This window comes from Solea solea, chromosome 7, assembly GCF_958295425.1.
Source record: "Solea solea chromosome 7, fSolSol10.1, whole genome shotgun sequence".
NCBI lineage: Eukaryota > Metazoa > Chordata > Actinopteri > Pleuronectiformes > Soleidae > Solea > Solea solea.
The window spans coordinates 24,426,325-24,652,218 of NC_081140.1; the positions used below are offsets into that span (position 1 = coordinate 24,426,325).

The window sequence follows — 225,894 nt, forward strand, 5'->3', positions numbered from 1 at the left end:
CCGTGGCCCAGTGTTTGGGGACCTCTGGATTACACAATGTGACGAAATCCCAAATTATCATTAGAAATGGATCCACCGCTCAAAAGGTAATTAATGGAGTTGAGTTTAAAATATTATTCTTCATCTACGACTTTAAATCTTCACAACTTTTAAGCTCATCACTGACCTGTGTTAAATTCCCAGTAAAAAAAAAAACAACTTTTCAGCAGGAGTCGGCCAGGGATAGGAATGAGAACCAGGCCAGTGGTGGTGAAGACTAAAACACGATAATGCTCTTGAACAACTCCCACACATCTGAAATCAAAGTAGCTTTGCGGGGTTAGTAAGTTGAAACAGGCCCCAGGACAACCAGCATTCTTCCTTTTAAACTATTTAACCCACTGTCCACTCTGCCACTCAAGATCATTTAGAAGCAAAACTCCCAATAAAAAACCTTCAACTCTGTTTTAATATATAATGAAAGATGGACTTTATGATATTCCCTAAAAGCACTATTATCCAACACCTTTGCCTCCACATTTCAAGGATCCTGACACATTGTTTTGTTTGAGTAAAACATTTCAGCACCATTTTTATGGCACAGCCGAGCGCACTTGCGTCGGATCATTAATACAGATGTTAAATAAACATGGTGACACCACAGAAACCGTCCACCTGAGACTACTATTCTTTGGGCTGTAGGAGGTGAACGCGGTGATCACTGTATCATTACCGCACAGCTCCAGGAGCATGGAGGTGTAATAATTGAATCAATACTGGCCTTTTGTCTTAACTGTACACACACACAGTGCCCGGAAACATATTTACGCAGATTTTCCATAACTGAGGTGCTCGTGCCTCAGTTATGGAGAGTAAAGCGTCGTGTGTAAGACACTCACATCCACGATGGCCCACAGCAGCTGGTGTTCTCACAGGCCACTGCATGGAAAATGGGCTGATTTCTGGATTTAGTTGCCCATGGTGGATTTCTCACTCACTGTGCTCATCGCGGCCAGAGTCGCTTTGATGTGGACTTGCGAAAGATTAACGGCCGGATTCTGAGTGTCACACACACACACACAGAGTCGCCGCCGTCTTCTCGCATGTACGGAGCCGAACAATGAATTGAATCGAAATTCGCAATTTAGAACAAAGCCGCTCACGAATCCTAAAGGCGGCAACGAGCCAGTGTTTGTACGTGACAGTGAGTGGTTTTAATCTGTCAAAAAATATTTTTATTGGAATTCTTTTATTTTGTATTATTATTTTATTGATCTATTGTGCTTGTATTTTTGTTTCTGTAGATAATTTTGGTAACGTTGCCAAAGGGTAACTGTAAAGTATTTGTTGGCATTTCCAACAACTACTAGCTGTGAAAACTACGTTTTTTGCCGTTGCCGTTTTTGAATGATGACATCACTTCCTGTTAAAGCCTATTTATGGTGATGCCACTTTCTGTTTGAGACACGCTGTCCAGCAATGTTTGATCTGGTGGAACATCGTAGACTAAATGTTAGATGTGATAATAATGAAATGCTGGATTTATGTATGTACAATACATAAATAAAATAAAAACACTAAGAAAGAAATAAGAAAAGACAATGTAGATAGTTAAGTGGGGTAGGCAGTTCGGAATAGGTGAGTTTTTAGTCTTGATTTGAAGAGTGTAAGAGAGTCCAAGTTCCTGAGTTACTAATCCTCCATCACATCACACAGTGAATATTGAATTAAAGCTTGACTTAAAATCACATCACAAATCAAATTGCTGAATCATCGCCTTATTACACGCTGTTCAGAGTTGTTGGTGTTGCCCAAATTAGCACAATTAGCACAAAACTAATTTAAAGGGGTAAGTAAAATATGCAGCTACAGTTTAAAGCAGGTACTGCAATCCAGATTAAAAATAATGGTGAACTTTTGTGCCCCCACCAGAGTTTATGTTAGCCAGTATTATGCTGGATTTTGGTCTTTGTCACGTGAATTTGGGCCAAAATGTGCGGTGGAAAAAAAGCGTTAAATATTCAGATACCTGAGATATGTTTGCAAGCTAACCTGACTATAAAATAATTGTTCTCCACCATAATTCCCATATAATCGTGACATTTGGACCGAGCTGTGTGTTTTCATACATTTGCACTTATTTCCCTTATTTTCATCATTTATTTCGAAGTTATTCATCTGGCATTCATGGTTTATTTCTCATTTAGTTTTATAATAATTAGAATTTTGCCTGCTCAGTTTACAGTTTGTCGAATGTTTGTTTCCCAGAATCCAATGAAAACTTAAATCTTAGAGTTTTTTGTGTGTGTGTGTATTATTTAAGAATACTCTATGTCCGGCATTGAATACGCAAACCAAAACAAGGAACTACACTTTAAGGCTGTAAATTGTATTTTAAATTGGGATTATAGCGGCCGTACCATAAAGCTAGTATGTCTTCTTAATCTCTTTTGTCGTATCATGGTCATTTTATGACTTGCATATAGCACCTTTAATATCCACATCTGATGTGCAAACTCCAGCTCTGACGTGTTTGTTGTGATCATTTTTCATGGACGCTTCTTTTTGTTTCCAGTCACACTCTGACTCTGTTGCCTCCCTCCATCTGTCTGTACGTGAAATGAATCATTTCATCAAACGTACAATGTTTTATTGTCGTGCATTGACCTTCAGGGCCGCCGTACAAAAGAGTGCTGAGACAAAAGGAGCCAGAGACAATGAGACACATGTCATTTCAGGTATGAAGGTTTCTACATGTGCACAGTCACATTTGTCAGAAGCGAAAGAGAAGAATCTCCATCAGCGATTCTGACATGTTTGTTTTTGTTTTATTCACATATTGTCCGCGTGTGACTAAATCAAAAGGGCTTTCAGTTTTTCTTTTTTTTGTAGGAGGAACAGGAAAGTTCTGATTTCTTTTGCAATGTGACACCAAAAGTTCTTGATACTTGGAAGCGTCGTGTTGTACGCAGAATTAGGATGCCAGTGTCTCACAGCTCATCAGCACTCCCTGCACCTCCTTTGCTTATCTTTGCATAACTACACATCCTGGTCATGTTTCCTTTCTCCTCCTGACCATCTGTTCCCTGCTGCCAATCTTCTGAGCGTGCCAGCTTCTGCCTCTACACCCTGTCCCTACTGAGTCAATCTTAGTATTGATATGGTATTCTCCCTCTCTCCTCCTCTCTCTGTCTCTGTCAGATTTCCCCTCTTTCACATGCACGCGGCGGCCTGACGAACAATAGAGCTGGAAAAACAGACGCCGTGATAACTATGGCATTGCAGAGTGTAAAGTTTTTGATCAGTGTCACACATCTTAAACTTTTAGAAGTTGACATCTGGCTGTGTACCATCCTTACCAAAATACTGACTCTTTTTGTAGTTGGTAATTAGTATGTTAAATGTTTAGGTTGAGTTATTGTACAGGCTCATAGACTACAGTGCAACAGAGGAGGTAGACGAAAGAAGAGGAATAATCATTCCTAACTTATATTTATGAGCAAAAGCAAACAATATTAGGTGTGGATGTGTGAGTTAGTCAGTTGTGGATACAGTGATAAATGTGAGGTGCAGGTTGGAAGGTGGAAACGATACAATAACAAAAGGAATCACATGGCGCCGGTGCACACACTACACTGAGGAGGGTTTTTAACCCTTTAACACCTAAGTCTCAAAATGTCCGTCTGTGAGTACGTTTTTCCCAGAATAACTTTCAATATCTGGCAGTTATTTACATCTGACTGCATGTTAAAATAGTGTATTAACAATTTGAAATGAAGAAAAACAAAAGGTTTTAGTTAAAGAAAACGCTGTAGTTGTACACGAACAACAGGATCGGATCTGTTTATTTTCTTAATGCTCAATCGGTTTTAACCCTTTAACACCAAAGCCTCAAAATGTCCGTCAGGCCTTTTTTTTTTTGCTGATTGTTCCCATAAAAAGACCAAAACATGTCCTGTGATGAAGTGTTTTTGCCCATTTTTCCAGAATAACTGGCAGTTATTTACAAAAAGAATGTCTTCAATTCCCTTGAAAGATTAAGACAATTGCTCTAAATAGACATGGGTCATTGAAAGTGCTTGGATTTTGTGCAAGAAATTAAGTTAAGTTGATATTTAGGTAAATGTCCCCTCTAAGATCTCTAAGGTCTCGCCAAAGAAAATGACAAAAAGTTTAAAAAAAAACTTTGACCAAGTTCCCAAGGACAATCACTTGTCCAGGTGCCGAGCCTGCTGCAGATCAATAAAAGTGGACGCCATGGGCAAAGCCGCTCTTACAAGTTGCCTGTGTCCTTGAATTTTGCGGAAATCTGTCCTATAGAAAGTCAGTCAGTCAGTCATCATCTACCGCTTTATCCTCCACCAGAGGGTCGCGGGGGGTGCTGTGCCAATCTCAGCTACATCGGGCGATAGGCGGGGTACACCCTGGACAGTTCGCCAGTTCATCGCAGGGCCACACACAGATAGAGACAAACAGCCATTCACTCTCACACTCACTCCTATGGTCAATTTAGAGTGTCCAATTTACCTATCCCCACATTGCATGTTTTTGGACTGTGGGAGGAAGCCGGAGAACCCGGAGAGAACCCACGCACACACGGGGAGAACATGCAAACTCCATGCAGAAAGGCCCTTGTTCCAACCGTGGCTCGAACCCGGGTCTTCTCGCTGCAAGGCGAGAGTGCTAACCACTACACCACCGTGTGGCCCCCTTGAAAAGTCATTGAATTTAATTTCAACCAGGTGTGGCAACCCTGCATAGAAAATTGAATGGCTCATTGTGAGATATCGCCGTTATAATGTCATGTAATCTGTAACATATTGCGTAACATCATCACTGTCAGATAACACTTTGTCAATCAGCCACATTTTAAATGGAACCTGTGCTGAAAACTAGATCACACTAATGCTAGTTTTTTGTTTGGCAATATCACTGAAATCGATAACCCAACATCTACAGGAAGACGTTTCTAATTGCATGATGTATACTACAAACTATGTCCACCGAAATGTTTTTTTAGTTATAGTTGGTTTTTATTTACAACATCAAATGGCATCTCCTGATCCTTATCCTACGTGGTGACCTGTGTTGTAGCTAATGTTTATAATGGCAAAACAACTCCCAGTATTTGTTTAGCAGCATAGGATTGAAAACTTAAAATTTGCGACACAAATTTATATCCACAAAGTTATATATCCACATATCTCGAGAAAGAAAAAAATGACAAGGAATAGTGGAAGCCATGAATTTTACACCTTTTATCTGAGCTTATGTGCAGTCACTGGAAAAGATATAAAAAAGTATGTGGCGGTGCAGTTTGTCTAGACAGAGAGAGTAATCTGCAAAGTATGAATCTCTCTCTTGGAAAGTATTGTGCCACGGAGCAGTCTAATGGAGAGGGAGGAAATTATAGTTCCAGGAAGTGCTGCCTCCTGTTGTTGTTGTTCTTTTGCCATAACTATAACTTCACCATGTTTCTCATAACTGGACTCGGGTCAGGGAACAGCATTTGAGAATAGATATGTAAGTAAACTGATTCAATTGAAGCCAAATATTGACGTACGTGCCAAAGATAGTTGGACGGTAATTAAAAAAAACAACTTTATTTCCTCCACACAGAACATTATACTTCTATACCTGTACCTCGACAGACCTCTGCACTCACCACATCCTCCTGGAGCAAGAGGCTGGCATCCACGGTGTATTAAGGACTCGACTGCATGCCCCAGGCTTTTAAAGTAATGACTAATACACTTCTATGCGAAACCACTGAAAGGCTGCTGTAGAACATCTCAACCTAAACAGAGTGATGCATGTGGGTGCAGTAATACACAGTGGTCAACACATTTAACAGAGAGCTCTCCTGACACCGCAGCTGTTTGTCTCTGGGTCGGCGAGGAACGTGCGTCTTAATGGACGCTAACGACGAGATACATTGGAAAAAATGACTTTCAAAAGTTTTGTTTTGGAGTAAAAAAAAAAAGTGGAATTTCCGTCAGTGCATTATGCATAACGGATGCATAATTCATACGCGGATGAAAATTTCATCAAGGAAACATGGCGACTGAGGTACACGCAATTACAAGCTTTGCCCACATCAAAGTGAAATAAACTGATATGAATAAGTGATGGTATATAAGGGAACATGCATCGCGGGCTAATAGATGCTCTCTGAGAATCTCGAGTTTTACTTATATAATGGTGTTTTTTCTCTTCACAGCAGCACAAAGGTTGCTTCTCTGTATGTCTTCACCTTGTCGCACTCTTTGTGCCACTAGCCGTGAGAACTATATGAATAAGTAACGCCACAAAACTTTCCACTTGAAAAGAGGTTTGACGTTTCCTGAAAGGTCTGTTGAAGTGTTTTGGAAGCTCGTTTATAGTAATGGGATGTTTCTTCCCGAGGCGATACATCGCGATCTGTGTCGCTGAATAAAACAAAACGTTTATATGGATCTATTTCTTCACAACGTAGAGAACACAGTGCATAAAGTGTATGTAATGAACGAGGATGGAGCATCTCTTAAAGGTAGCTTTTTCCACCATTACTCCCTCTTCTTTGGCCAGGTAACTTCTGCCCAAGTTTCCCTTATTCATTAGGAGTAGAACCAAATTAACCAGCCCCAACCATTCCATTCTTTGGCACCTGTCCCTTGGCATACCAGAGTAAAATGGTACAGTAAAGTCAGGGTGGAATCAGACCAGTTCTCTAACATGAGGGATACACAGCATTTCATTGCATCTTTCATACTTGGGCTACAAAAAAGTAGGTCAAATTGTTCTTTTGGTCCACTCTGAAATAAGTGTTGAACCTCCATCACCTGAATCAAGAAGATTCCATTTTCTGGAGCATTTTTTACTGTATTGCCTAAAATCCTCTTCCCACCCTGATTGTAACCAAGTAATTAACGCCAATCCAAATGGACTGGATTGTGATGCATCAATCAAACGGCCATCTGCGAGTGAACATCAGTGCTTCGTTTGAATGGTGGCGAGAACAGAAAGCCCAGAAGGGGCTGCAAAGTGATGCCGTGGCGGCAACAACTGTTTCTACTGGACTGGTAGTTTCACGTTATGTTGTTGTAATTTGGTGAGAGGATTTGTTGTTTTTTTTGGTATCACGTTGTCATTTGAACAGGTTTTCAGAATGTAGCCTGCTCCAACACCTTTTCCAGGATCTCCAATCCTACTTTTAAGAAATCACACCCTGGGAAAAACATGCTCACTAATAACCTAAACAACATCCACTTCAATTTGAGACACAGTCTCCTCTTTAAATGTGTGTTTTCTTAAGAGGCAAGTGTAGGAGGCGTGGCCTCGATCAGTCGAAGAAGGATGGGGTTTGTTTGTTCCATGGAAAGCAGCCATGCTGATCCACTGCCGTTGCTTTGATTTCTTTTTTCCTATACTTTAATGCATTAATTCATTCTGTGCAGCTGCAGCAGCTTCAGTCCTCACAGCATCGCCCAGGTTTTGGTTGCTTAGCAACTACAGGAGCAACAGAAGCACAGTTTCCCTTAAGTCATGTTATCACAACATTGTACATAAAATTTTGGTCATAATTATTATTTATGGCATGAACTTATCTGGTTGCTTTATCACGGACTGCGTATTTGCATTGACAGCACTCAGACTTTTTAAGTTTTTAACGGCAGGGCATGAGTTTTTAGTCACAATCAGAATTTGGAAAGTGCCCTCACGTTTGGAACTTCTTCCGTCGCGGTGTCTCACAAACAGCTTGTCAGTCCACTGCAGGGTGATTAGAGTCTGTTGTTGTGCTGTGTGCTAACCGTGGCTCTGTTTGCAGAGCTGACAGGTGCCACGCCAGATCCATTAGGAGGCATTTGCACCTCTCCCCCAAAAGACACTATTTCAATATGTCCTTTTCGGTCAAAACAAAGCCGATAGGGCGGCAAAGCCAGAACCCAGAGGAAAAGAGAAGAGACTCCAACAGTCGAAGAAATACTCTGGATTTCACATACTAAACTTTTACACCATCCTCCAACTGTATGTCCTCTGTAAAGTTATTAACCTTTGTGATGTTCTGGTACCTATTACATCGACTCAAACATGGAATATTTCACAGTTGTTGCACATTTACTTTGATCCAATCAACACTTTTTCACTCTCTCTCTCTCTAAGCACTCCTGTGTTCCATTTACATTTTTTTTTTTTTACTTTTTTCACTTTCACAAAGACATCTGGTTTAGAGGTGAATTAGCCTTTTCAGTTAATGGCTAATTCACCTCTAGAGTCTATTAGTGGCGTGCACTACCTGCTGTTTTTCAAACTGCGCTGCTAATTTTAGATGACTCTCCAGTCACTGTACATGTAAAACAAGGTGAACCCCAAAAACAAAGGCGTGCTCAACACAGAGGCTTTATAATGTCACAAACAGCCAATCAAAATAGATTTGCCAATTTGTGGGGTTTTTTATACATTTTTTTTTTTTTTCCTCCTCCCACGTTAAAAAGAACGACAAAACAAAAGTACCCTTGCAGATGAAAGTAATTTCCCCAGAGTATTACCTCTCGCTAACGGAGCAAGAAAAAAAAATCTTGATTGGTTCTCCTGTGAATTTGTGCAGGGCTCTGATATATCTCATTTACTTGATAAATATTCCAAATGCCATCGCCGTAAAAGTTTTGATTTCTGTTGTTTCATTTGACTCATTTCCGTGAGCCAGTTCCGTTGATATGAAATGTCAACATGTCATGGATCAAACTAGTTTCCCAATCTTCCCATTGTTGCCTTTTAAGAAATTTGGAAGGGAATTCATCTGACCAAAATGATGGTGAGGCAATACATCAAAATGCTGCAATTCTTTCACCAGACAGTGAGCAAACAGTGATGTTCTTTTCGGCGTGCGCGACATTTCATTTCACCAAGGACTCTGTCAATTATCTCAACACACTTCCCCTGTCTGTGCATACAGGGTTAGATTCATGGTCTCGCTCTATCATGAGCCAGAAATCTGTTGTTTTCTGTGAGATACATAGCAATGAGCCCGTTTCCAACTGTGCTTAAGTTTTTCCGATTTAGCCCGAGGAAATGAAATGCACCCCGCATCACTCTGAATCCGTCTCATTTGAAATGATGAATACTTCAGGTGCTGTAAACTATAATAAATCTAATAGTCTCATGCAGCATTGTGGCAGGGAGGAGGTAAGGAGGTGATTACGGCGGGCTAAATCCGCTGCTTCTTCCACCCAATCAATTAGATCTGTGAAATCTAGTTCTCTTTGCATGTTTGCTCTTGTTTGCAATAATTACAACCTCCACCCCAAACAGGCACGATAAACACCCCCTGATTTAGAAGTGTTTGTTCAGATCGGAGGGACCTGCTGCTTGTCTTGCTGTTTATAAACCGTGGAAATCTACAGGGATTACACGGGCTCATCACCATCTGTGGCATTACTCCAAATCAGGCCTGCACATAGATGAGCCCCACCAGTGTGCTGAGAGGAGGGGAGGCAAAGTCAGACTGACATATAATGGGGCTGCTCTCACCTCATCTGCAGAACAATGTCATCACATTAGAGGAGACTCGCACGCAAACCCACTCTCTTGTGTTTACGGGATTTCTTTTTTTATAATAAATGTCCTGATGTGCATTTCTGTGCTAAAAGAGTGACTTTAAAGTAACTTAAAGAGCAACATCCAGCAGGATCCTTTTTTTATAATGTCCAGGTACTATGAGCATCATTTTAGCACAGTCGACTGACGTCATGTCAATCAAAATGTCTAATTTTCTTGTCTGTTAGAGCAGGATTTCACTTCTGCACCTCTCATGAATGTCCACCTCTGTCCCACTTGTAAAGTGGACTGGCTGCTGTCTGAATTTCATTATAAAGCCAAATTAAAGTGAAATAAAATATGGTATGTGTTTGGCTAAATGTATTCCTTGTTAGCCACTTATTTTATTACCCTTTTTTTTTCTCAAATGTTCTGTGTGGCTCAGAAAACACCTGTTATTTTAATTTTTGGCCCTTTTTGGCCCTTCTGAAGTCTGCATGGTCACATAATGTGGAAGTACTCACATGGATCTATTATAACTTTAATGTCACATTGGCCAGAAAGTATGTGTTCAATCAAATCATGTTGATAAAAATACACAATAAGCTAAGTGGTGCTATGTACTGTGTCATTATACGTCGCACGTTGCCACTGCTTAAACTTCCTTTTGATTCATTTCACCGATACAGAGTCAAAAACTCTCGACGTCCTGTCGAGTGCCCGTTCCTCCTTTATCGAGTAAAAAGTCCAATAGGATAAACAGAGATTTGTTTTGATTCGATGATTCCTTGTGACCTTTGGTCTAAGTATCTCTGAACCAAAGCACATTTGTTATCTGAATACAAAGCAGCTGTGCGTTTCACTGCCTCACTTCACCTCCACCCACTGTCACATTTCTTATTTTTAGCTCTACCTCTGTGAATATATTCTCAGAGGTCTTTATGACACTTCCCAGCACTATGACTATTGAGGCCTTCAAAAAAAAACACACACAAAGAGAATACTCCAGGTATTTTTTTTTGCCCTCTCCATTTTTTTATTTTTTCAAAACAGCCTTGGAGGAAAAATCGTTGGCTCCAAGGACAAAGATGGGACAACCATACAAACCTGAACTTGGGACTCGTGTAGATAATCGTGTGTCAGTCTTTGTAATGGACCTCTTTTGAGAGAGCCAAGCAGATTTGAATGGTAGGATGAAGCCACAGAAGGAGGTCCCTTTAGTGTGAGGGTATGAGATGAACGCAAATGGAAGGTTATTAAACTGTCTTTCATGGCAAAATGAAAGACTTGTCATGATCCTGGAGTCCTGCTGAGAGAAATAAACCTTAGACTTAACCACTCACACAGCTGAGGGCTCACTGTTATCTCATCAAATGTTGAAAGTGTGAAATAGTAAATCCTAAGCAGAGCTTTTACAAATTAAACTGATATTTGCCCCCCCCCCCCATCTCGGAAGACCTTATAAAGTCAAGCTTATCATATATTGCCTCATTTCCACCAAGCGGTACAGGGCAGTTTGGAATGGTACAAGCTGATTTCACCGCGGGGCACCTGAGCCGGATACGTAAATTACACACAGAGTGTCACGTCACACACACACACACACACCAGCGCAACACAGTGTATCTCACCATTTGAGTCCACAAAGAAGAAGAAGAACACGACATGGAGGCCATCCAGCATTCGGGGTTGTTTTTCTTGGCATGTGGTTGTTCATTACAAGAAGACAAGCTTTTGTTTTTGTGAGATTGCTGCAGGCTGCACAAAAAAATATTGTCTTTTCCCTACTGTTGACTCTCTGTCGACCAGTCAATGGACTTCACTATAGTACCCCTACGGAAGGGTGCCAGAATTGCCAGGATTGGCGTCTTTCCACCGCTTCAGTACGGCACGATACATATTTTGTTGCATTTCCATCAGGAATAGCACCAGAATAACCGTTCAATTTTTCTGTACCTTTACCTTAGGGTCGTAGGGTAATGGTACAGGCAGCTGATTGAGCGACAGAAAAGCATCACTCCCTTGTGACCGGTGTTTCTTCAAAGCCTGCAGTCTATTCTCAGACAAACGTGACGTCTTGTTGAGATTAAAAGCCACAAACCAAGCAGAAAAAACTCTGCTGTTGTGTCACAATGTCACTGTTTGTTGTTGGCGCACAGGTACAACGTCACGCTACGCGGCGTACAGTAAAGGTACTGTAAACCCGAGCCTTTACCACATCGAACTGTTCCACGATGAAGAACACGGCTTACTGTATGGATTGATTACTTTGGTGGGGCTTATGATTGACCATTAGATATTAGATGCAAAAAGCCTTTCTCTGACCACTGTGACTCTTTCTGTGGCTTTAAACTCACTCTTGTCCAAGAATCTCTGTTTTCATCCCACAGTTTACAGAAATACCAGACGTCATATGTATATTTCTTAAAGTTATAATAACAAGGTTTTTCAAAGGCTCAGTGTGGTACTGACATCCAGGCCCTCCTAAAATAACAAATTACCTTCTCGTAACAGGAAATGTTGGTGAATGCTTGGTGTTAATCCTTTTAGACCTCAGTGACGCTTTTGATACTGCGATCATGCATTTTTAATTGATGCCTCGAGCTCTGTTTGGAGATAAAGCACAGTGCTGGCTCAGCTACCACTTTTCCCACAGAAGCATTCTTGTCACTGTAGGCAGTCTATCATCCCCCCCACCTCCTAACGAAGAATTTGTGGAGTCCCACAGGGTTCAATATTAGGTCCTCTATCTTTTACTTGTACATGTTCCTTCTCGGTTATAACATCTGTACACATAAGCACCTCCTGTCTAATATCTTTCCTTGTATCTGCAAGGGTTTTCTTTTTAAATGTTCTCACACATTATTATGTATTATATTAAAATGTGCAGCTGCACGATTAAGAAGATACTGGTTTATCTGCTCTCTCTGATTTGAAATGGCAGTTAGTGAATGGTGGATGTGTGAACAATTTGAGATTTTTTTCAGTCAAACGGGTCAAACCGGTGCAAAAGTAGCGCAGTAATGACTAATTCTGTGAACAATGACTACTTATTAGAAAACCTTTTAACTAAATCAGCTCGCTCAACTTTTGCTTTCATTCTTTCTTCATGTATTACTCTTGACATGCACTTGTATAACAGTAACTGTCACAATAGTGCCAGCTAAAACATCCCTTAATCTCTCTGCACTCAAGTATTGTTTGCGCAAAAGTTCAACTGTTGTTTAATGTTACCCTCACTGACTGAACGCCCAGTCATAATCACGTGTTTTAATGTGCTGTTTTGTCATGTTTTAGTGAGATGCATGTGTTATTATTGTATACTCATGTACCAAAATAGGACATTCTGATCATATCTATACACTCTGGCCTCTGCATCAGCTTCACCCTTTCCCTGAGTTCAAGAAAGCAGAGAGCGTATAAATAATTAACTCCATGAGCAACCGTGTGGTCATTCAACACGGTCTATGATACAACAATGTAGGGAATAGGTTATGTACTGAATTTAGTACTAAAAAAAGCAACTGAAGCCCACCAATTTATATGCAATAAATGCATATTAATGTCACAGAAAAGCACATTATTATGACGACAAGTCAAACCAGGTCACTCTGCTTTACTGAATATCAAAGGCATGGACAAAATTTACAACTTCCTGTTATGTGTCTACAGCCATAGTCAGTTTCCATAAAAGCCGTTATGAATTATGTATAATATGGAAAGCTTTACAACACAAAAGCTATTATTATCTTTAAAGCTAATACACTATGTATAGCCTATACAGTACGAGTGCTTCCTTCAGTGTGGGCGTGGCCCACTGGTGGGTCCTTGGTGGTGTTGCAGGTCGGAATCAGACAGGAATATAAAATATTTTATTGATGGAATTCATCTAAACATATATATTCTCTTTTTTTCTGAAGAAAAAAAAGCATCTAAATTAAAAAAAATTCAATATAATTGATAAAATATCACTTTGTCTTTCACATTTTGTGAATGTGAATTAAACAGGATCACATGGGGCAGTGTAGTGGTTAGCACTGTTGCCTTGCAGCAAAAAGACCCACGTTCACGACCTTTGTTCTAGAGCGGCCTTTACTTCATGAAGACTGCATGTTCTCACCACGTGTGCGTGGGTTTTCTTCGGGGTCTCCACTTTCCTCCCACAGTCCAAAAACATGCAGAGGTTAAATCAGCACTCTTAAATTGAATGTGAGAGTGAATGATTGTTTGTCTCTCTGTGTTGGACTGGTCACCTGTCCAGGGTGTTTACCCGTCTTTCACCCTGCGTCAGCTGGGATTGGCTCCAGTGACCCATGACCCTCATGTGGAGGATGAAGCCGCAGACAACGGATGGATGGATGGATGTTTTAATTGTTGTGGTGGGAGGGTTGATCTGCAGAAACTGAACACACTACTACGCATACTTATGTTTGTACAGCGTATAATTGCTTTACAATAAAAACCATTTGGTTTTGTAGCCTTTGAGCAAGCCTTTTAAATATGCTCTGTAGGCGAGAGCCATTGCTTTTCAGAGGCCTCCATTTTGTGCAGACATATTTCTACAACAGTCCAAACAGACGTGTGTGTGTGTGTGTGTTGCTTTTTATAGAAGAAGCATGTTTTGCAAACAAACCAGAAAGACTACTTAAACACTGTGCAAAAAGCAACGAAGAAGCGAGAGGAAATGGCAGAAAGTTGTAGTAGTGTGTTTACAGGGGCTACAGTGGCTCATTGGTAGACCTTTCAACTTGAAGGTCTACATGTGCTCCACTAGTCTACATGTGTCCTGGGGCAAGACATTAACCCCCACGTTGCTCCTGACGGCCGAAAGATGAGCGATAGAAAAATGCACCGCACATAGATGTGCTGTATGATCCATGTATAGAATATGAGTGAATGGGTGAATGGCAAAACTGTAGTGTGCAGTCATCAGTGGCTATGGCAGTGAGTGACAATGAGCGTAATAGTCCTTTAATGACCTTTAATGTACTTTTTTTTTACCTCAAACGCACGTAACAAAAGCAAGCAGAAATAGATACAAACACCTCAAAAAAGGCAATGAGCTAAAGTGGGTCTCAAACGTTTTATACCAAGTACCACCTGCGAAAATATCTTTCATTTTCTACACACTCTGGTCAAAATTCCTCAGCTCCACTCCGATTTTACCACCAGAGGAAGTTCCCACAGTTTGAGAACCATGGAGTTAAATATGTCCAGATTAAACCGTACCATGATGTTTATATCATGACGTTTCACAGGTAGGCAACATGAATCGACATCATCATCATTCAGGCGACAAACAAGAATCAACTAATGGAAATATTTCTGCCACAACAAGGAATTGATCAACAACTACATAAATCTGGACAGCAGCAGCAGAGCAGCTGGGTACGACATCCACAATTTGCATTTGCAATTTTTTTTTTTACCCTTGTGGTTATCAGTGTAACTTTGAAAAGAAACCGAGACGCACTATATATCCAGCAACTTACACGACAGAACACCTGGCAGGTGCAGGGTTTGACGCATGAATGAAGGTGGAATAAGCAACAAGCAACAGGAGGAGGAGGAGTCAGATCACTTCATGTCACAGAAGTGAAATTAAATTAAAAAAAATACCAGGAGCAGCAGCAGCAGCAGCAAGAAACGAGTAAATTAATGAGAAGCTCTGAAGCAGTCTTAAGAAATAAATATCCATGGCATGGGGAGCTGAGCCTGTGTGAATAACCCCTCATTTTCAAGAGGGCTGATATAAACTGAAGTATGTCGTGAGTATAAAGGTGGTTAAAACCTCCATTTATTTTTATTTTTTTAGCAATTACATTATACATATTCATCATTTTTAGTTTACTCAAGACTGGAAACGGTGTCTGTTTGTTTTCTCAGGGCTTTGCTCTGCTCTGATTGTCTGCAACCTAAATAAGCCACATTATGTTTCATTAGGCTGTGGATGCAAAATAATAAGCAATCACCGTTTTTTTCCTTCTCCGTAATGCATACGTGTGAGTCCCAGATATCCCATTTGGGAATGATCTTTTAGCAGTTTTTATTTAAACACCGCCGTGGTTTAAATATTGAATTTTTATGGGTCTACAATTTGCGCCTCGGAGTCTGTAATGCAGGCGTTGTTTTCTTTTTTTATTGATGGCACTAATAACACACCTCACAGCCGATGTGCATATCATTTCGCCACTTCACTCCGACTGCAAAGAAAGACGTGAACTTGATAAACACGGCGTCGTGCACAAATCAGCTTAACAAATGAGTATGTGGCTTTGAATTACTGGTGCAAATGTTTGTGTCTGTGCCGGCACGAGATTAATTTGGAAATCACAAATGGGTTTTTGTTGCGTGCAAATACATCAGTAACTTGAGGAAATATTGTGTTTTTGTGATTTAAAAAAAAAGAAAGAGAGAGAGTCAGTACAGATTTGAACACCTTTAGAAATAAGGCAGATTTTCAGCATTCTTCATTTACACAGTAATTGAGTTTAATTATACATTCAGACCATGTGAATACCAACACTCTTTCTCCCACTGTGACAAGCGACAGGTGAAATAAAAAGGTGAAAAATGTTGCGGCATTTTAATGAAAGTAATATTTTCCGAGTTGGAAACAGTTCCAGGTTGTGTGCTGCCGTCGTACACGTTCGCGGACATGAGTGGAGTTCAATTGAGTTCAGATCTTCAAGGCATTCATGCGTCCATTGAGGCTAATGGAGAACATTATGTGCGTGTTAAGTTAATTATTTTAATGCAAATGTTCACTGGTCTGAATTCATCACTGTTTTGGCGACTTAAAGACTTGGAAAAATTAGCTTGGGGGGGCCGGGGGGAGAATTTAAATGGAAGATTGCAGTAAAACACAATTTCCAGACAAATAATGAGGATAAGAAGGATACATATTCTCACCCAGCAAAGATTAATGTGGCTCATATAACATCAAAGCATATTTTACGCTGGATATTCCTTTTGTCATGTCCTTTGTCTTTGTGAACAGCGGACATTGGCTTAAATATAAATTAAGTAATATAAATCTTTTTGTTGTCCACGCACACATGAATCGCTCTTTTCTTCCTTGTCCACTTTTTGGTAAGCGGTCTATACTTGTGTCACATATTATACGATATCACATGTCATTTCACATCTATTCCCATCTCCCAGGAGCTCTTTGGGATTCAGCGTCTCGTCCAAGGACACTGCGGCACACGACGGAGATGGTATCGTCCACATTCTGATTAGAAGACGACCCCGTTGGATCCAACACGTTGTCGTTCACTCAGAGCAAAATGTATGTGTAGTTATTTCATCTTAATCACGTTTTATCGTGCGTTATTTGCATACATGTTTTCTATAATCCTCCAAATTAATTTGAGACGTTTTTTATTCTTTTCCAACATTTATTCTCATGGTCATGTTTTATCTTTTTTAATGAGGGTATCTTCTTTATTTGCATATTAACTATTATATAAATAATATTTCACAGTAATCATAATATCTGTTATTATCCTTTAGAAGTGGCACCATAGGGACATTTGCAAAAATGGCTTGGAAAAATTAGAAGAAAAAGCTTAAAATGCATTAAGTGACGGGCGGCCAGTAGGGAGGCGCCATCTTAAAATGGCTTGTCGTTCATGGAAAGCACACTGATTATTGCTGTATGAATAACACTGTTTTTTTTGACATCATTTGTCACAATGAGTAATGCTGTGGCCTATTATCTCAGTTTCATGCTGGAAAAATACCCTCTTGTCTCATGATCACAAAGTCATAGGACATGTTTAAGACACAGCAGGATTTTGATTGTCAAGAACAAAATGATAAGAGCACGACAGGAAGTTGAATTGCACAGTGTTTGGCAGACTTACTGCGTCTTCTGAAAAAACAAAAAAAGCATCCAGTAGCTTTTTTATCCGTAATTTATGTCCAAAAAAAACAGTGCATTCGTCATCACATTTGCTTTCTGTAAACACCAATTCTGGGATTTTCCACCCTAAGTCAACAATACAGAGAGAAATATTTGAAATGGATCATGTAGTTTGGTTTGGCCTTCAGCCACAACATGGTGACAATGGCTCCAATATAATCCTATGCAACATAAAATGGCTGAAGTTATTATTTCGTCCCATGCCCTTTAATACATCGTGGGTCTGCTGCATCGCTTTGCTTGCATTGCGTGTGGCAGAACTTGAGTTGGAGCAAACAGTTTTTTTTTTAAAACTGGCATGATATACAGAGATGACGGTAATAGAAGACAATCGCCGCCAAGCTTGCGATCAAGGCTTAGTCAGTTTCTGACCGCTTTAATCGCACATAAGCTGGGTTTGAGTTACATAGGAGCCAAGCTTACATGAAAGTAGTACAGTCATACAATGGGGGGAGTCCTTAATACATAACCATCAACCATAACCAGAACCCACAGTCCTTCTTCCCACAGTGAAAAAACATGCAATATGGGAATTAGGTAAATTGGACACTCTAAATTCACCGTAAGTGTGGTTGTTTGTCTCTATATGTGGCCTTGTCCATCTGTCCAGGCTGTACCCGGCCTATCGCCCTGTGTCAGCTGAGATTGGCACAGCACCTCCCTTGACCCTCATGTGGAGGATCCAGAAGTAGAAGATGGATGGATGGATAGATGGAATTCAATTTTCATTGCAACGCCCATCATATTCATAACAAGGATAAACAGTCAAACAGAAACATGTTTTCCAGCCAGCAGTGTAACGACGGGCTTAATGTCATATACAGTATATATTTTAGCCACTGGGGGGCACTGCCACTTGCCACCCCCAAAACTCCACCTATGTCATCAGCCAATTTAGACTGCGTTATGCTAATATATAACACAGGCCATTCAAATTACGTAATCTGTGTATCTTAAACGGAACTCTTAGACAATGTTGTTCTCACCATTGTTGATGGTTTTTTTTTTTGTCAGAAAACGTCCACACAGGAATGGCGAATTTGAAGAACATCACTTTAGCATCATTAGCACTGCTCTGCTAACCGCCGATAATGACCTCCAGCACCAGGTGTCAGACCCGTGTGAGTGTACTGGTGTCACTCCAATCTCTCTCAATTCTTGCTTCTGAATTCTCATGACACTCGAGACTCAAGTTTGCCTCCTTATCTCAGTCTCTGTGAGAATTCAGTGACATGAGTGGTGTCACTCATTCCGCGTGTGCGTGGGTTTTCTCTGGGTTCTCCGGATTCCTCCCAACAGTCCAAAAACATGGAAAGGTTCATTTGACATTCTAAACACTCTTGGACTGGCAACCCGTCCAAGATGTACCCCACCTTTCTGCCCTAGACGTCAGCTGGGATTGTCTCCAGCTCCCTGTGACCCTCAGGTGGAGGTTAAAGCACTAGACAAAGAATGAATGAAGACCGGGCTGTTCTTCGTAAACATACAGCCCAGGTTTAAAAACCACCGAATCCCCCTTTAATACTGAGAGGCCAGTGCAATATTTTTTTCCCTGATATTATTTGACAATCATCTCCTCGTTTCTGTTAAAGAGGCCTCAACTTCTCCTCACCAAGGACCAGCTGAAACTCGGCCTCTTCACCCACATCCTCACATCCTTTGACGCTGTCCCCCGAGTCCCAGCTGCTCCATTTAAACCATTTGGCTTGTTATATTGTGAGGTCAAGTGTTAACAATTCACTTCTTCTTAAGGGGCTGACTCCTCAGCTGAATGTAATAGATGTTTTTTGGGGGGGATTTTTTTTGTGCTGAAAACTGTGCTGAATGTCCTCACCTCAACACCAACCACTAGGGAGCTGCTATGACATCATTTTGAATTATTCTCATCTACATAAAGAGATTCATGCGTTGGACCTGGGGTGGAGCCTTCAGTCAGGACATGTTTGGTGTCTCTGCCTCACACATCTTGTCTCTCAAATATCATCTCAGTCTCTCTCCCTCCATGTCAGTTTCTAGTCCTTCCTGAAATCCCAGCTTCCCCCATCATTGTAATAGAAGGCTGCAGTGAATGTTATCACCTCTCATTAGCTTCAATCCAATTCTCCGTGGCTCCCTTTATTGCTTGATGTTAACCTTCTCACTTTGGCGGTGTTCATGGAGAAGTGGTGTCCTCCTTTTTAGAGGACCCGCTGCGTAAGAGCTGCTATATTTCACCACGCCGATCCATGACACCTAATTTGATCCCTAACAGAAGGCGGCTGTCTCTATCGAGCCGGGATCCTATTGTTATACCCAATTTAGCTTCTCATTAATTATCATACATTTCCATTTTGTGTTAAAGAGACCTGTTACAATGGGAGTGCATGTGCAGTATAATTTATACGGCTCAATTTGAGAGGGATTGGTGCAGACGAAAATGCACTGCGAAGTGCATATTTTTAGCCCTTAATGCCTTGTAAATCACAAAAGTGTGTGAGCCTAATTGTCCAGTGAGGAATTGGGTAATATTCAGTTCCACAGACTTTGAAATCAGAAGCAATTGGAGACAGAAAATGTATACTAATTATGTTGTTGGATGAATGTGGCTATGAAAACCATTGCCTTATGCTTTTGTTTAGTGTGATTGATGTATTTTGCATTTTGCAAGTAAATTGGCCAACCCCCCCCAACCCTCGATTCACAAACGGAGGAGCTGACTCTGCTCCTGTCTGACAGCTGGAGTCAAGGAAAATGTCTGTTGATTTGAAAACTTGCCTTTCTGAAAATATCTTGCCTCCGCAGACGTGCCGCTGTGATGCCGTTGTTTCCCCCGTTCAAATACGCCGCATCATAATCTTAATCATGTGCTGCAGGCGCACGGATCCAGAGTTAAAATTCACAGTGACTGTGCTCGTGTGTCAGGAGACTGTGTGCAAATATGGATTAGAATGACAGACTGGGGTCTCCTTTTCTCAAATTGACACTGAATTGATCTCACTATTCACTCACATTTTTCCCCCTACTGTATTTTTTTGTTCCATAAAAATGATCTTAACAAGATCAGGTTGAGTGGGCCACATGGTTGAGTAGTGGCTAGCACTGTTGCCCTTAAGGCCCTGGTATACTTTTTCACAAAACAAGTTCAACTTTGTCTCCAAAAGTCTAATAAATTGCTGTATACCTCTAAATAAAAGGAAAATTATAGCATGTCCTTATCATTTTCCTTATCATTATATAATTGCTGAGTTTTGCCATATGCTGTTGTGTAGGTAATGAGACAAATGAAAGGACCAGGGAAAAACACAGTAACACAGTATAATACCTGTTGTGCTTCTGTCAGATGCTGCCCACAAGCTGCCTACGCACATTCCAATTTTTTTTCCCTTTTAACTTTCATTTTATCCAAGATTTTTGCTGAATATACACCGTCTTTTTTAGGCATTGTCCCGCTCCATATTTATATCACTGCATGCAGTCACATGTTGGAGACAAAAACACCACTGAGACAAAGAGATCTAAGCTCAGGCATTGATTTTTGTCTTTGCCTGTGCTTTTTTAAAACAGTTCTCATGCCCACATGTTCATTATCTTATTTTTTCTGTAATCTAAGTCACACTCCATTATTATTTTTTTTCAGTTTTATAAAGCAAAGCACAGAAAGCAAATGATGAATCCCTCCAAGTCTTCCTACATAGCAAGTTAAATGTTATGAGTAATGCTATATTACTAAATGAAGAAGGAAATCTATAATACAGACCGTTTACAGTGTGGTTAGTTCTTTTTGTGGCATTTTCTTTTAACAGTCTGTGCATATCACTATAAACAAAAACAAGGATTTGCTGCAGCTGAGCTGCACACCACTTTGTTTTTCATCACTTTCAAATGTTGTTAATTTGTTCAGCTTCTCTGTCTGTCCATAAACATTGACATTTTTTTTATATAATTCTCTGGCTCCACTGCTCAGTCCTCAGTCATCTTGCAGCAGCTGTTATTCAGCCTTGGAGGTGTCGAACGGGGGATGACAATAATTCTCCCAGCGTGGATGCATTGTCATGCTAATTACAGGAACTGAAAGACCTGTCGTATATTTGTTTTGATTACAGAAGATATCAGTGTACTGATGTCATTCAAGTTTAACAGGAAACCTGATTGTGTCGGCCTCCATTTAAAGTGACATATTGATTGTGTTGTGTTCTGCATCTCTGTTAGTCTTTGAGACTTAAAATAGGATTCTGTGATGGAACATCCAGTTCACTACCACAGGGAGGGAGAGCACTAAACTTAGATTCAAAAATCCTGTTTAGCTGGCATTTCAATTCATGTGAAAGAAGAATGTAAAGGTCCACAGTGTAAAATTTAGGTGAAAATATTTCAATTTTGCAGAAATTGAAGACAAAATAGTTATGCTTAATTATTCATAAGTGTGCCATGAGTGTATGCACTGTTGTTTTTCATTACCCTAGAATGAGCCTTTTATATTTATATCAGGAGCCGAGTCAGCCCTTCTGAGGCCGCCATTTTGGACCACCATGTTCTTACAATAGACCACAATGGACAAAATAAACACCGTTACAAAGGTTCTACAACACACTTGGAAAGGAAGGAGAAGGTGAGGGATAATCAGCTGCATCTTCACCAATAAATGTTGTTCAATTTTAAATCTATATCCACCAACAGACTGTCAAATGATGACAGTCTGTTGATGCTCTTTATCCACCAACAGAATGGCTGCCAAATAATGAGCTGTTCTGTATATCCACCAACAGACTGACTGCCATGTAATGAGCTGTTCTCTATATCCACCAATGGACTAGCTGCCAAATAATGAGCTGTTCTGTATATCCACCAATAGACTGACTGCCAAATAATGAGTTGTTCCACATATCCACCAACAGACTGACTGCCAAATAATGAGCTGTTCTGAATATCCACCAATAGACTGGCTGCCAAATAATGAGCTGTTCCACATATCCACCAATAGACTGACTGCCAAATAATGAGCTGTTCTCTATATCCATCAACGGACTGACTGCCAAATAATGAGCTGTTCTCTATATCCATCAAGGGACTGACTGCCAAATAATGAGCTGTTCTCTATATCCACCAACAGACTGGCTGCCAAATAATGAGCTCTTCTGTATATCCACCAATAGACTGCTGTTCCACATATCCACCAACAGACATATTCAAAGGTCACATCTCCTCCCACGCCCCATTTGCACTTTGCAAGGGAACACCAAACCTGGTACCCCAAGAGAAGGGTGTCAAAAAATTGAACAGTAGGGGCTGGTTATTGTTCCACTGAATGGAAACACGGCTTTAGTGAGCTGCATGTGGGTGGACTGAATTTAAAAGGTTTCTTAAATACATCTTGTAGCCGCTCCTCTAAGCTCAACACAACATGGACCCTGCAGAAGTGATAACATTTGCCCCCATTTTTGAATGCATCTAAGCTGCTCCTCTTAGCTCAACGTGCTGTGAACACTGCAATACTTGCACTAGCTCTCACATTTGTTGTTTATTTGGATAATCCTGTCGAATATTTGGTCATTCTCCTCTGACCTCTGGCATCAACAAGCCATTTTCCAGAGAAATCCCACTCGCTGGATATTTCGCTTGCCGTTACCGTTGTCTGTAAACACTAGAGACAACTGTGCATGGAAATTCTGATGCTCAGTCTGACATTCAACAGGTTGTCTTGACCATGTCTACGTGTACGTACAGGTGTACCTCATAAATAGACTGGTGAGTGCATCGTCTGCCTTCCTCATTTAGATTCTGTGGAAGTGGAAGAAGAAGTCCAACTGTGACACCAGCACAGACTGTGAAGTTTTCTTTCTTTATTTCAGTGTGGAAATATTTAAGCTCAGACTCTTCAGAGAGTATAACTTTTGGGACAGATTGATATCCAATCGGATGACTCAGATTTCCCTCTGGTCACACTAAATGCAGGAGGAACGGGGACGGGCAAACTGTTCTGTGCTCGATTATTGTTGGCAGGGAAAAAATGATTTTGTCAATGGCCGCTGTTGGCAAAACAAATACAGTATCTTTTATTTTTGGCGTCCAAGGCAGTCCAGAGAAAGCAGTTTATCTGAATGAAATATATGATACTTTTTAGTGTGGCTGTTTTTTTCCTCTGTGCAGCTAAAATCTAGTATTATTGTTTGTTTCTGTGTCTTTTCATAAATTTGTGTAAACGTGTGTCACTTAGTTTTGATTCGAAGAGAAAGTATTTTTATTAGGACAACTTTGTGGGGAGGACAGTGACACACTTGTCCCATCTATTACCCGCAGATAGCTCTTTAGAATGACGCTCACGCTGTGACCTTTAGTTTGGACAGTTTTATTTTGTGACAAGGACGGCACTTTCAAGAGCCACACTATTTCTTCAGTCAGCTTGCATATTTTATTTATCAGCCCTTTCCGAGAGGGATTTGATGTAAATTATTGCAAGGTTACCCGTCTCGAGTCCATTAAGTTAGTTCTGCCACTTCTGTGAAGTAGATTGTGGTGAAAGTTACTGAGGCCACAGACAATACGATCATAACAGTGTGAGAGCGGTATTTCAGAGAGACAGAGGCGGATTAAAAGAAAACAAGGGCAGTTTAACCAAAGTATGCTGAAACCGAAGAGGAAAAACGCACACATTTCGAGCGGTATACGAATACATAAACCAACTTGGTGTCTTTAAAGACAATTCCCTCACTCGCCTCTGTCGCTCCATGATCATATTGCCACTGTACATATCTACAAAACCACAGATACTGTATGTGTGAGCTCATGTTTCATGAACCTAAATATAGTTTCTTGTTTGCAGAGGTGCACATCAGAGTGACAGTGTTTTAACTGCTTGTGGTTCTTTTGGCTGATATAAGGAGATGAGGGTGAGGATAAGCCAGGGACAGATTATTGATTTCTGTCTTGGTGTTAACACCCTCTCCTTAAAAACACATTGGGATGTCCTCATGATACGACATCTGCAAAAGATCTTGCAATGTTTTGTCTCCTGCTTGGTGGACACCCTGCTACCAAAACCCCCGCTCATCATGTTAACAAAAATGTCCAATGTGTTACTAGCTCTGCTAGTCTACATGCAAGGGCAAGACACTTAACCCCACGTTGGGTTGTGCCTGCAGCGTGTGAGTATGGGTATGAAAGATGAGTGATAGAAAATGCGCTGCACATAGATACGCTGTATGAAAGTGTGAGTAAATGGTAGTGTAAAGCATGCTTTGAGTGCTATATAAATACAGACCATTTACAGCTTGCACCACCATGTTCCTACAGCAGCCTGATAGGACAATGCTTTTTGCATTTTGAAGTGGAAGCTTACTTCCAAAGCAAAGAAGAAGGTCATCATTTCTGGTGTGAAACCTGAAATCCTTCTGTCTCATCATATAATACCATGTTGAGATCATACCATCACTTCCATGTTCTTAATAACATTGGCTGTATGTTTGGGTTAGTGTCCTGCTGCAGAGGGAATTGCATGATGGATAAGCATCGTCTTGTATTTCCTAACATTGAGGACACGAGTAACCCTAATGTAGTCCTCAACCCCATTTGCAGAAATGCGACCCCAAAAACCTCCTTCTGCTACAGCCAAATACTTGCTGCAATTTCTCTGCACCCAGGTTCTTGTGTTTTTGTGCATAGTTCAATTGCTTGGCTTTGTTTCTTCCGTGAAGACCACTTCTGGCCAGACTTCTCCAGACAGTAGATGGATGTACCTGGGTCTGACAGGTTTTTGCCGGCTCTGACTAACTGGACATCTTCCAGTTGCGAAGGACAGAAAGCACAATGTGTCTTTCATCTGCCACACTAAGGCTTCTTGGCTGACCACTGCGTCCATGTTCCTCAATGTTACCCGTTTCTTTGCACATCTTAAAACCCCAGTCTGCTTTTGAAATATTTGCCTGGGAGAGACCCTGCTGATGTAGTATAACTACCTTGTGTCCTGTTGCTGTACTCTCCATAGTGAATAACCTGTGACATGAAACTGTCTTCCACAGCCTCACGCTGGGAGCAGAGTCTGACTGTTCCTCATTCCAGTTCCTCAGCATGTGTCTCTTTCATTTCATGAATGTGTTTCAACCTACATATGAAAATAATGATCATTACGGGTGGTTTGGTAAAGTAGATTAATCGTACACCTGACTATAATGCTACAAAATCCCTGACTTTGTGTGAGTGTATCTATGAGAATCATTTGCTAAGGGGAGGTCACACCAAATATTGATTTGGGTGTGTCTTCTCTTACCTCACTCTGCAGTTTGTAAGTTGGTAAAATAAACAATCAGAATTTATATTTATGTACCGTATAACATTTCTTTTTTGAGAGCTAAATCCACAGCCACACACAGTGATGCTCAGTTTAAGCTTCAGCAGGTCGACTTGACCATGTCTACATGCCTCAATGCATTCATTGAGATAATGCCATGTGATTGTCTGATATAATAGATATAATCATTGACAAGAAACTGAACCGGTTGTTTGTCTCTATGTAGCCCTGTGGTGGACTGGCCATCTGTCCAGGGTGTACCCCGCCTATCGCCCTATGCCAGCTGAGAGTTGCACAGCACCCCCATGACCCTCATGTGGAGGATAAAGCGGTAGAAAATGAATGGATGGAAGAAACTGAACTGGTGTACCTTATACAGTGGCTGGAGAGTGTATGTTTCATGTCCCATTTCCCAAACCTCCAAAAGATAAAGCCAACGTTGTGCAAGGCCCTGTGTTTAATTGTCAATTTGCATTAACTGCAATGTAACTATACTGCATGACTTTAATAAAAAAATAATAATTAAAAGCTGCATTACGGCAACTCCGCTCACCAAAGGGGTTTAAAGCCCCAGTAGTGGCCCCCGAGAGGCCGCTCTGTTCATTACACCTCAAATTATGAAAGAGTTTGTCATAACAACCAACAAAAAGAGGGATTTTTATTTTTAGCAACTAAACTGTGGAGGGGTTAAAGTGTCCTGTGGGAAGCACGAGATAAAAAGTGAAGCGGTCATTGAAACCAAAGAGGTTCATCCTTTCAGGAGCATGAAGATGGAGTCAATTTAATTGTAATCCGCCCCAGATGGATAGTGAGAAGTCTCCTGTGAGAAGCTGACATTTTGGCTGGAAGGTGATAGGCTTGGGGAGTGTCGATAATGAGGTGTCGCCCTCTGTGAAGAATGGATGTGGTCAGCAAATAATTCCACAAAAAATACACCAGTTTATGTTATATATCTCTAAAATGGAAAGTGTTGCCCAATATAAAGGTCTGGGTATCCATCAAAACCTTTGCAAAGCTTCTTATCTTCGATGGACAATGGACATTTATAGCATATTGCACCATATTTCAACCAATCGCTCTGAAAATAGCTTGTCAGAATAATGACCTAACACTCTTCTGCTCCAGAAAAGATCATGAGGTCACCAAAAATAATTAGAAACCACACTGAGAGGACAACACACTGGTCAGTGGGTGTAGATAAATGATACTCTGGACTTTGAAGTTTAACTTAGCATTCGCAGCCAGAGTTAAGGTCATGGGGATCACCGACAAAAAAAAATCCTGAGGGACAGTTGTTTAAAGCAACATTTGCTGGATGTTTTATTGCAGTAGCAAACATGCTGCAATTAAAATCAGATTCTTGATGACTTCTAAGTTTTACTTTTTACTGACTGACAGTTCAACATCACTCTTGAACTTGCAGGGCCTGATTCTGGCACTTTGAGTCACTGAATATTTATGACGCTACTCATTGAATTACACACTTATCTGCTTCACACGACACTCCGCGCATCACAATCGCTTGCCGAACTTACACAGTGCAAGGTCAGGGGTTCAGGTGAAGAGTGGGAAAAAATAATTCCTGAAGCTGTTATTTTAACGCTTTATTGGATTTGTTATTTTTAGGTTTTGACGTTACTATTCTGCCTCAGTTTGGTATTTTTGAACAGAAATGATGTAAAATTATTTGTATGCTGTGTCCTTTATGTGGAAATGGGCTTGTTATTAAGGTTATCCAATCTGTCCATATTTGATTTCGTCAGTTTTCCGCTTGTCGAACGGGACTTCTGTCCCTGCTTCCAAAAGCAAAAGAGGAGTCCATCTAATGGTGTGAGTTCACGTGTGGATAGCAGTCTGATCTTGATGTGGACACCGGAGACGCATGTTAATACCAGGTGTAAATGCATATGGTGGTGCTGATCTGATCATTACACGATCACAGAAAAGGTATAAGAGGGCCAGAGAGAGTCATGAGAGGCCAAAAACACATTGTGTGAACTCATTTGAGTCTGAATGCAACAGTTTATAACTGAAAATCATGCACAAATAGGAAATTGCTAAAACTGAACATAATTGCCTGTAATTGAACTCTGAGCTCTCCGGTTTCTACTGTCTTTTTTGTAAATAGTTGTGTTTATAATTTATGCTGTGTTGTTTCTGTAATTTATGTGGAGCCAAAGACAATTTTCCACACTGTAGACAATAAACCGCTCCTAACCTAATCTAACCTAACCAAACAAAACCAAATTTGACATATATTGTGACATACTGGGTGTTTGTGGTTAGTGTTTCCCAGCATGCTTTGTGTACTATTGCATTTAACTTGTGTTTGAGTAATTATGCTATTTAGTGAATGCCAGTGATGTTTTTTTTATGTTCCAAATTTCATTGTCTTTGTGCCAACATGTGAGTTTTGCAACTGTTTGTGATTGTTTTCACCAAAGTGGCGGAAAATTTCAACACTTTTTGTTACAGGCTGAACATGACTATACCTCTAAAACACTAGTTCTCAAACGTAATTTATACCGAGCACCACCTGAGAAAACATAGAGCTCTTGAAGGAACACCATTATCACCAACATTAAAATACAGTGGCGTAAATAGGCCGAGCAAAGTCAACTATGGACTTTTCCCAAGAGGCAGATTTAATCCCAATAACACAATTTGCTCTCTCGCCCTTACAGAACTCCACACACTGTTTTTGTAAATTCCTCAGTGTACCACTTACATTACACGTACCACAGTTTGAGACCCGTAGCTTTAACGTTAACATAGAAAAGGGACACTTGATGTGTCAGTAACTGGTATTCATATTAACAATTAATCCAGTTATCAAGCTCCACGGACATATTCCTCCAGCGTATGACAGTCTTATTATTACATTAGATTACATTTGACGTCATTGATCCATCATTTGGGAAATTCACTTGTTACAGCAGAATAAGGGTCAGATGTATAGGTTGACAACGTACTAAAATGGGCTATAGAAATAAGCAATATAAAAATACAAAAGCAAAACATCAGGAGAGACTGCAGTGGCACAGAATTATTGCACATACATAGTGAATGGATTATGGCACAGGCAGAGTGAGTGAGTGTCAGTTACACACATATACAGTATTTCTGACAGTGTTATCACACGTGCTGCTGGTGTTATACAGGCTGCTGTCAGTTCAGTGGGGCTGAATGATGATGATGAGGATGTAGTACAGTATATGTAGCATATTAGCATACAGTATACAAGCATATGTCAGATGTATGCTGCATGTTGGGGTGTTTGTATGATCACAACCAGCTAACAATGTCTGGATCCCAGTAACCTTTTAGTTGTGGGAACGTTCCCTGAAGGTTCCCCCACTAGGTTGTCCTGTGGATGATATAATATAATATAATATAATATAATATAATATTATAGAATATAATATAATAGAATAAAATAGAATAGAATAAGTCTTTATTGTTCACCAGGGTGGAACATTTTCTTTGGCTCACCAGCACAGTAAACAGACAACAGTAAAATAAAATGTAAAACTAACATACTCCTTACTCCTGGTTGCACATTCGGTTCCCAGAACATTCACCTAACGTTACCTTGTCACAACCTTCATACAACCTTTATAGAACGTCCTCTTTTGGTTCCCAGAACGTTCCTCTAACATCACTTTGTCATAACCTTTGTACAACCTTTATAGAACGTTCTCTTTTGGTTCCCAGAACGTTCCACTAATGTTACTTTGTCACAACCTTCATACAAACATTGCAGAACATTCTTTTGGTTGCACTAACATGACAGCATTTGTTAGATATTATACAAATGTTAATATTTTTAAACTATCTGCACATTCGTACTCACACTTGCAGTCTTGGATGAATGAACAGGCAAAGTTGATATGATTTACAAAGTTTTATTTTCAATAAACAAAATAAAAATTAAAATGAAAATAAAATCAAGCTTATCAAAAAAGTTTTTTTTATTTTTCTTAATACACCAATATGTAGAAGCTCTTTAACTGAAATGGTATTTTTAATGCTAAAACGTGATGCACATGACACAGGGGTGAATAAAGCAGTGAATAAAGGTGGCTGACTGTTACCAAACCTTCAAACATGCACGTACACATTCAAAAGCGAGTCCTCTGACGCGGCACTTGCTTCCCCATCTGTCATCTTAAAGCCACACTGCACCCCAACACAGCCTGGCTCAGTTTGGCGCGATCGGCTCCTCTCATCTTTGACCCTGTTGTTGTGATGGGACGGGCTTGTCAGCGAGCAGCCTGATTCGCTGTTGTCTCGGGACAATAAAGGCACGCACGCACGCACGCACGCAGACAAACAAACAGAGGACACACGAGCACACGGCACTGCTCATCATCACAGAAGCGGCAGCAGCGTTCTGTGCTCGATTGGTCCGGTCTGCTGCAGCCATGGCAGACTCCGAGTCGGATAGTGTTACAATCCCCGAGTTCAACTGTCTCCTTCAAATGGACCCGTACCTCAAACCGTACGAGAAGGACTTCAAGAGGAGGTAAAGAAAAACACCACATAACGGCGGGTTTTTCCCACGGGGTTTGTCGTTAAAACGGAGTCCCCGGTAAAGCGAGCCGAGGCCTAATCTGTCATACGTGTCACGACGTGAAATCACACAAAACAAGGAGCGTTTGGCAACTAAAGTTTTCCAACCCGCGAGAACTTCGACCTCTGCTCTGCTGCTGCCATGTTACACAGAGGTCACAGAGAGCTGAGTCATTCTCTGTCTCTCTCTCTCACACACACACACACACGCTGCTTTCCTCCTCCTACTTTCACTGAATAACATGCATGTAAAGGATGTTCAGCACATGCATTGTTTGCTAGACATTTACATCCACAAATACTACTCTCACTACTTCCGGTGTTTGACAGTTAAAGGGGCAGGCTCATGTTTTTCTTGGTCATGTGTCAGATGACGTGTCAGACGTGCTGTCTCATTTTTGGGGCGGTACTAACACAATTGAAACTGGATTTTGGACCAAACAATGACTTAGCCATTCTTCTTCTTTGATATAAGGCTGTACGATGTAGTATTGGTGCCAAAATATTTAATCTTTAGAGAATATTTGTAATATTGTGATTTAATTGTCATAATATTTTATATTCTCGAAAGATTAAATATAAAAGTCTAAATTTTACGAGAATAAAGTTGCAATATTATTAGAATAAAGTCGTAATATTAGGAGAATAAATTGGTAATATTAGGAGAATAAATTGGTTATATTATGACAATAAAGTCATAATATTACGAGAATAAAGTCATAATATTAAAAAGTAATAATATTACGAGATAAAAGTCTTAATTTACTTTATAAAAATATATTACTTCATATATACATTCATAAATTTAAAATTCATAATATTAGAAGATAAAAGTCACAATTTTACATGGTGAATATGTGTTCCCTAATCTAAAGTGTTACCAAATAAAGTTGTAATTTTACGAGATAAAAGACATAATTCTACAAGAATAAAGTCTTAATTTTACAAGAATAAAGTCGTAATATTACGAGAATAAAGTCACGTTATGGAGAATCTTTTTTATCATTATCTAATGTATTATTATTAAAGAGCAACATAACACAGATGTAACCTGTGATAGCCTGCATCCAACCACTAGCAGCCATTTCCTCCTCCAGTCCAAAATAGATGATTTTCTCCAAGTCTGTGTTTGTGATTTTTTCTTCCAAACAGACTCAGTTTCTTGTACTTAAGATAATGTGGTGCTGATGTGCCACAAATATTGGGTAGTTCTTTATTTGTGAAGCCCCAATCAAAGTAACTTCACATAAATGCTCCAAGTTTCTCATCTTAACGCAGGTTGCAGCTGATCATCTGAGATTTTACTTCAATAATAATAATGACTTTATTTTCATAATATTACTACTTTATTTATTCTTTCATTTTGACATTTTTAATATTCGATGACCATGCACAAATATCACACAGTCGTCATTTTAAATGTGTTTGTGGTGTTTATTTTTGTGGAGTGGAGAACTTCCCTCTGAGAAATTTGTCTGATATAATCACGTAATTTAAATTATCTCATACACATAGCAAACACTAACATTTTGATCCCCATAAAGCTGGATATAGTATTGTATATTTACAATGTGCATGTTCAGCGTTAGATAATCATATATTCATCACAATGATAGGATATAGTGCTAATAATAATAATCATTAGTGATTGCAGAGGTATAATCAATATTGAGATCAGATGTGCAGTGTCGTAAATATGCAGAAAGATGTGAGTGATTGGATATTTGAAGGTGTATTATTCAAACTGGAGAGGCGTCTTAATGTAAATGCTTGTGTAGTTTATTTCCTGATCAATTATTATATTGGCACTGAGCTGACTTTTGACAACCAACTCATTCTGAAACAGCTTTCTGTTTTAAATTAAATGAAATCTTTGTCATGACTAATTTATTGAACAAAGCCGTTGCCTTCACTTTACCTTTTTGACTCACGAAAGCATAAGTGCACTTCGTGGCTAATCGGTTGACATGGAAGCTTGTATGGGGCCTTGTTAATGGTTTTCCTGACCACAGTGTAGTTATAATCTCCTGTACATGAAGCTGATTAGGGAAATGCATTGTTGTTATCAGCCTTTCCCGCTGGCCCCCTCTGAGCTTGGAACCAATTTTGGGCCAGCTCTTTGTTGCGACGCACTTGTTTGTAGGCCATGGTCCTCATTGACAGTTTTCCTCTAACTCATTCGGTTAAAATTCAGAATTGGGTGCTTCCCACTGTACAAGAAGCTGATGGGTTTGCTGCTTGCAGTGTGCACGGCTCTGCAAAATGAATGACCCCTCCGACTTTAATTGACTTTATGCAGCACTCGTATGCTGCACGATTTTCCCCTTCAGCCTCGATTTGGCCACCATACAAATTAATTATTAGGGTGGAAGTCTTAAGTAGCTGACAGTGTGTGTGTGTGTGTGTGGCAGCAGTGACGGTGCATTGTGTGTGTGTGTGGGCTGGTGCATTTATTATGGATTATGTCCCGCATTAATTCCAATCACATTTTCCTACAGTTGCCAAAACTCTGACGGTTGATGGTATCAAACTGCACATAGAGGATTCCAGGCTTTTTATTATCAATCTAGAATATGCTTGCTTGATGCATCTTCTTAATTGGGGCATGTACTGATGCCAGTAATAGAGAAGCCAGAGTAGAAAGTTGTGATGAATAATAAAATAGTCTTGTTGCCTTACTTGAAATGTTTTAATAGTTGTCTTTGAGATTTACATTACTGTCAGTGCACATGCACGAAACGAACCAGTGTTGTAGTTCAGATTATAGCTTATGTTTTTAAATCTTTTCTGTAGCAACTGAATAACAAAGTGACTCCCCTTTATATTGTTTTATATTGTATTGTTTTTTTTTTTGCCATTTGCTTGTTACCATGATTAGTTTTAATTACACTCAGAGAGAGGGAGAGAGAGCGCATACTAAATCTGTTTAATGGAATCCATTTTAATTGACTAAATTTGAATTTCTAATTTGTCAATTCAGTGACCTTTACTCGCTGCGAAATATGTACACGAAACTATTGAATAAATGTTTGCTTATCGTCAACACTGAATCAAAATTGTGTTTCTAAATGCAATTGGGTTCAAATTAGTGCGGCACCTGAGATGAACTAACGTGTTTCTCTCGGTGGCAAATGGACTGACCTTCATCCTCGCTGATCTCACTAATCTCTGAAAGTAAACAGAACCCCAATCGGCTGTAAATCAACAACTGCTTTTATGGTTAATCTAGGTTAAATAATCATCATGAAAGAATCATATAAAAACACACAGAACCAAAATTGTATGTTTACTTTCACTATTGCTACATGTTAACTGAAATAGTATGAATTAAAGAAATAAAGAATTTATGATTATTAAGGTTGAAGTTTTCAAAACATAGCTTCAGGAGGTTTCATGTTTGAGACGTCTATGCGTCTATATCACTAATTCCTCACCAAATTGTTAAACAGCAGTTACTGATTATTTCAAAAGAATCCATCACACTTATTTAATAACGGATTCCAGGCCTCTGGATAGTGTACTCAAACACAGAGAAGAATATAATCAACAGACAGACTAAAATCAATGAATGACAACACAACACACTATAATTCAAACAGGTGGAAGTTAAAATAAGTTAAAATAAAGTAGCAAATAGCTGTATAAACATGAGTGGAATTGTACATTTCAAGCTAAATGTCACTTTGTTTTATTTCTTTTTTTGTGTCACATGACGTGTATTACTCATGTAAGAGCAAACACACGTTATTAGATCCTCCCTCACTTTCACTGAGCCTCCCTCTTCTTCCTTCTGTCTTGTTGAGTCCTGAGTCTCACAACAACTCCTCCATTTCTCATAAAGCATCAGTTTTTCTGAAGAATCTCAGCACTGTTTGGCTTTTGCAATATGGTGTCACTTGAATTTTTTAAATATTCAAATATTTCAATGAGGATGAGTTCATTTTGCTTTGCCGCAGGATTTGCCTCAGTTTTTACCTCTTCTGTTTATCACTCTTGCTGCCATCATAGGTTCAGCTACCATCAGGTCATCCTGGTTGACTGTCACATGGTGGACCATGGTGTCAGGGTATTATGCGAATGTTTGAACATTTTTATTATTATTATTATTTTGCTATTTAACTTAAAGTAAAAAACTGTAACACTGCAGTTATAATAATTCTGTATATTGTGGATAACTCATTTAGGTGTTGAGGTGATAGGAGAAATCACTCCTCTGTGACACATTGTAAGCAAATAATAGGCAGTCAAAGTTAAAAACTCTCCTTAAGTATATTCACACTTCTTAAAACCAAATCACCATTAATTGTGATGAGAGACAAAGGCAATTTCCGTTCCACTGGTTTCTTTTATGACCAAATCTGACTGTAAAATTTCATTAATTTTTGTGACAGAAAGTGTGATAATTTGACCCAGGCTCGCCCCAGCCAATCACACACTTTATTAGTTTTTTTTAAGCTTCACATGACATTAATTTGCTTTTAGTTCTTGTGTAGTTTAAATGGCTTTGATCAGAGCTCTGGCTTTAACCAGATAAACAGACTGAAACGGCGGTATGGAATGCCAATGCTGATACAGTGATCATTTATTTTTCTTTGAACCGATCCTGAGTGTATTCCGGTTGGAAGGCGACTTGGCACATACAGTGACAGTTTAATTCTTCAGCTGAATTCCCCTACCTCATGTCACATTAACTTCACCTGTTGAATTAAAAAAAAAAAGAAAATGTGTAATGTTTTTTCTAATTTACATAAAGTGTGAATGTGATAATGATATACAGCTCGCAGTTGGCTCGTCTCCAAAACTAGACCTAAAAGCTCTGCTTTGGGGCCATATAGTTTTATCCATTTTCATTACCTTGTCTGATCCCATCTTTAATGTGGCAGGTAAGGGACCACCTGCTTTGTGTTTGAAACATGTGTGCAGGGCTACTGCCTTCCAGAGAGATGAGCGTGTCAGCTCTATCTCAGACACAGCTTGGGATTGTCAGGCTTCACGGAGCTCTAGACGTGTCTCAAACACCTGCCTCACTGATGAAAGTGGTACGCAAATGATACGTATAGGATCACCGCTGTGTGAAGGTTAATTCTTGGTAAGCCCCCGGTGTTCTAAGGCTTGGCATCCAAACACCATATTATGAGCGCCAGCGTAGAAATCAAGAGCCTTCTCCAGCTGCGTTGTCACACTGAGTCTCCCACTGAGCTGCAGAACTCTAAGAATTCAGCTGCCTTATCAGCAGACCTATGACCACACAGGCCCATTCTTTAGATTTCACCACTATGTCATGGCTCAAGGCTGCCCGCGCCTCAGGTTTGTTGAACTTTGGTGCACACCAGATACAGCTGGTATGAACAGGCAGCATATACAGTATATACAGTACCTCCCACTCCAATTAGTTATTCTGTGGCTGCAGGCAGCTCTTATTTTTATTTCTACCAGAATGTAAGTTTACAGATTGGTTGCGGAAAAAACAGCCGTTGATGCTGCGTACAGGTTACAGCCCTAGCGTGCAGCAGCACTCTGTTGACGTGCTTCATTATTTACTCTTCCTGTTGCGAAAGTATGGAGATAGTGCTACCAGGAATATGAAACGTGTGGCGCCACGAATCTCCTAAATTGGACCAAATAGAAGTAGGGCGCACTGGGCCTGTTGCTTATTATGGCAAAGAGTGTTTGCAGAGATTTGAGAATGTCATCACAACTCATTTCTAAATCAAGATGCAGCAGCAATAATAGTCTTTGACCTCATTCAGACTGCCAGAAAAAATAGTTTTTGATTTTATCCAGACTAGTTTTGAGAGTCTGGGCGGCAGAAAACAAGACATGAAAATAGATTAGAGTCAAGAGTCGGTTTTGAAATGTGATTTGAATTGGATTTCAACAGATGTATCTCAATCTGAACATTTTGGCCGCTCAAATTGTGTTTTGCATCACTCTTAACGCGACTAAAAACAGTGAGATTAAAACTGGTCAGTTTTTAACGCGCAGTTGATCACTTGCAATGAAAGGAATAGACAGTCTGAACTAGAGCTGTAACGATTAATCGGTTAATAATTTCAACTAAACTGTACTATTTTGATAATCAATTGGATCGGTTTGAGCGTTTTGTTAATTATTAAAACTAGTTCTTTTGATTTTTCACCTTCTTAAAACTCAGTGGCTGCCATTGACTGCTATAGACAATTTGGCCACTGCGTTGAAAATGGCTGGCAGCCAATGAGTTAAATGTGAATATTTCCATTGCTCCATGCAATAGAGAAATCATTGAAACTGATTACTTTTTGTTTGAGGACAAATTCAGACATTAGTTGCGGCCCTCAAGAACATAGCCTTTGTGATGGCGATGTAGTATATTTTTTACAACATTGATTATTGACTTTGAATTGATAATGAGCAGTGCATGTGCTCTGACTGAAGGGTAAAAGGCCTAGGATAAAAGAGGAATAAAAACATTATTTGTTCTTTTACATAATAGAAATATTAGACCAAATCATATATCTGAATATTACGGTTGAACTAGGATGAATTATAGATCTTCTTTTTTTGGCAGCATTTTTTCCACCGTCATTTTGCTTGAGGGTCAACAAAGGGCTGAAGTTAGCAGGGAATTTCAAGCTTTCATCAATCAACCTCTCTGCAAATGTTCAGGTCCCTCTTTAGCTTCATTAATACACTTTGTCAAAGACTGGAATTAAATGGCATCATTTGGAAGTCACCTTGCTTCTGGGCTGAATGGAAGCCCTTTAGGCCAGCTGAGATCAAGACGCTGAGATGAATTTAACATGTTCTTCACTTGCGTTCTACGTTCTGCACAGCTGTAGCTAAAGGCTTTGTGGTTTTGGCTTGTCCATTCTTTTGTCAGCTCCATTTTTGCAAAAGCCCCCACAACAACCTCTTGGTATTTCTTAATGTTTGACCCAAAGATGACCTGATTAGGTTTTCAAGGTCAAAGGCCAATGTCACTGTGTTTGTACCATTTTTGTGAATGCAATTGCCTGCAGGGAGTCCACTTTAACTCACTGATGGGGTGAAACGATGGTGACAACATACTGTTTTGATAAAATGCTCTTCTGGACATTATATAGAACCATAACTTACAAAGGAAAAATAAGAGTGGTTGACCTTATTTTGTTGCAACTTGACTGGTTGGCAGAGGCAAACACTTGCTTGGTTGTAATTCTACTTTCCACTTGTGTTTCTTCAGGCTGATGCAGACTGTCCTGACACCTTTGTGCTTCAGCTGTCACCATCAGTCACACACAACACAACAGACCTGAACACTCGCTCTAAATTTAGACAACCCTGTTGTCTAACCGTGAGTGTATGAAGAAGTTACGGAGTTCAGCTGGTCTGTAAGAATATCAAAAAAGAAAACAACTGACCTAAATCGTGACATTAAGATTTTTAAGCCGACATTATATGAGGAAAATGACTCATATCATAGGATTTGCTTGGAAAATGGGAAAGAAAATGGCAATACATTGGGGGTGAATATTGGATTACCTTTGCTTATTGAACAAATACAGGACTCCAAATGAATAATAATGCTGCTCTATGTCTGCTGGCTGTGTAAACAAGCAATTTGTCAACTTGCATTTTTAATGCACACCTGGGAAAAATTTGGAAGCAGTTGAATGAAACATCGGGCCAGGAATTCAAAGTTCTCAGTAATTTAACTCTTAAATGTCACATTCTTAGGACTTTATTTAGTTCTAGATATCTTATTCCAATGGCGATGTAAACCAGTATGTGATTTTAATGGTGGCTTGTGTAGCGGTGCTCACTAAAACTGCTACAGCAGGCAACAGAAGGATCATGTTTACACTCTGAAATTAACCATTGAATTATTGGCGTTGTAGTTTGCTTGATTCATATTCAATCCATCCATCCATCGTCAACCGCTTATCTGAGATCAAGTTGCGGGGGCACCAGCTCTAGCAGTGGCCCCAAGACTTCCATTTCCCTGGCTCGTCAAACTCTGACTGGGGGATCTCCAGGTGCTCCCAGGCCAAGGGGGGTATAATCTCTCCATCTAGTCCTTGGTCTGCTCCGAGGTCTTCTCCCAGTTGGACAGTTCAATTTACTGCAGACACGGCTCTTGCTTTGGACATACAGGGATTGGGATTCATATTCAATATTCACATTCAGTTTGGCTGTAATCAAAGTTGTGTTTTTTACTATGTTTGTTTGACTGTGAGCAGCATGAATCAAAAAGTAAAGAGACAGATTTTGATAGCATTTCCTGAGGATGTAGGTTATGACCAAAGGGGGAAATAATAAGATTTTGATGGTGATGTGAGGAACTGAGCTGACATGGACAAGTGTTTTCTGTACTTCAAGATTTTAAAAGTTCAAATGAATTCGGAAGAGATAATAAAGTTATTGCCTCAACTCCACTTCTGCTATTCTAACATTGACTTGACTTTATTAGGAATTCAGGGCTTGTGCTGCAGGGGAAAAAAAGAAAAAAAAAAGGTTTGCCATATGTTATGAAATGGTCACACTCTGAGGCTCTGCTCTTCCCAGCTTGATGGGAGAGGCTTTGACGGCCAAATGTTGCCCATGGATACCATGTGCAGTAGATGTTTTAGTAAACTGGAGATGTGGTGTCATCGTGCGTGGATGAAAGAGAGAGAGAGAGAGAGAGAGAGTGACGACTTCATGAAAACATGCAGATAAGTTTAGAAGCACAAGTACGTCAGTCTACAGATGCCTGATTATCAATAATGGGAAAATAAATCAAAGTTTCGATTCGGTTGATGGCTTCAACTCTGTTAATGACATTCTGAAATGAACTGGGTCCTCGCAGGCACAATTCATTTGCGGTATGCTGCTGATTTCTTTTTTTTGCCTCCTTGCTACGATTTCAGGTGGAAACGAACACATGAGGTGTGCAGTGAGTCCTGCACCCAATACAGGATTTTGGCTCACGGTTTCAAGCCCATTTGTTAGAATCATATAGGCATGACTCTCATGCTTATTAATACTGTGGGCAGTGCAGCTCTGGCCTTTAATGAATCCTCCCCTCGTTCGCTCTTTCGCCGCGTTGTTGAAATGGTGACAAAGTGGCAAAGGAGGCATGTGGCAGCATTCGCTGGACTTTAAAGGTTTACATTTGGCAGAGCACTGTCTGTATCCACTGCACTCAACACAGGGAGCAGCTGCTGAGAAATGGCGCTGTTACTCCAGCCCATCATCACTAGCCCCAGGGCATTCACAGGCCAGTCTGAGCTTGGCTTCAGGGCTATAGGGGAGAGAGTGCACTTAACTCAGCTGGCTGAAAGAGGCTCTCTGTACCGGGGGGAATCTGATATGGACACCAGCTGGCTGCAGGAACTTAAGTGAGATAAATTGCAAAGTAGTTAGCCTATCCTTTCCCAGCTGAAGGCAACAGACAGAGGTTTATCTCTCAGGATATGCCTGTAGTCACAAATTCGTGGGGGGAATGCGACAGGTTTGCATCCTGAGGTTGAACCTCGGAAAGATAACGTTTTCCATGGAAACATTAAGATGCACAACTGTGCACTGCCGCGCCGCATGTGCTGCAGTATTGTCTGTTAATATCTGTATTTTAGGCCACATACATGCAGAACACAGATATTTCAGTTGTTTAATTTGTATCATCTTTCCAGGTGTTTTTATTCAATACTCAACATTATACAGAGTTTTCGTAGAATAAGTAGTAATTTACTGAAAGGAAAGTGCGCATATACACTATGTTTCTGTTCTGTGGCTGTTTGCATTGGTTATTACCTAACGTGATCAAGGCAAACATTTCCTTCCTTTGGCTGCTTTATAGCAAAAGAAATGTACAGATGATTGTAAGTAATTAATTAGTCACTGAAATTGATTATTTATTTGTGTTACGTGCTAGTGTGGCCAACGATTTTTAAATTGCTTTAACTGCTGTTTTCTTAAGATTAGTTGTCAGTCAGAAGTGATAACACTTAGTGTGTACATTTTCAAGAGCCTGCTCTTTTAACTTACAATGGTAATTACTGATTGATATCTTCTTCCCCTGTAATTTTAATTTGATGATGAATGTGTGCGTTTGTTGTAAATACAAATACAAAATAATTAAAAAAAACGAAGTAGCTGTTATTTGTAAATGAAAATGAGGTTTGCCATGTTTTTATATGACAACCATCATATCAACACTTATCTTCAGTTAGGGAAACAAACATGAATCAATTACTATGAATAATTCATTACTAAATTAATCACAGCTATTTACAAACTTTTTTAATACAATAACAAAAAAATCTGTTTTCATCTTCTTAAATATGAATATTTTCTGGTTTATTTGCTCATCTATGACAGTAAACTGAATATTTATTTTGGCAATTTGAAGTTTTTGAAAAACATATTGACATGTTGCACCATTTTCTGTAACAAATCGAATAATTGGCAAACTAATGAACAGGTTATATGAGTTTTGTTATGAATGGTACTGTCTTAAATTGTTTATCCATATTTATTTATTTGGCATAAGACACAGAACATTCAATAAAATCTTGCAATTTCATGTTTGCCTTTAAAATTGCCATTTCAATTTGAAAAAGATTTATTGTTTAGCTTATAAGCAACAGGTAATATCACTGTCACTAAAATCACTATATTTACACAAGAAATCTGAAAATTTAAATGTAAATAGTTTGTCAAGAAACATTCTGGGAAGTGGAGGAAAATAAGAGTAGGAGGTGGGAAGTCACACACACAGTAGGGGTGTGCGATATTGATGAAAACCAATATCCTGATATTTTTTGGGATTTTGCCGCTAACGATAATTGGCGATATTTTGCAATCCTCAAAAATGTGTTTGTAAAAGCATCGAAGGCCTGTTGTACCAGCTTCCTCTTGTTAATAATATATTAGATGTTAATGATAATATTGACAAAAAACAACTTGTTCAAGAAAAACAGGTCTTATTTATTTAACTTAAAATGACTTTGTAAAATATTGCACAATGATTGGACGGCAACCGCTTTCCGACTTAGTTTGCAGATTGGCATCTTTTGAGTGACATCAGTGTTTTTGAAGCCAAACCACCTCCATGTGAGTGAGGATGATCACCGTTTAGCTTTTAAATCTAACGACGTCTATTCCGAGGCTGGTAGAGTTTGTGTTTTGTCTCCTGGTGATGTTTGTTCACTCATGTTTAACTTCAGCCATACAGTACATGGTTTGTTGTGAAGCGCGGATATGGCATGTGTTCTCAATGCGCATGCGCAGCAGTCTGTCCTACTAGGCTTGATCATGCGGTGTGTGGCCTCTCAAAAACGCGTGTTTTGATTGGTTCTTGCGAAATGATTTCGACATACTTGATATTGTGATTTCACACATCATTAAAACAACAGATACTGTCGTAGACCATATATATATATATATATATATATATATATATATATATATATATATATACACCCCTAACACACACAATCTTACACATATGTAAGATTGCATGTATCCAGTGGTTTCATTCAGGTGTGTGTCTGTGTTTCCTGTCGTTTGAAGGTATGAGCTGCTCCAGAAGCAGCTGTTTCAGCTGGAGGAGACGGAGGGAGGCGTTGACCAGTTCACACGCAGCTACAGGACCTTTGGTGTGCAGCGACGGCCTGACAACAGCCTCTGCTTTAAAGAGTGGGCTCCGGCAGCAGAGGCTCTCTTCCTCACTGGCGACTTCAGTAAGTTAACTTGAGGAGAGCTGACAGCTCCTGAAGAAACACAACACCACTGTGATATGCTGGGCTTTTTCTTTTCTTCTTATATTGCTGTTAATATTATGTGCTGCACACTCCACGGTTCTTACAAGACAGGAAAAGGCAGCAAGACTGAAGCCAACCACCACCAATCATCCTACCTGAAATTTAAAGCTTCAACCTTGTCGCTTTTTGCTTTTGAAAACGAGCGATAATTGTATAAATTACTGAGGCATTTAAAAATCTTAATTTCTTTGTAGCTCAGCAGGCCTCCTCATTATGATTTAGAAGTGCATGAAACAGGTTGACAGATGAAAGGATTTTTTCTATTCCAATGCCACAACAGTCATCAATTTGCAATAATAAATATTAATGATGCACAGATTGGGGAATTAAAAGCCAATTCGGATGTTTAAAATGCCTATTTGTCCAAGACCTGGTACTGACATCAATGTTGTGTTTGTTTTATTTATTTTTTGGTTCTTTTCTGACTGCGACACAGAGACGTCTTCTTTATGAAAATAACTATAATATGTCAAACTATCACAGTATCTTTGATTATTCACTAATCTGTCATAAAACTTACCATCTTCAGTTACAAAAAAAAGTTTTAGAGCCTCTATTCAACTACTTATTCAAGTTTTTTCAGAATAGTTTCAGTTGCCAAGATAAACAGTGATTGTCATCTTTTTTCTGAGTAGTCTACAAGGTTAATGTTGGCCAATAGAGCTCCAGTAGCTGATGTCATGCAATCCCGTCATGCAACAGTTGGAATCAAAACAAAGCCATTTTGGCAGGAAGCCACCGTGTTCAAATCTGCCAGGCAACTTGTCTCTTCACCGACTGTATTCATAAAATGTGAAGCTGGTGGACGGCTGTTTTTCCCAGGACGATGAAGACAGACGGGGTAAAACAGGAAGGGGAGAGTATTTCACCTGACCACCAAAGATTCTGAGAGACAGGCAGAGGTGGATCACTGCCATAGTTGAAGCGAGCATAGGAGATGGTGTAGTGATCACTTCATGTCAGCTATGGAATCCAGTGCTAACTAACTTTGACATGATTCATCACAATTTCATACACACAAGTTGACAACACTTTTCCCTCAGCTTGGTTAATTCTTTCCCAGTTTTTGTTTAAATGTATAACCATTTGAATAAAGCTTTATTTTATGTGCATGCTCTTTTCAGTGGTGTAGGTAGCAGCGTTACAGCGCCACATACAGACTTGGCATATGCACTACAGCATTTAAAGTCACTTTTGGGTGTTTTGTGTGGATGAATAAATGTCCCTACAATGATGCTGCGTTCACGTAGAACTTCTTCCAAGCGACAAAGAAAAAGGTTGTTTATGCTTCATTCCATTTCCGCGTGGTTAGGGTCTGAGTAACACTTACCCTAAAAGTGATGATAGCACTATCTTTAGCAAAGTTAAATGTTTGTCACAACGACAGATTGCGTCCATGTCTGTCCCCCAGGGCAAACTTTCAGGGAATACGATGAAATAAAGAATCTCAGAAGGTTGAAGGTGTCAGGATACTGCAGGTCTGGAATCATGTTTGCTCTGGCGGTTGCCATACTAATGAAAAGCACAGCGTGGGTATTCTAAGGTTCAGATATAGTCAGTGTGCCGAGTTCTGCGGTGTATTGCTCGATCTCCGTGGATTTGAAGTGCACAGTGAACTATAATGGCTTGAAACCTGCAATAATGACATTTATTTTTCGAGGAAGCTTCCACTGCCAACATGGAGGTGTAAATAAAATGAGTTGCGTGATACTCACAGCTCTGTACTTACGTAAAGCCAATACATTTACCAATAAAATCCCTAATGAATGGAATAAAATCTCCTATAGAGAAAATAATCCTATAAATAAAAGTAAAAGGAAAGAGAAATTTCAATAGAAACACAAATGTTGCGTATCTTCATGGTGCATTCACTAAGAAATTCTGACATTTCTGCACTTATGAACACAAAAGGGCCAACAATTAAGAAAAAGCCCAGCAGCCCCTGGTACAAGAGTATCAGCCCTTTTGATCAGCCGACCTGGGAGCAGGAGATGTGGAAAATATTGATTACGCGGGATAAACTTGCATACTTAAGGGGGTTCTTTTGAATGTGGGAGTGTTTGTTAATATTTTAGTAGCTGGTTATTTCATCATTGCCTGCAAAGTTGTTGAGAGAGTGCAACCTCTGTGTTTGCACTGAAATATCTATCCCCACCAGTCTCAACTTTGAAAGTAATTTCAGGTTAATGGTCTTTTGAGTTTTATGGGTTTTTTTGGTCGGGGGGGGGGGGGGGGGATAATATGGGCTGAGAAAAAAGCATTTTTTCTCAGCATAATTTATTTTTTATCATCATTAGCAAGATTAAATGAGACTCGCTTTCATCTGTCAAACACATATACACGGTAAAACAAGCACTTAGTGTCATTTACTTTATTTGTTTTTCTTTTCCTTTATTAGGAGATCTATAACATGTGCCAGTGGCAATATATAACTCTTATTGGATTAATACTGGGGACAAAAAAATGTAGAAATTTGAGGAAAAAATACATCAAGGTGAAAGATTTTAGACCTGTGCACATAACTCAAATACCATTTGTCATGCTCCATGCACAGCTGCACAAATACTACTTACCTCAGTGCCTCTGCTTTTCTGAACTGACGCCCTGCAGATAATGATAAAGGAAAGCAAATGCTAATAGTAATATCCCGAGATTGATAGTGTTTGCAAAAGCAGAGATTTGTCTCTTTTTTTTATGGTCTGTTAACATTTTCGACTTCTGCTGCTGCCGCCGTTCTGTCCGTCCACATTATTCCTGTTCACTTTCATTTTTTTTTATAATTGTCTTCTCGGGACCTTGGGCAGCAGCTCAATTCCAACATTCAATTCTGAGAGAGATTATATTTTGACACAGCTCAGTCATATTATTTGATTTCAATGCCGTAGTAAATGTGAGAACAGCCCAGCAGCCCTATTCATGAATATGTTGGCAGGTTTTATACGCTTTATTTTATCTTTATTCTTTCTTTCTCCTCAGGATTTTAAGCTTCGGAAGAGAAATAAATTGAGAAAAAGAAATAAAGGACTTGGCCAGCCTGTGAAAAGTGCTGGTCACTTCTGAAGCATCTGCAGTGATTAATTTTCTATCCTCGTTGTTTCTGCTCATGCATCGCAAGCAGATATGGATTAGATGCTATAAACAAAAGCCTTAAATTGATGTGCCAATTGTGGTCACTTTATAATAAATGTTTTGAGTTGTTATATATCCCTGTCAGTCAATGATGGTCGGTAATGTGGTATCAGCAGGTTATGAATTTAATGCCTCGCCGTTGTTCACTCAGGAGGTATAATTCAATGAGCGGTGAAGTGGTGTTTTTATCAGTTTGCCTTTTAGATCACTGAGTCTGCTGCTTTTACACACTGTTGCAAAAGTCAGAGAATACAGAGGGAGCAGCATCAAGCTAAAAAAAAACAACCGCATAAAAGTGTGTAAAAGGGTTTAGAGGAGGGAAACGCAGAGACACGAAATGTGTGAAGAGCGAGTGTCGGAAAAAAAAAAAAGAGGTCCTGTGACCACACGGGGATATTGAAATAGTGCGAAAGCCACAGTGGAGAGTCGACGCTGAAGGAAAAGTGACAAAACATCACTGTACTATTGCAGCATGAAGTTGTTAACTGTTCTATTTACACTCGGAAATAATTACACGCCTCAGGGTTGCTACAATATAGCGTATAATCACATAGTAATTATATAGTTTGGTCTTGGCGATAACACAATAATGATTAGGACAATATAGATGGTGCAAATCCACATCGAGGTTAGTTTTATTGTGATTGTGATGCTCTTTTTGGCCATAACGCCCAGCCCCATATAGAGACTTGAAAGGTCCAGTGTGTGTGACTTTTAGGAGGTTTTAATGGCATAAATGTCATATACTTCTCATTTTTTATGTTTGGATAAATGTTTAATTACTTTGAAATAAAAATCATTTGTCTCTCTTTAGCCTTAAAATAAAAAGATTCACAGTTGGTCGCTGTGAGAGTTGGAGAGAGGAGTGAGTACTTTGAGTGACCCTACTGCTCCAGTAAGGTTGCAAGACTCTTACAATAACAATCCGAGCCATTTATTGGTGAGAACAAGCACTTGTGGATGTAACTCAGAATGGCACGATTGCCCCGTAAGATTACGCTGCAGCCATTGCCGCTGGAGGCCGAAATCAGCAGCCTGGACGGACAATGTTTTGCACCAACTACACAAAGGACGACATCCTGTCTGGTGAGTTAAGGCCACCAAAGTTCCATTTTTGATACCCTTCCCTTGGGTTTACCAGAGTAATCCGACAGTTGGCTGATTGGGCGACAGAAAAACGCAACTCACTTGTGACCGGTGTTTCTTCAACATCCACATTCTATTCTCACACAAGTTGCTGGATGTCCTCCACTGTTGTCCATTGTCTAGTGTTGTCTGTCGCGTCGCGTTCGATGTTGTTGTTCGTTACCGTCGCACCAGTACTGCTACGTGGCCACTGGGCACAGCCCATACCCCGCCTACCAAGTAAAGGTCCTGTTATCGATCCAAAAGCAAGCCTAACCCAGGGCTGTAGCATTCCAAACCATATCATACCGTACTCTACCATGATGGAAACACAGCATTGGGAGAGCATTTTACCAGATCAACAAAGACTCTGAGAGACGGGTGGAGGTGGATCACTCCCATAAAACAATGGTTGAAGCGAGCATAGACGATGGAGAACGGTGTAGTGATCACTTCCTATCGGCTATAGAATCCAGTGCTAGCTAACTTTGACATGATTCATCACAACTTCACACACACAAGTTGATCGATTAAGTTATTGCAACACTCACAGAAGACTGCCCGTTATGTATGCTACATCACGTAGCATAATATAGCATTACGCTGTGGATGCTAGCATAGTGCTACGTTATGCTAAGGGACTATCCACACAGAAAGGAGTCAACCAATACGCTACCTACAAACACGGCATACATATAGTACAGTTTGGTTAGGTTAGGAACGGGATTAGGGAGTTCTTTAGTATGTATGTTACATAATCTGCAGTCCTATCCCTAGATGTCACTAGTTCCTACAAATTGAACTCAATAAAAACATACAACTATACCATGCATTTTCATTTGAACGAGTTCATTCTCATTCTTCATTCATTCTAGCCTATTTTATTTCTCATTACCAAGCTTGCAGCTGAAAATAACAACAACAATGGCATCACGGTCATATTATCTTATTTGGTTTATAATTCAGTCATGCTAATCTTACTTCTGAACTATTCTATTTTTGATTATTCTATTAAAAAAACCCACTTGGGCTGTCATTTGAATTCAAATTCAAATTTCCTGGAAGTACAGAAAACCGTCTGAAGCAGCAGAGGGCGCTCTGAGCGCAGATTGACCTTAAATCAGTTATCCACAGAGGCATTGTGGATGAGCAACGCAACATGTGTTGATAATAATAGATCATTTTGTAATTTGTGTGTGTGCGGGAGGTAATTATCCACATATCGAAGGAATTTTCTTCTTACCTTTGAAGGAAATGTGTGACACGTTATATTTTGCTTGAGAAAAGTGACATCCATAATATATACGTGCTGTATTTCAGACAAAATATGATTCCATGATGCAAAAACCATTTGTATCAGTGTTGTTTAAATCCTCTCTGTGTCCACACAGATGCCTGGGACAAATTCTCTCACCCCTACCAGAAGAAAGACTTTGGAAAGTGGGAACTGATCATACCGCCCAAACATGACAAGTCTCCAGCTGTGGATCATAACTCCAAACTCAAGGTAGAGAACAGAACATCTTTATGCCTATTTTCGCTCCCTCAGTAGGTGTCATGTTGCCACGGCGGTATGGGAACGTGTCACGGTAATGTGCAAAGGGAGATTGCCTGTCATGTGTGGTGTCTTATGAACCAAGAGGAAACCTGGCGTGTCGCCGTCACCGACATGTCACAGTGACAGCGCACAGAAGGGAGATTACCGTGTGTACACAGTCTGCACAGTGGAGAGCAGATACACCTGAGGAGCCCAACTGCGGGCTTTTGTTTCAACTCCCATCTGCGGCAGGTAACCCTCAGGACACAGTGCTGTGTTTGTTTGGTGCAAAACGCCAGCCGTGGCGGATGTAGACGATTGTTTTCGAGCGCTTGTAAATAATTCATCAGGGTTAAATGCACAAGACACACCTCCCATTATGCATTGTCTCCCAAGTAAACAGCATGGACGAGAAATAATCTTGAAGTGAGATGCCAGACGAGGAGTGGATGGCAGCGCGGCGCCACTCTCCTTGGGACTGGGTCAGCGTTGGCATGCTCCCGCGCCCTAGACAGGCTGCCCAGCTCCCATTGTCAGCGGAGGTCAGTCTAAGGACGATAAGAAGCAGATGGAAATGCTGGCACCTGGCCTTCCCATGTGCACCCCCGCTGCCTATGAATGGCTGTCGCACTGAGAGCCCCACTTCAGAATTAGTTCCACAGCACTCCCTCGTGGAAGCACACGCTTCGCTGCAATCACTCTCATGTAGAGCAGTTTGCCCTTCCGTCCCCTTTGTTCGGGGCCCAGTTTTGTGTCCACGCACAATCAATGTCCTTTTTGTGGGTACAGTTTTTTTACACCCAGATCTTATGGTCGTGATTGTTCGTGACTTTAAAGACCGGCGAACTGAAGTGATTGAATGCTCACATTTTCATCCATACCTAACTGCTTGCAAATTGGTTGGCACTTCAGTTTATTTTTTTCTTTTTCTTGGGCATGCAACCCTTAGTCTTTCGAGCAGTCTGATTTTTCTTTAATGTGCCTAATGCTGGCCAATTTGTCTGAAGGGCCCTGGCTCTGTCAGGCTTAATGCTAGTCCATTTATCCAACTATCTTTTCCTAATCCTATAAACTGTGAAGCATGTCATAAGCAGAGCCAGGCAGCTCACCCCCAGGTGGCCTGGCCATAATGAAAAAACCCCAGAGGGGGGGCCTGGCCAAAGGCTCACAGGCAGGTGGCATTGGAACAGTCATTACTTCACAACAGTTGCCAGAATTAGCCGAGTTCTAATGCCCATTTCTCAGGACGAACACATGCTGTGGATAACTCTTCAAGATCGATTTTCTTGGTGGGCTTTTTGAACTCTCACGCTGGCTTTCTCCTCTCTTATTTTACTGATGGCGGCAAAGTAGCTTGCCAGTTAGATTTCCAAACTATACTTTGACTCCTTTCCAATCCTCGAATCGAGGACATAATGGACGAGAGGCGAACTGATAATGATTCACATTTCTGATTCTTCCAAATTGATCCCTGGCTCCAATCCCTTTTACCAAGAGAGGGGCTAAAATGGAGAAGCCTGCACCTTTTTACAAAACAAAACACAGCATAATTACAATTTAATCCAGATCCACAACAACAGGATTTTCGACTAAATCCTGCAGCTTTTTGTCATCAGTGACCCACTGAGAGTCCCGTGAAAAGGCTTTGAGAGCTTCAAAGCTCTCGACAAACACATGAAATCACGATGGTTTGTTTTGACTTTTTCTTTTTTACCTTGTTTTTTTGTTTCTTCTGGCTGTCTTTCACTTGATTTTTACTTCAAAAAAAATTGCACGATTATTTCAATTTTTTTAAGAAAAGATGCGTACATACTGATGTTATGATTTGAGAGATATATATATATGTATATATATGTATATATATATATATATATATATATATATACATATATACATATGTATATACATATGTATATATATTATTTATTTATATGTACTGTATATATACTCTATATGTATAAGACCCCAGAAAGACGAGCTGTCACCATAGTGGCGACTAATGGGGATCCAATTAATAAAGATGAAGGTGTGTTGTGAACGAGGGCGTTTCTTTTTCTGTGTAATAACTGCACAGTTTTACATCAGCATTTCGTGTCTGCAAGATATAAATAAATGTTGACATTAAAACGTGCACATTGAAGCACAGGCGTGTGCAGTAATAACAGAGAACACGTGACACCTGTGTTTTTAGAGCCTTTAAGCTGCAGCTGGTTTATATTATATTATATTATATTCATTGTACAAGAAGGAGACATTTTAAGTAAGTTTTATCACAGATTTCTACTGCTCCGTATCTTTTGTCTGCTCATTACCGACGGTGTTGCTGTCCCTTTCCTCTCTTTTTATGTAAAGTGCCTGTCGTGTCTTGCGATTCTTCCCTCTCTATGTCGTTGTTTAAGTTCCTCCCTGTCACAGAACACTCATTCATCTTATTTTTTTCCAGGTGGTAGTCCACACTAAGGACGGTCAGCGACTGTACCGCATCTCACCATGGGCAAAGTATGTGACCAGGGAAGAGAAATCGGTCATCTACGACTGGGTTCACTGGGACCCTCTTCAGCCTTATATTGTAAGTTATTATTTGAATATACAACTTTTTGGAGAATCATTTATCTGTTTTTTGTTTAGTAAAAAAAATGGCTCACTGAGTCATAGAGGGGGAGATTTTTTTTTGCTACAGGAAGCTTTTTCTGAGCTGTCAATGTTGCAAGAGAACCTTGTTTAATGAAAACAGCAATGATTGGTGTGTTTTGCATCAGCAGAATTTTGGGTTCTAGGAGAGGTAAAAGTGGAGAGAAGTCTGAGTCAAAATGAGGCAGTTTCATTTTTAAAAAACACATTACGGAGATAGGATTTATTTTAATAACATCCGCGGTTGGATTTGAAGGTAATCCTCTCTTGTTAGACACTCAGACTTCTTTGTTTCGCTTGTTTATCCCATGTTTTGCGCTTTCCATCACAGCAGTCTTTCAATCTCATGTCTGACCCTGTAATTCCTAACTTGGATTCTCAGTGTTGCTGAGCAGAGAGCATCTCAATGCTGGGTGATGTCCTTGGCACAAGTGTGTAGGGCTGCAGCTAAGGATGATTTTCATCATCGATTCATCTGTCGATTCTTTCCTTGATTAATCAAATTACTTGTTTGGTCCATAAAATGTCAGCAAGTGTTGACAAAGGTTGATCATTGTGTTTACCAAACCTTGAATGTCTTGTTTTGTCCACTAATTAAAATTATTCAGATTTAATGATTTCTTTGTTACTGAAGAGTATAAGGGCCACATGTAAAGCAGCATGAATTCTGAGATTAAAGTCATGATTCTAAAATTTAAATCATGATTCTGAGGTTTAAGTCAGAATTCTGAGATTAAGGTCATAATTCTGAGATTTAAGTCATAATTCTAAGATTAAAATCAGAAGTCTGAGCGAAAAAAGTCAGAATTCTGAGATTACGGTCCTCATTCTGTGATTAACGTAAGAATTATGACTTTAATCTCTGAATTATGAATTACTTAAATGTTATTTTTTTTGTACATGTTGCTCTAATACTCAATACTCAATACTCCTCCATATTACAAAGTAATACTACTTTGTTATATGGAGGAAAAAAGCCAGAATAATATTCACATTTAAGAAGCTGTAAGATCAGGAAAGCTTGTTTTGGTTATGAAAAACAAAGCAATCAAACCGATTAGTCGGTTATCAAAGTAGTTGATGATTCATTTAGTTATTGATTAATCATCAAATAATCATTGCAGCCCTACAAGTATGTGCAAGTAAAACATTAAGAGGCTATTCAAGACCCCCTTGCTGTCTTTATTGTTTGTTATTTGTCATCATTTTAATTACAGGAGCTCTTTTACCAGCAGTATGTTCACTTTAGTTTCAAGTGGCAATCATGTGCTTCAGATAGTGGGCTCAGAAGGCCTGGTGGGCAGCCATCAGGAAATTTGTTCTATGTATAAAACAAATCCCTCTCCTGTTGTGCAACTCCACCACAGTGAATCATAGATATTTTAATATTTAAAGCCCAGAACTATTATCAGCCTCTGCTGCCGTAAGAGACTGGTGCTGAGGCTCACACTTTGTCTTTGACCTTATGGTTAAGAATAAATCAACCAATGTGCTTTTAATTTTAGCGTCTTTAACCTTCCCTCCAATTTTTCAGTTTAATCTGAATTTTAAAAACTTTCCTAAAGCATAAATATTGTGTTTTTCATCTTATTGGCCTCATTATATAATCTGAATAAATAGAAGAGCAAATCAACACTTTCAGTACATTTCGAGTGGTTTATGAGTCTCACTTTTGATGTTCCCAGTCAGAAATTACCGTCATATGAAATGAATGTGTAAGACTATATAATGTTCACGCAGCAGATGGAAAATCACTCTCATACTCACTTACACCAACAGAGTGGGGCTTTTATTTTCTGTCTGAACTCCACTGAGCCAGACAGAATATTGACCCGGTCCAGTCCTGACACATGAACCCCACACAGTTAGAGTGAGCTGAAGGATGCACTGTCTGTCACACACATGGTGTCTGGCCTTTGTGTTTATTAAAGTTATCGTAATAATCACGAGGAAGTTATGGGTATCATAAAAATGTATGGAAGTACAGTGTTTTAGTGTAATTTGAGTTGCTGTGGAGGAAATAGACGGGGTCCACCGTGAATGGCTTCAATCACCTGTATGCTGCTTTCAATGTGCTTCGTAAGTAGTAAAACCTGTTTCTGTTGCAGAAAGAGGGTCAATGTATTATTAAAACTTCAGTGAAATTCACCCAATTATACTCTGTGTATCACTGAAAGAACTTGAAATTACCATGTCAGACCAAAATCAGACGTAAGCTCAACAATCATTTCTGAACCCGAGGGTTTCAAAAAGACTTGCGGCTCTACGTCAAAACATACAGATCTTTTAGTTTTTGATATATGACGATGGAATAACTGCGGGTCCATGTATTATTTGAAAGGTTTAGCTTCACAATAAAGTCAGCGATTATCCATTGACATAAATAACAATTTAGGAATTAAAATAAACAAATTAAAGTGCAAATACTGAAATGTAAGGCCTGTGTGTGTGTGTGTTACACCAGGTGAGATGAAATAAAAATAACATAATTTAATTAAATTTAATTTGAGTCTATCTTATATATTTTACAGCAGTTTGAAACTTAATTACAAAACTGAAAGTTAAAAACTTATTTTTATTTTATCTCATTATTTATGAGATGAAATAAAAATAACATAATTTAATTTAATTTAATTTGAGTCTATCTTATATATTTTACAGCAGTTTGAAACTTAATTACAAAACTGAAAGTTAAAAACTTATTTTTATTACCTTTCGCCTGTAGTACCTTGCAGTTACACATGTCAACCACTAGATGGTACATTACTTTGTTTCATAGTTTAAAAAAAGGTAAAAACGAATTCAAGTTCTCATTTTTTTTGCGTGTGTTAATATAAAAACAGTTAAAATACGTTTGTCACGTTGGACTGCTGACATTGTAACGAGGAAGGGTTCATGGAACATGGGAGAAAGGTTAAGAAAACAACCCTCTTAAACTCATGATCACATCATGTGCTGTTGCTTCTCTCTTCCAGCAAATTCACCCGCGGCCCAAGAAGCCAGCGAGCCTAAGAATATATGAGGCTCATGTTGGCATCGCTTCACCAGAGGGAAAGGTCGCCTCATACACCAACTTCACTGTCAACGTGCTCCCTCGAATAAAAGACCTGGGTAAGACGTGAAAGCTCTTTCTACCCCTTCAACACACACACACACACACACACACACAACTGCCATCTCCCCTTCTGACCCCACTCTCATTGTCTTGGTGTGTAATAAAATGCACAGCAATCATCCTGCAGTGATTCTCCTCATCTCCTCTGTCTCATTGATATATGTAAACACCTCATACACCCAATATCTCAGGTCAGAATCAGCCACGTATGTGATTTTTATTTTGGAGAAACAATAGTTGAGGAGGAGGGGGAGGGAGGGGGTCACAGAACCATTTTTAGCTGCCCTGTGTCATGCGCCATCTCTGTCAACGCCGGGCCACAGACCGACTCGCGTTCCCCGGCTCCTCTGAATGCTGCAGCAGGATTTCCAGTGGCAAAGCTGTCACACTCCCTCTGCACAAAAACCACATCAGCAAGTCAACATCATGTTTACCAGCATGGCCTGAAGGGGATATCTGACCGTTAGACAGTGTTTTGTAAAGTGGGCTCCACAGCACACGGCAGTTATGCCGCCAAAACTGACAACTTGTTTTCATTTCCATGATCTTGACTCGGGCTGCCAAAAGTGGAGGAAAGCCATTTCCCCACGTTCTCGCATCATCCAGTCAAGCAAGGATGATTAAAAAAAAAACTGCTACTATAAAATACAACCCTTTAATACCGGAGCTTATTTTAACCATTAAAGGGGGCCAGATGTCCTGTGACTAAGTTCTTTTGCCCATTTTCAAGAATTATCTGGCAGTTATTTACAGTTTACTGCATGTCAAAATAGTGTATTGAAGTAGATACTTCATCAATCCCCTTAAGGAAATTATTTCTCTGCATTTGGCCCATCCTAGAATTAGGAGCAGTGGGCTGCCACACTGAGTAGCGATGGGGGTTGGTAGCCCTTTCGACCTGGTGGGGACTTGAACTGGCGACCTTCCGGTTACAAGCCAAGTTCCCTTTCCACTTGGCCACAGACTGCCCTAAAAAATTAGGAGAAAAACAAAAAGTTTAATTGAGAAAAAATACACAAATTTGAACAGTATAACACATATTTAGCTTTTGTCTTAAAATGTCCAAAAACACGGCAAAAAATGGAAACTTATGTACAGGTGTTTTTTCCAACTCTCTCCGCTGATTCTCCGGCTTCCTGCAACAACGCGAGTGACATTACTGCAATAAGGGTTACGGTTAGTGTGGACAAGCGGAAGGGAATTAGGCTTGTAAGCAGTAGATCCAAATCCACGCCAGGTCAAGGACTGGGGCACCCCCGAGCAAGGTACCCAATCCCCATTGCTAATTGTTAATTGGACACTCTAACTGACCCCAGCCACAGGAAGCCACATCAAGTGTGCTCCTAGTGCTGGTCCCAAACCTGGATAAATGGGAAGGTTGTGTCAGGAAGGGCATCTGGCTCCCTCACACAGGGAGAACACGATAGAAAAAAAGCAACTAAAGAAGTCAAAAACATTAACTCTTTAACACAGAGTGTAACGCAGACTTCACTTTGCATTACCGTAATTACACAACGATTTGTGCTATTGGGGAAATTTCAACAGTTTCTGAAAGCTAACCCTAACCCTAGTTGCTTCATAAAAAATATAAGTAGGCTACTCTATTATCTAAACCTGATCAATAAGGTCCGTAAGCGCTAGCTAAGTAGCTAGCTACCTGTGGTTCCTGACATGCTGCGGTGTTCACTTAGCAGCTAAGCTAACGTTAACTAGCTGGCTATCATTAAGCTAACATCAACTATCTTTTATTTTATGACCTATATAGCTTACTGTTTACCAAATATAAATCACGCTGCCTTATCACATGCCTGTATTTATAAACACAATACTTCTACTTTTGCTTTCAGTACTTGAGTAGTACATTTTAAAATAAGCTACTTGCAATACTTAAGTACAAAAAACGTTGAATACTTTAGTACTTTTACTTAAGTGTAGTGCTTAAAGAACACTGATACTTGAATACTTGTACTTTTACCCAAGCCTTGGTCTCTATAGTACTTCATACATCTCTTCAGTGACTGAATGTTGCATGGTAGCAACTTGGTTTTCGAGGGAGGGACTGAGTTTGTTCATGCAACCAAACCTGCTTCGTCTATTTTTCTAGCACTTTTTTTTTTTATTGAACATCCTATCAAACGTTTTTTTCTATTGATATCGTGGAAGTGTTTATCGATATATATATCGCCCAACCCTAATAATAATCAGATTTTCTTTTCTTCACTCTCTGTGCACTGATGAAAATAAATCAAACATGCTTCAGGAAACGGTTTCCTCACATAGGAAAAAAAATACCCGCAAACCCCGCAAAAATTTTGTAATCTTGTCATGCCGCTGATCTCTATCGGTGATGTACGATTTAATTTTCATAATAAACTCAAACCGCCGCACAGATACAAATTCAAATGTGACTTTAACCTTATGGAACAGATCCCTATCGTTGTTTGCCTTTCAGCTCGCGCGAGATGTGGCATTATTTTGCATTTAAATACAGCCCCGCTGCTGCTGCTGCTGCTGCTGCTGCTGCGGCGGTGACATTATTAAAAGGTACAGCTATGACTGGCAGAGCAAAAGCACAAGCAATCTGATCGTCGCTCGTCTTCCTTGGTCGTGTCACCGTGTTTCGTGGCAAAGGAGTAAAAAAAAAAAAAAAACGCTGTCAAAGAATTGCACCTGCAGCAGCTGAGGGAATGTACACAATAGGATCCTCCAGGAGGGTAAACTCCGACTATCTGTAGTGATGCCTGCCATTTCATTTTCTTGACTGTGGAGAGTATATAAATAAATATATATAACAAAGAGAGAATCTTCCTCTCACCTCAGTTCTTTGTCATACTCCTTCAAAAAATGTTTTACTCTTTTACTCTCTCACTCTCTACCCTAAAAAGAAAAGTGTGATATAAATAAATAACTTTGTTTTACACAACAGAGGGAAAAAACCCCTCTGGAGTGCTCAGTGGCAGTTTAAAAGCTGGTTGTTCTCTTATTCATAGGAGCATTTTGTGTGTGTGTGTGTGGCTTGTTTGTGAAATGTTTTACATGACCTCGTGACTCTGATAGATGGTGTTTCCCCCGTAGCCACAGCTTGTCTTTAGGTATGACGCAAAAAAGAAAAGAGGCAAAAAAAGTGAAAGCCTGGAGCTACCGGAATCACAGTGTGACTGATAAGAGGTCAAGTACAATCAAGCTGTAATATTTCTCGACGCGGACTACGGGGGGATTTTTAAATTAATACTTTGTTATTTGAAAAACTGCCGTACTCCTCATCTATTATGAGGATTATTTGCATTTTTTTTTCTTTTTTTTTTGCTGTATGATCTAAGCAGCAATTAGTTATTTAAAGAGAAATTATGAGCTGGCAAGAATGAGAGTCCCTCGGGTAAGTGCAGGAAATTAGACCGTCCTTAAAGACAGGATGTCGTGCCTCATAATAAAGATGCTGAGCTATTTTTTACACACGCACTGCATAACAGATCGTACGTGTTCCAGTGGTTTAAACTCAGCCAATTTCCTAAGTATTTACAGTTAGACAATGCCATAGCTGTAATCTGGCATGGGAGCATTCAAGTTCTTTTTTTACATTTACATTTTTACATTTAAGCTATTTAGAAGATGCTTTTATCCAAAAGCGATTTACAAAAGAGGAATAAGCTACATAGAAGTAGTCTATAGTGCAGGGGAGTGAGTAGGGTTAGTGCTTGGACAGAAGATGCTCTTGGAAGAGCTGGGTCTTCAAGAGCTTCTTGAAGATAGACATGTCTCTTGTTCTGGTAGTGCTCGGTATGTCATTCCACCAGCATGGAACGACCCATGAAAAGAGTCTGGATTGTCTTGCGCGGGGGTGTCGGCACCGCCAGACGACAATCCTTTGATAAACGGAGTAGTCGAGGGGTAAGATAAGTCTTTAGGAGAGCATTTAAGTAGGTGGCATGGCACATTTTAGGTTGCCTTTCCGTGAGAATGGTACCTACTCAACGTGGGCAGAGTCATCACAGCACGGATGCATGAAACTGCGGTGACTTTTTTTTAACATGTCACGCATAGTACGTACTCAGCGCGCTTGGAACCTCACCAGAGCAGGTACTAAAAAAAAGTACCTGGTACCACTGGGGTAGCCAGTGGAGCTCAATAAACAGAGGGGTGATTGAAGACCAGACGCCCCGCTGCGTTCTGGACCATCTGTAGTGGTTTCATAGCACAAGTCGGGAGGCCAGTTAGCGGGGCAGTAGTGATATGTACAGTAGTAGTGATATTGTTTCTGCTCTTTCCCCGTTCATATTCAGGTTACAACTGTATTCAGATGATGGCTATCATGGAGCATGCCTACTATGCGAGCTTTGGATATCAGATTACCAGTTACTTTGCTGCCTCCAGGTAAATATGTCCTCTATTTCACTGTACGATTTGTATCTTATTGATTTTTCTAACATAACTCCCATGTATTTTACTATTTATAGCTAGGAGGAAGTTGACAGATTTTTCTAAAACTGATGCCAGTGCTGAATTTTAAGGGAAAAAAAAGAAGGGCAGCAGAAGGCAGATAATTGATAGCCATGTTTTTGGCCCACGTTTTTTTTTACGCCATCTAATAAAATACAGCTTTTCATTTATGACAAATAACTAAATTAAAACTCTAATGGACTGTCTCTCCAATCTACATTTTATGTCTGCACTGCATTGCAGTTTTACACAGTATTTTCAATAAAAAAAAAAAGTATAAACTTAACTCTGTAACACCTACTTCAATGTCCAAAAACAGGCCTTTTTACCAAGTCTTTCCTCTCTTGTGACAAAAACGCTGATTCACTGGCTTCCTGCAACAGCGCAGGAGACATTACTGCAATAACCACACGTTGCCTTCTACATGCAACTTCTCCGCTTTCAGAAACTGTTGGACATTTTTTCCGATAACACAAACCGTCACGTAATTACAGTAATGCAAATAATGCGGTGTTAAAGGGTTAATAGATTCAAGTTTTAGTGACTTGGCGACATGTATGAAGTTCCTGAAAACAAAATGTATAATTTTTAATAATTGGCTGGTTAATAAATAATAATCTGCCAAAGCAGATTATTGGAAAAATGGCAAATATTGCCCCAATCAACTGGTCTATCTCTAGTTAATAGCGAGATCTCTACTATAGACTATGTATAAATAATGAAAATAATGTGTCTCAACTAGAGTTGCAACTGAAGAATGTCAGTGTTGGTCAAACCTAGAATTGATGATGTTCTCGAATGAAGAAAATATTCACATTTAAGAAGCAAAAACAATCAGAAATCTTGTTTAAATAATGAAAAAAAGCTTCAAACCGATGAGTGATTATCAAAATAGTTGACAAGTTATTTAGTAATCGAATAATAATTGATGAATCGAGTAATTGTTTCATCTAAAGTCTCAACCTCCTGTTCTGTTCAATGTCCATCAAGGGCGACTTGAAGTCAGTCAGTCAGCCACTTCTTTTCTTGATTTATAACATTAGTAAACATTCTCTTGAGGGCTTTATAGGCTGAGTCGCTAGTTGAAGGTCTTCCTCGATACAACATGATGTCCACTTTGTAACTTGTGGAAAAAATGCACGATAAAACGGTGCGAGCTTTAGTGTGTGGTGTGTAAAACGGTGCAAACTTTAGTGTGTGGTGTGTGTGGCCATGGTGTGATTGACAGGGGATGTCAGGCACCGTGACCTGACGCCGCTTCTAGTTACAAAGTGCTCTCTGGGTTAGATCCGCCCCTTGCTTCTTCTCCATCACTACGCTCCTCTCCTCCCCTTTCAAGTATGTTGTCTTCTATTTAAAGCAGAGAAAAAAAAATGTCAGTGGGTGAGGTCACAGTCTGTTGCCACTTTGCTAATAATACAAAAGTAATTATAATTATTTTGTCTTCAATTTCTGCCAAATTTAAATAATTTCACCTGAATTGTACACAGTAGGAAATATCACGTTATATCAAATATCATTGAGTTGGACGCCATTCTCCCCTTCCATCTGCTTCTCCTTCCTTCTAAAACAATGGAACATGACAGATGCTCTCAGCTCACGGTTTGTTTGGATGCACCGGAAACTGAAACACTCGTTACACTTCCTTCCTCATTTGCATCACTTTTACCTGCCACAAGCGGCGTCTACAAAACCTGAAAGAGTTTGAGCGCGATATACTTTGTGCGGTTGATTGAGCAACTGCTCGCTGTCATGAAATCAAACAAAGTGAGCGACTTCCTACTCAACTCAGTCACCTCAACTCAAGGTTAGGAAGTCTGATATCAGAGAAACACACTCTGTAAATACCCTTTGCCTTTAATCCAGGAAGTGGAGGAAGTTTTTTAGATAAAGGAGGACTAGTCGGAATATCTATCTCCTTTCAGAGATCGCTCCTTCTGTCGGAATAGCGCATAAACCCAAAGTGTAATGTATATGGTGTAATTTCACCCATGATTGATCCCTCGGTGTCATTTAAAACCTGAGCGGATGAGTAGCGGGAAGGCGGCTAATACTGTCGCTGTGTCCTGTTTTGTAAGGAAGCTGATATGACGATAGCTGCAAGGACAGAAAGTCGTTATTAGACAAGATCAGGACTGTACACACAGATGTGTGTGTGTGTGTGTGTGTGTGTGTGTAGACGTGCATACATTTACTCTGTGGTTTTCTTTGTTCCACTGTGTATTCTTTGTTATTCTTTAAATAAACAATTAAGCACAGTAGAGAAGTTATATTAATGCTATCAAATGACAAAAGTCCTAGCATGAGCGATCACGAGATAATGTTCCTGTTGTTATTCCGAGCACAAACACATTTTGGTGCAAATTTAAATTCAGTCAGTGCGCACTTGCTACTTAATTATAACCTGCTGACGCTGTGATTGTACAAAAACAAATCCTAGTGGGAAGACTTTTGTTGGTGTCATCACCTTACATAAGTCATCAACCAGGTTTATTTTCGGGGGAAAGTGTTTACTCGGATAACATGCCGTGTTGTCGTTCTACAGAATGTTACAAAGGAGGTATAACATCGATGCACGCTTCCTCTGCTTACGCGATATAGACGTAAAAGTGTTTGGACGCCTGACTGTTACAACAACAGGGACTGCAATGATGTATCTAAATGTGTGTGAACATAGTGACATTAGGACCTGGAATAAGCACTATTACTGGTATAAATACATTTTTCCTCGACTGTTGTCACTGCCTCTAGCTTATTGTTAAGACTCGAGGTAGGCAGGTGAGCTAGTGACAGACTATGTTAGCCAAATACACTCACCAGCCACTTTATTAGGTACAAGTTAGGTTCAAGGTTTGACATATTGTGTCTTCAAAGATGGTCTTTTGCATAACTTTGTTGAAAACAGTGGTTATTTGAAATTTTCTTGCCAATTGTCTTTGTCTTCTTTGTCATCTGGCCATTCTTAACTGACTAATCTCACCAACAAGGCATTTTCATGGACGGGCTTGAAAATCCCAGTAGCTCACTTCCTGAAGTACTCATTTCAGGTCGTCTCGACCGTGTCTACATGCCCAAGTTGCTGCCATGTGATTTGGCTGATTAGATTTTTGCGTCTATGTGCAGTCGAACACCTAACACTTTACCTAAAGAGACCAGTGAGCGTATATTATGTGATATAGTCCCAAATGAAATCTCTGTAATTTCTTCCTGGAACACTTTTTTTTTGAAACTCTTCTGTTAAAATGGGTGTGGACGTGGTGAACTGACCCAAGTTTTTGTGTGTCTGTAGTCGCTACGGTACCCCAGATGAGTTGAAGCAGCTGGTGGACGTGGCGCATTCCATGGGCATCGTGGTGCTGCTGGACGTCGTTCACAGTCACGCCTCCAAGAACACGGAGGATGGACTGAACCGCTTTGATGGCTCCGACACGTGTTTCTTCCACTCTCCACCCCGAGGGGAGCACAGCCTCTGGGACAGCCGCCTCTTCAACTACTCCAGGTACCACCTTACCCCGCCTCCTTTTCAAACATGTGTCATCCAGTCACAGTGTGACTTAAACCTGGAGTCGAACCCAGATTAATGTTATCGGTAAAACCTGTGTTTGTTCTAATAATTCATGTAGGGTAGAACAATATTGGGACTTTTTTGCCGATATTTGATATGCCGATAAATAAGAAGTGCTTAAGCCAATACAGTTTATGAATATATATATATATACCTTTTTCCCTGCTCCCAACTGCAGAGGTTGTTTTGTCTCGTCTGTAGTGAAATTATCATCATATTTTGCCTTCTCATCCTGCAGCAAATGTACAATATACATGTTCTTTATTGAGCAAAATAAAAAAATAATTATTGTAGAGGGCGCCGGCATAGAACTCAAAGACGGCCTGTTAAGCCTACAGTTGTAGTCATTAGTCATATCAGCAGATCCTGGTGTGTTTGCCAACATCTGATAATACATTTTAAAAGCCAAGCAGATACAGATATCGTGCTGATAATATATATCTATCCATCCATCTTCTACTGCTTTATCCTCCACCTGAGGGCAATAGGCGTGGTACACCCTGGACAGATCGCCAGACCATCACAGGGACACATATAGAGTCAAACAACCAACCACTCACACACTTATGGTCAATTTAGAGTGTCCAATTTGCCTAATCCCCAAATCTACATGTTTTTGGACTGTGGGAGGAAACCGGCATGGAGTTTGCCTGTTCTCCCCGTGTGCATGGGTTTTCTTTGGGTTCTCCGGCTTCTTCCTTTGCACAGTACTCTAGATATGACTTTTGTTACATTAAAAAAAAACACTTGCCGTCTTCTGAAATTGACATTAAAGTGTTCTACTTTGTATACGATCTGTACCTTTAATGTATACGATCTGTACCTTTCAAGTTTGAATTCATCCTCCTACACCGCCTCACCTCGAGCTGTGTTCTGTTTAGCATAATTATGCATCAAGTGTATCGGCAGCGATGCACCACATATTTTTAGATCAGCATTAGTGTACAACGGTTAAAGCACGACGGATGTGAGTTTGAAGCAAAGTCCAATTAACATTTTCACTTGGACAACGGTGGGGGGGGGGAGTGTTCACAGGAAACGATGACAGGTGATTGTGAAGTCTTTTATAGAAGCTGCAAGAGCCTTAAGAGCATATTTAATACAGAATGCTGCACATTGTAATTAGGTGAGGAATAAAATGACACACTAATGTATTTGTACCATTAACAATAGATCTGCCTCAATCGGCCTTTTTCATGATCTGATATAACAGGTTTTTTTTTCTAATTCTTATACTTTTAGTTCCACTTCTGTTACAAGTAACTGCCCATAGATTACTGCACTTTTAACTCGATGTGGAGGAGTTTTTCAGTGTTATATATGAGGCTAAACTAGCTCCGGGTTCATCAGGTGTATAAAATATACACTCAACCTTTAAGAACGAGATTGATTAATGAGCAGCCGTGTTGCAAAGGTTCTGAATTTGAAACCCCCAAAAATGGTAAAAAAAAAAGAAAAAAAAGTGACATTTACGATGGGATTGATAAATGAGGCTGAATGGTAGCTGACATACAATTTCGTTTTTTATTTTCTGAGCCTACGTATCTGATGCAGCGTGAAGTGTTGAAGGTCAACAGCAAGATGGGATGGGAAAAAAATGACGGATCAAATCTCTCGCCGAAGTGGCCGTGCACTTGGATTTGCTGTTAATCTGATATTCCTGTGAGAGATGGGAGATTTATGAGTTCAGATTTTTTTTTGTTTCATCTGTAGCGATGGGGATTTTTTTCATCATGACTGATTTTGATATCGATACTCCTTACAGATGCTTAGTCATACAAGAGGTAGACCATTTGATCAGTTGGGCCATTTAAGGTGCATTCACACCAGAGTCCGGTTCATTTAGGGACGTGTGAATGAGCAACCGAACTCCGAAGTGGACTGCGATGCAGGGCATTGTGGGTAAACACAACCAAAACATATGCACGTGTAGAATGATAGCCGGGAAAAATGGCTGAGCCCTTTGTTGCAGCGTTTATGTGTCGTATGTTCACGTAAAACTAAGGCCGATAGGATTTGATGCAGCTCTGTGTTTTGCTCTGCTGTGGAGGAAACAATGGTTGTCCTGCATTAACCAATAGATGAGCGAATTGTCTTGTTCATTATTTGACTCGTGTGTGAAAATGACCTTAGTTGAGCTGATATTTGCCATTTTCTAATAACCATTGGCTGATGATTACACACTTTTATTCTAAGAAACAGTATACATGTTGCTAAACTACTACAACTTTATTCTTTGTATGAGTTTTGCTCTTTGATGACCTGTTTCATCGATTTAATATTTACATTAGTTTATGCATAATTTTTATTTAAAAAAAAAAATGCACATACAATGGGACGGTTGCCCAGTGGCTAGCATCGTTGCCTCACAGCAAGGATACTGTTTGGACCGCGGTACAATCGATACACTTGTGCCCCGAACTGTGACGTACATACTAAGCGCGACAGATTTTTTGATGTATATTGGGGTTGTGAGAGCCACCAGTTTACTCACAGCTACGTTTTACTCTCGATAAGCCATTACCATTCTCTCATTCCTAACCGTTCTAAAATGAAGTTAGAATAACAGTAACGATATTAACGGTGGAATCTTTTGTTCCAGATGCTTTTTGGTACTTCACTTTTGACCAATCAGGGACCTGTATCACTTTTGATGTCACACTGTTGTTGGACTCTAGTTATATTCACATTACCAGCTAATTACAACAGTGTGAAGAGAAAGGTGAGAAGTCGGATGTCCAGGGAGGCCGTTTTTCCGACCAAACCGTGGCGCGGTGTTGTTGTAGGCCCTCGTAATTAAGTGTCTCTCCTCTTGCCTCGGTGCCCACAGAAGGATCCCAGTGCACTTTAGAAAAAGGGGCAGTGTTGAGTCTATCAGACGCTTTTAATAAGTGTGTGTCAGTGTGCAGCCATTTGCAATGCATTACACAATGCTTAGTGTCAGGCATGGAGGCTATAATAAGAGAGCAAGGGTTTTTTTTTTTCTTTCATTAGTTATTGAACTCTCCTCATATCAGAAGCACTCATTAGACACGGTGCAGACATATGCCACGACTGGGAGGCATATGAGGAGTCATTTGTAAAAGCCCAAAGGAGCTCTGCAGTGTCATAGTCGGTTCATTTGTCTTCTCTGCCTCGCGCAGGTTGTTTGGACGTGCCGTTCGTGTCAAGCTTTTCTGCTTCTCCCTTTAGAAGGAAATGAACCTTGGAGGCTAGCCGTGAACCTTGTGTGAAACACAGCCTGTTTTTAATCAAGCCGCCGCGCTATCAGCCCTCGCCGTCCGACCATGATGTTCTTATTAGGTTGAAAGAAGCCGACTGATGGCGGCTATCGCGGAAGAGCAAAGATATATTTCCTGGTCGCTGCCTCTTACGTGCCGCTTGCTTCCAGTGCTGCATCTTGATCTAAGAGCACCTTTTATTTATTTTAAGTCGGGCGAGTGTTTCTCTTCAGCTTTCCCTCATATGACATTCACCTCAGTGTGGAGAGGAGGATGTTAAGATAGATTCCTAGGCCGTCCCGCGTGTGTTAAATTCAATTGCGTTGGAGTCAAATGTGCCTTCATTCGGTGTTAAGAATATTGGTTCCAAGCTGTTGAAATCCGAGAAGTAGTTTTGAGGTGACTGAAGACCGACGTGATTGTTGAAGGACTGAGCTGCGTCAAAAACAATCTGCTCTCAGTCCCGATGTTCGCCTTTCTGTCGAGAGGGTTTATGCACAGAGCTGTGCCAAACTCTTTGGACGCTGTTAGATTTGTTGTTTTCCATGACCATACATTGGAAGACGTCCAGAAAATACAGGAAACAGTGTCAACTATGTAGTGTGACCTACTATCACGTTTGAGCAACAGCACGACCCGGGCTTTCTTAAAAATGAAGTGGAACTCTAATTAGGGTAAATAAAGGATAAATAAAAAAGAACCTTTTCCACTTTTGAGTGGATTTTTTTCAGTGAGACGAGCCTCTCGGAGGCTTTCCAAGTTTCCAAAGTTTATCATAGCGGCAGGAGGAAACCGGAGAACCTGGAGAAAACACACACACACTGGGAGAACATGCACTGTTCGCTTTATGATAACTGCTATTTTCTTTCCATTATTTCCTTCCTTTCCCCCGGCTTAGTTCATTCTGTCTCTGTCTCTGTGATTATACTTGTAGTTTGCACACATGTGCATGCTCAATGTCTTCTTCTCTGTTTTTGGTGGAGCAGCGTATAGCGCCACACGCAGTCCTGGCATATGTACTGTATGCGTTTTGAGTTGTTTTGTGTGGATGAAGTCATTTCCTGAAACAACGCCGTTTTCGGAGAACTCCGTTGGAATGACGAAGGAAAAATATTGTTAATGTTTCTTTCCATTCCCGTGTGGATCGGGCCTCTGTTGATAACACCGCGTTGCAAATGGGGGAAACGGAAAGACGACGAATCGACACCTCCAGTGTTTATGGGGAGGGGATGAGGGCTTGTACCAGCGAGAGTGGAGAAGGCCAATGGCTAAATTTAAATGCAGTAGCTGGAGTTTGGAGAGGCAGCAGATTTGTATCGCAACATTTGTGAATACTTGCACCTGCATCAACAAATAACATTACTTGATATGCACATTAACACTGGTTTCATCTGAAAAAAAGTGGTCTCAGGGTTTAGTTTCACTTTAATGTCATTGGTAACACCTGTGAAATGTCTGTTGTGACTCCGGGTTTATTCAAGACGTGTTTCAGCATAAACACAACAAAGCTGGTGGCGGTGCCCTGAGACGACGTAGCGAAAATCATCAAACTGCTCCAAAACTAGTGTGCATCTGCACTTTCTGTTACCTTCACAAGTGTTTTTCAAAGACAAGGTCACCTTGAGACGGTGGCTGGTCGGGTCGTGTGGGGTTGGCAGCCTCTGAAGCCGAGCCTCTTTCTGGAGATCAGGGCCTTGAGATGAGAGAGTTGTGAGAAGCTTGATGTGGGTTCGTTCTGTAATCCCTCCCCCCTCACAGGTTTGGATGATTTGCATCCATTTTTCATCAATCTTTGTGTGAATTCATAAGATATGAAAAGCGGGCCTGTGGCCAGGCTTTTGAAAAAACTCTTTTTCTCTCTCTCCCTCTCTCTCTCTCAGCTTCATGCTCTGAAGCTCTGAAGAGATCGTCTCTGTGTTTCAGGGCCAATAATTCACTCTTTTATGAGATTATTCCATATGTGTGTTTTTATTACATTCAGATGTTTGTTAATGACGTGTGAATTGGGCAATAGTGATATTGTAATTATGTTTTATAGTGATTATAAATATATGCTATAGCATGGTGACTGTAATAATATAGACTTCCCTATTAGAGGCCACAGTCTTGCTTAATAACTTTCTCTATTTCCATTTTTATTTCTCTATTATCATCCACTTACATGTTGCCTTTTGAAGAGCCGTATGTATAAATTATGCAATTTACACAAGTGGGTACAGAGGAAAAGTAATAAAGTGTTTTTTTTGTTTAGTTTTTTAGGTTATTGTCAGATTTCTGTCATTTTAAAACCGTCTGGCTCTAATCTATGGCATCCAGGCATTTTCTCCCAGAGAACTGTCACTCACGGCCATATTTTCTCTTGCTTTGACCACTTTCTATAAACACTAGAGATGGCTGAGTGTAAACATCCCAGTAGATCTGCCATTCTTTTTTAAATCAGCGTTCTTTTTCATTTCTGATGCTCAGTTTGAACCTCGTCTGCTTGTCTTCACCTAAATGCATCGAGTTGCTGCTGTGTGATTGGCTGATTAGATATTTGCATTAACAAGCAGCTGAATAGGTGTATATAAATAAAGGAATACGTCACCGATTTGCATTTAGCTTTGTATTACTAGAATAGGGGTAGTATTTTTGAAAAAAATGTGCTTCCCAACCTCAGTTTCCCCTGATACAAGGAATATCTTCTTTTTTTGTTTTGTTTTACGTGCCCACCAGTGACACTTGGTCCGAGACTTGAAACTGCAATGCTAATTCTGCACTTTTTAGACCCACTCATAGGGGGGCGGGACCTCATTCCCAGAATGTAAACAGTGTCCGCCATCTTTGCTAACAGTTATGCTAACAGGACCAAGCATAACATAGCACTGGTGGGCGTGTCACAAAGAAAAGCCTGAAGATATTTCTCAACTCAGGGGAAAATGAGGTTGGGAAGTGCATTTTTTTTCCAAAAATACTACCCCTACAGTATTCTAGTAATACAAAACTAAATGCAGGTCAGTGTATGTAACAGTGTTCTAGCTAGTGCATTTTAGCTAGGGCATCAAACTCTGCCACAAACACAGAACACAACACCATTCATAAGCTATAAAGCACACAGACAGACATTGACTAACGCTGTTTAAGTGGACAATTTGGGCCCAAAAAGGTAAAAATAGGCTGAAATCCTTGCTAGAACCCTGTGTAACATAAAAAGAATCTGAGGTCTTTTTTGTGTCACTCTCACTTTGGCTTGTTGGCTAAATGCAAATGAAATGTGTATGAAAATCACAATTATTATAATTATGCAACGGAAGCAAAAAAATAAACAGAATAGAAACCATCTCAAAAGAATAGTAAAAAAAAACTCCCCCTCTGTGTCTGTTCTTCAGCACACTGTCCTCAGATTTCAACTAAAGTCCAGATTCCAGTCATTTCAGTATTTAGTGCCCATGATATAGAGTGCTGCCTCTGCCCCATCAGGTCACACAGGGAGGGGAAAAGCTGTTTTTCCCCTCTGGTGAGCTTGAGCTAATGAGCTCAGCTTAGCTGTAGGTGTGCATGGTGGATAGTCGGAGCTACCAGAAGGTGCTGGATGGTAAGAACCCAGCAGCTCTCTACCTTCATCACCCCCAGCTCCATAAACCTGTGTGACACAAAGAAGAAAATACCCGCAGAGTAACTCTGCATGAGCAAAGAGTTGATTCCCCAGCACAGGGATCAGGCATTTATGTTTTTTTTTACTTGTACACGATCTGTATTAATTACAGTTTGTTGGTATTATTATTACAAGGGATTTGTTTTCTACTACTGTAAAAAACAGTTTTTTTTTTATTATTTTGCCAATAAATATTTCCCATCGCCGCTGATCTAGCAACAGTTTTGTCAGTGGTGTTTAATTCCATACTAACAAATACTAATTGAGTGGTGCCCAGTGTTGCCTATCCTCCCTTCTCTGCTCTTGCGACCCCAGGGACTGTTACTTCCTCAATAAAGTCTGCAAGGCTGCACTCTCCCTCAAGGCTCGCTGCCAAGTTCCACTTGGCCTGTTTTTGTAATTAACCGTTTGCAAGTGGTTTGGTACACATTGCAGCACACAATAGCCGTGTTGGCAAACTAGCGAGGTGTTTATTTGTAAAGCTGTGATTTGCCTCTTTCTTTGTTTTTTTTTTTTTTGTCACAATTGTCATTTAAAGATAACACAACAGAAACCAAAATGGAGTAAGTGAATAAGAGTTAATGACTTAAGGTAATCGGGATCTTAACCCTTAGGACACAGAGGATTTTGGCTGCTTTTTTCCATTACTATGTTTCAACACTTAAACACTTACTCGATGAATCGATTATTAATCGATTACTAAATGAATCGTCAACTATTTTGATAACCAATTAAACTTTGACTCAACAAACACATAAGAAGACACATTTTTTAAACCCTGACCACCTATACGCACACACCCCCAGGATGTCCATATAAGGAATTGAATTGTGTATTATTCCCACGGCAAATTACCTGCAGCACACACACAAAAAAGAGAACTCATCAGACACTGTCAATTTGTCAATTTAAAGAAAGCTGTCAATCTGTCACCTTATTAATAATTGCCACTTCACTCACATCATCAATCATGTCACTTTATTCAAATTGTAAAATGCAACTTGAATATACAGAATTATTTCATTATATTTTGAAAAACGATACATTCCAATATATCTGATGTTTGCGTAATATTGAAACAGAACTGTCTGTCTCGCTGTCCGCGTGACAAATACAAACACTTGAATCCACGCCACAGTTTTCCAAACGTCCTCCTCTCACCTCTCCCTATCAAAAACATACGTGTGAACTCTGGCTGCCTCTGCACATCAGAAAGGACTTTTCTTTCCTTCAAAAGCCTCTGCTTCAAAATTCAAATTGCACACAGTGGCAGCCTCCCTTAAGCCTGCGTCCTTAATGAAGTGCACATGAAAAGGGTTATTTTGAGGCGGTTGTTATGTTAAAGCAAACCTACACTTACACAAACAAACCTGTGTATGCTCGTATTCAGTTTATGCCATAAACACCGTCCCAAAATGCTACACACTGGACCTATAGGTGATGTTAAAATACAGACTTCAATTGATTCCTGAAAGGCACCAAACTACATACAAGGTGATACTAATTACCGGTTGCAACACACTCAGACGGTCTCGCGGGCAGCCGAAAACATCTCTCCTCGGATGCCAGGCACAAACAGCTAGCTGCCAGGCTGCCCGAAGAATGCCAGACAAATGGCAGATAGCTGACACAAAGCACAGCAATACAGGGACAGTCTGTCAGACAGCGAGAGGAGAGTTTACCCTGCGAGGCAGCCAGACTCACCAGTCTGCCTGAAAGGCTGCTTAACATGATACCAAGCATAAACATGCACACAATGCTGACTGGCCAACTCTGCTGTGTGTTTTACTGGAGTAATAGTGACGTCTAAATGTAGATTTTTTTATTTTATTAAACTTTTAGTCACATAAGTAATTAAAATACATTACAGGGCATTGGCCGCTCATACATTTCCATAATTCCACTTGTGCTTAATGTATCCACCAGCTGACTTACCCGTTTTCATGAATGAAATTGTGAAGTTCCATGAATAAATTGTGCTCCCAATGTGTGCTATAGGCAGAATTTTTTTTGGGGGTACTATTTATTAATTATTCCATAATAGCCTTTCAGCATAATGTAAATCGAGTGATCCGAGGGATAACTAGATGTCTTCTCCTTCTTAAGGCTCAGTTTATATCCTTGGGGAATTATACTCTGCACACGGGTCCCTCTGGTGGAAAGGAGCACGGCTATTGATGTTGCAAAGAAACCTAAAAAAAGAGATTTAAGACATTTCATTGGTAATTGTTGGAGATGAACCCACGTTTTTTAAGGATTGTTAAGTCTTTTTAACCAATGTACAGTTTGGCATTATTCGCCTTGATTTTGTGTCGGACGTCTTGCTCAAGCCTAGTAATGGTAATAGTAATAATAGTAATAGTAGTCATAGTAAATAGTAGTAATAGTATCAGCTCAGCTCACTTGAAACCTTGTTGGAGCAGGGAATAAAGAAAGTACCAGGTACTACCTCGAATGGAAATGCAAAATAACCGTACTGTGGAAAAGGGACTATATACACCTTTAGCACACATTGACAAGGATAATGTTGAAATGCCATATACCCCTGCATCAGACATGAAAACACAGGCGTAGACAAACACGTTTGAATGGCAGAGTTGTTCTTTTTCCTGTCCTGTGATATTAGGAGGGGTAGGAGGAGCGTTAGTGCTGCAGGAGCTGGAGAAAAGTTTGAAAAGTGTTAAATAAAGAACCTTATTTGTCCTTTTTGGCCGAACAAATGCACTTCATCCATCAGGCTGTCTGGCGTTGTTGTTTGAGCGTCACACTTGTGGAATGACCTGCCAGCTGCTTAAATTTATTTGCACTTATCTGCAGCTCACCTGTGATGTTGTGAAAACAGGGACTTAAATCTCTGCCATCGGGGGCAATAAGTTGCCTTGACGCCTTTTATGTTAAGACAAAAAAGAAAATTGACATCTGGAAACACAAGGTGTTTACCTAGCTGCCTTGGTCGCGACAGGATGTAAATACCACATCATTAGCTGCAGCCGCGTTCAGCTGAATGGGAAAATAAACTCTGATAAGGAGCAACTCGGCATAAAGGACGCACGCGTGTTGTTTAAATCGACGCGCGGTGGCTTTTATAGCAATGGTGGTGGAAAAGGAAAACAACAGCACAGATGACAGATTACCTTATCTTCAAATACACGCGGCGAGATTAGCGCTTTACTTTATTAGCCGGGATTCACTGTCACCGCTGAGTTCGAACATGAGGACGGCGCAGTTTGCAATTTGCTTTTGCATTAACACGGCGCGCTGAGTGATAACTTCATTGAACTGCATGGATAAGTGGCGTGTTGCGTCAGGTACCGAGATCCAACTTTCCCCCACTGTAATTGGACTTGATGATGAATGGCACTGTGGCTCCTAATGTGGCAGTATGGTTTCATCTCACACCTCTGGCTCTCGCTGGCTATTATCTGCGTCCCGTGGGGTTACATTGTGTCTGAGCCTTTGTTGGCTCTGCACAGCGGAGTGGAGGACCTAATCTATTAATCACAGGGTCTGCGTGACCACCCAGCCAGGCTGCTATATCGGATCAGGCTGGGCTCCCTTGTGCGTCCCCCCTAGGGAAGGAGGAAGTGCTGATGTAACATGCAGCTTCACACCTGTCAGACAGTGTTGGGGTTGGTCGCCCCGGAGGAGCGGAGCGCAGACGGCAAGACACTTATATCTATTTTGTGCTGTGCTTTTCTTGACTCACCCAAAAAAAGAAGAGAAAACCGGGTCAGTCCTTTGTCTCTTGCTATAGTAGAAGTAATGTTAACCCTCCCCTGGATATTCACGGGGATGAAACAATGATATTTATTTTTTTTTATTATTGAGAAGACACATACTCTTGTGTTTCGGTGGACGTCTGCGTTGGGAAATGTGTTCTGAAGTGTTGCTGAGGCATGAGCGCGGGACTCCTCGCTGCTTCGCTAACTTCTTGACACGAGGAAATTGCATCATTCAAGCAAAAAAGTGTTGAGCTGCCCTTCAGTGTGGCGTCAAATCGGAGAAGGGAAAACAAATGCAGTGCTGTGTCAAACTTTTCTAATTCAGAGTCTGGTTTGTTGTGGGGTTTTTCCACTGTTACTGTACATATATATATACTGTACATATATATATATATATATATATATATACATATAGACAGACAGACAGAGAGGATGGGAAAACAAATATATTAAAGGTTATTTTTCTCCAATTCCGGCTAAGCTGGGTTCTCTCTGAATGTCCAAGTTGTACGCTGCCTCTCACCCAACATTGGCTGGAATTGGCAGCAGCTTCGGGATCACACTCAAAGATAAGTAGTGTAGTAAATGGATCAAATGAATTGATTAATAATGAAAATTCTGCCTTACGCTTTTAGCCCTTCTCACCTCGCAGTTCCCTCTGTGTCCAAACGGGTAATTGGGAATATAAGACAAATAACCTTATAACAAATCAGAACTTCTTCATGACTTCCCTCCCACATCCAGCGTCACAATGCACACATAAGATTTCTCATCTTCTATCCTAAGCAGTGCAAATAAAATCTGCCACACAAGATCAAACACAAACATTTTTTTTTTTTTTTTTTTTATTCATATCCACTTCTACAGGGACAAAAATATATAGGCATTAAAAAGATGATGTTGACTCTGTGAGAGGTGTCAGTAGGAGCAGGATGTGCAGAATTTAAAGAGGATGGGGTTTATCTACCGGCAGAAATGTGATATAATAATAATATAATCATTGTGTTTTGTAACACAGAGGAAGCCTTTTATCTTCAGTGGTGGCGGGTCGTCTACAGTAGCCTGTAAAAGGGACTTATGTTTAGTTGAAGCTAAACAAAAGAGAGACAACCTTTTTGTCTAAACTTGTCATTATGATGTCAAAACTGATGGATAGGGAAATTATGCTATCCATGTTCAAGGTGATCCCTTATAGGCCTTTGTCCCACCATTCTCCATCCAAAACAATCATTTAAATGTGTGTTTTTCCCCACAAAGGTGCTTATTATGAGTGTCACTGGCCAAACATGAGCCGCCATGGACACAAACGCTGTCAGTTGCGTATTTAAATTGCACCAACTTTACCTCCATATGCTCCTAAATCTATGGAATTAGATTTGTGATTTCCAAACAACACACACACATGAAGCAAGCAACACTTGTTGAACCACAACATCAAAATACACCAATTGCAAATAAAATATCGATTTCATCATTCAAAAATATTGAATTTTATTGTTTGAAAATACACTTGTTCTTTGTGCCGTGGTGTTTTGTTTGCGATTCTGCCCATGGGCGGGGCTTAACAAGCAGCCTACTGATTGGCTACTGAGTTTCTGATTGGCGACAGCTCAGTGGACCAGATGTAGAATAGATTAGTCTTTATTGTCTGGTACAACGATAGTGAGGGTGCTCCAACAGAGCCACCAAGCACCAACCACAAAAAGACAAACAAGATTAAAAAGAGCCATTCTCTTAAAATAGAGACATAAAAGTGTGAAAAGTATAATATCCAGACTGGAATATATACCAAAACTGTGAAAAGAACTGTGGAAAGTAGTGAAATATAAAAATATGTATATATAAAATGTACACAAAATAGAAAAAATACATGAATAAATAAAAAGTAGTCACAGGCTTGAAGTCGATGTCCGTCTGGTACTCGTTCCCCAAGTTTTCCCCGTCGAAATCCGACAAAATAATTGTAAGTAAAGTTTATAATCTGATACACGTTAGATACTTAGTTATAAGTTCCAGATAGACTGAGCAGTCGCTCCAAAACTCAGTAGCCAATCAGCAGGCAGCTTCCTAAGCCCCGCCCATGGTCAGAGCACAAAGAACAAATAAGGGAGGGTAAACGCAAAACAGTCGGAGCAAACAAAATTCTGTTCATTGCAAAAAAAAGTGTATTTAAAAAAAAAATACAATATTTTTTTTAAGATTAAACCAATATTTTATTTGCAATTTGTCTGTTGATTTTGGGTTTTTTTTTTTTTTTTTGCTTATTTCATTAAGTGTGGCTTGCTTCGTGAAAAGTGTTGTTTGAAAAATATTGACACAAATTTTAAACATTTTAAATAAATGCCTTACAAAAACATGCAAATTCCACTAACACTGTTGCCGCCTAGTGACCATAGAAAATAGTGGGTGATAAAGAAGAGAGAAGACAGATTTCATGGAAGCAGCAGTTTTTTTTCTTGTTTTTTTTTTTTTTTAACGCAGGCCTATTAATTATTAACTTTGTTGAAATTACGAGGGGGTCCAGTTCATAATAGAAAGTGCTGTAATAGATAGACATAGAAGTCTGTGGTATTTATGGGAGGGTTCAGGGCCTGCAGTGCTGTAGTTCCCCCCCCCCCCCCTCTTTTTAATAGTGGTAATAAACTTTAAACAGTGTTTCAGTGGAGGTTACTGTGAAGCTGTGCTGGTCAAATTATATTTCACCAAGTTTCTGCGATATAAAAGTCACCGTCGCAGCTCCAGTGGTGTCTGTATAAATAATAGGATAAGTAAAGTTATATACATGTATACAACTGTTTAATAACCATATTCTTTTTGCTCTAAATTGAGCTCAAAATTACAAAATCATTCAATGTTTAAGATACATTGACATAAATATTATAACACTAATTTATGTTGCTTTGACAACTATCTATTGGGCACCACCACATGGGCGCAGATTTTCTCCACATGCTCTGGTTTCCTATCGGCAGTGAGAGTGGGGGGGACCGGAGGAAGAGAGGAATGAAGGTCAGTAGGTAATGGCGAGTGCACAAGAGAGGTGAAGAAGAGAGTGCAGGCAGGGTGGAGTGGGTGGAGACGAGTGTCAGGGGTGATGTGTGACAGACGGACGGCAGCAAAAGTGGAAGGGAAGTTCTGCAAAACGGTGGTGTATGGCTTGGAGACAGTGGCATTTCAACCAAGAAGAGTACCTTCACTTGCGTGACATCGTACCGGTGTAACGACAACATTGAACACGACACAGCAGCCAGTCTAGCTCCAACCGTACCATACCATTCTACTCTGGTTCCATTAAGGGAAGGGTGCCAACGGTTGGGGATGGTTATTTTGATACTATTCCTAATGGAAACTTTAAAAATATGTACCTCACTGTACCAAATGGAACCATTCCACTCGATGGAAACACGCCTTAAAAGACCGTATAAGTGGAGCTGGAGGCGGCAGAGCTGAAGACCCCTGAGGTTTTCGTTGGGAGTGACCAGGATGGACAGGGTTAGGAATGAGCATATTTGAGGGACAGCTCAGGTTCAACAGTTTGGAAATAAGGAAAGGAAAGGATCTTTATTTGTCATTATACAACAACTGGTGTTGCATAACGACATGTCGAGGTCAGATGGAGGGTTGATCAGTAGGAATGTGTAGACTCAGGGATGGATTGTGGTTTATTGTTATCAGTTCTCTGGACACGTATCATTAAAACTATTGTTAGTGTAGAGCAAATAACTGAATAGTGAATTCCCGCCTGTAAGCAAAAAGGCAGCGGTTCAGAGTTAATCAGCAGCGTGGATGTGTCATTTGTGTCACATCCTCGCCACTGCTGCTGCTCTCCAGCAGGTTTGCAGCGAGTGCAGCGTTTCATTTGTTGCTCATTACGCACACTGGATAGACCAGAAGACCAAAATCTTCGAGTTATAACTGACGTCTCCATGGCAACACGCCGCTGAATGGGAAAGAGGTGAGGTGCGTAGTGTACTTTGCCTTGAGTGCCTGTTCAGATCCAGATGATTCCCCCATCGCTTACTCAGAGACGGGGACTGGGGCCATTTATGGAATCCACCTCCTCGAGCCTCCACCAACACAGTCCAGAGTGTGTTCATGCTTTGTAGCACGGCTCGGGCAACGGAACAGTCACAAGTAATGATTTCATATTCAGAGGATTTGTTGGTTTGATCCATCCCCCCCCCCCCCCCCCCCCTTTACCCCAGAGGAGCTCATTCCATCGTCATCGGAAGCCAAAGAGACTTAAAGCGACTTGGTCTTCTCAGCAGCAACACAGACTCAAATCCCATACTTGGTTTTTGTTCATAAATTCTTCCGCCGCGTACACCTGCGGGCAGAAACAAAGACCGTTTTTCAACGATGAAGCATTTACCCAATTTCGCGTCCTAATTAGTTCTTATTGGCAACAACGTGACGATCGGCTATGAGCGGAAAAACTCAGTTAAGATCCGTTATTTAGAACTATCAAGGGCCCCTGCTACTGAAATGACCTTTAGACGAAAACTCGGGGCCCCTTATCCCTCTGAATAATTTTAAATGAAGAACAGAGTAAGTCATTACCGAGAGCTGGAGCTGCTTTAATTAACTGATAAATGATGACATAATTACTGCTGCCTCGCGCTTTGTTTTACTGCCTGATTATTTGTATCTGTTGCTTTATTGTGCTATTCGTTATTGTGTTTGATTGTCGAGCTCTCACCTCCAAAATAACATTTTACTGTCATCATGACTTCGAGATAAAAAGAAAGGTATGAATGAACGTCGTTGTGCGTCATGAAAGACAAATACCTGCGACCTACTTTCACCGCTGTTGAGTGGTACTTTCTGAAAACTAAGCAAAAGTCTCAGGAGGCTGGAGTACACTGAGGTTGTAATAACCATGGGAACACATTAGGGGGCGCTAAAGAGGCAACATGCTACGCCCAGGTCCAAGTGTGGCATATATCAAGTTAAATACGATTTAACATTTTGAGTTTCGTAAAATCCAAAATGGTACAGTTAACACAAAATGGCCGACTTCCTGTTCCTGAAAATTCCTGGGAAAAAAACTACTTACTGAGTTTGGCCCACTTGTCTTGCCATTATCCTACTTCTGGGGTGCTATAGAGGCCCTGGAGCTACACATGGGTCCAAGTACAATGCTGCTTTCACACATTTTTGACCTCCATTTCAACCCTTAAAGGAATATTTCACTAATTTGCATTTAGCTTTGTATTACTAGAATAGGGGTAGTATTCTTGAAAAATTGTGCCTCCCAACCTCAGTTTCCCCTGAGTTGAGAAATATCTTCATTATTTTCTTTGTTACGTGCCCACCGGTGACACCTGGTCCTGTTAGCGTAACTGTTAGCAAAGATGGCGGACACTGTTTACATTCTGGGAATGAGGTCCCGCCCCCCTACGAGTGGGTCTACAAAGTGCGGAATTAGCTTGGGAGTTTCAAGCCTCGGACCAAGTGTCACTGGTGGGCACGTAACAAAAAAAGAATGAAGATATTTCTCGACTCTGGCGAAACTTGGGTTGGGAAGCACAATTTTTCAAAAATGCTACCCCTATTCTAGTAATACAAAGCTAATTGCAATTCGGTGAAGTATTCCTTTAAGAGTTTTTAGATACGTTAACCCCCTCAAAAATGCGCGTATCGGTGGAGAAAATACAAATAATAAGCATCTCAAGGATAACCAGTAGCCTTTGGTCACATTTTTAGGGTGTTGCCATGGATGCAGATTGTGTCTGATACTGAGATGAAAAACGCTCATCAGTAAACATTTGCCCTGTGGTCACTTGTGTGTTTTTGATGGAGATCGGGTAAAAACTTTGCTCGTTTTTTTTTTGAAGCTACTGATTTCTCGTCTCAACAAATGGACGCGTGAAAGACGGCGTCTCCTTTCACAGCGCACTTAATGAAATCTTCACTCAGTGACACTCCCATCAACATCATAATGGGAGCTCTGCTGATCAGTATGTGAGTGTCCCCGAGCTGTGGAAATTAATCTCTCTGGTGGCTAAAGTGCTGATGATGAGATGTGTAAATAAATCACAGGCGCATGTTTATCTGACCTTGTGTGGGCATGTGTGTGTGTGTGTGTGTTGTAGCTGGGAAGTGCTGCGGTTCCTGTTGTCAAACCTGCGCTGGTGGATGGAGGAGTTCCGCTTTGACGGCTTCAGATTTGACGGCATCACGTCCATGCTGTACCATCACCACGGCATCAGTAAGACTGGAGTTGTTTACGATTTATCTGTAAATTATAATTAAATAATGTGCATAAACATAACTTGTAAATCATTTATTAAACGTTTCCCAGAAAACATTTGGTTACCATTTCAAAAATATTACTACATTTGGGTCACATTAGTCTTTAAAACAGGGGTCAATTTTCTCCAATCAAACTCAGACGTGTTCCGCCCCTTCTAACACTAAATTATTATTTGCCAATTAGTTGTGCCAGTCATCTCACTAAATGGTAATATCCAGTATACATATCATACATACAGCTGTACTCTTGTGAAGTGACTCAGTGACATGTGGGCAAACAAAATGTCGGCGGTGCATTTGTGAATGCGATTAATTAATTTAAATAAACTATAAAGGAATGCATACATAAATACAAAAATGCACATAGAGGTCAATGACATGCTATTTTTGTTATGTTTATTGCAAAATGTGAGTTGTGGACATCGATATTTTGTAAATGTTCCAGCAAAACAAGCTTTTTCAAGTTCGTAAAAACAGGTATGTGTAACATTAATGTGACCATTGCCTGATTAATAAACCATTATCTACACTAGGGAATATTGTAAAGAAAGAAAATACATTGTTTATATTATGTTTGTAAATGCATGTAGAAATTCTTCTGATGGATGCGTGAAATTCTATTATTATAAAACTTCAGTCAAGTCATATTTATTTATAAAGTATATAAAAAAAACAACAACAGGAGGTTAAAAAATACAAAGGGCTCAATCAGACAAGGAAGTCAAAATAAGGCAAAGTACAGATTACCACATTAAAACGGCGGCACACAGGATTAAAAGAAAGATTAAAAAGATTCTGTGAGTTGTTTTGAGGATGAGTAATGTGACCCCGGAGCAGAATAAGCAGTTACGAGATCAGAGAGGACATTGAGTAAGATTATCGAGAGCTTTATGGACCAACAGTAGCATTTTTTTGAGTTATAGACAAACCTGTTAACAAGGGGTTTGAACCACGGGGAGAGGAAAAGCATGATTTTAATATGAAACAGATTTGACTATTAAAATGACTTCTTACACTGATCCCCAATAGACAGAGCCAGTTAATTAACAATATTACCCAGAGTATTCGTGATGCATTTGTTGTTGGAATCACAGAGAAGTCTTAAATCTAAATTCAGTCCGAGGATACAAAACAAATGGAAATATCATATATATCAAGGACGGATTGCACGTTTTTTATTATGAGGAAAACGCGTGCGTAACAAGTGTGAAGTGTGAACCTCAAGATAGACCTAAAAGCTGTTGAGTGTGCAGTAAAAAAATGTGGATTATATGTGTGTTATGTTATTATAAAGCCGACGCAGAGGTGTTACTTCACAGAAATAATATCACAGAAAATGACATTAAATCAGCTGCAGAACTAAAAAAAAAAATACAGCTGCCAACATGAGGATTTTAGAAGTTTTGAGGGCTGGAAAACATGATGAGTGTTGACTGTGTGGGTGTTTAACCCTCAGGCGTGGGCTTCACCGGGGACTACAGCGAGTATTTTGGCCTTCAGGTGGATGAAGACTCTTTGGTTTACCTGATGCTTGCCAATCACGTTCTCCACACCCTCTACCCTGATTGCATCACCGTGGCAGAGGTAAAACACACACACACACACACACACACCGTCAGCATCCACTCACTCTGCAAAGACACTGCCCACAGCTATGATTCATTAAAACCACTTATTAGTAACCTCACTTACGTATTCATAGGTGAGATTAACAAGCGATTTAAGAAGGAAATGGGATGTCACCTCACCCCCCCCCCGTTTTTTTTCTTTTCTGCTCTGTGATATAGTATTTTTTTTTTTTCCTTTTTAATATGTGAGCTGTGGAGTGGTATTGACGTGATCTCGCTCGGGTCGACTCCTGGGAAAAACACCTGTGCACACAGAGAGAGAGAGAAAAATAAGATATGAAATAGTGTGACTTCTCTGCAGGATGTGTCGGGGATGCCCGCTCTCTGCAGAGCGGTGCAGGAAGGAGGGCTCGGGTTTGACTACAGACTGGCAATGGCCATTCCTGACAAGTGGATTCAGGTAAGATGAGTTACTCTTTGAATGTCCCTCTTGTTCTTATTTCCCTTCCCAGCCACCTTTACAGACACTGTCGCCTTAAAATCTACAGAGAAACTTGTGAGTGACAAAGTAGCCTTGCGATGTCTTACACTTACCCAGCTTTGGATGCTTTTATGACACTTTCAAGTGTACAGAAATGTTTCAGGATCATGTCTGTTGTGCACTGTTGTGCACTGGTGTAACAAGAGCGGACAGCAAGGCTCGATACACTGAGCAATGAATGGCAAGATGCAGAGAGATGAACGGTCCAAACATTATCGACTGCCTTCTGAAATGTCGGGAGTTCACGAGAAACATTTTCGCACAAAAACTCTAAAGATTAGAAAAACGACACAGGCCTGAACCGTGTATTTAATTCCAATCCAATAGCGTGAATCCTGATTTAAGCCGATAGTTTTCAGTTTTAAAGACCCGCGTCGTAAAAGTTATTCAATTGATGTTTTTTGTATGAAGTTGCTTTATACGACTTGTGAATTTTAAATTGCATTATACGTCTTCTACAATGATGCTGCTCTCAGGCCGTGCGCTCCTGTCACAATTGTATTGTGTCATGATACATGGGTGCAGATTCAATTCGGATTTATTGCAATTCTGCCTGTGTTGCACTTCAATAGTATCAATAATTACATTTCGTTTTCTCCCTTTCTTTTTTTAAACCACATTGTAATGATACGTCTTCTTGAGACAATAACGCACAAGTCACGTTCCCACGTTAGTCTGACGTTTATCTAAATTGAACGGGACAGTGGTTCATACAGACGCCAGCAGAATGGTTTTTTAACTGCTACATTTAGCTGCTCCGCTAATAATACAATAAATGGCACCAGGTGAAGTAGAAAATAAAGTGGGTTTTCTTTTGGCTTTTCCTACACATTGTTTCTGCTGTTTCTATAAGGAAGATATTTAGTCTTTCACGCTTATGATGCAGCATTTCCTGGTAGGGGGGGATATGATGATCGAGTTTCTTACCGCGAACACAGCCCTGTCGCTGCCTTCTCTCTCGACATATGAAGCGCCTTTACATCGCGTTATTCAGTCTGCTGTTGAGAGTTTACAAGCAGTGGGCGCCGAGTGAGTGCGGCACAGAACATAGGAGCAAGTGTCTGCTAAGGAGAAATAAATACCAAATGGATGTCAATGAAAACCTGCGCAGTACTACGTCTGCAATCTTTTGTTCATGAGTGCAATAAACATTTCGATGTTTGTGAAAAAAAATCGTGCCAGAGAATTGTGATCTCAATTCTAAGCAAAAAAATCAAGAAGGTGGTTCACCCTGTGGTCTAGCGCCCAGACGCACAGTCCTAGTGATTTATTTAGTGAGTTATTGCAAGGCCTCCTGGTTTATTACAGTCGTATTTGAATTTCCTACAGTAAATACATGTACATCTTTGAGAAATGTAGAACAGATCAAACATAATTGTCGTTCTGGAGAAAGAGGCATGACATATCTACATGTACGTGGTCTCCTGTTGTGTTTACTTCTAAATCAGAGCAAACGTCAGGACACTAAAAGCATTAGCCGTATGTGTCCATAATTAACGTTTCCCGTCGATCAGAAAGGATTTAAATGTATACATTCACTTGATGTGAGTGTGAAGGTTGCCGCGTTTTGATTGTGTGAACATGAAGGGCATCTAAACACGGATCCAGAGGAAATTTCTTGTGATTATTATTTTATTTTCTTTTTTTTCGGAAGTGGAGCATTTGAATAAGCTGACTGTCGCTCTTGCATTTCACTTCAGTTCATTATTCAGTCTGAAATGTCTGTCCTTGGGGAACTTTTAAAGGATGCGACAGAAAAAGTTATTTCCTTTTTTTTAATATATTGAATTCAAAGCCAGAGCCCAACAAAAACAGATCCTCGTCCTCGCGTCATCCTCCTCCACACTGTCAGGGGAAATATAGAGAATCCTTTTTTCCCCTCTAATGAATTAAAGAAGAAAATGACCAATTGTTTTTTTTTTGTCCCTTTTTGATTTAATATAAGTTTTAATTGAAGTGAACTGAGTTTTCGATTAATGCTTTTCATTAAATGGCAGTGGAGCATGACAGTTTATCGCTGTAAAGCCTGGACAGTCATTTCAGCGCGAGTTCCCTTGACCAGATTTCTGTTGCTTTTCAGACTTCAATGAGCCTTTCAACTTAAGTTGATATTTTGAAAGTCTAATTGCATTTGAACAGAGTTGAAATAGAGAATGATTTGAACTTCCATTTTCTTTTTTTCTCTTTACTTTTAATCGTATTTTTCTTCTGAAGTCGTACAAATTTGAAAATTATTTAACACGTTGACCACATTTTCCTTTCTTTGTTTGGAGGAGTGTGTAAACACTGTCGGGCAAAGCAGTTTTCTGTCTCATTTTTAGTGTTTTTCCCCTGTTTTGTGAAGGTTAGCGTCAGTCACAGTAATGTGTCCACACTAGCACAGAGAAGAAAAACCCCAGAAGAAACACGACAAAAAGGACGACTTTAAGCTTTAAGCTCATTTTCACTCAAAACACTACTTCACACAGTAGCAGCAGCGGTGACTCATCTCACACACATAAATACCAGGAAATAACATTAAAGGTAATATATGTAAGTCGTGTATTCTACAAAGTCATAAAACGATTATGACGTGACACCAGAGTTTTGCGGGAATCATGTTAAACTGAAATACTGGCTTCATACTGGCTTCACTGGCTTCTGTCGTGTCACATGCTGTACATAAACACGGCTCATAGCACTTCAACAGCCAGCAGCGCGAGCAGAGAGCAGTCAGCTGCTCAGCAACGTAAATACTGAACGATACTGGAGCTGAAAAATCCTCAGTACCTTTCTCAAAAATGTCTCGACCACAGGAGAAGAAGCGTTGTTTCTCTCTTTCACTTTTGCACGGTTCTGTGCCGCAAGGGCATCCTTGATAATTTGCCTTAGGAATAATACACAACTCCTTATATGGACATTTTTAATAGTGAGTTGAAAGTAGCAATAACTGTGCAGAAGTGACAAAATAGAACGAATATACCTCATGTTTAAACATTGAAATGGAAAAAAGCAGCCAAAATGCTCTGTGTTCTTAGGGTTAATGTACGTAACATTTTTACAGTACATTATTTTCACCATAGCTACAAAAACATACACTAGGGGCTGTCCGCACGAAAACAAATGTAGGTGAAAAGTTTTTAACCGGGTCGGCGTTTCATCCACACGTGTTTTAGAAAACCTGAATTTGAAATCGGGTGGGAAAATCTCAAAAGTGAGTCAAAAAACACCCTAAATATGTCTAGAATTACAAATTGACTTTCTTACTTCGATTCTTGTTTTGTTTTTTGGTCACATTTCTTTACACATTACTTTGGGAAAATGATGATGTCATGGACTCACCTGTTCGAGAAAAGCTTTATTTAAAAAACAAAACAAGGCCTCGCAATGCTCAATGTTTTCCTCAATGTTTTTGGTGTAGCAGCGTTACAGCACCACCTACCGGCCTGACATATGTACTACAGCATTTATAGGCATTTTGGGCTTTTTGTGTCGATGAAGATATTTCCTGTAGCAGACTTTTTGAAGACAATGAAAAAGATCGTTTACTTATTCGTTCCGGATAGAGCAAAAATCATTGACCGTCTTAAATCACAAGCACATTTTGTTTCCTGGTGCGGTGATCAATATTGTACAGAATCCAAGCTTTTATCCGGCACAGAAGGCCGTCTTTATTCATTGCCGCGATTCTTTCCCCACTGCAGAGTCTAAAAATGACATTATTTCATCTCTCTCTCTTTACTTTGCATACTGATAGCTGCAGCACAGCGAGAGCAGGATATCTTTTATGTAAATACCCCGAATATGACTTTAAAGTGGTTTTAATTAGCGGCGCGCACACACACACACACACCGCATCAAGACCTTCTCACTGCTCTTTGTGTTAAACTCTTACATCTCATATATAATTGACAAAAGCATTTCACTTGGGCAAACATGGTGGTTTTAATTTAGAGGATGTAGATTTGTAATTGAAGTCAAATAATTAAAATAGTGTTTCATGCAAATATGAAGAATTTAAACACTAGAATTTACCCAAACTAATTTAAAAATAAAATGAAAAGTCTTAACATGGCCGAATAACAGGAAGAGTAACTTTATTGTCAAACTTGTAATGTTACAAAAACAACCTAAATATTTAATATCACTGCTAAGAGTACTTTGTAATCATTACTGGCAAACAAGATGATGCTCTTGAGTGAGATGTTAGCGTCCAGCTTTCGCTCCAGACTGGATGGGAAATTTCTGGGCGCCAAATATCCTCCGTCCTTCCACAACAACTGCTGAAGCACCCTTTAGCGCCGCACTTCAGCCCCAACTGCCACTGTGAAAGTACTTAATGGCCCACGATGGGAAAACATTGGTTATAACTGTGCAGCCATCGGGTATAAAAGTCCATATCTGTTTGATGTTGAAGTACACGGAAGACGCATGCGTTTATAGTCAACGTCCGGGGATATATAAAGGTTATAAATATGAACAAAGTGTTTGTTGTTGGGGGTTTTTTTTGGTTTGTTTCGGGGAAAGTTTTCTTCTTCTTTGCTCTCTGCACTGATGACGCCAACATTCTGCTGTATGTCTTAAGTCTTGTTCAGCAAAGGGCGTTTTTTTTTTTTTTTTTTGCCATTTTCTGCCTCCTCTAAAAAAAACTTGGATAAATCTACTGTACTGGTATCAGTACATAAGTCACAATTTGTTTTCTTGGCCCCTTTGGTGTTTTCTTCAAAGTCTGCATTAATAAAAATGCCACCCATTCATCATCATCAATATGCCACAGTGTTTTGTGTTTTGTTTTTTTCTTAAATCAGCAAATATGAGTTTAGAAATATGTTTTTGGAGAAGGAGACCGGCAGCTGTTATCTCTGGGGACGACGCGTCTGTCTGTTTGATTTGGCTGGTGAATGTGCATTGTTTTCTTTAACTGTATATGTATGTGTGTATATTCGCTCACTAGTCTGCTCGGGACCAGGTTTTGGTCTCCGTGAGGACAACTGGTCCTGAGCATAGGCAGGCTAATGAGGCAGAAACATTTCTGTTCAAGTTTAGGCCTAATATGTTAAGTTAAGGTTAGCCATCAACTGGTTATGGTTAAGGTTAGACATACAGTTGTGGTTAGGCTGTTCACGGCTGGGTGAGGATATTTTGTGAGGACCATTTACCGGAAACTTCTTATTGTCAGAGAAAAACTTATAATTCGACCTTATTTAAATTAGCAAATCAAAAAGGCCTCTGTGTAACCCTGGCACCCATAATTTGTCTGTAGAGTGTTCCTCATTATATCTTTGTTGAACCTAACTGGGGCAGAGGACCGATAACTCAACTATGCAGTCCTCCCCAAGGTCCTCTCACCCTTTTCTCCCAAACTTTATGGCGTGTTTCCACTGGCTCGGCTCGCCCCGCCCTGCCTCGGCACGGCACGTCACGGTTATAATGCATTTCCACTACCTGATACCTGGTACTCTGGCGAGGTTCCAAGCAAGCTGAGCCATGCTGAGCCGAGGCGAGTCGAGGAGAGCTGGGACCATAGGTGGAAGAGGGGCTTTAGATATACGTTAATTTACTGGCAGAATATCAACTGTTAACATCTCCTTGTTTATGTTTGGCATTGGCTTCAACACTTACTGATAAACACAGTGATTTAACATTCGGAAAGGACACTTAAGTCAACGTCAACAACACTTAAGTAAATTCAAAACTCTGCGTTTTATACCATCTCTTATATACCATGTCCAGCCTTCTAAATGTCCTGACCTCTGACCTTTCCCATGAAAGGGAAACACCATAAAAGTGTTGTTTCAGGGTCAGGACTTGGGTTTCAGGGTGAGTTTTTGAATTGAGTTTAGGTTCAGTGTTAGATTTAGGCATTTAGTTGTAATGCTTGAGGTTATGGTAATAAATTTAGTCTGTGGGTGTCCTCATAGAATTCTGTACAAGAGTCTGTGTGTGTGTGTGTGTGTGTGTGTGTGTTAAGATGTAATCCTGTACTATTAAGACTAAGTGAGTCCAAAGAATGTGGTTTTCTGTTGTAACATCTTCATACACTGCCCTGCACTCGCCATATTTTGAGTAGAAAAAAACAAAACAAAAAAGGCAGAGCAAAAGCGCGTGACCTCGGCACCACATGCGTGCTCTTGCGCTACAGTTTTGTGTGTTTCTCGATGGGGGGAGTCTACGCATCGTTAATCAAGTCTGTACATCACAGCAGTGGGTTTTACTCAGCAGTGAGGGATGGAGGGAACAGAACAGAAGGGCAGAAGGAGGGATAGTCCCAGACTTGACCTTCCTTGGCGATGCTTGCACTGGCAGTGGCAGTGGCAGTGCCGCACTGCTGAGAACCAGCCTCCTTCCACGGGATTATCCTCAGGATAGTTCTTTTTTAACAATATTTAGATGCCTCTTCTGGTGTGTTTTCCCTTTTTTGTCAATTAAACGCGTCGCTTCCTCGACGAGGCTCGATGCCACGCGAATCGTCCGATCAAAGCGAGCGCGCGGCAAAATTCATGTAGGCAGGCGTTCGGTGGAGTCGGTGGAGTGCACTCGGGGCTCGCCTCGCCTCTTCTCACAGAGTGTCAATTAGGGAGGGATTTGAATGGGCTGAAGTGGAGCCTCCAGTGAGGTGTGTGTGTGTGTGTGTGTGTGTGTGTGTCGTGGGGACGCAGTGAAGACAGGGATTCAGCGAGATAGACAGACATGCAAGAGGAAACAGATGGAAAGAGAGACAGAGAGCCGTTTGAGCTTATTTATAGTTTTGCACGTGTGCGTGAATGAACTGCTCTTGGCTCCTCGGGGGGGGGAGGCCTCATGCTGTGCTGCGTCCCCTGCATGACTGATTGATGTGACTCATTTGCTGGCTGCGGAAGACTAACAGGCTTTGTAAAAAAACAAAAAAAAAATCAAGATATCCTAATGAGAGGATCAGATGAGGCTCAAGTTTGGATGATGTGATCGGGTTGTGAGCATAAAATGCTGTCACTTCTAATGGATCGTTTCACAAAAGCTCTCTAATTTAACAAGCACCCTTCCCTCCAGCTACAGTAAATTGCGTTGTAATTGGAACAATTAGAGGCGGCGGAAGCGGAGAGCTCTCCGGTCGCGGCTCGGATTGGAAGAGGGCAATGCAGAGAATTTTTCTGCCATCCCTCCGTTTCTCTCAGCCCTTCAACTGCTCTGACCTCAGAGTCAAATGCCTCCGTTTTTTGCTCCGTTTTTTTTCCATTTTAATTTAATTAAAATATCAGCCGGCCCGACTCTCTCTCGCTCCTTAATTTCTGGGGGAGAAATAAAATCAATTTGCGGTTCTTGAACACTCTGTCCGTCATATACTGGAAACACTTTCAATTAGAATGATTTAATAAAAAGTCCGGCTTCTGGTAAGCAATGACGGACAACTGCTTTTATGTCGCAGAGTCGAGAGTGCTGTTTTTTCCCCTGACCCCTGATGTGTAGAATAATAATAATAATAATAATAATAATAATAATAATAATAATAATAGTAACTAGAAATGTATTTAGAATCCCTCAAACTGTCTTATGTTTTGACAGAAATAAGAAATAGCTGTAGTTTGCACATGCATAGAAGAAATAGTGTTCCTGTGAGGGATCAGGTAGCGCCCTGTGAGGTCCCTGTTAAGCGGCGGTGCAGGGCTGAGACGGCGTAGGCGCCTTCAGCTTCTACAGGAGAGCTGCGAGGTGAGCTCAGAGGCCTCCTTTCAACTCATCCAATCTCCTGACGGAGACGTCTGAGTGAGCAACAAAGTTCATTAATCTCTAAAACTGTGGAGGAAAAAAATAAATAAATAAAGAGACAGAGGCATCGGGGTCGATCCGTGGGATTTAGCTCTCGTACACCTTTTATTCTCCGTTCGCCGCCTGGGGACAGACGTGTGAGGAGAGGACGTCCCCATGGCAACGCAGACTCAACTCCGCAGTGGGCGTTTGAAAACACTTGAGAAGCAGGAAGCCGGACAGAAGTAAAACAGGAGCTAAATGCAAAAAAAAACAACCCAGACCGTCCGAGCGCCGCGTGATGCAGCAGAGGCGGCTTTTAAATCAGTCATGTCAGAGCCAGGGAGATGACCTCATCCTGCACCGCTACATCCTCTTCTTTTTATTATTTTTTTATTCTGGCTCTGGCTAATTAATCTGGGCACTCTGGTTGGCTCCTGACAGCAGGCTTGTAAAGTAAGATTTGTGCACTGCTCATTATCATTGATGAAGTGGACTGTCAGCGGAGCCAGGAAGCTCGGCTGGTCGGGGCTGATGTGGGTGAGCTGCTGGGAGAGGGAAGTCGTCAACCCAGTCACTCCTGTCTCCGCTCCGACAGTCGCACTGCCGGATTAATTGCTCCCGGACCACTTTTGCGGTTGAATTGAATTGTAATGATTCATAAGGAAGTGTAAAGTGTCTGATTGTAGGTGGATGTGGAGGCGGCCGGGGTGATCTCCGGGGGACTTTCTACTAGATTCACTTGTTTGGCTTTTATAACTGAAATTCTGGAGGAATTAAACTAGCATTTTGGCAGGATTTATTTTATTTTGCATCTCCGTTGAGCCGCAGGAAAGAATTTTCTTATTAAACTTTATATTAATGTTCAATTTAAAGTGCAGTGCTGTATTGGAATATCATACATTTATAATATGTTGCAGTTCTGCATTAAATAACTATAAAAAATGACAAGACGGACCCATTTTGTTGAGTGGTGTACTTATATAAGCCAAGGCTTCTCCAACACTCAGGGTAATTGGTAGAGTTGAATAAGTATATACATACTAAGTGTGTAAAGAGGAGAGCAGCTGTGATGTACGGTTTGGAGACAGTGGTGCTGTTTTCGTTGGGAGTCACCAGAGAGTGAGACACCTCAGGTTATGTAAGAGATGGTTGAGATGGTACTGGACGAAGGATGATGAAGATGTAGCTGCCGGGGCAGGAGGAACAGAGGAAGACCACATAGAAGCTTCATGGATGTTGTGTAGGAGGACAGTTGGTGTTGAGGGACACAGGAGAGAGGACAAAAACCCTGTTTGGTCTTTATACTTAAGGCAAGGGCCTTGCTTTATGGCAGCAGCCATCTTGTGCCACTATGTTTCAACAGTAACCCGGAAAGTAGTGTTGTAGTACTCGAGATCGGTCTTGGTCTAGAGACCACTTTTTGAAGGTCTCGGTCTCGTCTCGGAATCGACTGCATTTTTACTCGGTCTTGTCTCGGTCTCGGACAAAGCGGACTCTGGATTTTATTTCAAGACTGGTCAAGACCACAATGAACTTGGATGAACTTGTTAATATCATTACTGAGATTTTGCGTGAATCGTATTGCTTTAGGTACAACCAATAACTTTTTTGTAAAATTTTTGTCACCGTTAACGGCTGTCACCCCTCCCGCCCCCTTTCACACGCCCCCCCACAACAGTGCATGTGAGTGACAGGAGAAAAGGCTGTGAGAAGATGATTATTATTATTATTAAAATGTTGTTACCTGAACCACAAAGACTTTCTGTGCATAAATACCTCCAAAACAAAACACAGTGCAACGTGTAAATTCTGCAAAGCGACCCTAGCGGTCTTGGTCTTGTCTCGGTCTCGATCCCTCAAAGTCTTGGTCTTGTCTCGGTCTCGACCCCTCAAAGTCTAGGTCTTGTCTCGGTCTCGATCCCTCAAAGTCTTGGTCTTGTCTCGGTCTCGATCCCTCAAAGTCTTGGTCTTGTCTCGGTCTCGATCGATTGACATGAGAAAGCCACTCTAGTTCCCCGACATGCAGCTGAGGAGGCCTCCAGTCTCACAATTAGGTGTCGCTAATCCATAGAAATCCATAGAAATCCATATTTCCTTTCAATTTAACAAGCTGTTTCATCTTGGCTGCCTTTTAATGACACGGTCAGCTTTATATTCTCATGTCGATCGGTTCCCATGGTTCTATTTGACGTCATCAAACTAGGGCTTTTGTTATTGTTTAGGTTGAGAGACACCTAGTGGCAGAAATTTCATACTGCGTGTTTAACAAGATACTTTGTGTTTGTTGACCCACTTGCTTTGATCATTAGGAATTTGATTTATTGTATTATCCAGTATTAAGTAGATGTAGAGCTTGGAATATTTAATATTCACTTGGTCAGAAACAGCATTCATGTTTTCATTTTTTAGTTTGGATTTCATTTCATTTTAGCGGTGCACAGTACCTCAAACTGATACTGCAAATACTAGATTTATGTATGAGTAGAAATGTATGGTAGATTATGAGCATTTTTAAAATAAAAGCATGAGATGCCTATTCCTTCTTGATTCATTCATATATTAATTGATCTATTTATTTAGTCATCAGTTCATAAATATTGATATCTCATGCCAAATTACTTATTCCCACATTTTCTTACGTCTGTGACCATGTATAATATACTACTTTCATTACAGCTACTTCTCTTATTTATTTATTTTCCAAGGCTATTTTTTGCTTCAAAATGATTAAACAGTATAATTATACAAACATATATTATGGGTAGTATATTCGATTACTGCCAATAAACCCTCCTGAAAGTTTCACACTGGATCAGGGACGGATTTTAATTAGTTTTGTTTGTTTTTTTGTGGTTATGTTCTTATACTGTATATATATATTACATTTCTCGTACATGCAATTTAAAGTAAAGTAGTAGTCAAGTATGAAATCATTACATCGTTTTCATTATAAAGGCATTGTTTGTTATACCCTATGCCACAATGTTTTATTTTTCCAAATAAAATAGCTTGTAATTGGTTATATCTTTGTTTTTCCTTAGCTTTTTAGTTACATAGGACACTTTATAAACCCCTTTATTCCCTCACACATCACCTATTGTTTGTTACCACATGTATAATCTCAAAGAAACTCTGTCTGCATCGCCACAAGAAAGGAAGAAAAGAGTGTTCTGTTGCTAAACGGAAGAATGCAGCGCTGATTTGTCTGCAGGACCTCAGGCGATACGCTGAGGGCACGGGGAGTTAAAAGGCCTTACGATTTGTTGTTCATGTAGATGATGCTTTATTTACCTCAGTGAGGTGGAATCGCCGCTGACTAATGGGGCCACACAGGGGGCTAAGGTGAAGAAGAGCGATTGTGAACAGATGGTGATGTATATAGAGAGAGCGTAGAAAGCCTCTATTTAGTCGGACCAGCCAGTTCATCTCCGACATATTGATCGCCACAATTTACTCCCTTTACTCGCAGGATTATTGCGCTGTAGAGTAATATAAAGGTTTCCTGACATGTCAATCACCTGTCACAGCTTATTCCGTGGAACCGACTTCAGCCTGTCACCCATTTGGACTCGACACCCTTCCCTCCCCCCGACAATCACACAGGCTGCATGTCTTTCACAGAGGGTTCCTGGAGAAGAGAATCTCTCTATTTTTTTTATACACCCAGGAATCTTATTGATACTGTGGCTTCTGTATTTGTTTGTTAAATCACCCGTTTGCCCACCGCAGTGCACACGCTTGTCCTGACTTTGCTCTGTGCTATTATTCGCCAGTATGACTGAGTTATTAGGCGGTGTATAGCAGCACTGTGTGGGCAGATGTGCTTCTAAATGCATGTTGTGGTGGCCTCGTTTCCTTCTGACCCCTGGAAATGGCTCCTTTGGCAGGAAGTGTGCATGTAGGCAAGCCAGTGTCGGGGCATTGATTCCACGGTTTGGATTTATTGTTGAATCCCGAGGAGAGGCTCTGACCTTGCCCATCTCAGGTGGGGGAGAGCTGATGCCTTATACCCATAGGCTGTATTGAAGTTATTAAAAACTCCATTACCGCCATTCAGAGATAGACATAACTCATCGTGTGGATATAGAGATGTCATAACAAGAGATTGATCTGAGAAAAGTGAAGTGTGTAACCCAGAGAAAACTTAGGCAAGGGTAGAGAGACGGCTGCAAACTGAAATGCCGAGCCTCAGATATCACTCAGTCAGAGCGAGGCTGGATCTCACGGCCACACATCTGTCATCCCCATTTTCAATAACCCCTCTCTGTCGCCGTGTAGATCCTGAAGGAGTTAAAGGATGAGGAGTGGAGCGTGGGCCATATTGTCTACACACTGACCAACAGGCGCTACGGAGAGAAATGCATAGCCTATGCAGAAAGTCACGATCAGGTGGGTCATTTCTCCCATGATTTCACTTTCTACCAAGTCCGGCCCGATCTAATTGCGGATAATAACGCATCGCTGTGCCTTTCACGTGCAGGCTCTGGTCGGGGATAAGACTCTGGCCTTCTGGTTGATGGACAAGGAGATGTACACTAACATGAGCTCCCTGATTCCCATGACATCCGTCATTGACCGCGGCATGCAGCTCCACAAGATGATTCGCCTCCTCACTCATAGTCTGGGCGGCGAGGGTTACCTCAACTTCATGGGTGAGTCATCGTGTTATAAAGTCACAGCTGCACGTGCAGTAAAAAAATAAATAAGCTGAATGTCGGAGTAAATAAAAATAACGCAGTCGTTTAGACGCGATGGTAATTCTTCTTGTTATGTGCCATTCAGTAAGATCCCCGTTTTTTTACGGCGGCGCCATAAAATGTTTTTACTAGGGAAATATTTAATCCAAAACTATTGCAATAATCCATTTACAATTTTAATAGCAAACAAAATGCCAAACTTTTTCTCTCCGAGCCTCTCAGTTGTGACAGTTTGCTCTGTTTTGCATTTTTACATCATCGTAAATTCAACAAATGTGCTTGTTTTTTAAAAATGTATTTATTTGGATCCCCATTAGCTTTGCACTTCGGCGCAGCTGGTCTTCCAATGTTAAAAATATACTGTACATCTGACCTCGTAAATGCTCTACAGAATGGACACAAATTCACACAGAAACACTTCAAAATCTTGAAGAACATCTTGCAAGAAGACGTTATAGCTGCAAAAAGGGGGCCAACTCCATATTAAAGGCCTGTATATGTATTTTAATACATCATTGCAGTCCCTGTTGGTGTAATGATCAGGTGTCCGAATACTTCTGTCCATATATATATATATATATGGATATATATATATATATATACATATATGAATTTTATTCACCCAGTTTCCTGCTGTCATACACAGTAACCATACAGACTGGTAACTATGTGGTTGAGTGGATGTTGGAGAACAGTGGAATGGTGATAAAGGTCGTGATAATGAAGCCGTGTCCTTCTGCTGTTTGGTTTATTTTTATTTAAAGGAAATTAGATGAATCGCTCGTCTGAGATTGTCTCCTCTCTGACAAACACAGCAAAACCTAAAGTCTTGCCTCTTGGAGAGCTAGGAGCATTCCAATATTAACATATTCTTGTCGTTTAAAACTATTATCCCGAGGAGAGTGTCTTATAGCCATAAGACACAACACGACAATGTAGCTATACAGAGATAACTGAAGAGGTAGAGTGACATGTCTGAGGATGATGATCGCGATGATGAGGAAATCTCCAGAGTGAGGCTGTACCGTATATGTTTCAAACATTAAGCGATGCCGTTGGAGCTGCCGAGGAGAGAGAGAACAAAGAAATGCAGAGTTTTCTGTCAATCACACGTCTGAATTTGCACGTTGAGTCTTTGGCAGGGCGCTGCAGGAAAGACTCACACAGCACTTAATTGGATGTAAGTCAGTAAACTCGCCGGGTACTTGATGAGTCATAAAATACATCTCAAGGCAGATTTGAGGGCATAACGACCTCTAAAATCCATTAGGAATCGTGTTATTGGGTTGTGTGGCACACACGGGTACCACTGTTGCCTCTATGTTCAGTTCAGTATGAGAGTGAATGGTTGTTCTTCTCTATACAGTATGTTGGCCTTTCAACCTACAACGTCTGGGTGGTACAGGTGTGCAGGTGACATTTCAAGTAGACTTTCAAGTGCTTTCAGTCGTTGATCAAACGACATTTGCCGGAGTCAAGGGTATTAAAATAGTCTTATTTGCAGCGATTCTGATATTTTCTTCTGCCGTCGTTCGTCTTAGTGTAGTCACGTTTGGCATTCTGTCCTTGGTGTGGGTTGAACCTTTAGACCCCTGCGGGAGAAGGACTGTGCAGAGAATCACTATGTTTCCTACGCTAGTGGCCAGGCATCGCTTCTCGGCCTTTTGGCTAAGATCAAGTGTAGTATCTGTTCTTATCAGTTTAATATCTGATACGTCCCCTACCCGGGGACCATATATTAAATTGATTTTTGGAACTGGGAGATGGAACAGGGGCTTGCTCCGTCCACTCCACGCATCAACCTGGTATTGCAGCACCTCCAGGAATGGTGCACCCCCCTCATTTGTCCAAGTCTAAGCAATGATTACAGTCTCAGGTTGGGGTTTGGTTATGTGGTGTTGGCAGTACCTGAGCCGTGCAGTTTGGAGAAAAAGTAGTGTCCGAACCCCGGACAGCGTGGCAGTGGTTAGATTGTCACTCTCTCGCACCAACCAAAGAAACAGGAGTTGCTTCCCTATTGGAGAGGGATCAAAACCCTGTTGCCCTTTGCCTCCCTTACATTTCAGCTGTTGATGAAATGACATTTGCCAGAATCTACTTCCAACATTTCATCACTTGAACTTGTAGTTTTACAATTCGACTGTTTGTTTTTCGAAGGTTAAATAGGCGCAATGGATGATCGTAGGTCAGGCTTTGATGTGGAAATGTTGCAGTGCATGATGGGAAATCATGCACTGCAACGGCGGGCAATGAAAAAATCTTTTTCTTTTTATTAAATAGTCTTTTATTTAAGCCTTTGTGTATGACACCTTTATTCAGTCCTGAATTCATGCAGAGTCACACAGCACCTCCAGGAGCTACGGTTCTGTTAGCTCTGTTAGCACCACTAGTGATTGTGGTTTGTCTGTGAAAGAGTGGCCTGTCCGTGATGTGTACAACTCATACTTACCTGGCAGGGGAGATACCATGATCAAGAAGGTGGTTCACCCAGGGCGAGGCTCGGCCATTGCACTCCGGTTGTGCTGACCCCTGCGAATTCCCCAAATGTGGGAATCTCGACTGCATAATTTCTGATAGTGGGGGACTGCGTTCGCGCTCTCCCCTGAAAAGTTGTACAACAAAGAATATGTCTGCAGTAGGTTCGGATGCATCCGTGTCATTGTCGCTGTTGGACGCAGCAAGGTCATCAGTTGGGAACACTGAGTACTCTCGCCGCCCGTCGGTCTAACAAGCCGCTTGTGATCTGTCCTCAATTTGAGCTGTGCTGTGTGGAGAAACGTGGTTGTGGTTGGGGTTGGGGGTGGGTTGGGTTGGGTTGGGGTGGGGTGCGGTGTGCTTTTGCGAAATAAACCCTTAAAACTGGGGCCCTGAAACTGCGCCTGGAAAACCAGCTTAGGGGCTCATTTCTGTCACTTACCTAACTGGAGAAGTTGGTACTGGTTCCTTAAACTGCAGCCTCAGGCCTTGCAGGAATCCTTCGTTGGGGAAAAGCTGTGTGTGAGAAAAGCTAAAATGAATATACATACAGTATATGAAATTGTCGACAGTATGGAACTGCAGGCCCACAGGCAGTAGGTTTAGGCCCGCAAAATTAAGCCCCTTTGTTTTAAACTTAACTCACTGAGTACCTGCCCTGTGATTGTCCCCCGTTCGTTGACATAAGTGAAATAATGAAACAAAAAACAAACGAAAAAAGGAATTCGCTGAGGGGCCTAATTCTACGGGCCTTAACCGGTTGCCTGCAAGTCTGCAGCTACACCCTTCTCAAAATGGTCGAGAAACACATCAAAACGCTGAGTGAAAGCTGGATAGATTAAAGTCTTGGGACTCGAGTAAAGTTTAAATGAAGTCTCACCAATCCCGACTATTATTGATAGTATTATAGAAAAGCTAACATGATAGTGTCGGTAGCATCGGAGCTGTGCAGTTGGGAGAAACAGTGTTGTTCATACCCCCAGACCAGTAGGTGGCCGTGTTGAGATTGTCACCCTCTCGCAGCTAACAAAGAACCAGGAGGGGCTTCGTTCCTTGAGAGGGATAATAAGCCCTTTGCATTTTGCTTCTCTTACATCTCAGTCGTTGATCAAACGACATTTGCCGGAGTCTACTTCAGCTTTTCATCACTTGATCTCAAAGTTTTACAATTCGACTGTTTGTTTTTCTAAGGTTAAATAGAGGCGTGATTGATGAGTGTAGGTCAGGCGTTGATGTGGAGATGTCGCAGTGCATGATGGGAAATGTGACTTTTTTGAAGGACTCAAATGCCAATAAGGGTATTAAAATAGTCTTATTTGCAGCGATTCTGATATTTTCTTCTGCCGTCGTTCGTCTTAGTGTAGTCACGTTTGGCATTCTGTCCTTGGTGTGGGTTGAACCTTTAGACCCCTGCGGGAGAAGGACTGTGCAGAGAATCACTATGTTTCCTACGCTAGTAGTCAGGCATCGCTTCTCGGCCTTTTGGCTAAGATCAAGTGTAGTATCTGTTCTTATCAGTTTAATATCTGATACGTCCCCTACCCGGGGAATATATATTAAATTGATTTTTGGAACTGGGAGATGGAACAGGGGCTTGCTCCGTCCACTCCACGCATCGACCTGGTATTGCAGCACCTCCAGGAATGGTGCACCCCCCTCATTTGTCCAAGTCTAAGCAATGATTACAGTCTCAGGTTGGGGTCTGGTTATGTGGTGTTGGCAGTACCTGAGCCGTGCAGTTTGGAGAAAAAGTAGTGTCCGAACCCCAGACAGCGTGGCAGTGGTTAGATTGTCACTCTCTCGCACCAACCAAAGAAACAGGAATTGCTTCCCTTTTGGAGAGGGATCAAAACCCTGTTGCCCTTTGCCTCCCTTACATTTCAGCTATTGATGAAATGACATTTGCCAGAATCTACTTCCAACATTTCATCACTTGAACTTGTAGTTTTACAATTGGACTGTTTGTTTTTCGAAGGTTAAATAGGCGCAATGGATGATCGTAGGTCAGGCTTTGATGTGGAAATGTTGCAGTGCATGATGGGAAATCATGAACTGCAACGGCGGGCAATGAAAAAATCTTTTTCTTTTTATTAAATAGTCTTTTATTTAAGCCTTTGTGTATGACACCTTTATTCAGTCCTGAATTCATGCAGAGTCACACAGCACCTCCAGGAGCTACGGTTCTGTTAGCTCTGTTAGCACCACTAGTGATTGTGGTTTGTCTGTGAAAGAGTGGCCTGTCCGTGATGTGTACAACTCATACTTACCTGGCAGGGGAGATACCATGATCAAGAAGGTGGTTCACCCAGGGCGAGGCTCGGCCATTGCACTCCGGTTGTGCTGACCCCTGCGAATTCCCCAAATGTGGGAATCTCGACTGCATAATTTCTGATAGTGGGGGACTGCGTTCGCGCTCTCCCCTGAAAAGTTGTACAACAAAGAATATGTCTGCAGTAGGTTCGGATGCATCCGTGTCATTGTCGCTGTTGGACGCAGCAAGGTCATCAGTTGGGAACACTGAGTACTCTCGCCGCCCGTCGGTCTAACAAGCCGCTTGTGATCTGTCCTCAATTTGAGCTGTGCTGTGTGGAGAAACGTGGTTGTGGTTGGGGTTGGGGGTGGGTTGGGTTGGGTTGGGGTGGGGTGCGGTGTGCTTTTGCGAAATAAACCCTTAAAACTGGGGCCCTGAAACTGCGCCTGGAAAACCAGCTTAGGGGCTCATTTCTGTCACTTACCTAACTGGAGAAGTTGGTACTGGTTCCTTAAACTGCAGCCTCAGGCCTTGCAGGAATCCTTCGTTGGGGAAAAGCTGTGTGTGAGAAAAGCTAAAATGAATATACATACAGTATATGAAATTGTCGACAGTATGGAACTGCAGGCCCACAGGCAGTAGGTTTAGGCCCGCAAAATTAAGCCCCTTTGTTTTAAACTTAACTCACTGAGTACCTGCCCTGTGATTGTCCCCCGTTCGTTGACATAAGTGAAATAATGAAACAAAAAACAAACGAAAAAAGGAATTCGCTGAGGGGCCTAATTCTACGGGCCTTAACCGGTTGCCTGCAAGTCTGCAGCTACACCCTTCTCAAAATGGTCGAGAAACACATCAAAACGCTGAGTGAAAGCTGGATAGATTAAAGTCTTGGGACTCGAGTAAAGTTTAAATGAAGTCTCACCAATCCCGACTATTATTGATAGTATTATAGAAAAGCTAACATGATAGTGTCGGTAGCATCGGAGCTGTGCAGTTGGGAGAAACAGTGTTGTTCATACCCCCAGACCAGTAGGTGGCCGTGTTGAGATTGTCACCCTCTCGCAGCTAACAAAGAACCAGGAGGGGCTTCGTTCCTTGAGAGGGATAATAAGCCCTTTGCATTTTGCTTCTCTTACATCTCAGTCGTTGATCAAACGACATTTGCCGGAGTCTACTTCAGCTTTTCATCACTTGATCTCAAAGTTTTACAATTCGACTGTTTGTTTTTCGAAGGTTAAATAGAGGCGTGATTGATGAGTGTAGGTCAGGCGTTGATGTGGAGATGTCGCAGTGCATGATGGGAAATGTGACTTTTTTGAAGGACTCAAATGCCAATAAGGGTATTAAAATAGTCTTATTTGCAGCGATTCTGATATTTTCTTCTGCCGTCGTTCGTCTTAGTGTAGTCACGTTTGGCATTCTGTCCTTGGTGTGGGTTGAACCTTTAGACCCCTGCGGGAGAAGGACTGTGCAGAGAATCACTATGTTTCCTACGCTAGTAGTCAGGCATCGCTTCTCGGCCTTTTGGCTAAGATCAAGTGTAGTATCTGTTCTTATCAGTTTAATATCTGATACGTCCCCTACCCGGGGACCATATATTAAATTGATTTTTGGAACTGGGAGATGGAACAGGGGCTTGCTCCGTCCACTCCACGCATCGACCTGGTATTGCAGCACCTCCAGGAATGGTGCACCCCCCTCATTTGTCCAAGTCTAAGCAATGATTACAGTCTCAGGTTGGGGTCTGGTTATGTGGTGTTGGCAGTACCTGAGCCGTGCAGTTTGGAGAAAAAGTAGTGTCCGAACCCCAGACAGCGTGGCAGTGGTTAGATTGTCACTCTCTCGCACCAACCAAAGAAACAGGAATTGCTTCCCTTTTGGAGAGGGATCAAAACCCTGTTGCCCTTTGCCTCCCTTACATTTCAGCTATTGATGAAATGACATTTGCCAGAATCTACTTCCAACATTTCATCACTTGAACTTGTAGTTTTACAATTGGACTGTTTGTTTTTCGAAGGTTAAATAGGCGCAATGGATGATCGTAGGTCAGGCTTTGATGTGGAAATGTTGCAGTGCATGATGGGAAATCATGAACTGCAACGGCGGGCAATGAAAAAATCTTTTTCTTTTTATTAAATAGTCTTTTATTTAAGCCTTTGTGTATGACACCTTTATTCAGTCCTGAATTCATGCAGAGTCACACAGCACCTCCAGGAGCTACGGTTCTGTTAGCTCTGTTAGCACCACTAGTGATTGTGGTTTGTCTGTGAAAGAGTGGCCTGTCCGTGATGTGTACAACTCATACTTACCTGGCAGGGGAGATACCATGATCAAGAAGGTGGTTCACCCAGGGCGAGGCTCGGCCATTGCACTCCGGTTGTGCTGACCCCTGCGAATTCCCCAAATGTGGGAATCTCGACTGCATAATTTTTGATAGTGGGGGACTGCGTTCGCGCTCTCCCCTGAAAAGTTGTACAACAAAGAATATGTCTGCAGTAGGTTCGGGTGCATCCGTGTCATTGTCGCTGTTGGACGCAGCAAGGTCATCAGTTGGGAACACTGAGTACTCTCGCCGCCCGTCGGTCTAACAAGCCGCTTGTGATCTGTCCTCAATTTGAGCTGTGCTGTGTGGAGAAACGTGGTTGTGGTTGGGGTTGGGTTGGGTTGGGGTGGGGTGCGGTGTGCTTTTGCGAAATAAACCCTTAAAACTGGGGCCCTGAAACTGCGCCTGGAAAACCAGCTTAGGGGCTCATTTCTGTCACTTACCTAACTGGAGAAGTTGGTACTGGTTCCTTAAACTGCAGCCTCAGGCCTTGCAGGAATCCTTCGTTGGGGAAAAGCTGTGTGTGAGAAAAGCTAAAATGAATATACATACAGTATATGAAATTGTCGACAGTATGGAACTGCAGGCCCACAGGCAGTAGGTTTAGGCCCGCAAAATTAAGCCCCTTTGTTTTAAACTTAACTCACTGAGTACCTGCCCTGTGATTGTCCCCCGTTCGTTGACATAAGTGAAATAATGAAACAAAAAACAAACGAAAAAAGGAATTCGCTGAGGGGCCTAATTCTACGGGCCTTAACCGGTTGCCTGCAAGTCTGCAGCTACACCCTTCTCAAAATGGTCGAGAAACACATCAAAACGCTGAGTGAAAGCTGGATAGATTAAAGTCTTGGGACTCGAGTAAAGTTTAAATGAAGTCTCACCAATCCCGACTATTATTGATAGTATTATAGAAAAGCTAACATGATAGTGTCGGTAGCATCGGAGCTGTGCAGTTGGGAGAAACAGTGTTGTTCATACCCCCAGACCAGTAGGTGGCCGTGTTGAGATTGTCACCCTCTCGCAGCTAACAAAGAACCAGGAGGGGCTTCGTTCCTTGAGAGGGATAATAAGCCCTTTGCATTTTGCTTCTCTTACATCTCAGTCGTTGATCAAACGACATTTGCCGGAGTCTACTTCAGCTTTTCATCACTTGATCTCAAAGTTTTACAATTCGACTGTTTGTTTTTCGAAGGTTAAATAGAGGCGTGATTGATGAGTGTAGGTCAGGCGTTGATGTGGAGATGTCGCATTGCATGATGGGAAATGTGACTTTTTTGAAGGACTCAAATGCCAATAAGGGTATTAAAATAGTCTTATTTGCAGCGATTCTGATATTTTCTTCTGCCGTCGTTCGTCTTAGTGTAGTCACGTTTGGCATTCTGTCCTTGGTGTGGGTTGAACCTTTAGACCCCTGCGGGAGAAGGACTGTGCAGAGAATCACTATGTTTCCTACGCCAGTAGTCAGGCATCGCTTCTCGGCCTTTTGGCTAAGATCAAGTGTAGTATCTGTTCTTATCAGTTTAATATCTGATACGTCCCCTACCCGGGGACCATATATTAAATTGATTTTTGGAACTGGGAGATGGAACAGGGGCTTGCTCCGTCCACTCCACGCATCGACCTGGTATTGCAGCACCTCCAGGAATGGTGCACCCCCCTCATTTGTCCAAGTCTAAGCAATGATTACAGTCTCAGGTTGGGGTCTGGTTATGTGGTGTTGGCAGTACCTGAGCCGTGCAGTTTGGAGAAAAAGTAGTGTCTGAACCCCAGACAGCGTGGCAGTGGTCAGATTGTCACTCTCTCGCACCAACCAAAGAAACAGGAGTTGCTTCCCTATTGGAGAGGGATCAAAACCCTGTTGCCCTTTGCCTCCCTTACATTTCAGCTGTTGATGAAATGACATTTGCCAGAATCTACTTCCAACATTTCATCACTTGAACTTGTAGTTTTACAATTCGACTGTTTGTTTTTCGAAGGTTAAATAGGCGCAATGGATGATCGTAGGTCAGGCTTTGATGTGGAAATGTTGCAGTGCATGATGGGAAATCATGCACTGCAACGGCGGGCAATGAAAAAATCTTTTTCTTTTTATTAAATAGTCTTTTATTTAAGCCTTTGTGTATGACACCTTTATTCAGTCCTGAATTCATGCAGAGTCACACAGCACCTCCAGGAGCTACGGTTCTGTTAGCTCTGTTAGCACCACTAGTGATTGTGGTTTGTCTGTGAAAGAGTGGCCTGTCCGTGATGTGTACAACTCATACTTACCTGGCAGGGGAGATACCATGATCAAGAAGGTGGTTCACCCAGGGCGAGGCTCGGCCATTGCACTTCGGTTGTGCTGACCCCTGCGAATTCCCCAAATGTGGGAATCTCGACTGCATAATTTCTGATAGTGGGGGACTGCGTTCGCGCTCTCCCCTGAAAAGTTGTACAACAAAGAATATGTCTGCAGTAGGTTCGGATGCATCCGTGTCATTGTCGCTGTTGGACGCAGCAAGGTCATCAGTTGGGAACACTGAGTACTCTCGCCGCCCGTCGGTCTAACAAGCCGCTTGTGAGCCGTCCTCAATTTGAGCTGTGCTGTGTGGAGAAACGTGGTTGTGGTTGGGGTTGGGGGTGGGTTGGGTTGGGTTGGGGTGGGGTGCGGTGTGCTTTTGCGAAATAAACCCTTAAAACTGGGGCCCTGAAACTGCGCCTGGAAAACCAGCTTAGGGGCTCATTTCTGTCACTTACCTAACTGGAGAAGTTGGTACTGGTTCCTTAAACTGCAGCCTCAGGCCTTGCAGGAATCCTTCGTTGGGGAAAAGCTGTGTGTGAGAAAAGCTAAAATGAATATACATACAGTATATGAAATTGTCGACAGTATGGAACTGCAGGCCCACAGGCAGTAGGTTTAGGCCCGCAAAATTAAGCCCCTTTGTTTTAAACTTAACTCACTGAGTACCTGCCCTGTGATTGTCCCCCGTTCGTTGACATAAGTGAAATAATGAAACAAAAAACAAACGAAAAAAGGAATTCGCTGAGGGGCCTAATTCTACGGGCCTTAACCGGTTGCCTGCAAGTCTGCAGCTACACCCTTCTCAAAATGGTCGAGAAACACATCAAAACGCTGAGTGAAAGCTGGATAGATTAAAGTCTTGGGACTCGAGTAAAGTTTAAATGAAGTCTCACCAATCCCGACTATTATTGATAGTATTATAGAAAAGCTAACATGATAGTGTCGGTAGCATCGGAGCTGTGCAGTTGGGAGAAACAGTGTTGTTCATACCCCCAGACCAGTAGGTGGCCGTGTTGAGATTGTCACCCTCTCGCAGCTAACAAAGAACCAGGAGGGGCTTCGTTCCTTGAGAGGGATAATAAGCCCTTTGCATTTTGCTTCTCTTACATCTCAGTCGTTGATCAAACGACATTTGCCGGAGTCTACTTCAGCTTTTCATCACTTGATCTCAAAGTTTTACAATTCGACTGTTTGTTTTTCGAAGGTTAAATAGAGGCGTGATTGATGAGTGTAGGTCAGGCGTTGATGTGGAGATGTCGCATTGCATGATGGGAAATGTGACTTTTTTGAAGGACTCAAATGCCAATAAGGGTATTAAAATAGTCTTATTTGCAGCGATTCTGATATTTTCTTCTGCCGTCGTTCGTCTTAGTGTAGTCACGTTTGGCATTCTGTCCTTGGTGTGGGTTGAACCTTTAGACCCCTGCGGGAGAAGGACTGTGCAGAGAATCACTATGTTTCCTACGCTAGTAGTCAGGCATCGCTTCTCGGCCTTTTGGCTAAGATCAAGTGTAGTATCTGTTCTTATCAGTTTAATATCTGATACGTCCCCTACCCGGGGACCATATATTAAATTGATTTTTGGAACTGGGAGATGGAACAGGGGCTTGCTCCGTCCACTCCACGCATCGACCTGGTATTGCAGCACCTCCAGGAATGGTGCACCCCCCTCATTTGTCCAAGTCTAAGCAATGATTACAGTCTCAGGTTGGGGTCTGGTTATGTGGTGTTGGCAGTACCTGAGCCGTGCAGTTTGGAGAAAAAGTAGTGTCCGAACCCCAGACAGCGTGGCAGTGGTTAGATTGTCACTCTCTCGCACCAACCAAAGAAACAGGAATTGCTTCCCTTTTGGAGAGGGATCAAAACCCTGTTGCCCTTTGCCTCCCTTACATTTCAGCTATTGATGAAATGACATTTGCCAGAATCTACTTCCAACATTTCATCACTTGAACTTGTAGTTTTACAATTGGACTGTTTGTTTTTCGAAGGTTAAATAGGCGCAATGGATGATCGTAGGTCAGGCTTTGATGTGGAAATGTTGCAGTGCATGATGGGAAATCATGAACTGCAACGGCGGGCAATGAAAAAATCTTTTTCTTTTTATTAAATAGTCTTTTATTTAAGCCTTTGTGTATGACACCTTTATTCAGTCCTGAATTCATGCAGAGTCACACAGCACCTCCAGGAGCTACGGTTCTGTTAGCTCTGTTAGCACCACTAGTGATTGTGGTTTGTCTGTGAAAGAGTGGCCTGTCCGTGATGTGTACAACTCATACTTACCTGGCAGGGGAGATACCATGATCAAGAAGGTGGTTCACCCAGGGCGAGGCTCGGCCATTGCACTCCGGTTGCGCTGACCCCTGCGAATTCCCCAAATGTGGGAATCTCGACTGCATAATTTCTGATAGTGGGGGACTGCGTTCGCGCTCTCCCCTGAAAAGTTGTACAAAAAGAATATGTCTGCAGTAGGTTCGGATGCATCCGTGTCATTGTCGCTGTTGGACGCAGCAAGGTCATCAGTTGGGAACACTGAGTACTCTCGCCGCCCGTCGGTCTAACAAGCCGCTTGTGATCTGTCCTCAATTTGAGCTGTGCTGTGTGGAGAAACGTGGTTGTGGTTGGGGTTGGGGTTGGGGGTGGGGTGGGGTTGGGTTGGGTTGGGTTGGGGTGGGGTGCGGTGTGCTTTTGCGAAATAAACCCTTAAAACTGGGGCCCTGAAACTGCGCCTGGAAAACCAGCTTAGGGGCTCATTTCTGTCACTTACCTAACTGGAGAAGTTGGTACTGGTTCCTTAAACTGCAGCCTCAGGCCTTGCAGGAATCCTTCGTTGGAGAAAAGCTGTGTGTGAGAAAAGCTAAAATGAATATACATACAGTATATGAAATTGTCGACAGTATGGAACTGCAGGCCCACAGGCAGTAGGTTTAGGCCCGCAAAATTAAGCCCCTTTGTTTTAAACTTAACTCACTGAGTACCTGCCCTGTGATTGTCCCCCGTTCGTTGACATAAGTGAAATAATGAAACAAAAAACAAACGAAAAAAGGAATTCGCTGAGGGGCCTAATTCTACGGGCCTTAACCGGTTGCCTGCAAGTCTGCAGCTACACCCTTCTCAAAATGGTCGAGAAACACATCAAAACGCTGAGTGAAAGCTGGATAGATTAAAGTCTTGGGACTCGAGTAAAGTTTAAATGAAGTCTCACCAATCCCGACTATTATTGATAGTATTATAGAAAAGCTAACATGATAGTGTCGGTAGCATCGGAGCTGTGCAGTTGGGAGAAACAGTGTTGTTCATACCCCCAGACCAGTAGGTGGCCGTGTTGAGATTGTCACCCTCTCGCAGCTAACAAAGAACCAGGAGGGGCTTCGTTCCTTGAGAGGGATAATAAGCCCTTTGCATTTTGCTTCTCTTACATCTCAGTCGTTGATCAAACGACATTTGCCGGAGTCTACTTCAGCTTTTCATCACTTGATCTCAAAGTTTTACAATTCGACTGTTTGTTTTTCGAAGGTTAAATAGAGGCGTGATTGATGAGTGTAGGTCAGGCGTTGATGTGGAGATGGCGCAGTGCATGATGGGAAATGTGACTTTTTTGAAGGACTCAAATGCCAATAAGGGTATTAAAATAGTCTTATTTGCAGCGATTCTGATATTTTCTTCTGCCGTCGTTCGTCTTAGTGTAGTCACGTTTGGCATTCTGTCCTTGGTGTGGGTTGAACCTTTAGACCCCTGCGGGAGAAGGACTGTGCAGAGAATCACTATGTTTCCTACGCTAGTGGCCAGGCATCGCTTCTCGGCCTTTTGGCTAAGATCAAGTGTAGTATCTGTTCTTATCAGTTTAATATCTGATACGTCCCCTACCCGGGGACCATATATTAAATTGATTTTTGGAACTGGGAGATGGAACAGGGGCTTGCTCCGTCCACTCCACGCATCAACCTGGTATTGCAGCACCTCCAGGAATGGTGCACCCCCCTCATTTGTCCAAGTCTAAGCAATGATTACAGTCTCAGGTTGGGGTTTGGTTATGTGGTGTTGGCAGTACCTGAGCCGTGCAGTTTGGAGAAAAAGTAGTGTCCGAACCCCGGACAGCGTGGCAGTGGTTAGATTGTCACTCTCTCGCACCAACCAAAGAAACAGGAGTTGCTTCCCTATTGGAGAGGGATCAAAACCCTGTTGCCCTTTGCCTCCCTTACATTTCAGCTGTTGATGAAATGACATTTGCCAGAATCTACTTCCAACATTTCATCACTTGAACTTGTAGTTTTACAATTCGACTGTTTGTTTTTCGAAGGTTAAATAGGCGCAATGGATGATCGTAGGTCAGGCTTTGATGTGGAAATGTTGCAGTGCATGATGGGAAATCATGCACTGCAACGGCGGGCAATGAAAAAATCTTTTTCTTTTTATTAAATAGTCTTTTATTTAAGCCTTTGTGTATGACACCTTTATTCAGTCCTGAATTCATGCAGAGTCACACAGCACCTCCAGGAGCTACGGTTCTGTTAGCTCTGTTAGCACCACTAGTGATTGTGGTTTGTCTGTGAAAGAGTGGCCTGTCCGTGATGTGTACAACTCATACTTACCTGGCAGGGGAGATACCATGATCAAGAAGGTGGTTCACCCAGGGCGAGGCTCGGCCATTGCACTCCGGTTGTGCTGACCCCTGCGAATTCCCCAAATGTGGGAATCTCGACTGCATAATTTCTGATAGTGGGGGACTGCGTTCGCGCTCTCCCCTGAAAAGTTGTACAACAAAGAATATGTCTGCAGTAGGTTCGGATGCATCCGTGTCATTGTCGCTGTTGGACGCAGCAAGGTCATCAGTTGGGAACACTGAGTACTCTCGCCGCCCGTCGGTCTAACAAGCCGCTTGTGATCTGTCCTCAATTTGAGCTGTGCTGTGTGGAGAAACGTGGTTGTGGTTGGGGTTGGGGGTGGGGTGGGTTGGGTTGGGTTGGGGTGGGGTGCGGTGTGCTTTTGCGAAATAAACCCTTAAAACTGGGGCCCTGAAACTGCGCCTGGAAAACCAGCTTAGGGGCTCATTTCTGTCACTTACCTAACTGGAGAAGTTGGTACTGGTTCCTTAAACTGCAGCCTCAGGCCTTGCAGGAATCCTTCGTTGGGGAAAAGCTGTGTGTGAGAAAAGCTAAAATGAATATACATACAGTATATGAAATTGTCGACAGTATGGAACTGCAGGCCCACAGGCAGTAGGTTTAGGCCCGCAAAATTAAGCCCCTTTGTTTTAAACTTAACTCACTGAGTACCTGCCCTGTGATTGTCCCCCGTTCGTTGACATAAGTGAAATAATGAAACAAAAAACAAACGAAAAAAGGAATTCGCTGAGGGGCCTAATTCTACGGGCCTTAACCGGTTGCCTGCAAGTCTGCAGCTACACCCTTCTCAAAATGGTCGAGAAACACATCAAAACGCTGAGTGAAAGCTGGATAGATTAAAGTCTTGGGACTCGAGTAAAGTTTAAATGAAGTCTCACCAATCCCGACTATTATTGATAGTATTATAGAAAAGCTAACATGATAGTGTCGGTAGCATCGGAGCTGTGCAGTTGGGAGAAACAGTGTTGTTCATACCCCCAGACCAGTAGGTGGCCGTGTTGAGATTGTCACCCTCTCGCAGCTAACAAAGAACCAGGAGGGGCTTCGTTCCTTGAGAGGGATAATAAGCCCTTTGCATTTTGCTTCTCTTACATCTCAGTCGTTGATCAAACGACATTTGCCGGAGTCTACTTCAGCTTTTCATCACTTGATCTCAAAGTTTTACAATTCGACTGTTTGTTTTTCGAAAGGTTAAATAGAGGCGTGATTGATGAGTGTAGGTCAGGCGTTGATGTGGAGATGGCGCAGTGCATGATGGGAAATGTGACTTTTTTGAAGGACTCAAATGCCAATAAGGGTATTAAAATAGTCTTATTTGCAGCGATTCTGATATTTTCTTCTGCCGTCGTTCGTCTTAGTGTAGTCACGTTTGGCATTCTGTCCTTGGTGTGGGTTGAACCTTTAGACCCCTGCGGGAGAAGGACTGTGCAGAGAATCACTATGTTTCCTACGCTAGTAGTCAGGCATCGCTTCTCGGCCTTTTGGCTAAGATCAAGTGTAGTATCTGTTCTTATCAGTTTAATATCTGATACGTCCCCTACCCGGGGACCATATATTAAATTGATTTTTGGAACTGGGAGATGGAACAGGGGCTTGCTCCGTCCACTCCACGCATCGACCTGGTATTGCAGCACCTCCAGGAATGGTGCACCCCCTCATTTGTCCAAGTCTAAGCAATGATTACAGTCTCAGGTTGGGGTCTGGTTATGTGGTGTTGGCAGTACCTGAGCCGTGCAGTTTGGAGAAAAAGTAGTGTCCGAACCCCAGACAGCGTGGCAGTGGTTAGATTGTCACTCTCTTGCACCAACCAAAGAAACAGGAATTGCTTCCCTTTTGGAGAGGGATCAAAACCCTGTTGCCCTTTGCCTCCCTTACATTTCAGCTATTGATGAAATGACATTTGCCAGAATCTACTTCCAACATTTCATCACTTGAACTTGTAGTTTTACAATTGGACTGTTTGTTTTTCGAAGGTTAAATAGGCGCAATGGATGATCGTAGGTCAGGCTTTGATGTGGAAATGTTGCAGTGCATGATGGGAAATCATGAACTGCAACGGCGGGCAATGAAAAAATCTTTTTCTTTTTATTAAATAGTCTTTTATTTAAGCCTTTGTGTATGACACCTTTATTCAGTCCTGAATTCATGCAGAGTCACACAGCACCTCCAGGAGCTACGGTTCTGTTAGCTCTGTTAGCACCACTAGTGATTGTGGTTTGTCTGTGAAAGAGTGGCCTGTCCGTGATGTGTACAACTCATACTTACCTGGCAGGGGAGATACCATGATCAAGAAGGTGGTTCACCCAGGGCGAGGCTCGGCCATTGCACTCCGGTTGTGCTGACCCCTGCGAATTCCCCAAATGTGGGAATCTCGACTGCATAATTTCTGATAGTGGGGGACTGCGTTCGCGCTCTCCCCTGAAAAGTTGTACAACAAAGAATATGTCTGCAGTAGGTTCGGATGCATCCGTGTCATTGTCGCTGTTGGACGCAGCAAGGTCATCAGTTGGGAACACTGAGTACTCTCGCCGCCCGTCGGTCTAACAAGCCGCTTGTGATCTGTCCTCAATTTGAGCTGTGCTGTGTGGAGAAACGTGGTTGTGGTTGGGGTTGGGGGTGGGGTGGGTTGGGTTGGGTTGGGTTGGGGTGGGGTGCGGTGTGCTTTTGCGAAATAAACCCTTAAAACTGGGGCCCTGAAACTGCGCCTGGAAAACCAGCTTAGGGGCTCATTTCTGTCACTTACCTAACTGGAGAAGTTGGTACTGGTTCCTTAAACTGCAGCCTCAGGCCTTGCAGGAATCCTTCGTTGGGGAAAAGCTGTGTGTGAGAAAAGCTAAAATGAATATACATACAGTATATGAAATTGTCGACAGTATGGAACTGCAGGCCCACAGGCAGTAGGTTTAGGCCCGCAAAATTAAGCCCCTTTGTTTTAAACTTAACTCACTGAGTACCTGCCCTGTGATTGTCCCCCGTTCGTTGACATAAGTGAAATAATGAAACAAAAAACAAACGAAAAAAGGAATTCGCTGAGGGGCCTAATTCTACGGGCCTTAACCGGTTGCCTGCAAGTCTGCAGCTACACCCTTCTCAAAATGGTCGAGAAACACATCAAAACGCTGAGTGAAAGCTGGATAGATTAAAGTCTTGGGACTCGAGTAAAGTTTAAATGAAGTCTCACCAATCCCGACTATTATTGATAGTATTATAGAAAAGCTAACATGATAGTGTCGGTAGCATCGGAGCTGTGCAGTTGGGAGAAACAGTGTTGTTCATACCCCCAGACCAGTAGGTGGCCGTGTTGAGATTGTCACCCTCTCGCAGCTATCAAAGAACCAGGAGGGGCTTCGTTCCTTGAGAGGGATAATAAGCCCTTTGCATTTTGCTTCTCTTACATCTCAGTCGTTGATCAAACGACATTTGCCGGAGTCTACTTCAGCTTTTCATCACTTGATCTCAAAGTTTTACAATTCGACTGTTTGTTTTTCGAAAGGTTAAATAGAGGCGTGATTGATGAGTGTAGGTCAGGCGTTGATGTGGAGATGGCGCAGTGCATGATGGGAAATGTGACTTTTTTGAAGGACTCAAATGCCAATAAGGGTATTAAAATAGTCTTATTTGCAGCGATTCTGATATTTTCTTCTGCCGTCGTTCGTCTTAGTGTAGTCACGTTTGGCATTCTGTCCTTGGTGTGGGTTGAACCTTTAGACCCCTGCGGGAGAAGGACTGTGCAGAGAATCACTATGTTTCCTACGCTAGTGGCCAGGCATCGCTTCTCGGCCTTTTGGCTAAGATCAAGTGTAGTATCTGTTCTTATCAGTTTAATATCTGATACGTCCCCTACCCGGGGACCATATATTAAATTGATTTTTGGAACTGGGAGATGGAACAGGGGCTTGCTCCGTCCACTCCACGCATCGACCTGGTATTGCAGCACCTCCAGGAATGGTGCACCCCCCTCATTTGTCCAAGTCTAAGCAATGATTACAGTCTCAGGTTGGGGTCTGGTTATGTGGTGTTGGCAGTACCTGAGCCGTGCAGTTTGGAGAAAAAGTAGTGTCCGAACCCCAGACAGCGTGGCAGTGGTTAGATTGTCACTCTCTTGCACCAACCAAAGAAACAGGAATTGCTTCCCTTTTGGAGAGGGATCAAAACCCTGTTGCCCTTTGCCTCCCTTACATTTCAGCTATTGATGAAATGACATTTGCCAGAATCTACTTCCAACATTTCATCACTTGAACTTGTAGTTTTACAATTGGACTGTTTGTTTTTCGAAGGTTAAATAGGCGCAATGGATGATCGTAGGTCAGGCTTTGATGTGGAAATGTTGCAGTGCATGATGGGAAATCATGAACTGCAACGGCGGGCAATGAAAAAATCTTTTTCTTTTTATTAAATAGTCTTTTATTTAAGCCTTTGTGTATGACACCTTTATTCAGTCCTGAATTCATGCAGAGTCACACAGCACCTCCAGGAGCTACGGTTCTGTTAGCTCTGTTAGCACCACTAGTGATTGTGGTTTGTCTGTGAAAGAGTGGCCTGTCCGTGATGTGTACAACTCATACTTACCTGGCAGGGGAGATACCATGATCAAGAAGGTGGTTCACCCAGGGCGAGGCTCGGCCATTGCACTCCGGTTGTGCTGACCCCTGCGAATTCCCCAAATGTGGGAATCTCGACTGCATAATTTCTGATAGTGGGGGACTGCGTTCGCGCTCTCCCCTGAAAAGTTGTACAACAAAGAATATGTCTGCAGTAGGTTCGGATGCATCCGTGTCATTGTCGCTGTTGGACGCAGCAAGGTCATCAGTTGGGAACACTGAGTACTCTCGCCGCCCGTCGGTCTAACAAGCCGCTTGTGATCTGTCCTCAATTTGAGCTGTGCTGTGTGGAGAAACGTGGTTGTGGTTGGGGTTGGGGGTGGGGTGGGGTGGGTTGGGTTGGGTTGGGGTGGGGTGCGGTGTGCTTTTGCGAAATAAACCCTTAAAACTGGGGCCCTGAAACTGCGCCTGGAAAACCAGCTTAGGGGCTCATTTCTGTCACTTACCTAACTGGAGAAGTTGGTACTGGTTCCTTAAACTGCAGCCTCAGGCCTTGCAGGAATCCTTCGTTGGGGAAAAGCTGTGTGTGAGAAAAGCTAAAATGAATATACATACAGTATATGAAATTGTCGACAGTATGGAACTGCAGGCCCACAGGCAGTAGGTTTAGGCCCGCAAAATTAAGCCCCTTTGTTTTAAACTTAACTCACTGAGTACCTGCCCTGTGATTGTCCCCCGTTCGTTGACATAAGTGAAATAATGAAACAAAAAACAAACGAAAAAAGGAATTCGCTGAGGGGCCTAATTCTACGGGCCTTAACCGGTTGCCTGCAAGTCTGCAGCTACACCCTTCTCAAAATGGTCGAGAAACACATCAAAACGCTGAGTGAAAGCTGGATAGATTAAAGTCTTGGGACTCGAGTAAAGTTTAAATGAAGTCTCACCAATCCCGACTATTATTGATAGTATTATAGAAAAGCTAACATGATAGTGTCGGTAGCATCGGAGCTGTGCAGTTGGGAGAAACAGTGTTGTTCATACCCCCAGACCAGTAGGTGGCCGTGTTGAGATTGTCACCCTCTCGCAGCTAACAAAGAACCAGGAGGGGCTTCGTTCCTTGAGAGGGATAATAAGCCCTTTGCATTTTGCTTCTCTTACATCTCAGTCGTTGATCAAACGACATTTGCCGGAGTCTACTTCAGCTTTTCATCACTTGATCTCAAAGTTTTACAATTCGACTGTTTGTTTTTCGAAGGTTAAATAGAGGCGTGATTGATGAGTGTAGGTCAGGCGTTGATGTGGAGATGGCGCAGTGCATGATGGGAAATGTGACTTTTTTGAAGGACTCAAATGCCAATAAGGGTATTAAAATAGTCTTATTTGCAGCGATTCTGATATTTTCTTCTGCCGTCGTTCGTCTTAGTGTAGTCACGTTTGGCATTCTGTCCTTGGTGTGGGTTGAACCTTTAGACCCCTGCGGGAGAAGGACTGTGCAGAGAATCACTATGTTTCCTACGCTAGTGGCCAGGCATCGCTTCTCGGCCTTTTGGCTAAGATCAAGTGTAGTATCTGTTCTTATCAGTTTAATATCTGATACGTCCCCTACCCGGGGACCATATATTAAATTGATTTTTGGAACTGGGAGATGGAACAGGGGCTTGCTCCGTCCACTCCACGCATCAACCTGGTATTGCAGCACCTCCAGGAATGGTGCACCCCCCTCATTTGTCCAAGTCTAAGCATTGATTACAGTCTCAGGTTGGGGTTTGGTTATGTGGTGTTGGCAGTACCTGAGCCGTGCAGTTTGGAGAAAAAGTAGTGTCCGAACCCCGGACAGCGTGGCAGTGGTTAGATTGTCACTCTCTCGCACCAACCAAAGAAACAGGAGTTGCTTCCCTATTGGAGAGGGATCAAAACCCTGTTGCCCTTTGCCTCCCTTACATTTCAGCTGTTGATGAAATGACATTTGCCAGAATCTACTTCCAACATTTCATCACTTGAACTTGTAGTTTTACAATTCGACTGTTTGTTTTTCGAAGGTTAAATAGGCGCAATGGATGATCGTAGGTCAGGCTTTGATGTGGAAATGTTGCAGTGCATGATGGGAAATCATGCACTGCAACGGCGGGCAATGAAAAAATCTTTTTCTTTTTATTAAATAGTCTTTTATTTAAGCCTTTGTGTATGACACCTTTATTCAGTCCTGAATTCATGCAGAGTCACACAGCACCTCCAGGAGCTACGGTTCTGTTAGCTCTGTTAGCACCACTAGTGATTGTGGTTTGTCTGTGAAAGAGTGGCCTGTCCGTGACGTGTACAACTCATACTTACCTGGCAGGGGAGATACCATGATCAAGAAGGTGGTTCACCCAGGGCGAGGCTCGGCCATTGCACTCCGGTTGTGCTGACCCCTGCGAATTCCCCAAATGTGGGAATCTCGACTGCATAATTTCTGATAGTGGGGGACTGCGTTCGCGCTCTCCCCTGAAAAGTTGTACAACAAAGAATATGTCTGCAGTAGGTTCGGATGCATCCGTGTCATTGTCGCTGTTGGACGCAGCAAGGTCATCAGTTGGGAACACTGAGTACTCTCGCCGCCCGTCGGTCTAACAAGCCGCTTGTGATCTGTCCTCAATTTGAGCTGTGCTGTGTGGAGAAACGTGGTTGTGGTTGGGGTTGGGGTTGGGGTTGGGGGTGGGGTGGGTTGGGTTGGGTTGGGTTGGGTTGGGTTGGGTTGGGGTGGGGTGCGGTGTGCTTTTGCGAAATAAACCCTTAAAACTGGGGCCCTGAAACTGCGCCTGGAAAACCAGCTTAGGGGCTCATTTCTGTCACTTACCTAACTGGAGAAGTTGGTACTGGTTCCTTAAACTGCAGCCTCAGGCCTTGCAGGAATCCTTCGTTGGGGAAAAGCTGTGTGTGAGAAAAGCTAAAATGAATATACATACAGTATATGAAATTGTCGACAGTATGGAACTGCAGGCCCACAGGCAGTAGGTTTAGGCCCGCAAAATTAAGCCCCTTTGTTTTAAACTTAACTCACTGAGTACCTGCCCTGTGATTGTCCCCCGTTCGTTGACATAAGTGAAATAATGAAACAAAAAACAAACGAAAAAAGGAATTCGCTGAGGGGCCTAATTCTACGGGCCTTAACCGGTTGCCTGCAAGTCTGCAGCTACACCCTTCTCAAAATGGTCGAGAAACACATCAAAACGCTGAGTGAAAGCTGGATAGATTAAAGTCTTGGGACTCGAGTAAAGTTTAAATGAAGTCTCACCAATCCCGACTATTATTGATAGTATTATAGAAAAGCTAACATGATAGTGTCGGTAGCATCGGAGCTGTGCAGTTGGGAGAAACAGTGTTGTTCATACCCCCAGACCAGTAGGTGGCCGTGTTGAGATTGTCACCCTCTCGCAGCTATCAAAGAACCAGGAGGGGCTTCGTTCCTTGAGAGGGATAATAAGCCCTTTGCATTTTGCTTCTCTTACATCTCAGTCGTTGATCAAACGACATTTGCCGGAGTCTACTTCAGCTTTTCATCACTTGATCTCAAAGTTTTACAATTCGACTGTTTGTTTTTCGAAAGGTTAAATAGAGGCGTGATTGATGAGTGTAGGTCAGGCGTTGATGTGGAGATGGCGCAGTGCATGATGGGAAATGTGACTTTTTTGAAGGACTCAAATGCCAATAAGGGTATTAAAATAGTCTTATTTGCAGCGATTCTGATATTTTCTTCTGCCGTCGTTCGTCTTAGTGTAGTCACGTTTGGCATTCTGTCCTTGGTGTGGGTTGAACCTTTAGACCCCTGCGGGAGAAGGACTGTGCAGAGAATCACTATGTTTCCTACGCTAGTGGCCAGGCATCGCTTCTCGGCCTTTTGGCTAAGATCAAGTGTAGTATCTGTTCTTATCAGTTTAATATCTGATACGTCCCCTACCCGGGGACCATATATTAAATTGATTTTTGGAACTGGGAGATGGAACAGGGGCTTGCTCCGTCCACTCCACGCATCGACCTGGTATTGCAGCACCTCCAGGAATGGTGCACCCCCCTCATTTGTCCAAGTCTAAGCAATGATTACAGTCTCAGGTTGGGGTCTGGTTATGTGGTGTTGGCAGTACCTGAGCCGTGCAGTTTGGAGAAAAAGTAGTGTCCGAACCCCAGACAGCGTGGCAGTGGTTAGATTGTCACTCTCTTGCACCAACCAAAGAAACAGGAATTGCTTCCCTTTTGGAGAGGGATCAAAACCCTGTTGCCCTTTGCCTCCCTTACATTTCAGCTATTGATGAAATGACATTTGCCAGAATCTACTTCCAACATTTCATCACTTGAACTTGTAGTTTTACAATTGGACTGTTTGTTTTTCGAAGGTTAAATAGGCGCAATGGATGATCGTAGGTCAGGCTTTGATGTGGAAATGTTGCAGTGCATGATGGGAAATCATGAACTGCAACGGCGGGCAATGAAAAAATCTTTTTCTTTTTATTAAATAGTCTTTTATTTAAGCCTTTGTGTATGACACCTTTATTCAGTCCTGAATTCATGCAGAGTCACACAGCACCTCCAGGAGCTACGGTTCTGTTAGCTCTGTTAGCACCACTAGTGATTGTGGTTTGTCTGTGAAAGAGTGGCCTGTCCGTGATGTGTACAACTCATACTTACCTGGCAGGGGAGATACCATGATCAAGAAGGTGGTTCACCCAGGGCGAGGCTCGGCCATTGCACTCCGGTTGTGCTGACCCCTGCGAATTCCCCAAATGTGGGAATCTCGACTGCATAATTTCTGATAGTGGGGGACTGCGTTCGCGCTCTCCCCTGAAAAGTTGTACAACAAAGAATATGTCTGCAGTAGGTTCGGATGCATCCGTGTCATTGTCGCTGTTGGACGCAGCAAGGTCATCAGTTGGGAACACTGAGTACTCTCGCCGCCCGTCGGTCTAACAAGCCGCTTGTGATCTGTCCTCAATTTGAGCTGTGCTGTGTGGAGAAACGTGGTTGTGGTTGGGGTTGGGGGTGGGGTGGGGTGGGTTGGGTTGGGTTGGGGTGGGGTGCGGTGTGCTTTTGCGAAATAAACCCTTAAAACTGGGGCCCTGAAACTGCGCCTGGAAAACCAGCTTAGGGGCTCATTTCTGTCACTTACCTAACTGGAGAAGTTGGTACTGGTTCCTTAAACTGCAGCCTCAGGCCTTGCAGGAATCCTTCGTTGGGGAAAAGCTGTGTGTGAGAAAAGCTAAAATGAATATACATACAGTATATGAAATTGTCGACAGTATGGAACTGCAGGCCCACAGGCAGTAGGTTTAGGCCCGCAAAATTAAGCCCCTTTGTTTTAAACTTAACTCACTGAGTACCTGCCCTGTGATTGTCCCCCGTTCGTTGACATAAGTGAAATAATGAAACAAAAAACAAACGAAAAAAGGAATTCGCTGAGGGGCCTAATTCTACGGGCCTTAACCGGTTGCCTGCAAGTCTGCAGCTACACCCTTCTCAAAATGGTCGAGAAACACATCAAAACGCTGAGTGAAAGCTGGATAGATTAAAGTCTTGGGACTCGAGTAAAGTTTAAATGAAGTCTCACCAATCCCGACTATTATTGATAGTATTATAGAAAAGCTAACATGATAGTGTCGGTAGCATCGGAGCTGTGCAGTTGGGAGAAACAGTGTTGTTCATACCCCCAGACCAGTAGGTGGCCGTGTTGAGATTGTCACCCTCTCGCAGCTAACAAAGAACCAGGAGGGGCTTCGTTCCTTGAGAGGGATAATAAGCCCTTTGCATTTTGCTTCTCTTACATCTCAGTCGTTGATCAAACGACATTTGCCGGAGTCTACTTCAGCTTTTCATCACTTGATCTCAAAGTTTTACAATTCGACTGTTTGTTTTTCGAAGGTTAAATAGAGGCGTGATTGATGAGTGTAGGTCAGGCGTTGATGTGGAGATGGCGCAGTGCATGATGGGAAATGTGACTTTTTTGAAGGACTCAAATGCCAATAAGGGTATTAAAATAGTCTTATTTGCAGCGATTCTGATATTTTCTTCTGCCGTCGTTCGTCTTAGTGTAGTCACGTTTGGCATTCTGTCCTTGGTGTGGGTTGAACCTTTAGACCCCTGCGGGAGAAGGACTGTGCAGAGAATCACTATGTTTCCTACGCTAGTGGCCAGACATCGCTTCTCGGCCTTTTGGCTAAGATCAAGTGTAGTATCTGTTCTTATCAGTTTAATATCTGATACGTCCCCTACCCGGGGACCATATATTAAATTGATTTTTGGAACTGGGAGATGGAACAGGGGCTTGCTCCGTCCACTCCACGCATCAACCTGGTATTGCAGCACCTCCAGGAATGGTGCACCCCCCTCATTTGTCCAAGTCTAAGCATTGATTACAGTCTCAGGTTGGGGTTTGGTTATGTGGTGTTGGCAGTACCTGAGCCGTGCAGTTTGGAGAAAAAGTAGTGTCCGAACCCCGGACAGCGTGGCAGTGGTTAGATTGTCACTCTCTCGCACCAACCAAAGAAACAGGAGTTGCTTCCCTATTGGAGAGGGATCAAAACCCTGTTGCCCTTTGCCTCCCTTACATTTCAGCTGTTGATGAAATGACATTTGCCAGAATCTACTTCCAACATTTCATCACTTGAACTTGTAGTTTTACAATTCGACTGTTTGTTTTTCGAAGGTTAAATAGGCGCAATGGATGATCGTAGGTCAGGCTTTGATGTGGAAATGTTGCAGTGCATGATGGGAAATCATGCACTGCAACGGCGGGCAATGAAAAAATCTTTTTCTTTTTATTAAATAGTCTTTTATTTAAGCCTTTGTGTATGACACCTTTATTCAGTCCTGAATTCATGCAGAGTCACACAGCACCTCCAGGAGCTACGGTTCTGTTAGCTCTGTTAGCACCACTAGTGATTGTGGTTTGTCTGTGAAAGAGTGGCCTGTCCGTGACGTGTACAACTCATACTTACCTGGCAGGGGAGATACCATGATCAAGAAGGTGGTTCACCCAGGGCGAGGCTCGGCCATTGCACTCCGGTTGTGCTGACCCCTGCGAATTCCCCAAATGTGGGAATCTCGACTGCATAATTTCTGATAGTGGGGGACTGCGTTCGCGCTCTCCCCTGAAAAGTTGTACAACAAAGAATATGTCTGCAGTAGGTTCGGATGCATCCGTGTCATTGTCGCTGTTGGACGCAGCAAGGTCATCAGTTGGGAACACTGAGTACTCTCGCCGCCCGTCGGTCTAACAAGCCGCTTGTGATCTGTCCTCAATTTGAGCTGTGCTGTGTGGAGAAACGTGGTTGTGGTTGGGGTTGGGGTTGGGGTTGGGGGTGGGGTGGGTTGGGTTGGGTTGGGTTGGGTTGGGTTGGGTTGGGTTGGGGTGGGGTGCGGTGTGCTTTTGCGAAATAAACCCTTAAAACTGGGGCCCTGAAACTGCGCCTGGAAAACCAGCTTAGGGGCTCATTTCTGTCACTTACCTAACTGGAGAAGTTGGTACTGGTTCCTTAAACTGCAGCCTCAGGCCTTGCAGGAATCCTTCGTTGGGGAAAAGCTGTGTGTGAGAAAAGCTAAAATGAATATACATACAGTATATGAAATTGTCGACAGTATGGAACTGCAGGCCCACAGGCAGTAGGTTTAGGCCCGCAAAATTAAGCCCCTTTGTTTTAAACTTAACTCACTGAGTACCTGCCCTGTGATTGTCCCCCGTTCGTTGACATAAGTGAAATAATGAAACAAAAAACAAACGAAAAAAGGAATTCGCTGAGGGGCCTAATTCTACGGGCCTTAACCGGTTGCCTGCAAGTCTGCAGCTACACCCTTCTCAAAATGGTCGAGAAACACATCAAAACGCTGAGTGAAAGCTGGATAGATTAAAGTCTTGGGACTCGAGTAAAGTTTAAATGAAGTCTCACCAATCCCGACTATTATTGATAGTATTATAGAAAAGCTAACATGATAGTGTCGGTAGCATCGGAGCTGTGCAGTTGGGAGAAACAGTGTTGTTCATACCCCCAGACCAGTAGGTGGCCGTGTTGAGATTGTCACCCTCTCGCAGCTAACAAAGAACCAGGAGGGGCTTCGTTCCTTGTGAGGGATAATAAGCCCTTTGCATTTTGCTTCTCTTACATCTCAGTCGTTGATCAAACGACATTTGCCGGAGTCTACTTCAGCTTTTCATCACTTGATCTCAAAGTTTTACAATTCGACTGTTTGTTTTTCGAAAGGTTAAATAGAGGCGTGATTGATGAGTGTAGGTCAGGCGTTGATGTGGAGATGGCGCAGTGCATGATGGGAAATGTGACTTTTTTGAAGGACTCAAATGCCAATAAGGGTATTAAAATAGTCTTATTTGCAGCGATTCTGATATTTTCTTCTGCCGTCGTTCGTCTTAGTGTAGTCACGTTTGGCATTCTGTCCTTGGTGTGGGTTGAACCTTTAGACCCCTGCGGGAGAAGGACTGTGCAGAGAATCACTATGTTTCCTACGCTAGTAGTCAGGCATCGCTTCTCGGCCTTTTGGCTAAGATCAAGTGTAGTATCTGTTCTTATCAGTTTAATATCTGATACGTCCCCTACCCGGGGACCATATATTAAATTGATTTTTGGAACTGGGAGATGGAACAGGGGCTTGCTCCGTCCACTCCACGCATCGACCTGGTATTGCAGCACCTCCAGGAATGGTGCACCCCCTCATTTGTCCAAGTCTAAGCAATGATTACAGTCTCAGGTTGGGGTCTGGTTATGTGGTGTTGGCAGTACCTGAGCCGTGCAGTTTGGAGAAAAAGTAGTGTCCGAACCCCAGACAGCGTGGCAGTGGTTAGATTGTCACTCTCTTGCACCAACCAAAGAAACAGGAATTGCTTCCCTTTTGGAGAGGGATCAAAACCCTGTTGCCCTTTGCCTCCCTTACATTTCAGCTATTGATGAAATGACATTTGCCAGAATCTACTTCCAACATTTCATCACTTGAACTTGTAGTTTTACAATTCGACTGTTTGTTTTTCGAAGGTTAAATAGGCGCAATGGATGATCGTAGGTCAGGCTTTGATGTGGAAATGTTGCAGTGCATGATGGGAAATCATGAACTGCAACGGCGGGCAATGAAAAAATCTTTTTCTTTTTATTAAATAGTCTTTTATTTAAGCCTTTGTGTATGACACCTTTATTCAGTCCTGAATTCATGCAGAGTCACACAGCACCTCCAGGAGCTACGGTTCTGTTAGCTCTGTTAGCACCACTAGTGATTGTGGTTTGTCTGTGAAAGAGTGGCCTGTCCGTGATGTGTACAACTCATACTTACCTGGCAGGGGAGATACCATGATCAAGAAGGTGGTTCACCCAGGGCGAGGCTCGGCCATTGCACTCCGGTTGTGCTGACCCCTGCGAATTCCCCAAATGTGGGAATCTCGACTGCATAATTTCTGATAGTGGGGGACTGCGTTCGCGCTCTCCCCTGAAAAGTTGTACAACAAAGAATATGTCTGCAGTAGGTTCGGATGCATCCGTGTCATTGTCGCTGTTGGACGCAGCAAGGTCATCAGTTGGGAACACTGAGTACTCTCGCCGCCCGTCGGTCTAACAAGCCGCTTGTGATCTGTCCTCAATTTGAGCTGTGCTGTGTGGAGAAACGTGGTTGTGGTTGGGGTTGGGGGTGGGGTGGGTTGGGTTGGGTTGGGTTGGGTTGGGTTGGGGTGGGGTGCGGTGTGCTTTTGCGAAATAAACCCTTAAAACTGGGGCCCTGAAACTGCGCCTGGAAAACCAGCTTAGGGTCTCATTTCTGTCACTTACCTAACTGGAGAAGTTGGTACTGGTTCCTTAAACTGCAGCCTCAGGCCTTGCAGGAATCCTTCGTTGGGGAAAAGCTGTGTGTGAGAAAAGCTAAAATGAATATACATACAGTATATGAAATTGTCGACAGTATGGAACTGCAGGCCCACAGGCAGTAGGTTTAGGCCCGCAAAATTAAGCCCCTTTGTTTTAAACTTAACTCACTGAGTACCTGCCCTGTGATTGTCCCCCGTTCGTTGACATAAGTGAAATAATGAAACAAAAAACAAACGAAAAAAGGAATTCGCTGAGGGGCCTAATTCTACGGGCCTTAACCGGTTGCCTGCAAGTCTGCAGCTACACCCTTCTCAAAATGGTCGAGAAACACATCAAAACGCTGAGTGAAAGCTGGATAGATTAAAGTCTTGGGACTCGAGTAAAGTTTAAATGAAGTCTCACCAATCCCGACTATTATTGATAGTATTATAGAAAAGCTAACATGATAGTGTCGGTAGCATCGGAGCTGTGCAGTTGGGAGAAACAGTGTTGTTCATACCCCCAGACCAGTAGGTGGCCGTGTTGAGATTGTCACCCTCTCGCAGCTAACAAAGAACCAGGAGGGGCTTCGTTCCTTGAGAGGGATAATAAGCCCTTTGCATTTTGCTTCTCTTACATCTCAGTCGTTGATCAAACGACATTTGCCGGAGTCTACTTCAGCTTTTCATCACTTGATCTCAAAGTTTTACAATTCGACTGTTTGTTTTTCGAAGGTTAAATAGAGGCGTGATTGATGAGTGTAGGTCAGGCGTTGATGTGGAGATGGCGCAGTGCATGATGGGAAATGTGACTTTTTTGAAGGACTCAAATGCCAATAAGGGTATTAAAATAGTCTTATTTGCAGCGATTCTGATATTTTCTTCTGCCGTCGTTCGTCTTAGTGTAGTCACGTTTGGCATTCTGTCCTTGGTGTGGGTTGAACCTTTAGACCCCTGCGGGAGAAGGACTGTGCAGAGAATCACTATGTTTCCTACGCTAGTGGCCAGGCATCGCTTCTCGGCCTTTTGGCTAAGATCAAGTGTAGTATCTGTTCTTATCAGTTTAATATCTGATACGTCCCTTACCCGGGGACCATATATTAAATTGATTTTTGGAACTGGGAGATGGAACAGGGGCTTGCTCCGTCCACTCCACGCATCAACCTGGTATTGCAGCACCTCAAGGAATGGTGCACTCCCCTCATTTGTCCAAGTCTAAGCAATGATTACAGTCTCAGGTTGGGGTTTGGTTATGTGGTGTTGGCAGTACCTGAGCCGTGCAGTTTGGAGAAAAAGTAGTTGTCGAACCCCGGACAGCGTGGCAGTGGTTAGATTGTCACTCTCTCGCACCAACCAAAGAAACAGGAGTTGCTTCCCTATTGGAGAGGGATCAAAACCCTGTTGCCCTTTGCCTCCCTTACATTTCAGCTGTTGATGAAATGACATTTGCCAGAATCTACTTCCAACATTTCATCACTTGAACTTGTAGTTTTACAATTCGACTGTTTGTTTTTCGAAGGTTAAATAGGCGCAATGGATGATCGTAGGTCAGGCTTTGATGTGGAAATGTTGCAGTGCATGATGGGAAATCATGCACTGCAACGGCGGGCAATGAAAAAATCTTTTTCTTTTTATTAAATAGTCTTTTATTTAAGCCTTTGTGTATGACACATTTATTCAGTCCTGAATTCATGCAGAGTCACACAGCACCTCCAGGAGCTACGGTTCTGTTAGCTCTGTTAGCACCACTAGTGATTGTGGTTTGTCTGTGAAAGAGTGGCCTGTCCGTGATGTGTACAACTCATACTTACCTGGCAGGGGAGATACCATGATCAAGAAGGTGGTTCACCCAGGGCGAGGCTCGGCCATTGCACTCCGGTTGTGCTGACCCCTGCGAATTCCCCAAATGTGGGAATCTCGACTGCATAATTTCTGATAGTGGGGGACTGCGTTCGCGCTCTCCCCTGAAAAGTTGTACAACAAAGAATATGTCTGCAGTAGGTTCGGATGCATCCGTGTCATTGTCGCTGTTGGACGCAGCAAGGTCATCAGTTGGGAACACTGAGTACTCTCGCCGCCCGTCGGTCTAACAAGCCGCTTGTGATCTGTCCTCAATTTGAGCTGTGCTGTGTGGAGAAACGTGGTTGTGGTTGGGGTTGGGGGTGGGTTGGGTTGGGTTGGGTTGGGTTGGGGTGGGGTGCGGTGTGCTTTTGCGAAATAAACCCTTAAAACTGGGGCCCTGAAACTGCGCCTGGAAAACCAGCTTAGGGGCTCATTTCTGTCACTTACCTAACTGGAGAAGTTGGTACTGGTTCCTTAAACTGCAGCCTCAGGCCTTGCAGGAATCCTTCGTTGGGGAAAAGCTGTGTGTGAGAAAAGCTAAAATGAATATACATACAGTATATGAAATTGTCGACAGTATGGAACTGCAGGCCCACAGGCAGTAGGTTTAGGCCCGCAAAATTAAGCCCCTTTGTTTTAAACTTAACTCACTGAGTACCTGCCCTGTGATTGTCCCCCGTTCGTTGACATAAGTGAAATAATGAAACAAAAAACAAACGAAAAAAGGAATTCGCTGAGGGGCCTAATTCTACGGGCCTTAACCGGTTGCCTGCAAGTCTGCAGCTACACCCTTCTCAAAATGGTCGAGAAACACATCAAAACGCTGAGTGAAAGCTGGATAGATTAAAGTCTTGGGACTCGAGTAAAGTTTAAATGAAGTCTCACCAATCCCGACTATTATTGATAGTATTATAGAAAAGCTAACATGATAGTGTCGGTAGCATCGGAGCTGTGCAGTTGGGAGAAACAGTGTTGTTCATACCCCCAGACCAGTAGGTGGCCGTGTTGAGATTGTCACCCTCTCGCAGCTAACAAAGAACCAGGAGGGGCTTCGTTCCTTGAGAGGGATAATAAGCCCTTTGCATTTTGCTTCTCTTACATCTCAGTCGTTGATCAAACGACATTTGCCGGAGTCTACTTCAGCTTTTCATCACTTGATCTCAAAGTTTTACAATTCGACTGTTTGTTTTTCGAAAGGTTAAATAGAGGCGTGATTGATGAGTGTAGGTCAGGCGTTGATGTGGAGATGGCGCAGTGCATGATGGGAAATGTGACTTTTTTGAAGGACTCAAATGCCAATAAGGGTATTAAAATAGTCTTATTTGCAGCGATTCTGATATTTTCTTCTGCCGTCGTTCGTCTTAGTGTAGTCACGTTTGGCATTCTGTCCTTGGTGTGGGTTGAACCTTTAGACCCCTGCGGGAGAAGGACTGTGCAGAGAATCACTATGTTTCCTACGCTAGTAGTCAGGCATCGCTTCTCGGCCTTTTGGCTAAAATCAAGTGTAGTATCTGTTCTTATCAGTTTAATATCTGATACGTCCCCTACCCGGGGACCATATATTAAATTGATTTTTGGAACTGGGAGATGGAACAGGGGCTTGCTCCGTCCACTCCACGCATCGACCTGGTATTGCAGCACCTCCAGGAATGGTGCACCCCCTCATTTGTCCAAGTCTAAGCAATGATTACAGTCTCAGGTTGGGGTCTGGTTATGTGGTGTTGGCAGTACCTGAGCCGTGCAGTTTGGAGAAAAAGTAGTGTCCGAACCCCAGACAGCGTGGCAGTGGTTAGATTGTCACTCTCTTGCACCAACCAAAGAAACAGGAATTGCTTCCCTTTTGGAGAGGGATCAAAACCTTGTTGCCCTTTGCCTCCCTTACATTTCAGCTATTGATGAAATGACATTTGCCAGAATCTACTTCCAACATTTCATCACTTGAACTTGTAGTTTTACAATTGGACTGTTTGTTTTTCGAAGGTTAAATAGGCGCAATGGATGATCGTAGGTCAGGCTTTGATGTGGAAATGTTGCAGTGCATGATGGGAAATCATGAACTGCAACGGCGGGCAATGAAAAAATCTTTTTCTTTTTATTAAATAGTCTTTTATTTAAGCCTTTGTGTATGACACCTTTATTCAGTCCTGAATTCATGCAGAGTCACACAGCACCTCCAGGAGCTACGGTTCTGTTAGCTCTGTTAGCACCACTAGTGATTGTGGTTTGTCTGTGAAAGAGTGGCCTGTCCGTGATGTGTACAACTCATACTTACCTGGCAGGGGAGATACCATGATCAAGAAGGTGGTTCACCCAGGGCGAGGCTCGGCCATTGCACTCCGGTTGTGCTGACCCCTGCGAATTCCCCAAATGTGGGAATCTCGACTGCATAATTTCTGATAGTGGGGGACTGCGTTCGCGCTCTCCCCTGAAAAGTTGTACAACAAAGAATATGTCTGCAGTAGGTTCGGATGCATCCGTGTCATTGTCGCTGTTGGACGCAGCAAGGTCATCAGTTGGGAACACTGAGTACTCTCGCCGCCCGTCGGTCTAACAAGCCGCTTGTGATCTGTCCTCAATTTGAGCTGTGCTGTGTGGAGAAACGTGGTTGTGGTTGGGGTTGGGGGTGGGGTGGGTTGGGTTGGGTTGGGTTGGGTTGGGTTGGGGTGGGGTGCGGTGTGCTTTTGCGAAATAAACCCTTAAAACTGGGGCCCTGAAACTGCGCCTGGAAAACCAGCTTAGGGGCTCATTTCTGTCACTTACCTAACTGGAGAAGTTGGTACTGGTTCCTTAAACTGCAGCCTCAGGCCTTGCAGGAATCCTTCGTTGGGGAAAAGCTGTGTGTGAGAAAAGCTAAAATGAATATACATACAGTATATGAAATTGTCGACAGTATGGAACTGCAGGCCCACAGGCAGTAGGTTTAGGCCCGCAAAATTAAGCCCCTTTGTTTTAAACTTAACTCACTGAGTACCTGCCCTGTGATTGTCCCCCGTTCGTTGACATAAGTGAAATAATGAAACAAAAAACAAACGAAAAAAGGAATTCGCTGAGGGGCCTAATTCTACGGGCCTTAACCGGTTGCCTGCAAGTCTGCAGCTACACCCTTCTCAAAATGGTCGAGAAACACATCAAAACGCTGAGTGAAAGCTGGATAGATTAAAGTCTTGGGACTCGAGTAAAGTTTAAATGAAGTCTCACCAATCCCGACTATTATTGATAGTATTATAGAAAAGCTAACATGATAGTGTCGGTAGCATCGGAGCTGTGCAGTTGGGAGAAACAGTGTTGTTCATACCCCCAGACCAGTAGGTGGCCGTGTTGAGATTGTCACCCTCTCGCAGCTAACAAAGAACCAGGAGGGGCTTCGTTCCTTGAGAGGGATAATAAGCCCTTTGCATTTTGCTTCTCTTACATCTCAGTCGTTGATCAAACGACATTTGCCGGAGTCTACTTCAGCTTTTCATCACTTGATCTCAAAGTTTTACAATTCGACTGTTTGTTTTTCGAAGGTTAAATAGAGGCGTGATTGATGAGTGTAGGTCAGGCGTTGATGTGGAGATGGCGCAGTGCATGATGGGAAATGTGACTTTTTTGAAGGACTCAAATGCCAATAAGGGTATTAAAATAGTCTTATTTGCAGCGATTCTGATATTTTCTTCTGCCGTCGTTCGTCTTAGTGTAGTCACGTTTGGCATTCTGTCCTTGGTGTGGGTTGAACCTTTAGACCCCTGCGGGAGAAGGACTGTGCAGAGAATCACTATGTTTCCTACGCTAGTGGCCAGGCATCGCTTCTCGGCCTTTTGGCTAAGATCAAGTGTAGTATCTGTTCTTATCAGTTTAATATCTGATACGTCCCTTACCCGGGGACCATATATTAAATTGATTTTTGGAACTGGGAGATGGAACAGGGGCTTGCTCCGTCCACTCCACGCATCAACCTGGTATTGCAGCACCTCAAGGAATGGTGCACTCCCCTCATTTGTCCAAGTCTAAGCAATGATTACAGTCTCAGGTTGGGGTTTGGTTATGTGGTGTTGGCAGTACCTGAGCCGTGCAGTTTGGAGAAAAAGTAGTTGTCGAACCCCGGACAGCGTGGCAGTGGTTAGATTGTCACTCTCTCGCACCAACCAAAGAAACAGGAGTTGCTTCCCTATTGGAGAGGGATCAAAACCCTGTTGCCCTTTGCCTCCCTTACATTTCAGCTGTTGATGAAATGACATTTGCCAGAATCTACTTCCAACATTTCATCACTTGAACTTGTAGTTTTACAATTCGACTGTTTGTTTTTCGAAGGTTAAATAGGCGCAATGGATGATCGTAGGTCAGGCTTTGATGTGGAAATGTTGCAGTGCATGATGGGAAATCATGCACTGCAACGGCGGGCAATGAAAAAATCTTTTTCTTTTTATTAAATAGTCTTTTATTTAAGCCTTTGTGTATGACACATTTATTCAGTCCTGAATTCATGCAGAGTCACACAGCACCTCCAGGAGCTACGGTTCTGTTAGCTCTGTTAGCACCACTAGTGATTGTGGTTTGTCTGTGAAAGAGTGGCCTGTCCGTGATGTGTACAACTCATACTTACCTGGCAGGGGAGATACCATGATCAAGAAGGTGGTTCACCCAGGGCGAGGCTCGGCCATTGCACTCCGGTTGTGCTGACCCCTGCGAATTCCCCAAATGTGGGAATCTCGACTGCATAATTTCTGATAGTGGGGGACTGCGTTCGCGCTCTCCCCTGAAAAGTTGTACAACAAAGAATATGTCTGCAGTAGGTTCGGATGCATCCGTGTCATTGTCGCTGTTGGACGCAGCAAGGTCATCAGTTGGGAACACTGAGTACTCTCGCCGCCCGTCGGTCTAACAAGCCGCTTGTGATCTGTCCTCAATTTGAGCTGTGCTGTGTGGAGAAACGTGGTTGTGGTTGGGGTTGGGGGTGGGTTGGGTTGGGTTGGGTTGGGTTGGGGTGGGGTGCGGTGTGCTTTTGCGAAATAAACCCTTAAAACTGGGGCCCTGAAACTGCGCCTAGAAAACCAGCTTAGGGGCTCATTTCTGTCACTTACCTAACTGGAGAAGTTGGTACTGGTTCCTTAAACTGCAGCCTCAGGCCTTGCAGGAATCCTTCGTTGGGGAAAAGCTGTGTGTGAGAAAAGCTAAAATGAATATACATACAGTATATGAAATTGTCGACAGTATGGAACTGCAGGCCCACAGGCAGTAGGTTTAGGCCCGCAAAATTAAGCCCCTTTGTTTTAAACTTAACTCACTGAGTACCTGCCCTGTGATTGTCCCCCGTTCGTTGACATAAGTGAAATAATGAAACAAAAAACAAACGAAAAAAGGAATTCGCTGAGGGGCCTAATTCTACGGGCCTTAACCGGTTGCCTGCAAGTCTGCAGCTACACCCTTCTCAAAATGGTCGAGAAACACATCAAAACGCTGAGTGAAAGCTGGATAGATTAAAGTCTTGGGACTCGAGTAAAGTTTAAATGAAGTCTCACCAATCCCGACTATTATTGATAGTATTATAGAAAAGCTAACATGATAGTGTCGGTAGCATCGGAGCTGTGCAGTTGGGAGAAACAGTGTTGTTCATACCCCCAGACCAGTAGGTGGCCGTGTTGAGATTGTCACCCTCTCGCAGCTAACAAAGAACCAGGAGGGGCTTCGTTCCTTGAGAGGGATAATAAGCCCTTTGCATTTTGCTTCTCTTACATCTCAGTCGTTGATCAAACGACATTTGCCGGAGTCTACTTCAGCTTTTCATCACTTGATCTCAAAGTTTTACAATTCGACTGTTTGTTTTTCGAAGGTTAAATAGAGGCGTGATTGATGAGTGTAGGTCAGGCGTTGATGTGGAGATGGCGCAGTGCATGATGGGAAATGTGACTTTTTTGAAGGACTCAAATGCCAATAAGGGTATTAAAATAGTCTTATTTGCAGCGATTCTGATATTTTCTTCTGCCGTCGTTCGTCTTAGTGTAGTCACGTTTGGCATTCTGTCCTTGGTGTGGGTTGAACCTTTAGACCCCTGCGGGAGAAGGACTGTGCAGAGAATCACTATGTTTCCTACGCTAGTGGCCAGGCATCGCTTCTCGGCCTTTTGGCTAAGATCAAGTGTAGTATCTGTTCTTATCAGTTTAATATCTGCTACGTCCCCTACCCGGGGACCATATATTAAATTGATTTTTGGAACTGGGAGATGGAACAGGGGCTTGCTCCGTCCACTCCACGCATCAACCTGGTATTGCAGCACCTCAAGGAATGGTGCACTCCCCTCATTTGTCCAAGTCTAAGCAATGATTACAGTCTCAGGTTGGGGTTTGGTTATGTGGTGTTGGCAGTACCTGAGCCGTGCAGTTTGGAGAAAAAGTAGTTGTCGAACCCCGGACAGCGTGGCAGTGGTTAGATTGTCACTCTCTCGCACCAACCAAAGAAACAGGAGTTGCTTCCCTATTGGAGAGGGATCAAAACCCTGTTGCCCTTTGCCTCCCTTACATTTCAGCTGTTGATGAAATGACATTTGCCAGAATCTACTTCCAACATTTCATCACTTGAACTTGTAGTTTTACAATTGGACTGTTTGTTTTTCGAAGGTTAAATAGGCGCAATGGATGATCGTAGGTCAGGCTTTGATGTGGAAATGTTGCAGTGCATGATGGGAAATCATGCACTGCAACGGCGGGCAATGAAAAAATCTTTTTCTTTTTATTAAATAGTCTTTTATTTAAGCCTTTGTGTATGACACCTTTATTCAGTCCTGAATTCATGCAGAGTCACACAGCACCTCCAGGAGCTACGGTTCTGTTAGCTCTGTTAGCACCACTAGTGATTGTGGTTTGTCTGTGAAAGAGTGGCCTGTCCGTGATGTGTACAACTCATACTTACCTGGCAGGGGAGATACCATGATCAAGAAGGTGGTTCACCCAGGGCGAGGCTCGGCCATTGCACTCCGGTTGTGCTGACCCCTGCGAATTCCCCAAATGTGGGAATCTCGACTGCATAATTTCTGATAGTGGGGGACTGCGTTCGCGCTCTCCCCTGAAAAGTTGTACAACAAAGAATATGTCTGCAGTAGGTTCGGATGGATCCGTGTCATTGTCGCTGTTGGACGCAGCAAGGTCATCAGTTGGGAACACTGAGTACTCTCGCCGCCTGTCTGTCTAACAAGCCGCTTGTGATCTGTCCTCAATTTGAGCTGTACGGTATCTATTTCTTTATACCTGCCTAAAACTTTTTATATTTAATTAAAGCACCAACATGTTGATTCTGCTGTCAGGGGAACTTTTAGCAGTTGTAAACTTTACTTCAAAACTAATAATTTGGGGCGTTTGTTTACGCCTGGTGTGCGCTGACCTCTGACACGAAAGCCGGGAATTATTCGCAGTTTGCCTGCAAGTCAGTCAGATACTGTAGGAGAGAAGAGCTGAAGATGAAGCGACAGGAGAGGGATTGTTGAGCACAAGGTTTCATATATGGTATCATATGTGTCTGGTCGCCGCTTGGCTCCGCCCTTTGATGGCAGTGAAACTGAAAGTCTCTTCATGTGCCAACATACAAAAAAAAAGCCTCTATCCTATCCCAAAATACTGACGAGGACAGTTCAGACGTGGAATCGGCGGGAGACGTTGAAACGGTGAAAATGTCCTAAAAAGTGTAGAGGTTTATGATTAATAATGTCCAGCTGTATGTGTGTGTGTGTGTGAGAAAGGACTCATTTGCACTTCTCTTTCGGGGTGTTACCACACGTGTTAAAGTGTAAATTATTTTCACACATGGAAAAAAAACAAATTTTGCAATACTCATAATCACGTTCTAATTCATAAAGGTTTAAAACAGAGCGGCACAGCGAGGTTGGCTGGATTTTCTTCTCTCTTTTTTTTGATTGGATTTGTCATATTTCTTTAATGAATCATTTGCCACCATTGAGTTTGACGCACACGGCGAGTGTTATAAAAAATAAAGGAGCCTTTTGAAACGAACATGAATACTCACTCTCCGTGGCTGGTATTGAAATCCAGGACAAAGGCTGCCGTAGATGAGATGGATCCAGTTCTCACTCACTGTCGGGACACTCCATCTGAGCTATGACACTATTTTTGTCGAGGCCTGCTGCTGTGGATAATCAAGTGATAATTAATGAGTGATCTTGGTGGAAGGGAATGTGTTTTCCTGCGTGTGCTGTGTGTGCTGCTGCCTGGTTAAATGTAAACACAGCCTAGCTCCACCTGGATGATCTGATTTAGCTCCAAGTCCAAAAAAACCTCTCTCTGTCTCACATAATGGAATCGTAGTAATAATTTCACGCTTATTACGACTATTCTACTCTGCCAGACAGTAGGTGTGGCTGCTGGAGGTTGGCTTGCAATCAAGGCAGTTGTTCCTGATGGGCGTTTGTAACAGGCCGCTCATAATGAACAGGATGTCGGGAGTCCTGACCCCATGTGGGTAGTTGTAGAATCGCGTAGTGATTATATGTGATTTTTTTTTCAGAATGAAGTCGAGCTAAAAGGCACACTTTGCTTTGTCTCCCGTGGACTCCTGTTTCACATTTTGCTCATTCAATCAGCGCGGCATTAGGCATGAGGAGCTGATTATAGGAAAAAAGAGGGGGAAAAAAGAATTTCATCTTTTGTTTAAAAAGATAGAACATTTTGCTCTCTTGTGCACTAATGCTTAAAAGTGCCTGGAGTGTGACTGAAAACACAAAGAAGTGGATTAAGTGAATGCTTGTGGTAAAATGCTTCTTGGCCCCGCCCACCCCTGCGCTGCAGCTGTATACACAAACACTCCCGTAGTCCAGTCTGATGGTCTCATTCTAGGTTATCCCAATTAGCCTTTCGGTGTACAGCCTGATGGATTTAATAGGAAAAAGAAGAAGGGAAGCGTGTGCAACCGTCTCATTTAACACAGCACAGGACTTCTGTCTCCTCCTACTTTGCCATTGATCAATATTAAAATAGTGACGCTTTGCAGCTTTTAATCAATGACTGTATTTCTTTTTTAATAACACACATCACTTTTAAGTCACATACTTAAAAACTAATTGTGTTTCTCTAGATGTGGTGTTTCAGTTTTTAAGTCTTAATTGGCAGCTCATCAACAAGAGTCCGTCCTCGGGCAGATCAGCACGCTTCAATCGGGCCCAAATAAGGCAGTAATAAACAAGTGTGAAAAGGGCAAGAAACTCATTATACAAATTTAATTCACCAACGCTTTTATTTACCCAAGTCCAGACCGGTTTATGCTGAGCAGAATCTGTTCTCTTAGTAAGCAAGAAACAGGAGATTTATGACTAGAAACTTTGTATTCATTAATATATTTCTGTTTTCAAAATGAATGGAAGCAGAGGTAAATAATAAATTAAACGTAAAGTAAAAAATAAACGCTGGCTTCGCGTTTCTGTGTAGACGGCGAATACGATCCTTTAGGAAAACGATGACGTCATATTCCCAAGCTCTCTTATGCTCTGTCATTCATTGTCTTGTGTTTGGAGATTGTTTGAAAAGTAACAAAAGTCAGCCGGAAAAGTCGCTAGCTATCACTGAAACACGTCCTGTCTTTAGAGATTTCACACACGGCGCTGAAAAAAGGGCTGACTCGTATCATAAAGAGAGGAGAAAAGCAAAACTATTTTTATTTTATTATTGTTTTTAGGCTGTTTTTATGACAGAAAGTCGCTAGATTTGTAACCAGGGGTCTGTAAAGTCGCTAAATGTTCACACAGAAACGACACAAACCTGAAACCCAAACAAACAAAGGACATTATTTTCCTTTCTGTCCTCTGGCTCGATTTATTCTCTGTCTCCGTTTCTGTTATTATATCTAATGTTTACAACGTCTTCTTCTTCCATTTCTTTAGTGTAACGTTACAGCGCCACTTACAGTCCTGGCATATGTACCACAGCATTTTGCCATCTTTGCGGGGAACTTTTTCACATCTGGACGTGGCCTAAAGTACTCAGCTGCCGCCGTGTGATTGACTGCTTAGATATTTGTGTAATTATCAGTACTTTTGCCTTCTAAAAGTAAAGGTAGCAGTACACTGAGTTTGTGTTTGTGACTCCCTTAATTTCACCATATTTTTCACACAGTCCCTTAATGTCTGCTTCTTCTTCTTCTTCTACTTCTTACTTCTTGCTTCTGCTTTTTTTTTTAAATCCAGATCAGAGATAATTCCTCTTTTGCCTCGGTCCGGACTGGAAGCCATTTATCATCAGTTTTACTGCAGGAACTAATGGATAGTCTATCACACACCGTATGCGACTGTCCTTCGTATCCTCAGTTATTCTGTTTTTCTCCGCACCGACTTTATGAGAAACCTAGACGGCATTTTATCACAAATGGTTATGCAGTTCAATTCATGATCCTTAGTGAAACAGACAGTAGTGAGTAAATCTTTTATGTATCAGCTGGTTTATCGGTTTAGTAAGCGTCATGTCGTAGATTTAGAGGAAAGGGGGGGGGGGAGTTTTTTGTTACCGTCTAACAATCAAAAATCTCCTTGTATTTGAATTATTCAGAAAAATTCAGACAAAACTTTTAATGAGCAGGAATTTGAATCATACAGTGTTATAAATAAAGTTTTAAAATTCTCGAATGACACACTGCTGAGGTCATCGGGTGGGGGGGGTGGAAAGGAAATCCAAGGGGGGAAAAAAAGAGAATAAAATCAAGTTAATCTGAGATGACATGCCGTGTCAGTGCCTCGGTGACAGAAGAGTCATTTCGCCCGTGCTGAGCAACGGCAAATTATTCCAGCAAGCAAATCCATTTGAAAAAAAAACAACAACATTTATTTACTCGTGACCACTTCCAAACTGCACACAAAACTGAGACGAGAGAGCGAGTTATTAATTTGAGATGCTGAGCAACGGATACCGCTAAGGATGCCGGAGTGTCGATGACATTAAAGCGCCCAAGTAGCGTGGCGGTAATGAAACGCCTTGGTGGGTTTTATCATTACATCGGCGGGGGCAGAATGGAACCGCACGCTCGCACTTCCTGACTTTCAGGGCTCGCAGAGGTTTGAGATAACCTTGCAGATTTACAGCTTAAATTACTGAGCTAAAAACTTCTCTCTCTCTCTCGCTCCTGCACTCTGTATTCACCGAGTGTCGGGTGTGCAACAGGCAGCCATTATGCCGAGGCCCTGGATGATGAATGGAGGAGCAGCACTTCCTCCTCTTACATTTTTATACACAGATGATCTCTCTGAAAGTTAACTGCAGGTTTCGGTTGCACAAAACCCACCTTTGCTTTGAGAGTACATGTGTACAGATAAAGAAACGAGGCTCGAAAGTGGAAATGAACATTGCATCACCTCTTTGGTCTTACTTTTTTGTTGTTGTTGTTGTTGTTGTGCTGCATCTAAAAGCCCTCCCTTCCCACCTCCTCTGATTCACATTATTGATCTTCCTTTGTCAGAATCCCTTCATTGGAAAACACATTGATCCTTGGCTCCGTCTTGTGCTGCTAATTACTGAGGGGACTGTGTCACTGTCCGGCTCTTATCTGATGCCGGCCTGTGTAGAGGACTAATGGGACGTGCCAGCTGAAAGCGTGGCCCGCGGTAACCTTGTGTAAACACAGTTAATCATATCATCACTGGACTGGCTCTGAATTTAAAGCCGCTGTTAGGAATCTTCCGTTTTATTGGAAATACTTAACTGAAATAGTTCTCTGTTCTGACAGCGATCACTAATCTGGAGTGTTTCGCTCACGGACTAGAGTGTCTCTCAGAGTGTCAGAGCTGTGACTTTAAATCGAGGAGAAACTTTTTACAGTGTCCCTTAACACTTTATCATAATCAGGAGCCAGAACTCCACAAAAAAGAGGTGTTTTTCTGACCGTGAGGTCTGTCGTTAAAGTGGTACTAAGGTCTTGTTTAGACGGATTTTTCCTAAACTGATTCAAACCACATACGGAGGCGGTTTTGAATGCGATTCAGATTTTTTACAGATCCGTTTCAATCTGAATGTCGCTCAGATATGATTTCAAAGTGTCTTCCCCTGGGATTCCACTGCGTATCCGTCGCAAAGCGTCTGCGTCTTGGCATCAGAAGGGATTTGCCGATTGGATCTGATCACCTGCAATTTATAATGTCGGTCAGAAAGATCAGATTTTGATGGGATATGCTTACAAAGTTTATTTTATTTTATTTATTTAACCTTTATTTTACCCCATTTTAATTTTTTAACACGGTAAAGACTTACGTAAAACATGGAAAACATTAAAAACATAGTTAAAACAAATGTGAAACATATGTATGGCACAGAGATGGCAACTAAGCGCCCAATAATAAGTAATAAATAAGTCAAAGTTGCTTTACATTGTTAATGTGGACTTAAAAACGGTTGCAAATTGCATATAAATACAACTTTGAGCATGTGATGAACATAGAAAAAATAGTTTATCACGTTTCATAATGTGATTATTTATTCATTTCCTGACTAATTCATTGCATTAGGATGTTAAAAGAAAGTGACAATCATAACATGTATAACATTTCATACAAACCTTTGCAGTATTTAAAAGTGTCAGTGAAATACTATTGGACACAAATGATGATTTTTATTTAGTGTGTGTGTGTGTGTGTGTGTTGAGGTGAGGTTTCATCATAGTTCCCGTGCAGCCTGTGATGTCTGGTTGGTTTGAGCTGCGACGGGAGCAGAGGAAGGTGATTATCATGGTGATTAATTCGGGCATATGGGAGGAACATTGCCGTGTTATCTGAGAGGAGAGGGAAATTATTACCTAATGGAGGTGTGACCAATGTGTTTCTTTTAAAGCTGAAAATGAAACGATGAGTCAGAGACTCCCATGACTTCCTGAATCAGCCTTTGCAGGGAATCGATCAGCCAGACTTTATGAAATAATGACGCAGGGAAACTGAGTTAATACACGGACAAAAGCAGGAGCTGGTGCACCTTTTACTGTTAATGAAGTGTGGCTCAGTCCTGTGTTTCTCATTAACCCTTTAACACCTAAACCTCAAAATGTCTGTCTGGACTTCTAGACTTATTTTAACCTAAAAGGGCCTTTTTCAGAATAACTATGTATATATATATATATATACAATATCTGACAGTTATTTACAATTTATTGCATTTTAAAATAGTGTATTAACAATTTAGAATGAAGAAAAATGTTTTATTTAGAAAAAACTATCAATTTGTTCAATTTGAAATTTGGACAGTATAAAACCTATTTAAAATAAAATTGAGTTGAGCCTTTGTCTCAATGTCCAAATAACCCTAAGTGCTCATGCGATTTTAAATATTCATTGTTGTGTTGTTGAGTCAAAGTTATGATTTTAGTATTTTTAGTAGCGATATAAAGTAGTAATAATTGTGCAGAAGTCACAAAATTTGACCGTTTTTATTTTATTTTTGTTCATAAAAACGAGCCAAGTGAACTTTGAACTGCAACGCTTTTTCCACATTTCACAAATTCAGTCCGATTTGAAACATTTTGAGTACTTTTTGCTCACATGTGTTTATATAGTTGGTGATAATTATGCCTATAGGTTGTGCTGAATAAAAAGGATATAAGATGGATATAAGATTATTATACCTGTCTGTACTTCTCTCTCTCTTTCTGTGAATCCTCGTGGAAAAAAAAAAAGAAAGAAATCTATTTCCTTTTTGTTTCCACTGTGACTTTCTTACAAACAAAGCAGTCATCGCAGACTCGGAGTCTCTTGCAGTGACATGTGACTCACTCATTGGACACTTTTCACTGACCTGCTCTGCATCATCACTGCCTCCCGGGCCCATAGGGGGGGGTAAATCAAAACAAAATTTATTTCACTGACCGACAGCATGTGACACCGTGCTTAGTTGCGCTTGAAGTCTTCACTTCTTTTCCCCGGTGATCATAAAACAGGAAAAAAAAAAAAAACTTACACAAAGAGGAACAGTTGGTCATGAGCAGCAGGTCAGACTGGCAATGTGATTTTATTTGGCATTTGGAAATAGTGACAGATGGCGAGAGACTGCAGATAGAAATGATTTATTTTTATACGACGGTGCGATAGAAGGCGATTGTTGCCATCATTAGGGGAGGAACAATTCACTTTAAGACTTACCTGTCATATCACTGTGGCTGGGTACAAGTGTGGCTCCAGTAGATGAGCAGATAGTGTTTCCATGGTTGTGGAACATTATTTTAACACTCACCAGACAGTTCATTAGAGATTATGTGTTAAGAATAAAGTGTGGTTTTCTGCTGCTGCTGCTGCTGCTGGAGTCCATCTGCTCTGCAGACCTCGGTTGTAACAAGTCGTTATTTAAAATAGTAGTGCATCACCGTTACATATAAATAAATGTCCATCAGACTGAAAACAGGAAGAAGCCCCTTTGAAAAGATTCAGAAGTGTTTTCTTCTGCTCAAAGGAAAAAATAGCCTGTTTTTGAGGTGAAGGAGGGAGCATAAAAATAATGTCACAATGGTTTTCTTCACAAAAACCTTTCTATTATGGTCTCAGTTGCTAATTTAAGGGTCTTCAGTACAGCATGATGCCCTGGTTCCATTTTAGACAATGAATCCTAGTATGAATAGAAAATAGACATTGATGCAGGGGAGCATTTGTGATACCAGTTTGAACGACTGCTCACTTCCATCCAAATATGCTGCCTTCTTCTTGTTCTTTCAAAAACAACAAAAAGGTGCCCGTCGGTCTTTAAAACGGGAATCCAAAAGACGATTGATGGCATCAGTGTGTTGCCACTTAGGAAAACAGTCTATTGGTTAAACACGGAACTAAACAAACAATTATTTGCATAATCGATTAATCCATCAGGGCCACAAGGTTAAGGTGTAGTGGTTTGCCTTTGCAGCAAGAACAACGGTCTTTCTGCATGGAGTTTGCATGTTCTCCCCATCTGTGCGTGGGTTTCCTCCCACAGTCCAAAACCATGCAATGTCATAAAAATCATAGAAAAATGTCATAAAAATCTTGAAAAATGTTGATCGGTGATTCTCAAACCTGGAAATGATTCATTTTTAATGATTTGGAGCAAAGACACCAGAAAATATACAGTTATTGATGTATCTGCACAAACCCTGATGGTTTTTATTTTAATGTAGTATAATTCTGAGAAAACCGGACCCTATGGTTTATCTCTTCATTCATATTATTCCATTTATGGTTCTTTATGTGTATCACTAACTCATCTAAGTTATTTCACTAGTTGATTCATTAGTTAATTAGTTGATTTAATAATCGACCAAATGTAAAAATAATAATAAATTGGGACATTTCTTTCTCTACATGGACACGACGTGCCTTCAAAGGCTGAATATTTAGTTTTCCAGAAGACTGCAACAGATGATTTCACTGATAATGACGTCTTCAATCAGAGAACAGGAACCAGTCAGTCAAATCACACGACGCAGACTTTGTCTCGGTTTGGTTCTCATGCATATTCATTTCCATAGTGAACAAGTATAGATTTCTGCATTTACGGTAACAAATGTACCTTTTAATTAATATGAAACGGTGCGAGCAGCCTCCCATCTGTTAACGCGAGTTCACGAACAGCATGTTCACAAATCAAGCAGATATTTCCGTGCATTCTTACATCTTTAATAATGCTCCATTTTCCTTTTCTTTTCTTTTTTTTTCTTCTCCCCCCCACGTGTGAATACTCAACACTCAAAGACGCAGCACGATGCACTCGGCGCTCATGCACAGCACGTACCTGGATGCCTGTGTAATCCATTTGTACCTTGCATTTTCCTGGATGTGTTAACAGTGCTATAGTAAAGTACAACAGCCTTGTTAGCAGCCACTGCATTGATCCCTCTCCCCACAAAAGAAAAACCTTCTGTGGTTGCTCTCATTCCTACCACCTACACGTTCCGTCTCGCAATCCAGTGCAACACAGATTTCCCTGGAGTGCGTCGGAAGTCATTCTGGGATATGTAGGAGCTCAGACGTACTGTAGATGTTGACAAGCCGGGATAGAGAAGTGGATACACCAAAATATTAAATTATGCATCGAACATCACGTATTGATGTCTGACAGTGAAATCCATATCTGTTTTTATTTTTTTTATTTTATTTTTCCCTCGAGGAAATCCTCCATAACCTATCCTCATTTAGAGACGGGGTAGGCAACCTATTGGCATTATTTATTTTATTTATTTTTTTTAATTCCATAACAACAGGGAAGTGATCTGAGAGAGAGCCAGACTGCTGTCCCATGATGGGAGACTTTCATGAATCACTGGTCTGTTTAGGGAAGGATTCCCTACCAAACAGCTGTGTGTAGACGTGTGTTGGCGCTTTTCCATTAAAGAGTTCCAGCACGACTCGGTCTACTCTACTCGGCTTGGTATCAGTCACGCCATTTTCCGTGACTATAGTACCTCGTCCACGTGGGATGCACGAAACCGCCGTGGTGTCGTTTTATAAGCGACACAAACACTCAAACTATTGAGTTGTTCAGTTGTTTCCGGTGTTACTGAATCATTAGAATCAGTTCATTGAAAAGAGTAGTTCAGTATTTCCTGCATGACAGTCACTGAACTGAAATACGACTGAACGGATCGTGTTTCAAACTCACGATCGTCGCTAAATACACCAGACTCCTCTGTTAAATATTGAGATTTTAAACATTCCCTTTACTAAATGTCAAAAATTGACCCAAGTTTTTAAGGATTTTTAAGTCTTTTTAACTGAGTTCAGAATTGTTCAGTTTGATTCTTGAGTCGACTCCAGTGACGACACTCTCCGAGTGATCAGTGGCCGGCAGTCTGTTGACGTCACATGTTAGTTTTAGTTTTTATTAAGTTAAGACTTTTTGTTTTTATAAAAGTGTTTTTTTTATTAGTTTTTAGAGCAGATTTGCTAGTTTTTATTTTTATGTAAATGCTTAGTTTACATTTTTTATTAGTTTTAGTGTTAGTTTTTTGTAATATAGAGTATGCAAGATGTAAAAAGTATTGTGTCATAACAGGTTTTTTCAGCCCTAGTTTTTATTTTTATTTTAGTTTTCATTATTTTGCTATTTTTTTTTTTTTTTCTTTAAATAAAGGTACTATCCCTAATGGAAAAGCCGTGCCGCACCGCGCCGCGCCGTGCCAGAACTGTATAATGGACAAACGCCATTTGGCTACGTTCAAAATCCCTGCCACATTCTTCAAATACGAACAAAATCGGATTTATTACAGATCAGATTTGACTGTTTACATTAATAACTACAAGTGTCTTGTATCTGACCTTTATGTGAATGTGACTGCCTTCTCCACACAGGTGTATGTTCACTTATTGATACCTTTTTTGCACGCTTCAACAACAACAACAACATTAAACGTAGGTCCATAGTTATCCTTAGGAAACCTTTAAAATGCCATAAACACAAAAAAAAAACACTACTTACTAATGAAGATTTTGCATTTTTCACATAACAGAGAATGAGCGGAACTATGGTTTCACACGTCGGAGAGTGTTAAAACCAAATCTGAGGGGAATATGTTTTAAATTGTGATTAAATTGTAACCCTCGGACCATTCGCTCGCATCTATTATCGCTCTCTCTTTGGAAATCTTTCTTGCTTTTAATCTGGATTACGGCTTGACGAGATGATCACCGTTTGTAAAACTGCCTCCATAATAACAACCTGTTAACTAATTATGCCACTAAAGCTACTTACACACTGGGCCTTTCACCCCATGAGACTTGAGACTTCATCGCACAGCACTGCTCGGAGCGCGTCAGTATTAAAATTTAAAATCTGGTGGAGGGTCAGTCGTTACATGGCTGTCATCATCTTGGTTTCTGGCCCCAGTCACCAAATCCTGCATTAAGTTGTGATTGACTGTCAGGGAAAGGGGCGCCGTGTCTGCTCCTGCTCCTGCTCCTCATCCTCGTGTAGCAGATACAGTTTATTAATGTTTTAAAACTGTCACTTGATATGTCTCCACACTTCTGATGTGCAGTATTAGGCACCACTGGCCTGTATAAAATGCCCACCTATGCCTGAGGTTGTTCATCTCAGAGCTGCTACTGCTGCTGCTGCTGCTGCTGCTGCTGCTGACAGGATTTATTTTCACAGAGTTCAGATACGTAGATGCGGAGAGGGAACAAATGCCTAACATTACATTGTATTGTCCGATGCAGTTACTTTAGTTCAACACACACTGATAATCAAACTAGGCACCACAAAGTTTTGCTGAAAAGTGTTGTTGTGCTGCAGCAGAGAGTTAGGATGCCTTGCACAGCTGCAGGGAGGCGCGTGAAATCGCCTTTTTCTTCTTCCACAAGCCTCTAAAGACACCGGGGTGGTTAGGGAGATTGACACTACACGGTCCCCCTAGTGGCAGCTGAGCTCTCTCGACATCTTCCTTTAGCTACAGGGCAGGAAAGCGTTCCAGACGTACCACCTGCCGCCCGTAGCCAGGGCCACAACACGGCGGACCGTGGCTGTGAAATCTGCCCTGAAATTGCTCATTTTCTTGGCTGCAGCGGATGCAAAATGCAGCTCTTGTCAAGGAGAGGTGCAATAAAAACCCCCGGGACGTATCCGCCATGACACCTCCGTGCACTTGTAGAGATGATTTAGGCACTGGTGGGATGAACACTGGCTTGGAGGTGCCCTCTGGGACACGAGGGTGAAGCTGCAACACAGCCTTCAAAACACTGGGAATGTCCCACTGAGCCTTCTCACCAACATCCCAGTGTGGTGTGAGCGCGATGAGAGGGAATTGTCTCCTGCTCTCCCAGGAGGCGTCGAGTTGTCTCCGTCCCCCAAAGGGAGGACACGGCAGCAAAGGATGAGGGTAGAGACAGACGGGCCACACTGTAGTTCAGTATACCCCGACTGTGATTATACTGGAGCTTCATCCATAGTGACTGTGTCATACAGCAGGAGAGCACAGCTGTCGCGCTGTCATCTCACAACAAAGGCATGTGATCCTTACACTCCTGACTGCCGGTTCATTCCCTGGGCAGCGTTGTCAGCAGCCGAGTGACACTGGTGAGCCGGAGTAAAGGAAAGTAAATGAAGAGCAGCATCACCGCTGCCCCTTAACACGAGCTCACCGGGGAGGATAAACTCATTCTGACTGGCTGAGCACGGAGAGCGCAGCCAACTTTCCACGTGTAGAAATGCAGAGTGGCTTTTTCTGGGATCGGATGATGAAGCAAAACTTCTTCACTAACTCGGATGAACTTTCTTTTGTGTGTGTGTGTGTATAATGAAGCCACGTAGAGCCAAATAAACCGCCCACAACATTTCACCCTGTCATGTTGACGGCGGTTTATTTTATTGTATATTCACCTCCAGGACGTTATATTTTGGCTTTCGATTGTTGTTTATGAAATTAGCAGCCACGCTGGTGTTGCGTTATTACATCGTTTCACACTCCCGGATGATTCCGTTAATCTTCTGACCTTTTCCTCCTCGCACAAGACAAGAGTGCGCCGGAATTAAAAAAATCATCCGGCCTCAAAAACACAACAAATGTGACTATGCGGAAGAGTCTTATTGATTCTGCCGACCTTACCAACACGTTTACTCCCTCAGGCTCATTTATACTTAACGTTAGATATGGAGAGGGAGCGCTGGAATTTGCATTTAAGGATGTGGCTGTTGATGAAACGGAGGGAAAACTGAGCAGCACCGCTAGAAACCATGTGGGGGCAGTGTAGTTAAATAGTTCAGAGTGTATTGCAACAAGGAAGAAATTGTGGTGGAATGTTTTCACCAGATGCAGTCGTTCTTTGTCCACGTAGCAAGCTTCAACTTTGAAAACCCCAAAAAAAGGATGCTGCCTTCGTAACGCAAGGCGGTTGGGAGCTAGGCAATCCAACCTTTTGAGGTCAAACAAGATTCACAGTTTAGATAGGGGGCGATAAATAATTCACAATATAAATGTATTTATGATGCAAAATGAATCTATTCATTAAAAAAACATACAGAAATCACTCATTATAACTTATATTAAGTGAAATGGATGGGGGTGGGGCTGTATGTGACCTCTGTTCTGACGCTATGAAAACCAAATGTTTTCCATTTTAAAACTACGATAAAACACAAACACATTCAGTGGATCAGTCACCTGAAATGTACTTATCTCGCACGTGAATGCAACCTCTCCACTTTACAGAGGTTCATTCTTATTTTTCAAAAAATAAGGAAAATGTTATTGTTCTTAGTGACACGCTCTCTTTTTTCCACACACATTCAGCGGTTGACATTAGACGTATAGACACAGATGATGAACTTGATTATTATTTCATATTCAAGGTCGTCAAGATTGAACCTTGATTTTAATTCTGCATCACGGCGTCGATCTGTAACGAAAGAAATCAATATTTAAAGTGGTTATGTTTTCAGACGCGCAGTCGGTGACGTTCTCTCCTAATTCTCTCCTTTAGTTTTCAACTTAAGCCTCCGTGTGTGGGAGGCTCGTTATTCATGCAGATGCCACAAGAAAAAGCCACACGGAACGCCGCCATGTCTGTCTGCCTGTCTGCCTGTCTGTCTGTCTGTCTGTGCGTTCACTCTCTGCTGCCCCTAATTCTGAGGCAAGTGTTTCTGCAGGCAGGCCACGCTTTATCGCCTGGTACTTTTTTTTAACACCTACATAATGTACTTCATTAGAATCAGCTGTCGCTCGCTGTCTGTTCCACTTCATCCCATCACTCTGAGTTTCCCTCTCTCTCTCTCTTTTCTCTCTCTTTTCTCTCTCTCTCTCTTTAAGAAGGAGGGAGTGCTTAGCAGCAAATAAACAACTGGCCTCCATTCTATTGTCGTGCATCTTCCTCTGTCTCTTGTCTGTTTATTTCTTGCTCTGCCGGGAATTCAATTATCCTGGCCGTTGCTTCGCGATGTTGTCGTGACATCCGATGACGGATTCATTATCTCGTCTCGTGACAGCATCGTCGTAGCGACGGGGAACGCCGTTTCCCGACCGTCTCGCTCTGTATGAATTTGGCTCGTATTCGTCTCGTCACCTCTGTGACTTTGTAAATCAGTGGCGCTCGTCGTACTATAAAATACTCGTCGTTATTATTTTTTTTCTCCTGAAATGAGCGATGTTCAGGTGTAACTGCGTTACAGGAAGAGTAATTAAGGATATCAGATGTTGCTTCAATAACGGTGGAATCAACCCACAAGCTGTCAAAGACAAAGTCTCACTTTGAGTCAAAATTATACAATCATTTACACATTCTTTTTAATTTGGCTCTAGTATGTAAAAAAAAAGCCATATAATAAATATGTCATTACATAATCATCTCTATGCTTGTTGGAAAAAGTGAGACTCAATTACCACGCAATTACTACTATTACACCCCCTCACTTATTATTTGCGCTCCCTCATTTATTCTTTGCGCTCCCTCACTTATTATTTGCGCTCCTCACTTATTCTTTGTGCTCCCTCACTTATTCTTTATACTCCCTCACTTATTCTTTACTCTCCCTCACTTATTATTTGCGCTCCCTCACTTATTCTTTACGCTCCTTCACTTATTCTTGGCGCTCCCTCACTTATTCTTTACTCTCCCTCACTTATTCTTTGCGCTCCCTCACTTATTCTTTACGCTCCCTCACTTATTCTTGGCGCTCCCTCACTTATTCTTTACTCTCCCTCACTTATTCTTTACGCTCTGTCACTTGTTCTTTGCGCTCCCTCACTTATTCTTTACTCTCCCTCACTTATTCTTTGCGCTCCCTCACTTATTCTTTACACTCCCTCACTTATTCTTTACTCTCCCTCACTTATTCTTTGAGCTCAGTCACTTATTCTTTACGCTCCCTCACTTATTCTTTACACTCCCTCACCTATTCTTTGCGCTCCCTCACTTATTCTTTACGCTCCCTCACCTATTCTTTACGCTCCCCCACTTATTCTTTACGCTCCCTCACTTATTCTTTGTACTCCCTCACTTATTCTTTACGCTCCCTCACTTATTCTCGGCGCTCCCTCACTTATTCTTTACGCTCCCTCACTTATTCTTTGCGCTCCCTCACTTATTCTTTGTACTCCCTCACTTATTCTTTACGCTCCCTCACTTATTCTTTACGCTCCCTCACTTATTCTTGGCGCTCCCTCACTTATTCTTTACTCTCCCTCACTTGTTCTTTGCGCTCCCTGATTTTTTCTTCCCGCCAAGGTTTTTTGTTTGTTATTCTGACCATGGACGGGCCTTAGGAAGCTGCCTGCTGATTGGCTACTGAGTTTTGGAGTGACAGCTCAGTGGACCAGAAGTAGTCACAGGCTTGGAGTCGCTGTCCGTATCTAACGTTTATAATCTGACAAACGTTAGATACGGACAGCGACTTTTATAGATACAATTATTTTTTTGGTCAACTGGGAAAACTTGGGGAACGAGTTCCAGACAGACAGCGACTCCAAGAACAGTGACTACTTCTGGTCCATTGAGCTGTCGTTCCAAAACTCCTTAGCCAATCAGCAGGCAGCTTCCTAATTCCATAAATTAAGAGTTATGGCATCTATTTGCAGGGTTTTACTTGCGTTGACCTCTTTGCGGTTCATGAATGGGTCGGTTCCTCGGCGACAGGAACACTGCAGTTGTGTGCACCAGATTTAATATGGAGTATACAAACTTCTGCTGGGGTTATATAAAAAAACAAAGCCAGAGAATGTCACTGCGGTCTCTTTGATGTGTCTTCTTTTTCTTCTCGTTGTAAAAGTGCAAAAAAAAAAGAAGCTCACGTAGCACGGTGCGGTCACAGGCATGCTAATTCACAGCGACTCTGTGTCTTCCCCTTCATTATGCACAGTATTCTTCAGTATTCTTTAATAACTCACTCACTCTCTTTCTCTCTGTTACAGGGAACGAGTTTGGCCATCCTGAGTGGCTGGATTTCCCCAGAGAGGGGAACAATAATAGTTATCACTACGCCCGGCGGCAGTTTGATCTAGTGGATCACCACGACCTCCGCTACGGTCAGCTCTACGCCTTTGACCGGGACATGAACCGGACTGAGGACAAGTACGGCTGGCTCTCCGCGTCTCCTGTGAGTACATCTCACACACACACAAAAATCATCACATGAAAATATTTCATAGTTTCTTGTGGAATAAATTCTTCAGTGGGTTAGATTATGTAAGACGTCTTCAATATTAAAAGAAGCGAGTGACTGCAAGTCTGGGGATGCTTTATAGCAGGCGATACACACTCCCGTCCACCTTTTTGTCAACGCTTTAACAGAAATCTGATCATTTTGGCTGCACCTTCTCTGCCATTTTACTGACTCACTTCTCCGCTTTGGTGTAATGATTTCTTTGTTGTGTGGAGCAAAGACACCAAGAAAATATTCCCATTTAAAAAGCTGAAACAATCAGAAATCTTGTTTTAATCATGAAAAAAGCTTCAAACCGATTAAACGATGAGCAAATAGTTTGCGATAGTAATACTGATTAATAGTCGGTTCATCAGGTAATTGTTTCAGCTGTAGTCATGATATCGCTGCAATGTTGAGAGTAAAAGTAAAAGTGTTAGTTTTGATATGGAACGATGCAAAATAGATCTTTTAATATTACATTGAGGACAGTTGAGGGTTTTTTTTGTCGAGGTTATAAGAAAATAAGGTATATTTCACATACAGTGCTTAACAAATGTTTTAGACCACCTGTCATGAACAGAAGAAAACGTACATGTTTTACAAATCTATCAAAAACTTGTTTAAACTAAAGTTAAACAAACTGAATTCACCTTTTATATCCAAATTTGAGCCGACTCACTGGGCTTCTAATGTTTCTTTTCCGGAATTCAAGTAAGTCATCTTTGTCAAGAAATAGCTATTTATTTCAGATATTGATGTTGATTTTTCGCCGAATTTCAAAGTAAAAGTGTTAGTTTTTTGATATGGAACGATGCAAAAATAGATCTTTTAATGTCAAAATCAGAGAAGTGAATGTAAAATGAAGTAAATTATGCCATGGGCAAGAGTAAATGAAACACCAAACAAGATATATATATATATATATCTATATATATATAGATATATATATATATAAATCACTGGGCTTCTTCTCTGAGAAGTCAGAAATGAATCAAGCATAACATTTAACCACAAAAATGAACGTTTCTGTTCAGAAATTCAAGTAAATAACTAATAATTTGACATCTTAATCAATGATTAATCAAGAAATTATATGTGCTTTACATACATAAGCATCCACATACTGGTGGATTAACCATTAGAGAAACATAAAAAAATAGATTTTGATAATTACTAATGCTGGTAATTTAGGGCAGCTGTGGCCTAATACATTTGTTAAGCACTGTATGTGTTGTATCGGGTCATAAAATGTCATCGGAGATTAAAGATGTTCAATTGAAATGTTGGCTTATCACAGTATATTCACATGTTCAAATGTTGATTGTTGTTAAGCGTAGCTCCTCGTAGGATTCATTTCGATTCATCAAATTACCTGGCAACCCGGAGTCTGTGGGGAGGAGGGAATGTTTTAATCGGAGTTTCAGCATTCGTTCTAAGTAGTAGTCGCAAATTTCACCTGGAGTCCTTTTGGAGTGTTTTAGAAAAACATCACCCCCCCCGAGCTGTAACTGTATCTTCACAAACACGTACGGCTTTATCACCGCAGGTGCTTAATTCCTGAAACAGAAGGTAAACGCACCATAAAGCGAGTTTTGAAATGTCTTGTTTTTCTGCCTGTTGTCAAGGTGAGCAGTAATAAACTTCATTAGCTTGTGTGTTTGCCGTGGAAGGAGGAGAGAGAAACAGAGAAAAATAAGTGGTTTTCTCCTGAGGCTGTGGTAGCGAAGCGATGGGATAATGCAAATGGTGAGTAAGGCTGAACTGACAGGGATTAGAAGTAAGTCTGTGTAATTGATTTAAAAAAAAAAAAAACGAAGAAAAAAAAACTCCCCTCACAACCCTGGGAATCCGTGTGAAGATTAGAACTCCTTCACCTTGCCCGTGTTGCACCCTGACCTGGCGTATTTTTCCCCGCAGCAGAGTAAGAACGGAACGTATCGGTGAGAAAATGAGAGACGATGTCTGCTTCACGGGGATAATTTGTGCACATCGGTCTTTCAATCAGAGACGTGTTCTGACTCACTGGAGCCTCTTAAAGCCCTTTTACATGTGAATGCAATGGATCTGTGCAGCGTGCGTCTGCTCTCTCTCTCTCTCTCTACTCCCTTTTGTTTGAAATGATCCCCACGGATGCTATTGGCAGGGACGACCCACGTGTTTGGCAGCGGCGCTGACCCACTAAACACTGGGCACCGCTTTTCTTGGCTGCTTATTTTAAGGGCGAAACCGTAATACGGTAGCAAAAGACACCACTCTACAGCGTTCGCTTAAGACATAGGTGTCAAACTGGCGGCCCGTGGGTCATATGTGGCCCCCCCCAATCGATTGCATGCGGCCCGCGTATGAATATCTTGTTGACCTCCTCTTGCGTTAAAAACACAAAGACATTCCTTTGTAATTCTCACGTTTTTAAATGTATTACATTCAACATAAAATGACATAAAGATAGATGAGCTTGTGAGGTGTTTTGATTACAGTTGTGCAAATTATTGTTTAGTTGATTTTGGGTGTGTTTCTCCATTTTTTGCATAATAAATCTGTTATTATTGTGAATGATACACAGTTCCGTTTCAAAACGAGCACTTTTACTTTGAAGTTCAGTGAAATATCATTGTCTTACGACGTCAGACTGATGAGGAAAACGGTTTTCTAAAGTCTAAAGATCATAATTTCCGCTCAGGTAAATTACGTGTAAAAGCTCCGTGCAGCTGGGATGTGTGTGTGTGTGTGTGTGTGTGTGTGTATGGGGAGGAGCAGGAAGTTCATCCGTCACAAACGATAATTAAGGATAATGAATAGCGCGCCGTATAACAGATCACTCTGTAAAGATTTGTCCCTTTTGTTGAAATATCCCAGAGCACAACATGGTATTAGAGGGCGTAATTAGTGCATAAAATTGTTCACTCGATTAATCGATGAGACGTTTGCTCCATAAAATGTTGATAAATGTCCAACAGGAACCAAAATGATTCAGTTTTACTGATTTATGTTGCTATGTGGAGCAAAGAAAGAAGGAAATATATTAAAGAGGCTGAGAAATCTGAGAGAAAAACAAACATTTTATGAACCGATTATCAAAATAGTAGTGTTTGTGATATAAAGCTGCCAAATAATCACAATGTCAACACTTTTATGGTCACACGAGTTGCACAAGTACATAAAACACAGTTATTATATTCTATCAGTAATAATAACAATAATAATAATGAAAAACAGGATGAAGGACTGTCAGTATTTCAAAGAAATGTGAAAAACACTCTCTAAACGGCCCAACAAAAACAATATTGTCTGGAGTTCTACGCCGTAACAAATGGCTTCCTCCGTGCTCTGCTCTCTGTCCTTGGGCCGAGACAAAGGAATAATTCAGCGATTGATACAATATCACAAAAAAGACTCCCGTAGAACATCACTCACAGATAACGCCAATAAACTGCTCCAGACGAGTCTGAAGCCTCTGTACGGCTTATCAATGACATTGCCAAGGTAATCAGGCTTAGTGGGAATATTCTATGGCGCGGTTCAATATTTCACTGTGGCGGGAGGATCCACCGCCACGTGCGAGTGTCGTCTGTTTTCAAATGACACCGCTTTCTGCTCGACTCCGGTGACGCCGCAATTTTCTCGCCGTATAAGTTCAATCGGCCTTTATCTGTTGTAGTAAACGTGGTCTGTGAATCTCGGCGTTAAACTTTTACGATCATATTAGAGAGTCGCTCTGTTTGGTAACGCTGAGGTCAGTGGAGGGATTTACCGAGGCGACATCTGCAACCGGAGCACGTCGCGCACACACACACACACACACGAGGCTGTGATTCGGTCACTGGTCAGTCCTCCCTAAGAAAACCTTCAGGGAGTGAAAGTCAAAGCATTATTTTATAGCAGGTTGCATCTCCAAATGTGTTTTTTTTTTTTTTTCCCATGTCTCCCATCTCCCTGGAAACATAAAATGTTTACCCGGGGCTAAACCAATGTTTAAATCCAATTTTTCCACACACTGTGTCGAATGCACTTGCAGCTGACTTGACGTGAGATGCAGTGAAGGGAGAAGAAGAGAGGAGCAGAGAGTCAGGGCACCAGTTTGTGGTAATATTGCATTTGATCTGCGGTTTCACAAAAATATTTTCATTCCAAAGTGCTGAGGTCACAAATGGGGCTTCTGCGGGGATTCGCGCGGCTCTCATCGCCTGGATACGTCTCGCCCAAGACTGTTGTTCCAGTGCAGCGTGACGCTGCAGGCAGTGACCGGAATAGACAGTTAGAAAGCCAAACTTCACACTCATACAAAAGAAGACTGTGCTCACAGCAGCTGAGGTCACACAGGGAGGATTTTTATCTGCTAATAAATTTGAATATAACCAGAATTATTGTAAGAGTGCATTTTCATGTATTTTTGTTGGTGCTTATTAGGGACCAAATTAAAGGAGCTGTATGTAAGACTGCAGTTCTAGGGTTTCATAATCGATTCATCCGTAGATTGTTTTCTCGAGTAATCGTTTGTTCCATAAAATGTTAAAAAATCAGTGTTCGTCAAACCGGGAAATGATGATGTTCTCAAATGTCTTGTTTTTTTGTCCACAAACCAAAATGATTCAATTTTTAATGATGTCTTTGTTGTCAGGAGCAAAGAAACCAGAACATATTCACACTGAAGAAGATGAAACAATCAGAAATCTTGTTTTAATCACGATAAAAGCTTCAAACTTCAAAAACAAGTAATTGTTTCAGCTCTAATTTTATGACTCAATACAATATTTCTAACACATAATGTGCCTTCAGTGAATCAGGTTCCTTATAATATTGATAAAAAATATGATATGATGGAGTACTCTCAATTCATCGCTAATTGCAGCGGTGAAAAGTGTGGGTTAAATGCAGAGGTCAAAGTCACGATCACTATTTGTGTGTGTGTGCGAATAAAACTAATTCTAATGAATCCAGAACACAAGCAAGGGAATTTAAGTATCAATAATTCACGCCACGCATCACTGTGTGAGAGCTCAGGATTTAATAATGGAGAGAAAACATTGAATTTAGAAAACTGTAATATCTTTTAGTGCTGTAGCTATTATTTTCTCGATTAATCGAGCACTGGTTTGGTATTAAATGTCTGAAAGTGTTGAAAAGTGTTCGGAAATCTGTCCGCCAAGCAAAATCATTCAGTTTTGATGTTTTTATGGTGCAAAGAAACCCGAAATATTCTCATTTAAGAAGCAAAAAAATAAAAATCAAAAAATCAAAATAATAATTTAAAAAATAATTGAATTAATTGAATAACAGCTGCAGCCCTAAAAGGTTATCTTATATAAAAATGAAGAATGCAGGTTATATTTGTTTCCCATTGCTAACGCGGTCTCTGTCAGCCAGGTGTGTGGCATTCATACAGATCCGCAGACCTCTAGGTAAAAGTGTCACCTCATTGCTTAACCTCTGTCAGGTTGGCGTGCGCTTATCTTCTCGCTCAGACGTGAATATGCTGCCCAGAAATTGGCTTTGGGCACGAGGTGCTAAAAATAGCGGCTTTGGATGACATTGATAATCTCTGCTAATGACACGTTAACAGTAGCTCCCCCCACTGGAGATTGGCACCTTTATAATGTGCCGCTGACGGGAGCTGACAGCGTGCCCGTGCCGCTGTTTTCTGCTCGCGAGTGCCACCTGAAAATTGATGTGGGAGTTTTAACTCAGTCATTTTGGAAATGTGTAGTCCGGTGATATAATGTGCCCCATTATAACTCTCTAAATCCAAGATGAGAAAGGTAATGACTATTCATGAAGAACTCATTCATTAGCTTTTCCCCGTTTTTTTTCCCCCCTTCCAGGCTTTTGTCAGCGCCCAGCATGAGGAGGACAAGGTCATAGTGTTTGACAGGGCAAATGTGCTCTTTATCTTCAACTTCCACCCCAGTCAGAGTTTCCAGGACTACCGAGTGGCTGTGGAAGCACCAGGAAGGTATCCTTTTTTCGCCGCCTGTCATGTCACCACTTGTTTCTTTCAGAATCTTGAGACATTGGCTTTTTCCTCTGTCACGCGACAGTGCACACTCGCAGCAGCAGCCGCAGCAGTAATGATGCTTTTGTTAGTTACTTCTTTTTTTTGCACAATAACATGATTAATCTTGTTGGGTTTGACAGCGCCACTAAATGAGGATATTATAACCAAGACAGTAAATGTCTGGAAAAAGGAAGGATGGGAATCTCTGGGACATGTAGAGATAAACTGATCAGCAGATTCATTTATTATTTTCATACTCGTGAAGCCATGAAGATACTTACCAACCTGTGACTTTTCGAATCCTTACACCTACTTTTTTGTGTTGTGCACCACACGGTTTGTTTGCGCTGAGGTATTTAACTAACATATATTTTTGCTTCTCAGACAAAATAAAATGATAATGACATTTGGAAGGGCAGGGGCCACTCGTATGTAATTTCCCCACATTCCCACACACTTGTGTCTATCTATACAGGAACATCCTTAACAGCACAGCATCACTTTCTATCACCGAGATGGACGTTTTAGTGAGTATCATTTCCTCTAAAGACACCCTTTGGGACATTGTCATGTAGGGACAGTAGGGGACTTTATCACATCACCCTTTTTGATTGGAAGGACACCCATAGGAAACAAAGTTGCAAGGGCATCTTTCCCCACTAGAAAGACACAACATTTTTTTAATCGTATATTTTGTTTTTAGAGGCCACATCACTGTATGAATGGCTTCCTCAGGTTTGTACCACTCCAGCGGGTACTTTAGCGTGCGTCTTGTGACTCACAATGGCACTTTAGTGCGCTGCGTTTTTGTCCATTAGGGCCGATTGTCCCCTCATACACACCACTGCTGAGATCCAAATTCAAAACACTGCATCGGCGTGGTTCAAGTAGAGCGGCTAGATTTGTCAAATGATGCAATCAATGTGCACTTATGCGTGGATTAAAACTGTGTTCATGCACATACACCTTCACTGGCATGAGTCTGTTTTAGTTTTGGAAATATTTACCTTATTTGGTTCATTTTAGCTCATCAGCGACAGGCAGTGATTGAAAGTGAAAGTGTGTCTGATTTAGAGCAGCAGCGGAGACGTATTACGTGATGAGAGGAGACGACCAGGCGATGATTAGAAGCAGTAAAAACATTATATACTGTACATTAAATGTTCTACTTCTTCTCTGGTTAAGACATTTTTGAGAGGGGTCCTGGGGCTTTTTAGGTTTTTAATCATCCAGTGTTTGTGATTTCTGGCTCTGCTGGTATCCAGTGTGTTGAGGAGTGTAGCACAGCACGACCTAGAATCCTTTGTTAATACCACTGTTGATGTCCTTTTGCAGGGCGAGACGTCCAAAGTAAACGTCCTCTATTGTGTATTTGTTAATCACTCGTGGCTGTGTTGCTCTGTCCTTCACTGAGAACTACAGCTGATATGAGTCCAAAGGCCAAATCAGGGTCACAGTGAGTCTAGTAATGGATTTAAAAGACAATACAAATCGCCTCAGAGAAGACATGAATGAGTCATCTGAACACTTGTTTGAAGTAAATGCAAGTTGTAAAGACTTACAGATTTAACAGCGCCTCTTTTTTTTTGTCCCTGCAAGGAGAATACTTCTGTAATGTAATTTCAGCAGTCTCTGGAATTTAAGCCGGTTGTTTATAGTGCTGTTGTTATGCGATTACAGAGAAATAATAGTGTGAAGCCAATGATTCAGAAAGTGCTCTCTTTAGCAGCAACGGCTGTCTGTCTTCTCAGCAAGCAGAGCCGGGGAATTTAATGAGACCCACAGTTGTGATTACAGCGGGCTTAATGATCAGGGTTGCGGAGGGGGGACAGAAACGTGACACGTTTGTATTTATTATAACGGACATCTCTGTCTTCGGGGGCCCACTGCCGCTCACCCCAACAGTTCACCGGAATAGACGCGAAGCTGTGTCGCTTCTTCGACCGCGGCTTAAATAATGCGACGGTGAGTCAAAACCCAGACAGAGAGTGTTATTCTTCTGCGGATGCCAGCGGCTCAGATCTCTGCAGCAATTCAGTCTCAAATTATTATGGTTTGTCTGGCTGACAATGAGGCCGTTAAACAGCAGTTGTTCCTGTATTTTCTTTTTGTTTCCTCTAACTGATAAGTCATAATTAAAATGAAATAAAACTCAATCGGAATCGGCCCGATGGTATCATAACATCACCGGGAATGTGCTTTATTACATTCCAAAATCATTTCACTGGGAAATTTATTGCAATTTGCTTGGTAATATCATTATCTAGCAACTTTAATATTACACAGATCATAAAAAATAAACAATGGATGTAGTTTTATTGTGCTTTTCTCTTATTCAGTTCTAGCACTACTCAGCTCAGCTCAACTATTGTCTTTCCATCAGTGATAGTACCTGGTTCTAAGCGAGCTAAGCCGATACTAAAATGTGACATCAGCAGACCCCCGGCCACTGATTGATTAGAGTAATGAGCGCGACGTCCGACACAAGAATCAAAAGCGCTATTTATTAAAACCACAGCAAGCGTTCATGGCTGATCTAATCTAATCTTCAGCCAACTTTAAGTTTAGTTACTCATATAATCTTATAACCAGACCTGGTGTACAATATTAACAGCCATAACTTAGGATAAGATGATCTAGTCACCTTTCAAGGTTCCCTCACTAGATAACAAAGTGCCAGGCATCCGGACCGGAGACACTATCTCACTAACTGTGTCATACTGTTTTCAGTAAAAATCCTTCAACTTAAGTCATCACTGACTCCAGAGGTTCCATCACCTGATCATCAAAAATCCCTGTAACATTTGAAAGTAATGGAAAACGACGTGCCTGATACCCAAACCGAGTCGAGTGGAGTCCTGAAAGTAAAGCCGCCACAGACGTGCATGAAACCTTTCTCTTGAATGGCCATCAGGGGGCGACTCCAAGGCAAGAAGTGCAATGTTTGAATGGAGTTTAGGATCATAATCACTAGTTTTACATGCAGAGTCAAATAGTTGATTTAAAAAAGAACTGCAGGTACGAGGGCGTGGACATTGTGTGATTGACAGCTAGTGCTGTCCAATAGATGTATGGTTACAGTTGTAGGTGGTCATACAGTGGACAAGTTCTCAGTTAGGCTCACGCCCACTTAAACAAAAGCCTATTTTTTTTAGTTTGATGACCACTCAAAAGTGCTTTACACCAGGCTTTAGCCATTTAGCCATATTTACACGTTTACACTCAGCATATGAACTTTGGAGTGCCTTGCCCCATGGCATTGGGACCCACTCTACCACTCAGCCACAGCTGCTCCAGTTATCAGCTGGCAATGGGAGACATGATATTATCAAAAATCTCTTGTTGCACATGATAATCACTTTTTTTTTCTTTTGGTTTAGCCATAGGGGGCGCCACAGTGGATTTTTCTTGACGCCAAACTGCCCAACGACACATGATGTATGTAGAGCCCTGATCTTTGCAGGACAACCTGCTCTACCACTGTTCAAAACATGTTTAAATGTAAATAATAACCTGTAATCAGGTGCATTAAATAAGGAACAGACGTCAGCCCTTAACTTTAAATATGTGTTTGTTTGAAAGCTTGTTTGATGTGCAGTTACAGCACACTCCCGTCTGTTGCCTTGATGAGCTAAATCTCAGGCACCGCACTAATAGCCGTGCTGCACAGTGTCTATAACACCATTTTTGAGGGTTTATTTTCATTTAGATGGAGCCGCATCTTTTCCTCCCGGTGCTACTTTTGATGTTTTGAGAGGAGGCCTCAGACACCGGGTGGGTTGAGAGGAAATGCAAATAAATGTGAGGGGCAAAGCTCTGGCTGTCATTATACGGGGAAGCAGTAAACACATAAAGGCAAATGTGCTGTGTGTGAGAGAAGGTAAATGCGCCATGTGCACGAGGAGATGCCGATCCTCCGATGGGAATGTGTGCAGAGGATCCAATTAGGGGAGAAGACAGATGAAAGTGCCACTCAGAGGCAGAGGAGGTAAACAAGACAAGCTCAATGAGTCCAAAAGTGCTTTTTCATTACACTCAGCTGTCATATACTTAAACTTTCTTCTGCCTGTGTGAGGGTCAGGGATGTCACAGGTGTCCTGCTCAATACTGCTCTATCTGGAAATAATGCTGTAGCTGGCTGCAGCTGACAATGATGTGTGTGCCGCCGAAAATGGATCCAATTTGGCAAAATGTCTATGAAACCAAAGTGTGACCATGTCCAGCAGAAACACCAGTAAGGTGTTTATCTTTATGTGTCTCATAGCACACACTGGATCAGTGCATGCTGCCATGGCTGCAACTAATTACTCTTGATTGTCGATTAATCGACAATCAATTAATTGATTATTGGAACAAAGCGAATAACGTTGAAACTAGGGCTGCAACTGACAGTTATTTTTATAATACCATTAAACTGTCGATTATTTTCTCAGCGTAAACGAGTCCTTTTTTGGTCCGTAAAAATGTCAGAAAATGTTGATCAGTGTTGGAAATGATGATGTGTGTTTTTTTTTTCTTATATGGAGCAAAGAAACCAGAAAATGTTCTTGTTTAAGAAGCAAAAAAAATAAGAACATTTGTTTGAATAATTGAAAAAAAAACACTGGATCGATAATCAAAATAGTTGACAATTAACTCAATAATTGATTATTAATTTAATAATTGTTGCAGCCCTTATGTTATTACAGTTTCCTAAATTCTAATTTAATATCTTCCTTATATGGCGCAAAGAAACCAGCGATACAAATCATATGCCTTTTAAAATAGTTTGAAATGGTTAAAAGGTTTAAAATGAACAGGAAGTCGGCCATTTTGAATTTAGCCTCCATGTTAGTAATTTGCACGTCTCCTAAATTAACCAACTCGTCCGAGCACGTAAATCGCAGCAGCTTGAGCAATGCAGCGATTCGTACGAGACACGTCGAAATATGAAAAGTCATCACAAGGTTTCACAAATTCAAAAGGGGCGTGGCCACGGCAATCGTCGGGAAATGTTGGTGAATTTCGACAAATCGCCACACAACAGGAAGCGGCCTGTAACTTCACCATACATTGACTGATCGGCTCGTTCGTCAATGATCGCACTGAACAAAGTAGTATTGTGCGACCTGTGTAAAAAATGTTGTTACTCAGATCCACAGAAGTTAAATGTGTCCGCAAACTAGTTTTGAAATCAATTTGTGTCAACCTATTGTTGTACTACTTCGGCTTATTTGCGTTTTGGTAACTATCTCTTTTTTTCGTAGTAATTGTATCACTAAACTGCAGTCGTCTGCTTAAATGTACACACAAGAAAAAGCAGTCGTCACTTCAACACTTGGAGTGTTGTGTGTTGTGCTTTTAGTGTCTGGGGTATAATGTCAGACCAAAAGTTTGCTGTCGCAACTTTGCCACTATATAGTCATCATGTTGCAGTGTGAGTCCGCAGGTGGATGTTCTCAGTGACTGTTTGTCCTCTTCATTTTTTTAGACAAGCTGTTTTTGTTGTTTCTCATTGTCCTCTTTTGAATGTTTTTTTCCCTTCATGAGGAACAATAGAGACAGAGAGAGAGAGAGAGAGAGACTCGAAGCATCTCACTGAAAATGTTGGGTCATTAAAACGCAGTCAATGTCAACTTTGTGACAGCCTCTCAAACCGTCAGAGGGTTTTTCTTTTTTTTTTATTATTATTATTATTATTATTATTATTCTTTTATGTTATTATTTTCACTCTGACTCGCGGTGGACTCGTTTTCCGGGCAGTTGGGCTTTATCTGGCTGGTTGGAGTATTTGAAATCCCAGGTGGACGCTGTCATGGAAGCTGTACCTGTCAGGGCAGATTGGTCTTTGATTCACACTGAGCCAATAGGCAGCGGCGAGCGTGTCAGGTCATCATTCTTCTTCTTCTTTTCTGTCTGAGCTACTTCTTGAGCGCCGTTTGGAATGATTCAGCCACAGACACACTGACACTATAACCAAGACTTAGAGTAAAAATACGCACTCCTGTGCATAGATGACATTTATTTACTTGGATATTATCTCAAGGAAAAAAATCCTATGAGTAATGGCGGCATAAACAGAGCTGCATTAGATTTCTCTGCATGCGATCACATTTAGTTGTAACTCTGGGTGCCTCGTGCACTAAAGGATCATTCAGTTTTATTATACGATTGGTCTTGCTTGTGCAGACCATTGTTTTACTGATATTTTACTCATTAAATTGCATATTTCTGGTATTGTACTGACATCATTAACAGCGTTTGATGCAGTCAAGTGACGAGAGTTACACTTTACTGATAAATTAAAGTCATGCTAACAGCTCTCTGACATCTGTTATGATGTTGCAGCCATTTTTTTTTTGTCTGACCTCCATTAACAATAAATGTAAGGGCATAAACCACAACTCTAAAACCCCCCAATTTTATTAGCAGTTGTAGAATTTTGTTTTTGGCGTGCCACTCTGGGACATTGTCAAAAACATTGTCCCAGCAAAGACTCGTCACTTCACAGAGAGAGAGCGTGTGCCGTGAGTTTCCAGTAAAACAACAGCTCATGCTCCATTTCTGCGGTGACTGAAAGTGTAGTCACATATATAAATCCTCATTTGTCAGCGAAAGTACTTAAAACCATTTGCACCCACAAACTTCCAGAGACGAATCCTTCCCCAACACTTCATGTAAAGAAGAGAACATAGGAGTTGTTTTTTGTTTTGATTGATTGATTGAACTTTATTTCAAACATTTTAAGAAGGAAATAAAACTAAATAGTATGAATATACACTGTACAGTTTATCCTAAAGGGTGGATGGTAAACTGTGATGGATTTGTAAAGATTTTTTAAGTTTGGCTCATACGGTGGGGGAAATAATTGTTTGATCTCCTGCTAAATTTGTAAATGTACCCCCTTACAAAGAAATGAACAGTCCAAAATCTTTATGATAGGTTTATTTTAACACAGAGAGACGGAATATTAACAAAGACATCCAGAAAGAAACTTTAACTAAGGGTTATAAATTGTTTAAAATGACTTTCATATGTTCTGCCATTTTATCACAATGCCACAATTAACTGCCAGCAGGTGGCGCTATTCCCTTGACTCAGTTTTCATGGGCTGTTGTTTTCTGTCCCGGTCTCTTATATCACATGTGAAGTTTCGAGCCGACCGGTCCACGTGTGGTTACAGGCCACTTCCTGTTTTGTGGCGAATTGAAGAAATTCAATTAAAAATTCCGACGATTGCCGTGGCCACGCTCCTTTTGAATTTATGAAAGCTTGTGATGACTTTTCATATTTCGATGTGTCTAGTGCAAATTGTCGCATTCATGTTGATGTGGTTAAGAGTTTCTTAATTTAGGAAACTTCAGTTGAGTTGAGGCCGTGGTCACGATAGACTTTTTTGTTTGTCTCGGCCTGGGACATGTTCCCACCAAGTTTCATAAAAATTTGGTGCAACTTGGTTTTGGCTTTGTACCTATGTTTTGGGAGCACGAATGACTTATTTTTATTATTCACAATTCTGTCCGTTTTCACCAACGTTTAGTAAAATGTGATCCTTTGGGGAGAAAAATAATAATTCCAGGAATTCCAGTTGGCTCTCGCACAACAGTGTGAGTGCTCTGGCCCTAATATTTTTTATTAAAAAAGACCTGTTATTGCTTTTATACGTTTCATTTCTGTGCTTAAGTTGAACAATGCAGTTGGGTTAGAAGTGGAGTTACAGTAGAGCAGGTAAATGTGTGGGGACCCGAGTTGAGATGGGCCCCCTGGGAATGGCTTGATTACATAAGTCCACAGCAACAATGATTTTTGAGAACACCTTTAAAATCTCTCATGCAGCCGCGTATATGAGACCGCAGTGACACCACAGATAAAAACACTCTAATGAGGCCGTTTGGCAGTCGTATTCTTCGCTCCGAGTCAAAGTTCATGTTCCTTCTTACCCCAAAGTCTCATGAAAGTGGAGAAATGGATGAAGGTGAACTGTGACGTATTGTGCAGAGTCACGTTGGGACTAGAAAAAGACTAGAAATATAAATGCAGTTCAAATGTGTCCAAAAGCAAGTGCGTCAGTAGCTCCCCAGACCTGTTACAACAGAAAAGTGCTATTGAAAGTGATGAACAATGATGTATAATGTGGTTAAGTGTTAAATATTTCATAGCCTCACTGCAGACGCGGTATAGATGTTCACTTTGTGTCTTTCAGCTGCTGTAATCTTCCATTCCTCTTTGGTAAAAAAACTATATTTCTTACCATTTCTTCCACTCTGATGTAACATGCACCGGCTGAGCAGAAAGCATGGAGAAGTCAACCCTTGAAAAGGCAAGACACGGTATTTAGAATGCTTACATGGCCTTGCCACATTCTTCAGATGTGCACTCACAGCTTAACTCTCAAAGCAGAGCTCTGCTACTATCATAAAGTCAGGCTGGTGGAGAAACTAAAAGGTGGCTCGGTCTGCAATCACGACCAGGGCCAGATTGTTTTCAGGTCATCGATGTGTTTAATCATCAAACTAGGTAGTGCCTTTATTTTCATGCTGCATGTTGGACAATACTGATAGTGGTTAAGGTTTCCCCTTTATTATTCACAAAGCCTGTATTGATAACAATACTTTACAGCTGAGCTTCCGAGCGTTAATTGCAGTCATTTGTTGCCTCGAACAAAGATGTAATCACTCCAAGTTCCCAACTACCAATTTGTCCTGGTTACGCCAGGAATGACTCTAGCTACACCTCATGTCCTGTGATCTCTGTGCACATGCAATGTACTAGTGTTAGCGACACTTGGAACTGACTATATGTACGCTCACTTTCTAGTTTTTAATAAGCCCAGCCCGACTATTTCTGGTCAGCTGTCAGCCAAAGATGCAGAGATGTTTAAAAGTCGGTGTCTGCAGGAGTTACCGCGAGTATTTAGCGACAAATTATAGACTTAAGGCTTAACATACTTATTTTTAATCACATTCTCATTTTAGGCCACGTTAAATCCCTTAGGGCTAACTACAAAAAAAACAACTACAGAAAGAAATAACAGGTCACCAGCTTATCGCACGGTCAACATATACTTTCACACCATTTTTCGCAGCCATATACAGTGTTTTTTTAACGCTGGTAAGGTTAGTGACTCCTCTACCGCTGCCAGGGAATTTATTTTTTCACTTCAGTTAATTGTGGGGCAGAAACAGATGGCGTTTTTCCACTATACGGTTCTCGCTCGGCTCGACTGTACTCAAGTTTTTTGCTTTTCCATTAGTACTTTTTTAGTACCTGCTCGTGAGCCGAATGATTCATACACCGAAAAGAACTGCTTTGCTTTTGTGTGTTTGCGCCGCGTATAAAACGGCGTCACAACATTTCCGTGCAGCCGTGCTATGACGGCTCTGCCCACATTGAAGCGGTTCTACAGTAATGGGAAACAATCCAAACCGTGCCGAGCCGTGATACAACTGTATAGTGGAAAAGCGCCAAAAATGTGCAACATGCAAGAGAAGGAGAGTACACTCCAGAGCATTGACACTTTCACCTCAGTCCCTTTTTTTCAAACCCAGTACTTTCCGAATCAGCCTTTTAGAATCAGCCTTTCATATGTACGTCAGACAAGGGCCATACTTCACGTACCTCACATGCTTGGGTAAGGGAGGGGTGAGTGGATTGGACCCTTAAAGCATGCAGATTTAGTCAAATCTGGATTCAAAACTAAGCATCGACTTGCCTTGTTACTCCACAAGAGTCCTCCTACCCGCGCCATCATCGTTAAAGGTTTCTATTATGAGGATTAACATTTGAAATCGCACGTCATCACTTTCCCAGAAGCACTGAAGCCCTTGAGCCTACCACTATTTCCATATTCCTCTGATATTTACCTGGTAAAATCCCCGCAGAAAAGTGGGTTTGTTCTGTTAATAAGCCACCATCGCGGTCAGAGGAGGTGTGAAGAAGCATGGTGGTGGGGGGGGGGACTCGCTTCCTCGGCAGAAACAATGCACAGAGCAGCACTTCTTTTTAATCATCGCTATCAAAGCAGACACGCAGGCAGCAAACGCACACTTTTCCTTTTTTTTTTTTTTTTTTCCCCGGCTCAGGGGCAGAACGCGGCGGTGTTTGAGGATCACACTCCGCAGTGTCGCCTGTAGGGAGATAAAGGTGAATATTCAGCCAGCCAATTAGGCTCCTGTTTGCATGTGCACTCCCCTCTCCTGGCGTTTGTCACGGCGCCTCTCCTCCTCCCTGCTCCTCGTCTCTGAGAGTCGATAACGCGCGGCCCGACATTTTTAAGGCTATTTACATTTTACATGGGCGTTCAAGTGGCACATATTTAAGCGTTTGTGACTGGCGCGAGCAAAAGGCTCAACTTTGCCTGGAGTTAAGTTTTCAAATAAGGATATTAATTTATGTACAAACTTGTCAAAGTGTCCCTCCAGCTTTTAAACTGCCTTAAGTATTTTGCAGTAATAACAGCCTTGTAACCGACTCTGCCATCTATCGCTTTTGTTTTGTGTCAAGCAAAAAAAAAGAGACGTTCTTATGTCAAGCTGATACTCAAAGTCTCTCCAGAAAGCGCTTTCTTCAGACAGACTTCAGGGACACTCTCCTAACAATTTAGTCATCACATTAGACAGTATTCTCCATTTCCCCCGCTGCATGTAATCAATTCCATCTTGGTACTTTAGTTGGAAGGTGAATAATATGCAGAGTCGCCCACTGGAGCCTATGGAGTGATTTATATATTATATTTAATGCAGTGGCTTTTCACGTCAGTTACGCTTCAACACACATGTTTCATTAAACTCAGTAAGCTCTGCATTGTGCTAACAAGCACAGTGAGACACTTCTATAGTGACTGCACATATACAGTGTATGCATGTTTATTGTCTGTGACATTCAGTTGACATTTTAGTGCCATTTATATTTGTTACACACACACACACACACACACTTCACTACTCCCTGACATGCCTCGTCACTTTACAGCTTTCAATCACACTGGATTGAGTCAGAAAGCTGCTTATAAGTCAAAAGTGACAAAGGTGCATTAAAAATACCCATTGTGTTCCACTGGGAGAATCAGATGGTTTTCAGTCTAGGGTCAGACCTAAATGCTGATTTAGCTGCTTCATTTTTGTTCAAAAACACACACATTCTGCTCTGGATTCTGCTGTCATTCACACTAAAACAATGTTTTTAAGCCCTAAAAGTTTAAGTTTTATTGCAGTCTGATAGCATGTAAGGAAATGATGTATGAACGAGATAAAATTAAACACTTTATAGGACTAAAAACCAAAAAACTGTGGCTTTTCTCTACCAACTGCCCCCCTTTCTTACACAAGTGCAGAAAAGGCTCCTATCTTCCACTACCTCTTCATTATTTTGCATGTTTATCGGTCTTTTAACGCAGCGTCATTCGTCCAGACTTGATTAAGGAAAGTTGGAGCTGCGTGATTCAGTGAACAGCAGCAACAGCAGCTGTGTTGTATGTTGGCTCATGTAGACAGTGGCTTAAAGGGAGCACTAGAATTGGTCCTTGAAATCCTTGAAAGTTTGTGAATTTGAAAAAAAAAGAAAAAAATCAAGGTCCTTGAAAGTTTTTGAAAATCACCCTAAATAGAGATCGGTCATTGAAAGTGCTTCAATTTTGTGCTAGAAGGAAATTTAGGTAAATGTTGTTGCTCGATGTACATAGAAAATTCCAAGATCTCTGTCTCACCAAAGAAAATGATAAAGACTGAGTTTGACCACGATCCCAGGGACAATCACTTGAAAGTGGACGCAATGGGCGAAGCGGCTCTTCTATGTTTCCCTCCCATCTGTGTCAGGCACATTCTTAATTTGAATTTGAAGGAATTGGTCCTTTAATGTCAACCCAAAGTGTGGGAATCCATTTGATTGTGATTAGAATGTAGTGGACATTTGTTTATGTCTAAAGGCGGCGGCGTTTTCAAATGAATTCACAGTGTTATTGATGTAGCCTAACATCAGCGGGATCATGAATGCGTCAGTCGCTCTAATGCGAGTTCTGTATTTAATTTCCAGTGATTTCCTTTTACTATATGACATTAATGAATCTCTTCTCTCTGATCTCCGTGTCAAAAAAAGCTTCATTATTACCCTGCGGTTTGAAATTGTGACACATTACCACTCATCCTGGAGGAGGAGGAGGAGGAGTGGATACTTTCTTTGTGCGTGTGTTGTGTGTATGTCACTCATTTGGATCACTTTTTTTTTTTTCTTTTTTTGATCAAATTCATTATTTATGCAGCATATTAGATGAATTAGACGGGGAAGCTGGATGCTGCAGCCGTGACTGAATCGCGCTTTTGTGTTTATGTTAATTTCAGGCAGTGTTCTCTTTTGTGTGTTAGCGCTCTGAACTGTTAACTCTGCAGTGCAGCAGCGGCGGCGGAGGAGGAGGAGAAGGAGATGAATGCTGATGGATGTGAGGATTTCCATCCGTATAAACTAGCTAAACCAAGTCTGCACACCGAAATCACTGGCGATGAAACACCACGTTTTCCTCATGTCTTTAAATCACATAATCAAGTTTCCCACAGCTGTTGCACCTTAACGCCGCTGCCTCTCTCAGATACAAGATCAAGCTGGATTCGGATGAGGCTCTGTATGGAGGTCACGGACGCCTGGACCACAACACGGAGTTCTTCACCGAGGCGCAGCCCTACAACGGTCGCTCCAACTCCATGCAGGTGAGTGTTTCCAGCACCACACTTTTGACTCATCAGAGGTCACAATTTGCTGAATGTCAGCGAGTCCCACACGTGGAGTGCACTCCAGTTATCAGTCCAGGGCCATTGTAGTCGAGTCCAGTTTCTAGACCACTCTTCTAATAACCTACGCTGTATCACCATCCCACTCGGCATACAAATCCCAACGAGGCTTGGAGGATGTTGAAACACTCGCACGGAAAATGTGACAAAAATTAAGGGTACTCAAAAATGTCAGTGTGCATACTAAATGGTTTTTGAGAGCACCATTGATGGGCACTTTTGTCCCACAATCCAGTGCGTGTGTGTAATAGAGGCGCCGCTCGCTGCTGAACAACATCAAAAGGAGTTGTGGGCGATGATGAGACAGCTCCACAAATATCTAGGGAAATAAAAACTGGTGAACAGAAAACTTTGGATAATTTCACTGAAGAATAGCCTACAGGTGCAAAGCTTCTGTTATTCTTATGTTGTGTTGATTTTGGTCTTTTTTACGTTGGATATTTTGACTCGAGCATAGATAATGGCCGCGTTCCATGTTCCAGGTTTAAATGGTGGAGGTGTGAACAATAAAAAAACTCACATTTCCTAGTAAACCTCAACATCCACTCGTAGAATCGTCCCTGATTGATTGCGTTTATATGGACGCCAATAATCCGACCTCATTCTGATTAACCCTTTAACGCGGAGAGTATCGCAGACGACACGTTTCAAGCGCACTTTGCATTACCGTAATTACGCGGCGGTGTGTGCTATCGGAAAAATTCCAAACGTTTCTGAAAGCTGGAAGGTTTGCACGTCAAAGCCAACGTTAGTTACGGTAATTTCACTCGTGCTGTTGCAGGAAGCTGGCGAATCAGCGTCTCAACCAAATGTTATTTTAAATACAACTGCAGTGTTTTTTCTTCATTTTAAATTGTTAATAGACTATTTTAACATGCAGTAAATTGTAAATAAGATCGTGCCAGATGGTGACAGTTATTCTGGAAAATTGGGCAAAAGCACATACTCACAGGATGTTTTCTGGACATTAAAATAAGATAAGCAAAAAAAAACAACTTTTGAGGTGTTTAAGGGGTTAACAGTGCAATCAGAATCTGTATTTTCACAGTCAGGTCGGTAACATACAAGGGCTTTGCTTTGGGGTTGTGGTACAGAACAGTTACACACTACAGTTTTGCCATTCCCCTCCATTCACTCACACAAGACGTCTTTTATACACGAATGTAACCCTCACATTTGAAAGACGACTAAAAGACTGTCGTCACCGCCTTCCCTTCTACGTATAATGAAAGAAATCCCCCACGAACTGTTGCACATGAGAGTTTATCAAAAGTAGTCTTTCTCAAACTAGTATCTGCTAATCAGATGAATATTGATGGGGTTATACAGTCGTTTAGTTCCATCCTTTATGCAGAACTCCTCGGTGTACACACAACCAGCTCACATTTTACCAAAATGTCAACTGTCAGTGTGTTCGTGTTTTGTCCTTTTTGTGCCGCATGTTTGATTTCATGAATCACTTTAATTAGCCTGAAATGCAGTGCGAGGGTCTTTTAGAGCCGCTTTAATGAGGTGGTGGTGGGTTTTCATGGAAAAAGTGCCCCCGTCTCCCCGCTCTGGGCCTCATCCGCCCTAAACGCTGTTCTATAATTCAACGTCTTCTGCATTAATGTGATCATCTTTAATGCACAATCCATAACATTAGCAAAGAGGGGCCGCTCGTCTGCCTGTCTGCGTTTGGTACCCGCTGTTTTTTTTACTCCTCCATCCAATGTTTTGTGAATATCATATTTGATGTCTATTCATTTTCCTCCACTTCTCCGACAAACAGTGTGCATTATTGATGGCGTTGGAGTTTCACCTTTTCATGGGTTTGACCCGCAGAGCTCACACATCAGCATCGTGGTGGGGGAGAAAAGTACCTGGCATATAGTGGAGCCCTGGGCCTCTGTTGTGGAGACAGCTTAAGGCTATTAGAGTAATATACAGGAGGACAGAGCTGGAAATATAGACAGTAACTCTGATGTGCATTTTAAGCAGCGTGCTTGAGTATCTCCCAGGTTCTCCTCCCTTTTCTCCGGTTGTAAGTGTTTTCTTGATTAAAATGCTGAAAGGCAATGAGACGCTGATTACATCTCCGCCGTTAATGAATCCAATCAATGTGAGGACAGTGATGTCCAGAGTTGACGTAGCACCTGGCGCCATTCTGTTTATCAGATGTTCGTTTACCACTGAAGGTATCGCAGTCAATAGGAAAGGAGTGGGGGGGGGGGGGTATTACTTTATATTAACAGGTAGACGGGGTTTCATTATTGGATTTAAAAGAGCATCGGTTCAACATTATTTAAGGTGCCCATCGCGCCCCGGTTAAAAAGCCTCTTCCTCTTTGATGCCGACTGAGATCCTCCATCGCATCGGCGTCCGTCTCATCAGGTAAGAAGTCTAATTCCATTCCACATTCTCTCAAATCTTTTCAACTCTTAATTAATTCACGCGGCACTGCTTCACCCGCGCGTCCCCCTTGGCCAGAATGTGAAGTTTAGTTAACAAGTCGTCTGCTAATGTTGACGCCGTCATGGATTAATGTGGAATGAAAGGAAGTGAGGGGGAAATGGAGTGGACCGGGAAGGAGGGAGGGGCTGAGGCCAAGCTGGGGACCCTGCACAGTCTCCTTGTAGGCCCATAGATTGTGTATATAAGTGGATGCAGTCCTTACCTTATAGGAAGTGGAACAGAACTAGCATTTAGCTCCGCAGGTTGCAAAAAGTACTCAGTTTGAAAGGAAGTCTATGGGAAAATGAGCTGATTTATGATTATCGGTAAACATTCCCCTGAGGAGTTGAAGATACCCTATCTGTCACTACTTTCAGCTCTTTTTTAATAGCATATGATGTCAATTTAGTAAATTATCTCCCCATTTAGATGAAAATAGACCATAAAAACAACATATGTGGGAGCAGCCATGTGATTGACAATAGGTGCCTGGTTGCAGGTGACATCTGTGTTTTTCTAGTTTCAAAAACTGACGTGGTGCCAATCAAACAGAGGATCTCGAGGCTTCACCGCGGGAGTGCATCCATTTTTACATACCGTCCGTAGGTAGGTAGGTAGGTAGGCCCCTTTTATAGAGACGCATAAATCTGCTTCTTCCCCCCCAAACCTGCCCGGTGATGACGGGAATAATCAGGCCGTAGCTTCCGCGGGGGGTTGCTGTGAAAAGATGTCCAACCAAACCCGCGTTTAATTTAACAAATGTTGATTTCAAAAAGCTGCTTCAAAAAAAAAAACCTTCATCTCTCCCATCTTTTTTAAAGTGCACCCCCACTTCTCCATCTTCCTCGGCACTAAACCATAATGAAATCTCATATCCTCCAAGAATGACTCACCCCCAGAGTAGGAGAACACTCAGGTGGCTTGTTGGACCGTAGTGATTCCAAATGTAGTGCAGGACTGTGGTCAATTGATCTCTTTAGTTTCCCTCCGTCCTTTTTAATGAGAAAAATGCCACCACCTATTCAGAATTAGTGGCACAGAGAAACTGTTGGACGTGACACAGGTGCTCGAGAGTGGAGTAATAGCCGTTGCAATCATGGCGGTTCACTTTATTAGGTACAGACATCTAATCAGCTAGTCATGTGGCAACCACTCCGGGTGCTTTTAGTCTTGTGGACATGGTCAAGATGACCTGCTGAAGTTCAGAGTATTTTGTTTGTTTGGTGCCAGAGAGTGTATTCCAGGAACTGTTGATCTACTGGGATTTTCAAACACATCCATCTCTAGTGTTTACAGAGAATGGACCCCAAGAGGGAGAGAGTATATACTGTAGTGAGCAGAACTTCTGTGGGTGAAACAGTGGCGGTTGGTTTGTGAAACAGGGGGCGCTCATTTCAGGCCCAGTTATTTATACATAAATTCTGCAAATGAAACAACGAGAACTAGTTTAATAATGTGAAACTAAAATGCTATAATAATGTTTTTATTTACGGCGTATGTGAACAAATAAAAATGGGCGATATATACACAACGAGCAGGTATTTGTCAACAGACTTGACGTGAAAACAACCTTTTCTGTGTCGTCCCATAGAGAACAGTTGAAGCTGAGCTTCACGTAGTTTTAATGCGGTGGCTGCTACGGGAATACGAAAATCACATGAGACGATCCAATACTCAATTCTGTCAAGCATTCTGAACGCACTTGTGACACGTTCGAATCGCTTTCTAGCTCCCGTTTAGTATTGAAATATACAATACAGTAAATATTCAACAACATTTCAGAAGAAGCCAAGCTTCACTTGTTGTCTTAGAGCAATCGCCACTAGGGGGAAAATGCCTTGTTAATGACTGGTTAAAAATCATATAAAGGCATCAGTAACCCACACTTCACAACCTAGGAAGGCATCAAAGCATCAAGTGAATAGTCACTTTTCTTTTATAAAAGACCTCTCTCTCTCTCTCTCTCTCCCCCTCTCTCTCCCTCTCTCTCTCCCTCTCTCTCTCTCTCCCTCTCTCTCTCTCTCCATCTCTCTGAAATTATTGATTTTTCTGCTTTTTTCTTGGCTGTTATCCTGAAGCAGCACATACAAAATAACACAACCTGCGTTCCTTATTATATGTAATCAATATCACCCTGGTGGGTCTGATTAAAATTTAAAAATCACAATTTTTTGCTGGCTACAAGTTTTGTAGACTTTGTCTGAGACTACAAGTGTTGTAGCCAGCAAACGTAGCACGCACTGTAGTTTGTGGTAAATGGCATAAAAATGTTAACTTCATTTAAAATACTGGTAAAGACACACACAAAACCACTTGTGTTGTTTGTGTGAGCCGACAGCTTGACACTCAGGAGGGCTTGTCATCTTGTCATCTACTAATGAATTATTACAATTGCTCAAATTTCACAGAGCAAAAAAAAAAAAAACTTCCCTGAATGTGAAAGTGTATTTTAGCTTAACCCCCTCTGGTATTTGTCACATTTCCAGTTCTGTTTGAGTGTTATAATGTCAGACATAACACTATGACACACTGATGAGTAATTAGCCGCTTCAGAACCTTTTGATAAACTTTGCACGCTTCAAAGCGGTCGTCTCCTTTGACAATTTCACACACAAAAAAAGAGAAAGGGAATCCAGCAGAAGTCTGGGAGGAAAAAGAGAAAGAGACGGAAATGTAGCAGGGAAAAATGATGCAAATGATCAAAAGACGCACTTTCCCATCAGAAAGATCTAAGGCCTGAACGCTGAAGTGTGAACAAACAGAGCAGAACTGTGACGGGACCTGCTTTGCACTGTACATACAGTACATGCACACATTTACAGTAAGGCGGAAAGTCCTTATACGGCATGAAACGCGCTCTGATTGGCATTCATTTGTGACTTTAGAGTATAATTTATGTGAGACAGATCACATCAATTTGAACTTACTCTCTTGAAACCGTTTGTAGTGTAAATTATCCTGTGAACTGAAGAGTGGGAGAAAAGTGATTCCTCGGGAAAAGTTTCGACACGGTATCACGATCTCTACTTTAACAAAAGTCCCCCCCCCCCGTTTTGCAGGAGTGTCAAGTAAGTGATCACGGCAGTGTTGATAATTATAGCCGTTTATTTTCATTTCTTTTGCGTGGGTCACATCTGATTCCAATGCAACTTTATTTATAAAGCAAAAAACTAAGTGCTGAATGAATAAAATATAGAAACATAAGACCTTAAAGACCCAAAAACAAACATAAAAGCACCACAAATAAAAACAACTCATGCAATAAAAACAATAAAAACAAGTCAAATCAAAGTCTCATAACTGGGTCACAAGCCGGAAAGTAGAAGTGGGTTTTAAGATAAGATTCTCTCACAGTCCAACAACATGCAGAGGTTAATGTGAGCCTGTGACCCTTGTGGGGAGGATAAAGCAGCAGTGAATGAGTGAATGAATTTTGTGTACTATTAAGGACACAAAAGGTGTTTACTGGCAGAAAGGAAGTAACAACCTGTATGTAGTATGCAGTCTGACCACTAGATGTCACCAGGTTTTACTCACAGTCCTTTAAATGTAACAATCTTTATCAGTCCTTTTAACATTTTTGGATTTGAGTCATAGTAGCTGTAGTAGTTAAGGTCGGCCACTATGTCCGTTAAATATTATCTCAATACTGTATGGATTTAAAGCTGCACATATGTTGTTTCTCTTTGAAAGTTCTTTTTTTGAAATGTTTGAGCTTCTCAATACACTGTTAATGCAGTCTAAAATAAAATACTGTTTATGACCCGTATGACATGATCTTAAATAATACCTGGTTTGTTTCTTTGGCTTTTTTAATATTAGAATAATATTATATTATAATATTATGTTTCTATTTAGTGTTAGAAACAATGAGATTCCCTATACATGTGGTCAAACTTTGCTATGACACAAACAATTAGGCTTAAAATTACACATGTGACTTTTTAATAATGGAATGTACATGTTTTAATCAATATGTATAATATATAATAATAATAATAATAATAACAATATAATAATGTAAATTTATAAAATGTATAAAACCAGGAAGATAAATCACAGAGGGCTTATCACGATATGACGATATCCAAATACCTCATCTCATGTCATGATATAGATATATTATTGATGTATTGCCCAGCCCTATAGTAGTATTATATAATCACACGTCCTGCGTGAATGTGAACTACAAGAGTAAGACAGGCTTTTATTGATCGCCAACATTATTAACCATCCAAGTCAGGTCCGCGGTGTTACTCACACAGATCCTCAGCCTTTGCCTAAAGTACAACCTGTATGTGCAGAGGTGTTTAACTGTGAGCCGATCCTCGTTAAGGTAGTAATGGAGAGAAGCAGAGACGTGGCTGCCGACTCTAAGTGCACCAGATCGCCTCGCCGGCAGCCAGGGTCAGGAGTCAGGCACCTGGTGGATGATGGTTCCCTGCAAACGCGCCTCATGAATCCTTTATCTTTGTGTGTCTGTGTGAACATTGATCAGCTGCGGATATTAGCCCGAAGGCTCGGCTCCACTCTCGAAGCGAGTGGAAAATCTGAATTCTCAAATGCGCGAGGCGATCTCTGCGAGTACATTTGGCTGAAACAAAAGGAGAAGTCAGAAAAAGGACAGACTGTCCTGACGAACTTTCTACTAACGCACTTCGTCTACTTGACGAACTATTGCGTAAGCTCTCACCTAAACACTAGGGGCCAGTTATCTGTTGTTTCTGCTGTTAAGTATCTGCCGCTGAACTTGACGGCTGGAAACAGCCGCTGTTGCTTGGATATGAAGGTGTTTGCCAGTGAAGTGGTAAACACCTACTCATCAGAAATGAGTCATCAGGAAGCAGGAGGGGCGGTGTGGATGTATACGAACAAGTGGGAGCAGATGAAGTCCAGGGTTAGTTGCTGCACATCCACCTTTTCGCACCAACATTAAGTGTTAGCTTAAAAATATACCACCCACCAACTCAGACCTTCAGTTTTACTCATCGACTGTAAAAGAATTGGCTTCATTCGCTCAGTCTGGAAAGTGAAGCCAATGCTGTAGTGCCTGAAAGCTGTATTCTCCTCACCGGCCACCAGGGGAAGACACCATTTCTAGTTTCTATATTCAATTAAAAAAAAGGCATGAGCATACATTTACCTGCTGAGTTTAATCAAACTAAGGCCATAGTCCGACTAAGACAGGCAAACTTGTCGAGTCCGAGTATACATGCATGAGGAGAAAATCGTTTTATTGTCCATGTGCGCGTGACTCTGCCTCCGTAGGTGGCGCTGTATCTCTCTATATGGCTCTTGTGAAAGGGGAGGAAATGTTTGCGCAGAACGTCATTCCGTCTCCATTCCGACTAAGTATATACATGTAGGAGTAATCGGACTAGGAATCACATCATCCAGGTATGTTAGTCCGACTAAGACTAGCTCAATTTTAGTCAATGTATTGTCTTAGTCCAACTAAAATCAGACTTTTAACATATATGTAAAAGCACGAGTGTCTACCGCTTAATCCTGAGGGTCGCTGGAGCCGATTCAAAACATGCAAACTCCATGCCCTCGTTTGGACACAGATCTTTTTGCTGCAAGGCAACACTGCTAGCCGCTACTGCTCTGTGATGCCTATGATGTAGTTTTTTGTAAATAATACATTTCCCTTTCCCCTTTGTGCTGCTGTTGTTGACAAAAAATGATGACAGAATTAGCTGCCAACATATTTTCTTGTCAATAATTGTCGAGAGCAGGAAAAAAAAACAAAACTATTATTTCTGAGTGAGTCATATCACTTCCTACCCATCTCTGCTGTGAGTGACAAACTTTGATGCCGCCACTGACTCTGTCGCTAACAGCTGCGTCCGCAGTTTTTTTAAATTTCAATCTCGTTGATGGACAAGTGTCAGTTTTCTCAGAATGATTAAAAAGTTTGAATCTAGCCCAATTTAGTAGCCCAATTTATAAAGAGTGAGCTTATAAGCACAGAACTTTTTATCTTATTGAAATTCTTTGAAATAGCAAACAGGGAATCTCACACACATACTGTCTAATCTGCATTAATACATTCATCATTTTGGTACCAGAGCCTCATTTTGATGACATATGCAGCTTTCTCTTGGAAGAGATGTGCAAAGTATTTGTAAGTTTTTTTTTATCCCAGACTGTTTGAGCAGAGGGAAGTTAGGTTTTTCCTTTTCAAAGAAGAAGAAAGACACATTTGATTTCCTCGCTTAACCTTACCTTAAGTCTGGCCCTCATGAAGAAATCATTCAATAGCTGCACTAGGATGGTGAATTATACAGAGATGGGTTAAAATGGTTATACTATTAGTTTTGCTTCTTTTTAACCAATTCACTACAAATCATGTGGGTTTTATGTTACATCCAACCATCCCATAAACCATCCCGCTGCACTTTGGAGATATGAATCTTTAATGCATTTCTCCCAGCTCCAGGCATCCATTTGTTTCCATTCATTTACATACAATATTAAAGTCTATTAGAAGCTCCATGAAACTTGTTTGAGCAGTGTAATCCATTACAGTGAACATCACATTTCTAACTTCTTCTCTTTTTTTTTCTTCTTCTTCTTTTTGGCCAAAGCTACATCACTTTGCGCCGAAGCAATTTAACTCAGTGTAACTTTTCCCGAGCACTTTCACTGTGGGCACGTAATGAGATAGATGTGAATATGTAGACACAGTCGCCCGAGTAGTGCTCAGTTATAAAGTCAGTGCATCAACTCATTGTCTGTTTTACAGCAACGTCTACCTTGAGTTTGCTAAATGTTTGTGTGGCTAGAGCAGGAAAAGTCCTGAAGTGCAAACTTTATTGTTGTTTCCATGTAAAATGAGGGCCATAATTCACAGGTTGCACCTGTAGTGCCGTGGGTTTACAGCCGACTGCAGCTTTATTGACTGTTCCATCATTATGTGGGCCGTTTGGGTCGAATAAACTTGGACTGTGCCAACTGCCCGACTGTAAAGTTAACTTCCCTTTCTTTCACAAGAAAAGGGGAAAAAATGTAAATGTTGTCTTCTTTGAAGTTCTGCTAAAATAGTTTGAAAGATATTATATTTGTTTTTCAGCCAAGACACTAATGCCGTGTTTCCACGACATGATCCTAGCTCACCTCGACTCGGTTTAGGTTGTGTTTCCATTAGCACCTCCTCAACGTGGGCGGAGTCACCACTGCTCGGCTGCATGAAACTGCCGTAACAAACTAGAGACTTGTAAATAATTTATTTTCAGTGTAACTGAATCATTAGAATCAGTTAAATAAAAAGATCAGTGCTGTTGCTAAATACCCTAGACTCTTTTGTTAAATATTGAGATTTTAGACATTTTCTTTGGTGATTGTTGGAGATTAACCCACGTTTTTAGGATTGTTCAGTCTTTTTAACTGATTTACAGTTTGGAATTCTTCAGCTTGATTCAAGTGGGACGTCTTGCTCACGCCGGTACTGAAAAAAGTATCAGGTACCAGGTAGAATCGCTAATGGAAACACAAAATAACCATGTCGTGCCGAGGCGTGCCGTGCTGTGCTAGTGGAAAAAAGGGTTATAAAACTAGTGACAGTTTTATGTGCGTCACTATCTTTATCAACACGTCTTTTGACAGGCGTGTCTCGCACCACGTGTCTCCTGTGTGCAGTGTGAACACTCTAATCTGTTAACATGAACACCAACGCTAAAAACGTGACAGAACACAAGCACGACGTGTCTGCTGGGAACCAGGCCTGAAGATGCATTTCCACCGAGCAAGACTCTGATCTGGCTTGTGTTTCCACCGTAGTGTGAAGAACATGACTTTTGGAACGGCCCCATTCAGTTATTCAACCATTTAGGAATTATGGTACTCTTATGCTGGTGAAGTATTTTGGCGCAAAGCTCTATTTCTCTGCTTTCCATCCATCTTCTACAATCTTCTTTTTCTTTATCCTCCACATGGCGGTCATAGGTTCAACTCCTACATTAGACTTTTACGCACACTTATTTTTACTCATTTTAATTTTTACTGCCTAACCCTAACCTCACTAACACTTACGTGTAGTTTAGTTGAAAAATACCGTAAAGTTGCGCTAAAAACATAGCTATGGGTCGAATTCAGGGGTTGGCCAAAATGCCCCATAGGACATAGCACAGGTCTCTACACTTGCTGTCTCTTGTCAACCCAGGTGTCAAAGTGTTCCTGGGCTACTGAGTCTGCGGGCCGCAAATGAAAAATTGTGAGAAAACTGACCGTTCCGTTGTTATCAGTCGAGTCACTATTTCAATATAACGTCCACATTTCCTACATAATTGCATCTAATCGTTGGCAGACGTCATGTCGAGTATGTACAACCATTTACAATTCCCTGTTGCGAGGAGTTGATCTCCTACAAATTGCCGCGCCGACACTCGGGACTATCTGCTGCTCTTTGTTCACAGATTGATTCAGACTTTGTCGCCGTTGGCGTTGATTTGGTGGAATTGAGAGCTTGTTGACATGTTCAAGGTTAGAAGCAGTGGTAGCTTTTGTGTGAACAGGTGCAGTGAATCATTCTGCCGTTCCTTGTTTCTCTGCGTGGAGACTCTCCTACTGTGACTGTTTAATTAGTCACCATCGTGTGTGTGTGTGTGCGTGTTTGTGTCCCTCTGTGACAGACTGTTGCCAAAGAAACACATCCAAAGCAAAGCTCAGATGTCTTGATGCCGAGGGGCGGCTTGAAGAGTTCCGCCGGTGATTGAATTGTTTACGGCTCTACTCTCTTTTTCACTTTTCTGACGGGGGTCATTCGTGTGCACTCGGCTCTTCCTTTGGCGTTAATCTGAAATGACTAATGGTGCTGTGAATATCAAAAGGATAGATCACAGGCTTTATTAACTATCCAGCGCTCCAACTGAACACACTCGTACTGTATATATAAGGTGTCTGACATTTCCAGACTCTGTTTCTTCTCTTATTTGTGGTGCTCTTATTTATCTGCTGACATTTTTATTTTCCTCAGTCCAGTAAAGCTCGTAGATTCTTGTAGCGTCTTTCACTGAAACCCATATTTACACTTCTATTTAGCAATGATGAAACACAGTGTTATAGCATTGATCCAAGTCTACGGAATTAAAATTATATCTTTCTTTTTGGGGGGGGCTCACTCTAGTCAAGGTTGTTCATTTTCACATGGTTCACATGAATGCACAAGCTCATAATGTAATGTGATGCTAATGCAATGAATCTGAGACGGTGTAAATTAATCATGGAGAAAGTTGAAGCGGCAACGACTCGCAGATGCAAATTCCCCTTTGGTCAGAGCTTAAAATAAAAATCCGCCATCAGCATCAGTTCACAGGCACAAGTTGTGACTTCCCTCCTCGGCACAGATCTGCCACCCAGATGTCTTAATGCGGCCCTTTCTGTTACGTCATCAGGGGATCGTGCAGTGACGAGCCATTTAAGACTACTCTAGTGTTTTATAGTACAAACCTTCACTCTGCTGTAACTGAAAAGATCTTCTGTAACATGTAATATTCATTAAAATGTGCCAGTTCTGTTGTCGTGCACGTATGTGAAGCAAAAAACAATATACTGTTACAACATTATTGTGATTTAACAGATGTATAGCAAATAATTCCAAGTGCAGATAGTTTGTTTTTGCTTTAAAAAAGGACTACATTACCCATAATGCTCTAGGAGCTAAACCAGAAGTTAGATGCCGTTTGTCACTGTTGCTAAAGAGCAGTTACTTCCTGTTACCACCAATTTTATGACAGTTGCGATAAAACTGAAGCAATAAATACCCTTACCTTTATCCCTAATGTGTATTTTTTTAAAGGAATAATTACTAAACATACTAAGTATACTAAATATAACTCTAAGATAAACAGGAAGTAGCCTGAATTTGCACATTCATAGAACAGGTTAGCGGTTAGCTGCAGTTAGTGTTTAGCATTCACCGACACATGTAAACCCTTTTCACTAAGAAAATCAGGAGAATTAAGTCACAGCAGCATTTAATTCTATTATATCTAATTCTTATAAATCTATCTAAAACGAAATATAACACTGATGTAAACAGGCAGTAGCCTGAATTTGCACATTAAAAGAACAAGTCTGGATAGCGGATAGCGGCAGCTGTTAGCGTTTAGCATTCACCATCAAAAATGTAAACCCTTATTTTTATTCACTAAATAATCAGGAGAATGAAGTCACAGCATCTACAAGAAACACAAATAAAGAATTGCATAGTAGAATTAAAAAAAATGGTAAGAAGAAAAACCCTTTTCACCTCATCAACAACTGATGTACTGTATTAAAAATTAACACATTTACTCATAAAAATGTTGTTCAAGTTTTTAAACTGATTTATACAAAGCCCAAGAGGTGACATGTATATAAAAACAAATGAATAATTTGGGAGCGAGATACATAACTTTATGGTCACACATGTTGCTTTTACTTTATTGTTATTGTTGGTGTTATTGTGACACGAAGGGTGGATTTGTCCCACAAAATAAGGTCAACAATCAGCTACAACCTCGTTTTCATCTGAACAAAACCGTCCTTCATGAACATCTGACTGTGATATGAGCGTGGAGGGACATCTGTAATGATTGTATAGAGACTACATTATATTATGGTAATGATTTTAGCTAATAATCTGAATAAAAAAACTCCCAGTGATGATATAAACTAATATATTGAACAAATATTTCCACTAATTACAAGGTTTTTTTTCAAATAGTTGTTGCTGTATAATTTAGAGAAGACTAATGAAGTGTGTGTCCATTTTAGAGTCACAACACTGTATCATAGTCATGATATTAAACATTTGCTTTGTCGGTCCCTGTTTCTAAAGAACAGAAAAAAACACTACTGTTAACATATACCATAAAAAACACATTATTAATGCATGGCCACATTAATTTACCCCAAGTTTCCTTAGCAATAAATACTTGAGTCATTATTTTTATTAACAAACTTAAATTAAGACAATTACTTTCTTCAAATAGTTTAACAAACTTGTCTGGTTTTACAGTGCAACCACAAAAGTCATGTTGGCTGCAATCTGCAACACGAGTTATGGGATGTACCTTTACATTTATGTCCTTTTTCCAGTACGTTATCAACGCTGACTTCACCACAGTTTCCGTGAAAACCCTCCCGGGAGCCGGGTACTCGCTCTTATCGCTTCCACAATGAAATAAAAACAGGTTTCACCCACTTGACTTATTGAAACTAATCAAATCCAAACCTGTTTACACCTGTGATATCATGTGAATGACATGTGTTCCGCTGCTTTCTTGCCGCTTAACAGCCGTTTTCATCTTGAAACTGTAGATTATTCACAGCCGACTCTGTGCACCAAAGTCCATAGAGAAAATCTGGGAATTTACATCACAGCACACAAGGAGTCGTTAACCCACTGCTGCCTCCATGTGTAATTTAAACTGAATCATCTTGTGACTTCTGTGTTGGTAATGCTGCGTTTGGACTTCAATAGATGACACAGATCTACTGAACGAGGCAGCGTGTGACCCTGCGAGCTAAAAACGCTCATTTTCTCTGTGGAATTTGGTTCAGTTCAGTTTCCAAACATTTAGTAGACGTAAGCAGTGGAAGCACAGGCTGTGACAACCAATTTTATACAGATTAAGTGGGAAACACCACTTCCTGAATCAGAGCTGTTCTAAAAGTGGGCGTGGCCACTAAACCTAGTCTTTATTCTTCGCCCCGCCTCCTCGTTTAGCCGTCACATCCACCTTGATTGCGAGAGAGCAATCACACCTGTGCCTCACTAAGAAAACAAGAAGGAGAAGAAGAAGAAAAGAATCAGCCTCAAGATTCAGTAATCTTTAAAATCAGTGATTGTCTTAACATCATTAATCTTCAACTGTCATCTTCACTTTTCCCCCCCCCTTTGTCTCTTCTTCTTCTCTGTCTCTCTCAGGTCTACATCCCCTGCCGAACAGCCATTGTCCTGGCCAACGAGGAGATAGATTACTGTTATTAGAGGATGATTGTCTCCACAGAGACGGCGAGCGAGAAAGGATTCTAACCCCGACCGAGTGTTAACAATCACCTCCATCTCAAAGTGTCAACCTTGCATGCCACCCGAACCCACTTTTTTGTGTTTGAGACTTCGTCTAAATGGGTTAGAAAAAAAAAGAAGAAGAAGCATTGTGTGCTTTCAAACACCATCTGCAACATTAGATGCTGCGTAACCCCATTTACCACAGATTGGTCCATTTGGAAAGCGTCCAAAATAACCAGCAGCTAGATGCTAAAACTCCAAACCCCGCTGAGTCCGTCCTCCGGCAGCCAGCAGCCATTTATAGGCTCCGTTGAATCGGGTGTGTCATCTGTCACCTGACACACGCGACCGACGACTGTGGACGAGGGAGGAGGCGCAAAAAAAACTGAGAGATGAGAGTATTTCAAATTCTTAGGACGACCCGTTTTGTTTTCATTCAATTATTTTTGTATGTAAATGCAAATTACATAGGAAGCAAAAGCAATTTATACTTTCACCAGTCAACATGTGTAATCCATATTAATTCATTTCTGTTCGGGGGACATGAAATGTCCGTAAATATTGTAATTTGCACACAAAAAAAATAAGAGGCTGCTTTAAAATGATCACACGATGATTGTGTGTCTAAAGCACTCAAATGTCATTTGAATTCACGCAGCTACGACGAGCATTAATACGGTTATTTGTGGCCCAGGTATTGTGATAAATTTGCTCATTTTTTGTGCGTGTGTGTCGTAACACACACAAACGACACATTAGCTGAATTACACTGTGTTTCCACTTTGCATAAAGTGATGCTTAGCTTTTTTCCCCTCAAAACAAGAATCACGTGAAGTCATTAATGTTGTCAGTTTCAGCGAAAAATAAACGGATGCCAGTTATTTAACACATTTTGTGTGGGAGGAGACACTTTTACACACACACACACACATGAAGAGATGCTGTGACTTTTGTGCACCGTGTTAATCAGATTTTCTCTCCCGATTCCTCGGGGGGGGGGGAAAAGGCCTTAAATCTCTGATGTGGGCCTCGTCCAATTAGCTCTGTCTCAGCACACTCGATGATTGAGGATCACAGAGAACTGGTCCATCCTGTGACAAGCGCATCGATTAACTCGTCAAGTGAAATGTACTTATGGAGCACAGTTAAAGCGGAGAGTACAGTTGACCATCACATCCGAGTAACAACCAGAGAGAGCCGTTTAAAAGACAACAGCAGCTCTCCTACGGAGTCAAAAGCATTTAACGTCGGGCAGCGTCGACACACTCATATCAGAGTTCGAGGGCCCGCTGCTGCAAATGATGACGCCCCCCCCCCCTGTGGTTCAACCTTTATCTGGAGTTCTAAGTGGTCATCAGGTCTGCGTGGATGCAAAAGGTCAGAGAGTTTGTGTTTTGGTTGTTTAGTTTCTCTGACCTGTCCTGTCCAGAGACTTCTGCAGACAGTTTGGTTGACTGGATGCCTTATGGACACTTCACTGTGCACAGGAGGGAGTCTGACACACGCCCCCTCCTGTTGTTAGGTCGGTATTTTTATTTATTTATTTATTTATCTTCTCTATCTTTGGTATTGAAAGCCTCCGGGGGGAGGTTGAGGGTGGAGGGTCAAACAGACAAAGGAGACAGGTGATAGAGAGTAAAAGAGGACAAACATGCAACACAGTAGACAGGGGAGAAAAACAAGAGTTTGCAAATGTTTTGATAAACTAAGCAAATCCACAAGAAACATAGGAATTTGAATCTGTGTGTTTGTGGAGTCCAAAAAGCACACAAACCCATCTTTGTTGGGACATATTATGGTTCTGGTATCTGGGCCCCACAACTTTTTCAGGGTTAAAACCTGGTTTTAGAATAAGGGTTAGGATCAGGCACTTAGGTGTGATGGTTAAAGGTCGAATGGGAGATGAGGCCATTTGCATTTTTTTACATTCATTTTAAGAAATTGCAGTTTTTGTGTCACTACCACACTTTTCCATAAGCAGGGTCAAAAATGGCCCCAAGCATTTCCAATGGAATCTCCGAGGAAACTTTGATTCTTATCTTAACTCTGACTGTCAGAATAAAGTATAAATCTCTCTTTTGTTGACCAAAATATAATGAAAATCATCATATTTAACCAAAATTAAAGAAACGCAAGACGTGTTCTTCAGGAAAAGCTACTGCCAAGAAATCCAAGACCTGAGTGAACATCGGTCGATGCTGCGTTTGAACGGTGGCGACCGCTGAAAGCCCAGAAAACTGTTTCTACTGCACAGGTGGGTTAACTTTATGTCTTTGTGATCTTTTGAGAGTCAGTCAGTCAGTCATATTTGTTGTTTTTTGGCATCAAGTATACAAAAAAGTCAGCATCACCGAGAAGTACCGAAAAGTTACCAATGCTGCCACCGGTGCTCGTGAATCTGTGCTTTCGAGGCGTGGCTTCGGGGGGAAGTCTGAAGTCTGGGGTTGGACTTTTGAATTCAACTGTTTCCAGGATCTCCAACCCCTACTTTAAGGTTAAGGTAAGGGGCTAAGCAAAGTGTGGGTGATGATTTGTTTGGAAAACAGGAGAATCTTAAACTTGACTCCTAAAATAAAGGGGCTTTGCACATCAATAATTTAGAGATAACCAAGAAAACAAAACAAAAAATCACTGACTAAGAAGAAACAGGTGGAGTCAGCATCTTAAGTGCTGGTGCTGAGTCATTTTTAAAAAGAAACAACCTGGTCACAGTGACACTGAAGAAGAGAGGAGGGTTTAAAGTGTATCACTTGACTGCTTCAGGACGATGTGTCAGTCTCTCCCTGCTGTGTGCTCTTTGCTGACTGGAATATTCTCACTGTCACCGTCGAGTCAACTGCCGATGTCAAAGCTGGCAGTGACTCGACAGAGGTTTGAAAAATTAGGAATAAAAAAGGCGTCAAGACAAGAATTCTGAACTGTTCTTCACAATTCACAAATGTCCAAAAAATGCTTGTTTTAACGACAATATGTTCTGGGTTTTTTTATGTCAGTTACAGTGAATTGAAGCTAGCGTACTTATCAGTAGGGGTGCGTCAAAATATCGATTTGGTGACATGTCGACATCCTTCATTGCGCGATCCATATGCCAATATCGGTATTTTAATTATCAAATTAAGGAACTCTAAATTAAATCGTTGTATCGTGATATTATTGGTATCGTGGACCATGTATCGCATCGTGATTCTTACCCCTACTGATTAGTATAATAAAGATACCATCAGTTCTTTCTTTATTAACTCTTGTTGAACTGAAACTATTTACATCATCCGACCATCTCGGTTTATTTTGAGTTGCTGTGGAGGAAAAAACATCCACTGTGTGTTGAATTCAGTGTCCTGTCATAAATAATAAACCCCGGTTCAGAAAACGGAAACACTCAGTCAATCACCAGTTTCTCCTTTTCTTTTTTTATTTCTCTTTTTGGCTTCTCCCTCTCTCGGGGGGGGGGGGGGGTGATCCACAGATTTGATTTGGCAGAAATGATTTACACCGGATGCCCCTTCTGACGCAACCCTCCCATTTATCCAGGATTGGGATTGGCATTAGGAGTTCACTGCATGTGGTTCCCCTTGTGGCTCCGGTCAACACTTTTCCATTATACAGTTCTAGCACCACTCTGCCCTCAACTTGTTTTTTTGGATTTTTTGGATCCTTTTTAATCCTCATAGGGAAATTCCTTCTCTGCATTTAACCCAGCCTCCACTACAAACCTTTTTAGAATTAGGAGCAATGGGGGTTGGGTACCATGCTCAGAGGAACCCCAGCCCTTTTTGATCTGGTGGGGTCTCAGACCGGCAACCTTACTGGTTACAAGTTCCCTTCAACTGGGACTTAAACAGTTTTAAAACAGCTTCAATTTGGATTGATACAGTTCTAAAAGGGCTTTGATTTTGGATTAAAACTTTTAGGACAATTTTTTTTTAAAACAATTTGTTTAAAAAAAAAAAAAAAATCAAAACAGCTTCAATTGGGATTAAAGCAGTTTTTAAACAGCTTTGATTTGGATTAAACAGTTTTCAAACAGCTTCAACTGGGATTAAAATTTTCTTGAACAGCTTTGATTTGGATTGAAACCGTTTTCATCTTGAATTGGGATTAAAAAAAATAAAACAGCTTCAATTGGGATTAAAGAAGTTTTAAAACAGCTACCACTGGGATTAAAACAAATCTAAAACATGTATCAAATTAAATACTGCTGTGAGTAAAACGGGCTGATTATTCCAGCTATAAAATAATGTTTTGAATTATTACCATGAATATAATCATTCTGCTTTCACTCCTACTGAATTAGTGCAGATTGTGAGTTTTGATCATTGTAACATATGGCAGGTTGTGATCTTCCTCCTCTGCAGCTAAAGAAACAAAAAAACAAAAGACACACATTTATATTCAGGAAGAGTCTCCTGTGTTTAGCCAAAAGTATCTTGAACATGTCATTTCTTTTCTCACAAATGCTTTTCTCTCCGCCTCTGGAAAAAGATCACTCTGCATAAATTTCAAGCTCCAAGGTTGCGAGAAAGAAGCTGAGTGTTTAATCATCGCTCATCAGATCATGTCCCTGTCAGATTACGTCTGCCAAAATAAATGCTCTGCTTTTGTTCTCAGAAGTACGACTGATGCCTCACACACAGCAACTGTTGCGCCATAAACCTCTCTGATTCTTTTTTAGTTTTGTTAGTGATACATCGTTAGAGCGTCAATCCTCAGGAAACCTAAAATCATAACCTGTCAGAAAAAGAACGACAAGCTTCACGTCGTTTTTCAAACAAAAAACATTGCGAGATAAAAACATAAAATTCACATTAATAGGATTTAATTTGTGAAACACAGCCAGACTTTTATTTTGAAATAGTCACGGGAGAGTACATGTTTTTTTACTTTTAAAAAGTAAATGTTGCATATAAAGATGGGTTTTAATGATTATTATCTCTTTAAACCTTTTATTTGCATGCTTTATTCATGTCAGTGTTTCTCTCTGGGGGGAAAATAAATGTTCCCACCTGTGCTCTATAGTTAGTCTATAATCCCTGGAGGGAAACAATCCTGGGAGTCTTCATGTTGTCATCATCAGATGTTGAAGTGAAACATGAACCAAGTCTGACCCCACGTGTCAGGAAACAACGCTGTTACTGTAGCTAATGCACGTGTTCAGAAATCATGAATGCACAGTTAATTAGGAAAAGTACATGTTCAGTCACATGGTATTTAATCTGCTGATACTGCACGAAAAAAGTATGGTGGCCCTGGAGTGCCAAACACTACAACATTTAAGAAAACGCTACATTTAAGGAAACACTACATTTGAGAAAATGCTACAACATTTAAGAAAATGCTACAACATTTAAGGAAACACCGCATTTGAGAAAATGCTACAACATTTAAGAAAACGCTACATTTGAGAAAATGCTACAACATTTAAGAAAACGCTACATTTGAGAAAATGCTACAACATTTAAGAAAACGCTACAACATTTATGGACCTGCCACTTACACAAGTGTCTGAGAATAGTTCATGCTGTGGACATCAGGAAAACAATTCACAATCTAGATCAGCCATTTCCATACTGAAGAGTATATAGAGATTAAAACTATTTTAAAACATCTTCGATTGGGATTAAAACAGCTTCCACTGGGATTAAATCAATTTTAAAACAGCATCAATTTGCATTAAAACTGGAAAAACTGGTTTCCACTGGGATTAAGGCAGCTCTAAAGCAGTTTCAAATGGGATTTGAACCATTTTAAAACTTCTTACACTGGGATTAAGACCGCTCAAAAACAGTTTCCACTGGGATTAAATCAGTTTTAAAACAGCATCAATTTGCATTAAAACTGTTTTATAACAGTTTCCACTGGGATTAAGGCAGCTCTAAAGCAGTTTCAAATGGGATTTGAACCATTTTAAAACTGCTTACAGTGGGATTAAGACGGCTCAAAAACAGCTTCCACTGGGATAAAAACATTTTGCGCTGGGATTAAATCAATTTTAAAACTTTAAAGCTTCAATCTGGATTAAAACAGTTTAAAAAAAACTTTGATTGAAACCATTTTAAATCAGAAAATTAAGCTAATATCCCATAATAATCCCAAAAATGTCTTGTGTCCATTCAAATCCTCATTAAAGTGACTTGAATGGAAACCACCATCACTCCACAGCTGGGAAATCCACTGGACAGTGCATTCACACAGAATCAGCTGACCTGCCATTTACACAAGTGTCTGAGATTAGCTCATGCTATGTGGAAGGCGCTCGGTCACAAATGTACAGATTCTCTATCTTAAAGGAGCAAAGAAAATTGCTGCAATAACCAGGAAAGTGAGAGTGTGCAAGTATCTCTTATGAAGCACACGCTCGCCTCTCCCGAGTCCCACAGGAGCGGCATTACTTCAAAAATCACCTTAGACCACTGACTCCCATTTATCAAGGCGAGCCACAATTGGCCCTCAGGGTGAGCGGCAGTCAACCGTAAATCTCGAAATGTCAGATAAGGCAGAGTATGCTGGCGCTCCTCTCACCAATTATGTCTTAGCAAAGCTTTGATACATGTAGCAGTTATAGTCAAAGCAAAGATGGGAATCATGAAGCAGCCAATACCCAGCTGATCTCAGCAACCCCTGCTGTTAGTCTCAGCAGCTCTGGGCCTAAAAGTTACTGATCGAGCTGAAGGGAATCTCTGGATTGAGGTACTTTTTTTTTGTGCTGACGATCGGATCACCTTCTCCTGATAAATCCCACACATCCTGGTGAAGGGGTTTAGCTCCCTGTGTATCTACGTCTAAGAGTAAGAGGATCACGGATCTTGGAGGAGAACGGAGCGTAACAGCTTTGTTTTCTCCCACTGAGAGTTTCTGCAACTTCACGAGCAATAACCGTGATCTGAGTGTTTTCCAGGCGACAGTGAAGCGCGCTGACGACTTAGAGCCTCATTTAAAATGAAGACAACACTACAGGCTTTGTTTGCTGCTGAATGAGAAGCTCACAGAGACCTGAAGGGGGGGAGACATTTGCTTGTACATAGTGCCACCTCATGGCAGACGGTGGTCCTGCAGAATGAGGGACACAAATTTGGGATTATTAAGATTATTAAGTAAGATTATTATTTCAATTTTTACACAATGTAGCAACATTGACACTATCAGTGTGTTTGCATCAAAACAAAACAACATTTTAAATTTGGAAACAAGACCAAATTATGATATAAATAACACAGAGGAGGAAAAGTAGAAATAGAAAACAATAATTTAAATGCTTTAAAAAGATGTACAATATTACAATGTAAAGTGCTTTAAAAGAGATATATAGATGGAAAAATTTTTTATTTAAAATGAATGAATAGCCCAACAAAAACAAAATAATTATTGTTGTTACATAATATATTATAAGGTGCCATAAAGAAAAGCAGGAAATCCTTATTACTTTGAAAATATCAGAATATAATATAGAATAAAAAGAATTGTCGATGGTTACTTTGTAAATGTGAGCAATAACTTCCTAAAACAAAAGAAAGTGACGATGATCAAAGTAACACACTAGTCTAAGATCGACCTTCATTAATCCGACAATGGAAAGGGTTTAGAAAAAAAAAAACTATCTTCTGCCGAAGAGAATTTGTTCACAACCAGAGAGTCAAGATCAACTCAGAGGAAATTAAAAGTTCAAAAAAACAACAACATTTAGGACAAACATGAAGAAAAAAAGAGTTAAACCCTTCAGTGTGCATTTATTATATGTAACATAATAACAGCCCTGGGATTGTGTGCTGTTTTACAGTCTGCTCTGGCTTTTATTGGCCTGTATTGCCCCCCTGAGGGCAGCGGTTGGAACAGATGATATGTGGGTGACACGTGTCCTTCAGGATTACTGCAGGCTTTCCTGCATCAGTGGGACATGTGCAGCTCCTCTGTGTGACTGGTGAACCACACTGGGACGCATTATCTGTAGAAGGACACTCAGGAAGTGAAGTCACTGTGTTGGTCATCATCCAGGTGCAAATCCATAAACTTAAAACTAGAGACCGTCTCCATGCTGTCCCAGTTGATGTATGTGAGCTGTGGGTCTTCTGAAGTCAACTATTATTTCCTTAGTTTGTTGGGGTAGTTGTTGAGGACCAAGTTGCCTCTTTAAGAGATTTGGATTAAGGATACTGTTGGTATGGCCTGTATACTTCTGCACTTTACTTTTATTATGTCTTTTTTTTACTCTCCTATAACTACTTCCATTTATATTCTGTTGGGAGTTTTAGATCTGAAATAGTTTTGTCTCTATAACTATTTGTACTATTTGTGCAGCTGTCTTGACTTGGACTCCCTGGAAGAAGAGATCTTGTATCTCAATAGGACCTTCTCTTCCTCACTAAAGGGGGGAAAAAGACAGCTCTGAGACTAATTATGATCAAGTGTGGCGGGTAGGAAGGTAGGTAGGCAGGCAGGCAGGTAGGACAGTAGGAAGGTAGGAAGGTAGGCAGGCAGACAGGTGGGTAGGTAAGCAGGCAGGTAGGTAGACACAAGAAAGAACCTTGATAGAAAAGGAAAAAACCTGATTAAATTTTAAACAAGATACTGTTTTTACTTTAACTTGAGTACATTTTTAGACCTGTACTTTTACTTTAACTCAAGTAAAATGTCACTTGAGTAGAATATGTCAGTACTCTTTCCACTGGAGCTGTGATATTCACGAACAAGTCGGCTCATGTCTTGTTTGTTGTTCTTTTGTGGAAAAATTGTGCCACAAAGTTTTGTTTTGGTTGAGAGAAAAGACAAAAAATTGTCATCTCACTGTCAAAGCATGTGGATATGGCACCGCCTCCTTATGAAATGTTTACAATGAAAAACACAAGCCAAATGAAAATATAATCATTATTTCAGAATAACTTCCACCAATAAAGTATAATATTATATTATATTATATTATATTATATTGATGGGATGTGTACGTTTGAATCATTCTGACCGAAATGTTACCTTCTAATTACAACCAGTCATTATTTTCTTGATAAAAATGTGTTTGGCTTCTAAAAGAAGAGAAGAAGACCTAACAAAAAGGTGGGGCCTCAGAGAGGAGGGCGGGGTTTCCCTCTGTCAGTGAAAGGAAGAGGTTAGAGGAGGTTACTAGTCCACTAAAATACTATCAGGCACGTTTATGCACCTTCGTGTGTGTGAGAGGCGGAGTGAGTCAAAGGAAAAGCGCTGCTCGGGGAAGTCCTGAAGAAGGTAAGACGTACGCTCATGTTCTGACACTTATTTTGAACGTATTCCAAAACACAAACAATGTAGCGTTGTCAATGAAAGGGAAAAGAAAGAAGCCGCGGTTTCATTGTAGCGCACGAGGAGCAGCAGCAACATTAGCAGCACATGGCTGATGCAACAACACAAGCTCAGAGCAAAGAAAAGTTTTCCCCGCGCGTCGAAGTATCGCGAAGTCGAGCAGAAGAGCGCGAAAGACGCGCATGACCACGAGAAAACGCAGCATCCGCGTTGTCTTGTCTTCACCAACGTGTCTTCACACGTACACACATTTTGTAAATACACGTAACGTCCTGCGTCGCTGTGTCGATCTAATCTCGCTCTGTTTGTTGAGAAAATGTGACATAAACCAGTGTTTCCACAACTTCTTATGAAGAGACATGTCGTATTATAAACCAGGGCTCATAAGTCAATTTTGTATTAGGGCAAAATTATTGTAAACTAATTAAATATTGTACATAAATGGTAAATTGAAGAGACGTGTAGGTTTAAAAAAACGATACTACTTTATGTCCGATAAAGGGCTCCAACTAACGATTATTTTCACAATGTATTAGATTTTCTTGATTAATCGAGTAATCATTTGGTCCATAAAATGTCAGAAAATGTTGATTAGTTTTTCTCCAACGTGGAAATGATGATGTTCTCACATGTCTTTGTTTTGTCCACAAACCTGGTCTTTGAAACAAGAATCAGGTCCAGTTATTCTACATAAATTCTGCAAAACGAACCAGGAAAGTCGATTATTGTATAAAACTGAAAATGCTATAATAGTAGCTTTTATTTACAGTGTATATGTACAAATGAAAATGCTCCATTTTATTGACAGACTTCCGCCCAAAATCCACACAGGATTTTTTTGTGAAGAAAGATATTAATAATGTCAGCAACTGGTGGCTTGTGGGCCAAAACTGGCACGCCTGTTCTGACCACCACTGATTATGAATCTTGACAAAAGCAAATTTGTGCATGATAAAAACGTCTCTATTATTTTACACCCAATATTATTGACATTTCCAAAGGATCTATGTTTGATAAATGACCCTGAAACTAATATTTTGTTTATTTTATTTATTACATCTTAAGTAAGAGATGACACAAATCTAAACAGTAATGATGTCATGTTGTGTCTCTTTCTTTATTATTATTAGTTTGTTTGTACTCCCATGACAACAATTACTCACCAACAGCTTAGTTAAACGAGTCTTACAAGTCTTTTTCCTTCTGTGAAACGCATTTAGCCTCAAATTGTTTAGCCTGGTTCTGTCCACCAAGGGCGTTATGTCTTCATCAGCGTGCTTTTATCTGTATGTTTGTCCTTCTGTTTGCAACTTCCTGTCTACAGTTTGTAACGGATCAGTCTGAAATTTTTGTGACGGATCGGTGATCACCCAAGTGTGTTCACATTCACTGATGACATCACAAATATAATTGGCAAAAGTTTAAAATAAAAAGAAGTGATATCTCTGTCAAAAGTCATCTGATTTGAACGGGATTTGGTTTGTGTTCGTAGGATCAGAGTAAGTTTTACCTGGATTTAATTTAGTTTACAGGTTTTTGCGCCGGTTTAAATTGAATTTTTGACAAATTCACGTGTGTGTGTGTGTGTGTGTGTGTATGTATGTGTGTGTGTATATATATATATATATATATATAAAAAAAATCACTGACATCTTGACAGATCAGGATGTGTTTTGTCATGCTTATGTTAAAATAAAATGGTGATGGTAGCAGGTAATATTTTACGCAGATCCAGTGCCATGTAGATGCAATATAAACATTGACAAAGTCTGTGTTAAAGCCTTGGCAGAAGTCTCTGCACTCTAATTAAAAAGTAGCTTTTATTCATTCATGCAAGCGACTGTAAACGCTGGATATTAATTTTCAAATCGTTTAAAAAAGAAAACGAAATAAAACATTTTTTTTTAACAGGGCATGAATTTTAAGGATGTGCAATAAAAGTAATTTGAATATTTAAAAGTAACTAGAAAATCCAGACAAAGCTGTTACTCAGCTGTGTTACTAACCCTCCAGCTGTGTATCAACTACAATCTAAAATAAAATAAAATAAAAATGTCATTAACACTAAGATTAAAATTGGTCAATTTCTTATTATTCTGCCAATTATTACGGTGTAATTATTGTTCCCAGAAACTTTAAGTATTCTTTTATCCAAAGGTGTTTTTTTTTTTGCAATTTTGATTACCTTGATTTCCTGTATTCTGTATTAAGTGTATTCATAATTTGCATAAAAAAAAAAGGGGTGGGGGGAGAAATCGATACAGTGTAACGTTGCGATATTTTAATACGTGCTGAATGATATTATGTATGCAAACGAGTTATCATGACATAAAACCAATGATCCTAGACTAAACTAGACAAGTCTAAAAATGGCAGGAAAGAGCTGAGAAATAGCCATTGGTGCTGTTCAATAATTGGTTACTGAAGTTAAACAATTGTTTCTGAATTATTTTTTAACACTTAATTGTTATATTTTATCAAATAGATGCAAAAAGATAGTCGCCTTAATATATGGGTACAAAAAAAATCAGCTTTAGAACTACTAATAATATTAACATATGAAACCATGAGACCCTGATTTTCCTAATTGTGTTTATTGTTCATTTTAACAATGTTATATTATAAAAAAGTTCTGGTAATATCTACCTTTTAATTACCATAGTGGCTAATTTGACCATATGCATTATTATAGAGGATGTAACATGTTTGATATACCTCTAACCATGTGTTTCATGTCAAGGTTAAGGTCATTACTGTGTGCAGTCAGTCAGCAGCGCATTGTCTGAGTTTGGAATTAGATATTGCAATTTCAATTATTGCACAATTACTAATGCTAACATCTGATTAATCTGTCGACCTCTATATGCCAGTCTTAATAAATTTAAAGCGTTTATGTGGGTTAAATAATCATTCATGTCATTTATGTTAAAAACTCTGCCACTGATCTTGCAAATATTTAAGTAAAGGTCTGTGTCTGTGAAAGTATTTTGGGGGGGGGGGGGCAAGGCTGTCAGTCTGGTGTCAGCCTGACATTTATAAATACAAACCACGTGGAAAGAATAGAGTGTAAACACAGAGTCAGGGAAAGGCCTGCAAGGTCATGTCAGCTGAGCTCTGACGGTGAGGCCTCGCTGTTACATTACACCAAGGTGACAACATGTGTGTTGGCTGCACACTGTGTAAATGATATTAATCATGTGACAAAGAGAACTGAAACAGTTTAATTTAGTGCCATTTGTGAATGTGGACATTCTTATTTAGTGTCAGACTTTATTTGCAGCCCTAGTACAGACATTATTTGGATTTGGGACGCACTGAAGCTCCTGACTGTGAACTTGCGAACGTAGGAGCAGCAACAAATAGAAATTGTTATTTTCCTTTTCATGATAAAGCAGGGTTTTGTTGTTGTTTTTTGGTTTTGCACTTCATAGCTTTAACATAACAAGGTCATTGTGGCCCTAGAGGAGTCACAAAGGCTCAAATCCCCCATGATAGGAAAAGTTAGTTTGGCTTGTGTAAGCTGTCTGTTTTTACATGGCACTCAGTTTGCTCATTCCCCAGCTACACCACGAGAACAGGTGGGCTTTTTGTCGCACTGCTAAATGCCCTTCTCATGCCAAGCAGGAGCACAGTGGCGTCTGAGTTGGCTCCCGGCAGTAATTGTCTCTTGAATTCGTTAGAGGGAAGTTGTAATCAAAGCAACTCTCTGCAACTTTTCTCAAATTCATGCTCGGAAAAATGTTTATAGGCCTTGTTTAGAGTGTCAGCAAAAATCAAGTTGTTTTTTTGCATATATTGATTTTATGTTCTATTATTATATTATATAACACCTAAGCCTCTAAATGTCTCACAATGGTTATTTTAATCATAAAGGGGCCAGAAAATATCCTGTGAGTAAGTGCTTTTGCCTATTTCCCTGAGTAGCTTTCAATATGTGGCAGTTATTTACAATTTACTGCCTGTTAAAATAGTTTATTAACAATTCAAAACGAAGAATTAAGGTGAAAAAACACTGTAGTGACCACCAGATTTTGTGTGTTAAATTTGAAGCGTAAACGGTATAAAACATATGTACAACATTTGTTTGAGTCTTTGTCTCAAAGATTTTGTTTCAAATCATGTCTATTTTATGGATTTATGCGGTGTGATCTAAAAATTAGCTGTCTAAATAAATTTGGATTGGATAATCGGCTGAATCTTTCCATTAATTTCTCAATTAATCCCGTAAGCGTTTGGTTCATAATTGGGGATAAAATGTTAAAAAGTGTTCATCAGTGTTTCCTACACCTAAAATGTTTCACAATCTCAAAAGTGGTCGCTTTTGCCCACAAACCAAAAATATTCAATGTGTATGTGGAGCAAAGAAACTATATTCAGCTTAAAAGCCTGTTATTAAAATAAATCTGAATACTTAAGTAATCAAGTCATTGTTGCCGTTCTAATTGCAGTATATACCCGTCTCCTCCATTACGTGAGAAAAACAAAGCGAGTTCTCAACTGCGACTTGACAATTGTCTGGGAAAAAAAGGATAATTTTCTTTCAGTCTGTGCGTTGGAGAGGCTTTAACTTTCATTCTTTAGTGTTGAGCAAAAGCGGCTCTGGCAGTTTGTCAGCACCGCGTTGTTGACACAGGAATGTGTTCTCACCTGCCTGATTTATGTTGAGCGTAAACGCGGCCAACTCGGGAGACGTTTGAAGGGACCGAAACACCAATTCACAAGGGTGAAGACGAGCATGTGAGCGGCTGCTGTTTCATATTCTCCAACATGCCCTTGTGTGTCACGAGCAGATGGTGATTGTCTGTGATTGGCTGACAGGAGGGCAGGGCTCGACCTGCCCATCTTCCTTTTTTTAGCTCAGCCTCTGCTGGTCTCGTCATGTGCGTACTACAGCACGTGTCTGTGATTGAGTCCTGAACCACTGGCTGTTCACACCCCCCTTTGTTTTTTCCTTCTCCTGACTGTAATGGAAAATAAAAAACCTCAACCTTGCACAATGTAAAAGGACACACAGTGTTTTTCCTGCCTGACGTACCATTATTGACATTTACTGGCTTCCACAACTGTGTCTAATATCTGGCCAGGTCATCGTAACCAAAACAGCTTTGGCTGGTTTAGTCCTTCAGTCTTGTTATCTTTGGAAAAGTATTTGACACTTCATAATCTTTGGTAGACACATCATGTCTTTTTATATTCACTTTTAATGCCGTAAGAAATAATTTATGACCTTGTGATAATCACTTGGAGTCCGACAGCTTTGGACGAGAAAACACTCCTCACAATGTCCAGGCCCCTAAGGCCACGTCATGGGTCACGGTCTATTTGAGAGCTGGGAACCTGAATGGTTTGTACACAAAAGAGGAGTCACATGTCGAAGGCGGCGCCGTTTGTGAAACGTCCGTCTCTGCTCTGATTATTTTGTTGTCACAAACCTGACGGCAGCGACGCCATAGAGACAGCAGTGGAGTGGATTTATAAAGTGAAAGTTCATCAGTGACAGAAGCTCCTGCGTTGTATTGAGTTAAAGTGAGTAGTTAGTCGTTGTTCTGTTGTGTCTATTAGTTGTTCTGCTGTGTCTGTTCTGTTTGAGAGGACACTTGGACAGTTCCTGTGGTTCACTGTTTACATGTTTACATTGATATTCTGATTAGGTCCACTACTCACGATTATTTTTCATCATCTATTAATCTGTCTTATTATTGTGTCGATTTTAGCAAGTACTTGTTTGATCCATAAAATGTCAGAAACCTAGTTTTAATTATCTAAATAGTTGACAATTAAGTTAGTAATCAATTAATAATTGATTCATTAAATATTTATTGCATCCCTAGCTATGATATTAACCAGATTTAGACACAAGTCTGAATAATATGCTGCCATGTAAACATTTTATTTCTACATGTGAACTACATGAGTAAAGTCTGACTCTGAATTAACAGTGGTTTGATTTTTCTGATCTTGGTCACATTATTTGCACATCTAAATCAGATTATGTCATCCTTTTTGAAGTTAGCTGTGGAATTGTAATGGGACAATGTACAGCCAGCCATTTCAAATGGTGGCACACGGGCCACATGTGGCCCAAAAGCAACCCCTGAGTTGTCCCACCAGAAACAATGAAAAAAACTAACATGTTTCACTGTCCTCCAAATATTCCTACATAAATTCATACTAGGACCAACCACGCCTGACAAATATTGATCTTAATTCAGAGAAACTAATGCTGTTGCTAATATTGTGCACCTTTTGATTTTATGCACTTTTGAGTTGCATCTGATGTTAAATTTGACACACAAATTTATTAAAAATTTTAAAGAGAAACAACAGAAATTGAGACCTTTCATGCATTTGCGCTGGTGTACGGTATCATCGCACTGTAAGGTGATCTGCTTAAGTTCCATTATCAGGATTTTTGTAACTGTGTAGCTGATGGAAACGTACTGTAACTAGTGAGTTCAGAGTATTTCTCCTCCCCCATACCTGGGTCCATCTCCTCCTGCTCCTCCCTCATTAGCAGAACTGGTACTGTCAAGTATGACATTGATGGACATCTTTGAGCCTTGGTCTCATAAAATCTAAATCTTGTCAGAGTCAATGGGAACACAGTGAGCTTCTTCTTTTTTTAAACGTCCTTGCTCTGGCTGTTGTGTGTTCGTGTCAGCAGGACAATTATCTACTGTCGGGCATTGGTACCACGTGCCAGCCAGGATGATTCTGGGGACATTGAAAGACATCGGGAAGCAGCTCCTGCGGGTGAAGGTTGTCGACTATAACACGGACGAGTCCCGCTTGTGTCGATGCCTCAACACGTTTGACCTGGTGGCTCTGGGTGTGGGCAGCACGCTCGGGGCCGGCGTTTACGTGCTTGCCGGCGCCGTAGCGCGAACCGACTCTGGACCCGCCATCATCCTCTCCTTCTTCATTGCCGCCTTGGCCTCCGTGCTGGCTGGTCTGTGCTACGCCGAGTTTGGAGCCCGTGTTCCCAAAACAGGCTCCGCTTACCTCTACAGCTATGTCACGGTGGGAGAACTGTGGGCCTTCATCACTGGCTGGAACCTCATCCTCGCTTATGTCATTGGTAGGACACTTTTAAATAGGGAAGGAAATGAGTTGGCTCCTTCACCAGATACTGACTTGATATAAACTTTTGTCCTCCGTACAGGAACTTCAAGCGTCGCCAGAGCGTGGAGTGCAACCTTCGATGAACTGATTGGAGGACACATTGAGGAATTCTGCAGACGATACATGACCATCAGGGCCCCCGGTGTCCTGGCAGAATATCCAGACATATTCGCTGTCCTCATCATAATAACTTTGACAGGTCAGGATATATTATTCTCTTATTTAACTTTATTTATCTTAACATATTTTTATTCTTCATTGTTCATTGATATGCAGATGACACTCAGTGTTATGTTCCAGAAACACAAAACAACATTTCTTCAATCATAAACCTTAATAACTGCTTAGATGATGGTCTTCCTCAGCTGGTCCTGCTTCTTACAACTCCAGCTTTTAATGCTGTTGCAGATTTGATGTGTTATTTGTACTTTGTTATCTTGTATAACCCTTTGTTTTTGAATAAGATGACTCATTTTTCACTTTGTTTTTCTTTCTTTCTTTCTTTCTTTCTTTCTTTTTTTGACTGTTTGCAGGACTACTTGTATTTGGAGTGAAGGAGTCAGCCTTGGTAAATAAAGTGTTCACCTGCGTCAATGTGCTGGTGCTGCTCTTTGTCTTCATCTCTGGCATCATCAAAGGAAACCTAGAGAACTGGAACTTGGATCCTGAGAAGATCCTCAATGCCACCAGAAACTCGAGCCTCAAGTCGGTTCAATCAAAAACGTGTTCCACAAAAATGTCAGAATGCTGATGTAATCATTTCTAAACAAATACTGTTTTTCTTTTTTCCAGTGAATCTGGTTTTCTACCAACAAAGGAAATTCTTGGTGAAGGTGGTTTCATGCCTTTTGGCGTCTCCGGAGTCCTCTCTGGTGCAGCCACCTGTTTTTATGCCTTCATAGGTTTTGACTGCATTGCCACTACAGGTAAGAGGAAATGCAGCCAAATGAATAATAAACACACTTGTGAACAGCATCCCTTTTGATATCTCCTCGTCTGTGTCCTCTGCAGGTGAAGAGGTGAAGAATCCCCAGAGGGCCATTCCTATTGGGATCGTGGCCTCGCTGCTTATCTGTTTCGTGGCGTACTTCGGTGTGTCCGCCGCCCTCACCGCCATGATGCCGTACTACCTGCTGGACGAAAACAGCCCTCTGCCGGTGGCATTTAAATACGTGGGCTGGGATGGAGCCACCTATGCAGTGGCTGTGGGCTCTTTGTGTGCCCTGTCAACCAGGTAAGAGTCTCTCATTCTAATGGTGTGCCAAACTTGGAATGGAACCCATTAGCTATATCGTCTGGCGATTAAATGCTACTCGGCAGATATCCACACTAAGACTTCTATTTCCTGTCACCTTGTGAACAGTGAAGTTGAAATTGAGAGACATTTATAGCCATTTTTGTACAATCTCAGCCAACAGTCTACATATGTATCTAAATATAACTGGAAGTAAATCGAAAAGTCTTTCCACCATACCTTTAGCTTAGAGAGCGTAACCAAATGTCATTGTTCAAACCAGAAACCAGAAGGCTTACACACCCCAAAAAATGTTATCCCTTGCCAACATATTCTGCATATTCACCCCCATAATCTGTTTATAGAATAATGTTGTTAATGTTGTGATTTGATCATGTCCTGTGTATGTGGGTAGAATTCCTGTCACTCTAATGTGTAATCTGGTTTTACACTAATTTGAACTAATCAGTTCATAACTAATATCTCACTGCTTTCATTTTGGTTCACATTTAGTGCCGACATGAACGTCACAGAAAAACTGTCATTTAGTTTTGAAACTTTGAGAATTGCATTATTCTTTATTGTCTGTTATTCCTTGGATGAGTTCTCTGGTCTCACATGTTTAGGTTTTAATCACTTTTTTTTAAACCTACACGCTACAACAAACAAAGCCTTGACCTTAAACTCATCTAAGTCCTTTGGGACAAATTAAAACACTGATTAATGGATTAATGCAGTTTGTGAGTTGGAGCTCGGAGTTCATCCCTCTGACCTTGGAAATTTGACTTCAAATGAAAGTTCTGACTTCAAATGAAATGAGAGATCCGTGGCAACAATCCATGAATATTAAATTCGATTAATCCAGACTATTCTTTGCTCGAGTTGTGTGCATTCACTTACACGGCATGCCGTTTCTCTCTCTCTCTCTCTCTCTTCTCCATATTAGTTTACTAGGTGCCATGTTCCCAATGCCCAGAGTCATCTGGGCCATGGCAGAAGATGGTCTGCTCTTCAAATGTTTGGCTAAAACCAGCGAACGAACCAAAACCCCTCTAACAGCTACAATAACATCAGGCGTTGTGGCAGGTGAGGTTTTGACCTAAAACTACTAACGTCCTCGGTAGGTGGGGGGGGGGAGGTCTTACTCTTAGAAAGCTGTGAGAGTCTGCGCGCACGTGGTCTTAACACAAGACCAAGACCACACTGCTTAGTCTAAATCTGACGCTGCAGGATCCTGAGTCCAGCGTTCTGTCTCGATCAGGCTGCAGTTGAGTTCATGTGTGAGAAACCAGGGTTCAGTAACATTTTCTTTTTCACCGTTGTAAACCTCTGCCTCCTCCTCCTCTTCCTCCTCCTCCCTCTTGCTTCACCCTTGACTCAGTCTCCTTGGTTCCATGTTTCCACTGCCGCGCATTATCTTTGCTATGGCCCGCGATGGTCTGCTCTTCTCGTTTCTGGCCCATGTCGGCGAGAAGAAGACGCCCATCATCTCCACCTTGATGGCAGGGCTCATGTCTGGTAGGTGGCTGAGATGAGGCCAGTGGCAACAGTGCCCTCTTGTGGGAGGAGGAGGAGGATGGTGAAATCACACGCAGTTGCAGAACTTTGAATATTCTCTCAAAATTAAATGTCCATGTCTTTATATTTAAACCTCTTGCTGATGTGCGTTATCTTCTCTTGTGTTTCCTGCAGCTGTGATGGCGTTCCTGTTCGACTTGAAGGACCTGGTTGACCTCATGTCCATTGGCACCTTGCTGGCCTACACTCTGGTTGCTGCCTGTGTGCTTGTCCTCAGGTATTCTTCACCTCTGTCTCACTCTCTCTATCTACATGCAGAGGTTAGGTTTCATACACCGCTGAAGGATGACTGTAAACTAAACGGTTTTGTAAGTATTGTGATATTGGTGATGAAAGGCGGAATCATGGCGGCTTTAAAGCAACATGATCTCAGCGTTAAAACCTTAATATAACGGCTTCAGAATCACAATGGTGCCTCTGTAGTTGTCGGCGTTATGTAACTGTGAGAAATGCAGCTTATGAGTAATGCTGAACTGTAGATCACGTAACTGTAGAATAGTCAATCATCAACAATCATTTTATGGCATATTTACTGAAGGAAAATCAGAGGTTTTTACAGTCAATACGTTTACATGTACAGTTTAATCAAGCTAAGGCCATAGTCTGACTAAGACAGGCAATCGAGAATACATGCGGAGGAAAATCCATATATTGGCCGTTTATTATACGTCTGACTCCGTCTCCATAGGTTGCGCTGTATCTCTCTATAAGCTTAATGCATATTGAAATTTGAATTAGATAGAGCATTGCTTTTGTGCTTGCTGTGTTGTCCAAAGAAAGACGCCGCTGCTGTATGATTTCTGGCAACAGTTCTGCAGTTTTTATGTCGTGTCCTTCTACTTTCGTGTCCAAATCAGGGGAGCAAATTTTGATGTGGGCACAGATCAGAATGCCAAGTCCAACTCCAGTCTGACTAAGTGTAATTGGACAATAAATCATATTATCCAGGTGTTAGTCTGACTAAGACTAGGACTAGCTTTGATTTTAGTCCGACTTACATCCACTACGGCCTTGGCTCTATTAAACTGTACTGAAACTAGAAAATTACTAATATGTGATAAAATGATGTTGCCTGATCTACTAAAGAACTAAACTACAGAGGCACCCTTGTGATTCTGAAGCTGTTACATTAAGGATTAACACTGAGATCATGTCGCCATGATCCCGTCTTTGATCACCAATATCAGAAAACTCAAAACACTTAGTTTTCAGCCATATGTGACATTAAGAAAACCGAATTATTATTTATTTTATTAATAGTCAGACTAATATCAGACTTTTAACCTGCATGTAACCGCACCGATGTGGTTGTTTGCTGTTTTTCAGGTATCAGCCGGAGCAGCCCAACCTCGCGTACGAGATGGCCAACACTCAGGACGAGCCTGAAAACGCCGAGTCATACAACGAGGGGAACATGGACATGTTGCCACAGCCAGAGGATCAGTTCACCGTCAAGAATCTCCTTTGCCCTGCGAACACGGAGCCGACGCCGCTCTCTGGCTTTGCCGTCAACATTTGCACAAGTATACTTGGTGAGAGAGGGGCACACGCACCCAAAAAAACACACAGCCCAAGGAAAAACTGGATTATCTCTGAATGATTCATCTGCACATACACTGATGTTCCGTCTTTCCTGGCTTATTTTCTCCACTTCAGGTGTGCTGGTGTTTCTCTTCAGTGTCATCGCGGTACAAGGAGGCCTGGCCTCCTGGTCAGTGACTCTCCTCGTCATCATCATGCTCATGTGTTTGATTCTGTGCGTTGTCGTGTGCAGGCAGCCGCAGAGCAAGGCCAAGCTTTCCTTCAAGGTAAAGTCTGTTCTCTCACCACATTTAAAGCAAATAGCTCGGTGCAATATTTTATTGTAATTAAATTGTATTGATTAAATTAAACAAATCAGATAGATTTGTTTAATTTGTGTGAATAACTAGAAAATGAGACACTTTTATGACCCAAACTAAATGAATTAACTGAATAAATTAAATGACACCAAACCACATCTTTTTTTTTCAAAAGTTGAAGATCCAGTGTGTAAGAATATTATTATTATTATAATTGACAAGAGCTCCACGTAAAATATAGTTATTATACGCCTGACTCCGCCTCCGTAGGTGGCCCTGTGTCTCTCTATATTGACGTATTGCTTTTGAATAAAAATAAATGCACTCTCACAATTTGATGTCGCTAATTTTTACACACTAGACCTTTTAAAAATGGTGTCATCAGCATTTATACTGACTGTTTATGGAATACATGTTTTTTAAAGATTAATTGCATGTTTTTTATTTGGTGAAAATCAAATTGCATGAACCTAACATTTTGAACACGTATTGACTTTAACATCATCACAGTTCTTTAGTTGCACTAAAAACAGTTGTTTAGTGTTGGTTATGGTAAAGAGTACTACAATACCCACAATCCTCAGCTGTTACAGCGACGTCTTTCATTCACCGAGCTTGTTGCGACTTTAATGTTTGCCACAATTATTAAAAATTACATTACAATTGACGCAGACGCTATGAAACATTATTTCCCACAAATGTTCTTGTACCTGAATGCAACACTGGAATAACAATATATTGTTATTTTATTTAAATATACTGTATTATAACACTGTAATGGTTCTGTTGATGTTTTTTAGAAACAGCTGAAATTTATTTGTAATTTAAATGTTTACATATCTTTTTAAAATACAAATTTTTTAAAGCTTTTTATTGGATTTTTGTTTTATTTTGATGTCTGTTTGTCTTCTCAAGCACTTTCCTTACTGAATAACTTTGTATCTATTAATGCACGTAATATTTTCTCAAGTGTTTTATGTTTATGTTGACTTTGTTTTAGGTGCTTTATAAATATAAATATTATTAACCCTTTAACACCTAACCCAATGTTACTTCCAGCAGCTGTTTCCAGGCTTTAAACTCTTTTTTTACATGGATTTTCGGAACCTCGGCTGCTCTTAAAGTAGGCGTCCACTGCTAAAATCTTCAGTGGCAACGTGACCTGCTGATCTATTGTTGTCATCTCTCTCTTCACAGGTTCCTCTGCTGCCCTTTTTGCCCGTCATTAGTATGTTTATTAACGTGTACCTGATGATGCAGCTCGACAAAGGAACCTGGCTCCGCTTTGCCATCTGGATGGCCTTAGGTACTTAACTTTTGTTGCGGGTTTTTTTTCCGTGTGTGGTGTAAAAATGACCTGCACTGCTCATAAGTTGTTGTTAAAAAGAATACTTATATCTGTAGGTTTCATCATCTACTTCGGCTACGGCATTCGAAACAGCGCCGAGGCGTCGCTGACTAGGTCGGACGACGCGTACGCGCCGCCGTGCACCATCAAAGGCCAGCCCATGACGAAGGAGAAGGAAGCCTTTCTAAGCGAAGCGGCCAACGCCGCCAAAGACGATGACGCAGATTGCTGATGAAACAGGAGGTTCACTAATTTATTTTGGCTCTGATCGCTTCATCAAACACTGACATATGTTAAATTCCCCCCAAAAAATGGCTGCAAATCCTGGAGACATACGGCAGCGTGTTTGTCCTCGGCGCGTTGGGTCGATTTCCTAATTTCAGCCGGACATATTGTCTCATTTAGTTTGGCGGCCAAATATGAGACGACATGAGGGAAGAAACAGGATGTAGATTTTAGTGGATGAAAAGTTTTACCTTCTAAACTAAAACAATTTTATGATTTTGCCACTTCAGGTTTACCAAACACAAATTAAACCGTGGAAAGGAACCAAAAACAAAACTTGTTTATTTAATTTTTTTAAAGGTATGCAGTGTGTTGACTGTATGTAATGTTAAACTTCATTTTGGTTCCTAAATCCACAGGATACACTCATAATCATTATTATAATTATTGTTATTATTGTTACATTTTTAAGTTTAAACTTATTTTTAATACTTGCTGCGCAGCAGAGCCACAGTTGGATGGAGCACAAAATCAACAAGTAATAGAACTTTAAACATGACTTTTATCAACTGCGCTTTTGATAAAAGTTACAATGGGAAGTGGTTAATTTTTATCTTAATTATTATTATAAATGACAAAGTCGTTATTGCAGCTCATCTTTAAGTAGTTTGTTTGCAGAAAGCAGGTTTATATTTCCATCATTCAGTCGGCACAGTGATAATCCCATTTAAAAATATACAGTAATTGGACTATGGATTACGTTATTCGGGTATGTTAGTTCGACGAGTGTGTCTCGGGCCTAGCTAATCTTAGAAATACCAGTTACGTGATATTTTGCACATAGAAACAGCGTAGCAACATGTTTACAGATGCATTCCGTCCACATGGAAACAGCGTTTTACGGGACGTGAAAATGGTATTTTTCTCAAAAACGCCAGCCCGCTACTTTTAGGGGAAAAAAAGTATTGAATCGTAAAAAAATAAAGACAGGAGAAAACAAAAGCTATTTTTTAGCTTTCAGCTTCAGTTCCACACTCATTCGACTGCACTGAACATCCACAGCTCGCTCTTGTCTGTGCGTCGGGGTTTGTGAGGTCGCTCAGACTTTCAGACTTTGTAAATACTTGCTTGATATTGAGTCTGCAATCGTGCGCCACGTTACATGTTACATTACATGTCATTTAGCATTTAGAAATGCACTTATTGTAAGACACTTTTATCCAAAGCGTCTGTGCATTAACTGCTGAAACTGTAAAGTAGAAGAGCCAGTAGGAGGCGCCCTCACCTTCTCTGTTCTTCCCTGTAATTCGTCACAATCTCTCAACTCAAAACTGTGTCTTTCTCGGATCACATGATTTTACTTGATGGTGATTTCTATGGAATTTATAAATTTATAAAAGAAGTGGTCATTTATAATTTATACATTTATAAAAGAAGTGGTCATTTATAATCCTTAAACAGCTGAAAGTTTCACTGTATCTTCAAGGGCCTTTTGAGAAATATCTCTTATGGTGCAACTTTACACTTAAGAGTTATTTAACTGTTACTGAGTAAAGGTATAGAAAACAAACATCTGTGCCTTTTACATTAAATTAGTATCTTTCTGACCTTTTTAAGTGTCTTCTAGTTGGTTGATATTAATCAGATTCACCGGTGTCGTCTCTCGTGGGATATTGCACTTTAAATTCCGATAAAAGCAAATCTTATTGGATATTTTAAAATGAATGTATCGTAAGTTCTGTGTGATCATCTATGAATGTTATATATAGAGAGAGAGTGTGTATAATTTTATGTGTAAAGACAATGTAAAAATGGGGTTGAGGCACAAATGGTCGGTGACACTGAACACCTTCGGACCCCGGTTAGACCTGGTCTTAACGTCCACGCCTGAGTAATCCGATCACAGCGTCAAGTCCACGCCTGAGTGTGTCGTAAGATTTGATCATAAAAAAACATATTAGGAGGATTTTTAATGGTTTAACGACATTCCTGTGTCTGCAGAGACAGTCTATCACCAGCTCATCTTCTGATTTACTGCAGTTTTACAGTATTTTTACTTCTAAAATGTCCTAATTTTGACATACAGTACAGTCCTGTCATAAAACGAAGAAGTATTTCAAAAACTGGTTTAAAACTAAAACATATTATTGTTATTTATTTGGCAACTTAAAACATACGTTCATGCAGACTCACTGGGCTTCTACTCTGAGAAATGAAGCATAACATTCAGCCACTAAAACACATTTTCCTCTTTAGAAAGGCAAGTAAATAACTTTAATTTAGCGTTTTAATCAAGAAATAATAATGTGCTTTACTATTTTTTACAGTTTGGAAAGTCATAATGATAATATGATAATTATGTCAGCATTATAAAAATGTTGTTCTTAAACATTAATCATTACAGAAACAAAAAAAATGATTTTGATAATCTAATTTCCAGTTTTGTTAATTTAGTGCAGCTGTAGCTTTGGTTGTTGCTCTAATAAATGTGTTAAGCACTGTAGTTGAACTGTTATTCATCAGCGTGATTAGAGCATTCTCTTTCTCTGTGACACAAACTCGCATGTGATGTCACAGGAGAGTCGTGCACAGGTGTGGACTCAACGCTGCCCTCTTGTGATCAGATCTCTCAATTTGGACAAATGTTAAAAGCGGATATAAACGGGGCCTCAAGTGATTTTATATATACACATATTTATATATACGTATGTATGTGTGTGTGTATATATATATATATATATATATGTGTATATGTATGTATGTATATATTTATATATGTGTATATGTACATATATATGTATATATATTTATATATACATATGTGTATATATGTATATATGTGTGTGTGTGTATATATACAGTATGTGTGTGTGTGTATATATATGTATGTGTGTATATGTATATATGTATGTATATATATATATATATATATATATATATATATACACATATATATATATATATACACTTTACTTCCAGCAGTTACAGATGAGAGAATCCTCTGTGTCAGATGCTGGTTACTGATAATGAAAATGTACAGATTAATTTAATATCTGAAAACTACTGAGCGAACATACAGAATCTGAGTTCTTTTCTAAACCGTCTCGCTGTTACATTAGTTGTTGCTCTTCTGACGTCTCACGTAAAACAAATTGGATTGTAATGAGACAAAGTGGACGTTTATATAATTATCACTGTTGAGATAAAGCTGCAAGATTTTTTAATTTTTTTTTTTATAGCCCTGAACAAGTGAGGAATTATCTGGATGATTTGGGGGAACATTTTTTAATTTTAAATATTCTTGGATAAAAAATCGCAATAAATACTTAGTAATCTCCAGTGTTAAATGATGTTTATGTAAATACTCTTAAATACGCGTGCTTTAAAACATATGGTTTGGTAACAGTATTGAAGTGACGCAGTGACTTTCACTTGTACAATTTCACTCATATTTCTTTTTCAGTCTTTTTTTTTAATGTTACATCAAAAAAAATAATTCTCAAACCAGTTTGTTTGGTTTCTCTTGGGCTGTGAGTTTTATGGTTTTGGACGATAAAAGTTTAAATATGATAACGCTCCTATTCTGCTGTAAATAAAATTCTGCTCAAGTTTGTATTTAAATGTTTGCGCTGCTTTTATTCCACTTTTCCTGCGTTTGTATATTTATTTTGGATAAAGTAACTGGGAACTTAAACTTTGGAGTTAATATATGGATACATTTTAGAAGAGATAAGTGACAAAACTTTGTATTGTCTGCAGAATGAATTAATCTTATAAACATACAGTGTTGATTATTCAGTGTTTATTTTATTTTTCTGGCACCATTGCATGTCCTGAAGTCGTTGACGTTTTCATTTCTTAAGTTTTAACTTTTAAAACATATTGGCTCTTATTTTGAAAGTCCATCGTTCTTTTCTTTACTTTTCCTTTGGGTTAAGTTGTATTATGTTGTTGTTTTTTTGTATGTGTGATGAAAATTTGAATTTTTAAAAGGGGATGTGGGTGTAAAATAAAAAAGACTATGAAGAGAAGCGTACGTAGATGATTATTGTTCCTACAAAGCTTTTACTTCCTAAGAATAATATTAAAATCCACGTTTTTGCACCTCAGTGTTATTCGGTAAAGCCGCTCCAATTATACAGCATTTCTTATACTGTACAAACATTAACTTTATTTATCTTTCGTGTGACACTGGTGGCTATCACTTATAATTCGTACAAGTGAGCGACAAAAACTACAAAGTAAGATACAAAAGCCAAAGAAAAGATCTACAATCATGATTTAGTTGCTCAAATAAAAGCTGTTTTGACTTGATAATGATGTGTGTCACGGCATAAAATATTCAAAAATGATTCTAGATACTCACAGTCATGCAAAACAAGGTGGATTAAACTAAGTTGCTGAAGGTAAGATCATAAAACTAATAACGTAAAATGCAAATCACATGGAGAGTGTTTTTGATGTGTTTATATTTGGGTTAGTGCCAGAACGACTGTTTTAAACTGTTTTTTATAATCATTTAGTGGATTTTCTGTCAGAAATGTGCTGAAATATGTTTTCCCAGACCACAAAATATTAGTTTTTTGTCCACAAACTATTATAATGACTCAGTTTTAATGATTTTCTTGGAAAAGAAGCCAGAAATATTCACATTTAAGAAACTGAAAGTTGTCACTTATTTTTATAGCACACAAAAACATAGTTGCACTGCTAATGTTGGTTTCCATTTCGGTTGGTTTGATGATGGTTTGTCCAGCAGGGGGCGACGTGGGCACATGTTCAGCTGGGCGTCGAGTCTCTCCTCTCTCCTCATTCTCCTCCCTGTTTTCCAGCATCAGAAGCAGCAGCAGCAGGAGCGATGCTGCAGACCGTCTCCTCTCCATCACTGCTCCCTCTGCTCCTCTTCACTGTCCAGCAGCTTCTCCTCAGCAGCAGCAGCAGCTCATCATCGTCATCATCATCACCAGCATCCACCAGGTAAGGATTCATTTCTCTGCAGGGAGCCTTTGGTTGTCTAAAAACCTCTCCGTCTTAGTCTCAATCTCAGATCAGCGGTGGCAGCGATCACAGATCACTGGATTAATTTTGGCACAGCTGCAGCGTCTCCTCTGCTGCTGGTGTCACTGCAGATCCTCCTGTGATCTGAGGTTCTTTTCCAGTTTGCAGGAGTTTCAATGTTGCATGTGTTTACGTGAAGGCTGACCTGACACTGTAACCTCACCTCAGTGTGTGTTTTCTAATCCCTTTATCTCTTTATTTGTTAAATATTGTCTGCTGTGTGGGGGATTATGTGCGTAAATCTGCTCCATTAAAAAAAGACGCTGCATTAGTAATCATGGAGAAGTGTCACTGTCAGACTTCTGCTCCTCCAGTTCTACACACACACACACACACACACACACACACACACACACACACACACACACACACACACACACACACCTGGCTGTTGTTGTGTTATGTAAGATGTGACAGTGAGGAGCATGTGTGCAGTGTCCACACCCACTCAGGCCTCAGTTGCCCTGCGATGGATGGAGGCTCAGTGTGGAAAATAATGCCATTTTTTTCCCCACTCAAAATAATATAAAATAGTCCTTTATTAGTAATTTAACTCCATTTTAACAGCAAAAAGCAACCAAAGGAAAAGATAATACATTAAAAAATTATGTGGAAATATACAATATAGAAGAATATTACATTTTAAAAATAGATTCATGTAAGTAGTATAAGATGGTGGTGAACAAGCAGGAGCTTAAAATGCACTTATATGCACTAAATTGGGTTTCTCTCACCTTTGCTTCTGCTCTAGTTGCACACACACACACACACACACACACACGCACAAGCTACTCATGCATTAAAATCGGGGGGGCGGGGGGGGTTCCTCCATTTTCCCCTCCTCGTCCTCAATATTTCATGAGTATTCCGGTTAAAGCGTCAAGTTGGAGGCAATCTGCGGACGAATAAAAGCCTCGATCTGTGCTCTGCGTTATGAAAAAAGAGCTGGAGGAGCCTCAGCTTTACTGTGTGTGTGTGTGTGTGTGTGTGTGTGTGTGTGTGTGTGTGTGTGTGTGTCACAGTGTGTGTGAGTGTGAGGATGCACAGATTTCATCAGAGGCCCCGGTGAAGGTCTCGGCGTCAGGCTGCATATGAGGAGGCAGGTGGCAGAGGAGGGGGGATGGGGACACGTCATCATGCTCAGGGAAGCATGTTGCTGCACGGCGTGAGAACATACATGCATTTCCTCAATTTTTCTCCTCCTCCCTCCTTGTGTGAATAATGGTGTCACGGCAGGAACATAATCAGCTGCTGCAGGAGGAGGAGGAGGAGGAAGAAGAAGGACACATGAGAGCAAAGCAGCCGGGGGAATGTAAATGAAAAAAGGTAATAACAATAAAGAAGAAGAAGAAGGGGGAGGAGATGAGAAATAGGCCTTTGTGTACAGTAAAACTGTAAAAGTGTGTGTGCTGTGAGTGTGTGGGAGAAATTGCAAGTGGAATTAGAGACGGGAGACTTTTCCCAGTACGACAAAAAAAAAAAACTGTGAGGCTCTGCTCTCCACAGATTTGTGCAGAAGAAGAAGGTTTAATTATCTCTGTAATAATGATTTTATGACGGAAGATGACGATAAAATGAAATTATAAAAGCACAAACGGAGGCAGGACAGGTGTCATCGATGACTCGGAGAAAGAGAGGCTTGTGACGGGTTTTCAAGCTCTAACGTTGACTTAATTTGTGATGTTATTGTGTGCAATGAATCAAATCAAATCACAAGTCTAATTTTATTTGTGCAGCACCAAGTCACTTTACATGGTGACCTTATGACCTCTTAACAGGAAGAAACATCTGGCAGAAGCAGGCTTATTTACTCCTACCACCTATTTTCTGCCAACCAGTGATGATAAAGCGTTAGAAGACGAAGGGATGGAAAAGAAAATTGAGGACCAAATGAATTCAAACTATCTAACAAGCCAGAAAATAATCTTATCTGACGATTCTCGAAATGAAAATACAGCAAATGACCTCCGTAATTAAATATAAACGGGAGGAAAATGAGTCAAAAAGTCCAAAGAATTATTATAGAATTACATGAGTCAAAACAATGTGGCTGTAAGCTGGACCGCGGACTAATGGATTCTTACTTAGTCCTACTTACACACAAACACAAACACAAACACACACACACACACACCTAATGCACAGCACAACACCCGTTCATTCAGAAAAGGAAAAAGGAGAAAAGAAACAAACACACACACAAAATGCGATGGCAGTCGTCACATTCTTACACACTGCACCTTTTACAGATGAAAGGATTACGGCAGATTCTCTCTCATTTGAAACGACACCAAATATATCCAAGATTGTTTAATGCAGCATGTTTTATGTACGAGTAAAGAGTAACTGCCTGTGTGAGGCAGCAAAGGGAAGGAAGAGAATCTGATGCAGTGGCCTCTGTTCTGCTGAAACAGCATTTACTCCAGAGACTGTTGGTCCTTGCTGCAAACATACTCTCCAGTCATTAAACTAATATGTATATTCAACATGAATAACATTTACATTTTTAAAGTGAAAATGCTGTAGAAATACATATAAAATGTCACATGTAACCTCCTGTGACTATTTCAAAATAAAAGTCTGGGTGTTTGTGTTTGGTCTGTATTTGCAGTAACGTTGTGTAGCGCTCCACGGATCCCGAGCGTTGTCTCTTCACTTTGTCACCAGGTCAGGTATTGAACAACTTTTGGTGAAAAAATATCTAGATGTCCGAATTGAGCTAGCACCGACTTGAGGTGACCTGTGAGGCCTTTGCGGGCCGGATAGAGCTGGTTAGCGGGCCACATCCGGCCCCAGGGCCTTATGTTGCCCATGTGTGCTTTAGTCCCTCGTATTCACGTATCCATCCAATGAGAACAAGCGTAGAATCCGCCAGTTTTATTTGCCCGTCAAGCTGTTTGAAACATGTTTTTCCATATTTTTCTAAAGTGACAGAAATGAATGGAAAAGCGACTTTGCTCTCAGGTTGATTCATGGTACATTTCTGGACTTCACAACCTGAGGTGTATGAGTTAAAAACATGAGTGTGTCAGGTTTCTCTGTGCCGTGCAGCCGTGTTTTCCACTGAGGGAATATGTTAGCTGCAGACATTTTTTCTATTCTGTGCTTCAGGCTGAAGAGAAACTGCAGCGCAGTTACCGATTGCTCGGCCTCTGTTTAGTCCCAGCTTCACACTCTTCACACTCGCTGCTGCTGCTGCTGCTGCTGCTGCAGCTCCTCAGGTCCTTAGCAGCAACACACACACACACACACACACGTCTGACTTGACATTTTATGTCCTCTCTCTGCTCGATTAGTGTCTGTGATGGTGGAGAAAGTGCAGGCACAGTTGAGTTCCACCTTAAACCTAAAACCCTGACGTGTGTGTGTTGTGTAAATTGTCAGCAATTAGTAGTACGGCCTGTAAAATCCATCTGATGAGGTTCAATTTGACCTGTAGCAACTTCAAATACAAATACTAAACTTTATTTTGTATATGTTGGCACAATTCCTGGTGTCAAATGTCAGGTGCCAAGCAGTGTTTGTAAGGGTTAAACAGTGACGCTAACAATCAACGCCTCAGTTGTTCAATGTAAGAAAACTAACTTGAGGTCAATTTTAGGTTTTGTATTGCAAAAAAAGACATATTTTAAACAGGTTTAGTCCCTCGCTCTGCCTGTCGTTTTTTATCAGCAATTAAATAAAGGTTAAAATATATACAAACAGAAAAAAACAGTCAGTCAAGGCAGGTATTAGTGTATAGGCCTATTGCTCTTTTTGCTGTGGAGAGAATTTGTCTCTATTTCAGACAATTTAATTTAGAAAATAGCCCATTTTCTTAATAGAATGAAATATATTATATTCTAATTTACACAAGATGAGATATACGTATAAGAACTGTAATTATAATAAAGCATAACTGCTCATAGATAGATAGATATTTTGGACATTTTTCTCTCACTTCCATCTCTTTAGTCCCACATGATACTGCTGTATATATACATAAGTACTGTATATAATTTAAAATTTGGAACATTTTTTCCTCGTCCTTTCTGGCATGGGTAGGTCACATGACGTGGAGCTAACAGTGTGTGTCATGTCCAGAGATAAACGTGTAACAAAACCTTTTAAAAATGCAGATAAATGCAGTGAAAACACAAAATGGGGGAAATGAGAAATCTCCACGGCACAGCACGCCGTCATTATGCCGCAATTATACAGCTCCTCTGCAGAGATGTTAAAAAAGACACTTCTTTTCATGTCAAAGTGGGACTTATATTGTTGACTGTGAACGTTCCTGGTGTTTTTACAAGCATGTTTTCATCCAACAATGAAAGTCACGCTCCAAATGTGCTGCTATGTGACAAAACTTCATTCTCAAAAGTGTTTTTGTAGTATTATTATTATTTCATGGTGCTCTCCTGGAACTAACTTTGCCAAGTCTTGGGAAAAATATCACCAAATCAGTCTAACACTTAATGAGATGATGCCTGTTTCTCATTAAGTCACTTTATCTATCTTTTTCTTTCCCACATGTTTTGTTTTCATACAGAATAAGGACTCCAGGCATCATGAAGTTCCATCTTCAAAATTTGTCATGATACTCAAGAGTCTGATTACTGAGAAGAAATGTGGAAATCTGCTCCCGTCTCCTGCTGTGCCAGCGAGACACTTTGATTGGACTTCTCTCGTAAACCGATGCCATGGATGATTGATTTTTAAAGTGCTCTTCTCTTGAGGGAGCTGTTTTTTCCAGAACTGTTTCCAAAATGTGTGAACGTGGAGAACCCTTCGGCGGAGGCGAGCTAAGGAATAACAACCAGCAGGACGCTGTGCTGTCTGATGGCGACGCCAATGCTAATGAGATCCGGACCGAAGATGGCGGGAGGATGGGCGACACCGTCACTCTGTCGGGGCAGACGACCGAAACAGCAGAGCAAGACAAAGTCATCATCTTGGGCACGGAATCCCAGTGTGACGATCCAGAACTGGCGGAGTTTGAGATGCTGGAGTGTCAGGAGCTGGAGGCGTACATGGCCGAGGATGGCGAGGACTTTGTCGGGCTTGCAGACCACAAGAAATTAAAGAGCGGGGAGGAGAGGACGTCCCTCCTTCACTGTGCAGGTGAGCAGGTATCCAGTGGCTCTCATGTTTCTGAGGGCAAAGAGGCGTCCAGGACTGAGTTAAGCTCTGAAACAGATGCCTACATGTCCTGTCTGTCCACCATTTCCAGCATGACCACTGCTGTGGACCCTGTTGTTAGGTCCCAGGCGACAGACTCTTGGCACATCGTCTCTGGTCCTTACTCGACCGCCTCTGAGGACCTGACTCTGGCTTCTCCAACTTGCAAGGCAGACAACCCTTGTCTCTCCTCAACACAAAGCACAATACACAAACCCGATGTGGACATTAATTTGAATTCAACACTTGATTTAGACGACGAACAAGTGGATAGTGGAGCTGTTCCGTGTAAGGACGTCTTTGATGAGCACAGGAAGAACAATAATAACCAGAGACATAAGGCAGACAGTTCTATCTCAGAGGGAGAGTGTGATCAAAGCACAAGTCCGCACAAGACTTTACCTTCTACCAAAGCATCCCAGGAGGAAAGCAACACCAAAATGGATAAAAGCACACAAGCTGACGAAGCCCCTGATGTGAATATCAGTCCGTCCAAAATGAGTACAAAAGAGACTCAGTCGTCAATTCAATCCAAAGCCATAAGGAAACAAGGATCTTTTGACAACACGCTCAAAAAACAAAACTCCTTTGACCGGTCTTCTAAAAAGCAGCCATCGTTTGAGAATACTTTCAAGAAGCAGCTCTCCTTTGATAACTCCATAAAAAAGCAGGGCTCTTTTGAGAACATGGTTGCCTCCAGCTCAGCAAGTCTGGAACGAAGGAAGCCATGGGGAAGCCCCAGTCGATCGGCAACTCCTCCTCCCTCCAAAGCTACCTCCTGTTCACCTAAGAGACGACCGTCTGGTTCTCCAGCGAAGGTCCAGGGCATTAGGGCCCTGAGCCTGGAGCGAAGTGACTCTCCACAGAGAGGTTTCAGTCAAACAGTCAAACCACCGGGTAAGACGATGTTGAGCAGTGGCATCCCCAAACCGGTCATGCCTCAGCACAAAGAACCTGAACCCAGCAGGTCTTCTTCTCCGCAGAAGGTGAAAAACATTAGACCGAAAATCATCACCTATGTTCGTGCGAATCAAGCGAAACCGCAGGTCACAGATTCCCCACATGAAGCCGCCGCATCCCAACTTAGACTGTCGTCTTACTCCAGCCCACAAGCTCATAAAGATCCAAAGGTTCCTCCTCAACCGAAATCAACACAGGTACTGTGTTCCTCCAACCTGCTGTTTGACAAATATCGACAGGAGATGCAGAAGACGGGGTACTTTCCTCCAGGCATGACTACGTCTGGAGTGAAACCTCCAAGCACTCGAGGTTTGACTGGGAAGTCGGGCAGCTTTCATGAGGAGGGGCCAGAGAAATATTCTCAAGAGGTAACATTTAAATAGACTATACTATAATAGACTGTCATGCTAACAGTGATGCTAAAAATACATTGCTAGAAAAGTTACTTAAGATCAACTTCAGTGTCTTCTGAGAAATCAACCTAGGAACCCTACCCGAACCCTAATTTTTTTGGATATGCCCTTCAACAGCATGTTTCCCAAGACGGAACTAATGTCTACCGCTCACCCAGAACTCTGAGGCCTCAGCTGGGGTTAGGGGCCGTCTCCAGGCATTCTCCAGCAAAGACCAGAGTCCAGCAAGCAGGTCAGAAGTCAACCCTGGCTCCAAGCTCATCTGCTCAGGCTGCCGCTGTCTCCACCCAGGACTCTGCAGGTTAGATGATCACATTTGATGTGTTGCCTATTTATTTGCTTATGACTTGCTAATGACTTGTCCACACCTTTATAACTTCCAGACTTGACAACTGTAACAACATTCTATGGTCTTCCCTCTACTGTCCTCCAAAAACTGCAATACATCCAAAATTCAGCTGCCCCAGTTACTCACCTGCACTCACTCCAGAGACCACATTACGCCCATCCTCCAGCAGCTCCACTGGCTCCCTGTCCAATTCAGTATTCCATACACACGCCTCCTCATCACCTACAAAGTACCCTCAATAACCTTGCCCCCTCTTACCTCACTGACCTTCCACAGCCATCCCCCCACCCTTCTCTGGTCTACTGATTCCAACCTCCTGACCCTACCCTCTGGAACCCTCTCACTACACATATGGAACTTGGACTCACTAGAGATTTTCAAAACACAAATCGAGACCCAATTTCTACGAGAAACCTATTGTTATCCTTCAGATTGTTATTATTATTCCGTGTCATTGCAGCCATTTGTGAGGGGGTTAACGTGCATAAGAACTCTTGAAACTTTGCACGGAGGTCAGATTTTTGTGAAAATGCGATATTGGCATAGGGCTCAGACCCATGCGTTGCACCAGGGCTCTATAGCGCCCCCTAAGGTGAAACGTGGATGGAGCAAGCCAAGATTAAGTTGCAGCAAATTTTACAAAACATGGTGGGAACTTTTAATCGCCCAAGATGAACAAAAAAGTAAATTGGGACCACGGCCTCAACTCAACAGGAAGTCGGCCATTTTGGCAGTTTGCACACTAGACAATTTGTACTTATTTTCCCTTCTACCTCCAGGAGAGCAAAAGAGGTCTGGCCCAGAAACTATGCCCAAGAGTGTTCCGCTCAAACCAGGTCAGTCCGGTCTCCGTCCGCCGGGCTTCTCCACTCTGCCAGCCGCACGCTTGGCCGCCTTTGGCTTCGTCCACAGCTCCAGCATCTCATCCATGTCCAGCCACCAGTCGAATGACAGCGGCCACAGCGATTCCTCTCGACCAACTCAGCGTGAGTCCCACTCTTGTTTCATTATGCTTCTTTACTACTGCCTCAGCTTTAACAAAAAGACCTAATAATTGTTACGGGCTGATTAAAAGAGCATCAAATGTCTTATCATATCTTAATGTCCTCCAGCAGTTATGGCTTCCCCTGTTGCTATAGCAACAGCCAGTCATTTCATTTCTCCTCCATTATCACGAGCAGATGATGAACGCTGCTGCACCACAGAGGCTTTCGAGGAATAAATCCACACACTGAGTCACATTCTGGTGTTTTCCCCTCTCTCTCATAAACTTCCCGCAGTTTTCATTTAAAAAGAATCGACAGCAGTAGTAAAAAAGAAAATCCACTGATGAGCTGATCATGAGTCTGTGTGAAATGGGGATCACAGAGAAATGAGTCATGACACTTCTTACATTCAGCTTTAACGCCGTATTAGTAGTTGGGCTCCGGAATCAAGCTGCTGCAGATGCATTAGTTCATAATGCTAACTCAACTCTGTCTGAATATGCTTAGATATACAGTTTTATTTTCAAAATAAGATAATATAATCCTATATTAGTCCCACAATGGAGGATTCAGTCAAATGCAATGCAAAAGATTATTTAATGAAATATCTTAAACTTAGTCACAGTTGAAAACAGGCTTATTGTATGTGCACAAAACAACAATCTGAGATAAGATATTTGAAGTCATTATTGATATTATTTATCATATTAAATATGTGCCTCTTCTCACAAACGTTGATGCAAACTTGTAATAACAATAATCATAATTGGATCATAGACAAAAAAGGGGTTAAAAATTTAAAGTATGATGTGTTTGAGATGATGTGGGGACCATATATATGTCAAAAACCCGTTGAAAAACATAATTAATATTTAAGCGTAATACTTAACCATAACGGTAATTTTCCGTTGGTTATTCTGTATGTCCAATCCAATCCAACTTTATGTGTAAAGCACTGTAAAGTGGACAAAATGTACTGTACAGAATAGTAAATAAAAGACATGAAAGCAATAAAATACATCTAAAGAAAACAACTAAAATAAGTTAAAAGATAAAGAACATGGGTAAAATTAACAGCAATACAATAAAACACAATCAAAACTAAAATAAATAAAAACAAAAATCCATACAATATGTGTACAGTTCAACATTATATCTACATTTGTTGAACTATTGAGGAAAATTATATTATGATAAATAAGAGATGTGAATATTGCCATGACAAAATGTATCCGTTTACCAAAAGTCAGTCTCCATTGTGTTTCTTTAGCATGAACACCGACATGTGTGTCGATGAGTGTCTCCTCAGATACAGTAGATATATATAAATATGTATATGGTGATGGGTCGTCGTCAGCATCCTCTGCTCAAGTGACACCACATTTGTTCCACTCATTGACAGCTGACTGCAGCTTTCCTCTGCTCCACTGCTTAGACTGGCTGATAGAAAAGATTCCTCAAGCTGCTGGAGCAGAAATGCTCCTCAGACTGTAAAAAACAGCTGCTGCTTCACATATCTGTGTGTGTGACAGTCCTCTCTTCACTATATATAATCCTTGAAATGAAGAAGTGGTGGTTCGGTGGCTGCACTACAGTATATGTCAGGGTGTGGTACGAGTTCCACCTGCAGCTGTTTTCATTCCACACACCTCTGGTGCGCCTGTTTCTCGCCTGTGGATCTTCTCCTCAAACTTTCTCTGGAGTCAGCGCAGATGATGGTGTCTCCGGCTTCTGTCTCCTCCCATAAAGGCTCTGATGTACACGTTACTGGGCCATTTTGTGCCGTTTTTAACGCTGATTCTGCAGAAAACAAGCACAGCTCAGGATGATGACCTGCAGTCATGTAAGTGTCTGTTGTTGGCGTTTGTTTATGGAGCGTGTTCATGTGTTACGTCCATGGGAGGATGTACTGTACAGACAGGATATTCTGAATATGACTGGCAGCTTGTGTTTCCCGTCAGGCTCTTGGCTCAGAAAACTCTGCTCTGTTCGTAAATAGCCGTATGTCTGCAGGATGAGCTCCAGTTAAACGTTGTGACTGACAGTGAGTCTGTCTTCTCAGGGGAAGATGATGCAGTAATGAACTTCAGGCTGTTGATGACACACTTTATTTATCTGTGCAGTTTTTTTGAGAGTGAGCCCAGTGTATGCTCATGTGTCTGTTGTTCTGTGGTGAAATTGACAAGCTTTATTTCTTTATGTTTGTAGGTACAGTAAGACTCTGTTTGATCGACTGGTAGTTACAAGCAGTTTATGTGCACAACAAACACAGTGACAAGAAAATGAGATTAAATAAAGAATAAGAACATAACATAAAGACATAGCATAGCATGATATAAGATTAACATAAGATAACTTTTTAAACACTTAACCTAGCATAATGTCTTCATCTGCTCATCCGATCTCAGGTCCGGGTCGTGTAATGTAACGTAGCATATTATGAAATAACATAGCGTGACATAAGATAACATAGCATGACATAGCATAGCACATCATAAGATAACATAGCATATGAGCAAAGTATACAAAATAAAAGCATCACATAGCATACAGTAGCATAAAATAACACAGCACAACATAAACTAACATAATATAACATAGCATATTATAACATAACATAGCACAGATTAGCATATATAACACAAGAGCATAACATAAAAATACGTAGCATGACATAGCATAGCCCGACATAAGATAACAACAGCATATTATAAAATGACATAGCATAGCTTATAAAATAACACAGCATAGCATAGCACTATATAAGATTACATAGCATGACATAGCATAGCACAACATAAGATAACATAACATATGAGCAAAGTATACAAAATAAAAGCATCACATAGCATACAGTAGCATAAAATAACATAGCACAACATAAGCTAACATAATATAACAAAATGTAACATAGCATAACATAATTTAACATAGCATATTATCAAATAACAGCACCGAATAGCATATATAACACAAGAGCATAACATAAAAATACATAGCATGACATAGCATAGCCCGGCATAAGATAACAACAGCATATTATAAAATGACATACCATAGCTTATAAAATAACTAAGGATAGCATAGCACAACATAAGATAACATAGCATAGTATAAAATAACATAGCACAACATACGCTAACATCATATAATATAACATAACAATTTAACATACAATATTATAAAATAACATAGCACAACATAATTTATCATAGCATATAAAATAACAGCATGCCATATAATAAGATAACATTACATGATAGTATACGTACAATAATGCAACATAATGTAATGTAACGTAGCGTAAAAACACGGTATGTATAGCATAACATATAACATTAAATTTGAACAAAAATACACATGTAAGACTAATATTGTCTTTTTGACAGAATTTTAAATTTTCCAGACAGCCTAATTAAAAAAAACACATTTATTTTCTTATTAGAATCATACAAATTGTACTCTAAATCAGATCAAATGAGAGTTATTAGCAAATAGAAGAAGAAAATACAATAAGGAAAAGCCTTACTGCAAATCCTAACAGAATGCTTGTGTTTCTTTTCTCATCATCTGAATTGTTATGAATGAGTTACCAGTGGAGTGGAGCCCTCCTCGCTCTCACTGGTGTTAACACTGATCACAGGATTCTTACAGCAGGGCATGGATTTGTTCTGAGTTTTTCAGGCTGTAAATTTACCCGACTTCAGCAGTGAGTCAGTCTCCAGTCGTCTCTCACAGCCAATCACACTCTCGTCTCTGTAATCTGACTCTCACAGATGAATCTGACGCGTTACTGTAAAACCACTGGCGGTTTCTAGTCTTTCGCATCTAAACCGATTATTTTTTTTCACCATCTGCTCTAGTTTTGATTGTAGCTGTGATTAAAATTTGATTCTCTTTCTTGTTTTTAATGCGATTGCAGCGTCTTTGAATCGTCCTCCAGAATCGTGATGATTTTAAGGCACAATCCTGTCGTTCTCTACCTTCTTCCAGGGTGTTGCGTTACAAATTGATGCGGCGCAGTAATTGATTGAGGAGTTAAATACTTAATGATGAGTAAGTAGAGCTATCCGGTTTAGACTGACACAGGAGAGCTAAAAGCTGAGTTATTGTTGTCTGAGAAACAGATAAGAGTTTGTCCTGATGAAATTCTATAAAGTATAACGTTGATGTTTGACAGTTTGCGCGGAATCTAAAGATCTGGATGTTGTTTTCCTGTTGGAAACAGAATGAATCAAAGCCTTTTTTTTTCTACAGATAGAAGCTTCAGGCGTAATAACAGCTGTTATGAATAATTAAGATGTTTGCCTGCTTTTTTTCTGGAGTCTATGAAGAAAAAATTACTCTCTAAGGAAAAGGATCTGCTATTCCTTAAAACACAAAAATAAATCAACATGGTACATCTAAAACATTTCAGATATTATTATTATAATATGTTTCCATTGCAGTGATAAACGAATAAATAACTGCAAGACTACGACCATAGTCATGCAATTTCAAGTCAGCAACCAGAATCACCTCAGTGTTATCAAAGTAAATAAGCTCTACTGAAATATTAATGTGCACAATCTTGGTCACTTTATTAGGTACACCTCCGTAAAAGCAAATATCAATGACATGGCAGCAACTCTGTACATTTAGGCCCGTAGATGTGATCGAAAAACGATCTGACGAAGTTCCAATCAAGCATCAGAACGAGACTGAAGGATGATTTCAATGACTTTGAACGTGGCATGGTTGTTGGAGTCAGACGGGCTGCTGGAGTATTTTTAGAAAGTGCTGATCTACTGGGATTTTCACACATAACCGTCTCCAGGGATTTACAGAGAATGGTGTGTGTGGAAAAAAGGGAAAAGGAAACATCCAGTGAGCAGCACTGAAATGCTTTATTGTTGCCACAAAGGTCAGCCAAGAACCGAGGTATAAAGAGGGGAGCATCGCTGATGTGTTTGCGGCACGACTGGGCTACAGCAGCCACTTTATTAGGAACACATAATGTAAGAGAAAACTCATATTCCTAAAAGCACAAACCTAATAAACTCAGGAGAAGGCCAGCTGGCTAACCCATACTTTGTCTACAGAGTGTGCCTCATCATATCTTTGTTGAACCTAACCTAACTAGGGCAGAGGACGACAGAGATAACTCGGCTACGCAGTTCTCCCCAAGGTCGACTCTAGGTATCAGCAGAGGAAGGCGTCAGACATCTTGACCTGACGTTCGCTCCCTTTTCTCCAAAACCTTAGATATGCCATACCGCTGTGATTCACAGGCAGACTGACAGAGCTAGTTCTCCAGTTGCAAAACTAACTCACATTTTGAAGCCTTGATTCGAAATCCTTGGTTCTCAAAGTGTGGTATGTGTACCAGCAGTGGTACACAAGCTTCCTCTGGTGGCACTTGCAGGAAAATCCTCAAAAATACTGCTTTATTCTTTATACCAGGGTCTGTCATCGGAAATTGGAGGAATTTTGACCAAAGTGTGTAGAAAATGAAACAAATAACAATTAGAGTGACCTCATTACTGGCCCCATCTTAATCTAACTTCACTATACCAGTGTGTGAAGTATATGTGAGGAGAAGAAGGATGATGAGAGAGCATAAATTATCTTATTGGGAATAAATCTGCCTCTGTGAAAAGTACACCGCTGATTTATTTGCTCAGCCAATTTGCACCACTGTATTTTAACATTGGTGATCATACATTATACAGTAATGGTCCGGTGTACAAGTAATAGCACTCACATGTGTTGTTGAGTCAAAGTTAGGATTCATTTTATATTGCATATATTCAGAAAACGGGAGTAGTGATAATTGTGTCACAAAATAGATACATTTTCTTTCTTTTTTTTATAAAAACAAGTGAACTTTGAACGATGACAGATTTCCAAATTTCACAAATTCAGTCTAATTTTAAAGATTTTGAGTACTTTTTGTGTGTTTATATACACTAGTTATATATATATATATACACATATATATATACATACATATATACATATACATATACATATAAGAAACTCTATATTGCACATTCTTATCGCCTATGTATCTTTTAATATAGAAATTGGAAAAAAAGCAACTTAAATGTTCTGTGTTCTAAGGGTTAACTTATTATCTAACAAATATCTCTTGGAAATGTTTAAGGTATATAAAATCGTATTTGGTTTTACAGAAATTGAAAACCTTCTGTCACAGTTTATCTAGTGGATTGGGTTAAATTAGTGTGTCATCTTCTAAAAAAAGATTAATAAACTCTGACTTATGTGAGTCAATCTTTGAGGATCTTTACTCTGACATTGAGTAAAGAGAAGGTCGGACCCTGGACATTTCACCACATTTCAAACGATTAACCTGCTAATAATTAAGTATTTCAATTAAATTATGCACTCATTCACTCGTTCAAATTAACCTTTCGAAACGTTGACCGTGTGTCCGTTCCCTGTCACCTCTCCTTCTCTACAGATCAGAGCAGTAGCAGCGATGAAGCACCAGCACACAGAGCGGCTGCTGCTGAAGCTTCTCATGGTCACAGCAGGACTCAACCTCCAAACGCCCCCAGTCTGCAGCGCCGCACTCTGCCCCCACAACGCTGCTCTCCTGTGGGTACGTACGCACACACACACAGACTGACACGTGACCGCTGATGGCACCAGAGGCAGAAGTTTAGGCTAAATTAATTTTATTTTGATACATGGAGTGGCTGCTATGTTTATTTTGATTAGTTGGGTATTTGGTGCTTTATTTTGAAATACATTTTCATGTATCCACGTCTGGTTTTCTGCTCCTCTCGCTCCAAAAAACAACACACTTGTTGCTGTTTCCATAACTCCCAATTCAAGGTCAGTCAGTGTGCAGGTGTGTGAGTGTATGAGCGTGTGAGTGGGTGCGTGAGCATGTGAGTGGGTGAGTGTGTGAGTGAATATGTACTAGGAAACAGGAAGGTGTCAACCCTCCAACACCAGCTCGTGACCACACATAGAGTGCAGCCTTCACTTCACACGTTGGCTGTGATTTCTGTGCAAAAAAAAAGTAAAGACTTCTCTCTTTGCTGACGTCGCTGAGCCGCAGGAACAGGAAGACGGTTCACAGTGGAAATGCTGTCTGTGTTGGGGATTTTTCTTAGCCTAGAATTAAACTGACATTTCCACAGTTATCCACGACTGAACTGGATGACAAAAGACTTGTTCCCAGTTTTTAAAATCAAAAAAATTAAATCTAATAGTGTACTTTTTTTTTTGTATTTGTGTATATTTGTTTCAAATGTAAATACTTTTAGCAAAATAATTTTTGTAATGAACAATTATATCCATTAGATTTTTTTTTAACTCGCATCTGTGAAGGGTTTCCAACCCGAATACAGAATATTGATGACAACCACTTACATAAAATAAAGTACTCACATATGTACCAATTCTATCAATGTAGAATGATCTCTATGGATTTTACTAAAATGGGAGTTTTTCCTATTTTTTAAAAACCAGCAATTAAAGGTCATTAAAATTAAAAACCTTATGTCCTGACCAGGAAAGCATCTGTACATTTAGGTTTTATACTATTCAGAACAATATTACAGCATGCAAAAATAAAGGTACAGATGGAATACACAGAATGTGATGCAAAACATCTACAGCCAGATGTTTCTGTGTCCAAGTCTCTAAATGAGTCGCCTGTGTTCACAGAAAATAAAGAGCGCAAAGACTAAAAATAACAGTAGGAGAAGTCGGTAAAGACAATAAACAAAAGGAAAGTACAAGTGTAAGACAACAAAAAAAACCTGAAAAATAACAAAATATGTCCTAATTTCATTGAATTCTACACACACATTATCTCAAAATAAAACACACCTGAGCCCCCACACAATATCTGTCGTCTGAAAACTGAATTTTAAGTTTTCGATTTTGACATTAATTTCAGGAAGATAAATATTGAACCTGAAAGTCTTTCTTTCTTTCTTTCATGCGTCTTCACTGTTGCTTATCGTTGCATCATATCGCTGATAAAACACCATATGCAACATTTTCTGTGAGCTGTTTCCTTGGGAGCTGCTCAGTGTCTCTGTGGTTAATGTGGATCTTCAGCACCACCCAGTGGCCACACACGTGTACTGTATTTCTGTGTCAGCGTGGACAAAAACCTGTGTGAACAAGTGGAGCAGCAGCTTCACCTCCTGGCCATCAAATAACACAATCATCTTTAGATTAGGTTACAAGCAGCTGCACAAACCTGTGTTTGTCCATTTATCATGGTTTTATTTAAGATAATTGTATTAAATTATAATTTTATTTACATTTTAGATATGGAAAATACTAATATACAGTATAATATATATTAACAAAATCCTCTAGGTTAAGGGTATAGATAATAAAGGGATGGATTCACAATTGAATAATCTGCAATTGACGCAATTTCAAACATGCATTATGTTTTTTTTTTTACTACATAGCGTCGAGAAGAGAGATACTGAAAGATGCAGAGGCGACGACTACACCAAAATCATCCTCCCCTAAAAGATTTGCAGTGGTTTCACCCAAACCTCAGTCTCCAGGTGAGTCTTGTATACATAACACTACTGTGTGCGTGTGCGTTCGTTAAAATTTATCACCACTGTCTCTTTTTCTCCACACACTTTATTACTACGCCCCAAGGCAGCCGTGTTGTTGTCATAGCAACAGCCCCACAGTAGCTGTAAACCGGTGGAAATCCTGCAGGGTCAGATTACAACAGCAGCAGCAGCAGCAGCAGACGAGTCATCATTTTGTCCTTTTGACAGACAGACACAGACGTGGACATGACTGCAGATCAGTGTAAGCAGTGAAGACAAAGACAAACCTTCATGGTCCACATACAAGATGATTAGTCGTAAATATATAAACACAATTGTAGAGATGGCTCATGATCACTTTTCTTGTATCTGTTATTTTACACATTTTAAACTACAAAGCTGTTAAAAACACATTTGTGCTCATGCTTTTTACCTCCTACAGCCATTTTAAATAAAATAACTCTCCAACTGTGCAACACATATTCTTCTCCTCTATTCTCATAAAGAAGAAATTAGCTAAAGCAGCTATCAGCTAAAACGCTGCTGCTGCTTCTGCTTTTTAATACATTTACAGAAGCATGTTTTATATAGGATTTGTTTTACATGTTTATCTTTCTGATATCTGATCCAGTGTTTTCGACCAATATCAGACTGACACTGATACTAAAGATACTTATAAAGAAATACTTCTTAAAAATAGGGATGTCCTGATACAACTTTTTCACTTCCAATACGATACAGATATTGCAGCCTTGAGTATTGGCCAATACCGATATCAGCACGAATCATACATACTTTAATGACATATTTTGTAGTGTGGAATGTTAGAATAGGCTTGATCAAGTAATATTACTTAAACAGAGAACAATAGTCAGTAACAGCAGGTATGAGGAAAAACTGACCCATTTAATATTAACCAATGGGTTACATACATTTTAACCTTCAACATAAGAATATTCAATTTTTTTTGCCATTTTAATTTCATACAGTCTATGGTTAATTTCATCAGGAGGAAAGTACCAAGTGCTAATGGGGGTGTTTTCAGAGCACCCGTGTTTCACAGGTAACAGCGTGTCTTCAGAGAACACCCCCCTTGTTTCACTATTTTGGATTAGCCCAAAATAGTCCGACTCGTCCGGCAGGTAAATCCGGAGCCCGAGGACCAGCCCGCAGACGTTCTTATCTCCGTGTGTGGAGCTTCAGGACACATTTAAAACACAGAAAGCTCTTGGCATGGCTAGTTTTTGGGCTATAATTAACAAACGGAGGCTGTTGAAAGTCGACAGGTGGCGCTGGTTTATGAAATAATGTTGTTTTAGCAGCTCGCCTCAGGATGAGCTAGCGTGGTGCTAATGGCTAACTCGCGCTCGCTGTGCGGCTTCGTAGCCTCTGACTTAGCAATAGCAAATAGCAGTGATAGCAGTAGCACGCACACGCTGTTGTTGTCATATATATATATATAGGCTAGATGTCTTACGGCGGAGTGTCGAACGTCCGCATAGAGCGGCCATCTTTCCACAGTCAGCTCGCTCACCCATAACTGTTGTAACTGCATATTTATGAATAATTATAACCATGGGCTTCAAATAACATTAAACAGAACTATAAGGTGCAATGAATACATACACACACAAGGCATTTATGTTAAATCAATATATGGGCTACTAAAACTCAGGATACAGAATGGCATGAGATATGTCATATATCTCATGCCATTCATATTATATTAGTAATATTCCTATTATAAATATTTGTATACTTTTATAATAGGAATATTACTAATATAATAAAATAATTGTTTTAATAATTATTACTTGTTTAAACTAAACATGTCATAATTCAAATTATTGGATTATATTAGTAATATTCCTATTAAAATCATTTGAATTATGACATGTTTAGTTTAAACAAGTCATAATTCAAATTATTGGATAGAAGTGCTGGAGTGGAATGGACTGCTTGTATCTGAGATTTTAGAGGCAGTCCGATATAATCAGAGAAGCATTTTTTGGCTTACATCGGAACGATATCAATATCGGATTGGGACATCCGTACTTAAAAATAAAAAAATAAAACGGAGCCATAGCATTTAAATGGCGTGTTACTTTTCTTTTATCCGATCTAGTAAAGCTGGTTATATGTTGATAGCATGTCATGATAGTATAAGTATCCATAGCACTCAATCTTCATTTGCTCATTTTTATGGGTAAATTGTTACATTTGGGACTGGCCAAGATGTGGTTATTACGGTAATTTCACTCGCTCTGTTTCACGACTGTACATAGTTTCCATTCTCATGGCCTGACCTGTTTTTGCACATTGAGAGACAAAGGTTATTGTAAATATGTGTTATACTGTTCTAATTTCATATCTAACACACAACATCTGTTGTTCATGTACATCTGCAGTGTTTTTCTTCATTTTAAATTGTTTAAACAGTATTTTAACATGCAGTAAATTGTAAATAACTGCCAGATACTGAAAGTTATTCTAGAAAAATGGGCAAAATCACTCAGTTACAGGACATTTTCTGGTCCTTTTATGGTT

General features: G+C 41.1%; 2 protein-coding genes and 32 non-coding genes across 37 annotated transcripts; all 34 read left to right on the forward strand.

Moving 5' to 3' along the window:
• The first annotated feature begins 29,911 nt into the window (after positions 1–29,911).
• Positions 29,912–180,153, forward strand: gbe1b (glucan (1,4-alpha-), branching enzyme 1b). Its single transcript, XM_058633707.1, has 16 exons — positions 29,912–30,210; positions 41,769–41,938; positions 47,665–47,780; positions 50,254–50,379; positions 53,417–53,552; positions 57,837–57,927; positions 61,283–61,492; positions 78,231–78,346; positions 79,847–79,974; positions 80,320–80,418; positions 92,485–92,595; positions 92,687–92,858; positions 145,850–146,034; positions 151,902–152,032; positions 164,634–164,751; positions 179,180–180,153. Exons 1-16 carry the CDS (start codon positions 30,110–30,112, stop codon positions 179,240–179,242), a joined length of 2,073 nt encoding a protein of 690 aa, XP_058489690.1. The 5' UTR covers positions 29,912–30,109; the 3' UTR covers positions 179,243–180,153.
• On the forward strand, positions 94,552–94,742 carry LOC131463304 (U2 spliceosomal RNA). Its single transcript, XR_009241020.1, has one exon. It is a non-coding gene; the product is annotated as a U2 spliceosomal RNA (small nuclear RNA).
• Positions 95,345–95,508, forward strand: LOC131463284 (U1 spliceosomal RNA). Its single transcript, XR_009241000.1, has one exon. It is a non-coding gene; the product is annotated as a U1 spliceosomal RNA (small nuclear RNA).
• Positions 96,845–97,035, forward strand: LOC131463318 (U2 spliceosomal RNA). The gene has a single exon (XR_009241033.1). It is a non-coding gene; the product is annotated as a U2 spliceosomal RNA (small nuclear RNA).
• Positions 97,638–97,801, forward strand: LOC131463286 (U1 spliceosomal RNA). The gene has a single exon (XR_009241002.1). It is a non-coding gene; the product is annotated as a U1 spliceosomal RNA (small nuclear RNA).
• Positions 99,138–99,328, forward strand: LOC131463311 (U2 spliceosomal RNA). Its single transcript, XR_009241027.1, has one exon. It is a non-coding gene; the product is annotated as a U2 spliceosomal RNA (small nuclear RNA).
• On the forward strand, positions 99,931–100,094 carry LOC131463283 (U1 spliceosomal RNA). Its single transcript, XR_009240999.1, has one exon. It is a non-coding gene; the product is annotated as a U1 spliceosomal RNA (small nuclear RNA).
• Positions 101,420–101,610, forward strand: LOC131463312 (U2 spliceosomal RNA). The gene has a single exon (XR_009241028.1). It is a non-coding gene; the product is annotated as a U2 spliceosomal RNA (small nuclear RNA).
• Positions 102,213–102,376, forward strand: LOC131463267 (U1 spliceosomal RNA). Its single transcript, XR_009240984.1, has one exon. It is a non-coding gene; the product is annotated as a U1 spliceosomal RNA (small nuclear RNA).
• On the forward strand, positions 103,713–103,903 carry LOC131463313 (U2 spliceosomal RNA). The gene has a single exon (XR_009241029.1). It is a non-coding gene; the product is annotated as a U2 spliceosomal RNA (small nuclear RNA).
• On the forward strand, positions 104,506–104,669 carry LOC131463299 (U1 spliceosomal RNA). Its single transcript, XR_009241015.1, has one exon. It is a non-coding gene; the product is annotated as a U1 spliceosomal RNA (small nuclear RNA).
• On the forward strand, positions 106,022–106,212 carry LOC131463305 (U2 spliceosomal RNA). Its single transcript, XR_009241021.1, has one exon. It is a non-coding gene; the product is annotated as a U2 spliceosomal RNA (small nuclear RNA).
• LOC131463287 (U1 spliceosomal RNA) lies at positions 106,815–106,978 on the forward strand. Its single transcript, XR_009241003.1, has one exon. It is a non-coding gene; the product is annotated as a U1 spliceosomal RNA (small nuclear RNA).
• On the forward strand, positions 108,321–108,511 carry LOC131463309 (U2 spliceosomal RNA). The gene has a single exon (XR_009241025.1). It is a non-coding gene; the product is annotated as a U2 spliceosomal RNA (small nuclear RNA).
• Positions 109,113–109,276, forward strand: LOC131463288 (U1 spliceosomal RNA). The gene has a single exon (XR_009241004.1). It is a non-coding gene; the product is annotated as a U1 spliceosomal RNA (small nuclear RNA).
• On the forward strand, positions 110,624–110,814 carry LOC131463314 (U2 spliceosomal RNA). Its single transcript, XR_009241030.1, has one exon. It is a non-coding gene; the product is annotated as a U2 spliceosomal RNA (small nuclear RNA).
• Positions 111,417–111,580, forward strand: LOC131463289 (U1 spliceosomal RNA). The gene has a single exon (XR_009241005.1). It is a non-coding gene; the product is annotated as a U1 spliceosomal RNA (small nuclear RNA).
• LOC131463306 (U2 spliceosomal RNA) lies at positions 112,927–113,117 on the forward strand. The gene has a single exon (XR_009241022.1). It is a non-coding gene; the product is annotated as a U2 spliceosomal RNA (small nuclear RNA).
• On the forward strand, positions 113,720–113,883 carry LOC131463290 (U1 spliceosomal RNA). The gene has a single exon (XR_009241006.1). It is a non-coding gene; the product is annotated as a U1 spliceosomal RNA (small nuclear RNA).
• On the forward strand, positions 115,258–115,448 carry LOC131463315 (U2 spliceosomal RNA). The gene has a single exon (XR_009241031.1). It is a non-coding gene; the product is annotated as a U2 spliceosomal RNA (small nuclear RNA).
• Positions 116,051–116,214, forward strand: LOC131463291 (U1 spliceosomal RNA). Its single transcript, XR_009241007.1, has one exon. It is a non-coding gene; the product is annotated as a U1 spliceosomal RNA (small nuclear RNA).
• On the forward strand, positions 117,561–117,751 carry LOC131463308 (U2 spliceosomal RNA). Its single transcript, XR_009241024.1, has one exon. It is a non-coding gene; the product is annotated as a U2 spliceosomal RNA (small nuclear RNA).
• Positions 118,354–118,517, forward strand: LOC131463292 (U1 spliceosomal RNA). The gene has a single exon (XR_009241008.1). It is a non-coding gene; the product is annotated as a U1 spliceosomal RNA (small nuclear RNA).
• Positions 119,897–120,087, forward strand: LOC131463310 (U2 spliceosomal RNA). The gene has a single exon (XR_009241026.1). It is a non-coding gene; the product is annotated as a U2 spliceosomal RNA (small nuclear RNA).
• LOC131463293 (U1 spliceosomal RNA) lies at positions 120,689–120,852 on the forward strand. The gene has a single exon (XR_009241009.1). It is a non-coding gene; the product is annotated as a U1 spliceosomal RNA (small nuclear RNA).
• Positions 122,209–122,399, forward strand: LOC131463322 (U2 spliceosomal RNA). The gene has a single exon (XR_009241037.1). It is a non-coding gene; the product is annotated as a U2 spliceosomal RNA (small nuclear RNA).
• On the forward strand, positions 123,002–123,165 carry LOC131463294 (U1 spliceosomal RNA). The gene has a single exon (XR_009241010.1). It is a non-coding gene; the product is annotated as a U1 spliceosomal RNA (small nuclear RNA).
• LOC131463321 (U2 spliceosomal RNA) lies at positions 124,513–124,703 on the forward strand. Its single transcript, XR_009241036.1, has one exon. It is a non-coding gene; the product is annotated as a U2 spliceosomal RNA (small nuclear RNA).
• LOC131463295 (U1 spliceosomal RNA) lies at positions 125,305–125,468 on the forward strand. Its single transcript, XR_009241011.1, has one exon. It is a non-coding gene; the product is annotated as a U1 spliceosomal RNA (small nuclear RNA).
• On the forward strand, positions 126,825–127,015 carry LOC131463323 (U2 spliceosomal RNA). Its single transcript, XR_009241038.1, has one exon. It is a non-coding gene; the product is annotated as a U2 spliceosomal RNA (small nuclear RNA).
• LOC131463297 (U1 spliceosomal RNA) lies at positions 127,618–127,781 on the forward strand. Its single transcript, XR_009241013.1, has one exon. It is a non-coding gene; the product is annotated as a U1 spliceosomal RNA (small nuclear RNA).
• Positions 129,128–129,318, forward strand: LOC131463324 (U2 spliceosomal RNA). Its single transcript, XR_009241039.1, has one exon. It is a non-coding gene; the product is annotated as a U2 spliceosomal RNA (small nuclear RNA).
• On the forward strand, positions 129,921–130,084 carry LOC131463298 (U1 spliceosomal RNA). Its single transcript, XR_009241014.1, has one exon. It is a non-coding gene; the product is annotated as a U1 spliceosomal RNA (small nuclear RNA).
• Positions 180,154–188,353: 8,200 nt separating the features above from the next.
• On the forward strand, positions 188,354–204,594 carry LOC131462964 (high affinity cationic amino acid transporter 1-like). Of its 4 annotated transcripts, none has more exons than XM_058634553.1 (12): positions 188,354–188,476; positions 195,195–195,608; positions 195,693–195,851; positions 196,186–196,357; positions 196,445–196,578; positions 196,664–196,886; positions 197,833–197,972; positions 198,579–198,681; positions 199,791–199,996; positions 200,121–200,272; positions 201,503–201,611; positions 201,710–204,594. In XM_058634553.1, exons 2-12 carry the CDS (start codon positions 195,239–195,241, stop codon positions 201,883–201,885), a joined length of 1,944 nt encoding a protein of 647 aa, XP_058490536.1. In that variant the 5' UTR covers positions 188,354–188,476; positions 195,195–195,238; the 3' UTR covers positions 201,886–204,594. The 4 variants fall into 4 exon arrangements, with proteins under 4 accessions (XP_058490536.1, XP_058490538.1, XP_058490535.1 ...); XM_058634555.1 differs by lacking the exon at positions 197,833–197,972 and adding an exon at positions 198,268–198,404 and having other exon boundaries at positions 188,372–188,476; positions 195,192–195,608; XM_058634552.1 differs by having other exon boundaries at positions 188,373–188,476; positions 195,192–195,608.
• Positions 204,595–225,894: the final 21,300 nt, after the last annotated feature.

Excerpts from the sequence above, each read along its gene's own strand:
- gbe1b (XM_058633707.1), top strand. The coding sequence starts at position 30,110 with ATGGCAGACTCCGAGTCGGATAGTGTTACAATCCCCGAGTTCAACTGT. Across the intron at positions 57,928-61,282 it reads AGTTACTTTGCTGCCTCCAG|TCGCTACGGTACCCCAGATG; the intron begins GTAAATATGTCC and ends GTGTGTCTGTAG. Across the intron at positions 152,033-164,633 it reads GCTGTGGAAGCACCAGGAAG|ATACAAGATCAAGCTGGATT; the intron begins GTATCCTTTTTT and ends TGCCTCTCTCAG.
- LOC131462964 (XM_058634553.1), top strand. The coding sequence starts at position 195,239 with ATGATTCTGGGGACATTGAAAGACATCGGGAAGCAGCTCCTGCGGGTG. Across the intron at positions 196,579-196,663 it reads TGACTGCATTGCCACTACAG|GTGAAGAGGTGAAGAATCCC; the intron begins GTAAGAGGAAAT and ends TGTCCTCTGCAG. Across the intron at positions 196,887-197,832 it reads TTGTGTGCCCTGTCAACCAG|TTTACTAGGTGCCATGTTCC; the intron begins GTAAGAGTCTCT and ends TCTCCATATTAG.